A 268,290-nucleotide genomic window follows, 5' to 3' on the forward strand; every position below is an offset into this window, starting at 1 on the left:
GCTTAGATTGTTTCACGTTTCCCTAAATCATTTCCCTTCTGCTGCTCTTTGCCCCCAAGGCCATAGTCTGTCTCCACAGCCTGATTTTCCTGTTTGAAATTGTGTATCAGATTGAAGATGTAGTTCAGTAACAGAGCACTTGCCTAGCACATATGAAGCCTTGGGTTTAATCATTAGCATTTCTCTCTGTTTCTCTCTCTCTCTCTCTCTCTCTCTCTCTCTCTCTCTCTCTCTCTCTCTCTCTCTGTCTCACACACACACAGAGATACACATACACACACACAGACACACACATATACAGAAAGAGAGAGACACATACACAGACATGTACACACACTGTGCGTCAGATCACACTTCTAGTGAATGAATAACTTGAGTCAGTAAATTAGAAGAAGAGAGCCCTACAATGTGACAGATAAAATTCTAGGTGTTGAGAATAGGTAAATAAATATTAAGAAACCCTTATTACCATAGTTTGACAAAAGTAGTGTGATGGAGTGATAAGTGCTATGGAGGAAAACAAAGTGTGGCCCGAGGGAGTGAGAGCTTGGTGCATATTCAGTTCAAGTAGGTGGGTAAGGGGAAATCTCAAAGACTTAAAGGAGATGAGAATGGACTAATTGGGGGAAAATATTCCTGACAGAGGGAACAGCAAGTGAAAAGACCTTGGGAGGAAGTCACAACTGGATATAGCTGAGAGTGTTCAAGAAATGGAGTGAGCTGAAGTCGAAGAACTGATGGAGTCAAGACTATGAAGGCCATAGTTGGGAACCCTTTAAAGCAGTGGTTCTCACCCTCCTAATGCTGAGACCCTTTAACACAGTTCCTCATGGTGTGGTGACCTCCCAGCCATAAGATCCAATTTCGTTGCTACTTCATAACTGTAATGTGTGACAGTTATGAATCATAATGCAAATATCTGATATGCAGGCTATCTGATGTATAGCTCCTGTGAAAAGGCCATTCATTCCCCAAGGAATCACGACCCACAGTTCAAGAGCTACTGATTTAAAGGCTTTGAGTGGGAACCAGCCTCCACCTACCTCACAGCCTTGGCTACCCAGCTCCTTTCTTTTCTTACTATACCAAACTCACACTCTAAACGATATTCCAACCCATATAACCTTTTTTGGACAGATTGGCCTGGAACTTGTTATAGAGCTGGGGTTAGTCTTGAACTCCTGATCCTCCTGCTTCTATCTTCAAGTTCTGGGATTATAGGAAACAGAATTCAGCACCTCCCAAATGCTTGGCAAGTGCTCTACCACAGAATCATATCCTAAATCCCTTTTTATTTTTCATTTTGGGAAACAGTTTCAATATGCAGCTCAGGTTGGTCTTGAGCCTCATTCTCCCGAGTGGCCAGGATTGCAGGCCTCTGCCACCAGACCAGGTGCTACACATGGTTCTTTGAATACACTCAGATGTATTTCATGTCTCCACAGCCTCTTTTCTCCCTGGAATGCAATGTTCACCTTAGATCTTTTCTCTCCCTCCCTCCCTCCCCCCCCTCCCTCCTTGCCTCCCTCCCTCCCTTTCTTCCTCCTTCCCTCCCTTGCTCCCTCCCTCCTTGCTATGTAGACCAGGATATCCTTGAGCTTACAGTGATCTGTCTGCCTCTAGCCTCTGAGTGCTAGGATTAAAGATGTGTGCCACTATGCCGAGCTCTTACAGATCTTTATCCTGTGGTCTGAAACCTTTCAAATCACTTGGGTTTCTCTGCTCGATGGATCTTCTCTCAGCACAGTTTTGAATGTAGCACCTCATCCTGTATCTATATGATTAGGGACTTGTGAGAAAACGAACCACATTGCATGTTCTAATAAGATACTTTATTTATTTATAAACATTTTATATTAAATTATGTGTATTTGTATGTGCCTTGTGTATAGGTAGGTGCACTGTGTGTGGATACCTGAGGAGGTCAGAAGAGGGTGTTGGGTTCTCTGAAGCTAGAGTTACATGCAGTTTTGAGCAACCTGACTTAGGTGTTGGGAGCTGAAGTTCTTCTGTAAGAACAGTACCCATTTGTAACTGCTGAGTCATCTCTCCAGCCCCAAGATAGAGTTTAATATAAGGAATTGGTCACATGGGTGGTGAGAAAGGCTGAATCTTGAGTAGAGCCTGGTGGCCAGGCACCCAGATACTCAGGAAGTTGAGGCAGGGAATCTCAAGTACAGTGTGAGTTCAAGGCCAGTCTGTGGCAATTTAGAGAGATAATGCTTTGAAGTACAAAAAAAAAATTAAAAAGAAGTCTGGGGTTATAGTTTAGTGCTTGCCTAGCACTTGGGAGGACCTGGGTTCAATCTTTAGTACCACAAAAGAAAAAGAAAAGAAAGGGCTGAATCTCCGACCAGAATGAGGTCACCCATAGACTAACAAATGAAGGAGTTGCTCATATGGAATTAATTACAAGGAAGTGGAGAATTTATTCACTCGTGTAATCCAGTGTCTAGAATAGTAGCTGGCATCTAATACGCACTAAGCAAATATTTATTTAACAAATGATAAGATTAGATCCAGAGCACGCATTTGAGTGGATTGCATGCTCAGCACCAGTCATAACACATAGCTGTGCTGTGTCAACTCCATAGGACTTTATCTCCACAGCCAGGTGGCTTAAGTCAGTTGAAGCTTATTCACTCACAGTTCTGAGGCCCAGGTTTAAAATATAAAAGATGTTATCAGAGCCACATTCCCTCTAAAAGGCCCAGTCTCTCCCCTGTCTTTACCCGGTCCTTTATGCAGTGTGTGTATGTTCTGAGTCTGCTTTTGATATTGTTTTGTTTTGGAGACAGGATCTCATGTAGGCTGGGCTGGCCGAAAATGTGATGTGAAGCAAGATGACTTTGGATTTTGGATCCTCCTGCCTCTACCTCCTCAGCTGGGATTACAGGTGTGCACCACCACACTGGGTCTACGTGGTCCTAGAGATTTAACCCAAGGTTTTGTGAATACTGTGCAAGCACTTGACCAACTGAGCTGGCCATATCCTAGCCCACCCTGTTTTTGAGGTATGGTCTTGCTATATGTAGCCCCAATTATCGCCTGGTATATAACCCAGGATGACTTTAAACTCATAGAAATGCCCCTGCCTGAGTCTCCCAAGTGCTGGGATTACAGGCACACACCACCAAATCCAGTTTGGTGGGTGTCTCTTATGAGGGGACTTGCCATTGGGTTAAGGGCCCATTGAGTCCACAAGGTCTCATCTTGAGAGCCTTAACTTAGTTTTCTGTGAACTCCCTTTTCCAAATAACTCACATTCACAGGTTCTAGGGCACAATTTTTTGGAGGTGGTGGAGAGGTGGGATTACCATGTAACTCACTTCAGCACTTAAGAAATATTTGTTGACTGACTAGCTGAATTGTCTGGTATACCTGACTCTCTGTGTTACTTTCTCTCCAACCTTCCATGATGTCATTTGACTGATCAAATGAGTCTAAATTAAAAAAATTATGAAATGAATTTAAAAAATGCATACTTATTACCTCCAAGATGTTCCAGGCATTAACCCTTATCTCCATGCTCCTATTCAAATCTCTCTTCCCTCCTTCCTAACCCTCACTTTATGCCCTAGCCACATGGGAATGTCATTTCTAAATACCTGGACCTTTGTGCATTTGCATCTGTGGTTCCTTCTTCAAATACTTCCCTAACCCTCGACTTTTTAGTAAACTCCTATTCATCCTTTAAATCCCAACCCAAATGTCCCTGCTATGTTGCTGTCCCTTGCATTCCTACCCTGCATTGGTGGATTCCTAGCACATGGTGCGTGCTTGACACTTGCTTGAATAAAGAAGTGAACTCAGTGGCATGGGCCTAAGAGAGAGAGAGAGAGAGAGAGAGAGAGAGAGAGAGAGAGAGAGAGAGAGAGAGAGAGAGACAGAGGATGAGAGAATGAGAGAGCACCTGGGATGTACTAGGATCTGTAGGGAAAAGAGGAGAAAGCCAGGACCAGTGGTTAGAAGCAGGTACGAGGCACTGGAGGGATGCTGGGGTTGACAACCTCTTGGCTTTTCTGTAAATGCATCTGAGATTTGATGGACTTTGTGGGCAGTGAGCTGACACAGTACAGAGGTCTGAGACCAGGAGCTGAAGACCAGAAGATGTCAGGCTTAGGGAGCAGCAGGGGCACTTTCAGGTGGCTGGAAGACACAGTGGGTTTTCTCCCGCCAGACTTCCTATGAAAGGAGAGATCATTCTAGCAGAGACTACCTTCTTCATGAGACTGGAGCACAGCTGGGACGAGGTCTAAGGCATGAAGCCAAGAGCACAGAAAGAGCAAGCTGTGCACAGATCTCTGCTGAGTCAAGGGGAAGGGTGATAGACAGAGAACTAGATAGGACCGTCAGTCCTATATGCCAGTCTGAATGTGTAGTGGCCTCCAAGTAATGGACTCTAGGTACCTAACAGAGTGGGCTCTTCAGTCCTTCAGTAGCCTGGTCACAGTGTTTCACTGAGGGGTCCTGGCCTCTAGTGGTTTTGAGTACAGGTCTCTATCATTGAATGGCCTGACTATCACTGAGGGAGGCTTGGAGCTAGAACAAGTTCTGTTTTTTGTGGGTGCCCAGTAAGAGGTCTTGACCACAGGGGTCATGACCTCGGAGCCCTGGTCACTGAATTCCTGGTCATTGGGTTGGGGCTAGAGTCTGAGTCAGTACTGATCCCAGGGAGGATGACTGGAAGAAGCCACAGTGATGAAAGACCTGGAAGGCAGCTCTGATCCCCGAAGCCTGCGGACTGAGGGAGAAGCCGCTTTTTTTTCATCTTGAACTGAAAATGGAGAAGGCCTTTCATGCTGGCCAAGTCCAGACTGTTACTGGCATGGTCAGCAAGACTCACAGTAGCCAGCAGATGGCACTGTGGGCTCACACGAAGCCTCCACCAGACCCAGCCACAGGAGGACTGTCCCTAGAGTGAGGAGGGTCCGCTAAGACAGGCTCAGCTGCAGGCTGTGCCAACTGTCAGAGCAGTGGGATCAGGGAGAGGAAATTAGATGACTCTGAGGAGAAGGCTCCAGGCAGAATCTCTTGAGATGAAAGACTGAGTGTGGCTTAAACTACCCAGGTCTGTTCCATATATCCCAGGAGGGTCAGCAGCTCAGAGGTCAGGACAAACTTCTCTGCAAGTGTAGCCTAGCTACCACCCAAGGTTGAATCAGCTGTTCCTGTCAGGCCACACACCCCAGACAAGCTAGGATCCTCCCCGGGATGTCTGTGTCAGACCTTGTGAAACAGAATTAGCCCATGTCCCAGCACCACCAGAACTTGTCACAGCCCAGAACCCATGAGAAAGAGGCCAAGTCACATGCCAGGGCCTTGTCGTGTTCCTGACATAGCCAGAAAGCTGGCTCTTTCACCCTTCAAACAATGGCACATTGTAGGACCCTCACACACAGGCTGGTCCAGCACCCATCCTTACATACCAGCACACCCCAGAGTCTTGTTGCTGTCCACACTTGGTCCAGAGTTGTGACAGTGTCTATTCTGTGGCAGCTGGGGTGTGACAGGACCTTGAGATGTTCCAGTATTGGGCATGGGATGAAGTTCTATAATGTGCTTACATTTGAGAAGTGGCACTGTCGTGAGCTGTTCTGTCTCTCTCTCTCTCGATTTATTTTATGTGTATGAGTGCTTTGCCTGCATGGATGTACATCATGTGTGAACTTGGTGCCCACAGAGGCCAGAAGAAGACATTGGATCCTCTGGAACTGGAGTTACGATGGTTTTGAGCTACCATATGGGTGCTGGGGACTGAGGTCCTCTAGACAAGAGACAAGTACTTTAAACCACCAACCCATCTCTCTGGCCCTGGGAGCTGTGGCTTTAGCTATTCTATCGCACAACGTCTACCTTCCAACCTGTCTCTGTTGTCTGATCTTTGTCACCCAGTGTTCATGACGATCATTCATAAAAAGTACTATGACAAATCCATTGGGGACAGTGTATGAACATGCTTCTAAAATGTTGTGGTACCAGACTGCTTTCATTAACAACAACAACAACAACAACAACAACAAATCCTTTTTAAGGGCTGAGAGATGTCCCTGCAGTTAAGAGCACATACTGTTCTTTCAGAGGACCTGAGTTCAGTTCCCAGAGCCTGTATCAGGAGGCTCACAATGGCCTGTTAACTCTAATTCCAGGGGCTCTGGCTCCCTCTTCTGGCCTCTCTGGGTACTGCATGCACATGGTGCCCAGACATACAGGCAAAACACTCATACACGTGAAAATAAAAATAGCGGATCTCTGTGAGTTCGAGGCCAGCCTGGGCTACCAAGTGAGTACCGGGAAAGGCGCAAAGCTACACAGAGAAACCCTGTCTCGAAAAACCAAACAACAACAAAAAAAAAATAGATAAATCTTTTTTTTTTTTTTTTTGGAGCTGAGGATCGAACCCAGGGCCTTGTGCTTGCTAGGCAAGCGCTCTACCAGTGAGCTAAATCCCCAACCCCTAGATAAATCTTTTAAAAAATTAAAAATTCAATTTGAACACAGATTTTGAAAGAATTTTCAGAGTAGAGGGTTGCTGTGTACCTCTCCCTCAGCTCCTCCAATACGAAATTGTATTTACTATTACACACCTGTCAGGGCTAACAAATTAGCCCTGGTGTAACTGCAGACTGGTTTCAGAGGTCAGCAGGTCTTCCCATCATGTCCTCTTTCTCCTTTGGGATCTGACTGGGGATCCTAGAGTGCGTTTAGAAGAATTTTGACTATAAGACTCAAGCGACATACTGTTAGTCTTTTTTTTTCTTTTGAGACAGAGGCTTGTGTGGCCCAGGTTGCCCTCAAATTCAATATGAAGCCAAGGAAGACCTTGAATTATTTTTCAGAGTCTCATCTGGGCTGGTCTACATGTAGCAGGGTTTATATCTGGGCACTGAGATCACAAACATATGCTACCTTGCTTAGTTTTATCTGTTGCTGGGAATCAAACCCAGGGCTTTGTGCATGTTGTGAATACATTCTACCAACTGAGCTATAGCTCCAGCTCTGACCTTGAACTCCTGGTCTATCTTCCTCTACCTCCTCAGTGCTGGGATTACAAATATGTGCCGTCACATCCAATTTTCAAGACGCTGAGGATTTTGTAGAGTACTAATCAAGCCACCTACAGGATGAGCTGTATCCTCAGATCCTGTTTTTTGCTCTTTCTTTGAGACAGTCTTGCTATTTAGTTCTGGCTTAGTACTCACTATGTAGTGAGTAAGGCTGATCCTGAACTCAGAGCAATCCTGCTTCAGCCTCCCAAGTGCTGGAATTACAGGTATGTGCCACCCCATACTATTATTATATCAAAATTTTATATACAAATTTCTTTCTTTTTGTCTTTTCTTTTTTTTTTCTTCTTTTTCCCATGTAGCCCTGGCTGTCCTGGAACTCACTATGTCGACCATAGTGGGGAGATGAGGAGAGATGGCTCAGCAGTTAAGGTGAAGCACACACCTTTAATCCCAGCACTCAGCAGAGGCAGGTGGATCTCTGTGAGTTTGAGAGCAGCCTGGTCTACAGAGTGAGTTCCAGGACAGCCAGGGCTCTTAGACAGAGGAACCCAAGAAAGATTGTGTAAAAGAAATGGGAATTATGCAGAAATGTTCCTTGGTGTTTATGATGGAGGCAAGCTCCCTTTCCTGCTCAGGACTGCCTGGGAAGTAGACTAGGCTGGCCTTAAACTCATAGAGATCTACCTGCCTCTGTGTCCCGAGTGCTGAAATTAAAGGCGTGTGCCACTACACCTGGCTTTATACAAGTTTCTTAGTATTTACTATCAACCGCTGAACTTATTTATTTGAGACCGAGTCTCTTTATTATGTAGTTATGGCTGTCCTGAAACTTGCTATGTATACCAGGCTGGCTTTGAACTTACAGAGATCCACCTTTCTCTGCCTCCCAAGTGCTAGGATTAATTACTCCACCCAGCTATCAACCTCTGAACTTAGAATGACTGGTAGCAAACAGACACGGACTGGCAGTGGTGCCTAGCCCACACCTGGAGTAGTGATGGCATAAAGACTAGTTTGCTTATGGTGGCATGGCATTGGGGTGATGTGGTGGGAATCAACCAGAGCATAGGGGTACAGAGAATGGGAAAGATGGTGGCCATGCCCTACAGAGATGACAGCTCAAGCCCCATACAACTCGCAGGAAGACTGTAATCCTGATGGCGCAAGTTGTTCTGAGGCTTTGGTGGAAATGTTTGCAACAGTGTCTAGGCTCTGATGACTGTTTATGAGCTCATTGGGCTGTAAAGGTCAATGGGTGGAGAACCTGAAAAGACAAAGCCATACATGGCCCGAGAGATTCCAGGGTCTGACCCAGGGCCACGCCAGTCTACGAACTCTGGTGAGTCAATGCCACTTTATAGAGACTCAGGCTGAGGGTGGGGTGTCATGAAAACAGGAAGCACAAAATTTCAGGAGAGCAAAGATTCCCCCAGGAAGGAAAAGAGCAGGCCAAGGTGACGTCTTCATGCCACAGGTTTCATCTTCCCCTTTTTGTGATCTGAACATTGGGGAAGTAGATGTTTCAAGCTTTAGTCTCCCCATCTATGTAGTAGTGGCGGTGCTTGTGGTGGTGGTGGTGGTGGTGGTGGTGGTGGTGGTTGTGGTGGATGTGGTGGTGGTGGTGGTGGTGGAGGTGGTGGTAGAGGTGGTGGTGGAGGAGGTAATGGTGGTGATGGTGGTGGAGGTGGTGGTGGTGGTGGTGGTGGTGGTGGTGGAGGTGGTGGTGGTGGTGGTGGTGGTGGTGATGGTGGTGGAGGTGGAGGTGGTGGTGGAGGTGGTGGTGGTAGTGGTGGAGGTGGAGGTGGTGGTGGAGGTGGTGGTGGTGGAGGTGGTGGTGGTGGTGGTGGTGGAGGTGGTGATGGTGGTGGAGGTGGAGGTGGTGGTGGAGGTGATGGTGGAGGTGGTGGTGGTGGTGGTGGAGGTGGTGGTAACTAGAGAGATGACTCAGCAGTTAAGGTGGCAGCACACATCTTTAATCCCAGCACTCGGGGAGGGAAAGGCAGGTGGATCTCTGTGAGTTTGAGAGCAGCCTGGTCTACAGAGTGAGTTCCAGGACAGCCAGGGCTGTTAGACAGAGGAACCCAAGAAAGATTGTGTAAAAAAAATGGGAATTATGCAGAAATGTTTCATGGTGTTTGTGATGGAGGCAAGCTCCCTTTCCTGCTCAGGACTGCCTGGAAAGTGACCAGTTTCATTTTTTCTTTCTTTTTTTCCCTAAACAGGGTCTCACGTAATCCAGGCTAGCCTCCAACACTCTAAATAGCCGAGGCTTGTCTTGAACTTCTGATCTTCCTGCTTCCACGTAAGTAGTGCTGGGATTAACGGTGTGTACCACCACAAAACCGGTTTTCTCAACTTTTCCTCTAGGCTCCACTGGTCTTGTGAAGTTGGAACCAAGGCTCAGGCAGGATCTAGCCTGGCCCAGGTCTCGCCTAGACCAGATTCTGTTAGTGTGGGGAATGGATGCAGTCCTGAGTGAGTGTATGCTGCTGACATATGCACAGCCATGTCCAGGATCCTGATGCTTCAGACCCGAGGGAACGGCAAAGCCTCTTGTGTGTCCATGTGCAGGTGTTGACACCATGTGCAGAAAAATGCCATTGATGGAAGTTTCCTTCATTCAGGTGTTCACAGTCTAAGATAACCCCTACCAAGGTTATCTAAACCTGTCTCCCTGATTATGATACATAAAACACACACACACACACACACACACACACACACACACACACATGCACACACGCACACGCATGCGCGCGCGCGCGCGCGCACACACACACACACACACACACACACACACACACACACACACACTGAGTTTCTGGGCTGCTGCTGGTCTGTCTCCATCAAAGCACATGGTCTTCCTGACTGGCTTTTTTGTACACGTGTCTGTTCTTTCTCCATTCCCTCATTGCTTGACTCAGGGCAACCCCAAGTCATGCAGCTGAGTCACATTAGTCTCCTGACCTTACATCAGGACATGCTTATACTTCAAGTGTCAGAGAGACCTCCTGGGCCCTCTGCAGTCCTCATCTCACACCTCTAAGATGGACTGTTCATTACTAAACACAGTTGCCCATTTTGTCATCATGATCTACTCAGTATTGAGCTCAGTGTAAAAGCCTGTGTCTACCTTATTCTCCCTATTCCCAGTACTCAGCAGCTGGCTGGCCCGCTGTCAACGTTCAGTGAATATCTGTTGCATGAACAGTTGAGCATAAAACACGATTTAGAATGAAATTAACAGAGACATCCAGACCATACAACCAAATGTCAAATAGTCTTTTCTAGAATCAAATATGTTGCCTGGGATAAAGATGACCTCGATGCGCACGGATTCAATATGCATCATAAATCTGGTACTGTTGGTCAGTGGTTGAGTGCTTGCCTAGAGTGTGCAAGACTCTGCCTTCTATTCTCAGCTTTAAAAGAATGAAAGAGAGAAATAAATAAATAATTAAATAAACAAATAGTGAGATAAAGAAAGAAAAAGAAAGGAGTCAACCTACCATAAGGGTAGAATCAGACATCACTGGGAAAGGAAGACTTTATTCTGTATACATTTTTCACAAAGCAAAAGTAACCTTGGTCCTCTTGCACTATTTACCAAGTATTTTCCAGATGGACGAGAGAGAGAGAGAGAGAGAGAGAGAGAGAGAGAGAGAGAGAGAGAGAGAGAGAGAGAGAGAATACAGTAAACAAAACCTCCAAATAAATACATGATACAAACCCAGAAATGTAAACTATTGGTTCTCTGTAATGGCAAGTGTTTCCGCCTTCAGAGCAACAGACGTGTTCACGAAGGAGACGTTAACTGCCTAACTGACCCCAGGTCAGGGTATTCCAAGCCTTAGTGTACAAACAGATAATCCAAATTAAAGAACAACTGAAGAGGATTTTTTTTTTGAGACAGGGTCTCATTTTGCAGCTGTTCTGTAACTCATTATACAGGCCAGGTTTGCCTCAAACTCACAGAGATCCACCTGCCTCTGTCTCCAAAGTGCTGGGATTGAAGGCGTGCGCCACCACACCAGGCCCAATGAAGGAAATATTTGCAGATAGCTGTAGCAAGAACTTTTATAGCTGGTGTGGCAGTGCACACTTTTAATCCTAGTGCTTGGGAGGTTAGGCAGGAAGACTATGTGTTTGAGGTCAGCCTGGTTTAGATAGCAAGTTCAAAGGCAGGCTCCATCTCAAAAAGAAAAAAAAATTGTAAAGACAAAACAAAATAAAACAACGAAAAAAACCTCTCTGAAAATAATTGATTTTAAAAGACTCTACCAAAGCACTCATAAACAGGCCAAGTATAGACGGTTAGAGGCTCACAAGAAGCGAGACAGGACAGGGATCTAAGCCAATAATTAATGCCGGGGGAGAGGTCAGCCAGGACCAAAAAGCTGGAAAGGTTTTATGGGAAGATGGCATGTGGGCTTATTCTCAAAGACTCAGGCCTAAGGGAGAGGGAGGAGGCTGCACATTTGGGGACATTCCTTACTCACTTACCTCCCTCCTCCCCCAGGTCTCTCGGACTTTGTGAGGCTTCTGAGGCTGCGAGCCGACTCTCACCTTGGTTTCTCTCTGGCTAACCTTATTCATCTGTAATGAAAACAACTGCAGTGTGGGTGGGCAGCTGCCATGAAGCTGGTCAGGGAGCCTGACTCATCCATCCAGGTCCTTGTTCACCTCTTTCACCTCCCCAGCTGCCTCAGAACTTAGAGTCATTCTCATTCTCTTGTAGCTAGAGTTTTTCTCTCCAGGTCCCGCCAAGCCCTGGCAGTCCCATAGCCCATTTATAAAATAAACATACAGATGCTTATATTATTTAAACTGTTCGGCCATTAGCTCAGGCCTACCATTGTCTAGCTCTTACACTTATACTCAGCCCATTTCTGTTAATCTATATGTTGCCACATGTTCTGTGGCTTTACCTGTTGTCTTTACATGCTGCTCCCTGGATGGCAGGCTGGCATCTCCAGCTTCCACCTCCCAGCCCCTCTTCTCTGTTTGTCCCACCTGTCCTATACTTCCTGCCTGGATACTGGCCAATCAGTGTTTTACTTATCAATCAATCATAGCAACATATATTCACAACATACAGGACATCCCACAGCAGTCTCTCTGTCTCCTTTCGCTGTGCCTTAGAATCTTCTGACTTCAAACTGCCTGCCTACCCTTGTCTCTCTACTCACAACTGGTTCATAACCTCTCCTCCCCCAACACACACACTTAAATAACTCAGGGATGTGAGCAAAACTTTCTTCCATTCTTCTGAACATAGCTCAAACTGGCATTTTCATTTTAAGGTCTGAAAAAATATTGCTTTTAATAAACACCTTAAAATGAAACAAGAGCTGCATATTCCTTGGCAAAAGGACGGATATAGACAGCATTTTCTGAAGTTTTTTTTTTTTTTTTTTGAACAGAAGAGAAAATAGAAAAGATTCACTAACATCACTTCTGCAGAGCACTGCACCCTGGCCTGCTGCTGGCCTTCTGGGGACCTCTGTCAGGTTCCAGGTCTGGCTAGATGTGGGCATCTCAGTAGGAGGCCAATGGAGAGGTCTTCTGCCACCTGACTGCCTCCAGACTGAGCTGTCACGATTCACACCTGAGTCTCTGCCTGCTCTGGCTTCCCACTCAGCTTCCTTTCTGGTCTGAAGTTCGTGACTCACCCTGAGCTGTGTGCAGCCATGCATGGAGGCCATTCTTAATCTTTTCTTTCATCACCCACACATGATGGATGACATCCATATGCACACACATCTCAAAGGCTAAAGCCAATTTTATCTAAACCCAGGAAGAATTTTTGCAGGAACCAAAGCCAACGGTAAAAATAACGATAACATACCAACTAGATACAACAATTTGAAGTTGGCAAGACCATGACTGTGTTCGCAATCTGCCCACTCCTGCTGGCTACACATGGAGCACAGCCCTAGAGAAGATCTTTCTGAGTACAGGCTGTGGTGCCATTCCTTTGCCCCCCAAATTAGTGAGGGTGCAATCGCTACCCCCAAGGACTTTAGTGGTGGGATCCCACTAAGCTCCATCTACGTGCATGTGTGTTTTAAAGCATTTCATTGCATTTGTTTGTGCATGTGTTTGCATGCGTGTGTACATGTCTAGGGATGTATGGATGGATGGATGTGTCATGGTGAATGTGTCGGGGCTAGAAGGTGACTTTTGAGAGTTAGTCCTGTCCATTTGGATTCTGGGGGTGGAACTCAAGTCCTCACATTGGTGGTTATTCACGGAGCCATTGCACCAGCCCTATAGGTTTTGGTTGAAACAAGGTCTTGCTCTGTATCCCAGGCTTGCCTGGAACTCACTATGCAGACCAGGCTGGCCTAGAACTTGTGATGACGCTCCCGCCTCACCCTCCTGAACCCTGGAGTTAAAGGCCTGGGCTGCCACACCCAGCTCAGGCATATATTCTTAACTGCAGTTAACATGTACTGTATACTTGTTTATTTTTTTCCATCAAACTTAAAAAAATGAACTACTGTGTCTCTGAGTGTCCAGCACAGCAGTGGATTTTGATAAACAGACAGATGAACACACAAGCGAACCAACCATTTTGCCTAGGAAGCATGCGTGTCCCTTGCTCTGACTCCTAAACAGCTTGCCTTACTGCAGGCCTTTCTCTGGGTCACTGGCATGCCCAGCTTCCAGCAACTGGCAATTATGCTTCCTAAACTCAGCCTGCCTTTTGTTCAGCCTGGATAGCTGATCTCTCATGCCAGTCCTGACGTTTTAGCCTCATTTGCTGGGCCTCTTAGTTAGCTTGTTTTGTCTTTTTACACGGGAGTTTTGGAATGTTCTCTTTCTTTTTTTCTTGGTTTTTTGAGACAGGGTTTCTTTGTGTAAGAGCCCTGGCTAAAACTTGCTTTGTAGATCAGGCTGGTCTCTAACTCACAGAGATCTGCCTGTCTCTGCCTCTAGAGTGCTGGGATTAAAGGTATGCCCACAACACTCAGTTTGGAATGTTCTCAAGATCTTTATTTATCCAGGTATGATGGTGCACATGTACAACCCCAGCACTGGGCAGATGAGAGAGGGGCAGGGTGAACTATAAGCCTTCCTCAGCTACATGGTGAGATGGTATCAGAACTCAAACTAAAGCAAACAAGCGAATCCAAAGGAATTTTATTAACAGCCAGGGTTTTCTTTAAGCATCTCTCCCAGGAGCGGCTAGATGTGCATCATAGACAGATGTGTGCCTTCATCCATTTTTTTTTTCACCCAGAGCAGAAAGCACAGACCCGGGTACAGAGGCAATCCAGCTCATTTACAGCATTTCTTATGTTTTTTTTTGTTTGTTTTAAGATTTATTTATGTTTTTATTTCACGTGTATGGGTGTTTTGACTGCCTTCATGATGTGTACCATATGCACAAAGTGCCCTTAGAGGCTAGAAAAGGCCACTGGAGTCCTTGGAGCTGTAGTTATAGACTTGTGAACTGCTATGTGTGTGTGCTGGGAATCAAACCTGGGTCCTCTGGAAGAACAGTTAGTGCTCCGAATGCTGAGCCCTCTCTCCAGCCCCCCTTCCATGCTTTCTATTAATAACCACGCAAGGGCAGGGGCCATGGCTGAATGAGTCTAGTACTTTCTGTGCGAGCGTTAGGACCTGAGTTTGGATCCTCAGCACCCAAGTTCAGGCTGGGAACGGTGGTGTGCATCAGTACTCCCAGCACTGGGCAGTGGGATGTGTGGGAGGAACACACACACACACAAATGACAAAAATTCATGTGGTTTAAAATCTGTGCCTCCCATGGGGAGGTAAGTTCAATTTTATTCACTGTTCTCCAAACTTAATGTAGGACCTGTGTACAGTACTGCTGAGTAAATTCACTATGAATGAATGAATGAATGAATGAATGAGCAAGAACTGATTGAATGAATGAAATTAGTGATTGACTCATTTGTGCCTTTGGTTAACAAGGGGTGTTTTTGTTTCTCTGACACGAGTCCTCAGCCTGGAGGCTCTATTTATTAATATGTATGAGAGGCAAAAAAATAGGCCTTGGGGCAGTTGGTGATCAAAACAGTGGTTAATGTTTAAAAGGGCAGGAGTCTCCTGTCCAGTCAAGAGCAGGAAGGCCCAGTATGGGCCAAAATAGAGGGGAAGGATGGCTCAGACTGGGCGTGGGAGTGGGATGTCCAGGCACAAGTTTTTTTGTTTGTTTTTCTATCTGACTGGAATTGTTCTCATAAATCACACTAACTTTTGACCCTGTGCTATAGTCTCAGAGGATTTGGGGTCAGAGTGGAGGCTGGTCTGTTTATCTGTGACGCTATCCTGGAGGATTGGTGTGCGTCAGATTCAGTCCAGAGGGTCATGGCTAACTGTTGCTAACAGGCAGGCTCGGGAGGGATAGCTGGTTCTGGCCTTTGGGGACGCAATCTCTGGGCTTATACTAATGAGGGTCTACACCTCTAGAGGCCTGGACACAGCTGTGTCCTCTGTCTGTGCCAAGGGCCTGGGGACAAGGCAGGAGGCAGAATCCTGGAGACTTCAACTTCTTGGGGGACCAGAGGGAAGTGAAAAGCAGTTAGTTGGGTGGTCTGAAGGGACTGTCTAGCTAATCATGCTTGCTGGACCTTAATGAAAGATCATCAGCCACAAAGCCCCAAGTGAGAGGTTCCTACGGGGATAAGAATGGATCAAAACTGTTGAAAGTTTTGACACCTTAAAGTTGATAATTGGTTTTATGTTATCTTAAACAAAACCGTATCTATCATAAAATGGGTCAATAAAGCCATCAAGCAAGGTCAATAAAGTTTTGTTTCTCTCACCGAATATTTTCTGACAAATGCTAAATTCATTAAAAAGTCTGTTTTCTGCTCTGTTTGCATGTTTCTGCTTTGATGACTCCATAAGCTCCTTTTGATGGATCCAGTGAAGAAATCCATCCCTAATGTTGTAACTGAGGGAGGGTCTCTGGCCCTGAGACCTGGGGGAAAACCAGAAAGGCCCAAGTGGGGGGCCCTGGCTGTGAAGGGAACCAAGGGAGAAACACTGGTCATTGAGGGGACTGTGTGAAGTTCCTGGTCAATGAGGGGCTTGAGGCAGGTGTCTGGGAGGACCCGAGTCACTGAGGAGATTGAGTGAGGTCTGAGTGAAGGTTCCTAGTCTGATCAGGCTGACGGTGGGCTCTGTATTAATGAGGGGCCTGGACAAAATGCTCTGGTCTTTAAGGACTTGAGGACAGGTATCTGATCACTGAGGGTCTGAAGCCGGGGACTTGTTCTAGTGGGATGGAGAAGACTGGCAGGAGACATTTATCACCAAAGGCTGAGGAAGCCCCTTATGATACCCCAACACCCTCCATCACTGTAGACAGAACTCAGGTCCTCTCAGAATATGAGAAAACGTTCTACTGAGTCACACCTTCAGGGCTGTCACAAATTTCTTAGTGTGGTCAATGGTCCTGGGTGTGCAACTCTGTTCTGAGGAGACTTAGAACAAATCTTGGGTCATTGAGTTAGGGTCACTGGCAGAAGGGGAGGCCAAGGGTGGGAACTTTGACTCTGAGGAGGATAACAAAAAGTCCTAGTCATGCCAGCATTACACATGTTAAATGCTAAACAAATGACAATATTTTCTTAAATTCCTTTTTTCTGCCTCAGCTTTTACATCTCTGTCACCACAAAACACCATTTATCTTTCCCCCTGAACAGTGTGGAAAGCTGTTGAGACACAATTCAGGGTCTTTGATTAATGGGAAATCTAAATAAGGAAGCTTCCGTTAATTTTGAGTTCCCATTGGTATGTGGGGACTTCCTGGTGTAGGGTCCAAGAGCTGGGGTTTAAGGGCAGGATGAAAACAGTGATCCTAATTCCATTCCTACGCCTCCTCCAGTCTGACCTGCAGATGTCCCAATCACCAGCAGATGGCATTGCAGTGTCACACTTGGAGGGACATCTGACTTGGGTCCCAAGGTGGGGCCCAGGTGTAAACAAGTCAGATATGGGGGAGAAAGAGAAATTAACTGTCCCTCACATCAGACTCCCTGGAGGCAGGAAGGAATCAGGTTTAATGGCCCAAAGCAAATCTCCAAGCACAGGCCATCTAGAGTCCAGGCCCTGTCATCACCATGCCAACTAGTTGCAAAGGCAGTGTGTGACTCTTAGGTTTGGTTCACCCATATGTTCAGTTTTTTAGCAAGTGTGTAATAAGTCTTTCTCTGTCCCACCAGCCAGTTCCCAAATAGTGACACGGAGACTTATTATTAATTACGAAAGCTCTGCTTTAGCTTAGCTTGTCCCACTAGCTCTTATAACTTAAATGAACCCATTTGTATTAGCCTACGTTCTATTAGGTGGCACCACTTCTCTTCCATCTGCACCTCCTGTTCTCTCTGGGTGTCTCCTGGCATCTCTCACGCCCCTAGATTCATCTCCTACTTCCTCTCTATCTGCCTGGAGTCCTTTCTCTACCTCCTGCCTAACTGCTGGCCATTCAGCTCTCTATTAAATCAATCACAGCAACATATCTTCACACAGTGTATAAATACCCCACAAAACAAGTGCACATTCAAATTATGATAGAGTCCATGACAGACCCTGACAAGACCAGGGTGGATTGTTCTAGTAGTCACTACTGTTGAGGAACTGACAGCCATGGAAGTAAAATTTTAATATAAACAAAATAATTATAATAAACATGTTAGGAACTATAGTATAAGGAGGTACACGCTGATTTGGAGCCCAGGGATAGATTCAGTTTGGGCAGGATGTGAACACTGAAGTATAAGCAGGGCTCCTTTAAAAAGGCACAGCTGAGGGAGCTGTGTGGGGCCACTGAGACATGACAAAGAGACTTTGGATGTGGAGTGTAATAGAGTCTGGGTCATGGGTAGACTTCCTCGAAGTCCAAATGTTCCAGGCTTAAGGCCCAGGGTGAGGGAGACTGGGGGCAGGGGATGGTAAGGAGGAAGGAAGGTAAAATGAGGAAGTTACCTAGACCATCACAACCCATAAGTCAGACTTTGGTTACGGTCCTCAGCAGATGAAGATCTGTAGCTAGGTAGTCAATACACTCAGGTTTCTGTTCCGGAACTTTGGTTACCAAGCTGTGAAGTAGGTTCAAGGGGAGACTGACCACACAGGCAATCTTGTTAGAGCTGGTACCCTTATATTTTGAGACAGGGTCACTATGTAGCCTAGGATGACTTTGGACTTCTGATCTTCCTGCTTCCACCTTCCCAGTGCCGTGGTCACAAGCTTGTGCCACCACACCTAGGTTATGTGGGGAACAAACTCGGGGCTCCACACCTGCCAGGCAAGCACTCTACCAACTGAGCTTTAGCCCCAGCCCCTGAAGTTTATGGGAATTAAGAACTGTGTGAGGGAAGAGACAATGAACTCGGGGGTTGTTTAGGATGGAGGCATTTTGTGTTGAAGTAATGTTTGCTTCATGTTTGATGTTCCTAAAATTTTATCTCACCAATCACAGTGTTCAGAGGAGGAGTTCAGAGAGGTCGTGCGGCCATACAACTTGGTTTGCCTTCACTGATTTTCCTGTCTTGTCGCTTTGCTGGCCACCCTCCACAGGGCCACCCAAACGATATTTTGAAATCCTTCCTTGAAATCCCTTATACTTCCCCCCACCCTGCCCCCAACCACGTACTTCATGGTCGCACACAAAGTTCTGGGACACGCCAGCTTTGCCTCCCTCAGGCTTTCCTGTCCTCATCTAGAGAGCAGGCTGACAGGGTTCCTGGCAGGCTACAGTGATAATCTTTCTTCCTGCACACTTGAGTCTGTGCGGGTGACATACGCTCTCCATGGAAACCTTCACATAACGATTCTTCTGCCTCAGCTCTGCCCATTTGTCACCCAAACAAATTACTCTGCGAGTTTTAACTTAAATATGGTCTCCTCCTGGTAGCTTTTTGCAAGTCACCCTCAGCATCATGAGGTCAAGTCCATGTGTAATACAATGTTAATGCACTTAGTATTTTTCTTTCTTAAAAAAAAAGATTTATTTTTGTGTGTATGAGTGTTCTGTCTGCATGCATGTGTGTACACCACGCTTGTGCCTGGCGCCTGCAGAGGTCAGAAGAGGGACTGAATCTCCTGGAACTAGGGTTACAGACAGTTGTGAGCTGCCATAACCTTGGTCCCTTGCAAGGGTAGTCAGTGCTCAGTGCTGGGTTTTTTGTTTGCTTGTTTGTTTTTTGTTTGTTTCGGTTTTTTTTTTTTTTGAGACAGGGTCTCTCTCTCTCTCTCTCTCTCTCTAGCTCTGGCTATCCTGGAACTTACTCTGTAGACCAGACTGGCCTCAAACTCAGAGAAATTCCTGCCTCTGCCTCCAAGTGCTGGGATTAAAGGTGTGTGCCCACATGCCCAGCTGCAGTCAGTGTTCTTAATGCCTGAACCATTTCTCATGTTTTTTCTTTAAATTATTATTGTTTTGTTATCATTGTGTGTGTGTGCATTTGTATGTGTGTGTCAGAAGACAGCATTTTGTGGAGTCAGTTCTCTCCTTCTGCCTTTCCGTGTGTTCTAGGAATCGATCTCAGGTTGTCAGGTTCGCACAGCAGGGACTTCATCCACTGAGCCATCTCACTGACTCCCGTTAGTACTTTTCTTTGATAACACTTATCATAACTGTAATGAAGTATTTTCGTACTCACTGGCTCAGTGTCAGCTCTTCCACTGGACTGTCAGTTCCTTGAGGCAACTGGGTACTGCTACTTAAGGGATTTCATTACAGCTGTGTCGTGACATCAGCGATACTGCGCATAGGGGGCTGTTTGGAAGGAAATGGAATCAACCTAGGTGTCCATCACTCCATGGCTGGACAACAAAAATGTGGTGCATATACAAAATGGGATTTTATTCCTCCATAAAGAAGATGGAATTATGAAAATTTCAGGACAATGCGTGGAGCTGGATCATATTAAGTGAGGGGACCCATGTTCTCTTGTATGTAGATCTCAGCTCCCAATTCTTAACGTATGTTTAGTTGTATGAGAGTGAGTGTATGAGGAGAACAGAATGGTGCAAATGGAAAGGGACCATGGCTGAAGGGAGAGAGGTAGAGACAGTTAAGCTGATATAGGTGACAGGAAAACAGAAAGGGAAATACCGGGTTTATAAATGGAGAGGGCAGCCGGAAGATGGAGAAGAGGGGGGTATCCAAATTATGTATGAAATTAGGAAATCTACTACCTTGTAAACCAATTAATAAAAGGAGGCTGGAGAGATGGCTCAGAGGTTAAGAGCACTTACTTCTCTCGCAGAGAACATAGGTTAGGTTCCCAGCATCTATATGACAACCATCTGAAACTTCAGTTCCAAGGGACCTGGCATCTTCTTCTGGCCTCTATGGGCACCAGGCATGCATATAATGCACATACATACACACAGGCAAATACTCATGCACATAAAATAAATAAAATCTCTAAGATAAAAAATAGAGATTAAATATTCCTTATAATGGAATACTAGTCTGTCATTAAGGTGGCTGAGAACTCATGCCACCCTCTATGAAATCCCACCACGACCTGCTGACAGAGAAGACTGGGAGCCAGAAGACCAACAAGCTGATGTCTCTGTAAAGCCCAAAGTCACTAGGCACAAGTGTCAGGCAGAGGGGAAATCAGCTGCTTACTGTCTGAATGACGTGTCCTGGGGATGAATTTACACTGATTCATGAGTGGTACCTCATGGTTTTACTAGTGATTGGTAAGGCAAGGTTGGAGAACTGTTGACAAGACTGAGAACAGAGATTTGTGGCTATATTTCTGAGAAGGGGCCCAGGGATGGGGCATGCCACATTTCATGCTGACCAGAAGGTTCCCCCCACAAAAGATATTCCTGAGGACTAGGTGGGCAGAATGACTCTCGTAATAGCCATGTTATCCTGGATATAATTCTCCATCTTGTGAGTTCTAGACCTCTCCCTGCACCATAAACACCAACCAGAGCTTGAGACAAGGACTCTCTGGGTAGGTAGTTTTCCTGGGCAGAGATCCCAGAGAGTAGAAAGAAGGGCAGAAGATGGTGAAACAGGGCAGGGCAGAGAATGTCCATCATCCAGTCAGGTCGTTATTTTTGTAACTGAGCTTCATCTTTTGAGAATACGGGTAAAGTGTTCCTTAAAAGTATCCGTTCTTGGCCTCATCCATTTAGCTACCTCACTTCAAGGCTGAGGATGTTGGAATGTGCTTAGTTACCTCTCTATTTCTGTAAAGAGACACTGTGATGAAGGTGACTTATAAAAGAAAGACTTTACTAGGACTCCTGGTTCCAGAGGGTTAGAGTCCACGACCATCATGATGGGGAGCATGGCTGCAGGCAGGCAGGCATGGAACTGGAGCAGTAACTAGAGTTCACATCCTGTTCCATGGGCAAGAGAGAGGAAGAGAGAGGAAAAGACACACACACACACACACACACACACACAGAGAGAGAGAGAGAGAGAGAGAGAGAGAGAGAGAGAGAGACAGACAGACAGACACACACACACGCAGAGACAGAGACAGAGACAGACAGACAGACAGAGACACACAGAGAGACAGATAGATAGATAGATAGATAGATAGATAGATAGATAGATAGATAGATAGGTAGGTAGGTAGGTAGGTAGGTAGGTAGGTAGGTAGATAGGTAGATAGATAGATAGATAGATAGATAGATAGATAGATAGATAGATAGATAGATAGAGAAGCCATCCCCACAATGACACACTTTTTCCAACAAGGCCATAACTTCTAATCCTTCCTAATCCACCCACTCAGGGCCAAGCATTCAAACATGAGCCCATGGGGGCCATTTTTATTCAAACTACCACATGACCCTGGGCAAAAAGCGAAGGTGAGTTTGCTACTGATGTTCTATGTGCATGATGCTTGCCTCCACTGACTGAAAAAAGGGGAGCCAAGAAGATCTGTGTGGGGCACAAGATGTGTCTGTTGCATCAATTATCTTTCTTCACCCTTGCCAGGCTTTACCCAACAGATTAGTGAAGCAGCTGGTAGTGGGATCAAGGGAAGCCAGCTAGGTTTGCTCTCAATAATGGAATTCTCTAGGCCAACCTCACTTGGTTACAACTGTCAAGTCTGCAAGTTGCCACTTAGCAGAGACAAACTTTCAATTCATATAATGGAGTCATGTTTTAAGGGGAATCAGTCAGTTAGCTGGTATTAGCCAGGATCTTCATTACATAAAATTCAGTATTCCTCAAAGGGATATACAGCTCCTGTAGACTTGGCTATTTCTTTCTTATCTATTTTTATGAGCACTAACATCTGTGAACTTACTATATGTTTCATCTATCTATCTATCTATCTATCTATCTATCTATCTATCTATCTATCTATCTATCTATGTTTATTTATTTTTGAGGCAGAGCATCATGCATCCCAGGCTGGTCTCCAAGTGTGAGTAGCTGCATGTGATCTTGAACTACTGATCTTCTTGCCTCTACTTTCCAAGTGCTGGAGTTATACGATTGTACCATCATACCCAGGTTTTAAATATTTAATTAATTAATTTTTTTTGCAAGCTTTTGATATAGTGCCCATACCTCTATAGCTTAATAAGTAGCCCAGACTGGCCTTGAACTCATGGCAATTTTCCTGTCTTGATTTCCTAAATGCTGGGATTAGAGGTGTAAGCAAGTAAGCCCAGCTACATATTGTATATATTCACACACACTGTATGTCTTGTCAGTTATTTGATGTTGCATAACAAATCAGCCTGAGGCTTAGTGGTTTAAAATGACAACCATATATTTTTGTTCAAGAGTCTGTAAACCATCTGGCTGGTCAGCTGGGCGCCTAGGATGGCCTTACTTACTCATGTCTGGTTGTTGTCTGTCTAAAGGCAGAAGTGACGTGGGATCCTGGGCCATGTGTCCGTCCTTATGCAGTAGGCTAATCTGGAGTGGTTTATTGTGACAGGGCCAGGAAGAATGAAAGGCTGAGGCTCAGATCTGGCACATTCCATTTCTGCTGCACTTGATGATCGAAGCTAAAAACCAGTGTATACTGAGTGGACCAGGAAACAGATTCCATTTCCTGATGGGAAGGACTGTCTCACCTTGCCAACTGCAATGATTGAGATATGAGGTGTTCTTCAGGCTCCTGTGTTGAAGCTTGGGGTCCAGTTGGTGGAGGTAATCATGGAGAGTGACTGGATCATGAGGTCTCTGACATCATTAATGGATGAATTCACCAATGGATTCCTAAAGTTAATGCCATTATTGGGAGATGGTGAGAGCTGGGGCCTGTTTGGAGAAAACAGGGCACTGGAAACATGCTTTTGAAGGGTGTACTGTCATTGTCTGTTCCGGTCTCTCTGTTTCATGGATGCCACAAGGTGAGCAACCTTATTCTCCAAGCTTTCTGAAATGATGTTTAGCCTCAATATACACTGGTTCAGAAGCAAAATAATCCAGTGCCCACAGACTGAGATCTCTGCATCAGTGAGCTAACAATAGCCCTTTCTCCTTTAAATCATTTCTCATGAATCTTATTATAACAATAAAAAAACCAATCCTGCAAGATGCTGCTGGGATTATTATATTCCACTTAGATATTCTTGAATATCTATTTCTTTCAAGAAATCCTATTATGGAACAATAACTATAATCATTCACTAGTAGACTTTGCTGGATTGGGATGCCTATTTTCCAACCATGCCCATCTTTCTCTCCTCTCCCCTCCCATCTTCTCCCTGCCTCTCTCTTCTCTCTCCTCTCTTTCCCTCTCTCTCTCCTCTTACTCTCTTTATAACTGTCCTTCTTTCCTTTCTTTAATTCATTCTTTCCTTCATTTTTATCTTTTTTGAGACAGAATTTTTCTGTGTAGCTTTGGCTGGCTCAGAAATCACTCTGTAGCCCAGGCTGGCATTGAGCACACTGTGATTTTCCTGTTCCAGTTTCTAGAGTTCTAAGATTACAGGGGAGAGCCCACACTCTCAGATCACCATTCACTTTGTTGGGGAGTACCCACAGGAAGTCTAGTTTTAGGGCAAGCAGAATGGAACAGGTGCACAGGGAGGAGCTAGGAGAGCAGGAGGCTCTTGTGGATCACGGAGAGAAACCAGCTCTCTAGGGTCTAGTTCAAAGGCTTTTCTGGGCCCCTGATTCTGTGAGATGGGCTATTTGATCCTAAGCTCATGAGATGGAGAAAATATATAACCAGATTTGCTCAGGAGACAATAATGTGGTTTTATTAGGAAGATCCATTAAAAAGCTCATTTGAGGTAGAAGTTGCTAAGTTAAGGATTTCTAGGTGGGTAAAATACCTGTCCACAGATTCTCCGAGTAGGAGTTGTGGGGTGAGGAAGAAAGAAAGAGGTTACAGTTGAGCAGAACCTGTGGGGTAATTCTTCCCATGACCAATCTTCCAGATGGAAAGAGTATATACTTTTTTTGTTTGTTTGTTTTCTGTTTTAGTGACAGAGTCTCATACAGCCTAAGCTGGCTTCAAACTCACTATGCACCTGAAGATGACCTTCAACTCCTGACCTTCTTGCCTCTACAGCCTGAGTGCCGAGACTGTGGGTGTGTGCTACCCAGTCTGGCTAAGAGTATGCTTCTTCATGAAACTTGATGACAAGGTGGTGCACAGCGACAAGATTAGTCAAGGAATTAAGGTGTCAAAGGGGAGGTGGGAACATTGAGTGGGTGTGTGCTGTGAGTATATCAGAGTATGGGAAACTCTGGACTTGAAGCCAGGAGAATTAATACCCAGATATTAATTTCTGGTCATTTTGAATACCCAGCATCCCCAACATCTTCTCAGCTTCTCCCACACCCTTTTTAGAAACTGATGTCCTCAAACTTACAAAAGGACACAAAAGCATTTGTCTCTTCTCACAGAAGTAGGATGGAATGACAGGAAGAGGTTAGCGGATGTGAGGAGGAGAGCCCCTCACCCTCACATACCTGAACCTGACCTATGTATGGCTCTTGCTGCTGAGTTGAGAGATTCAGTACAGCTGAGTGGAGGTTGCCCTGTGTAGATCCCCACACAGAAGCTATGTTCCTTCCTAAAAATACCACATATTAAGATGCCTAATGAACTATGCTCAAGGTTAACACACATGCCTTATGCTCATTATGTGAACTATGCATAGCAAAATTAACTTGATTTTTAAAATTTTGATCTGTTTTTGTCTTAAATACATTTCTTCCGAACATGTAAGCCTGCCCAGTACCCCCATAATCATGATAATTTAATTTATAAAAATACTTCTTTTGGTAGGAAACAAATAGACCAAAACATGTTTTTCTTCTTCTTCCTTCAATTTCAGCTACAGATTGCCTTCTTTAAACAGTGTAACTCCCTCCTTTTCTCTTTTTATTTAAAGATTTATTTAATTTTGTGTGTGATTGTTTTACCTGTCTGTATGTATGTGCACTGTGTGTATGTAGTAACCATAGACTTGAATCCCCTGGAAAGAGAGTTATAGATGGTTGTGAGCCACCAAGTGGGTGCAGAGCACTCAACCTGGGTCCTCTGCAAGAGCAGTAGGTTCTCCTAACCGCTGAGCAATCTTTCCAGCCCCTCTACAACTTTCAAAATCACTTGACTGTTGCTGAAGCACTCAGTCATGTTCCTCTCCTAACACGGCACCTGACTCTCCTCAAGTAAGTCGGTCCTTTCGCCTCCTAACCAGTGAACTTGCTAAGTTTGCTTTCCTCTTACTCATTTGGAAATTCTTTTCTGCAGTGTAAGTCAGCAACCCTAGGTGCACACTAGTAAAGACCCCTGAGCCTGAGAGGGAGACTCTCAGCTTGTAATGAGGACTACGGAGGCGTGTGTGTGTGTGTGTGTGTGTGTGTGTGTGTGTGTGTGTGTGTGTGTGTCCAGCCCCTCGATAGTCCCCTCCTAGGGTCCAGGAAGAATCCGCAACCAGCTGATAATTTAATCTTTGATGAAAGGCAATGAATCTATGCACACAAAACTCCTTAGTCCATATACTTTATTCTTCTGAGTCAGTTCTCCCTCTACACAGCTTCTATTCTGCTTTCATGCCTAGCTCCTTTCTTGCCTGATTTCTCTCTACATTTATCTGCTGTCCCCTCTAAGTTCTATCTTAATTCTCTCATCTTAATTCTGCCCCATCTAGGTTCTCATCTATCGAGTTCCTTCCCATCTCAGCTCCTCTCTCATCTCCTACTCTCTCATCTTGTTCTTTCCCGTCCGGCTCTTCCTCGTCTTCCATCTTGTTCCTTTAACTCTCTTTTAGCCCTTTAATCTAGTTCTTCCCCATCTAGTTCATCCCTTTCCAGTTCTTACCTATCTAGTTTTTCTGTTCTCTTTTCTCTGTCTCGTCCTCAAGTTCTCTAGTCAAAATCCTCCTTCTGCCTCTCAGTTTTCGGTCCTCTCCTACTCTCCATCGCCTTATTCTCTCAGTTCTCCCCAAGTCTCTCAGGAATCCAATTGTAAACCAAAACAATAGCAATCCTCTGCCTGAGCAAGGTCACCAGGCTTGAATTCTTACAGAGTCATAAAGGTAGGTAAGAATTTTCCTCAGGAGTGACTTTTACCACCCAAAATGGGGGTGGTAAAAGAGGAGGTCAACTGACTGCTAATGACCAGTTAGAATATCAAAAAGGGGATCTATGTGCTCAGTCTACATTCCTAGAAGTGGTTAGGTAAGAAGTTAGGGGTCTATTAGTAAGATTGTATAAGAAATGAGGGTCTCACCCTAAATTGCCCAATAAATAAATCCGTTTGACCTAGGAGACAGGTGTTGTTTCCTTTGGTCTTGGATGCTTGATAGGCATTTTAGATAAATACACTGTTAGGAGTTCTTGGAAGCACACAAGAAAATAATTTTAGGAGCCAGCTAATATAAATATAAATATATATATATATATTATATATATATATATATACACACACATATATATATTTATATTTATATAAAAGTTAAAGTATCACCAAGACTTCTTAAGCCATGGCTTGACCTTTGGAGAAGTCCTTGATTTTTCCAAGTAGTAGCTTTTGTGATAGTAGCTGAATTCCATTACATTTTCCTGTAGCTTGCAGCAAGCTTGAGTCGCCAACAATGGCCAGACTTACATTCCCAGGTAACAGTAACTTTTCTGCTCCTTGACTGTCCTCTGGCACAGTATCCTGTCATTATGAATATTCCTCTTGTTCTCTGCCCTGTCACCACTAGGAGTTCTGTGTTGTAGTCTGCTTAATGGCTTTCTTCAGAAAACAGGGAGATGTTTGAAACAGATCTTTCCCATTATTCTACACTCTCTCACCAGTATCTCCAGCCTGAGTAGTCATGTGTATGTTTCTACACTGAGGAGCTGAAGTCATTTTAGAAAGGTACTCCACCTTAGACTTTCTTGTCACATCGAACAGGGCTGGCACCCACAGGCCCATTAGGCACATGTCTTTTCATTCATTCTCCATGGACCCTTTGGGAACCTTGCTGCATTAGAAGCTACCACTTTCCTTGGGAAAACCTTCTACCCACCCACAGGAAGGGATCTCACCCCTTAGATCACTCTCTCCTACCCCAAGGTCCCAATTTTGAATGTGTCAATTTTAGGCAGGATCCTTGGGACTTTAACTAGTTAAACATGTTGCTTACTGTCCCACAAGTCTTAAGAACTGTATATCCACAGGTGGGGTATGATGAAATAGGAAGAGCCTACAGGTCAGTGGTTGGTTGCATATTTAGATTTTCCTGGCTAGGTTTCCTTTTTGCTCTTCTTACATGTGTGAGCAGGAATTGGGTCAGTTTGTTTGATTAATAGAATTGCCATCTTAGCTGATGCTCTGCTCCCAGGAATAGATATTACCTTCCAGAGAGTACAATCTGTACTCATATTGAAGGGGATATATTTCCTCAATTAGAAGGGCATCTTGCCTTTCCCCCAATGTTAGTGAGCACCATTATCAGGGAGAGGTCTGGTTTCTTTCCTGCTCTGCCTGGGAATCCATTGAAATGATGAATGAGCCACATTATCCTTTAATAGCTCCTCTCTTTGTTAATTCAGGAAAGGCTTCAGACTCAGTAAATTGTTTGAGCAGTCTACTTTGGAAGCTGGGGTGGTTGGGAACATTCTTTTATAATAAATCCACTTTCACATAAGTTAACTGAGATAGTTTCTGCTCATTCCAATCAATCAATCACTCTCCAGAAGTCAGACGGGTTCTTCAAGCAAGGTTGCAAGCAATGAACCTCAGAAGGATATGGGTGTCATCCCCAGGACCACAGCATGGAGCAGAGTGGTTAAGAGAGGGCAGAGCAGTCTAGGAGGCCTACAAAGTTTGAATGGCCTCCAGTTCATTGAAAAAAGAAAAGGAAGAAAAAAAGAAAACAAAGAAAAGGAAAATAAAAGGAGTCCTTGACTAGAGTCTGTTGCAGTTAATACTTGGGAAGATATGAGGACAATGTGAGAAAAATGGCTGGCATGACTTTGAAGTGAAGTTCTCAGAAAAAAAATCCACACTGAATTCAACATTCTAGATGGATGATTGATGGATTGTGGAGAGCTGGAATGGGACTGGCCTATCTTTAGGCCATTTACTGCCAAGCTCTCTATGGGAAACCTAACATCCTTGAGACTTTCAGGTAAATCCCTTAGGAATGTAGCTTCCACCAATCCAAAGGCTAAGATTGCCATTACGTAATACCTGAGGTCTGTAACAAAGGTTTTCTGCTTGGCTGTGAATCACCTAACTGATGTTTCCACCAGCGTATTTGAAGAAAAAAAAAAAAAGCTTTGATTTGTAACTTTCTTTGTTCTGCTACTATAAAAACCTTGAAACTGCTTCTACATTGGAACCTTGTTGTGGGATATTTGTACACTGTGTGAAGGTGTATTTGCTGTGATTAGTGTAATAAAAAGCCGAACGGCCAATAGCTAGGCAGGAGGTATAGGCAGGGTTTCCAGGGAAAGAAAGAAAGAGGAGGAGGAATCTAGGTGCACGGGCGATGTCAGGAGACATGGAGAGTAAACGGGAGACACAAGATGGAAGAGAGGTAACACCATGTGATAGGACATAGATTGATACAAATTGATTAATTAAAGTTATAAGAGTTAGTTAGGAACAAGCCTAAGCTATAGGCCAAGCTTTTATAATTAATAATAAGTCTCTGTGTCATTATTTGGGAGCTGGCTGGTGGGACAGAAAAAGAGTTGTTACAGAACATAGAATTTGGGTTATCCTGAATCTGTGTTCCAGGCCATGGCCACTCATATTTGACTTTAGAATAAAACTATTTTTATTCCCTTTGAGGTGAAGCTGTGTTTTGTTTTGTTTTGTTTTTGTGCATGTGTCCATAATTTTTTATACAATATATATCTTTTGGTTAAGGTAAGTTAAACCTTAGCACAGTGTAGGTTAATTTACCAGGGGTTCAGATCTTTTAAGAGTGATGTTTTGGGTTAGTTCCAGTACTTACTTGGTGTCGGTACTGGATAAGAGGGTTATAAGTGCTGGAGAGATGCTCAGGGGTTAAAAGCACTGGCTGCTCTTCCAGAGGACTGGGGCCTAATTCCCAGCACCTGCAAGGTAGCTCACAATACTCTATTACTCCAAGTCTCAGGGGATCTGATGCCCTCTTCTGGTCTCTGAGAGCACCTGACACATACTCAATACAGAGACACACATACAGGCAAAATATCTATACATATAAAACAAATATTTTTTAAATGAAATGGATTATAGAGGACATATAAAGAAGGGGAAAATATCCTCCTTCCTGCTCCTCCTTTGTAGACTGAATCCTATTGTGCTGTTCCAGTTGACTTTCACTATGTAATTCAGGTAGAGCTCCAAATTGAGATCATCTAGTTGCTGTCTCGTGAGTGCAGGATTATAGGTATATTTATCTCTCCTCCCCACTGTGCAAAGCTTTATTTAAAGTTAATCATAACCTTCTTATCCCATTGGCATTGGATGGTTTAAACAATTAAAAATTTTAAAGTGTATTTTACTTATGGGGGCCATGTTTTGTGTGTGGACCGCTTTTATTTGTTTTCTCCTTCTGCTTTGTGGGTCCTGGGCGTCAGACTCAGGCTCACACCTTTACCCACTGACCTATCTTGTTGGCCTTGGCACCAGAGTTTTAATTAATTAATTAGACACAGGGTCTTGTTATGTATCCCAGGCTGGCTTTGAACCCATGATCTTCCTACCTCAGCCTCTTGAGTGTTGGGATTACTAATACACAAGCATGGCATTATTAGTCACTTTCATTTTTTGCTGTCACTAATTTATTTGACAGGAACAATATAAGGGATGAGGGTTTATTTTGATTTAAACTGCCAGTGGATAGAGTTCATCATGGTGGGCATGGCAGCAGGGGTGAGAGGCAGCTGTTCACACTGCATCTACAACCAGGAAGTACAGAGTGGACGGGAAGTGAGGTTGTGCGGAAAAACCTCAAGGCCCACCGCCAGTGCCTAGTGACTCACTTTTTCAGAGTGGATCTACCATCTAAAGATTCTTCAACCTTTCCAAACAGCATTACCAGCTGAAGACCAAGAATTCAAACATCTTCAAACCACAGCATATGGCTAGCCCATCTGTGAATTGCTACCAGATAATCTCCCCGTCTCCTGGTTTTTCTTTTGTGACAGGGTCTCATGTAGCCCAGCCTGACACAAATTGTCTGCGTCCCAGAGGATGACATTGAACACCTGATCCTCCTGCCTCCACCTCCCATGTGCTAGGATTACAGCTTTCCAGCATCATGTCCCCTTACTTGCTTGTTTTCTTAGCTAGTTCCGTTTTTGCATTAATTTTTTTTCTTTTAAGATTTGTTTTTACTTTTTAAATGTTTTTCATGCATGTGTGTCTGGTACCCTCAGAGGCTAGAAGATGTCATTGGATCCCCTGGAACTAGAGTTACAGATGATTGTGAGCTTCCATGTAGGTGCTGGGAACAGAACCTGGGTCCTCTGCAAGAACAGCAAATGCTCTTAAGCATTGAGGCCAACCACCAGAAGTCAGTTGTCACCTTTTATCATGAGGGTCCCAGAGATGGACCCCAGGTTGTCAAACTTGGCAACAAGTGTCTCTACCCTCTGAGCAACCCTGACAGCCCAAATGTGCCTTTATAATATAGAATACAAAAATGCCCATGGTCCTTCTCATATGAATTGTTAAGCACTTGAGTTTTGTTTTGTTTTCAGAGCTGAGGATTCAATGCAGAATCATTGCCTATTTAGGCAAGTTCCTTACCATTGAGGTACATTCCAGTCCAGTTTTCAGTTTTTATTTTTGAAATAGGCTCTTGCTAAGTTGCCCCAGCTAGCCTTGAACTTCTAATTCTCCTGCCTCAGCCTCCCAAGTAGCTGGGATGTGCCACCAAAGCCAGCCTGTTAAGCAATTTAAAAAGTGGGAAGTATGAGCCAGGCATGGTGGTACATGTTTTTAATCCCAGTCTCAGCCTCCAGAGGCAGGTAGATCTCTGTGAGTTTGAGGCCAGCCTCCTCTGCACAGGGAGTTTCAGGCCAGCCAGGAACTACACAGTGAGACCTTGTCTCAAAACAAAAACAAAATATAAACAATTAAAAACCAAAGAAGTGGGTAGGGTGGTTGAAGATAGAGTTTTACATTTTACTTAATTCTAAAAAGTTTAAGACAAACAGCCACATGTAGCTGTTGGCTATCATATGAGACAGTTTCAAGCTAGAGAAACCCTTGGGTAAGTTTATAAAAATGGGTCACACTGTAAGCATCAAGTTGATGGGTTTTATTTGCCAATGTGCAAAATTCAGCTCTTCATAAGCTTGAGTTTTATGTCTGTAGAGTTAGCCAACTGGAGAATGAAAAGATTTAGAAAAAGATCACAGGAAGTTCCATTAAAAACAAAACAAAACAAAACAAAACAAAAAACCTTGAATGGCCTTGCACTTAGTCAAGAGCTCTACTGACTGCATTTGAAGGAAGTGGTGTGTAGGCACATCCTGCTGTAGCTTCATTTTCATTCATGAGCCGTAATGGTTTAGTCTGTACTATAGACATGTTTTTTCTTCTTCTTCTCAAAACTGTACTGTATAGCAACTGTTTACCTAGTGTTTAGATTTTAATGTATGTTATAAATAATATAGAAATGGTTTAAAGTATATAGGAAGATGTCTGGGTTATCTGTGAATCTGCCCAACTTTATATTTGAGACTCAAAAGTTAGATGATTTTGATATCCCTAGACATATGAGGGCCTGGGAGAGAATCTCAGAACTTGTCCCTTAGGGATACAGATGGATACCTGTATAATATATGTGTCCATACATGTGTGGAGGATTTTGGACAAGGCAGGGAACTCATATATGTCATTTCATCTTAAGCTTCTGTGGTTTGAGTTCCAAAAAGGGGTTATAGCCAGGCTGAGTCAAAAGCTGTGGAGCAACCTGATCACATGGGGGCATGTTTGGAAAATGCTGTTAGCTGATCCTCAAAGAATGCCAATAAAGCTCCATTTTGGAAAATGGAGGGTCTTCTTCCACTTTCAGGACCCATATTTCCATTACTATGCCACAATGAGGAGTGGTCTAGACATCAGAGAAGCTCGGTGATGGTCACCCCCGTGAGTAAGGGGTGAGTGCTAGGACCCACAGTTTATCCTCTCAGTATGGATTCATGGCTTTTTACCTTCTTATCAAATCATCTGAGGTCCTCTCTGTTCCTAATCAGGCACTATTCAAAACATCCAACACTCAGAAGTCATTAACATTAAAAAACTTGCCGGGCGGTGGTGGCACACGCCTTTAATCCCAGCACTCGGGAGGCAGAGCCAGGCGGATCTCTGTGAGTTTGAGGCCAGCCTGGGCTACCAAGTGAGTCCCAGGAAAGGCGCAAAGCTACACAGAGAAACCCTGTCTCGAAAAACAAAAAAAAAAAAAAACAACTTAAGTCATTTTAGATTTAGTTCAATCTCTTTCTAAGTGGGATGGGAAACAATTCATCATGTGACAATAGTGTGATCATCACTGTTTTATGTAACTGTCATTGCCAACTGTTTTGTGTAAGTAGCAAGACTGTAATTAAGCGAATGATCCAGAGTACACAATCCGGGGATGCTGAAGAATGCCTTAATCTCCCACAGAATTGGATGGACTTCTTCTGTTCCTCTCCAGTTTATTGTGGATGTCAGGACAATCAAAGTGCCCCAAAAGTCAGCCCCTACTAGAGCCTCAGATTGAGAGTCTCCTCTTCCCTGCCCACTCAGCTGCATGCATCTCCTTGACTCTGGTTTCCTGCAGTCTCTGCCTGGCCCATAGGTGGGACTGACTGATAAAATTTATATTGGAGATGATATTTATCTTGGACTGGGCTACAGTCCTGACTCTCCCACTTACAACTGTGGCTCTTGAGTACTTCCATTCTCCATCTGGTCCTCATGCCTCCTTCAGTGAGTAAGAGCATGCAGAAAGAGATGAGCTAAAAGCTGCATGCAAAGAGTGGTTAGTTTCTTCCAGGCTTTCTTCTTTGCTTTTTTAAAAATAGGGTCTAGTGTAGCCCAGCCAGGCCTTGAACTCACAGTATAATTGAAGGTGACCTTGAATACTGATTCTCTGAAGATGGTTCTAGAACACAGGTATTCTAACTATCCTGTAGAGGGGAAGGTATTCTAAATAGACACTTGCATCTCTCAGTCTGACTCTTAGGCTCTTGAAACAAGGGACCTCAAAGAAATGGGAATTCCTCTAGGACTCTCGTGCTGGGAGAAGGACAAAGTGCCAACTGCAAGGGACAAGCACATCCAGGAAAAGAGGTTCCACACAGTTCTAGCAACTTGTCAGACCACCATACAGACTGAATCCAAACAATGATGGGTCAGACGGAGGCCCAAACAATGATGGGTCGGTGGCAGGTGGGACCACACCTTGACTGAGACTGTTTGGATGTGTGTATCCTTGGCCCTCTATTTAAACTCTGACCTCACTTCAGGACTTGGATTTGCTGGATAGTTTGTCTCTTCTCAGAGTGTCCACATTGAATAAATCTCTTTTTTCTGCTTTTCTTTTTCTTTTTCTTTTAATTTGGCTCTTTTAACTGGCCTGCTGAGGATAATGGGTAGCTGGACATGACTTGAGACACAGGGTGTGTAGTGGATAGTTATGTGAACTTGACACAGACTGGAGTTACTTGAGAGATGGGAATCTTAATTGAGAAAATGCCTCCACAAATCAAGCTGCAGGCAAGCCTGAAGGGCATTTTCTTAGCGATTGATGTGGGAGGGCCCAGCCCATTGTGGGTGGGGCCACCCCTGGTCTGGTGGTCCTGGGTTCTATAAGAAAGCAGGTTGAGCAAGCTATGGGGAGCAGACCAGTAAGCAGCAACCCCCCACCCCACCCCCATGGCCCCTGCATCAGCTCCTGTCCAGGTTCCTGCCCTGTTTGAGTTTGTGTCCTGACTCCCTTCAACGATGAACAGTGATGTGGAAGTGTAGGCTGAATCAACCCTTTCCTCCCAAAGTTGCTTTTGGTTATGGCGTTTCATCATAGCAATAGTAACTTTAATTAAGACAGGATCATGCTTGAGAACAGGATTACAGGCGTTTGCCACTATGCTTGGCACAGTGCTTCTGCTCTGAGGACACTGACATTACTGGTTTCAGGCTGTCTGGGAAGTTGCTGTGATGTTTTGGGTATCATGGCTTCTCTGTGGAACTTGGGCTGGATCCCAGCTCGGCTACTTAACAGCAGTGTGATCTCAGCCAGCAGCCTAACAGCTGGATTTCCCTGTCCCTTCGCTGTGAAATGGAATTGTGAGGTCTAATTGATTTAATCTGCACAAATGTTTTCAAGTTGGTCCTATCAATAATCAAATATGTTAGAAGTCAGGAGAGTGGCTGCCATTTAGGGCCTGGATGGTCCCCTGAGGACAGTAGAGTATTTAAAAGAATAGTGTGGAAGAATTCTGGAATGGATGGCAGGCTAGGAGCTGCCTCTGCCTGACCTAGCTGTGGCTCAGCCATTAAGACTACTTGCTGCTCTTCCAGATAACATGGGCTCACAATCATCCATAACTTCAGTTCCAGGGGATCTGGCATTGTCTTCTGGGGCACTAGGTGTACATGGTGTCCTTACATACATGCAGGCATAACACTCATGTACATAGAAAAATAAATAAATCTTAAAAAAAAAAAAAAAGAAGAGGAAGAAGAAGCACATTGACAGGTCATAAACAACTGAAAAGTGCTGAGAAAAGGATGTATGAGAGGTGGGAAGGACATCAACCAAGTTGAACCCAGCTGAGCCACCAGGCTCCCTGCGGGGTGGTGGTGAGGTAGGGGAGGGGAAGCAGGAGCCTCCTTCAAGAGGTAAGCCAAGCAGCTCCGGTGAAGAGATGCAGACATTTCTACAGGCAAAATCAACCCACAGGCCTCAGAAGCCTCAAATCTAGTTGTGGGTTTTGGCGATACCAGATTCCTCTGACGCACAGGTCAGCAATGGAGGAGAACTGAGTGTGCTGGATGACTCAGAGGGCAGTGGGAAGGCACCACTCCAGAGAAAATGCATTGTTTAAAATGGAGCCACCTGGAGGGCATAAGAGTGGAGAAGCCATGAGTCAGGGTTTGGGGATTTAATCTGCTGCAGTCCCTGGATGACAGACAGTCCCAGGAAACATTTGTGGCAAGCCAGAGGACCAGAGGCTGAGAAGCTGAACAGTGCAGGCCACAGGAGGTTGGGCTCAGGCTATGATTTGTATACCCTGCCTCCTCCTATCTTGGTGGTCTGGAGAAGACCTCACCAATTGATAATAACTTTGGGATTTGATAGCCCTGAACCTGAGGTCAGCAGCTAGATTAACCTCTGGAGCCACTTCCTGCCAATTTCTGCTATAGAATTTGAGAGATCTGAAGTACACCTACACACACTCACACATACCTCAAATGAAACCAAAACAGCAACAAAAAACCAATGGCAGAGGAAGACCGGAAAAACACAAGCTACATGTAACAAAACAGAGGACACGTGAGAAAATCCCAAGTAACTGATCTACAAGGGGTCATGACATTTAGGGATTTTGGTCCTCAGACTTTCCCCCAATTCTCCAGCTGAATTCCATATTCTCAAGAGTGCCTGTTTCTATTATTTCTTTTTCTTTCTTTTATTTTTAAGACAGGGTTTCCTTATTTAGATCTGGATGGCCTGGAGTTCACCATGTAGACCAGGCTAGCCTAGATCTTATAGAGACCCACCTGCCTTTGCCTCCCAAGTGCTGGGATTAAGGTGTGCTGTCAGCCCCTTTCTTTTTCTTAATAAACTACTTCTCCTTCTATCACCATCCATGTGTCCCTGGGCCAAGAACTGGGAAATCTCAGTAGGTGCCCCATAGACTCTGACCACACCTACAGCACCTAGTGAAACAGCCAGGAGTTTTTGTTTGTTTGTTTGTTTTGTTTTTTAAGATTTATGCTATTTCTTCCTGCTTTCTTCTCCACTATTGAACCTCTTAGGAGCTCTTGGAAATGGTGAGCAAACTCTTGTAGGAGGCCTGACGATCCTGTAGGAGGCACTAGATCCAACCTCTTCATGTCTCTTTCCTTTCTGCAATGTATTGTGCCCAAGGCTCAGAGCCAATGGTGTGCCTGGACCTTCTACTCTGACCTACTGGAACACTGGCCAAGTTTATGCCAGGCCAAAGAAACATGCACCCTGGCTAGAGGCTGCCAATTTGGCACTTGAGACTGGGAGGCAGCTGTTGGGGAAAGTCCACATTTAAATTGGGAAGGCCATGTAGACCCACAGATGTTGGATAGATCCCAGCTGAGGCCAGGAAATGCGCAGAACCTACAGGGAACTCTTGTCTATGGAAATCCGGCTCACACATGGATGGAGGTGTCTATCCATCACAGACAGAGGACAACCGAATATGATGGCAGTCGTGTGGCTAACTAAGATGGTGACACTCATGTTGGGTAGCTATGATGGCAGTAATAAAGACAATAAGGCCCATGTGACTGCTTTGGATCTACAATGCCGATTGGTTCTCTGAATACCGTCACACTACAGACTTTCACATGCTACTGATGTTGCTTGCTTATTCCCATTCTTCCTTCCTTTTGCTTGCTCAGAGTCCTGTCAGGAAAGCGTGACTAGACTCAGAAGCAGTGGGCTCCAACACAAGTACTGTGGTGGTAGCAGTGGATGCTCTCACTTGCTCCCTCTTTGAATCTAAGATAATTCCTTCTTCAGAGCTCAAAGTCAGGGTGCAGATGTGATATGAAGGCCAACTTCACTGGCTTCAGGGTCCTTACCTGGTGATAGAGTCAGGATCCTTCTGAAGAACAAACAAGAAGCCAAGCCAACTGTTGTTGTCTGAGGTAAATGTCTGAGCTAATGCTGGGAAACAGAGAACCCAAGTCTGGCTGATGCAATGGGCTCTTTCCCCTCTTGGGCTCTGGTTAACATTGCTCCATACTCTCCTACAGATGCACTTTGTTTACTTCTGTTCCATCACATTCTAACTGCTCATATATTCTCTCTGCTCAGCCACGATACACAGCCATATCCCTGAGAGTATGGATGTAGTTCCCCACGTAACAAGACAGCCCCCTGAATGTGAGTTCCATAGGGAGAAATACCATTTACATTTGTATTTTTACCTTGAATGGCAACCTACAACAAAACCCAGAGACATTCATGAGATCAAGTCTTTTTCCTGAACCTAGCCATCATAGCTTGGGCCTTTATGCTCGAAGCAGGGACTTGTATGTCAATATTTTAGATTTTAGTCCCAGGAGAAAGATAATGCAAGTGATTGGTTCAAATCCCAGATAGGGAAAGAACAAATCTAAAAGAGTTAGGATTCAAACCAGCAATTGTAATTCTTTTGTGGATATGTCTCGGTCTTGCCTAGGTACACCTGGGCTGCAATGATGGTAAATGGGATGCATCAATCAGATGCTGAGGACACAGGGTAGGCAAGAGATACACCTTCTCCACCCTAGAGGCCCCCAGTTTCCCATCTCTCTCCCTAAGATCACCACGGGAAATTCACCTTTAGGTCCTTGGATTCTATACTACAATGCAGCCCCAAGGATTGGAATGAGGGGCTGGACTGATGGTTCAGCAGTAAAGCATGCTTGCTGTTAGAGGACCAGAGTTTGGTGCCCAACATCCATGTTGGGTGGTTCACAAACACCTGTAACACCAGTTACAGGGGATCTGATGACCTCTTTTGACCTCTGTGAGCACCTACACACACACACACACACACACACACACACACACACACGCACGCACGCACGCACGCACGCACGCACGCACACACACACACAGAGTAAAATCTTTAAATGAGTTTGATCCTGAAATGTAAAGGGAAATAGGCTAATATTTTACTGTAACAACTTCTAGACTCAGTGGAAAAATGAAGGATGGAAACTTAAACCATAGCACCATCCTATCGCCAGGCTTATTTTATAAGAATAAAGGCAAATGTGCCTTATATCCAGACCTTCATGACCCTCTTCCAGGATTAGGGGCTGTGCAAAGAAACAAGAAAACAAAACAAAAAGCAGGCATCTCTGAAAGGGTAGAAGCCATATGTGCTTCAAAAGGAAAGACCTCAAAAGAGGGCACTTGAAACACCCAGCAGGGCCATGTCTAACACATTACTATCTAGATGTCTAGCATTGGAAGGTGGTTTGTCCGTTTCCAGAAAAGCAAGATGCCAACCCTAACACTTAGGGAAGGTACCTGACGAAGTAGAGCAGTCAGAAAACCAAAAGGCAGTCCATAGATTCCCCAGGAGTTATCCTCGCTCCCTCCAAAAGTACAGCTGGCACCTCTTCTATCTTGCTAATACAATGTGTCATGTGTGTTCACGTGATCATGCCACATTTATGCCATTCTCTGTTAGGATGGATGTATCAAAGCTCAGTCTTCCTAGAATTCGCCTGAATAACTGGGTCATAAAACCTGGGGCTACTTCATGCTTTCTTTTCCCTTTTTTATTGCATACTAAAATTATTACTTTTGTTATGCCTAATTAAAAACATGCATGTGGATGAGAATGTTTTAGGGATGTATTAAAAGGCCCAATCAGAACAACACTATTTTATAGACTTGGGCCCTCTTTCTTTTTTTTTCCTTTTTTTTAAGACAGAGTCTCCTTATGTAGTTATCTGGTTGTCTTGGAACTCACTATGTAGATCAGGCTGTCCTCAAACTCAGAGATGTATCTGCCCCTGCCTCCTGAATGCTGGGATTAAAGGCATGTGCCACCACTGCCTGGCTTTCTTTTTATTTTTTAAACCTGAATATTAGAAAATTTAGAATTATGTGCATTACTTTTGTGTTGGACAATGCTAAAGTAGACATTTTGGCTGTTCTTCATGTTGTCTGAGATTTTGGCAGCAGGCAGCAGTAACATAGGACATCTACCCATGAGGCATATAAGTGACTGGTCTTTTCCAGGGATCTCAGCCACAGAAGTTGCCCTATGTTTCTGGGGTCAACTTTAGAGGAACCTAAGTGTGTTTTCCAAGATTCAGCAGGTGGTACTCTAATTTGGCTTCCCCAGGATAGCCAAATCCCAAGTTAAAGACAGACAGCAGTTACTATTCTTTGAGGATTCCCAGTTTCAATTTTGTAACCTTTATAAGTAAAGCACCATCTGGACATTATGTTTTTCTGCCTTTGTAGCTTTTCTACTCAGATGGAGCCATGTAAGCATAATATATGATGTCCTCAATATCTGCAAAATTAAGAAAAATTTACTTGGGTGGTGGTAGTGGTGGTGGTGTGTGTGCGTGTGTGTTTATGTGTGTGTGAAATGGCATGCCTGTGGAGTTCAGAGTTCAACTTTAGAGAGTTGATTTTCTCCTTTCATCGTGGGATCAAATTCAAGTTGTCAGACTTGTGTAGCCAATAGTTTTACCCAGTACTTTACCTGTGGAGCCATCTTGCCAGCCCCCTTTGTACAAATTTTACAGTGTAGAAGTATATGAGTCAGTCTATCCTTCCTCCCTCCCTTCCTCCGTCCCTCCGTCCCTCCCTCCCTCCCTTCCCCCCCTCCCCTCCCTTTCTTCCTTCTTTCCTTCCTTTTCTCCCTCCCTCCTTCTTTCCTCATCCTGCTTTTTGAATAGGCTCTTGTTTTGCCATTCTATGTTGCCTAACTTTTCATGGGGAGAGCTGAACGCACGTCTATTCACCCCAGATCAGTGACAGACCAAAGAATTGATTCCACCCAAGTCTAGTTTGTTGAGTTTATTTGGGGTTGCCTACAGAAACATGAGCAACTTATGGGGAGCTAGACTAGAGTATCCCCCCCCACAGCAATTATTAATCACTTATTTATTCTCAGGGAAGGGCTTCATGTGTCCTTTGAGCCTCAAGAGCCATTTTTATGAGGCGATGTTAGTGGGTCCAATCTTGTGAGACTCTCCTATGGGTAATCACAACTGCTCTGATTTCAAGATGGCAAGAGGCACACCACACTTGGAGCAGTGTTCCTCAACAGCCTGGCTGGCCTGGTATTCACTGTGTAGCCCAGGCTAGACTCAGATTCATGGCAATCTGTCTGCTTCAGCCTCCCAACAAGTGCTAAGCCATGTGAGTCAAATCACTTCCCAGGTGTAGATACTAGGTGGCTTGTAAATGACTTAACCTTCCTTGGTTCTAGCTGTCAGTACGCAGGAGAATGTCGGTGTTAAGATGAAGTAGGGAGGGAGCGCCAGTGGCCCACGGCGCCCTTAATTAAGCCTTAACCTATTAGAAATCACCACAGCATCGTGTTCAAGTTTGTCTTCAGGTCTCCATTCCGTCTCAGTGCACAAGTGCTCGGCTCTGTCACTTACCACGTGGGTGGTAGAATTAACCCTTGAATCAGAGTCAGCTGAGAAATGTCAGGTGGAAGGATGCTGCTGTCTTTCATCAAGTGCTTCTTAGTGATTTGTCTAAAACGGAAGCACTCCTCCAGGCAGCAATTCTCGAATGCCAGAATGCTTTGAATTCCTTACATTACAGAAAAGGGCTCAATGGAGTCTATTCACTTATGCGTTTTAGGCTTTTTGTCTTTTGGAATGTCCCAAGATATTTCGAAGAGGAGGCCCGACTCCTGCATTCCTGCGATTGGCTCCAGTAGCAAGTATATTTTCTGAAGTTCTGCCCTCCTAAACAACTTCAGTCCCAACTTGGGGGCAAAATGCCCTAATGCACACTGTGTGTTTTGAACAAACCATCCATCTGGCCTTCCTTCACTATCCAGGGAGGGGTCTAAACCTTGCTATGGATTTCTATACTTACTTAGAGGGAAACTTACACACAATGTCTAGAAACCTTGATGTTCTACAAATCTCGGAGGGGAATGTTTTCAGACTCTTTACAGTGGGAATTCAGTACCTCTATACAAGAAAAATGATAGTACCTATCTCATAAGTCTGAGGAGACCACGGGAGAAGCTTCTGCTAGCTGCTCAGTTGCCACTGAAAGTCTGCTGATGTGTGCCATTGTCTCCAGGAATGCTGATCAGGCTGTGCTGAACTTTGCCACTGACATGGGAGTCACTCATATTCTGGCCACTTCACTCCTGAGACCTTCCTTACCCAGACCAAGGCAGCCTTCTGGTGGTGATGGATGCTGGGGCTCACCATTAGCCTCTTGCAGAGATGTCTTATGTCAATTTACCCACCATTGCTCTGAGTAACACAGATTCTCGTCTATGCTGAGTGACAGTTACGATCCCATGCAACAATAAAGCAGCTCACGTAGTGGGTCCGACTGGATGCACGCCCTAGAATTTCTCTACGTGAATGGTGAATGGCATCATCTCATGCGAACATCCATGTTAGGCCATGGCTAATCTCCACTTCTACAGAGACCCTGAGAAGAAAGAGCAAGCTGGCGCTGAAAAGGCTGTGACCAGGGAAGAGCTTCAGCATGAATGGACCTCACCAGTTTCCCGGTTCCTCAGCCTGAGGAGGCAGATGACCTGAAGGCACCCAGGTGCCCTCTGTGCCCATCCAGCAGTCCCCAGGCACAGAGGACAGGTCTGCTCAGGCCACTGAATGCATAGGGACACTACTTCATGGCAGGAAGCTGCTCTGCAGATACTCAGGCAAGATGGAAAACGAACAGTTTCTGAAAGCAAAGCAAAACCAAATGACAACAGTCAGCAAACTCCTCCCTCTCACAGGGTGCCTGCCTGCCTGCCTGCTGTTACAAGGTGCAAACTCCTCCCTCTCACAGGGTGACTGCCTGCCTGCTGTTACAAGGTGCTTTTTTCCTGTTCTAGTGCTTTTAGGTGGTGTCTGTAGGTCTATTAGTTTCCTAAGACTGCTGTATCAAGCTATTGTGATGTATCTGGCTTAGAACTAAAGAAATGTGGGGTTAGGGATGCATCTCCAAGGCTGAATGCTTGCCCAGAATTCTCTAGGTCATGGTTTCTTATCCTCAGCACTGGGAGTAGGGGTAGAGATGGGGGTTGGGAGGTGGAGGCTGGGCATGTTGGTGCACAACTATAATCCCAGCATTCAAGAGGATCAGAAGGTCTATACTGCAAGTTCAAGGCCAGCCTTGACTCCATGAAATCCTTTCTTTTTTTGTTTTGTTTTGTTTTTGTTTTTTAAATCCTTTCTAAAAAAAAATTTTTTTAAAAATACAAAATAGGAAGAGAGTAGGGAAGAAAAGAATCATTAAAATAACCCCTCTCCTCGCAATTATTCTCCTCACAGTTCCAGTGGGCAGATGTACAGAATCAGTGTCAGTAGTAGCGCATGCCCCAGAAAGCTGAGCAGGACAATGTGTGTGTGTGTGTGTGTGTGTGTGTGTGTGTGTGTAATATCTATCTATATCATCTGTCTGTCTGTATATCTATCTGTCTATATCATGTGCCTCTCCTAATTTGTGAGGGCACCAACCATCATTTGCAGACCTTTGTCTGTGGCTACCCTACATCTGCCTCAGTCTTCACATCATCTTGTTTCCTGAGGTCCCGTGTCTTCCCTTATAAAGGCAACAGTCTAGGGGTGTACCCTAAATTCAGGGTGATCTCATCTCAAGAGCATTAACTTAATTTTATCTGCCAAGGTCCAGTATCCAAATAAGATCACATTCACAGGTATTGGGAGTTAGGACTCATGCATATCTTTCTGAGAGATAATACTCAGTCTATAAAAGCTGAAAAACAAAACCAACACAAAACAGTCATTTGAGTAAGCAATATGCCTGATTCTTTGCCATTGAAGGCATTCCCAGGTCTCTCATTTGAATAGTTTAGTTTCTGGAAACAGTGCAAATTCTTCTTTCCAGCTGCCCCTAACTCAGGTATTTAAACTGCCAGTGGCACAGAGCCCCCTCATTGTGTGGTGTGGCCTTACCCCTTCCGTAGACAGGATGCCTATAACAAAGGCTGGAAGGTAGTGCCTGTCCACCGAGGCTCATTCCCTGTTAATTTTTTTTCTTTTAGAAAACAAACAAAACAGAATTAGTCATTTTATTTTCTAGGACAGTGACATACTTCTCTTTTAAAAAGTATGATATTTAGTATGGGAAAGAATAAAGAACATTACAGCATTGAACGGCAAAACTACATCTTTAGGCATTGTGATGGAGCAGAGGAAAGTTTACTTAGAATTCTATTTCTTTCTCTCTCTCTCTCTCTCTCTCTCTCTCTCTCTCTCTCTCTTTTATTCATTTCCACTGTTAGGGCAGCTTACTAAAATAACCATAAAACATCTCCGATATCATTTCCACAACTGAGAGTGAAACCGTGGTCCAATAACACGCCTACTCCTCGATGCTTGCTTAGCATATGGCATGAATCACCCTTTGCAGCTTGTAGGTTGGCAACAAGTCTGTTTTAGCCCAGGTCCCTGGAAACTCTTACTGGAGTTCCCAGTAAAAGAATAGTAACAATAGTTAGAGTCATTCCACAGTAGGAAGTCAGCTGTCTATCAAAATAGCAGTGGGGGGGCACTGCATATAGAGGGTTTTCTACTATAAACTGGATACTCTGGATTTCTGGTCGACTCACTCTGGGAGAGGAGAGACAGATCCATGGGAGTAGGCACAGTCTTTTGATCTTCTTTTAGGCCAACTTGGGCCTGTGTCTGCTCTACAGTTCTATACTAGATAATTCTCAAGAAGTATGGCAAACAGGAAAGGGCTTGAGAGACAAGCTGTTAACTCTGTACAGAGACCTATTATCTCATTTCAACCGAAAACATCAGAGATGCTCCAATGAGAAAACCAAAAACAACCAACAACATTCAAAATAGCAACAACCTTGTGTTTTCCTACACCTAGCAGGACTCCACCACAGATTCCTGTAAGTGCACCAGTGAGGTGAAAAGGAACAAAAACAGATATCATTTGTTTTATAAGGCATGGTGGTTTGAATGAGAAGGACCTCCATAAGCTCATATATTTGAATGCTTGGCCCCCAGTTGGTGTAACTGTTTGGGAAGGACTAGGAGGTGTGGCCTTGTTGGAAGAGATGTGTCACTGGGGGTGAGGCTTTGAGGTTTCAAACAGCCCACACCATTCCCAGTTAGCTTTTAAGATGTCAACTCTGAGCTACTGTTCTAGGCCACACCTGCCTGTCTTCTTCCCTGCTCTTTATCATGTTAGGTCATAGACCCTTACTGTGAGTCCCCAAATGCTTTCTTCCATAAGTTGCCTTGATGATGGTGTTTTGTCACAGCAATAGTAAAGTAACTAAGACACAAGGGAAAATCTTTGTCACTGGTAAATATACAAGCCAGCATGTCTGTATTAGCTTTCTGTTACTGTAACCAAACACCCAAGGAAACCAGTTCAGGGACAGAAAGTTCATTTTTGTTAATAGCTTCAGAAGTTTAAACTCAGGATTGGTGGTTCACACTATGACTTCCAATCCAAGGGTTAAGTCCCTGAAGGATGCTTAGCTTATCTGGGTGTCTGAAATTGATGTCTAGGACCAAGGACATTTCTTTAATTTTCTTTTGAGATGCATTTATTTTATTATTTGACGTGTATGAGTGCTTTGCCTGCATGTATGTTGTGTACCATGGGTGTGCCTGGTGTCCATGTCCGTCAGAAGAGGCCCTCAGATCCCCTGGGTCTGGAGTTACAGGTGGTTGTGAGCTACCGTATTCGTGTGTGCTGGGGATTGAACTTGGGTCCTCTGCAAGAGCAACAGGGGCTCTTAACACTGAGCCAACTCTCCAGCCCCAAAGGATATTTCTTGTATAATGAACTCATCTAGACATCTTGCATCTTTTCTAAGATTTTGTTCCATTTGATAACCAGAAACGTTAAGCTTGTATTGATGTGTGAGATGAAGGATTCCAATGTATGAACAACCCAGAGGCTTCTGGTGAATCACTAATCTAGCAGCAAGCCCAAGTCTCCTCTCAAAGGGAGTATGACTCTTAGTTGCTGAAGGCATTGTCTCAGTTGAAAATCCAGAATATTTTTTCTGTAGTTTTCCTTATAGGAGCTGCCTTGGCTGCTTGCCTGTGTTCATAAATCACTTTGGGGAGAGAGGGAGAAATTGCAGATATAAATTCTTATTTATATAGCCAAAGGGTCGTGTTGGGACTCAGAAAATGATTCCACAAAGCACTGTATTTTGACATGTTGAGAATCTGACCTGATGGAGAGTGGAAGTCCTCCGTGACCTTCTCATGGCATCTGTCTCCTGCTGCCTCTTTTCCTGAGCTTCCCTGGAGCCATTCACAGAAACCACAATTCTTTTCTAACACAAAACATAGAAATTACAGGGTGGGGAGATGACTCAGTAGTTAAGAGCATTCCTTGCTCTTCCAGGGGACCCAGGTTCTATCCCTCCACACACATTGGGTAGCTCACAATCACCTGTAACTTCACCTCCAGGAGGATTTAATGCCTCTGGCTTCTGTAGGCATTCATACTTACATGCACATATCATTTACACACACCCTGCACTCACATGCAGATATTTACACACACACACACACACACACACACACACACACACACACACACGCTCTTTTTTAAAAGTTAAAAAAAAGTCCCACAGAAATGAGAAGGGTCACTCCCTTTCTTCAACATCTTCGTTGCAGGGGAATTCTGCTTTGTACCCAGGAGAAAGGCATGCTGCACAGAGAAGTCCCAAAAAATCTGAGCAGACAGGCCTTGCTGGGTCTCCTCTCACCATACCCCTTTGTCTAATGCCATTTCTGGGTAATTCTCCATTCTTCACTGAACATAAGCATACTATGAGACAGTTTCCCTTTGTGTCTTCACTTTTGAAGTCTGTGCTGTGTAAAACCTCCATTACATAAATTTAGTTGGACATTTCAGTCTCTGTGTATCCCAGGATAGTCTTAATCCTCCTGACTCATGGTCCTTAGTCTGGGATTGCAGGTGTAAGATCACAGATTACAAGCCCATTTTAATCTGACTTTGGTTGTAAGAATGTCAGTTACGAGTTTGTGATGGATGGTGATGGGTATCATATCGTTGAACCTCTACAGTTAGAACTGACCAGACTGTGGCTTATACTTGGCTAGAGTCAGTCACTAAGGCTTTTTTTCTCAACCCTATTCATTTATGTAATCTTTTGGGTGACCCAAGACATATAGTGTATCTAAGCTGGAGAGATGGTTCAGTCAGTAAGAGTACTTGCTGCTTTTATAGAGGATGGGAACTCTATTTCAGTACCCACATTGGATATCTCACAATTACCTGTAACTACAGCTTGAGGGGATCTGACACCCTCTGACCTCCATAGGCTGTTGCACATACATGTGCACACACACATGCACACGCACACACCACACACACACACCCCACACACATTTCCAAGTTGTTGGGCTGGGGTGTGGCTTAGTGGCAGGCCACTTGTCTAGCATGCTTGAGGCTTTGGGTTTTATCCTTAACACTGCAGTCATCCAACCAACTAATCTGTCAACCAGCTAATGGTTGTGGTGGTGAACACTTATTCCAACACTCAGATGTCTGAGATAGGAGGATTTTGAGCTTGAGGCTTGAACTACACAGCAAGACCCTATCTCGGAAACACAGAAACAGGGTTGTGGATTTAGCTCAGTTAGTGTGCACAGGGCCCTGGGCTCATCCCCAGCACCAGCATAAACTGGGCTTGGTGGTACATACTTGTAATCCAAGTACTTGGGTGGGGGAAGCAAGAGAATCAGATGTTCAAGGTCACCCTTGACTGAACAAGTGAGTTTAGGGCCAGCTCCAGCTACACGAAACCCTGTCTCAAGCAACTCTTAGTTCATTAGGTTTAGATGGCTCTGGTACTCTGGGGTCCAACATGGGCAAATCGAAGTACAATATAAATAGTAAAAAACAAAAATTTCACAATAAGAAATCAGGAATAAACCTTTAAGTAGCGACTTTCCACTTTAACACTCACTATGTATTCCACGCTGGTCTCCAACTGGCGATCTTCCTACCCCAATGTGTACCAGATAATCACATTCACCAATTTCGGAGACAGGGCATTGAAGGCATTAGGTAGGAACCAGAGTCAGCCTCCATTAAATAACAGACAAAGGAGTACTTATTCTAACCCACAGCTGAGCTATTCCCCACGAAGCCCAAAATAGGACAACACAAACCAATGGGAAGAAATAGCAATATATGAAGCCAGAGGCTAAACCTGGAAAATATCAGAGGATGCCCCGCCCAGCCCGCCTCCACACAAAGCCCTGCCTTTGGCCTTTAGCAGAACATTCCAAACTTCTTAGGCTTCCGCCCAGTGTGGGGCTCAGCAGCGTTTTGAAGTCTTAGGTTATGCCTTATCCCTTTAACCCCCTACCTCCACCAGCACACAACCTTTCTCTGATCACTCGAAGCACGGATGAAAATCTCAGTGGTTCGCCCTTTGCTGTGGGAGAGCATAGGCCTGAAAGAGGCCCACCAGGGAAATGGGCAAATGTAGAGCTCAAACTCATGGGAGAAAATGGGGCTTGAGGGGGTACCTCTGGGCCAGCCTGCTTCCCCCGTAGATCCCTGGGCGGAGCCCTCAAAAAAGCCCCCTTCGGACATCCCGCCCCCTGCTCGGCCTCCTCCTTCTCCCACCAGGGGAGATGCCAACTCCGCCCGGCTGAGTCACGGCCTGAGCTGGGGAGGAGGCGGAGAAAGGCGGCCCTAGCCCAGATCGCAGCCGTCGGCCGCAGGGAGAGCAAACAGGGTTGTCAGAGATCATGGGGGAGAGCGCGCTGCAGTCGGGGCCTGTGCCCGGGGTGCCGGCCGGGGGTCCGGTGCACGCCGTCACCGTGGTGACCTTGCTGGAAAAACTGGCCACCATGCTGGAGGCGTTGCGGGAGCGTCAGGGTGGCCTGGCTGAGAGGCAGGGCGGCCTGGCGGGCTCGGTGCGCCGCATCCAGAGCGGCCTGGGCGCGTTGAGTCGCAGCCACGACACCACCAGCAACACACTGGCGCAGCTGCTGGCCAAGGCGGAGCGCGTGGGCTCTCACGCGGATGCAGCCCAGGAGCGGGCGCTGCGCCGTGCAGCTCAGGTGCAGCGGCTGGAGGCCAACCACGGGCTGCTGGTGGCGCGCGGGAAGCTGCACGTCCTGCTCTTCAAGGTCAGTGACCTTAGGCACCCCTTAATCCCCGCCTCTAGGCCACCACATAGGGGTTCTCCCGTCTTCCGCCCGTCCACCATCTCTGCTGTGGAACAAACTCTCAGAGCCGCACCCACTTCTCACCTCCCACAGCGGGGCCTTATCCCTCTCTCACTCGCAGCCTGGCCAATCCACGCCCTCCCTGCTATAGCTCAGGTCAGTCCGCAGATTTGCTCATTCCCAACCACATGAAAATAACGGTTGTGGCGTTTCTGTGCCTCCTCCAAGCGCCCATACAGCTTACAGGGTTTCATCTACTTTGCAAACTTGCACAGCCCACTCTCCCCCTCCCTGCTCATCCCTCTTCTCCTCCGGGTCCCATCTTCCCATTCCTCTCATTTGGCTCCAATTCCCCGTGCAGAGGCAAAGGGTGGAGTAGCTTCCTTTGGTGTAACCGCGGGGAGAGTTTCAGGCTGGTCCTGGCTAAGTGCCCGCCAGAATCAAAGCTGTGTCGTCACATTCAGGAGGAGACTGAAATCCCAGCCCGCGCCTTCCAGAAAGCACCAGAGCTCTTGGGCCCCGAGGACCAGTCCGTGCTGGGCCCAGAGCAACCAGAGGATCAAATTGGAGAGAGTTCCGACGAGGAGCCGGTGGAGTCCCGGGCTCAGCGGCTGCGACGCACAGGCTTGCAGAAGGTACAAAGCCTAAGAAGGGCTCTTTCCAGTCGTAAAGGCCCTGAAGCTGCACAACCCACACCAGTCAAGCCGCCACGGCTGGGGCCTGTCCGGAGCTCGGAAGGCCCACCAGCTGGCCAGCCTGCAGCTCAGCCAGCTGCGCTCGAGTCCTCACTGGAGTCTGCCCTGGAGCCAGAACCTCCTCAGGCTACCGAGGAAGATCCTGGGAGGCCTGTGCTTCAAATAGAGAGTGCAGCCTGATCACTGGAGCTGCCTGTCCCACTCGGTGCTTATGCCTTGTCCCAAAAATAAATCCTTAAAGCGTGCAGCACTTACACCCAAATAAGGAGAAAATTCTGCATCCACCGCCCAGTTGCGATCCCCCCTTCCCGGCCTTTCAGTCTGGAACCCTGTGTCCTCTGAAAGAGGAGCATTCAGCCTAATGTAGGCTCACCAGCAATAAAAGTAATTTCATCTAACCCAGACTCCATGTGAAAGGGCGAGGACGGGTGTGGGGTGGGGAAGGCAGTAGGAGGGGTAAGCATGATGGAGCCTGGAATGGGTTGAATGGCAAATGTTTCTCACTTTTCACTGGATCCCGGGTCTCCTCCACTGGCACAGAGAAGTACCCTGCTGGCCACTTACTGCTTAAACACGTTCCCTGTGGGGACATACATATAAGCGAAGTTTTGGGAAGGTGGGGTGCTGTGCAGTTCTTTGATGAAAATGCCCAATTAAATGTCAACTAGTGCTTTCCCATTTACTCTTTGACTTCTATCATCCCTTAAAAGTCGAATTTTACAGGGTTCTTCAGTCAGGCTTGTTTCTAGTCTTCCTGATTCCGGTGTCTGAGGCTCACTCCAAGGTCTCTCTCAGCAGCCACATACAACCCAGATGCAGTTGAAAAGCAATTCAAAAGTAGCCCTTGGTCTACTTATGTTCTCCTGCCAAAAACAAAACACACAAGCCACTCATTGTTTTCAAAAACAAATGAGTAACCTCATAGGTTGAGTCTAGGCCACTTAGAATTGAGCATCTCTTACAAAGAGACGGCGTGATAAGCTGACTTCCTAAGTGAAATGAATACAACAACATTCATAATCTTCATGTCAATGCATAAAACAAAATAAAATAAAATAAAATAAATAGGATCTAGATGTTTTTAGATTTTTATTAGGATTTGAATCCAGAAATGTCCCATTGCTGAGTGCTTGGTTGCAAGCTCGTGTGTGTGTGTGTGTGTGTGTGTGTGTGTGTGTGTGTGTGTGTGTGTGTCTAAGAATGGGTTCCGATTTAATAAATGGATTAAGTCCTTGATGAATCCATAGTATGTCATCATTATTGGGAGAAGGTGAAAAGTAGGAGGTGAGGTTTAGTTGGAGACTGGTCACTGGGTGAAGATGGATCCCCAGAAGATGGATGCTTTATTGCCTGTCTGTTTCCTGGCTGCTATGAGGTAAACAGCCTCAGCCAAATATGCCTGCTGCCATAATCTGCCTCACTTCAGGCCAAACGCCATCTCTCTAGCCCCCATTAAAAAAATTTAAAAAATTATTTCAGCACTATAGCATGAGGAGTTAATTTTATACTTGATGCATAATAGAATAAATACAGTGTTAATTCCTCTTTGAAGGTATATATACATCATGTTAGTTTCCATGGACTTTGAAATATTCTGGCATATTCAAATGTTCATGACCATTTTGTGGACACTTCCATATCTAGCACAAGCCCGGTCATAATACCGGTGGGCACATCATGGGGAGGGTTATCTACTACCTTTGAGGAAATGGGCTGTGTGGAAGCCCAGCTGCTTGAAGTAGCCCAAGCTTCTCACTACTTGGCCAGGTAGGGCAGAAGTACAGTAGTTTGCTCATGATGTCTTCTGGGGATACAGATTGCAGCTGGTCTACACATCTGGTGAAGCTGCCATGGGTGCTGTGACTAGATCTGAGGACTGGCTGAGACATCAGTGGGTACTTCTGGATCAGATGGCACACACAGATGATGTGCAAGTGAATGAGGGACAACATGCTCTCTTATGTCATCTATGTGAGAGAAGTTGCCCAGTGACTCTGGAAGTTTGTTTCTATCACATTAAAAAAAAAAAAGAAGAAGCAAACACATGTATCACATCACTACACATGTGTGGAGGTTAGAAAACAACTTTTAATAGTTGTCTCTTCTTCCACTGTGGGAACCGAATTGAGGTCATCAGGCTTAGTGGCATATATTCTTACCCACTGGGCCATCCTTGGCTCTCTGTCTTGAAACATTTTTAAGGTTTATTTTATGTATTTTTGCCTGCATGTATGTATATGCACCACATATATGACTGGTACCCATAGAAACCAGAAGAGGGCACTGGATCTCCTGAAACTGGAGTTACAGATGATTGTAAGCACCACGTGGGCACTGGAAACTGAACCCAGGTCCTCTGCAAGAGTCACAAATGCCTTCAACTGCTGAGCCATCTCCTCAGCCCCTATATTCTTTTATAACTTTTTATTAATTTCCATTGCACACCAACAGTCATTTATGTGGCAGGCCCTGCTGAGTATAGTTCAGAATCTCTCCATCTCCTGAGTTTTCTTTACTAATGAATGGCACCATCATTTACATAGAAACTTGAGCTTTCTGGTTGGTTTGATGATTCTGTCATTCCCTCCCACAAGGAAACAGTTATCGTGGACTTGACATCAACAGTATGACTCCCTTTTAGAGCTCTTATCTGTGGCCTTTTGAGGCCTTCTTTCTCCTGACCAGGGTTAGACTGCCAGTCTGGCTACATCAGACTCCTAGCTCACACCCTCAGTGTCTCTGAGCACCTTCACAGCAAAGCTAAAGCTTTCGCCCTTTACCTAAAGTCCTCGGTCTGTGCCTGTGTGTCCTCATGCTACAACAGGCTGAATGTCTCTGGTTCAAAACTCTGAAATCTGAAAAGTCCCCAAATCTGAGGACTGAAATGATGCCACAAGTGGAAAATTTCACACCCGACCTCACGTGACAGGTCAGTATGGGAGTACATGTGCACTAAATGTTTTATATAAAAATTGCCTTTAGGCTATGTATATAAAGTGCAAGAACACACACATATTTGGGCTCAGGGTCCAGACCCAAGAGCTCTTATTGTATATAAGTGCAAGTGCTTTATTCCAGAACCTGGGAAGATTGTGATATCCAGAAGACTTCTGCTTCTGAGCCTTTTGCATGAGGGATACTGAGCCTGTGTTGTCATACAGAGTCACATGCTCTCAGTGCATCTCCTGCACAACTCAGCAGGCACACCTGTTTCAGGGCCAGACGTTTCTCTTCCTTGCTCTCAAAGCACCACTTGCCCAGCCCTCAACTCTCTAATGGCCCAATTGTGGTTGTGGTTGCTACTTTGTCCCTCTCCACACAACTGTGACAACTTTGCCCTAGAGACTGCTCTACTCATGACTTTGTGTTGCTGATACTCCTTTTGACCACATGGTGTCACTATTGGGGTGCCAGTGTCCTAGTTGGTGCTTCATCCACCCCCACCCCCCATTCCCTCTCAGCTTGATTTGATTTTCCAGAGATGGGGCAGCTGTAGACCTGGCTTTGTGGATCTGGGTCTTTTCAAATGGGGAAAGCGGAGGCTCCTCCTCCAGGCTCCGAAACCTTAGTACTCACACCACCCTGACTTCATAGCTGCTACTGCTTTCAAGAGTCGGCCAGCTCAAAGGGCCCCGGATGAGCAGGGTGGGCTTAATATCTTTAAGGAAAAACAAAGTCTTGTCTTTTCAAGTCCCTAGGAATCCACCTGGTTTCCCTCTTTCCACCTACAAACAAAAGGAATATTTCACACATAAGATATCTAGATCCTTAACTTCTTCTAGAAAGACTTGGTAAACTTCCAAGAGAAGGTGGAATGTTACCTTGTATTCCTTCCTAACTGGTGTACAGTAGCAAACAATTGGATCAAGTTGAAACAAAATTAGTTCTGTTTCTTAATAGCCCACTTGGTTACATTATCTTCTCAATTGTCACAGCTAGAGTAACTGTTAATAAGATTATGAATTCAAGCGCCAGCTGTCTGACAGTGTAGCACAAACGTGGCTACTTTAAGTAGATGGACTGTACACTGATGGATCACTAAATTTCAGAGGTTGGTTCCCAGCTCTTTGAGCCAGAAATGGAAATTTATTCGTTGATCCAGCAGGATTTGGCTGTTCTGAAATAGCAAAACTCGAAAAAGATTGATTAACTTGAGTGCTCCATTCATTAATTTCCCTACAAAATCTAACTGCCGAGTAAGGGGAACAATTCAGCCAGAGAGAACGTTTCTCAGCCTGACACAAAGTCTATAGGGGAAGCCAGCCAGATCTTAGAGCGCGTGAAGATAAGCAAGGTTACTGAACCTGTTTTCTGATGTGACATGTCTCCTCCAGCAATAAAGAATACATGCATTCATAATAGGGAATTTCTCCTTTGGGTAAGTACAGGAAATTCGTTGGGCTTTCCTTTGCTGGAAGTGGAGGACACATCTCTCCACTCAAAGCCAGTGAGTCTACTAAAGTTCTTGTTCAATCTTGTCTATTCTTAGCTGGTCTGCATTTGAAACAGTCCAGGGTCCATGAACTTACTATTTTCCCAGGCAACTCTATTTTTAGATATTGTAACTGACAGTGATGGTCACTTTTTTTTGTCAACCTGACACAGGTAGAGAACTTCAATTTGGGAAGAGAGAACCTCAATTGAGTTGGCCTATAGGCAAGTCAGTGGGGTCATTTTCTTGATTAATGATTGAGGTGGAAGAACCTATGCCACCATGGGCAATGTCACTCCTGGGTAATTAGTCCTGGGTTGTTCAATATGATGGACTTCAAGCTATAATATAATAAACCCTTTCCTCCCTAGGTTGCTTTTGGTTACGGTGTTTGACACAGCATTAGGAAGCAAACGAGGACACTGACTAAAGCATTTTCTTCATCCTGAGATCAAAATCTATCCCCATGATTTCCATGTGTGGCAGTTGCTTCTCCTTCAGGGATATGCTGGAGGAGACTCACCGTAACAGGGTACACAGGGCTGACTCATTTAGGATTTCCTCAATCTCTTCTTGAGCCCAGGCATTATTTGTTCTTATGTTGTGTTCTTTCAAGTCTTGGCCTTTTCCCTGTGAATTATCTTACTTTATGAAATCTGTTTTAAACAGGTAGTTGGCAAGGTGCCATGGAAGCATGGCTTTCATACTTAAGACATCTGGGCTTCATGTTGCCAATTTCCCTTACCAGGTCTGTTATGAGAATTAAAAAAAAGACTGTTAAGTTGGGTCTGGGGAATAGCATAGTGGTAGAGCATTTGCTTAGCATGAAGTGCTAGATTCAGTTCCTATTACTGGAAAAACATATTGTTCTTTTGATATTTGTGGTTTCTTGGGAGGCTAAGGCGAGAACATCACTGTGAGTTGGAGGACATTAGGAGCTACAAGATCCTGTCTCAAAGTGCCGACCACCCGAAAAGGATGCTGCCTTTATGGAATTCACATGAAACTGTCCTTTGTAACAGAAGTTGCTGTCTTTGAGAGACAGGATTTCACTATGTAGTCCAGGCTGGCCTTGAATTCTCAGTTCTCCTGCTTAGCCTCCTGAGCGCCACCATGCCCACTTTGTAATACAGTTTGGAGTTAAGTGCTCTGTCCCAGCAGGGGCGGCAGTTATAGGGGAAGCCTCTGAACCCTCCAACAGTCTTCACATCAGCCCGATTTCCTCCTCTTCTAGTTGCTGACTCTTGTTGCATTACTTCTTTGTTGGCAGTAGGGGGCGCCCTAAGTGAGTGAAGGTCCTGAGTGAATGTTTATTTTTTTTTTTTTTTTATTTTATTTTTTTTTTTTTTTGGTTTTTCGAGACAGGGTTTCTCTGTGTAGCTTTGCGCCTTTCCTGGGACTCACTTGGTAGCCCAGGCTGGCCTCGAACTCACAGAGATCCGCCTGGCTCTGCCTCCCGAGTGCTGGGATTAAAGGCGTGCGCCACCACCGCCCGGCCGAATGTTTATTTTGACACATGGGCACAACCGCATAGAGGACTCCAAGGCCAAACTGACAAAGCTGTTACCCATTCGGCCCTGGATCAAGAGGAATGGCAACGCTTTCCTTGGGAATATGAATAGGGAATCTGAGCATGAGTGCTTATGGACAATGATTAGGGTGGCAAGTGCAGCTTCCTACTGCAAGATGTTTACCACCTGAGACTGATTACCTACCGATTCCTCCTCCCCAGGCCAGCCAACCCTCCCTGTGCTGAATCTAATAGACACACTGGGGTCCCTGTGTGGGAGGGGGGGAGGTATCAGGTAGAGAACTCCATTAGATCCCAGTTTCACTATATATGTGCCTGTGTGCATGTCTGTTTTTCCTTCCTGTGTCTGTCCCTTCTTCATTCACTGTGCCTAGTCAGGGTTCTGGGTCCCAAGCCGTGTGGGTCATGGTACTTCTTTTCATTTACACAAATGTCTCAAGTAAGTCGGAAGTTAGTTTCAAGTAATCTAGAATGATCATGAGAGTCCCACTGATGTGGCAGGTCTATCCAGTACAGAAGCTCATTCTACTCAACAGCCTAGATTTTCCAACCCTTGAGTGTCACAACCAAGAGGTAACTTCACTCACATACTGACCAGAACCCCACATGCAATTAGTCCCTGAGTCTTGCAGATTTTTTATTTTATGAACTCTTGTGACATTTTACCTCATAAATAAATCTAATACTTGTGGGGCCCCTATAAGGACTTGAGAAGAAAACTTACATAGGAAGCCAAGGAACAGAGACCAGTTAGCACAGTAGAGCTAATCATGCTATTTACTGTGAAGATCTGCTGTGAGTTGAGTGAGTGGACACATAGGATACGATCAGAACCTGGCCAGGCACACGTATGCTTCGAGTTCCTTATTTTGTTATGATTGCTTGGTGGTTAAATTTACTCATGTAGGAAACTGGCTTATACTGTGGACATTTTCATTCATTAAACAATATGCTTTTTGTTTAACCTCAGTTTTCTGTTTTGTTTTATTGCTTTTATACTGGGGATCAAAAGCAGGTCTTACATATGCTAGGCAAGCATTTTAACACTGGGCTGTATCTCTTTTTCATTTTAAAACAGTCTCAAGAGCTGGAGAGATGGTTCAGTGGTCAGGAGCATTTGTTGTTATTGCAGAGGACCTGAGTTCAATTTACAGCACCCATATGATGGTTTACAACCATCTCTAACTCCAGTTACAGGGGATCCAATGCCCTCTTCTGAGCTCCCTGGGTACCAACCACACATGTGGTGCATATACATACATGTCAGCAAAACACTCACACACAAAATAAAATAGACAAACCTCAAAACAAAACCCAAAACACAGTCTTACTAAGTTGTTCAGGCTGGCCTTGAACTTGTGATCCTCCTGGCTTAGTCTCCTGAATACTAGGGGTTACAACCATGAGCCACTAAGCCTGGCTCCTGGTTTAGTATTTTTATGTTTTTTTGCCCTGTAACTGAAAATGTTCTAATACATGTAGCCCCAGTGACAGTAGAACTCACAGTGCAGGGTAGGGGACTCCTTAACTTACCTCTGAATCCTTAGCACAGTGCTTGGAACTGGGTGGCACCAGGCCATAAGAATGTCTCCTGGGGAGGCCCCAGGAGTATGAGGATGAGCAAGAATGTGGCCTTAGGAGCCGACTCTGTTCAGTGCTCCTTTTTATTGGCTCTGTTGGTATCTCTCTGGGACAACTAAAGCATGTGAGCACGTGGGATGTATGTAGGATCTTCGACCATTTTAAAGGTCCATGAAAATGTTTGCTGATTTATTTATTTTTGAAACAAAATCCAACTATACAGCTCTGGCTGGTCTAGAACTTGCTATGTAGGCTGACCTGGAACTCATAAAGATCAGCCTGCCTGTGTCTCCTGTGTGCTAAGGTTAAAGGTTTGTATTATCATGGCTGGAAAAATATTCTATTTTATTTTTTTAAGTCAGAAGAAAGCAATGAATACTTTCTTCAAGGATTGTATCATAACTAACACTATTAATATATATTAACACAGTTGTAAAAATATAGTTAAAAATTGTTTTTCATGGGCTGATGAGAGGCCTTAGTGCAGTGCTTCTCAACCTGTGTGGTTGCGACCCCTTTGAAGGTCTAATGACCCTTTTTCACAGGGGGTCACCGAAAACCACCGAAAATCACAGATATTTACATTTCAACTCACAACAGTAGCAAAATTACGGTTATGAAGTAGCAACAAAATGATGTTATGGTTGGGGGTCAGCACAGCATGAGGAACTGTATTAAAGGGTCGCAGCGTTAGGAAGGTTGGGACTCTTGGTGGGCAGGGGCTCTTGTGCAGGCCTGAATACTTGACTTTGAGCCCTATGTCCCCCAAGGTGGCAGGAGAGAACCGGCCCTTAGGAATTGCCCTCTGACTACTCCATGCAGGGCAGAGTTTATATGCTCTCAGGGAGGGAGGGAGAGAGAGAGAGAGAGAGAGAGAGAGAGAGAGAGAGAGAGAGAGAGAGAGAGAGAGAGAGAGGAAGTAGATGAAATCAACACAAATAGGCTGGGGTTTAATGCAGACAAAAGTGCCCATGATTTGTGGAAATTGAAGCTAGCCCTTCGTCGTCTGCCTCCCTCTGTCTTCCTCCTCCAAAAAGTTCTCTGGTATTTCTTTCCTTTTCTTTTAAAAATAACCACAAGTAGGTTTTTATTTTATAGACATGCTCTCACTGGGTGATGTAGTCATTGTAGACAATGTTGTTGTGGACTCTCTTAGCGCCAACACATCTCCTGAGGAGTTCTAGAAAGTCATTTCAGCATTCCTCAAAAAAAAAAAAAAAAAAAAAAAAAAAAGATCAAAACACTACAGCGAGCTGTTTCGAAGCAGCAGTTGTCTTTGATAGAATTCAGACATGTGGCGGCACTTTAAGCCATTCTTGTTGTCATGGTCCCTCAGGCACATTTGGTAGAACTAGTGCAGCTTCTGAAGCCCTTTGAACTTGATCCTGCTGGCGATGGCATTGAATTGGCCTATGACACCGCAAGCTGGACCATGCTAAAGCAATGACATCTACCAGCCAGGACAGAACTGCATGCGTATGGGCAGGTGGAACCAAATAAGACAGCAGGAAGTGGGTTGGGCCCCGAGAACACCCATGTGATAGCTCTATACATTTGAACATTGTATAATGTTCAGTTCATTTTGTTAAAAGGATTTTATATACATTTTAAGGCAGGGTCTTGCTATGTAGCTCCGGCTGTCTTGGAACTCACTATGTAGACCAGGCTGGCCTTGAACTCACAGAGATCCACCTGCCTCTGCCTTCTGAGGGCTGGAATTAAAGGTATGTGCCATCACCATGGCTATTTTTATTTTAAATTACATGTATATGTGTGTGTATGGGGCTATGTGCATATGTATGCAGCTGCCTGCTGAGGCCAGGCATTGAATCCCTGGAACTGGACTTACAGGTGGTTGTGAGCCTTTGTTTCTGGTGGTGGGAAATGAACTTAGGTCCTCTGCAAGGACAGTATGCCCTCTTCACAGCAGAACCATCTCTCTACCCCTCCAAACCAATTTAAACTTGTCTGTCCCTTCAAACATTTATCGCTTCTTTATGATGAATGGCAGATCATTAAAATAAAATGTTCTTTTATCCAAGGACATTATAAGAATATACATTTTGGGTTTTAAGAGGTACTAGTCAAGCTACAATAAGACAAACTTGCCCTCTACGAGCAAATATGGAGCACAGCATAATAAATACACAACATTTCTCCTCCCCACACAGTTTGAGAAATTTAAAATAGATTTTATAGGCACCACATGCAAACAGTTCAGCACCATCTAAACAGAGAGGTTCTGAAAATATGACCCATCTGGAAGAACACCAGGGGCCATTAAGCAAGAGTTCCTCATACAGAGTTCTCACAAAATTGATCAGGTACCAGGAGACATATGCAAAATGTTGTCTAAAACTCTCATCTCCGACAGTTCTGGAAGGGAGAGGTTAAAACACAGACTTACTCTCTGGCTCACACTTAAAACTGCTTACTTTAGTTACATACACACACATATAAGCACATGCGTATACACACAGGAAGACAGAGAAGTAGTAAAAGATTCTGATATTAACTTCAATGAATGATAGTTTCTTGGAAGACTTTTTAACATTTTAACATACACACATGTTCTACATAGTTATGTGTGAATATGTATACACATATGCCTCAGTGTTACATTTCATAAATTCCCCCAAATCATTTAAGAACGTTTTTTAATTACTAGACTACTAAATTACAATAATACAAAATGGTTAGACGAACAAAATCACATTTCTGAAATTTTAAGTGAACAAGTTTGTGCAGCACAGTATGTTCAGATCTATTCATTTAAACTTTGTTGCTCCAAATATCAAGATGTTTCAATTAAAATTTTTATTATTATTGTTTTATTTTATGTGTGTGGGTGGAAGAGCAGCCAGTGTTCCATAACCACTGAGCCATCTCTCCAGCCCCTTGTTTTAATTTTTTTACATAAAAATGAAATTTGGAGCCGGGCGGTGGTGGTGCATGCCTTTAATCCCAGCACTCTGGAGGCAGAGGCAGGCAGATCTCTGTGAGTTCGAGGCCAGCCTGGTCTTCAAAGCAAGTTCCAGGAAAGGTGCAAAACTACACAGAGAAACCCTGTCTCAAAAAACCCAAAAAAAAAAAAAATTGGAAAATTCAAGGGATTTCATTTATTTCAACTATAAAAGAATAACAGTTAACTATTTATATGGATTAAGATATACCTGTTCTTAGCTGGACCTGGTGATATACATCTGTAGTCCTTTCTCTCTCTCTCCCTTTCTCTCTCTCTCTTTCTTCCTTTTGAGACAGAGCTTTTCTATGTCGCCCTGGTTAGCCTGATACTCACTCTGTGGCTCAGGCTGGCCTGTAGGTTGTCGTCTTCCTGTCTCAATCTCCCACATACTGCAATTACAGGCATGTACCACCGTGCCTGACTTCCATTTTAATTTTAACCCTCTCATAAGGGAATATATAAACTGATAAACATTACATCTCTAAGTTACATAGTTTTGCTGGTATAATTGTGGGTACAAGAACAATTAGTATAATAGGTATCAGTAAGTTAAAATTATACAAATCAATGCAGGACATGTCAGATAGGAATTTTTCTAAAATACAAGTTGTGACAGATTCTCTTGCTTTCTTGATTTTGGAGCAGCTGAGGCAGGGTTTTTTGATAGCCTAGAAGCCTCCCCTTCATCCTTATTTCCTACAGTAGTCTATGTATGGGACAAACAACAGTTGTTTGGGTATGTTTCAAGTTTCTGTTTCATTTTCTTTTTCTCTGTGACATGTTGCTTGATTGATGCTTTCAAGGTCCCTGTAACGGGAGAAGATTGATGGGAAAACCATTCTGAAAACAAGGTTAAGGTTGCAGACATGACTGAATTAGAGATGGTATTTTACTTTTTTTGAATGAAATCCATTTTATTACTTTGGCCCACTTTGATTGTATGGAATAACATAACTAGTAACTCAAACTATTTTTTTTCACAGACGAATCACACATTTAGTCAGAAACTGATAAGATTTACACTTTCTCGATTTCTCACACATATGAATCACACACTTATTATGGTCAAAACACAGTCTTCAACAAGAAGTTTCAAAAAGAAATTTCTTATATTTATGAATGAAACTTTCATGTTCCAACTTAAGTATTTTTGACAATTTCCATGGAGGCTCTGTGCTGGTTACTCTTAACTGTCAATTCAACACAGCCTAGAGTCACCTGGCAAGAGAGTCTTAATGAAAAATTGGGCTAGAGATGGTTCAGAGGTCAAGAGCGCTGGACTGGGTTCAATTCCCAGCACCCACACAGTGACTCACAACCATCTGTAATTCCAGTTCCAGGGGATCTGATGCCCTCGTCTGGCCTCTGTGAGCACCAGGCATGCAAGTGGTGTTCATGTACACATGCAGGCAAAATATCCATATTCATAAAAATAAATAAATCTTAGAAAAATCATGTAGATCAAGTCGGCCCATGGGTATGTCTGAGGAGAGTTGTCTTGGTTGTTGATTGAGATGAGAAGACATACATTGATAGTTGGTGGCACCATTCCATGGGCTGGACCCTAAACTATATAAGAGTCAAGAAAGCTAGCTGAGCATAAGCCTGCAAGCAGGCAGCATGGGAGCATTTATCTCTCTTTGTTCTTGACTTGTGGATGTGGTGTGCCCTGCATCAGGCTCCTACCCAGACTTCCCAGCTATCACAGACTGTAATGTGGAATTGTAAGCCCAATAAACCCTTCCTCTCCTCAGTTGCTTTTTGTCAAGATACTTTATCACAACCATGGAAATGAGACTAGAACAATATCTGTTCAAGGAAACATGTCTTGAAAATGCTGTACACACTTTCAAGGTCAACTCTCACTTACGGGTGACATCCCTTTCCTTCATGATCAGATTGAAACATCAAATACACCAATTTCAAGAAGAACATTTCAGTTAAAAAACATCAATTTACAGCAGTAGAGTTATGTGTCTATAGTGTCAATGTTTTAGCCTATTTCCAGTCCCACCCCCTTCCCTCTGCTCCTCCCTTTCTTCCTTTCTCTCCTTCCCTCTTGTCCCTCTTTCTTTTTTGCTTTTCTTTTACAGATGGCCAGGGAATTTGAAGAACATACCAATTTCCACTACAGCAGCTTTCACATTTGGACATGACTTCTCTCCATTCCTTTTGCTAGACGAGGCATCCTCATCATTTTAGGTCCTCTCCATTTCAAGGTTATGGTGTGTACAAAAACATTTTACATGAAGTAGGAATTATAATCTGATTTGATAAACTTTGCCTTTGAAATTGGCAGAACATTGTGTGGATCTCAAGTAGCTGATGTTCAAAAACATACAATGAAATCAGAGAGAGGTTGAAAGCAACATCAACAGAGGGCAAAAAACCAAAACCAACCAACCAACCAACCAAACAAACAAACAAAAAACCCAAACAAAAACACCCCAAACAAACAACCAAAAATAAGTATCCAGTAGGGAAATTTCTTAGAAGATAATGTTGCCACCTGGTTATTTACAGGAGAACACACTGGTATGGGGAGCATGCTAATCTCTAGGTGATGGTAGAAACTCAACCAGGGCCATATTTGCATGATGAGTATGAGACATATTTACAAAGGGCTGAGAAACTGTGCGCCACTCCAGAGCAGCCGCATGTCATTTTTGGTGAGCGGTTGAATCATTAGATAGAAATGGAAATAGCCCTCTCTCTACAGACAAGAATTACCACTATGATTTTTATTATTATTAGCCAGGGAATTTTTCTTTTTGATATATTTTTTTAAAAGACAGAGTCTCATGTAGCATAGCCTGCTCTTGAATTTGATATGTAGGTGACATGGACCTTGAACTTCTGATCCTTCTGCCTCCACCTACTGAGTGTGGGGATTATTTGTCAGCACACTCCAGCCAAGAAGGGTTTTTTTTTTTCTTTTCTGCAGCTCTGGCTGTCGTGGAACTCTCTCTGTAGACCAAGCTATCCCCAAACTCAGAGATCCATTTGTCTCTGCTGGGATTAAAGGTGTACACCACCAACCCTTTCTCTAGCCGAGGAGTTTTAGCCAACATAATAAAATTAACCTGAATATATTAAAAGGTGCATATATTATTAACCTTGAAAGCAAGTGTAGATCGATGTATTACATGAAACTACTAAAAATTCTTGTGCATGTATGAATATATGGTGCACTATGTAAGTGTGCAATAGGAAAATGCTTTGGTAGGAGGATGGGGAAAGATATGCACATGTATTATTTTATATAGTTTTCTAATGGTTTCAACAGACAAGTACACTTTAATTTTAGTAAAAAGATGACAGGAAAGCTCTACTTAAATCTAGCTCAGAGGCCTTTGGGCCTAAAGGAAAATAGCTCTCTATTTCTAATTTGTAAATAAATATATATACTTCAACTACTGGTTGTCAATACAAAACTGTGTCTTTTAAAAGACAGGATCAGGAGTCTGTTTGCTAGTATTTTATATTAATTGGAGAGATGGCTCATGGTTAAGAGTACTAGTTACTCTTTCACAGGATCCCAGTTCAAGTCTCAGCACCCACATAGTGGCTTACAGGTGTCTGTAACTCCAGTTCTAGGGGATCTGATACCTCCTTGTGACTTCCTTGAACACTAGGCATGCATGTGGTACACACACACACACACACACACACACACACACACACACACACACACACAGGCAAAACATTCATATACAAAAAATATTTAAAAAGTAAAATAAAAGGCACGATTATGGTAGAGTTGTATTTGAGAGCCTCCTGTTTCTGCTTCTAGAGACATGCTGGGATTAAAGACAGGCACCTGGCTCAGTTGCATATTCCTTAATCAAGCTGTTTATATTTTTTGTGAGAGAAATATGAGCAGAAGGACCCGTGAGATGGTTCAGTGGGTGGAGGTGCTTGCTGCCAGCCTGGTGATTTTGAGTTCTATCCCTGGGACCCACATGGTGATCCATCAGGAAAGAACTGACTCCAGCAAGTTGTCCTCTAAACTTTCAGACTCTTGCCATCACATGTGAGTACACACACACACACACACACACACACACACACACACACACACACACCAAGCAAATGTTTAAAAACATAAGCAGAAAACTTAAATTAAGAATTACACAATTTAAACACAAATTTTGGCTTTCATAGTTTCTTCTTTCTTTCAACATCTACAGGCACATGCATAACCCAGGAAGCTTTTCTTGTAGTCAGGCAATGAGCATAGGAGACAATATATCAAATAAAAACACCACATTCACAAAAATGACACTTCATAGAGCTCCTAAAATGACTAAAAATAATTTAAAAATGTGGCAAACTCTCAAAATCCAATGGTTAAAAATACCAGAAAGTCAAATCATTTACAGAGTATGATCCCAGCTATCTTTTAAAAATCAAAATATGCATAAGAGAAAAGATTAGCTTAAATGCCAACAGTGATGAGCCACACTCTCTTCTTCCTTTTGTTTCCTTAGTTTCTCAGTCAAGTTATGTTTGCAATAAGCACATATCTGATAAACAGTGAAGAGTAAATCTTTAAAAAATGTTAAGCAACACACTGGAAAATAGACCCCCAAGTAAATAAAAATCATTAACATGAGTGTGGAACATTATGAGCACAAAGTAGGTGAATGTGGAGGCGGTTCTATGCCGACGTGTGCAGCGGTCCAAGGGGAGTTGAAGAGGCTTCGTTTATCACGAGTGCCTTGTCTGACTCATAGAGGGTAGTGAACTGATATTGGAAATTTTATTTTCCTAATATCCACACATCCAGAACTCTGAGATTGTGCTGAGAAATTAAAAAAAAATAACCAAATACTCAGAGCCTGTGTGTGGCAGTCATCAGCCCTCCCTGACAAAGCCTTAATAAAGGAGCTATTCTACATTCCAGCTGAGCAGGCTCATCCTCATCACATCAGCACTTGAGGGAAAATAAAACGGCAGGCACCCGAGTTAGTCATAGGAAGCTAAAGCTAAATTAAGAGGTGACAGGAAGGAGGCGGCGGTGATGGCATGAATCCCAAGTACTGGCTTGTCAGGCACAGATACTTTGGATTTAAACGGAGACCCAAAAGACCAGAGTTTTCAGTGGAATAAAACAAGACAAGATGGCAACAGCCTATATAATACCCTGTACCATCACATAAATTCACCAATCTCTTGAGTACTCAGTGTAACATACTTAGAGCAATCTCCCAGAAAGTAAGCTTGTTGGGACCAGAGAGATAGCTCAGTGACTAAGAGATCTTCCTCTGCAATTTTGACCAGTTTGGATCCCAGCACCTACATAACAAGCTAGGCATTCCTGAACTGTAACTTCAGTTTCGAGAGGGTGGGGACAGGAAGATCTCTGAGGGATGCTGGCTTCCAGTCTAGCTGAGACACAATCCCTTGTGCTCATGGACAGTCCTTACCTCAAAGGAACAGACAGAGAGTGACAGAGGAGTACATCTGACATTCCCTTCTGGGCTCCACACCTGCACACATGTGAATGCTTACACACACACACACACACACACACACACACACACACACACACACACACAAAAATAAAATAAATCTTTTGAATGTAAGCTTTCTATCTTCACCTTTCACCCTGCTTTTTTTCTTCTATTAACTGTACCTTCATTGCGTCCATACCCAAGGTTCAATTGTATTCCATAGGCAAGTAGTTTACAAGTTGAAGCTAGCTGTGAACCATTTCCTAAATGTATTTCCTGTTTGGTTGGCACAATCATAGTTAAGAATCTCATCACATCTTCTATGAACTCTTGAAGCAGTCTCTAGAGCAAATCTCTTTTACATTCTCAGTGAGTTAAGTATTATTCTTGATTTTCTTCAAACTTGTGGCTTTCTCTTTCTCTTAGCCAAAAAAAAATTTTTTTTGTATAACACTTATCGTTTTATTTGTGTAATTGTTCTCATCTCCATTATGCTCTAAGCTCCATGAGGAAAGGAACACACTGAATTTATTTTTCAAAACTTCCTCACATTACATACGTATTTCAAAGTTATGAAAATTCTTGTTCTGTTTGGTAGTGGGCTTCCAGGTATATAATTATGAGCTTGACTTTCCTTTCTGCTTTCCCCAGGGCCAAGAAGCTCTTTTCAAAAATGTGTCTTGCTGGGCGTGGTGGCTCATGCCTGCCATCCAAGCACTTGGGAGGCTGGACAGGAGGACTGCTGTGAGTTTGAGACCATCTTTGGCTATATAGTGAATCTGAACCCAGCCCGGACTATAGAACAGATGTTGTCTCAAAAATAAAAACAAACAAAAACAAACCAAATCAAAGGCATGTCTGAGGTAAAGAGAAATGGAATTGATGTATCTTTTCTGAATCATAAAATTTATCATTTGAAATATATTTCCTCAAATTATCAGCGACAGAAGATGTTAACACCAAACCTGTCCAAAATACACTGAGATTATTCCTTTAAAAAAAAAATGCCTGTTGGCTGGTGCCTCCTTTTAGTCACAGTGAGCACAACTTCATGCCTGGTCAGCGCCTCTTGACTGAATCCATTCTCCTGACTGCACTTACACTCTCACAGTAGTTTACTCTGTCACTAGGAATCACTGTTCCTCAAGCTCGATTCCACCCCCACCCCACTTCCAGTGCTCTCAGAGTCCACCATAGATCCCAATATCCTTTCCCTTGCCCCAATTCCCCATGTTTTCACTAGGTCTCTAGATGCCCAGCTCTTCCAAGCATTTGTATTTCAAACAGAACGTCATGAGTTACAGGCTTCATCTTCTGCTCCATCCAAACTTCAACTTCTAACTGTTGTTTCAAGGGGAATAGTTAGAATCTTGATCTAGGACAGTGAGGAGTGAGGAGGGTCCTAGAGGATACCCCAAACATATCATCATGGTCCTTTGACTTTCAGACCTATTACCCGGGCAGACCCTTAAATACTCTGAACCTTATTATAGTAGGGAGTTTGGTTCTTCCAAGGCTTTACTGTTAGCTACTAACATGGGCCCAAGCTTCCAACGTGTCTAAGCAAATGAGGACAGGGTATTTGGTTATGACTCTTCCCCCCACCCCCACAACTTTTGTTTTCTGGAAGACAGATGGGAAACCTCATATGTTTTGCCTAATATACTAAGGAGGAGGATTAAGCTGGGGGTGGTGGTGGTGATTTCTGCTCTTTTCCCCTGCTGCTATTGTGCCACACAGGCAAAGGCTCAGGTGTAATCAGTAACCCACAGCCATGGCTAAAGAAGGCATTGCTGCTGGAGGTGTCATGGATATTAACACTGCTTTACAAGATATTGGGAAGACAGACCTCATCCATGATGGCCTAGCACATGGAATTCACAAAGGTATCAAAGCCTTAGGTATGTTCAAAGCCTATCTTTGTGGGTTTGCATCCATTCATGAGCCTATATGTGTCTGCTTGGTCAAGGCCTTTTGTGCTGAGCACTGAATCAGTCCAATTAAGATTGATGGCACTAAGGAGCTAGAGGACTGAGTAGGCCCTTGCCAAATTGATGGAGAGGAGAAACAGGTACTGTGGTTGGCTATAATTGTACAGTGATTAAGGACCACATCAGAAAGATCTCAGGCCAAGGATGTTATTGAAGAGTACTTCAAAAGCAAGAAATGAACAAATACAAAATTTGGCTCATTAGAAAAATAGAGTTCTGCAGGCGGATCTCTGTGAGTTAAAGGCCAGCCTGGTTTACATAGAAAATTCCAGGACATCCAGAGCTACACAGTGAGTGAGATCTTCTGTCTATCTGTCTGTCTGTCTGTCTCTCTCACACACATACATACACATATACAAGTAATTATGATTTGGGTTAAACAACAATAACAAAACCAATTTAAGGTCAATTTGAAAATGGTTGAATACTAAAGCTGTAAAGGTAATTGAAATTCCTGAAAGCAGAGAAAATGCTTTTTAAAACAATTTAAAAGATTAAGTAAATGCAGAAAAAAAATAAAAAAACAAAAGTGCCATGGGAATCCAGGTTATAATTCAAACAAATTGTTTGATGGAGAAAGAGTTGGATTATTCTTTACTTTTTCCTAACTCATAACAATTTACCTAATACCTGTTTCTCTTTAGTTTTAATATAAAAGACCACTGAATTGTTAACAGTCTAACCAGTCAGAACAAATGTCCCATTTACTTTAACATCTTACAGTATATAACTAGATATTTTAGTTATGAAAAGGCTGATGCAGGCCTCTGCACATAAAGAAGAAAGGCAAGTGAATTTAGGGAGGTTCCTTCACCTCACCAATGACAGGCATTACATCAGGAACCCCCACCCCAAATGTATGGAAGTATTTTTATAGGAATTTTTGTAGGCGCTGCAATCAGAATATCTACTTGTAATGATGTGACAAAAGAACAGGATACTGGAGGGTTCCCACAGCATAGAATACACAAACTCAGAGCCAGCAGCAGCAAAGCAAAATACAAGTGAATGAAACATGTCAGGCTATTTGCAAACTGATTTTTAGGGCAAGCTACAAAAGGAAAGGTGTATATAAATGTATGTCTATTTTATTAACATGTTTAAGTATTGTTTTGCATGTGATTAAATATTATAGAAAGGAGTAAGAGACATGGTATGCATCCATTGTAGGTACACATCATCACCACAGTATGGATTTAGAACAGAGCTCAATTCTGCAGAAAAGTTGGTGTGTTATGACCAGGCTGTCTGGCAGAGGGCATGAAAGTAGGAAGGACTGTGAGTCAGAGCCTTATGCCGGCCCAACATCTTACAGATGTTGTTGGGTTACAACCACCTCTACGGCTTGTCCTTACAGTCAAGACTCTGTCCATACTGCCAGTTGCATGGATTGTTCAGCTTAGCCAGAACTCAGCGGGAGCAACAGAGAGAGCCCCGGGTGGGGAAAAGCCTTGAAATGCTTAGAGGAAGGTCAACAGTGGTAGTTGAGGCCCCTAAGATTGATGTCAAAAGGTAGATACATTTCTAGAAAGTATCAGACCTTGGGGGAAGGGGTTATGAACCACATTGGGAATATTATAAATTTCATTTTTTTTCTGTTTAATTTAATTACAGGACTAGGTGTAGTGGTACATGCTTGCAGTGTCAGCATAAACGCAGGGGAATCAGGACTTCACGGTCATTCTTGGCTGCATAATAAATTTGAAGCCAGCCTGGACTGCATGAGAACTTTTCTCTAACGAGATTGACATCACAAGGATGGCCAAGAGAAGTATCCAAAGACTACTGAAGAAAAACCAGAACAAAATGAGCCTTGAATATTGTATTCCAACACAGTGGGGTGGGGAGGGGTCACAGAAATCCTCCTGCTGAGGATGGTAGTTGAGTTCCAGGCAGAATTTTCCCAGTGTACATTCTAATGTGCAACAGAGACCCAAGGCTTGCTGCAGATGTGCTATTAAAGATGAAGCTATCCACTGGCTGTGTGGAAGTTTTTTTTCAATAGACAAGGGTTATATTCTTATTTTTTGATATAAGGTCTCATATGGAGCTACCCTGTCTGGTCCCAAACTCCCTATGTAGATCAGGCTAGCCTAGAACTCAGAGATCTGCCTACGGACATGTGCCACCACACTCCTAAGGATTCTATTTTACAAAGAAAGCAGGGGTTGATTTTATTTACATTTGGAAAAAAAGCCAGACATGGCAACAAACATTTGTAATTTAAGTGCCTAAGAGGTTGAGACAGGAGGATTGCTGCAAATTGGAGGCCAACTTGGGCTACATTATGAGATTCTTTCTCAAATCAAAACTGAAATTAAACTCTGGAAAAGGCAGTATTCCTCATAGACAACAGTTTTGCTGTGTCTCAGCTCACCAGACTTCTCTTCTTCTGACTGAACCTAGTGCCTCATGTATACTGTGCAAGTGCACTACCACCAAGCTACAAGCCCAGCCTGGTCATCAGTCTTTTGATAGTATGCAAGGAAGTGTTCCGGGTACCTCATCACCAAAAGTGCAAGACAATGTGGTTAGCCCTCTTTGAGGAAAATATGACCTATCATATTATCTGCCATTTGGGTACAAGTAGAGAGCTCTATGTGGCCTTAATTTTGACAAACATAAAACATGTTTAGCATCACATAGAACTTATCTTTGAGAGTTTTAAGAGGGACTTAAATCTAAATGGTTTCCCTCTCATGTACTTTTGGGGTATGTAGATTGTGTTAAGAGGAATTGAATGACCAGGACAAAATCTGCTGAGACGTGTCAGGCCCTTTTAAAACCTAGAGCAGGAAATGCACCAAGTGCTTGCTGAACAGGAAAGATACCAGAAAGCTTCTGGAAGGCTCTGTGCTAAGTTGCCAGGAAAATTACAAAACTGGGCTGTCTCAAAAGTCTCCTTAAGACCATTGTCTTCAAGTCTCTAAGTTACCTGTGACTGAGACAAAGGCAAGGGCACATGGAACCCTAATTAAATGGTTTAGTTCAAAGTAGATACTAAAAGGTACATTTGGGTAAAATCATAGCTCTCATACAGATGTAAAAATGACTACTTTAGCCGGGCGGTGGTGGCGCACGCCTTTAATCCCAGCACTCGGGAGGCAGAGCCAGGCGGATCTCTGTGAGTTCGAGGCCAGCCTGGACTACCAAGTGAGTTCCAGGAAAGGCGCAAAGCTACACAGAGAAACCCTGTCTCGAAAAACCAAAAAAAAAAAAAAAAAAAAAAAAAAAAGACTACTTTAAAGGAAACTAGTGGAATGTCATAAACTGGTTAGAGGAGAATCCCAAGAAAGACACATTTCGAGATATGGAACATGAAAGAGAATGTGCAAATAGAGCCTTAGTGGACTTTCTGGGTTGCTTTCCCACTGGACAGGAGTCATTTGCATTTCTATGGACAAGACTGCGTGGCTGTCAGTTACTCAGTTACACAAATTGCAGAACAGCTTAGCTTCCCTGAATCAGAATCAGACAGCCCAGCTGTGCCCTAGAATGACAACACACAATTTCTCACTTAACCACAATTTTTCTTTATAGGCTCTCCATTTTGGATTGTTTAAAAAAAGCATCTCAAAGATTTTTGATCACAAAATGAGTATGGCCTCATTAGGTTTGGTGAGGTTATTTGCATAGGTATAGCAAGAATGTTAATTTACCATCTGGGCCTTCTTTAATTTTTTTTTCTGGAAGTTTCTGTGAGGAATCTCGGCCTAGGCTAATTTTTTAAAAACTGGCATATATTCACTTTACATAGTAATGGTCTTCATATGGTATTTTTTACATGTACTGTGCTGGCTAGTTTTAACTGTCAAATTGACCCAACCTAGAATCACCTGGGAAGAGAGCCCCAATGAAGAGTCATCTAAACCAGGTTAGTCTGTGTGGGAGGGACCGGGAGGGGGGTGGTCTTGATTGCTAATTGATATAGGAAGGCCCCACCCACTGTGAGTGGAGCCATTCCCTAGGCAGGAGATCTCAAACCGTAAGAGAGAAGAAAGCGAGCAGAGAGCAAGCAGGCAGTCCTGCGTACGTTTTTCTCTCTTTGCACTTGACTGTGGATGCTTGAGTTACTGTCTTGACTTTCCCTCAGTGATGGGCTGTAACCTGGAATCCTTTCTCCCCCAAGGCTCTTTTTGTCAGGATATTGATCACAGCTGCAAAAATGAAACTGGGACAAGTATATAAAGTACTTTGACGGTGTTTCTCCCAACTCCTATCGTAATCCCTTTCACTCCCTTGGAGAGGTTTGCTTCTTTCATGTCATATATACAAATATCATTTTTGATGGGAATGTAAACTAGTTCAGTTACTATGGAAACCTACATGGAGTTTCTTAAACAGAGAAAGAAAACAAAAAACAACAGAAGATAGATTTACCTTATGATCCACCTACAGCACTTGTGGGTTTTTACCTGAAGGACTCTAAGGAAATGTTTATTGCAATACAATTCACAATAGCTAAGACATGGAACCAACCTAGCTGAAGGCTTGACCCCCGCAAATGCCTCTGTTAGTTTGTTGTCTTGAGGATAGAGGCCAAACCAAGGAATTTTCTATTTAAGATTTATCTGCAATATCTATACGTTTTGGCACCCTCCTCTCTTTTTCTTTTCTTTTCTTTTCTTTTCTTTTCTTTTCTTTTCTTTTCTTTTCTTTTCTTTTCTTTCCTTCCTTCCTTCCTTCCTTCCTTCCTTCCTTCCTTCCTTCCTTCCTTCCTTTCTTTCTTTCTTTCTTTCTTTCTTTCTTTCTTTCTTTCTTTCTTTCTTTCTTTCTTTCTTTTTGAGACAAGGTCTCACTATGTAGTTAGCTTGTCCTGGTACTTGCTATGTAGCCTAGGTCTATCCTTTTGCCTTCAGCTCCTGAATGTTAGGATTATACCACATATCATCCTACCCATCTCACTCAGTGCTAGGAATCGAACCCAGGGCTCCCTGCATGCCAGGCAAGCATTACCAATTGAACTACATCCTTAGCCTCAGGTAAAAGAAAATTTAACTGTAGCTACTTCCTTCCACTGTTCAGATTTTGATTACAGGACATTCTAGGATTGATTACCTCTTTTGTACCCTGTTCAAGAAACTTTTGCTCATTCCAAGAAAATCTACCTCCTGAATCTGTGGAAGAAGTTTTAGGTCACTAACAAAAACATGGATTGTGGTTTTAAAACAGTTCATAAAGTAAAAAAGAAAAGAGGAAAAACAGGAGAGGTAGTTGAAATAGGAAGAAAATGTTGCAGGTCAGTGGCTTTGGGGACCAGCGAAACATTGCCGATTTGAGAAACAGCACATGCACAGCTGGAGAAAAATAGAGACTAATTGGTGTGCAGGACTTGACCCCTGGACTTCTTGGATAAGTTTGGAGTCTCTTACAGAAAATGGTTCCTCTGAAGAGGAGAGGAATGGTGGACCAAAGTAAAACAAAGTGAAAATGCTATTCTTTATGATATGAAAGGTTTACCTGCTCATTTACCTTGGTGCTGGCCACAATTAAGGTGACAGATCTTCTGGATTCATCTTTTTACATGCCTCAGAAGGGTAGCCTTAATCATGGTGTTTCAGGCCAAGTTATAGATAAGAGATAGCCTTTATGGAAATAATGCTCATTGTTAATTTGGAATGTGAGTTGTCATGCAAAAATCTCATCAAAAGAGTCATGTTAGTGAATCATAGCAAGATGTTGAAAGACCTTGCAATGTGAGGGGCTGGAAAGATGGCTGAACTGGAGTTCAGGTGGCTCACAACTACCTGTAACACCAGCTTCAGAGAATCTGACGTCCTTTTTAGACCTCTAAAGGCATTGTACTCTTGGGTACAAACCCATACATCACACACACACACACACACACACACACACTTGACAGCAGATGGACTTTATTACACATAGCCAAGTTTCTAACTAACTTTGCAGAGGAGACCACATCAGGGAAGCTGCTCAACTGCACTGCAGTCACTGGGATACACAAGAACACCAACAATTAGACTCAGGCCTTTGCGTTTCAAAAGAAAGATATTAAAGGAGATGAGAATGACTGTACTGCTCTGAACAGCTAATCTAAAGACTCATGCATTATAGATGACCATCAACTGATGAGTGGATATAATAGAATTTTGTCCAGCTGAAAAGAAATGTAAAATCATGAAAATTGCAGGAAAATGGATGGACTTGGAAGATATTATGCTAAGTAAGGTAATCCAGGCTCAGAAGACAAACACTGCATGTTCCCTTTAATATGAATTTATAATTTTTTATATTTAATTGACAGTGTTTGTAGAGGCTAGGAAACTCATGACTGGTGCTGTAAACCCGGCCAAGAGCCTGTGGCTGTTTAGGTCATAAGCCTCCAGCCTCAAGGGGAACATATTACTGTATTTTGTTATATGGGCACCATGACAAACCTTCTAAATATTTATCTTTATCTCCATAGATTTGTGCTGTTGTCAGCCTTCGTCAGAGACACTCACTTTGCAGTGAGTATTGCAGAAACTCACAACTGGTCAAAGTGCAGCGAATAAGTGATGCTCGAACAGTGGCCCCTAAACAGGTATTTATATCGACTCTTCCAAGGCTCAGGGGACATTGTGGAAAGAGGGACTGAAAAGAACATGAGAACCAGAGGATGGAGAGGAGTGATGCAAAATGTTGTCATCTGGAAGTGACATGGCCACTGCAATCACAAACTCACAATAGCTGTGTTACTTGTACAATATTGGACCTGTCACCACTTCCTCATGCACGGCAAAAGGGTTCATGAGACCTCATCATCCACTGCGTGACTATGGGCAGTTGCTGGGATATCACTCTCTTTGTTGGTATAGCTACTGATACATTTCCCGTGTTCTGGTAAATAACCTCCTGCTTATACTTACAGAATCAACCATTATTAGAGCTATGAAAATTAATATTACTAACAAAAACAGCTAACAACCATCTGTTGCTCCAGTTCTAGGGCATCCAACACTCTCTTCTGGCTTCCATAGGTACCAGGCATGCATGCGGTACACGCACATACATTCAGACAAAACATTCATATGCATAAAATAAAAAAAATCTTTAAATTGAGAATGATGGAATAAAGAGTTGCTGAATTTTTCAAAGATCAGTCAGGGAGAAGTTTCGCCTAAAAATTCCATTTCGGTTTTCAAAAGCATAGTCTACTAAATTGTATGGCTTCAGGTTGGCAGTATTTCAATGGTAGAAAAGTGTGCCTAGAATGCATGCATGAGGGCCTGATTTCAACCTCAGCACCAAAGAGAGAGTGTGTTTAATATAGTGGGTTATAGATAACTTAGCTTCCTTGTATATCTAGACAAGACATGAAAATACCAAAAATATTTTGGACAAATAGCTATAATCATCTCTCATTGGTTCTTTCAGTTCTATGTAATTAATTCCTTTTGTGTGTGTGTGTGTGTGTGTGTGTGTGTGTGTGTGTGTGTGTGTGTGCTGGGTCTCAGGTTAGAAATACTATAAACCCATCTGCTTATTGGCTAAGAACAGCGCAGGAAATTCTGACTCAGACTACTGCTTCTGTCCTAAACTGACTTACGCAATGGCATCAGAAACCTGTACCTAAGAAGTACTGATTGAAATACCAGTGGTTTAAAGAACTTTTACAGACCTTTTCTGTGGCTCCAAGACTGTCTTTGTTGCAAACAGGGATATGCAAAACCTATGGTTGATTTTAGAGCCTTGAAAGAAATAATATAATAATACAATAAAATGAAACCTATCCATGGATGGCAGAGACTCCAAATGACTTTGGTTAACTGCTAATGATTTTTTTTTTTTTGGTTTTTGGTTTTTAAAGACAAGGTTTCTCTGTGTAGCTTTAAGCCTTTCCTGGAACTCACTCTGTAGCCCAGGCTGGCCTCGAACTCACAGAGATCTGCCTGCCTCTGCCTCCCGAGTACTGGAATTAAAGGCGTGTGCCACCACTGCCCGGGTTGCTATTGATTTCTTAAAGAATGATCTGATGAACCCCTGTTACAAAGAAAACCAATAAGGAATTTGTAGCATGCCAAAAAAAAAAAAAAAAAAAAAAAAGAAAAAGAAAAAAGAAAAAAAAAAGAAAAAAGTTGGTCCTCTACTTTTAAAAGCTTTAGAAGACATATGTACATTGTTAATTATTGTTACCATTTTGGAAAAGAGACAACGACTATTATAGTTAATTTATGAAAATGGACAAACATAGAGGGAAAAATTAGAGATGTAACATTTATAGTTCTTGAGTCATAATGTAAAATAATATATCACTATCACTGAGTCTGTAGTAAAACATTAAATAAAGAGATATGGTGCCTACCCTAAACAGTTGTACTAAATTAAATTTGATCACTTAAATTTTAGAGACAAGGTCTCACATAACCTAGGCTGCTTGTAGTCAACCTTAACCTTAAATCCTCTTACTTGCTGGAATTTTTAGCGTCTATATTTTAATAAAATCCCATGGACAAGTCTGATGGTCAACACTATGTGAAAATCACTAGCTTATGGAGCTGGAGATACGGCTCCCAAAGGATCCAGGATTTAATTCTCAGCATCCACAAGGTGGCTCTCAACCAGCTGTAACTCTTGTTCCAGAGGATCTGCTTCCCTCTTTTGGCCTCCACAGGTACTACATGCATGTAGTGTACAGACATACATGCAGGCAAAATATCCAAACATTTAAAAAAAAAAAAAGTTTAAAAAATAAAGAAAAAGAAAATCACTGGCTTAGAATATGTTGGATTCAAGTTTAAAAGTAAGATTCCACCTATGCAGGGACACTTTGCTCAGCCTGGGTGAAGGGAGGAGGGGACTGGACCTGCCTGAATCTACCAGGCTGAGCTGAATCCCCAGGGGAGTCCTTGCCCTGGAAGAGATGGGAATGGGGGGTGAGCTGGGGGGAGGGCGGGGGGCGGGGCGCTGCGGGAGGAGGGAGGACAGGGGAATCTGTGGCTGATATGTAAAATTAAATTAAATTATAAAATAAAAAAAGTAAGATTCCATCCAAGCAAACATTGCAAATGATAACCAAAAGTATTGCTGATAACATTATGCTGTTTGCTACCTGACATCAGACGAAGCACTGTCAAGATTGGTAAATTGAAGCACTGATACATCTCCAGGAACCACACAGGAAGTGTTCAACTTCTTAAATGTTTATTTTTTATTTATTTTGTGCACATCTGTGCATAAGCACAGGTGTGTGTGTGTGTGTGTGTGTGTGTGTGTGTGTGTGTGTGTGTGTGTGTGACTTGATTCTTTCCTGCCACCTTGTGGGAAGTGGGGATCTAGCTCAGATGTCAGCCTGATTGCAAACACCTCTCTACCCCCTCATTGGTCCATTTCCAATTTCAAATGCAATTACACATACACTCACACACACGAAATCAGACATACATACATATACACACACATACACACATGCATACACACACATATACACACTCATACACACATTCACACATAGACATACATACACAGTCACACACACACGTGAATGTAGAATGAGAACTAAATAAGAAGAAGAAAGGGGTTGACAGGAGTGCAAGGGGGATGAGAGAGAGTAATAGCAGGTTAAAATGATCACAGCACATTGTAAACATACATAAAATTGTCAAAACCAAAATATATTAAAGAAAAACTTTATGGATTATGATTAGATTTAATGACACATCAATACACATTTTTTTCATAATCTTAAGCTTTAGGAGTGTCCTGGCTAGTTTTTTGTCAACTTAATACAAGCTAGAGTCATCTGAGAGGTGGGAACCTCAGTTGAGAAAATGCCTCCATGAGATAGGGATGTAGGTAAGTGTGGAGGGCATTTTTTAACATTAGTGATGATAGGGGAGGGACCAGTTCATTGTGGGTGGGGTCATTCCTGGGCTGATGGTCCTGGGTTATGTAAGAAAACAGGCTGAACAAGCCATGAGGAGTAAGCCAGTAAGCAGCACCCCGCCATGGCCTCTGCGTCTGCTCTAGCCTTCAGATTCCTGCCTTGTTTGAGTTCCTGTCTTGACTTCCTTCAATGGTGAACAGTGCTGTGGAAGTGCAAGTCAAATAAACCCTTTCCTCCCCAAATTGCTTTTGGTCATGGTGTTCCACCACAGCAATAGTAACCTTGACTAAGACAAATGTAATGTTAGCTTATTGACCAGTAGATCTGTAAAAGATTAGAAAAGGCATACCAAAGTGGAATATTATTGTAATTATACCCAACACTATTACTTTTTTAAAAAGATAGCTATTTTATTAAGCTACAAATATTTACTTAGACTCATTTTACAAAGACTTAAATTGTGAACTTGATTTCTTAAAAGATCTAGCTAGTTTTTACAGGAATATACAGTATACACACACACATATACACACACATACATACATATATACAATTATATTTGAGTATCACATTTAAAGCACTAGGTATTCATCTTTACTATTTCCTGGAGGATTTCAGAAATACTCTCTGTTGGTGAGTGATTGCTTATTTCTATCAGTTAATCAGAAAAATGCTCCTTTAACACCAGACTTTATGGTTTAATTTATGAACACTCTCTGAAGGTAGGACAATTCTACAAGCACAGCGAAGGCCATTCTAAGCTAAAAATACATAGGCACACAGAGGCAGCTAAAGGAATCTTTACTTTCAACTTAGCATTGCAGTCACGTAGCTCAACTGGTAGAATTCTTGTCTAGCATGCACAAAGCTCTGGGTTCAGTCCCAACTGGATCACACCTTTAAGAAGGGAATATAGGCTCTGGAGAGATGGTTCAGTGACTAAGATCACTTGTTGCTCTTGCAGAACCAGGGTTTCGTTCCTAGCACCCACATGGCATCTCATAACTATCATAATTCCAGTTCCAGAGAATTTGATTTCTTCTTCTGGCCTCCACATGGACTATACATACACAGTGCACTTATGTACATACAGACAAAAATACTCACAAGAAAACTCACAGAATCAACTAACCTGGGCTCATAGGGGCTCACAGAGACTAAACCAACAACCAGGGAGTCTGCATGGGACTGACCTAGGCACTCTGTATACATGTTACAGTTATGTAGCTTGGTCCTCTTATGGGAACCTGACAGTGGGAACAGGGGCTGTCTCCCACTCTTTCACAGGCTTTTGGGACCCTACTCCCCATACTAGGTCGCCTTGCCCAGCCTTAATACATGGGGAGGTGCTTAGTCTTATTACAACTTGATAAGCCATGTTTTGTTGACACTCATGGGAGGCCTGTCCTTTCCTAAACAGAAGTGGAGGAGGAGTGGATTGGGGGGTGGGAATGGAGAAGGAGTGTGGAGGAGGGACTGGTAGGAGAAGAGGGAGGGGCAATTGCAGCCCAGGATGTAAAATGGATAGATAGATAGATAGATAGATAGATAGATAGATAGATAGATAGATGGATAGATAGATAAATTTATTTAAGAAACACTCATATATGTAAAATAAAAATGAATATTTTTAAGAGGAGAGAATACACTGAATAAAAGATAGGAGAATAGGGAGAAAAGGAGTGAAGGTACATTGGAGATTTACAAAGTGTAAAAGAATCATCCATTGTGCCACAGCTAGCGATACTGGAAAATGTCAGAATTTGAACCCAGGCACAAATATAGTGAGAACAAAAAAAGACAGTCTGATTTGGGGATGTAAGCCTAGTGGTTATTGAGGTCATGATCCCCTCTTCCCTATCATTTTAAAAATAAGCATTAGTGGCCAGAGCATTCTCTGGGCTGGGTACCTGAGTGAGGGACATGGAGTCATGGAAGTTACTGTGCTAAGAGAAAGGGTACAAACCCAGAAGGTAAGTAATCCTACATGTTTGTGTGTGCTAAGAATTAAAACTGAAAGTCAATAAAAAGAAAATGTTGGAGGACAATTTAGATTAAGAGTAGATGATATTCTTCATGTAAAACATATTTAAACAGTCTTGACTGAACAGAATAAATTAATCAAATGAAGAGGAAGGAAACATTTGGGGCAAAGGAAGTTGCTGATGAAGAAGAGAAGTTATTCCTGATGCAGGAACAACAGGACTTTCAGTTTTCTGAGGGAATCATGTTAATCATGTAGCACAGATTGGCCTTGAACTCACGATACAGCCCATGCTAGCCTTGAACTCTTGATCTTCATGCCTTTGCCTCCTAAGTGCTAAGATTACAGAGCTGTGACACCATGCCTGACTCCAATTGGGGACTTTTAGATGAAGGATACTAGATGTTTGGAAGGGAGTCAGAACAGGAGGGAAATGTTAAACATCTCAGGGTGTATTTGTGAGGATTTGGGCATATATTGACAAAAGGCTCTGGATTCTTGGCCAGATACAGAGTCATGATGTGACCTTGGAAACTGGGGATAGTCTATACTGAGAAAGGAATCAATACTGGGCATGTGTTCTTTCTTTCACGATCTCATAATCTCAGAGATGTCTCAGGTTTCCACTCTTTCTTCTCATCCATTCTTTCTGCTAATCTGATCAGCCTCTGCATTGAGTTTTCAAGCCATCCACCTATTTTCACCTGCCCATTTTTTTGCCTGCCCACTCTTGGGCAGAGCACTTTTCTGGAGGCATGGAAGTTTCTACTATTACTTAACCAAAGCTAGTGATTTTGTTTTTCCTTTCCTTTCTTCTCTCGTCTTTTCTTTTCTCTCTTATTCAACAAGGTTTTACTGTATATCAAAGACTGACCCTGAAATCACTAGATAGCACTATTAATAGTGCAGGATGGCTTCAAACTCTTAGCAATCCTCCTGTGTCAGCTTCCTGAGTACTGGAATCATAAGCATTTTTTTTTTGCCCTTTTTCAGTTGTTCAAACTATTTTCCTTCCTTGGAATTCCATTTTCTCTTAATATTCATATGAAACATGTGCCCTTTCTAGAGTTCTAGAGAAGTCTGGTTCAGAGCGTACTTCCTTCAAAGCCCTCAGCCTCATTCCTTCAAAACTCCAACTTTATCTGTTGCTTCCCATTCAGTGCAAGCACATAGTCTTCTTGCCTTAAAATATTTCATGTACACTAGTGCTTTCCAAGAAAATGGGTGCTAGGCACAGACCACAGTGCACCCATCTGCACAGGTCTAGTTTCTGGCCCATAGATTCTCCTCTAGAGTAGGAACTATTTGTTTTCCCAGAATGATCAGAAGCTTCATCCATTTTGGAACTGCCGTTTTCTAGGTATATTCCCAATGTCTCATGAAGGTAGGAGTCACCTGGAACATTGTTAAACTCTGCATCACTCTAGTTTGCCTTAAAATTAAAGAATCATGCTGCCCAGGGAAGAGAAAAAAGGGTTCTTATTATGATGGAAATTTTGGAAATACTGTTAAGTACCTTTTAGGTCAGAGAATTCTTGGGATCATTAGGTGTTCACTCCACTCATCTTTTCCAGTACCCTCACCTTGCTTGCTCCTACTCACCAACCCAAAGTCCCAGACCAGAGCTTTCCATAGGTTTAGTATCTTAAATGACCACTGAAGTCATGTGGATTCTGCACAACAACCAGAAAAAGAATGGCTAAATACTTTATCCAACAGTAAGGCAGCACAGGTAGGCCAGCCTAAGAGTTGAGACAGTTGTAACATTGCCTCACCCCCGAAGAGCAGAGAATGTCTCCTGAGTGTATTTGATACCACCTACGCAGTGAGTGAGTGGTTCCCAATTCTGAATTGATCACTGTTCTCAGCAATGGCATACCTGACAGGGCTGCACCAGGAAGACTCAGGGATGCTACAGAGGAACTGGGAGACCCAAAGCCCAGTGAGAGCAAAACCCAAGGCTTCATGGAAGGCAAGGTGTATTCCTTTCTTTTCACATCACTGTGACCGGATGAATACTTGACAAAACAGCTTAAGGGAAGAGGGTTTATTCTGATTTACAGTTTGAGAGGTACCATTTATCATGAAAGGGAAAGTATGGTGGAGTTCACGGCAGCTGGAGAATATTGCCGGGCTTGCTATATCCCTGTAGAGGAGGAAGCAGAGAGCTAGCACTGTTCGTAGAGTCGGCTCTCTTAGTTAGGGTTTCTATTGCTGTGAAAAGACACAATGACCACGGCAATTCAAATAAAGAAAACATTTAATTGGGGTGGCTCGTTTATAGTTTCAGAGGTTTAGTCCATTATTATCATGCTGAAATAGTAGCTGAGCGTTCTACATCTTGCAGGCAACAGAAAATGGCCTGAGACACTGGGGAGTATCCTGAGCATAGGAAACCTCAAAGCCTTCTCTCACAGTGACCCACTTCCTCTAAAAAGGCCATACCCATTCCAACAAAGCCATAGCTCCTAACAGTGCCACTCCCTATGAAATTATGGGGATCAATCGCATTTAAACTACCCCATCGGCCTATACTTGTCAAGTCCCACTCTATGGCCCTATAGACTGCCACTTTGGCTCAGCATCCAAAAAGTTCCATAACCTCCTTAAATAGTGCCACCAGTTGGTGTCCAAGTGTTCAAGGATATGAGCTCACTGGGGACATGTCACATCCAAACCATAACAAGAGGGGACAATTTTGAATCTGGGGACATTGGTTATTGGCTCAACTCATGGTCTCTGTTTTGTCTATTGTCATTTAGTTATCCTTTGATGATGGTGGTGGTGGTGGTGGTGGTGATTGTGCTGACTGACCAGTACTAGAAAACTTATCTCTTCTCGGTTATTTATTTGAATTATGACTCTGTACAAGTCACTTAACCTGAGTTTTAAACTCTTCATCCGTAGAAGGGAGATAATGCCACCATCACATCACTTTATAGGTATTACAGGGTATTTGAACAAGAGGAAGTGTTAGAGTTAGATGCTGTGGGATAAAGGTGTAGCACCATCACAACTCCCCGTTTACCATATTACAGACAACCCAGCAGGTGTAGCCATGTCTACTAGGCCTTGAGAGGTAGAGCCCTGCCTAGGTCTCAAAACAAACAGAGTCAAGACCTCTCCAGGCTTTACAGGCAACTTCCTGGCTTCACAGCAACACAAGCTTTACCTGGCCTTGGTGAGGCTCTTTCCCTGCTAGAGTAGAGCTCACCAGCTGACTTCACGAGTCCTTTCCTCCATGTCAGAACTTCCACTGCTCTCTTTTCTCTTCCTTTCTCCTTGTCCATCTATTCCTCCCTCTCTCCACGCCTCACTGCTGTCCTTCTCGTTTAACCCATCATCCTGGCTCTCTTCCTTTCATTATTTCTTGATCCAATTCCAATTGCTGCCCCCATGCCCCCGCAGTGCAGCTATTTTCCTTTTTCTCCTTTCCTGGTCCCACATGACTTATGTGTCAATACCAGCTTCCCTGGCCTCCTTCTTTGTCAGGTGCAGGAAATACAAGGCCATCTGTAGCTTCCATCGGGGAGTTGTTATGGGAGGTCGGGGCACCATCCTTGAGAAGAAGAAGCTGACCTGGCTTTTCCTGGGACGTGAAAGGAACAGCAGTCTTAACGCCAGTATAATGCCAGTACTCTCAGGAAGCAGAAGTTTTGTGTGTCCAGTGTGGGGGCCTCCATGGGACACATTTAGCATATTTACATCTCCCTCTGAATTGGTTTGAGCTGGTTCCGCCTTCAGGCTCTGACCTTGAGGCTGACCTTCGTTCCAAGGAGGAAGTCTGACGCAGAGACCTAGCAGGCAAGACCCAGTACTGACCTGCGGGAGGTTACTCCTTGCCTGCATTTGTCTGTGTAAAAGAACTATCCTTATAATTCTGTAACTGTTAAATTATAATTGCTACAATTAAGAGGATTATTTTGGAAATTCGAATTTACTGGTGGTGATATTGCATCTCCACAAGAACCCTCAGTATTTTCTCTTTTGAAAGCCTAGATGCAGCCTCAAAGCAGCAGCCCCACCCCTACCCCACCCCCAGCCTGGTGCTCTGTACTTCAAGAGAAAGACTAAGCAAAGGCCTAGGGCTCTGGCCAGTGAAGATTGCACTTTGAACACAGCCATGTACATTTTTTTCCTCCTTTCTCCATGAAAACTTTAGTGAAAGGAATTTTTTAATCTGTCACAATATTTTCAGCGAAAGAAAGTTGGGGTGTAAAACTACTTCATTTGCCCTCTGCCCAAATGTACCTACCCGGTGTTCTCATCTTCTAGCTCTGGCTCCCATCTGGCACCAAGCCAAGGGATTGATTGTTCTGATCTCTTAGCTGGGTTTAAAAGGACCCTTGCCTTATCATGCTGGCGATTGAACCAGGGCCTTGTGTATGTTAGGCAGGTGCTGTATCACTAATCTAGACTCTTAGCTCTGGGATCCCCTACCCAATAGATTACGTCCTCAGAGATGGTGAGACAAAGAGATGATGAAGTTTTGGAAACCATAAAGAAACAGATTAATTTGTATTTATTGGCTTAGTGGACTCATATAAGCAGACTCTTAGCAGCACTGAGAAAGTAAAGAATTGCCACAATTAAATGACAAGCCCTTCAGAGGACCTAGAAGTTGGTGAGGCAAGGCATCCCTGGAAATAAAACTGGCATGGGAAGAAAAATAATAATAGAAGAAGATTGGTGAAAGCTGTTGAGAAGAGGGTTAACTTTTAGATTTCCTCCCTAACTCTCGTGTTCCTCTCAACAGACAGAAAGCTAGTGACCCACCCGGAGGAGGTAAAGCTAAGGGTCCTCCAGGTACCTTTGAGAGCAGAGCATGGTAAACAAACTGGAAACCTGAGTGTGGATATGGTATGGATATGCATACTAAATGCTAGGCAGCCACACCTGATCCTCTTTCTCCCATGAACTCCTCAAGTGCCAGAACCAAGGATTTTACCTCCTAACCAGGAATTAGGAAAGCATTCCATCAGAGATCTGACCAGCTCTTAAAGAAAGATCTGAAGTCCTAGGTAATTAAAATTCCCTCCAAAAAGTCTAGCCTGTTTACCCTCTTGTCTTAGTTACCTTTCTATTGCTATGAAAAGACACTGTAGCCAAGGCAACTTAGAAAAGAAAGTATTAAATTGAGGGCTTGCTTATAGTTTCAATGGTTGAGTCCATGACTATTATGGCTGGGAGTATGGTGGCAGGCAGGCAGGCATGGCACTTGAGCGGTAGCTGAGAGCTTACATCTGATCCACAAACAGAAGGCAGACAGACAAAGTCACATACACAATTCATTGCATTAAAATTGTATCTTTCATGCATACATTTGATAACATCTGCTGGATTTGTTAGGGCCAGGATGATGGTAAAGTAAGTGATGTGCCTGGTCTATACAATTTAAGGAGCATTAAAAAAACTAAATAATCAAGCTAAGAAATAGTTTAATATTTTTTGCTCATAAATTTAAATATTTGTTTACTTTTTATCTATCTGTCTATTTAGTGTGTGTGTGTGTGTGTGTGTGTGTGTGTGTGTGTGTGTGTGTGTGTGTATGAGCGGGCATGAACATGGCATGGCATGCATGTGAAGGCAGAGGACAATTTGTAGGAGTTGGTTCTCTCTATTTTGTGTGTCTCAGGACTCATGTCATCAGTCCTGGCAGCAAGCACCTTTATCCAATAAGCCATTTCACCATCCCCTATTTTTGTTTTTCTAAGATAGACACTGGCTACATAGCCAGGCTGGCCTTGAACTGTAAATCCTCCTACTTATAATCTCAAATACTTAGATTACAGGCCTAAGCTACCATACCTGAAACTTATTTGTTTATTTATTTATTTTTATGGTGCTGGGGTTGGATGCAGGGCTCCAATGAATGCTGTATAAACACCCCATCACTGAGCTATACTCTCAGACATAATAAGCATTTTCAAAATCAGCATTAATTTAAAAAGCTGTAAGAGCTAGGGATGCAGCTCAGCGGACAGTGTTTTTACCTACTATGTGCGGGGCTTTAGTTCAATCCCTAGTACCACATACACCAGACATGGTGGTAGACTCCTGTAATGCCAGAACTCTGGAGGTGGAGGCAGGAGGATCAGGAATTCAAGGTCATTCTAGGCCACACAAAGAGCTTGAGGCTAGCCTGGCTATAGTGATCATGTCTCAAAATATGAATAAATTAATAAGTTATGTTAAATAAGATATCAAAACGTTAAAGGCAGGGTATAAGAGTGCTTGGATTAAAGTGAAGTGAGTGAGGCTAAGTCATGCAAACATGGTTAGAGCCTGTGTTTATTAAGTATTGTGATATTTTGTGGGTTGTCTAGGTCAGTCCTACTTACAGTGAGAAGGGAATGCACAGAGAATGGAAGGAAGACTACAAGGAAGGAAGAGACTGTCACTGAGTACTATTTTGGAGTCTGGCTGTGAAGAAAGTGGTGTGTGTGTGTGTGTGTGTGTGTGTGTGTGTGTGTGTGTGTGTGTGATGGGCTGCTAGTGGAAACGACAGTTAAATCCTCATCCTCCATGTTGGGCAGTGAATATATCCTTCATTCTGCCCAACAGAAGAAACAGCAGTAAGCAGTAATATTGGCAGTGTGTTTAAAGACATGGAGGTAAGTGAAAAAAAAAAGGGTAAGAGATTTGAAGGTGATTCTTGTGGTAACAAGGACATAGATGCAGCAAGGTAGGGTTCTTGGACCCTGTTGGTCTTTGTGTTATGAAATTAGTGCTCTTCATGTGCACATATAGCTAATAAACTCACCATAAGTTCGATGTTTCAGTAAGAGACTGAAGTACTCATAGGAAGCAGAAGTTTACTGGATTCATCATAGGGATATAATGATCCAATGCCATCTTTACTTGGAGTTACATTTGTGGGCGTTACTAAAATTGTCTCATTACTGGGGCCTCTAACACTCACACTGAGCTTGTGCTTTTCTAAAGGAAGATAACTGCTCCATGGAACCCTGACAGCCAGCAGCAAGCTATGGAGTACCCACAGGTGAGAGATCCTGACAGTGAGGGAGAACAAATCCCAGAAGGGTAAGTACCCTGTCAGGGCTAGTCTTTCCAGAGTTGGTAAATGGCAGTGGAGTAGGCTATGCACCGGGTCCTTCTATCACACCAGGGCTGTGCTGTTAGCTCCCCGTGCAGGAGATACACATTGGTCTCATCGGGCCTGACCTGTTCATTTCTTGTGTAGTTCTTGTTTGACCTGTGCCATCGTTCCAGGTTGAAAAATGCAGCTGCTTCCTTCCTGATCCCCCTCAAGGCCCTCCTTTTCTCTGGCTGCAGTAATTAGAAATGCCTCTTAAAGTCAGACTTTCCATCACCCCTCCCCTGAATTGCTCTTGTAGGTTTTTTTTTCTTTTTCTGAATTATAGGACTACATGAAGGCTGCTAAGGGGCTGGGCTTCAAATGCCATGAAAAGACACCCTATTATTTCTAGAAAAACCAATATTGTTAAATTTGGCAACATCAGGATGTCATCTCTGGATCAGGCAAGAAGGGAATCCTCCTTGCTAACAGTCTGTGTTCTGCCTGGCAGGCTTTGCTTCTATCTGTGTAGGGCCCTTACGGCTAGCTGTACCGCCTTGCCCATGTTTAGCTAGGTAACCCTGTTTCTTAAAATATGCTTGAGGTTCTATATTCCAGTGTGGAACATCTTGGCTTTCTGCCTCTTCAGTGTTGCTCAAAGCCTTCTTATTTTTCCCTGAGCAACTGCATTTTATCTCTAGCTACCCTTATCCTTTGAATGTACATTCCTCTGAGCCTTCCAGTTCTTATCGATCACTACTTCTATGCCTACTTAGGGTTCTGACGTCCAAAGCTGTTTGATTAAGACAAGTTCTACTTCAGTGGCTCTAATTCATTAACTGTTTCCTACCCTCAAGATGTGGCTACATGGCAAGACTGGAAATTCTATTGCCAAAAGCCTGGGTCCTAGCCAAAGGGAGGTGATGATCTTTCTGCACGTTGCTAGTGATGGATCAAGGTTCCGGCTGATCAAGTGCCTCCTGAGTTTGAGAAGTAGTAGGTGAGGTTCAGAGAGCAACCAGCAGCCACAGGATCATGGTTTGAATCTACAACAAAGGCTGCAGTTTCCTGGAGAGCCCCACATCAACTGTGCCTCAGCAGCAAGGCTGAGATAGGGCCTGCTGCCTTCCCCACACCTGTTTTGTTTCCTTCTCCATTTCCTAGCGGTTCCTTGAATGAACAGTCCGTAACTCCTCTTTCTCTCCCCACTAGTCAGATCTGACTAATCAGTGTTCTTCTCTGACTGGAGGTGTGTGTGACAGGATGTGGCTTCTGCGCCCTCTACATGCTCATGGTGACAGCTCCTTCCCTCTAGCTTACCCCCTGGAGTTTCTGAGACACAGCTATGAAACCTGTCTTCTTGGGAGATATTAAATGGTGGGATTTCCAGGATACTGCCCAGTGCTTTTGCGTTATGGAAGATGGTTTCCAAGGGGCTTCCCTGTAGCCATAGGGAGAGCAGAACAAGAGCTGCTGAGGGCTCCAAGCCTGCAGAGCTACAAATGTCATATCTACCCTCTGCTTTGAGCCCTGGGAAGAGTTCTGAGTGGCTACAAGCTGCTCTCCGCTGTTCCCTCCAACCCTGAATGAAACCCTACCCACCCTGGAAATCAGTCAGGATTTATGATGAAAAGATGGACTTGGGGGTCAGGCCAAGCTGGGTTCAAAACTGACTTTACTTTCTAGTGTCATTTTACAGCAGGTTCTGACTCTCCTCTTGAACTAAGAGTCTGCCCCTTTCAGTTGTGGATGACTAGCTGTGTAAGTCAGTTTCTTGTCACCATATAAAGAGGAAATAATTACCTTATAAAGAGGAAAGCTTGGCTTGGCTCACAGTTTTGGTCCATAAATTAAACTGGAGAGCATCTAAACAGTCCCACTGCTTTAAGGCTGTGGAGGGGCCATAGTAGAGATCATGTGATAGGGCAAAACTATTCACCTCATGATGGTTAAGAAGAAAAAAGAAAAGCAGGGGGCTGGCATTCCAATATCCTCTTTGTGGGCATGCCTTCAAAGACCTGAAGACTTCCTGCTAAGCCCTATGTCCTTAAGAAGTTTAGGTTGCGGGTGGGGCATACCTTTATTGCCAGCAGAGGCAGATTTTGACATAGCGCATTCCAGGCTGGCTAGGGAGACGGCTCAGTTGATAACATACTTCCTGTGCAAACATGAGGATCTGGGCTAGTTCCCCAGAACCTACATTTAAAAAGACAGGTGTGGAAGGAAGTACATGCTTTTAGTCCCAGCCTTGAAGAGGTGAAGACAGAGGGATCCTTCCAGTTCTCTGGCTAGTCTACTGTTCCAAGTCACTGAGAGACCCTGTCTCAACAAACAAGGTGGGTGGCTCCTGGGGAAAGACATCTAAGGTTGACCTATCACCACATGCTAGCAGACATATATGCTAGGCACACCCATATACACACATGCACTCACACGCACAAGTAGAGCCACAGCCACGTGAACACGTGAACACAGTTTTTTATCATCCCCCCACCCCCTACCCTCACACTTTTCACCACTTCCCAATATCATGAAGCTGAGCTCTAAGACTTTATTTAACACTCGGGCATTTGGGAGGTCACTCTAGATCCAAATGATAGACTGTCTATCTGTAGACTATTTCCCGGTGCTTTTCTTCCTCCTGGTCACAAAGTAATTTCAGGTTTAACCATTATCACACTGTATGCCAGACACAATGATGATCCGTTTCATGCTCACCATTCTACTTAATTCTGAAATGGTATTATGAATGCAATGGATGTAACATAATCATTCCTGTTAGACAGTTGGGACTGAAGCTCACTGAGACAACTTGTTTAAAATCATGCTACTTTTTTTTTTTTTTTTGGACAGGATCTCACTGTGTGGCCCTGACTATCCTGCAACTCACTATGTAGACCAGGCTGGCCTTGAACTCAGAGATCCACCTGCCTCAGCCTCCAGTGCTGAAATTAAAAGTGTGCGCCACTAAACCCAGTTTCACACAACACAGGTTGGCTAGTGCTACAGGGGTTAAAGAATCCAAGGCCTGTGGTACAGAGGGAAGGCTTTGGAGTCCGGTACCTGAGCTCAGTTCTGGGCTCTCTTCTCGATGTGGGGACTTGTATAACTACCCAAAGTCCCCCAGCTTCACTTTCCTCACTGTCGGAAGAAGGGAACTGCTCCGTGGAAGGGCCTTGGGAAGGAAATCAACAAATCTGTCTAAATGCCTGTCACAGCACCAGGAAGCGTCACCGTTTCACCCACCAGCACCCCCTCTGCCCCTGGCCCTGTTGTCTTCCTGTTATGTCACCCTGTTTCCTTCAAAGAGAGAGGTAAGGTAGGAATGCAAACAGCTGTCAGGAGAAAGAAAGCAGTGAAAGACCCAACAAGCAGACAGGCCTTCAGAGTCATCAAGCAGGGCCCATGGGGACGGTGACCTTAAGTCTGCACCAGACATGGTTTGCCAAGTTGCAGCAAACATGAAACAGATGAGAGATGCTCAGGACTTCACATCTGGCAACAGAATATTGCACAGTTGGATGGTCGAGGTGTGGGTGCTCTGTGAGCGAAACGGTTTCAGCTCGTGCAGTGGTATTTCTCAGGCTGTGCCTTGTACTTGGTTCTAGGTTAAGCCTGGGCGACAGTACTTAGGCTCACACTGGAAGTTAAAAGAGGCTGGACTCAGTCCTCCCTGACCCCAGCTCCTGCTCTTTCTTGTGGTCGTCAGGAATCAATGCCATCCTGACAGAGGAGCAGCCCTCATCATCCCTTTAGAAGGGTTGGTTGGAGGTACCGAGAAGCCTAAGGACAGCCCATTCCTGCTCCCATAGAAAAGCTGGCATGAGCGTAAGGCCTAATATCTCCCTCCAGCTCCTCAGGCCAGCTGGGATTCTATTTTTAACCAGCACGGTCTTAAGTTGACAGCTTGGAACGCCTTCTCCTTCATTTTCTTTCTTCCCCCAGATTTTCACAGCCCAGAACCCGGGAGAAGCGATGGAGAAGAACGGCCCTATAATGGTAAACAGAGGGCCTGTTGTCTCTTTCCACAGTCCTTCCCTCCATCCAGTCTTCCTCTAGGGAGATTGGTTAGGGAGCAGATGTTAGACAAAGCCAATGAAGCTTTCGTTTCAGGGCTCCTTACTTGTACAAGCCTTTTCCCAAGGTGCTGGGTCAGGACTCTAGCAGTTTTATGTCCATGAAGTCTGTCTTCTTTTTCTTTAGTAAAGGATTCAAAATTGTGTATACCTTATGTCTCACAAAAGTTGGGTCTGCCTGTCTCCACCTCAGGGTTTACATCAGTATAGTTCTTTACATTTTTAAAAAATGTATTCTTTGATAATTTTCCTACATGAATACAGTGTATTTTAGATCATATTTACCATCAAGTCCTCCTGGACTCCCTACCTCAACACTCAGCGTAGAGAGGGAAGGGGCTCATGAGGTCCCAACCTCTGGCTGAGGAGCCACTAGCTCTTATCTCTTATTTTAGAATGATTAATTATTACTATGCGTGGACAGTGTACGTGTGAGTGCAGGTACACATGCCACACTGCACAAGTGCAGGTCAGAGGTCAGCTTTCAGGAGTCAGTTCTCTCCTTCCATCAATGGATCCAGGGATATCACTCTAAGCAGCAAGTTCTTTTACCTGCTGAGCCATCGCTGGTCCACTAGAACTATTTCTATTTTCCCCTAAACTGTTATAAGACATTCGACAGTTTTGTGTTTGTTTGTTGTTTGTTCTGTCTGTGTGCTGGACAGTTTTATTTCAACTTGACACAAACTAAAGTCTGAGAGGAGGGAACATTAATTAAGAAAATGCCTCCATGGGGGTGAAAGCAGGAGAACTGGCCCCGCCCCTCGCTCATTGCTGCAAGGGGTGAACTAGTCAGGGCAAGGCTGGAGAGCCCACCCTTTCTCCGGTGTTGGTGGTGAAGACAAGGGAGAGCTGGCGGGCTGACCAACCCAGCAACTACCCAGGTGCAGAACCAGGTTTATGAGTTGGCCCACCCCAGCATTCACCCATCTGTGATCTGCAGGAGCATGTGAAGGGGTTGGTCCTGCAGACCTAAAGCTGAAGGATCTCCAGGACACAGGGCAACAACAGGATATCCAGGAGGAGTCTAGCATCGATAGTGTAGCAGAAACCAGAGGCCTCAAACCAGACCAATGACTTTTTGCATGAATACTTGCAAGTAAAGATATATGAGCAAAAGAGTTTACTGAGTGACTCACTGTGTCACACTCCAGCTTTCCATGACAAGATTTTTTCTTTTTTTTTTTTCTCTTAAATCTTATTTTATTTGCGGCGCGGGGAGGGGGGGAGGTTTGCAAGGGCAAAAGGTGGATCTGAAGGGATGGGGAAATGAATACAATTGAGATGTATGATGTGAAAGACACAAAGAATAAATAAAAAAAGTTTAAAAAAAAGAAGAAAATGCCTCCATAAGATCTAGCTATAGGCAAGCCCATTGGGCATTTTCTTAATTAGTGAGTGATGGGGGAGGGCCCATCCCATTGTGGGTGGTGCCATTCCTGGGCTGGTGGTCCTGGGTACTATAAGCAATGTTGAGCAAGCCAGTAAGCAGCACCCCTCCATGGCCTCTGCATCAGCTCCCGTCTGCAGGTTCCAGCTTGAGTCCCTGTCCTCACTCCCTTCAATGATGAACTATGATGTGGAAGTGTAAGCCAAATACCCTTCCCCTCCAACTTGCTTTTGGTCATGGTGTTTCATCACAGCAACAGTAACTCTAAGACAGCCTATTTCTCCTATCTGTTTCTAGATAAAACATCAAAGATTTTTTCTCCCAATATTCTGCCTCTGATTACCCTTGTCCATCTTCTCCTCTTCCTCATCTGCTTGTTGCATTCTCTCTCTCTCTGTCTCTCTCTGTCTCTGTCTCTCTTTCCTCTCTCTCTCTCTCTCTCTCTCTCTCTCTCTCTCTCTCTCTCTCTCTCTCTCTGTGTGTGTGTGTGTGTGTGTGTGTGTGTGTGTGAAGTGATGAGGTTGCTGTTCTCTGCCTTTCTCTGGGGCTAGATGAGTTTTATGGTCAAAAGGGAAATTGAGACTCACACTGACCCCCAGTCCTGCACTCCATCCCATCACCCCCAAGTCTCTTTGTTGCTACATCTAGTGAAGGCACTTCTATTCAACTGTATCCTGGCCAGTTTCTGAAATGAAAGGAGATCAAGCATGTACTAGAAAGACCCCACTCTTCAGTTAACTTCTATGTACCTGCCACAGTCTGATGCTTGGTGTTTCAAACACACTTGAATAATCTAAGTCTTATGTAGTCTTTCATCTTTTCATCAAAAATTTAGCAAGCATCCATTAATATAGTACTTTAACAATGGCATCAAATGGGAGAATGTACTCAGGAATCATGAGGTGTCATGGATATCCCATTTACCACGTTGAATCCCAGCTACTACATCACTGGAGTATGGATAGGTCCAAGATGAGAATTGAGTGAGGATATACCCATCCCTGTCTATCCTCATACCAAAACATTTTTGCATATGGTTGGACACAGAGTTGAGTAGTCATGGAAGAAAATAGATGAAGAAGTCTTTACATAATCCACACCTGTTCACTTGCCTCCCAAAGTTCAGAAAGTCCAAGAGGGCACTAAGTCATTTATTATTTTATGAGGTGGTCTGGTGAAGGAAGAGGGGCAGGGCTACAGTCCCTAATGGAAAGAGATGACGGGACTTTTCATTGTTGGAAGGTCCGTATGTTGGGAAGGTGTGTGTGATTAGGCCTACTAATATTTTCGATGCTGGGTGAGGAAGGAAATGATGAGGTCAAACTGGGGACAGTCTGCAATGTCCTAAGTCAGTCTTGCACTAGGCTATGGGACTATAGAATAGTGCCATTAATGAGAGGAGCCAGTCAGCCCTTGTCAGAGCTCTCCTTGTGTAGGGAAAATTCACTGCTACAGACATTGTGCTTGTCTATCCAGTGGGGTCAGTGCCAGGTGTCTAGGGTGGGACTCAGTCCCATATCAGAAATGTGCCTCCTTTCCTGTGTGAGACTCCTGTCTCTTTTAGGTGGAACAGCAAAGGTAACATTTTCTGTGTGGAGGGGTCTATCCATGCTGTTGGGCGTCCTCCTGGATTAGTCCTGGTGTGTTTCTTTTGTGTTTGGATGGGTCGATTTATAGGGATCATGTGTCCTGTCTCATTCTCTACTCACTCAACCTCTCAGCCAGGCCCCAGTGTGCTGATGGTGGTATAGCTTAGCCGGGACAGTGAAGCAATGGAAGGGGTAGGAGGATCCTCATCCGGAAGAGGCCGTGGGCGAGCTCGTGGAGGCCGTGGGCAACAGCGGGCACATGTATCCAGGCAGGCCTGGCGAAAGCGGCGGTGCATGAAACAGTAGACCAGGGGGTTGACACAGGCAGAGGCATAGCTCAGCAAGTGGATGAAAGAGATGGGGGCCCCTGAGAGTGCTCTGTGTGCCCCTGGACCATCGAAGGCGCGCCACGTGTTGGCGCTGTACACTGGCAGCCAACACAGGAAGAAAAGCACAACAATCACCAGCAGCATTCGCACCACCCGTTTCTTAGCCAGCAGCTTGGCCTGGTTGGGCCGAGGGCCTGGACCTGGCCCAGGAGTGGGCGTGGTCAGCGCTGTCATCTCCAGTCGGGAACGCGGAAGTTGCACGTAGCAGCCATCACTGTCTTCCCCAGGGAGGCTAGTCTCAGGCCGGCAAGCCCCGTTCTGGTGGACAGACCCTGAGCACAGAGCACAGACGGTGCAATCAAAGCAGAAGAGACTCTTCTCATATTGCAGCCCAACCTTCACTCGACGCCCCTTCTCCACAGCTTTCACCATGGGCTCCCGCCTCCTTTCTACGCTTCTTTCAGATCCATCCACTAAGGAGGTCATGCCCATCACCAAAGCCCCGCCCCTCGTGCATTTCACCTACCTGGTGCTGCCCCACCTGGCAGGCCTCCTTGGTTTCGGACCCGGCTTTGGGTCTCACTGTCCTCATCATCAAAGCGAAGCCCAAGGTAGAGCTCGCGAGAGATGAGCCCGTAGGCCACCGCCATAACCACACCCGGGACGAAGAACAAAAGTATTAGCAGCAGCACTGACCTGGAGACACAACACAAACCAATCACCGTCTCTCGTGCGGCCAGTTACAGGTAGAAGAAGAGTCAAAAACTCAACTGGGACCATGTGACTGAGGCAGGGGTAGGATTTAGGGATGTCATTGGGAAAGGCAAGAGACTGGCGAGGGGCCCAAAATTGGAATTCCAAATGTGGGAGTGCAAAATGGGGCTTGGCGGGAAAGATCTTGGAGGAACTGGAGGACTGCTCTGGGGAAGGGGTGTAAGCTTCTGATGAAGATGGAAAAAGGACTCTTTCTAAGACAGGGTGGTGGGCGTCCTCACCAGGTCTGGCGGACACGAGCACTGGGCCAGCGATGCACGCACTGCAGCACTCGAGGCCCCACTGGCTGCACTGCGGTGTACACAGGATAAGGGATCATAAGTAGTCCAGACAGTAGCCATGTGGCTAAGATCACCCGCGCTGCGTGGGAGCGTGTCTGCCACACCCGTGCTTGCAGTGGTCTACAGATGGCGCTGTACCGCTCCAGGGCTATGGCCACGAGATTTAGCGTGGACACACTCACTGACACCCCTAAGCAAGGTGAGAGGAAACGGTCACCTGGGAAACACACACCCTGCATGCTCACCAGTATGATTTTCCTGATTTCCCATCAGGAAAAACCCTTTTATTTGTTAAGTACTTTAAGAAGGGAGAGGGCCAAGGGGGAGATGTCTTTGTCTCACCTACCCATGAGGTAGGAAACAGCCTTGCAGATGACTGTGCCGAAGATGAATGTGCCCATGAGGTTGGGCAGGAGTGTGAAGGGCATGCAAGCCACAGCCAACAGGAGGTCGCTGACTGCCAGGGAGAGCAGGAAGGCATTGGTGACAGTTCTCAGGCGCCGGCTCAGTCCCAGGACCACGATGATGAGCACATTTCCTCCAACACTCATCAGAAAGATCACCGCATAAAGGGTGACTCTAATGGCCAGCTCCAATTCTAGGCAGAAGAGAGGTGGTTGTAGGAGGATTTGAGCACCATTCATCCAGACCTCCAATCCCATTCACCCCCAGACCATAATATCCAGTCAGATCCTGACACCCTGAGAACACTCTCTCTAACCCTAAGGGACTATGTAGTAAATGATGACAGTAAATGCTTTGCCATCATAAATGCTGAGGCTTAGTTGAGTTGACCCAACCCTACTATTTATTATAATCCTCTCTCCTTATGCTTGGTTCCATGCTTGATTTTCTTTGCAAAGACTTTAGGGACTTATTCCCATCACTGGTTGGATACTTCTCAAGATCACTAATCTGTAGATACCAGATTGAAAGTTCCTTCTCTGACCATTCCATTGGACTTCCATGTACCCTTGACCATCCACTCCACTTAGAACAATGTTGGATCATGTCTGTGTTCTCTAAAAAACAAACAACAGAAAACAAAACCAAGCCAGCCCCTCCCCAACTAAAAAAGAGAAAAGCCGTTCACTACTCTGTCCTATCTACAACCCCTCCTCCAGGACTGTCACCTCCTCTCAGTGCTGCCCCCACTCAAGCCACTTGATGACTCAGTTTCTTGAATGCATCATGAGCACTCATGACTCCCTTCTCAAGCTGATTTCTCAGCCTTGGAATGAATACTCTTTTATAAACCCCTGCTTCCACCCCAATCACAAACATTTCCTAAACTGGTAAATGCCTATAAATCCCTCCTCTACCAAGAATCAGATTGATTTCCACTGCTTTGGAAAGGCTATCCTGAGCACCTCATTTGAAACTAATCTCCCACTCCTTTGACCCATGCATGTTCCATATTCCCTACACATTTATTAGATCCCTTTTTTTCCTCTCTGAGTTGTGCTTTACTATTCTCCAAAGATTCATTCTTGTTCAGTAAACATTTGCAGGGTACTCCCTTTGTATCAGGCACTGGGGACAAAGAGGTGACTGACCAATTCCCTGCCATTTGAGAGCTTATAGTAGAGAAGGAATCCGAGATGCTTAAACAGATAATTGCCACACAGTATGATAAGAAGTGTGGTTGAGAGATGTACAAGAAGCTGTGGGATCCCCAGGAGAGAACAGTGTTTCTGGATGAGTCAGAAGGGCTAGAAGGGTGACCAATTCATTTGTGTCATTGTCTATTGGGAGATAGACTCATCCTTGGACCTTTATATCATAAACATGCAAACCTGAACAAAACTGGATTGAATTGAAGTGGACTGAGTCATCCATATCCATGGCCTCAGTGTCAGGGAGATGGGAACTTGAAGAGAGAAAGCCTCCTACACTGTGGGGGCAGGAGGGGTCCAGAGGTACAGCCTTCTCTTCTTTAACTGCCCAGCTCTCTTCTCTTAGCTGACTCTTGGCTTAGTTTCCAAACTCTATTGCTGCCTCATAATGAATAACTAGCTTATTTAGAAGTTGTTCTATTTATTAGACAATAAAGAAGTTCTATTTATTAGAAATCCTCAAACAGGGGTCTAGAGAGCAGGCTTAGCTCTAAAGAGCATTTCTATGTTGGTTGGCTCACAGCTGTCTGTAATTCCAGATCTTGGATATTGGGAACCCGATGCTCTATTTTGCATACACTAGTGTACACACACACACACACACACACACACACACACACACACACACACACACACTACTACTACTACAACTACTACTACTATTGATGATGATGATGATGATGATAAAATAAATCTTTAAAAAAGATTTTTTTCAAACAGGACTTAGCAGTAATATTACTTGCTTAGATCTCAGGATTCCTGAAGTGTTTTGCCTCTTACAGCTGCCTTAGGGTCCAGTCATTCATCATACTATTTCTTTCTTCTCCCAATCAAATCTCAATCTAAATACCTCTTTGCCCCTGCCTCTATATTCCATCATGGCACCTCACTCAATTGTGCCTCTCTTTTCTACCTGTGTATCTTAGAAGGTAGATGTGTATCTTAACACACATGTGTTGGAGGGTCTTGGTGGACCAATAGCAGATGTCAGGCTAATTTTGATACAGTACTCTTGCCTTTCTATGTCTATTCTTCAAGCTACCTCCTCCTCCTCCTTCTCCTCCTCCTCCTCCTTTTCTTTTTGACAGGGTCTCCTTATGTAGTCCTGGCTGTCCAGTAGCTCTCTATGTAGACTAGGCTGGCTGTGAACTAACAGAGATCCTACTGCCTCTACCTCCTGAGTGCCAGGAGTACGGGTGTGTGCCACCATACCTGGCTCAAACTATGTTCCTTTCACAGGGACAGATTATGGAAGACTTATATGTGATAAATTTGAAGTGCATGAGGGTGTGTGTGTGTGTGTGTGTGTGTGTGTGTGTGTGTGTGTGTGCGCGTGCAGGAACAATAAAAAAACTCTAGAAGGGAGATCTTCGTCTGAGAGGCCCTTGGACCTGGTAGGGGAAGGAATAGGTGGCCCTTTTTGTACTCTTTGTTTTCTCTAAGTTCACTTTCTTCTGTCTCTACCCACCTTAACCTCTTTTGTTCCCCCATCTTTCTCACATCATTCTCTGGATCTCTCTTCAACTAATTCTTAGTGTAATTACTACACTTCTGACTGGTAGAACACTTTGAACTACACAAGCACTAAAACACTTGTGTCTCACCCATTCATGCAATTGATACACACCATATGTGTGTCCTTGAGCTTGGCTATTGGTGGCCAAAAAAAGATGAAACTAGGCTTCCCCTTTATAAAATTCTTAATATACTTGGAGTTTTCTGGAAACAAGAGGATAAAGTCACAGTATGACAAACTATTGTATAGCAAATGTGTGTGAACATGTAGAGTGTGTGAGTATTGTGAAAGAGTATGTGAGACTGTAAATGTGTGTGTTTATTAGTGTGTGAGCATGTGAGTGTGTTAGTGTGTGTGAGCATATGTGTGTGTGTGTGTGTGTGTGTGTGTGTGTGTGTGTGTGAGAGAGAGAGAGAGAGAGAGAGAGAGAGAGAGAGAGAGAGAGAGAGAGAGAGAGATCATCCAGATGATGGCAGAGAAGCATGAGATCAAGTATCCAGTCAACATCTGAAACAAATGATAGACTTGAGCTGAGGATGTGGCTCGGTAGGTAGAGTGCTTACCTGGTATGCCCAAAGCTCAGGGTTTGGTCCCTGATACCCTCTAAACCAGATGTGGTGGCACATGCTTGTAATTCCAAGGATTGGAGGCAGGGGATAACATGTTCAAGACCAGCCTAAGGTACATGATAGCATATCAACAAACAAAAGAAAACAAAAATAAACACGGTTTTCTAAGAAAAACTTCACAGGAACTGAGTAGCCAATGTCTTCACCTGGTGTTCTGTGTCTGGTTACTCATGACAGTGTAATACTCATGTATATCTCTCTGTGGTGAACGTGGGTACTGTTCAACTAACTGAGGGAAATAGATGGCACATGGGAGACATCTGAGTGTCAGTGGCACTAAGTAAGGAAGCAGAGGTGATACACAATGGTGAGTTGGTAAGAGCAGAACACAGTAATGCTTTAGAGTTTGAGAGTGATATAGAGGTAGATGAAGGTAGCCTTTATTTCTTTTGGAGATAGCTGGAACAAGGTAACATCTACATGTCTAAAGGTAATATCAGATTGAATATAGGCTGTGTTTAAGTTTAAAGAACACCCGAGTAACTCTGATGACATCAGAGTAAACAAGGACAATAGCCCAGACTAAATAACACTAGAGTTTGTAGGTGACATCTTCAGGAAGCATGGGTTATATGCAGAGCTCTGTATGTGAACCAGGGAATGATCAAGTGATGGTGGTTCTAACTGAGGGGATGGTAGTAACATCCAAGATGTGTGGGCACTATTTAATTGAGTATAAATGTCAGATGTTAACACTTTTAGCTTGGTTAAGAGGTTAACCTTGATTGTGTGAAATAGCTGAGAACATGAGTGAACATAGAGATTATCTGAGTCTTAGCTGAAATTATCTGAGGGCTTAAGAATGATACTGTGTGGCTTTCTGGGTAATATCTGGAGAAGGTTTACTTAAACAGTCATGGGGAAGATGTGATATTTTGTAGGTAATTATAAAATAAGAGTAGTATGTGACAGACAAATAACCTCTAAATGACTGTGGACAATACTAAGGTGAGTGTGGGTGTTGCCCATTTTTACTGTGGACATCATCTGAGCTAATGGTAAAGTCACAGGTTTGTCTAAAAATAAAGTGCACAGCATCCAAATTTCTCTTGGTAACCTTGTAGTGAGCCCAGGTGACATATGTATGCACCTGTGGGGTACTATGAGCCCAGGTGACATACGCACCTGTGGGGTACTATGAGCCCATAGACACATCTATGGGGTGCTATTCCAGTGAGACTGGCCAACACTCTGTGCACGTGGTGTCTGGGCACCTGGATAACAACCTGATGTGTGCAAGCAAAGGCATTCAGGTAAATGAGGCCTGTCCTTGCACGTGGGCTCTGAATCACTGAACATCTTGTTTCTTCAGGGAGCCCTCCTATACTGGCTGCCCTCCTTTGCATCAGAACCTTTAAATATCTCTCTCTTGATACTTCCCTACTTTTAAATACCCAGGGTGTAGCGAATCTTAGTCCTTGCTACTCTAAGGCTAATGCATAAAAAGTGTTTGAAACCACCATTTAGAGATCAGCCTGGGCAATAAATAAGACCCCGTTTCCAGAGGGGAGAGTAATGCTCTGCTGCTGCTCTACCCTTCCTCAACCCCATACGTTTCTACCACGGTCCTGTTTCTCTTTCTCCCAACACCCCTACTTCTTAGACATTTTGCCTGACTACTCTTGTTCACTTCTTGCAACCTCTTCCCTGGGGCCCAATCTTCCATCTTCTGAGTCAGGTCTTGGTATCTACATACCCTCCTAAGAACTAGTTACTGTGTCTAAACACCACCAGTGTGGCTGTTTTGTTCATCTCTGACTCGTCATGACAATATTTGGCATCACTTACTCCACCTTAGCCAAGACCCTCCTCTCTTTTCTTCAAAGACACAGCTACTGTTTCTGTTTCATTTCAGTCTCTTCATGGAATTTTTCCCCTCTGCTTTGCTTTTAAATACCAGCCTCCTGTAGGAGCCTGTCTCAGCTTCCCTGTTCTCATTTTATACAATATTTTTTTTTTTTTAAAAAAGATTTTCCTTGTTCCTATGGTTTCCCGTACTCCCTACAGGTGAAGACTTTTCAAGCCTTTATTTCCAGCTCAGCCCTCTAAGTAAGTTCTAGATCTCAGGATTCAACAGCTTTGGGGAGTTAGCCATCAGCATTTGAAATCAATGGGTCCCAAACTGAGCTTATAGTAATCCCCTCTTCCAAAACTGCTTCTGCTCCCTTGTTGCTGGGAACTGAATCCAAGGCCTTGCAGTTGCTAGTCAAGTGCTCTAATATGAAGGCAGATCTAGCCCCTCCTTGATGATCTTTCTCATGATATGCCATCTACGTCCTTTCAATTTCCCAAACCAGAAACTGGATTTCATCCCTTGACCTCACCCACCCTCCCTACTTCTAATCAATCATCAGACTCTGTTGATTCCATTTCCAGAAGTGGCTCTCAAATCCATCCACTTCTCTTCATCCCCTCTGCCAGTACCTCTGTCTATGCTAGCATCATCTTTCAGCTAGATCTGTGTAATGTAATAGCTTTCTAAAGTCTCCTTCTGCATTCCATCTCATCCGCCCATCCATTCTCGACACAACACCACTAACTCTGGCAGCACTACTGAATCCTTCAGTGGATCCCAGTGCTTAGGACAAAATCTACACTCCTTTGCAAGGGCTATAAAGCCTGCCATAAACACTCCAGGCTAGTCTAGCCTGAGTGTTGATTATGTACCTTTAATGGCACGTGTTCCAGCCATTCAAAAACTGTGTAGTGCTGAACAAATGGGCCATGGGCTTAAACTTTGAGTTTTTGGACAGCCTATCTTTGCCTAAGACACTTTATGCCTCTTCTGCTCCTTTATTTAGCTGTCTGTCATATTTTTCTGCTTCAACGTATATCCCACCACCCCAGGAAAGCAGTCTTAATTCCAAGCATAGGGCAGGCTGGAGTGTTTCTCTTGTATACCGACTATCTTTCTCCTCTTTGTGCTGCCGTTCCTTGCTTACTTGTCTGTCTCCCTATAAACTCAGAGTTCCATGAAGCAGGATTGTGTCAGTTTTGTTAAACTCATATCCTTGTTGCCTAGCACAGTTTCTGGTTCAATAAATATTTCCTGAATGAAAGAATCTAAGTGACAGTGGGTAACAGCCAAACTGGGAAAGCATGGACTGTTTTATGGGGTAAGTAAATATGTAGATTATAATTTATTCCAATGTTTACTTCTTGAACACAGAATCCATCTCTTTCCTTTTCTGTTTACAGAACCCAAGCTCCCAGGTTGCACCCTTAGTGAGGTTGTCAGACCCCCATCTCCTTTGGGTGTCCATGTTCCAATCAGACCCTTTTGTGGGACTTCCAGGCTGTGACTTTCCCAGTGGTCTCTGTCCCTGTGTACTTGACTGCCTACGGATGAGACTACAGACTGTCTAGTTCATTCCAGTGTTCCCAGCGCTTAGCCTAGCAAGTGCTCATTAAAGATTGCAAGTAAATATGGGTATGGGAAGAGGGGAAACGCATTTTAAAATGTTCAATGAAGCGATGAAGATGTTAGCTGATGGGAGGAGGGAGAGTCACTTTGAAGACAGGGTTGAGTGAAGGCAGTGGGACGGGAAGGTGGTGATGACACAGAGATGGGATGACGGATGCAAAGGGAGGTTGGCTCTAGGAAAGTGAGCCACAAGAAAAGAGATACTTGGGGGCTTTGGAAGGGACTCCAAAACCTTCAGAAAAACAGAAGAAGCATAGAGATCGGTGAAGGACTTGACTCTGGGAGCAGAGGAATTTGGGGACAAATAAAAACAAGAAAGGCAGCATCCCCTAGTGCCGGCTAAATTCAGATTTGAGAATCTTTTCTTGGGAAGGCTGGGGTGGGGAGGGATGGGAGACGGATTGCAACTCCAGTTTCCCGTTCAGGCAGTCCAGAGAGCTCCCGCCCTCACCCGGCTCTTTTTGCCTTTCTTTTACCTGGCTCCTGCCTCTCTCTCCAGTGCTGACTCTCTGAACTGGATGTTAAAAGGAAAGAGCTGGACCTGCTGGCAAGAAGAGGTCCTTGCTTCCCAGCTGTGTGGTGCTGAGCTTGGGAATGATCAAAAGTCCTAGGTATAGCACAAGGAATGTGAGGCCAGGGGCTCTAAACCAGGTGGTGTGAAGGTGTGACGGAGTTATTAGAGCTTGGGGACGCAGTGTGTGTAGGCGAGGGATCTGTGTGGAAGCCGAGGAAGTACTACGAGGGAAAGCAATGATCAGTTGACAGTGTAGAGGTCGTGAGGGTTATTCATTAGTGTTATGGGGTGCAGTGAGAGGGGCTTAGGGAGGCACCCACCTCTGGTCCCGGTTCCGCGGAGGCGAGGGGGCTCGCAGCTGAGGTTGCTAGAGCTGCTGCTGTTGAGGAGGGGGACACCCGGGCGGCATAATGAGGAGGACCCCGGCCCGGGTCCGGGTCCCTGCATACTGCGGTTCAGCTTGAGCAGCTCCATGGTCCCTGTGAAGTCCCACTCAGGTCCGCCGACTGGGCTACAGCCCCGGTTCCACCTGCTCCCAAAGCGCTGAAGGCTCAGGCTCCCGCCCACCACATCGCCCGCCTCTCTTGGTTCCCGCCCCCTGCCCTGTCTCCTACCCTTCCACTCCTCCACCAGCCTCGCCTCGGTTCCAGCCGGTCCCAGGCTCTGGACGGCTTTTGTCCCACCAGGTGACACTTGGCGCGCCTCCCCCGCTCCAGAGTTCCGCGCGCGCTCCTGGTTGACTGCTCTCCAGGCTCGCCCCCGCGCTAGGTTCTCCCTCCTTCTCTTAGAGATGTCTTTCCTGCCCACCCCTCATACCACTGCCCTTAGTTCTGGAAATTCGTGTGTGTGTGTGTGTGTGTGTGTGTGTGTGTGTGTGTGTGTGTGTGTGCGCGCGCGCGCCGGAGAAGGGGACCACATGATGGGAGGAGTGAGTTGCTGCTGCTGTGGGGTCCAGTATCTTTCTTTAGTGGTTTAGAAGATGCGGACGTGGCGGTGGTGATATGGTTTCTGTCCCAGGATCCCCCACTACAGAGCAGGTGCATTAGACCGCCTGGAGCCGCAGTTACCATGCCCTGCCGCAGTGGCCGCAGTAACCACCACAGTATCGCCTCACTACCCTAGCTCTCTGCAGCTCTTTTGTGAGGGCTGAGGTAGCCCTAGCTTCTGCCTCAGTCCACCCCATCTCCTATCTGGAACCCAAAAACCTGGGCTTCTGCTCCAGGGTCTCCAGGAGGGTCCGGAGGGCCAGAGTTGCTCACAACCGAGACTGTACACGGAAAAAGGCTGCCACGAGTTAGAGTGGACTAGGGCATTGGTGGCAGCTGGGAATGGATGTGAGAACTGCGCTAAATGAACTGGGTTGAGGTGTAGTAGGGTTCTAGTCCTGGTTCTGACCCAGGCGAAAGATGGGGAGCAGGCAGCTTGGTCATCTCCCTCGTCTCTAGGTAGCGTCCACCCCCACCCAAAACGCTGTTTACCCTCAGCCCAGGTGCAGCACCGGTGTAGGGTGCTGGGTTCCCACGAGAGGGGGCCGGAAAAGGACTGGGTCACTGGGGTGCAGCGGGAGGGAACAAAGCAGAAGGTGCATGTGAAGTGAAAGACTGAAGTGGACTCAGCTTCCCGAGGTAGGACCGGCCTCCTGTATTTTTTCATCCTTGTTTCTTTCTTTCATTCTCTTCCATTCCAAAGACATTCCAGTATGAGATGAAATATCACTGTTTAGGCTCCCAAAGTGGCTGTCAGAAGTATTGGGGGGGGGTAGGGCATCTGTGGGAGAAGGGATTAGAGTTGGGAGGAGTCTGGGTATGTTTTGGAAAGGACCTGACCAGGCAGCACTGAGTTCACAGGGGCTGAAGCACTGGAGGAAGGGTTAAACTTAGGATCATCCACTCCCTCCTGCTCGCTCCACTGTCTCCCTTGCTCTTCCCAGAGCCCTGGATCAGAGGAACTTGATGTCTGTTTGTTCAGCTCCAGCACAGGTGGTATCTCTGATAATCAGATGAACTTTTCCCACATTGGATGACGGTAGCATTGAGAAACAAGGGGACGGGGGAAATGCAGGGGGAGAGAAAGATGGAAATAAATGTAGATTGCATTCACTTATCCAGCAAACTAGGTATCTAGGTATCAGTTATGGCACTGTGCACCATTTTCCCATGCAACCAGTCTGTCCCTGAAGAGCTCTCACTATAGTGGGGATTTTACCAAATAAGCCAAAGATTGCAATACACAGTCCTACATATAAGCATTAAGATGCACAAATTGAAAATTTAGGAATTAGGGCTGGAGAGATGGTTCAGCTATTAAGAGCACTTGCTACTGGACCTGGGCTTAGTTTCCAGCACAGGTAAAGTGATTCTCAACTCCAGTCCCAACAGATCCATTGCTATCTTTGGGACCTTGTGGGCACCAGGCACTTATGTGGTATACATAAATACGTGTAGACAAAACACTCATACGCATAAAAAAATAAAAAGGAAGCCTAAGAATCATCCTTACTCCTCTGTGCTCCTCCGCCCCCATAATGGACATTGTGACACGAAGTCCAGACTCTGCAAAAATAAAGGATTCATTGCCTAGGAGGCAGTGCTCAAGATTCAGTCCCCTCCAGAAGTTGTCAGAGCAGAGTACCAACTCCTTCAAAATCACAAACCCTTCCTGGGGTATCATGCATACAATGACTGATCAACACAGAGGAAGTAGCCCTAGTTTCCTCATCCCACTAAAGGACAATCTGTTCACAATACCCGAGCTCCTCCTTTGAGGCTGGCTGAGTATCCTGTCGGGTCTAAATTACTGCTCAGCCTCTCCCTTTGCCCAATCCTATATTCATCCCCTCTTGCACAGGTGTTGACTTCGAAAGTACTCCTTAGTAAACATCCTTCACAGTAATCTCTGTTTTAGAGTCTGCTTCCTGGGGAATAGAGCTACATTGCTCCCGCATTCAATCAATCATGAAGTCCTGTTGATTTTAGCTACCGAACAACTCTGCTTGTATTAAACAGTCTCTCGCACTACAATTCTAGGCTCCTAGAATGGCTATCACACTTTGCTGGTGCCTCTTTCCAACCAGTCCTCTACCTTATGGCCAGAGTTCTGTGTTCAGAATACCATTTACATTATGCCAACCTTCCAATCTTTGCTTTTAGGAGAGAGGGAATCAGAAATATGAAGCCCACATGGCCTGGTTTCTGCTGCGGCTCAGTAGTTTTTGTTCTCTCTGCTGAACACACAATGGCCTTCCTTAAGTGCCCCCTCCCACCTTTTACTATCCATTTCCTAGTCCTATGGATTTTACATATATTTTCTGGAAGGTTCTCTTTTCCTTCAACACCTATCTATCTGATCTCATGTTTTCCTGGCTCTCTTGGAGGGTGATGTCTAATCATGTTCATCCTTGTGTAATCACCTCTAGAGTCTAGATAGACCAATGAGTACAATGAGGTATTAGCTACATGACTACATGACTACATGACCACATGAGAACAGAGATTTTGCAGGTGGAATCAATGTCACTAATCAGTTGCTCTCAAAAATATAGAAATTATCCAGGTAGTCCTAGTCAAATCATATATGTCCTTTAACAGCCAAGGGTTTTCCCTGGCTGGACAGAGAACAACAGAAATCAGATACTTGAAGAAGGAAGTGCATGTTGAAATAGGGTCTCATGTAGCCCTGGCTTTTCTGGAACTCACTAAGTAGATGAGGATGACTTTGAACTCCTGATCTTCCTGCCTTCACTTCCCCAGTGCTGGAATTACAGGCCTGTACTATTTTTTTTTTGTGTGTGTGTGTTTTGTTTTGTTAACTTTACCATAAGTTATCTGGAAAGAGGAACTCCAATGAGAAAGTGCTCCCATCAGATTGCCTGTAGGCAAGTCTATCAAGTATTTTCTTGTTTCATGATTAATATGGGAGGGCTCAGCCTACTATGAGTGTTACCACCCCTGGGAAGGTGGTCCTGGGATGTATAAGAAAGTAGGTTAAGCAAACCATGGTGGAGCAAGCCAGTAAGTAGCATTCTTCCGTGGCCTCCTCTTCAGTTCTGTCTCCAGGTTCCTGCCTTGAGTTCCTGCCCTAACTTCCTTGGATGATGGACTGTGATGTGGAAGTGTAAGCCAAGTAAAGTCTTTCCCCCCCCAAGTTGCTTTTGGCCATGGTGTTTTAGCACAGCAATAGAAACCTAACTAAGACAGTTACCATGTCCAACTCAGTACTCTAATGATTTTCAAGACTGATTTTTTAAATTTTACTTATGTGCATTGTGTGTCTTTATGTGTGTATGTCACATGTATGTGGATGCCTATGGAGGCTAGAAGAAGGTGTGTTGGGTCCCGAGCTGGAGTTACAGGCAGTTGTGAGTGTAGCTGCCGAGAACTGAACTCTGATCCTCTAGAAGAACAATAAGCACTCTTAACTGCTGAGCCATCTCTCCAACCCCTCAACATACTATTGATGGCATAAAGAGAGGGAACCCTGTGAAGAAATGACAACCACTGTTACAAGCTGGAGAGTGGAGGAGGACACACAGCAAGGACCCGAAAGTTACTTCTAGCTGAGAGAAGTTACCCTATGGCAGCCAGGGGAACACCAGGGACTTTTAGTCCTTCCTGGAATCTCTGGAAGAGAATTCAGTGTAAATGACAGCTTGTGACACCCTGAGTAGAGAATTCAGCCACAATGGGCAGACTTCTGGCCAATAGCTCTGTGAGCCAATGAATGAATGGCTTTAAGCCACTGAATTCATTATAATCTCTTGCAGCTGCTGTAGAAAACGATACACCTCCCAGTGAAGGAGGTGGTAAGCGGAGACCCTTGTAAGCCATCCCAGGAAGATACGGGGGCTTTAGAAAGATTGCCATGATGACTCGTGTCAAAGCAATTTTGGGGTGAGACCAATTCAGATGGGACATAATAATGACTTAAATTAAAGTCATAGAGATAGTGTAAAGATGGATCTAAAAACTGCCCATAAAGTAGGGAGGCAGAATTTAGAGTGTTTGCAGGTAGAGGGCGAGAGAAGGGAATTAGAAAAAAGTCCCCACGATGTCTAGTCACTGAGTAAAAACTGATAACAGAAACTGTGTTCCAGGCACGCTACTTTTGATGAATTCTTTTCCTCTCACAGAGAATTATAAATTTAGGCCTCATATTATTTTTAAATTGATAATTATTTTGCTTTAGGAATTATAAATGAACATACATAGTATCAGGTTTCATTTTGGCATTTAAAAAATATCTTTGTTAATTCCCCTACCAGTCGCTTCTCCTATATCCCCTGACTCTCCCCTCCCTTTCCAACCCTTTCGTCGCCTCCTTTCCAATTTCATGTCATAGTGCCCTATTGCCCTTCCCCACTCCCTCAACTCTTCTTCTTCTCTCATGGGCTCCTGTACACACACATATCCACTTAGATGCATACATATAAACATTGTATGCTAGGATCTGCATATGAGAGAATATTCTTTTTTGTCTTTCTGAGTACCTGGCTTAATGTAGTATTTTCCAACATCATTTGCTTTCCCGAAAATTTCACTTGTGTTTACCTCTAGCATTCCATTGTGTATCGGCACTACAATTTCATTATTCATTCATCTGTGATGGACATACAGAAAAAATGCATTTTTTTTGTGCAGTTGTGACTAATGCAGCAGTAAGCAAGAATGTGCAAGAATCTCTGGGGTCGGACAGGGAGTCACTTTGGTACATGCCCTGGAGTAGTATAGCTGGGTCATATGGCAGTTCTATTGTTTTTCTTTTAAACCATATTTTATTAATCATTATTATTGTGTGTACCTATGTGTTTGTGATGTGTGTGTGTGTGTGTGTAGGGGGGGGGTGTGCTTATGGCATGGCACAAATGAAGAGATCAGAGGACAATTTTGTAGATTAGGCTTTCTTCTTTCCACTTATTTGTGGGTTCCAGGGATAGAATGCCAGATTGTCAGGCTTGTGTGTGTGTGTGTGGAGGGGGGCAAGTTGATGTTGGAAATTATTTTTGGTTGCTCTTCAGCCTTCTTTGAGGCAGGGTCTCCCAGTCAAACCCCAAACTCACAGATACATCTAGTTTCACTGGCTAGGTTTCTGTGGAACTCCCTTCATAGGCTGGAATTGCAGCCAGCTGCCACACCTGGTACCTGGCATTCTTGTGGCTCTAGGGATCTGAACTTTGGTCCTCTTGATTGCCTGCAATCACGTTAACCATCTCCCCAGCCTCAGTAATTTTTTTATTTGAGATGCCTCCATGCCGATTTCCATAATGGCTGCACTAGTTTACATTCCTACCAGCAGTGGATAAGGGTTGTTCTTCCCATATCCTCATCAAAGGAGAGTGTACTGAAGCATTCAAATGCTGTTCCTGGGTAAGAAACTGAATGGCTGAGAAATTGTTCAGAACTTAGTGACCTGCAGACCCTTGGCAACCTCAGGAAGAGCCATTTTGTTGGTCTTTGAGGCAGAAAATAGGTAGGTACACTAAACCTGAATGTGCCTGGAGGAAGTGGAGTGACTGATTTCAGGAGTTGTATTAGAAATGTGATCATCAAGGAATGGAAAGAACTAGAGAAGAATGTGGAAAGAAGTTTAGTTTTAGTCTGAACTTTCAAACTTTGTTTTCAGATGGAATAATTCCAGTACAGAGAAGACCTAAGATGTGGCTGAAAGGATGGAGAGGGTTAGTCCACGATGTCAGATTTCTGAGAAGACAAGGAGAACAGACGCTAGAGAAGAGTAGAAGTCCTTAGCTTGTGATAGGAGTAGAGACTCAATCTCAATGTCAAGTGTAAAAGGAGCCCAGAAGTGGAAGGTTGTAACTAAGTTGTGAGCAGCTAGCTAACAACTATATTTTCTTTGTTTTTCTGCAGTAAAATGTAGCTTTATGGCTAGGATAGTGGCTATGCCTGAAGGACAATGCAAGGCTTTCAGACGTAGGTGTTGGAGGGGAGAAGCAGACCCCTCCCTTCTTGCAGGCTGACTGTAGCTGGGAGGGCAAGCCACCTCTGATGATGTGTGGAAGCAATGTGGGAGGGGTGTGAGGGTGACAGAGAGAAAGAAGCCTGGATGTTCTTTACTCTGAAATGTTTTTTGCCATCTTCAGTTCTTCTGCATAAAAACAACCCTCCACACTCTCAAGTCTCTTAATTTTTTCATTATTGCCATAGCAACGTAATTGGAATCTTAACTAATAGAGTAGATTTGTGGCTTTGGTGTGCTCCAGAGATATGGACTGTTTCTCTCTCTCTCTCTCTCTCTCTCTCTCTCTCTCTCTCTCTCTCTCTCTCTCTGTGTGTGTGTGTGTGTGTGTGTGTGTGTGTTGAGGATGTGTGCGCACATGCCACAGCTCCTGTGTGGAGGTCAGAGAACAATTTCAGATGTCTGTCCTTGTCTTCCACCTCATCGGAGACAAGGTCTCTTCTTGTTGTTCTCCAGTGTGTATATCAGGATATCAGAGTAGCTGGCCCCCAAGTTTCTGAGGATTTTCCCTGTCTTCCGTCTGAAGTAGGAACACCGGAATTGCAGACGTGTGCTGCTGAACTTGGTTTTGTGTGAGGTCTTAGGATTTGAACTCAGGTCCTCATACCTACACAGCTATCACCCCACCCAAAAGAGTTAAAAAGGAAAGGAAGAAAACACAAAACCAACAAATGTAAATAGGGGGTGGGAAATGGAGAGTAGAGGGATGCAGTAAGTCTGTAGGACAGTAGGGAGGACCCCTGGAGAGTAGAACTATTTTTTTTCCAGCAGTAGAGTTTAATTTTCTTCTGCAGCTTAGCTGGGGATGTTGATGGCTCAGTTCATCAGAGGTAGGAATTTACCAGATAGGTAGGACAGAAAAACACAGGGACAAGAGCAAAATACTGGGACACGGACTCTAAGCTGGGTACAGGGAAGGAACTATGAGGGGTGTGACAAAACCTAAAGTGAGCAGAGAGGGGCTCCGGACACCTTGGCTATCCTCAGTGATGAAGGGAAGTGGAAAGCACAATGAAATTTGTAACTTCAGGGAGTGGAGAGTCTATCGAGAGAGAGGAAACAGCATTGGTGACTGTGGGCCCCAACCTGCGAAACACAGGCTGTAAGAGGGAGAGAAGCTTTGAAGGGGGTAAGGAAGATTTAACTATGGTCATAAAGGATCTAGAGAGCTCTTCATAAGAGAAGGAGATCAGATATCCAGATATCTGTCTCCCTTGCCCTCTCCCCGTCTCTCTGCACACACAGGTATGATCAGTCACGTGGGGGCACAATGAGAAGGCAAGTGTTTTCAGACTAGAAATAACCATCAAAAAAGTGACATCTGCTGGTACCTAGACCTAAGACTTGTAGCTTAAGAACTGTAAACAAATTTATTCCTATTATTTAAGCTACCCAGTCTGTGATATTTTGTTAGGACATGCCCATTCTCTAACTGTTTCTCATACCTTTTCCCATACATCTTTTTTTTGAAATCTTTGTGAGTATGTGTGTGTGTATGTGTGTGTGTGTGTGTGTGTGTGTGTGTGTGTGTGTGTGTGTGTGTGTATGAGAGAGAGAGAGAGAGAGAGAGAGAGAGAGAGAGAGAGAGAGAGAGAGAGAGATTTGTGTATATGTGTGAGCAAATGCATTCCTGTGGGTTCTGGCACTCATGTGCCTTGGCATGGGTATGGAGGCCAGAAGTCACTTTGGGTGTTAGTCCTCACCTTTCATTTTGTTGGAGACTGGGTTTCTTCTTGTCTGTCACTGCATAGGCTAGCTGATCCACACATTTCTGGGAATCATGTGTCTCTGAGTGGAATCTCACTGTGGGTGTGCTGTGATTACAGACACACACTGCTGTGTCAAAGATCTGGGCATCCCAAGCCAGGCCCCCATGCTTGAATGACAAGCCCTCTACTCACTGAGCCATCTCTTCAGCCCTCCATACTTCTTTTATTACTTTTTTTTTCCCTGTTTTTGTTTGTTTTTGTTTTTGATTTTTGAGACAAGGTTTCTCTGTGTAGCTTTGGAGCCTGTCCTGGAACTCACTCTGTAGCCCAGGCTGGCCTCGAACTCAGAGATCCAACTGCCTCTGCCCCCTGAGTTCTGGGATCAAAGGCCTCTTTACTTTTTTTATATCTTTCCTCATTCTTTTTTTTTTTGGTTTTTTCGAGACAGGGTTTCTCTGTGTAGCTTTGCGCCTTTCCTGGAACTCACTTGGTAGCCCAGGCTGGCCTCGAACTCACAGAGATCGGCCTGGCTCTGCCTCCCGAGTGCTGGGATTAAAGGCGTGCGCCACCACCGCCCGGCTTCTTTCCTCATTCTTATACTCAGAGCTTGGCTGTAAATGAAGGGTCATACTTAGCTTCAGGAACCTTGAATTGCTGAACATTTCTCTTTTTTCTTTTTAATAGAGGTTTAAATTATTTCCATTTTTATATTTTGTTCATATTCTTTCCCTCCCCCAACTCCTCTCAGAACCTACACACCCCATCCAACTTCATGTTCTTTATCTCTCTCTCTCTCTCAAAAAAAAAAACCCCAAAACAACCAAATCAAAACAAAAGACAAAATATGCCAAACCAAACCAAACCAAACCAAACCAACCAACCAAAAGCACACAAAAAACACGGCCTGTGAGTTCATAAGTGCACCAGCCTTGTTGTGTCTGAAAGAAGCCATTTCCTTTTGCCTACCTACCACCTCTGGCTCTTACAGTCTTTTCACTTCCTCTTCTTTGATGGTAACTTTCTTTTCAAACATAATTTTTTTTTTTTTTTTTTTTTTTTTTTTTGGTTTTTCGAGACAGGGTTTCTCTGTGTAGCTTTGCGCCTTTCCTGGAACTCACTCTGTAGTCCAGGCTGGCCTCGAACTCACAGAAATCTGCCTGCCTCTGCCTCCCAAGTGCTGGGATTAAAGGTGTGTGCCACCACCGCCCGGCCCAAACATAATATTTTTATTAATTATTTGGGAATTTTATACAACGAACCCTGATGACACTTGATTCCCTTTCCTCCCAGGCCCACCCTCTCCCCCCAAAAGAAAAAAAATACACCAAGTCTATTTGGGGTTCACCATATACTCATTGGAGCATGGTCAAACTCTGTGACACCCCCTCACCAAAGAAATAGTCCAGACGGGAAGCCATTGAAGACAGTCCTTAAGAATGGTGATAAAGATGCTGAAGTATAGCTCGTCATAGTCGATAATTTCTTTTGCATAGCATGTTGGTCTCATCTCTGCACCATGCCAATCTCCTCTCCTCTATCTGACTACTGCTGGGTAATAGAGGTGATGGTCAGGAAATCCTGTGAAAACTCTGATCTAGTAAAAGTTGTTCAGTTAATTAGTTCAGCAGTGTTAAAGATTAAACTTAGGGCCTTGCTCATGGCTGGACAAACACTCTACCACTGAGCTACATTGTCAGCCAATGAAGTGCTTTATAAATAGAAAAGTAAAACTAATAGCTACTGTGGAGAAGAGGGATTTCCCTGGGTGAGAGAGGAAGCGGGTGAAAATGTGTTAAAGGGATAGATGTTCATTACTCCAAATGAGGAAATTCTATCCAGGTCAAGGGCCTTCCAGGGTTTGGAGAGAAGGTCGTACAGGGCCAGGAAACAGGGAGGGTTTAGATAAGAACAAGAAAGAAACTGCAAAGTCAGTGTGAACATTCAGAGGAAAGACTTGGATCCTCATGCTAAAATCGGTCAGAAACCCACGTGTTCAAGAAGCCTGTCAAATCACATGATGTCCTGAGCAGAGCCAGGTTCCAGCTGAGGGAAGCTGTTGTAACTCAAGTCTTGACCTGCTAAGGTTGCATTTGGCTTTTATTTTGGGCCTTGGGGCTTCTGGGCCACTAAACTTGACTCTTGTGGTTAGAACAATTTATATTTCCCAGGCATGCTCTGACCCAGTAACACAGGTATGATCCTTCTTTCAATACTCAATATCACAACTGAGGTAGGTGAGCTTTAGTAAATGCTCAGAAAAAGCAGCCAAAGAGAGAAGAATGTCTACTACCCAGCCAGATAACCTGTGGGGCAAGATACTTACAGTTCTAAACAGCTGACAGGTCCTCAAAATACTAGTAGTTTATTTGAGAAGCCTACCATTCACACACACAGTAGAGTCAGGGTCATGTAATAAGCTCTAAGACACACACACAGACACACACACACACACAGACACACACACACACACACACACACACACACACACACACACACACACACACACACACCGGGTTTAGGTCCACACAGGAGATAAATTGCATCTTAGTCCCGGGGCTTTCTAGCTTACCCCTTCCCCAACTCCTAAGTCCTTTTCTCTGGGTATGATTAGGTTGCCTTCTCTCTAGTCTGCACCTTTCAAGGCTTTCTCTGCATTTCTATGATACGTGGATATGCTTCCGTGTTGAGCTCCTGCCTACGCAATCTCTGCCCACACAGGAGGCTCTTCTCTTGGCATAATTAAACAAAGAGGAAAATGGCTGGGAAGGCAGCCAGCTGGAGTCAGAGCAGGCAGTAATGTTGGGCAGAGGGAAGAAATCAGGGGCAGCACTGGCCTTCCAGGTCCCCGAACTTGTCCTGGGGGAGAGCAGAGCCACATGCCAAGGTGTCTTTGGCTGACTGATCACACTTGGTGTCAGACTGGACCCTCAAAGCTGCTCAATGAAGGCCAGAGATCTACCAGGTCAAGGCCTCACTTGAGAGCTAATAGAGCCAAAGGAAAGCCACTCAGAGAGAGCTCCCAAGAATGTCCCCAAATTATTAGCTTCTGGCACTCCTGTGGAATCTGCTGGTGAAGGGAGAAGGCTGAGAGCAACAGACTGAGATACGGAGGGTACTTGTTAATTTGTTAATCTTGTAGAGAATCTGGGCTCAGCTCTCAGCTCTCACATGGTGCCTCATAACCCCCTGTAACTCCATTTCCCGGGCATCTGAAGTCCTCTTCTTACCTCTAAGGGTACCAGGCACATACACATATACATGTACATACACATAAAACAAAATAATAAATCTAAAATTTTTTAAAAAAAGTCTTAACAAGTGTTTTCACTGATTAGTCAGGACCACAGTTCCCTCCAATATTATCCTTGCCCCTCAAATTTCATTTCTTCCTGGGTATTTCCCCTAGTTTTTCAAAGTAATGTAATTCTGAAGCCTGCAAGAGGGTTGTAAGGGGAGGAAGAACCTGGCACCCTCTGCTGGCCAGATCTGGTACTACCTGAAGAGCCCAGAGGCCACAGACTCTTGGACCCACAGGAGTTAGAATGCTTAAAAGCAAAATCACAGGTAGAGGGACATGAGTAATAACGATAGATGATTTTCATTATGGAAAAACCTCTATCTTCCAGGTGCTGGTGGGAACTTTACATTCATAAATCAATTCACATTTTAACTCTGTAGCATTTGCTCTCAATAGCTCGGAAAGATTTTGTAGAACAGGCTGAGGGGTTCCCAGCTAGTAAGCACTACTTCAGAAGCAAACCTCAAGTCTGATTGGCTACAATTACATGCTCTGTCTCACTGGCTGTATTTCAGTCTGGCTTAACAGGTTCCCTGACTTGAGCCCTGTGTTTGATCCCGGCTGGACAATCCATCCCTGATTCCAGACTCAAGCTAAACTCCCTGAGCCCCAAGCGAGAATCCACCCACTTTGTCTCCTGTTGTTAGAGCTTGCATTAGCTCTTACCTCAGGGTGGATAGCCAATCTCCCTACGAGTCTGGTTCCTTTCCAAGCTTGAGAAGTTGTTTTCATGTCTTTCAGGGTTAGCAGTCAAACACAAAGAAATAAAGAAAACAGAAAGGGGGGGACATGGACTGATAATTTTTCTGCAGGAGAGTAGCTAACTGGAAAAATAGGAGGGGATGAACACCTTGAATTTCAGCCAGCAGTGTCCTGCGGTCATGACTCTTGAGGAGAAGATGATGAGGCCCTAGGTCTGCTAGAAGAGAGGAGAGCTAAACCTCAAGGCAGCCATGATCTCAGCAGGAAAGCCCTTGACATATTTTGACACTTTGGTGCAAATCTAGCGGCACACATGATGTAGGTGTGTAGACGTTTGCCCTCTCCCCAGCTTCTCCAGCATAGCAGGCGGTTCCCGCATTTGTGGTTGTATCCTTGAGATCGTATTTCATCACAATGGGCAGCCTTGTCGGTGGAGTGGGGTCACAGCTTTGCTTCACAGGAATGACTTGGTCTCCCCTGGTTACCATAGTGACTGATCAAAAGCACTGCTCTCTGCAAAGGAGGGAGCTTGAATGGCTTTAGCCCCAAGCTGAGGTTATCTCTTTCCTTTACAAATAAATAAAATAAAATAAAAATGACAAATCTAGTTTTCCTTTCATGTGAGTTAGGAGCCCAGTGATCAGGGGTGTGCTATTTAATCCCATAGCCTCAGTTTCTTCTTTTAAACATGGAGATAAAAATGATGAACTGAGACAATGCACATGGCCCAGAACATGTCATAAAGTAACTCCTCAAAAAAATCAAAACTAGTATTTTTCAGTTGTTCTATGGGCTCCAGTTTCCTAATCTGGAAAGAATGAGCATAATAATAAGCTTCCTAATACTGTTATAAGAACCAAAGAGTAAAACATATGCATAGCAGTCACCAATGCTTCTACCAGTGTGAAAAATACCGTATATACTGTGGGTTTTACAAGTTTCATTAAAGTTTCTAATCATCTAATTTTCAGAGGATTTGATCTCAGTTGTATTTTATGTATTCCTGGCTGTTTTCTCTTCCCCAGCTCAGGGTCTTGCAAATGTCCCTGGCCATCTGGGCAGAGTTTGTCATCTTCTGACAGGGCTGACGGGGATGGATGTGCTTGAGTCAAGCTTACACACGTTTGGGGGTGCACTCTGAGGCTCCTGTGCTTCATGAGACTGTGATCATTCTCTAGTTTCCAAGACTCAACTCTGAGTTCTTCCTATTCTGTGCCCTCTGTGAAAGTGGGATCCAAGTTGCTTCCTCCCAAAAGATTATAATAGGCAGAAATTTGGCTGTTATTACTTTTGTCTTCTGAATATGGCAAAGGGAGCTTGGCAGGTGTAATTAAAATTAATAGTTGGCTAACCTTGAAACAGAGAAATTATTCTGCATTATTCAGGCTGACTTGGCCTAATCTGATGGGGCCCCATGAAGAAGAGCCTGTTGTGGAATATTTAACTATGTAAAGATGTGTTACATTTGTTTGTGATGCATTTGTTTAATTATGCAAAAATGTGTTGCATTTGTTTAATTATGTAAAGATATGTTGCTGTTTCACCTTGCCTGCCTAAAGCACCTGATGAGTCTAATAAAGCTGAATGGCCAATAGCTAGGCAGGAGAGGGATAGGCGGGACTGGTGGGCAGAGAGAATAAGTAGGAGGAGAAATCTAGGCTCGAGAAGAAGAGGGAAGAAGAAGAGAATGAGGGAGAAAAAGAGAGACATGCCTGGGGCCAGAAGCCAGGTAGCTGCCAGCCAGCCAGACACAGAATACATAGAAAGAAAGAAAGAAAGAAAGAAAGAAAGAAAGAAAGAAAGAAAGAAAGAAAGAAAGAAAGAAAGGAAGGAAGGAAGGAAGAAAGGAAGAAAGAAAGAAAAAAGCCCAAGGCAAAACATAAAGAGAAACAGATTAAAATAAGAGCTCAGATAAGGCCAAGCATTCATAATTAATAATAAGTCTCCGTGTCATGATTTGGGAGCTGTCTAGTGGTCCAAAAGAAAAAGCCTGCGACAATAGCCTTCCTTTGCTTGGTCCTAGAAGTGGGATGTTTTGGGGGAAAAGGTGGAGGTGGGGGTGGGGGCAGTGCTTAAAGGAGGCATGCCTCAGAAAACTAGAGAGCTGAGTCCTACAGTCAAGAGAGACAAATTCTGCCAATAGCTGGAATGAATCTGGAAGCAGATTCTTCCCCAAAGCCTGCAGCTAAGAGCCCAGTCCAGCTGACATCTGAGTCAGCTGTGAGGTAATAAGTGGTGCTGTTTTAGGCTGCGAAGTCTGTGGTAAGATCTTACAGCAATTAAAAAAAAAAAAAAACCCTAACAAACTCTTCAATTCCTGTTCCTTTAATTAGTCTTAAGAAATATTCCACCCTCAGGTCCAGAAGTTTTGGTTCTCTCTACTCTGAGCCTGTGTAGACAGATGGGAACATTTGCTTCTGAATGAATTGTTGGTGAGGTCCTAAGGGAACTGGCTTTCATAAATGGAGCAGAGGTTTCTGCTGATTCCTGGTTTGGACACTGCAATTCAAAGAGCTTTATATTCAGGGGATGCAAACATTTCAGTAATCTCCTAAGATGGAGATGAGGGATGAAACGTGCAGCACCCCAATGACTATTTCAAGAACATTTTTTGCCATACACAGAAGTATCTCACTTGATATTTGTTACATACTAAGGGTTTTAGACTAAAACAATTGACTTTTATTTTGTGTTATTAAAGGAACTTAAATTTGCCTTCTAAGCTACCTCTACCCAGCACAATCCCAAACTGTGAAAGCACTGTTTTCAACACAGTGATGGGAACTGCTCCACCTCTAGAGGACCCCATATGGTGACATCACACCCCTCATCCTAGAAGAACAGAGGCAGGAGAAGATGCACATCTGGCCTTGAAACTTTACTGTCCTGCATCCAGAGGGTTGAAGCTGGTCCATTATCACTGTGCTCGTGTTGCTATAGATGAGGACTCTATGAGTGACAAGAGTCACCCATTCTGACAGAGGCCCCAGTGGGGTCAAGTGTGTGTATCACACTGTACCAACCATAAGCTTATTTTCCTCTCCCTAAGTCCATCAGGTATGTGATGAAGCCATTTACATCATACCTACCCACTCTAGTTTAATATGACTTGAGGCAGAGATGGCAGAAAAGGCTCTTGAGGAACTGGCTCTTATCTTCTTCCATCAATGGACTTCTAGGTTTAGGGTCTCCTCACTTTGGCTATCAAGTATATATGTGCACACCTACTATGTACCAGGCAGTTTGGGCTCTGGCAACATAGAGAGGAATGAGATAAACCCAGTGCCAATCTATGAACCTTACATTTTATTAATAAATCACAAAATAATTACATATTTTAAAGTGTTTCAAAGTGCAATAACCCTCTTTATCTCTCCAGATAATGACACTTATCATTCAGTTATATCCCTAAGCTACGCATCAGGTTCATTTTACAACACCACCTGGCGCAGCTCAGACCTGAAGTCTGGCCATGCCCTGACGCAGCTCAAGTGGTGACCTAGAGTGACCACAGTTCAGACATTATATCAGACTCCTTTCCCTGTAGCTCCAACACTGTCCTTGTCCTATACCAAAGCCTCCTTTAAATGTAGCAAGGTTACCCCAACACCCCCGGTGCACTCATCATTCTCTGTGATTGTGGGTTGAATGGGTATAAGTCATAGCTTTGCTTGTGAGAATGTGCATGTGCGCAGAAGACAGGAACATTTTACGTGGAACTCACAGTCTTGAGCCAGTGCGTTGTGTGGTGTGGTGGTGGTGGTGGTGGTGGTGGTGGTGGTGGTGGTGGTGTGTGTGTGTGTTCTGGTGAGTATGGGCCAAATGTATGCTATAACCCACATCTCTAGCTAGGCATCTATAGAACAATTTACCTAAGTCTCTGTGACCTAGCAAATAGGTTGACAGTTTCTGCAGGCAAGCTTTCCTACCATTCTGGATTCACTTAGAGCTGGGAGTCCTGGGGTCAGGATGGGGTCATTCTATGCCTGAGGGTCCCTCCTGGCCAGCCTTTCCCTCTCCATCCTTGGAAGTTCCTTCCCCAGGCTCAGCCTCATCATCAGCCTCAGCCAGGTCCTCTGGCATTGGCCACTCTCTGGTCTGCCACTCCAGCCTTTCGATTCGGTAAGCGATCTTCAGTGCGCTGGACTCCAGCTCAGCTAGTAGGCGAGCAAACTTGGTCTGTAGATCATCCAGCTGCTGGTCGAGGCCTTTGAGCCGAGACTCTGTGGCCTCCTGGAGGGCGATCTCAGCTGCCTCAGCATTCACATCCAACTTATTCATTTTGAGCAGGATCTCACGGCCCTTCTCCTCCATGACGGCCTGGGCCTGTGGGTACTCACTCAGCACCTCCCGCAGATCCTCCTTGCTGAGGCAAAACAGGTCCGAATAACCTAGGCTCTTGATGTTGGCTGTTCGTCGGTTTCCAGACATGTTCCCTGTGGTCCAAGGGCAGACATGGGGAGAGTAGTTAGTAGGGACAGGAAGGTGACATTTCACTCCTAAACCAGGATATAACCTCCATATTGGTGCTTCCGAACCTCTTTTTCTGTTTTATTCTTTCATTTAGTAATGTGCTGGTGACCAAACCCTGTGCTTATCATTAACCTGCCTTGATAGATATTTAATGGGGTAGTTATATAACAACATGGCTGCCACAGTAACTTTCAGATGGTCTGTTGGCGCTTCCACCGGTGCCCATGGAACACATCTCCTTTGTTTTCTAAGACTCCACCCCACCCACTGACCCTGGCTCAGCTCTTCCTCGGGGAACACATAATCCATATCCTACTTCTCTCCTGAGTCCTGTAGAAGGACTCAGACAATGGCCAGATCTTTTTAATCTATGTACCCCAAAGTACCATCTTGTCTTAGGGTTCTGCCATTCCCATTCCCCTGCCCAGCCCTGTCCCTAGCACTTCCTCTTGAGGACTCACCTTTGATGTTGATGATACTGATCTCCCCAAAGTAGAGCCCCGCACCAAGCACAGCATACTGTGTGACACCATCATCTGCCACCACAGCCAGCTGGCCCTCCCGGATGATGTACATCTCTCGACCAATGTCCCCTTTGCGGCATACATATTCTCCTGGTGAGTAGGTCTGGGGCTGGAGCTTCAGCACCAGCTCTTCCAGCAGGCTGGCTTCACAGTTCTGGAAGATCTGGACTCGGCTCAGGGTAGACAGGTGGACGGACACAGCAACCTCTGCCCGCAGCCGCTCAGGCAAGTGCTGCAAGATGGCTACCTCGTTGGTCATCTTCTTGTTGATCTGCAGGTGCTGGTACCTGGAAGAAAGGAAGTACCGTTTCTGCACCAGAACCCCGTGTGTCTGCCTCCACCCACTCTATCAGGACTCAGCTTTGCCAAGAACCCAGCCACACCGAGTTCTCATAAGATCAATGGGAGTACCACACATTTTCTGGTCCCCTTTCTTAGTTACAGACATGATCTTTTCTACTTCCTCCAAGGTGTGGAGGCACTTACCACTCCTTTACATCCTGTCAGGTCCTTCACACCCCAGCCACAGTGTCTGATACCTCTCCTTTACCTCCTGTCAGCCCCCCCCACACCCCCACACCCCAGCCACAGTGTCTGATACCACTTCTACATTGAGCTGCTTTCGTCAGCAAGCTCCCACCCTCTCAGACAGGCTTTGTGGTGGTTCTCTGACTTGGAGACATTTCCTTTTATTCAGAACATAGTTTGCATTATTATGATATAATCAACCATCTGTTGGCCATCTCCTGGCTGGATAGTTCCCCTCTCCACCCACTCCTTTCAAAGTCCTCCCAGGCAGTGGCAGCTCCCATTCTCTGGTCTCTATGTCACTCTTGTACACAAATTCCTCTCTTCGTCAGTCTCTTGCCCACTCTTTTCCCCGTGTCCAGATTCCCTCAGTGGAAGACACCACTTTCTAAGCCCTATCCGGCAGACCTACCAATGAATGCTATCTTCTAGCTGCCTGGTATAGCCAGTAGGTAACAAGAGCAGTCACTGGGCTCAGGTCCTAAGGCAGACCTCCCCCTGGCTGGGTCTGCTACCAGCCCTCTCACCAGTCAATAACTCGCCGCTCCAACCTCCGGTTGACACGTTGCAGCTTCATGTACTTCTTTACCAGAGCGTGGTCTGGGTAGAACGCTGCATCTGCAGTGTTCATGTTGTAAATGACAGAGCTCATGCTACCCATGATGGTGGCGAAACCCATGACGGCCAGCAGGAAGTCACCCACCATGAAGAGGTACTCTTCCTCCCGGGCTGGGAGGGGCGTGTCGCCCACAGTGGTCAGAATCAGAGTGGAGAAATAGAAGCTGTAGAGATACTGGCGCCGCAAGCGCTCAAAGCCAGGCTGCGCGGGATCCGGGTATACCCATGCATCCCGTCCGAAGCCCAGGTACCTGGACAGGGCAAAGTATAAGCAGCTGTTCCAATGGATGACAACGAAGATGTAGAGCATCAGCTTGGCGATGCGGAAGGCATTTGGATAAGCTGTGCGGGTCTCTGTGCGGTCAAAGGCCTCAAAGAGGCGGGGCACCCGGAGAAAGCGATTTAGCCTGAGCGTGGGAATGTGGGGGCCCAGCCGCACATAGGCTGCGTCTGTGGGGACCAGGGACGCCAGGTCCAACAGGAAGCTCCAGGTGCGGACATAGCGACTGGCGATCATGCCTTTGTCCACCACCAGGATGCCCTGCTCTAGGAATCCTAGGAAGAAAGGAGAAGATGGGCTAGGGTCAACTGTGGGCAGGTTGGGGACAGGCCAGGTATGACAGGCCACACATGAGGGCAAGATGGAGGCAGGCATAGCACGCTTCACAGTTTCTGGAGTGAGCATTGTGGCACTGTCAAGAAACACATGACAGTGCAGTCCTAGAGGTAGCTGCTGTCTTAACACATTCTTTAAGGAAATGTGAGGAAAAGGTTAGCCCCAGAAACTCACTGACCTGTGTGGAAGCGCACCCCGATGTCTAGTAGGTACAGCAGGTCACTTGTGTAGTCCAACACAAACCAGGCCACCAGGTAACTGTGCTGCAAGTCAGGAAAGCAGGCTCTGCAGGGCAGGGGCAGAAGGGATTGGCTTAAAGGTACCAACCGTGTGTAAGGTGGCTGTTAGGACAGATCCCTCAGTACTCTTCCTTGAGCCCTTCCAGGGAAGATGCCTCTCCCTTAGGCCCTGCCCTCCTGGCCTGCCCTTCTCCTTGGCGTCACTCTTTAGTACAGCTTAAGCCCCCCCTCCATCATTTAGCACCCCTGCCAAACCTGCATACAATGATGATGAGGTTATACATGACTGGGAAGACCATCGTGTTCAGCCACCAGTAGTAATAATCCCCAGATGGGTCTAGGACAGGCAGCCTCTTCCTGTAGGGAAGAAGAGACTCCTTTCATTTATTCACCAGACATTCAATGCCTGGGTTGTGACCAGGACACCAAGAAGGAGGAGGCCCCCGGGACAGGTGATTAGACCCCCACACAGAGGACCAGCCTTCTCACCTGGCTTTGGATGGGGCTGGGGGGCTGGACTCTGTTGTCTTCACTTTGCTGTCCTGGCTCATGGTTCTGTGGCTTAGTCCTAAGCCTGTAGAATATCCAGTGCTTCTCTGACTATAGTGGCTTGGGAAAGTGGGGGCTAGTGCCTAGCTTCCTGGAAGAGGCTGCCCGGGGCTCCAGCTGTGTATTCTCTGTCTGTGAAGCTCTTAGCAACATAACTAGGACTAGCGGGTATGGAGTGGGTGGAGGCAACACAGCTCCAACACCCTTCCTTCCCTGTCTCCCAGGGCTGAGGCTGCTTTACACCTGCCCAGCTAAACACCTTTAATGAGGTCCCTGGGGATGGTGGGAGGTGGATGCTTTGGAAGGAAGCTTCGTTTTCATTGCTGTCTTTTCTTTTTTGCCTTTCCCTGAAGCCTATGGTATCAAGGTCAGGAGATCCAGCCTGCCTCAATGTAGGTGTGAATTCTGTTTTTACCTTATGTATGTTCTCCGTTTGGGCCTAGTTATTTATTTAACAATTATGTGCCAAGTGGCTCATTCGTGTCAGGTGGTAAACTAGTCTCTAGGGAAAAAAGTGCCTCTCACGTCAGAGGTGTTTTCATTAGCTACATCTTAATCTACATACATATCACCTAGTGTTCTGGGGTACATGTGTGTCATCTTGTGCTACTTTACCCTCATTCTTTTCCTATTATCTCTCATGCCCTATGCCACCAGCTATTGCACGTATTTCATGGACCCTCAACTTCTTTAACTTTTCCTGTTGAAACATTTCTTTTCATAACAAAATAAACAGATCTCCTATACTTTCCCCCTCAAGTTGATATCCCTGTTGCTATTGTCATCTTGTTTAGTCAAGAAGTCATCATTAAAATTCCAGCTGTACGCCAGGCCAATACTGTGCTAAGTGAGTGGGACAATCCCCTAGATGCTCAGTCTTGTAGGAGGAATGTTCAGTAGGGTAAGATGCATTTAGGCAAATACACAAGGGTAGTCCTTACAAAGAGTCCGGCGAGCATTCTGTTAGATGAATAGGTAGAGGGCTTTATGGTGGTAGGAAGAGTCCCAACTGAGCTGAGTTAAGTATGCAGGTGGGAGAATGGACAGCACCAAGGTAGGGTGTTTGAAGTGTGCAACAGCATGAAGGCATGGAAATTTGTGGTGACTGGAAGAATATCAATAGTTTAAAAATATTTAAAACTTTTCTTTAATATAATTAGTGTGTGGTGTGTATGTGTGGGGGCAGACGGTGGTGGCACATGCCTTTTATCCCAGCACTCGAAGAGGCATGTGGATCTCTGTGAGTTCAAGGCCAGCCTGGTCTATAGAGTGAGTTCCAGGACAGCCAAGGCCTAGACAAAGAAACTCTGTCTCAAAAAAAAAAAACAAAACAAAATAAAGAAGAATAAAAAGAGAGAGAGCGTGCATGTACCACGGTGACGATGGAGGTCAGAGTACAACTTTTAGAGTCAGTTGATACATCTAGGGATCAAACTGGAGTAGTGAGGCTTGTGTAGCAAGTGCTTTTACCTGCTGAGCCATCTTGCTGACCCCCAAATTTTAAAAAAGAGAGAGGGGACAAGAAAGAGGAGGTAGTGCTGAAAACGAGGCTGAATGGTGGGCAGAGGCCAGGTTAGGAGACTTTTATCAGCCATGAAATTAACTTTGATTTTTTTTTAATAGACAATAGGGTAGTGTCAGATGTATGTTTTTGGAGTTTCTTGAAAGAAATATCTACATCCCTAAGTAATTGTTTTCAAGATGCTTTTATCCATAGCTTTTGCAATGCCACCATTTCTTGGTTTTCTGTTTCTTTCCTAGTCTCTTTTTATAAGCTGCTTTGCCCATCCCTTCTAGGTTAGTGTTTCCTAGAACTCTTAGATCTCACTCTTTCCATCTTCCATACACTATCTGGATGATCTTAGTCACCCAAAGAATTGCTTTGACATCTAGTAACTCTCATGAACTCCCTTGAGCATCAATCATCCACTCAACTAACAACCTACTAGATTCCGCTTTGCGATCCCTCAGTCACACTGTCTTAGTCACTGTTCTAACGCTGTGAAGAGACACCATGACCATGGCAACTCTTATAACTGAAAGCATTTAATTAGGGCTTGCTTAAACTTTCAGAGGCTTGGTCAATTTATCAACATGGCAGGGAGCATGGCAGGTATGGTGCTGGAGAAGTAGTTGAGAGCTACATCCTGATCTATAGGCAGAGGGAGGAGAGTGGCATGGGCTTTTGAAACCTCAAAGGCCACCCCTAGTGTCACACTTTTTCCAACAGGGCAACACTTACTAATCTTTTTAATCCTTTCAAATAGTTCCACTCCCTGGTAACTGAACATTCAAATATATGAGCCCATGGGAGTCATTCTTATTCCAGCCACTAGAGTCACTTTCAACCTACTGCATCTATACCTTTATCTTCTTCCACCTACTCTTTTTCAACATCCATTTCTGTCCTTTCAGCAAAAAACATGGGACCCATATTTACTCTTACGTAATATGGTGGATATTTTTAAAAATGACCACAAATTCTTTGATGTTTGTCACTTGTGACTGTCAACTGATAGCGTATAGAAAAAGTGATGCTATATAATGATCTGAGGCTAGATCATCGAAGACTGTGTTGCTTCTTTCTGGGTCTCTTGGAATGTATTTTGTGTGATAACTCCCTCTCAGGATCCTTGCTCTTTTAGATCCTGGCCACCACATTGTGAGAAACTCTGGAAGTCTGAGTTCAGCCTTTCAGTTGTCGCAGCCCAGGCATAGTAGTACATATGACTGAAGAAGCCTTTAGGTCAGCAGTTCTCAACCTGTGGGTCTAGACCCCTTTGGAGGTCATGTATCAGATATCCTGCTATCAGATATTTACTTCATGATTCAAAACAGTGGCATAATTACAGTTATGAAGTAGCAACAGAAAAATTTTATGGTTGGGGGTCACCACACCATGAGGAACTGTATTAAAGGGTCATTAATTAACGCAGCATTGGGGAGGTTGAGAACTACTGCTTTAGATATTTTAGTGACTAAGCTCAAGTCACTCCCACATATGAGTTTCCTATATAAAGCTCCAGAAATCATGGGACAGAAATAAGCCATTTCTGCTGCACCTTATTGGTTTCACAGAATCTGGAAGCCTAACAGGCCTTCTGTTTTATGCCAGTAATTATGAGTGGTTTGTTACTTAATATTATGGGTTGAATCTTGAATGTTCACTTATAGGCTATGTGTTGGTCAGTAGCTAATGGAGCTATTGGGGGGTAGAAATTTTAGGAAGGGGAGCCAGGTAGCCAATGGGGGTATGCCCTTGAAGAGGATGTTGGGATTCTGACATTTTCCATCTAACCCTTTACTTCCAGGATGCCACAAGGTAAGCAGCCTCCTTTGCCACACACTTTGTGCTATGACGTACTTCCTCACCACAGGCCCAAAGGCAACCAGGGGCAGAAATTTCTGAGTGAAGATAAACTTTTTTTAAACTTATTAATCTTAAGTATTTGTCACAATGATGGACAGCTGACCAGTATAGTAATTGCCATTATCATAGCAACAATAGGGAAATATACAGCTTGATAAATTTTCACAAATTGAACTTATCCATCTCAGGACTTGGATAAAGAAGCAGAACTGTTATAGGCCTCAGGAATCATTCTTCTCCTTTCTAGTCAATGCTATTCCAATGGTAATCATACCTTGATTTCTAATAGCAATGCTATTTTACATGTTTCTTTAATTATTTTTCTTTTTCCATTCTGTGTGTGTGTGTGTGTGTGTGTGTGTGTGTGTGTGTGTGCATGTGCGTGTGCATGCACATGGGTCTATGTGCATGTGGAGGCCGTAACTGATGGAAGGAATCATACTTGATTGCTCTTCCACCTTATTCAATGAGACAGGTTCTTTCACACAAACTTAGGGTTACCTTCCAAAGCTGGATACAGGTGGGTGACCACACCCACCTGTTATTTATGTAGGTACTGGGGAATCTGAACTCTGTTCTTCACACTTGCTCAGCCAGTGCTCCAACCACGGTGGTGTCTCTCCAGTCCCCTTTGATTGTTTTTGAATTTATATAGGATATTGATATTTAATCCTTCCTCTCCCCGCTCATAGTCATCCAATTATCAAACCCTTCCAATGTCCACATACTGCCTTCTCTACATTCTTACCATCCTATTTTGGGCCTTGCTCTTGAATGACATTTTGCAAAGGTGCCCTGTCAACTTGACCATATATAAAATTGTATCTCTCTATTGTTCCAAGAATACAATATAAACTAACATGGCCTACCAGAACTGCAGTACTTTATATTGTTTTTATCCTCATCTGATCTTTGCTTTGCATGTTTTCCAGGCTCCATACACACTGTACTGGTTACAGTTCTCAGTGTGTTGTCCATTCTGCCTTGCCTTAGTATAGCTAATCCTTTAGGCTGAAATTTCCATTTTTCTTCTTTTGAATACTTTTTACTTTGAACCAATTTTAGGCTTACAGAAAAGTCGCATAAGTAAAATTGTAAACTCCTTTCCCATGTTTCCCTGTCATCCATCATTTTATTTAACTATCGAATAATGATCACAATCGGATATAGTAACAGTGATATAATACTTTCAACAGACTTTATCGGAAACTATTTCTCTATCTTAGTGTTTCTCACTCTTGTTTCAGCCCGCATCTCCTCCTGGAAAATCATCCCTCAGCTCTTTCATCCTCTATGCACAGAAATCATGCTAAGTGCTGCTTGTAGATGCTTCTTCTTTTACAGCCCTAATACTATGTTGTAACTGTTTGAGGCCGGTTCTAATGGATCAGGAATTCAGACTGTCATGTAGGAACTTATTCCGCGTTCGACGGGGTCATGGGAGCTTTGGGAGAGCCAGGAAGAGGCAGTCTCCGCGGGTAGGAAGGTAGAATCCAAGCTGCGTGCACAAGTCTGGCGAAAATAAACTACCTTGGTGGCCATCAGCCTATGTCTAGGATCGCTCTCCCACAGGCCCTGCCCACAGACTGGCCCTGGGCGTAGCCTTCAGAGGAAGCCCCGCCCCCTGGACGCTAAAGCCCCGCCCAGGACCTGTGGTCCCGCCCCCTCGTCCTCGTCCTCGCCCTCCAGCCGGGTGCCTTCCAAGGCTAGGCGGTTCCTGGCTTCAGAGGCTTGTCCCTCCCAAGAAGCAACCTTCTCCCGTCTAGTTCGAATTTTTCTCCTCAGGTCCCGCCCCTGCCCGCAGGCCTCCGCCTCTTCTCAGGTCGGCCCCTATGAAACGCCGGAATCCTCAGAAGGGCGGAGTCTGAGGCGGGAGGGGGCGGGGCCTGGGGGTGTGGACGCGCTCCTTCCTTGGAATGCGGACTGCGACCCCGCCCCTGCGCTCGGCCGTTGCCGGGAAACGAGCGTCGACGCTCTAGCTAGGACCTGGCCGGGCCAATGAGCTGGCACGCCGCTGCCCAGCCGTGCGTCGCTGGGCGGTTGCGTGAGGTGAGCGGGGGCGCGGGCTGCGTGTGGCGCGGGGCGGGGCGCGGCTGGTGCGCCTGAGGAGCGATGGCGGCGGCCTGAACTCACCTAGCCCGGCCGCCGACAGGCCCGGGCAGGGCGGCGTAGTGCAAGCGAAAGCGACGCGTGGGCTGCGGCGCGCGCAGAGGCGCAAGGTGCCGGAGGGGGTTCGGGATGACCGCACCGGGTTTGGGAATTGCTGGCGTGAGGGGACAGGGTGAGGGGTTGGCAGGTGGTGAGGGGCTGCGAGCGTCTATCGAGGTAGAGGGGACAGGGGGACTGCCTGGGTGCTGTGGATCAGGAAGAAGCCAGCTAGAGGAGATCCTGGAATGCTTTCTGAAGGGCCAAGTTAAAGGGACTCATGAACACCGTTTGCAAAGGATGTGGGTTCGCTCAGCTTGGAAAGGTGAGGGACGTCCTGGGACAAGAGTTGAGGGGGTAAGGCCTGTGCGAGGATAAGGAGCATTGAAGGCCAAGGCGGGAACTTACGGGGCATGGCTGAGCCTTGATGAAGGAGTTGAAGACAGAGCAGAGGAGGGAAGAGAGACTGAGGGTTGTGAGACTTGGATAAGAGATGAGGTTGGTTGTGGGGCCTTCTTGGATGCCCAGTTCTGTCCAGGGAGAGCAATAGTTTTAGAGCAAGTAAGGACAGTACAGGTGCATGTGTTGTGCACATGGCTACCCTGCACCCATGGACATTTTAGAGAGGAAAAAAAAATTAAAACACAAACAGCATCATGAGCAATAATAACTATGATAATAAAAAATGTTTGAAGTTTAGTCATTCACAGAATAATAACTGAACCAGTTTCCTCAGGTTCCACTTTTGTAAGGCAGACTTTAAGATGAGACCCTCGTGAAGTTTTTTGGGGAGGGATGGAGAGGTAGAACTGCTTGTATTTTGTTTTTGTTTTGTTTTTTTCTTCTGCCCGCTTCTGGACATCCTTACTCCATTCCTCCTTACCTATGGTTGTCATCTGTATTGTACTATCATTTGCTAATTGTACTTTCATGGAAGTCACATCGGCTTGTCACATGCAGCACTGAATTTAGGTTTACTCTGCACAGGCGTTTGAAAAGCAAAAAACAAAACATTGCCTTGTGGAGGTAAATTTTTGTACAGTAAACTGCCTATACTTTAAATCGACATGTTTTAACGTTTGTGCACATTTGTGAAACCAAGATGCCAAACACTTTTACCACCCAGAAACGTTTCCTCTATTCTTTTACAGTCCATTCCTACCTCTATACCCTGTAATTGAGTTCATTTTATTTGTATTTTAACAAGCCCATCTCCTTACCAATCCACACACATGAATTTTGGAAAGTTGGACTCACTCAGTGCTAATGGCCATTTTTGAATCACTGGATCTTCTCTACTAACAGTCTACTAGGTAGCTGAGGCATCTTGAGCCTCCTTAGCCATCGCAGTGTTTAGGTCTTTCCTATGAAGATCATCCCTTGAGAATTAGAGGCAGCGCCAGTACACATTCTGTTCCAGAATATCAGCTTCAGAGCTAGTTACTTCATCTTGTGATACAGATAGATTTTCTTCTCTCTGGAGGCCAGAGAGGCCTTCTTCATAATGATAAAACCTTTGGCAGCCTGCCCAGATAATCAGAACTTTATAGGACCTACAAGTGTAACAGGCTGTAGAGTTGTGGTTCCTAAACACTGAGCCATGGATCCAGTCCATGGTAGTGTTCATTCATATAAGATACGAAGGAAGAACTAAAGATAAAGTTATAGCCTGAGGGGTGTGGCTCAGTGAAAGAGTGCCCTGTGGTGTTCAAGGCCCCGAGTTTGTCCCAAACACTGCTAAAAGGGGGGGGGGGGGAAGGGCTAACTTATTCCAAGATTATTGTTCTAAATCTTTTGGTGTTAAGGTACTCTTTGCTCTTTCACTGAAGAAATAAGCAATGGTAAAGTAGATGTTAAGTTTCAAGAAAGTCATGAAAATAAAAAGTGACTACCCTATTTTTAATTAAAAAATATTTTACTGGTTCATGAAATCCTGACGTTTGGAATGATAGTTGTGTGTGTGTGTGTGTTGTTTTAGGTTGAAGAAACATGTCCTTATATAGTTACTTTATGTAACTTCAGATAGCTGAATAGCATTCATGCTTTTATATTAAATAACAATTCAGTATAAAATCAAAGTTTCAGCCTTTACATAGCAACCTCAAAATTTGCTGAGATTATATTGATAGCTTGTGAAATAGGTAAAGGAAGGCATTTTATTTTAGAGATGAGGAATCAGATTTAGAATCTAGCGGTCACACAGGGATACAAAACAACTCAAAATGTGGCATCTTCATAGTGGTGGTTACTTGAGGAAGATTTGAAATAGAAAGTAAAGGTGATGTGGGCAAAAGTCACATGATGTATTGGAAAGTTGTCATGAACCTCATACTGGCAAGAAGTACGTCTTTATGATTTGTACTTGTTCTGTTTGCAGAAAGAGATTAAGGGGACTGAGAGTGTCATAGGAATGAGGACTTTAATACTGTGTCAGTGACATGGAATAGGTATGTATATTATCTGGTGCATATTCATACTAACTTGTTAGAGGATTCCTTCCTTCCTTCTTTCTTTTTTCTTTTTGGAGATAGGTCTCACTCTGTAGCCTTGGCTGGCCTAAAACTCAGAGATCTGCCTGCATCTACGTTGCAAGTACTGGGATAAAAGGTGTTCACTACCATGACTAGCATGTTAGAGCATTCTTAGGATCTGTCTAAATTCTTGGTTGTACTAGAGAAGGCACAGGATCTGGAAAACCTTTTGTTTGCTATACTAAACTCTTTGTTGCCACAGTAACACATCAATTAACATGAATTTTGATTTCTGATATATAGAGGAATGGTAGGTCTGAGAGTGTTAAACGTGGATGAGGATTCTGTAGTGATAGAAACATTTTCGTGGTGGTGTGTGTAATCATTTTTTTCCATATCTTTCATGTGTCAGGCATTCTTACTCATTCATTTATTCATTCAATAAATTTTTGTTGAGAATACAGTCCCATAAGGTAACAATAGAAATAAGTTGTTGAAGTTGCATAGAACTTGCATAGAGTTGCATAGAGTTCTCATTCTGGCTAGAAGGAAAAAAGACAGTTTTAGTTTAGAGGGAGAATGTGAAATATAAAAAATACATCAGTGATGTGATTACTTCTCTGTATCTGTCTCAATCTCTCCTTGTGTTCTAACTATACATATCCAGGTATGCATATATCTCCACAGGTATCTTTTAATTAACATGCCTGGAACAGAACTTAGCGTTTGGCCCTGACCCGTTTTTTCACCCATGTGTCATCTATTCTTTCTGTTCCTTCACTTCCTAAATTTAGTTAGTCACTAAGATGGTAATATACTTTTCCCTCTGTTATCTCTATTGCCACATCTTCACCAACTTTAGCCTGGTTCCTTAGCTCTTTCGCACCTACCTAATTATAGTTTTTAAGCCTATTGCTTTAAAAGTTGATCTTTTCTTGTCCATTCCTAGATTGATCTTTCTAAAAATACAAATGCAAGCATGGTACTACACTGCTTAAAAACTTTGGCTCTTTGTAGCATGTAGGACAACATCCAAATTTCTTAATATGGCCTCAGCTCACCTCTTCATGCCTTGTCTGCTGCCACTCCTTCCTCATGTTCTAGCTTGAATAAATTGCTCACAGTTCTCTAACAAACATGTTGCTTTTTTCGACTTGAAATCTTTGTAAAAGCTGCTTCCTCTTCTAGGAACATCTTTTCTTTTCTGCCCATTGAACTTTTCTTACCTTTTAGGATTAATTTCACCCAGTCTTTGACATCCTCTTTGTCACCCTCAAACAACAGGGGTAGAGATAACTGTGTGTGACATTGAGGAGTCACTGTTGTAAAGGCAGTTATTGTGTGCTAGAAGTTCACTTTGTGCCTTATGAGGATCCACTCAGATGAAGAGATGCCTGCAAGAGGCCGAGGTGGTATGGGGGAGGTGGGCCATATCTGGTACTCCATTTGTCCAAGACATGGAAAAACAGGGAGAGTATGCGTGAGTTGAGCTCCAGGTGGATAGGCTATTAGTGCTCCCACCCCACTGTATTTCTACAGGTTTAATCAGGTCTTTCCACTTTCAGTGTTTGGGGTAACAGCCTTATGCCAATGATCAGTCTTGCTTAGGAAGAGGTCTGTTCTTGGAAGGTCATTTGGTCTCTCCTTGCCTGGTAAAGTCCCTTCCTGCTTCTTTCTCTTTGCCTCACCCAGGGCAAAGGTTCTTAATGGAGGCTGAGGCTGATCTACTTCCTGTCCCTGCTGCTTTGAGGTTGACACCTTTTGCTGTGTAGGCCTATAAAGTTGTATTATGTTTTGGACCCTGAGGTGAGTGGCCGACTCTGGCCTTGTGTAGATGGAGAAATCAACTGCTTTTTCTCTGTTCACCTTGTGGTTGAGCTTGTAGATAAATCAGGAGAGAGAGAGAGAGGAATCTTTTTCTTCTGACTTTGCTGTGGGACAAAGGGCATCATAACTACATGGCAGTTCTGCCCTCTTTATCTTGTCTTGAATTTTGCTTGGATTGAGTAGGTGGCAGGAATACCAAGGAATGGCCTTTCATATTTTTTCAATATTTGAACAAGGCCTAGATAAAGTGTTCAGTTTTGATTTCTGAGGTGCAGATTCCAAGTGGTTATTTTTCAGGGGCCACAGGAAATAGAAAGAAAAGGCTTTGGGGCAGGGGGAGAGTCAGTCTTGTATCTGTAGGTGCTTTGTGGTAGTTAAGCAGGTGAGCAAGAGTGGGTACCCCAGATACATTGCAAGATAGGAGGAGTTTTTAGTCTTTCAGAACCTGGAGGGGGTTTTGTTTTGGACACATTAAGAGCTTATTTTGCTGAGCTTACTGAGGCTTGTGTGTGAGAGACACACATTAGAGCAGATTAGAGCTCCCATCTCAGAGATGTGAGCACCCTGGCCAAACAGGATCAGAAAGGAAAAGAGCAAAGGAACAGTTTACAGGGTATTTGCTTTATGCCCAGAATGCTGTTCTCTTACTTAATTCTTAAAAATAATACTTATTTGTTAGAATTTTTTTGACAAGGAAACAGGCTCAGATTTATGATTTATTTAAGATCCACATAACTAGAAGATGGTGCACTGAGATTTAGACTTTTGTTTGAGGAATTTCAGAGCTCATGCCTTACCTACTATTTGTGTTATTCTTTTCTGAGCATAAGGCTCTATTTGTTTTCAGTCCTCAAATGAGATATGTTGTAGAGAGTTCTCTGTAAACAGTGATATTCTTGTATCAGTCAAGCTCCTTGGCAGGTGGCAGGTGGCAGATGGCTCAGGCTGGGTTTCACAAGAGTTTAATTAATAATGGGACTATATTTACAAAGGTATAGGCAGTGATTAAAGAAACCAACACAGGCTGGTATATGGTATAGTATTGAAAGGTTAATAGCAATAAGAGGGGAGAGTTTTTATTGTTTAACTGTGGGCTTTGAATTGCTTAGCCTGTATCTTCCTGGGACCTCAAATCCTTGAGACTGTGGGTAAGTACTTTTTCCAGTGCATCCTTTCTGGTCATAGCCACTAGTGCGTGTGCTTGTTTGGTGGTTTATAGGACGCTATCTATGAAAGAGTGAGCACACATTCTGTGGCTTTCTACTTTCTCACTTCTCCTTTTTCCCCTACTGTTAGTTTCCTGAGTGAAGGGCAGGCTGGGGGAAGAGGCCATAGATACTTCCCTCTGATTTTGCTTTTATAGTTACCTGAGGTGGCATTCATCCTGTACTACTGTTTTCCTTCCTTCTCAAAAAGGTGGTGTATGCCTTTCTTTCTCAAAAACCTTATTCCTTATTTTTGTCTGTTATCCCTAACTTACTTATCCAGTATATCAACTTTTCCTTTCTTCAGACTTATTTTCTCAGTTGACAAACAAAAAAAGCTTCCCACCCCAAACCCAAACAAAAGCATCCCCCCTTTTTTTTTGACTCAAACTCTTATTTTGTGTATAGGCTGGCCTGGAACTGTGTGTGATCTTCCTGCTTCAGCCTCTCAGGTGCTGGGATACAGGCCTGGGCCAGCATTCAGTTCAGAACCGTATGAACTCTTGACTCCTACCTCCTCATTTTTTTTTTTTTTTATACAAGTTGCCCTATTTTTGTTCTTCTCTATGTCACTGAAATTTGTTAAAGTACATTTTATATTTCTCTGGTTCTCAATCATTCTTTAACTATTTTTCTAAGATTATATTAAAAACTCAATAAAACCAGTGGACTGTTTTCCACCTTCATTCTGCTTGTTTTCTATGGGATTTTAGGCAGTCTCCCTCCAGTCTTTTGAAACAACCATTCTTGGTTTCTATATCATAGTATTTTGGATTTCTCCTTTAATTTCTGACTTTTCCTGTCTTAGTGTGTGTGTGTGTATTTTGTGGGGGGTGCCAAGTGCCTTTTTATGCACTCTAGCTAGTCTAGAGCTCTCCATGTAAGTCAAGGCTGGCTTTGAACTCATATACCTCTGCCTCCTGAGTGCTGGGATTAAAGGCATACACCACCATGCCTGGTATTTTTGTCTTGTGTGGGAGGCCAGCTCCCACCTTTTACAGGGTTCCTATGAGGAAGAGAGAGGCATGAGGAATTTGTAGATACAGTGGGGAGAGAAACAGACAGAAACATAGGATAGCTTCAGGAGGACCTGGATCAAAATCCACTGTCCCCTTCTGGCTCTTCATAAAGGCTTTTTATAACAATGCCAAGGGGCAAGGGCAAAAGACCTTCCCCTTGCTAGATCAAAGCATACCGCACAGCCCAAGTGCAGACCCTTCCAATCACCTGGTAACCATACATGTGATCAATCCATCCCTTTATGCAGCCCTGCTGGGTAAAGCAAACTCACATCTCATTAGGAAACCTCTGTGGGCTCCCACAGTCTTGTTTTTCTCTTTTCTTTTTTTGAGAAATTCTCTTGTTACATAACTCAGGCTGGTCTCAAACTGAAAATCTTCCTGCCTCAGCTTCTCAAGTGCTAGAATTATAGGCATGCACCATTACATCTGGCTAAATCTTTGTTATCAATTCTCTTTGTATCTTAGGGTTTCTGTTGCTGTGAAGAGACACCATGACCATGGCAACTCTTATAAAGGAAAACATTTAATTGGGGCTGGCTTACAGGTTCAGAGGCATGGCTTGCAGGCAGACATGGTGCTGGAGAAGGAGCTGAGAGTTCTACATCTGGATCAGCAGGCAGCAGGAAGAGAGCGAGACACTGGACCTTGCTTGAGCATTTGAAACCTCAAAGCCCACTCCCAGTGACACACTTCCTCCAACAAGTCCACACCTCATAATAGTGCCATTCCCTATGAGCCTATGGGGGCCATTTTCATTCAAATCACCACAATTTGCTTTCTTTTTTTTTTTTTTTTTTTTGGTTTTTCGAGACAGGGTTTCTCTGTGTAGCTTTGCGCCTTTTCCTGGAACTCACTTGGTAGCCCAGGCTGGCCTCGAACTCACAGAGATCCACCTGGCTCTGCCTCCCGAGTGCTGGGATTAAAGGCGTGCGCCACCACCGCCCGGCTACAATTTGCTTTCTTAAGTCCTGGTATTCCTTAAGATTTAGCCCTTAGGTGTTGTTTTGTTTTGTTTTTGTTTTTGTTTTTTTAAATGATATTCACAGCTTCCTTGAATGCCTATAGACTGGCAACTTCTCAATTTATATCTGATATTTTGGTTTTTTTTTGGCCAGCCTCACATAGCCAAGGTTGGCTTTAAATTCATTTTGTATTTGAAAATGATCTAGGATTTCTGCCCAGTCTTTTCTCCACCTTCCCAGTGCACCATCATTCCTGGTTTATGTGGTGCTGGGGATTGAACCCAGGGCTTTGTGAGAGTTAGACAAGCACTCTACCAATGGGACTACATTCTTATGCCATTTTTTAAAAAATATTATAGTTCTTTAAGCATCTCAAAATTTAATATGCTTAAAACTGTTGTCATCTGTCCTCTTCTTTAACTCCTTCTCTTCTTCCATCTTATTCTTTTCCCTCTAAGATAGTTCCTTGCTGTTGTAGCTGGGGTACTGGGACCTGTATGCGGCTTAGGGAGGCTCAGTCTTCCTGCTTTAGCCTGAGTGCTGGGATTTCAGGTGTGTACTATACCTGATCTCACCACCTTTTGTGAAACACAGTTCCCCTTTTGTGTTACAAGATAGTTAACAGTGTCATTCCCAAGTCTCCTGTGTTAGTTGATTTAATCACCTCACTTGCTCCTATATGTGCCAGGTCTTATTTTCACCTTTTGATTTAAATCCAGAGAAACTTTATCTTCAGTTATATCCTAGTCTAGCTGCTTACCAGCTGGCTAATTTGGGGCAGTTTTTGTAGCTTCTCTGGGTTTTGATTTCCTCATTTGTAAAATGAGGAAACTAATAAGTAGTACTTAGAGCAGAGCTTGGTATGTATGTAGTAGTGGCTATTATAATACATTGAGCCAACATTTAGTTTCACAAACATTTTGAATGGTTTGTTGGTTGGATTTCAAAGAATGAATGATATGGCTCCCTGCAGAAATAGAAGAAACACAGTATAAGTAATGTGCACAGACATTACTGATATGAATACTTACTGCACAGGACATGTTGAGATAGAGGTGAATCTAAGATTTAGCTTTTTATTGGTATTTTTGCTACCTTAGTTTATGCCATTACTTTTTAAAAAGAGACCATTGAAACAACTTTTTATAACTTGTCTACTGACATCTGTCCCTCTGCTCTACCTTGTAATGCTATCTGAGGTATTTTTAAAGGTAAATCTGATCTTACCATGTCTCTGTTAAAATTTTTTTGTCTTCAGGATGTCAATGGGTAAATCTCAAATTCCTGTAGCATGACATTCAGTGGTGTTTGCAACTTTCACTCTTAACTTTTCAACTCAGTACCATGCCTCTGCTCTTTAAGTAGTGGTTAAGCCACACTAAACCTGCAGTCTCCTTTCAGATATGACATACTTTTTTTCCCCCAATGCTGTACTTTTGGTTAGGCTTTATTTTTTTGAGATTTGTTTTTTAACTTATAGCTGAGACTATACTAGAACTAATGATCTTCCTGCCTCAGCCTCTCAAGTGCTGGGATTATAAGTGTGAGCCATTCTGCATGGCTTTATTGTTTTTGCTATGAAGAAAGCTCTTCATGTAACTAGTGTGTCATCGTTAAAGACCTAAGTCAGATACTGTCTCTGTGGAACCCTCTTACAGCACCCCAAAAGAGTTAGTTGCTTTTCTTCACTCTTCTATTACAGTTTTGCAAATATTTCTGTGTATTTTGCCCACCCCATCCTATTTTTGTTTTACCTGTATTTCCAGTGGTTACTTAGCATAGTGCCCAGAACTTTATCAGTACCATTCTTGTACCTTGAGTTAATCAGTTGCGTATACCTTCCCTGATCTTTTGGACTGGCTTTCCCTTTGTAAGATCACATCTACAAAAGGTGTCCTTCAGCACAGTTGCTACCTTCCTTTAGTTATGATGAGGTGATTGTGAGAGAAATGGATGAAAGGAGGTGTTGGTTAATATAATCTTAGGTCAGAGTGTGGGATTGCTATCAGATTTCTGGGTTCTTTAAGCTCCTTTTGAGTCTAAAGAGAAAACAAGGCTGAACCACGTGGTTCCTGTGAAGAGTTTTTGCTCGTTAGACTGATGAGGCGGTGTTAGGTGCGATGGAGAAGGAGCTGTGGGTCAGTAGCTAGTTTGGTACATGTGTTTCATTTGTCCATTAATTGAGCAAGTATTTATTCAAGCATTCAACAGGTAGATACTATTCTAGCCACTGAGGATAAAAAAAAAATCATTAAGATAGGCAGATCCTGTCCTCAAAGAACTGAGTTCTTCATGGAGAAGATAAGTAGATAAGATAGATTTCTGGTCATAGATCTATTAAGGGATTAAGAAACTAGAAAATGAAGGTGGGAAGATAAAGTATTTAGATAAAATTGTTAAGTAGGGTGGGCTTCTCTGAGAAGATGGCATTTAAATAGAATTGTGAGAGCAATGGGAAGAGCTGGAGAACATTCTAGGCTCAGGGAATAGAAAATAAGACCTGTGACTAAAGTATAAGTGAGGAGGAGACTGACAGAGCTTATAGCGATTACATGTACAGGCTTCTGTAGGTTAAGGTAAAGAATTAGGATTATTTCTAGTGTGATAGGAAGTCACTGGGGGCGGCCAACAGAGGAGAAAAAAGTAATATGGTTGCCAAAGGGAGAATAAACTCTCAGGAGGGCAATCTAGGCCAGGTATAGTGGCATGCATCTCTAATCACAGCATTGGCAAAGGTGAGACAGTAAGGCAGGAGGATGATGAATTTGAGGCCAGCCTGGGTTACATAGTGTTACAGAATATTACTCTAAGGTGTGTTACTTTTGTTTATGTTGCATTTGTTTAACTCTGTGAAGCTGTGCTACTGTGCCTGTCTAAAACACCTGATGGTCTAATAAAGAACTGAATGGCCAATAGCAAGGCAGGAGAAAGGATAGGTGGGGCTGGCAGGCAGAGAGAATATTTAGGAGGAGAAATCTGGAAGAAGAAAGAAGGAAGTAGCCAGAGAAGGAAGAGGGCCCAGGGGCCAACCATCCAGCTACACAGCAAGCCATGGAGTAAGAGTTACAGAAGTAAGAGAATGGGAAAAGCCCAGAGGCAAACACTAGATGGGATAATTTAAAGTTAGGGAAAACTGGCAAGAAACAAACCAAGCTAAGGCTAGGAATTTATAATTAAGAATAAGCCTCCGTGTGTGATTTATTTGGGAACTGGGTAGCAAACACCCTAAAAAGATCAGAAAACAGCCGGGCGGTGGTGGCGCATGCCTTTAATCCCAGCACTCGGGAGGCAGAGCCAGGCGGATCTCTGTGAGTTCGAGGCCAGCCTGGTCTCCAAAGCGAGTTCCAGGAAAGGCGCAAAGCTACACAGAGAAACCCTGTCTCGAAAAACCAAAAAAAAAAAAAAAAAAAAAAAAAGATCAGAAAACAACATAGTTCAAAGCTAGCCTGTTCAATATACGAGAGCCTGCCTCAAAGCTAAATTAGAAACTATTGTAATAGTGAGACATGATTTTATTTTTGTACTTTTTTTCATCCTTTTTATTTTCTTTTTGAGACAAAGTCTTAAAACTGTGTAGCCTCAGTTTGTCTTGAACTTTATGTAGCCCAAGCTGGCTTTGAACTCACAGTCCTTTGAAATGACAAAATTTGCTGATGAATTCGATATTGGAAGGAAAAGGATAAGCAAGGGCCATGCCCAGGTTTTGATCTAAGCATATAGGTGAATGTTGGTGACATTTACTGAGATAAAAAAAGGTTGAGGAAGCTACAGGTTTGGTGGTAGAAATTATGCCTTCTATTTTGGGCATGTAAGTTTCATGTGTTGACTATGTGGACCTGAGTTCTTTGTTGTTTGTTTTGAGACAGGGTTTCTCTATGTAGCCCTTGCTGTCCTGGAACTTGCTCTGTAGACCATGCTGGCCTTGAACTCAGAGAGATCCACCTGCCTCTGCTTTCCTATGTGCTGGGATTAAAGGCATGCACCACCACCCAGTGCTGGCTATGTGGAATTTTTAGTGGAATGCTTCTGAGTTATTCTTTCAGGGAAGTTGAGAGAGGTGGGCTTTGTTTATCCTTTTCATCTTCTCCCTTTGAATTAGATTTGCAACTCTGGACTGGACAGTGAACTCTGGGCTTGCAATTCCAGTTTGGTGTACTCTGTGGCTCTGTGGCCAGCTACTGGCTCCTACAGACCGGATGAAGCAGATTGGAGACAGAAGTGGAGAAAACCTCCAGTTGGTACATTCTCAAAGTATAGTCCTCTGGCTGCTGGCCCTGTCCAGCCTGCCTCATGGAGAAGATGAACTGGCTGAGCAGGCTGGCCTCCCGGGTCCCCGGGCACCGAGTACCTCAAGGAGCCAGTCTGCAGACCCCTGTCATGGCTGACCCTGAGACATGCCTCATGGTCTTCAAGAATCACTGGTCCCAGGTAGGAGACTCCATAACAAAATACCTGGTCTGTTACTCACCCTAGTGGTCCTAACTTTCAGAGTTCTGTGTTCTTATCCCATTTAGTTACCTTATCATCTTAGATTTTTTTCCTCTTTTCTGTCCTTTGTTTCAGGTGGTTCGAATCCTGGAGCGGCAAGGCCCACGGGCAGCTGCTGGAGGTGCAGATGATCTCAGTGCTGTGCGAAACCACACCTACCAAATGCTAACATTGCTGGCAGAGGATCGAGCTGTCCCTTCGGCCCCCTCAGGCCCTGGGCCCCTGCTAGAGTTTGCTCTGCATGAAGATCTGCTGAGCCGAGTGTTAACATGGCAGCTGCAATGGGATGAGTTTGGGGATGGAGTCGAGGAACGGCGGGCTGAGCAGCTGAAACTATTTGAGATGCTAGTGAGCGAAGCTCGCCAGCCTCTGTTGCGGCATGGGCCAGTTCGTGAGGCTCTGCTTGCCCTGCTGGATGCCTGTGGCCGCCCTGTGCCCAGTAGCCCAGCACTGGATGAAGGCCTGGTGCTACTTCTCAGCCAACTGTGTGTGTGTGTTGCTCGGGAGCCTTCATTGCTCGAGTTCTTCTTGCAGCCACCTCCCGAGCCTGGAGCTGCTCCACGTCTTCTCCTCTTTTCTCGCCTTGTTCCCTTTGTCCACCGAGAAGGCACCCTGGGCCAGCAGGCCCGTGATGCTCTACTTCTGCTCATGGCTCTCTCAGATGGGAGCCCCACTGTGGGCCGCTACATCGCTGATCACTCTTACTTCTGCCCGGTTAGCAAACCCTAGGATGGGGGGTAGGGTCTGGCATGTGAATATTGGACAGCATCTTCCTATCCAGGAGATGTGGAAAGGCTAGGTGTCAGGAAAGCAACTCCTTGGAGTTGGAATGGGGTTGAAACATGAGCATAACTAGATAGTTGCAGGTGAGGGCCTGGCACATGGCAACTTAATAACAGCCTTGGTAGTGTCTTTTACCTGTATTCCCATCAAATCTTATGATTAGTTAGTTCCCAAAACCCTCTCATTATATTATCTGAGTCTTTGGTACCCTTTCTTAGGTGCTGGCCACAGGGCTGAGTGCCCTGTACTCCTCACTGCCCCGAAAGATTGAGGTTCCAGGAGATGATTGGCACTGCTTGCGACGGGAAGACTGGATCGGAGTGCCAGCGCTTGCACTCTTCATGAGTTCCCTCGAGTTCTGCAACGCAGTCATTCAGGTAGGAATAGGGTTCCTAAGGGGTATGACACTTGGTGCTTCTGGGAAGTTGGGGTGAACAGGTCCATTTCCTGGAGTTCTATAGAACTTGGGATTAGAATACCTATTTTTATTATATTACTCTGCTTCCTTCCAGGCAGTGGACTCTTCATAATCCCCTTCTCTCTTGTTCCATGTAGGTAGCTCACCCCCTGGTGCAGAAGCAGCTGGTTGATTATATCCATAATGGTTTCCTGGTGCCTGTCATGGGCCCTGCCCTGCACAAGGTAAGGATTATAGGTGGTGAGGCATAGGAGAACCTGGACTGGGATATGATTGACCAGTGAAAGAACTTATATGGGAGGCAGTGGGTAGCGTTCTCCTTTTTCCTTTCTGATACTTCTTGTTCTCTAGAACCCAGGGAATATGAATCTTATGTGCAGGGAAACCCTAAGTCTCCAAATTTTGTCTCCCCTTCATCCAGACCTCTGTGGAGGAGATGATTGCCAGTACTGCCTATCTGGAACTTTTCCTGCGGAGCATCTCAGAGCCTGCTTTGCTCCGTACCTTCCTGCGATTCCTGTTGTTACACCGGCATGACACCCACACCATCCTTGACACCCTCGTCGCCCGCATTGGCAGCAACTCCCGGGTATGGCTCTTAAATTCTGTCCTGACTTACTGTACCTGGGTGAGCCATCTTTCTCTGATTTCTGTTGTCAGAGAGTGTCCCTGCTCCTTTTTGGGTTTTGACTCGCAGTCACTTCAAGGTGGCAGTTTGTAGAACTAAACTTTTAGATATTTTGAGTAAAGAATTCAGTTTACGTCCCTGTTTTTATACTATGTGCATCTGCAGCATAGTTATCCATCAGGGCTGTAGACTTTGCCATGGTGCAATGATTGTAATATATTGCTCCACAGTTCCCTTAAGCTGTTTATCACTCTCTCAGTTGCTGTGGGTGATATAAGAGTGCTTTGGGTTTTGTGTCTGTACTAATAAATGGTCCAGCTTTTCCTTGTAGGCTTGCCTTCTCTCCTCTTTGAATTGGACTACTGCATTTGAACTGTAGTCAGGGGACACATCCACCCACCTGCCCACTTAAATTCCCTCTACCTGTACATGTGTATTGTTAGTGACATCCTGTTAGGTCACTAGGTGTTGGGAACACAATGGCAGTCATTGCTGCTGATGTCTTAGAGCTTGCTTTTATGGAGAGTATAAATAGCAAATTAAGTTACTAAAATAGTTGAAAATTGAGGTTACTGTTTGTGCAAAAAAAAAAAGTTTAGTAAAGAATGGGATAGCTGGTGAAGACATCTCAGAGGATGTTATAACTCAAGACAATGGAGTTATAGCTGTTGAATATTAAGAACAGTTTAGGCAGAGGGAACAGCATGCGAAAGGGCATGAAATAGGGAATGAGTATAACATGTTCTAGGAATGAAAGATCATTGTGACTAGAGATGGACTGAGCAAGAGAGAAGGCAGTGAGCTGAGAAGATTCTCATTATGCATTCTGGAGAGAAGAGAGAAAAGGAGAAGGCGGATATGTTTCTGATATCAAACACTTAATTTTATAAAGATAAACTTTTATCCTTATTTTAAAGGTAGGGCATGCCATGCTTTAGATCTGACCTCAGTGGGTTGCCTTGACAGTTAATTTCCTTGAGATTCATTCCCATCCTTCTTGTGTTTATCTGCCATTCTTTCATCCTAATCTTAACCTTTTTGGTTTTCTTGCATTGTTTTTAGTCTCTAGCACTTCTATTAATTTCCAACATTTTTTTTTTTTAAATGAACTTTTCATGTTCTTGGGTTGTTCCTTCTTAGTTTCTGGTTCTTGGAGGAACCAGGTCTCTTCTGATTGAAGGATGCCCATGTTAAGCTTGTAGATGCTTTCATTTCTACTTTCCACTCCTTTTAAGGTATTTGCCTTGGCTTTTGTGCCTTTAAGTGAGCCACTTTGGCTAACTTGCATGTGAGCCTGATTATCTGTGTTAGTTTCTAATTGCTATCAAAACAAATTACCACAAACTCAGTGATTTATCTTTTAGTTCTGGAGTACATATTTGGGCTGCTGTTCTTGCTGTCTGTTGAAGCCTATTCCCAATTTGACTGCCTTCTTCCCCCTTTAGAGCCAATAATGGTGGGTCACAGCCCTGCTTTATTTTGAGCCCCTTTACCAGTTTTTTTTTCTTTACAATTTTTTCTTACAGTGCTGGGAGCCAAACCCAGGGCCTTGTGTGTGCTAAGACAAGCAGTCTACCACTGAGCTACATTCCCAGGCCTTTTCTTTTTTCTTTTTTCTTTGAGCCAGTCTCACTGTGTTAATTCTAGACTATGATGCTGTATATCATACCCAGTGCCTCATGCATACTAAATAAGTACTCCTATGACTGAGCTACACTGTAAACCCCATAAGGTCCATAATTTTAATCACATCTGTAAAGTCTCTTCTGGTCTATAAAGTAAAATGTTTATAGATTCTGGTGGTCAGATCTTTGAAGGACTACTTTCCTGCTTACCCTACCATTCTTGAGTGAGTTTGAATTCTCACTGCTGGTTAAAATGGTCATTTAGGATATCCATGTTACCCCAAATGTGAACTTTTTCCTACTATTGATCCACTTAATTCTCTCACAGCCATTTAGCAAGCAATGCCAAGACTATACAAGACCAAGATGTTTGACATACTTGCTGTAAGGGAAGTATAAAATCCTGTTGGGATTCAGAGCAGTGAGGTTAAGCTGACTTACTGCACATGTTATTTTTGTTTAGCTAGAAATGAATAAGGCTTCTTCTGTTTCTAAAACAAAAGGTTTTCCTGTTCTTGACCTACTCACTTACTTTTTCCTTTTCCTGTCAGTTGCCTTGAGCTTCTCTTTATCCCATCTCCTGAGATACACTGGGGTTGGAGACGTGACTCAGACTCCATACTTACGACTCCATCTACTTCCCAGTTGGGATTCTTCCAGGTTCCCTTTTATTGGTAGCCATTCAATTACTGTGTGACTACAGTCCCTTCTGACAGGTGTTTACTTGGCTGTCATATTGCTATAGTTTCCTGTGAATCATTTACTTTGTTATAGTCTTTCTTAGTGTCTGTTTTCTTGGGATCTCATTGGAGCATTGATGGAATCAATATGTTGACAGATAGTCCAGTTATGTATATGGTCTGTAGAATTGCAGTGGATCTGACGCTTGATTGCTTTCTGTGAATAGTGAAGTCTTGTTCACAAAGATTGTGTTTATCTAGTTAATACATAGTATATTGTTTATGTGCTAGACCTTGGTGCATAGGTTATTCTTGGAGTGGTTGGTTGGACCTGGGGTTGGGGGAATGGGAGTTTCTATTGGTGAATAGTTTGGAGGGTAGAGAGCTCTTATGGTGACTCCCTCCCTCCCCTTCCCCCTCAGCTTTGCATGGTCTCTCTGAGTCTCTTCAGGACCCTTCTGAACCTCAGCTGTGAAGATGTTCTGCTTCAGCTGGTTCTCAGGTACCTGTGGGGGCAGGGCTGAGGGATGGCTGACCCTCAGGGCCTAGTGTTTTGTCAGGGTGATGGGCTGTATTGGGGATTGCTCATGAGTGTCCTCGTGAGTGTCCTCTTGGAGCCTAGTTTAGCAGTTTAGTTCACTTGGCCTGCTTTCAGGTGCTTTCTTTCCTGATCACCCTATATTCTCTTTCTGCTATTTCCCAGGTATCTTGTCCCATGTAACCATGTGATGCTGAGCCAGAAGCCAGCTGTGCGTGATGTGGATCTTTATGGACGAGCAGCTGACAAGTTTCTCTCCCTAATCCCTCGCTGCTGTCGGCACCATGCTCCCAGCCCACCTCGTCCAGAGCATGCCTCATGGGCACGAGGTGGGCCTAGCAGAGAGGAAGGGAGAAGGGAGGACATCACGGGTATGGCCTGGGTTCTGGGGGAGCCTAGAGAGAAAGCAAGGCTAGGGTGAGGGGAGGAAGGTGGTGACAGTGAGTGGAATTTCCTCTCTGGGGAAATTGATGAGTGGTCTTGCAGGAGAGGATCTTTAACTTTTCCAGAGAAATTACTTCTGGGAAGAGCTAGTCCTCCTCTCTTATTTCAGTCATGTACTCTGTTTGCATGTTTTTGTTTGTTTGTTTGTTTGTTTGTTTGTTTGAGACAGAGTTTCTCTGTGTAACAGTTCTGGCTGTCTTGGAACTCAATTCTGTAGACCAGGCTGGCCTTGAACTATAGAGATCTGCCTGCCTCTCTGCCTCCCTGGAGTGATGGGATTAAAGGCATGCTCCACTAAATCCTGGCTCTGTTTACATTTTTTTCAATTTGATGGAGGTAGTGAGGTGTGGGGGGTGATGAGAATTAGCTATCAAAATAGTTCCATTTCTACTTCCTTACTGTCTTCTTCTTTAGCCTCTAGATTTTTGTTTTCTCCTCTTGAGCTATCTCCTTGATTTTGCTTATGCTTTCTTCCCTCTGAAGGCCCTGGAAGCCCAAGTGTTGATTCTTCTTCAGTGGTAACAGTGCCTCGTCCCTCTACACCATCCCGTCTGGCTCTGTTTCTTCGGCAGCAGAGCCTAGGTGGCTCTGAGTCCCCAGGTCCAGCTCCTCGCTCACCAGGGCTTACTGCATCCCCAACTTCCAGCCCTAGCCGACGGCCTAGCCCTGCAGAGGAGCCTGGTGAGCTAGAAGACAATTATCTGGAGTATCTTCGTGAGGCACGCCGTGGTGTAGACCGCTGTGTCCGAGCCTGCCGAACCTGGTCTGCCCCTTATGATGGCGAGCGGCCCCCTCCTGAGTCTAACCCTCTTGCCTCTCGGACTAAGAAACGCAGCCTACTGCCTGAGGAGATCAAGGACAATGTGGGAGAAGGGGAGGAGGAAAATCTAGGGAGTCGGGGGCTAGCTGTGGGTGTAGGGGATACCCATGGCCACCTACCCCTACCTCAGCTCAATGGGGTACCAGGGCCATGGCCAGAGGGAGCCAAGAAGGTTCGTTTGGTTCCACGATTGGTGCCACAGGAAGGAGTTAGGGAATTATTAGAGGGTACCTCTGAGGGCATGGCAGGACTAGAGAGCTTTGGGCAAGAGCTCCGGGAGCTGGAGGTAGCATTGAGCAATGGTGGAGCTGGCTCAGAGCCTCCCCTAGAGCCTCCACTACCTCCTGAGGAGGAGGAGGCCTACGAGAGCTTCACCTGCCCTCCTGAGCCCCCTGGCCCCTTCCTCAGCAGCCCTCTGCGGACTCTCCACCAGCTGCCAAGCCAGCCCTTCACTGGTAAGCTATTTAACTTAAGCCTTCTCTTCTGTGTACTCTTGCATGTTCTCACTATGTTTGTGCAGATTTCTAAGACTTTTTGGCTATGTCATTTCTGTGTATTTGCCTACCCCTCATCCATTTTGCTTGAGTCCCTTCTGCATATAGACCATGTCATACCATGCCCTCATGTTTGTTGATATGTTTTTCCATGCTTGTGCTAGTTTGGATAATGACTTACGTCTGAGCCTTGTATGTCCTTATATGCATGTTCCGCCTTTTCCCTTAGTCTGGCCATTTCCTGGGATTTATAAATAGGATGCTCTGTGCTTGGTAAATATATCTGAACCATATGAATGATGTTTGTACTGTTTGGTGCGAAAGACATAGGTACACCTCTGTTTTGTGTCGTTCCCACCAGTCTGTATTTGTGTTTTGAGTCTTCTGTTAGGTCTTTGATGGCCCTGGAGTCAGCTCTTTTGGTGTTTCCTCTCCTGCTTAGCACCTTCCTCCCTGCCTCTTCAAAGAAGGGCCTGATTTCATTTCTCCCATCCACTGTCTTGTACCTTCTTGGTTGTCATGACTGTCCAATACAGTTATTTTAAGGACTTATGTTTAATAAGGATTGGAGGGTGAGTGATATTCTTCTTTGAGGGCATGGTTCTAAGTGTACCTGGTAAGCCCTTTTGGGTTGATGCCCCTGGAGCTAGATCCAACCTGAGATTTTTGGACCGGCTCTTCTTTGTTTTGTTTATGAGCAAGACAAGCCTTTATCAAGTTGTAATCTACATCTTATCATGGGAAAACAAAACAAAAAATTTCTGGGAAGCAGTGCAATGGCTAGGGTTAAGACCATAGACTTTGGATTAGGCACCCCTTAAGCTGGCATTTTGCCTACCATTGGTGTTTGAAAGTCATTTAATGTAATATTGGCACATTGTGAAAATACAGCAAACAGTAGCTTTACACTGTGGTTATCATCAATGGGTCATGGAAAATGTAAGTTGAATAAGGCACCACCTATCCTAGTTGTCAATAGTCAAGTTTGTATGCTGTATGTCTTGGTAAGCCTGAGATTGACTGTCTTGGTATAGCACTGGGGCTTCTGTCTGGAGCCATATTCCTTCTTTTGCAGACTGTGGAAAACTATCTTCCTATTCATTTAGCCTCTGCTCCTCTCCTTTCCTGTTCAGTACCTCTAGGTGGTGTGGTTTTACCAGTCTTGTAGTATTAATTGATACTTCTTTCCCCTTTTCTTTGTAGTCATTTGTGCTCTTTACATTAACCCTTACAAGATACTCCCAGGGAGTGAACAAAAGGATAAAGTTAGGGATTTTGTTTGGACTCTTAATCTAGTATTACTTTTGAGCTAAGGCTAGTCATATGGACACCTCAAGTGGATGGTGGTATAAAATCTGTTTCAGGATTCACCACTTCTTGTTCATCATTCTTCTATCACATTTGATAGTACACTTTAAAATAATAATCTCTTTGACCAAAAATCTTTCATCAGAAATACTGTGATCCAGTGGCTCTAATGGTCCACTGTCATGTGTTAAGGCATTTCTCCCAGAATGGAATGCTAATCCCTTCTTGTCATCCTGAATCAATTTCCTGTGCCCCCGAACTAAGCTGCTATTTTCCTGTAGAGTTTAGTCTGCCTCCTTGATTCCCTGCGCCTAAAAGACAGAGCTGACATCGTCTCTGTTCCCCTAAAGACTTACTACTTGCTTTGAAGTTTGTAGTCTTTTTCTTTGTCATTGTTACATCTTTTTTGCTTTCTTTCTGACTAGTTTTGTGTTACTCTGTCTTCATGGAACCTGATTTGATGTTTTGGCTCTCTGTGTATTCTGTTGTGTTCCTGAGTGAAGCTTCTTAAAAACTGAGAAATACAGTGTAGGATATGGTTATAATCAAATGAAAAAATTTGCCATATCTTGTACTTGATATTTGACATTGATATCTCATTGGTCCTCTTAATTATCTTATGAGGTAGGTATATTTATTTTACTATAAATAGGAAACTAAATGTTGGTGAGCTTTCAACTTATCCAGTCATAGGGCACATCTGAAATCTGAGATGAAATCTCTGACTCTAGAGCCTAAGATCTGACTCTTCAGTCATAATGTCTATAATGCTGGCATCTGGATTACCTTAATTGTCTAGAGAAAGTGGTCACAGGTCATTTAACACCCTCAGATACTTACATATAATTTTCATCTAGTGGGGGTCTTGTTTGGGGGGAGGAATGCGTGCGATATGCATTGTGTTCAGGCCTTGTATCCTTGTGCCCACCCCCTTCCCAGGCCCCTTCATGGCTGTGCTCTTTGCCAAACTCGAGAACATGCTGCAGAACTCCGTCTATGTCAACTTCCTGCTGACGGGGCTGGTGGCCCAGCTGGCCTGTCACCCCCAGCCCCTGCTCCGCTCTTTCCTGCTCAACACCAACATGGTCTTCCAGCCCAGTGTCAAGTCCTTGCTGCAGGTGTGCGATGCATGCATGCATGGGTGCGTCCAGGCTCAGTGGTGGGCCAGGCCCACAGCTAGAGTGACCTTGGGTGGGCTGGAAGCAGATGCTGTGGGACTAGAAAGGCCTGTATCAATGTGAAACCATCAGAAACATTATACAATTGTGTTTCATAGGTGCTGGGCTCTGTGAAGAATAAGATTGAGAGCTTTGCAGCCTCCCAGGAGGACTTCCCTGCTCTGCTATCCAAAGCCAAGAAGTACCTCATTGCTCGTGGCAAGCTGGACTGGGCTGAGGTTCCTACAGCAGGACCTGCTCCGCGCCGCTCTGATTCTCTAGGTGAAGACTAACTGACCACCCTCCCTTATTCTCCCTAGATACCTTATTAGCCCAAGTTAGTTAAGATCCAGAAACTGAAGCAGCTGTTGAAAATTGAGTCTTCCATGTTGTCAGGTTTGGGTCAGAGGATAGAGTTGTTTTTATTAATTAAGAGCCTAATTGGCAGTATTACAAGAAAGTGCATAATGGTCTAGGCATCAGAAAGGAGAAAGAAGTTCTTGGGTTGAGATATTGTGAGAACTTGACATAGCATGTGCCCTTGAGTAATGAGAGTAGGGGTTTACAAGGCTGTAGAACAATTGGTGATATGGCTAGAAAGATTTGGCCTGAGTAAGAGGGTTTTGAGAGGAGGTTAGGCTGGGCAGAAGTTGTGAGTTTTCTTTCAGACACTAAGAAACTAGGAGAGGTTTTTAAAATCTGAATGTGATGAATAATTGCAGGTGAATTGGAGTTAAGAAAAGGGATTCAGGAAGAACAATCAGGACCAGGGAGGATTGAATTTGAATAATGGAAAAGAAAGGAAGCACTTGATAGGGCAGAGATGGGAAGGAAGTTTTTGCAGAATTTGGTCAATGGTTGAGGAGACAAGGAAGCATTAAATATGACAGAATTTGGTGGTGGTTGAGGAGATAAGGAAGCATTAAATATGACAGAATTTGGTGGTGGTTGAGGAGATAAGGAAGCATTAAATATGACAGAATTTGGTAGTGGTTGAGATGAGGAAGCATTAAAAGTGACATTCTTAAGTTCTTGAGTTCATAGTTTAGTGCATGAGATAGAAGCTTTGGGAAGAAATTACTGATGTTGTTATTGATAGTGGAACAGGAAGTCAGTGTAGGGAAGATCACAATTAGTAGTCTCAGGGTTCTCCCAGGTGGAGATAATTAAGCTCGAAAGGATAAAAAAGGAATGACAAATTGTAATCAAAGGAAGCTACAGATGGATATAAGGTGCCTATTGGATTCAATGAAGGTAGGTTGCTAAAAGAGACCTTGGTTGTGAAGGGCTCTGAATGCAAGGTTAATAAGTCTGTATGGTGTCTCTGTAACCAATAAACATTTATCATGTTCTAGGGGCTAGAATCTAGGCTACATAAGTGATGAAGTCCAGAAAGTTCGACAGAGGACAGTATTTTAGATAGCTCCGTTGAGTCTAAGCAAATTCAAAGTTGTCTGGGCATACCCAGTGGGAGGGAGGTCTTGTTGGGTATAGAGCAGGGACTGATGATGAAGTAGTGGTATAAGGAAATTGATCCTAGACAGGCAGTGGAGTGTAAAGAAATGAAGCAGTCCCTGAACTACATTTGTACATACAGATATTGAGGGAGCAGAGGATGTAGGTCAGCTCTAGGTAGTCAGAGCAAAGTAGAAGTAGTTGGCTGTATGTAGTGCTAGAGCAGTGGTTCTTAACCTGTGGGTTGTGACCCCTTTGGGGTTGCACATATCAGATATCCTACATTTCAGATATTTACGTTACGATTCATAACAGTCGCAAAATTACAGTTATGAAGTAGTAATGAAATAGTTTTATGGTTGGGGGGTCACCACAACATGAGTAACTGTATTTAAAGGGTCCCAGCATTAGGAAGGTTGGGAACTACTGCTTTAGGGGGTGATAGGAAACACAAAGTTAGGGTATATTATGTATGAGAGTGATCTTGGTGGTGGTAGAATAGTGGTTAGAATGAATCAGACCAAGGTGGTCATGCAGAAGGAAGGAGTTGTAGTTGGGAATAAAGTAATACAAATATTGGCTGCTAAGGAGACAGGATAGAGGAGAAAGGCTGAGCAAGCAGGAATTTGTTGAGAGAATGAGGAAAAGCACCTGTCTCAAATCTTTAGTCATATTTAGAGATAAGAAATGAACTTCAGTTCTTGTCCATCTTGTCCTTCCATTCTTTCTGAACCCCAGGGGAGAAGTTCAAGAACCTAAGGGGGTTGGGAAATCTCCCCAACTAGGGCATGCTCCCTGATCCCAGCACCTTCTTGATACTCCTGTTTATTCTCAGTGAGGAGCCGGAGGCCATCCTTGGGGGAGTTACTCCTGCGGCATGCACACAGTCCAACCAGGGCCCGGCAGGCGGCACAGGTTCTTCAACCTGGGCGAGAAGGAACAGGACTTGGACTAGGTGGGAGCTCTCCAGGGGCTTCAACTCCAGTTCTGCTCCCCCGGGGTGGGGCTTCTGAACGCCAAGGTGAGGCTCTGCGAGTCAAGAATGCTGTCTACTGTGCAGTCATTTTCCCTGAGTTTCTCAAGGAGTTGGCTGCCATCTCCCAGGCCCATGCTGTCACCTCGCCTTTCTTGTTGGATACTTCAGAGGAGGTATCTGTCCCTCCCATCTCAGGCTTTGGGCCCCTCAATCCTTAATTTTCTTCCATGGACAATCAGGGCCTTCTTTGGCCTGGGCTGATTTCCAGGACATGGGCTCCTTTTTATGTTTGGAGGCAGTGACAAATGGACTTTTTAATTTATTTCAGATGAATGTTTTATGAGAACTTGTTGCAATATGTATAAAAGGGAAATCTCTATTCTGTGCTCATTCTTCTTTGCCACCCTTTATCTATGGGGCTGTGGCCCTGTAAAGGTTGTATATAGGTGGGGGAATCATCAGGGGAGATAACACTGATGATAGGGTTTCAGGTTAGCCCCTTTACTCTTAGAAGGTGAGAGGACTTAATGCTTAGGGGAAAATGGAGACTTCATTTTTCTGGACCCAAGAAAGAAGAAGCACACAGGCCCAGGGTGGTTGGGGGTGCAGCAGCTGATGTTTATTGGGGACCATTATCCCTATGTCAGATCTTAGGGGCCTTGCCCCCTGCGTCTCTTGCCTCAGCTTCATTCGTCGCTGTCGAACTCTGAGGACAGACCCTGCAGCAGGGGCAGGGACATGGAGTGCCGGTCGGGGTCCCCGGGGCCCCCACCCTGGCCTCCTGGTGGGGGGTTGCGGGGGCTGAAGAGCCAGTTCTCTGCTAGGGTTGGGGATAGTCACAGCTTGACTCATGCCCTGGTCTTCCGCCCTAGTCCCCCCCACCCTGATTCTCTGTGCTGCATCCCCCACCACACACCCTTACCAGGGCCATGCTTCCATCTCACCCTCCCTGGGTTCCCTCAAGTCTGTCCCTTCACAAGGGTCCTGTACACACTGTGGGCTGCTGAACCCATTCCTGGGCAATAGTCCCTGTACCCTCTCCCTCCAGTGGTCTTTCCCATGCTTCATCTTCATTTCCCCTAGCAGTACCTGAAAGCATATAGGGGCCCCTCCGGAAGGGGTTTCGACCCTTATAGGAGAATCTGGTGGGTCTGCCTTCTGGCCCTTCTTGGGGAGGTGGTGTAGGTGGGGCTGGGACAGGTGGAGATGCATCAGCGACTTCAAGTGTATCAGCAGGTACTGATGTGGGGGCCAGAGTTGATAAGATGCTAAGGCTAGGTCTAACCCAGGTGGCTCCTTGGGGCAAGGGATCTTTGGTCAGAGACTTCTGTGGTCCCAGCACACCCTTGGGCTGCAGTGAAAACTTGAGGCAGGAGAAAGCAATAGGTAGTGACCGCTGTAACCGGAGCAGCTGGGGCTCACGGGCTGTAGGTAACAGCCCTAGCTGCAGCCAGGTGCAGGAGAAGACCTGGTAGATGACGTAGATGCTGTGGGTGCTTCGGATCCAGGGAAGATTCTGCTGCAGGCTCACCTGCCCTGGTGGTAGCAGCAGGAAGGCAACCTTCTTGCGCAGGCCTCCCATATGTAGGCGGATCCGGCAGGGCTGCCCATCCAACATTCGCATTTCTTCATAGGCTATCTCGGCTCGGCCATTTGGTGAGTATTCCCGAGTGCAATGGGCAAAGACACCCTCAGACCCTGCCTGTTCTAGAAGATTTGGTAGCAACCCTACTGATTTCAGTGCCCTTCGGCCCTGCCGGCCTGGCAAAGTTAGGCGGGTGTGGGCTCGACGGGACTGTTTCACTAGCACGCCCAGTAGATCATAGTAGGCTGCATCCGACAGGAAAGGTACTGCCACTACATTGGACCCAAAACGCTCCTCGATGACCTGCAGGTGGCCAGTTTATAAGTCAGGGGCTGAGTTAAGGTCAGAGGTTAACTTGTATTGTCTAAATTGACCTTCTCACCATTGTTTGCTGTCTAAGTACATTTCTGTGGTATACACAGATCCACACTTATCTCCTAGTCTCCTCCTATAACAAAACCTTGAATGTCTTATTTTATGCCAGATTATGGCAGATACTTGGATACATAAAAGAATGAGACTTTGTTCAGAATCAGCCTGGTCACACTTTGCCACTTCCTCCTTAACCTCCTTGCTTTACCTACCTTATCCTTGATGAGGGCCCAAGTGGCATCTGCTTCATCCAGTGTTAGCAGGTGGGGGTTACTGACCAACATGGTGGGGAGGGGTTGGGCAAGGTAGTGACTGCTGCAGGAACCCCCAATCTGCCCAGGAAGGTAAGGCCTCTCCCCCCTCCCCCCACCTTGGGCTGTGACCTACTCCACCATGAGGTCATAGAGGTCCTGCTAGGTGATGGAGCCTTGGATACAGAGAGGACAGTAACTCTACTAGCCTCCTTGCAGCCTGTGGGCCATAATATTTACAAACTTTTACTTCCTTCTCCCTTTTCTTTCTTTCCTTTGCCATTTCATTTTTCCTTTCTGTTCCTGCCCTGCCCTTTGAACAGCACAAAGATGCTCTCTTTCTTCTCTCCTCCTCTTCTCTTTTCACTCCTTTTTCTCATCTTATGCAGTCTTGTTTCATGGTCTCCTGGTCTTCTCCCTCAGCCTGGAGTGGTCATTCTCTTGCTTTGGAGGGAGGAACACTTGAACTGCTTTACTAGAGTAACTGCCATCTAGTTAGTTGTAGATTACTTCTCTTTGAAGTTGCATTGGGGTTCTGAAAGATACGGAAGTATAGATCAAGACTTAAACTGAAAACAAACATCTAAACAACAATAGCAACAATAAGAACTCCAGTAATTCTCAACCTATAAATTACCTGGGAGATTTAAAAATCACTGATACTTGTCTTCTATTCTCAGAGATTCCGGTTTAATTTGTCTGGGGTGTGCCTGGGAATCCTAACTTCTAAAAGCTCCTCGGTTGAAACCAGTTATTAACGAGTGGGTTATAAAAGCAGTGGAAAGCAGGAGTGTGTAGGTGGGTGTTTGGCTGAGCAATGGTAACGTGAAGAGTAAGATCTAAATGGGATTTTGTTCCCTTAGTAACTGGTAAGACTTTTCAGGAAGGCAGAATTACCCAGGTAAACATGGAGATTTTCTTCATGCTCCATTCCTGTCCTAGGCTGATTTGTATGTAGTAGTTTCCTCTCCCACTCTAGTTATTATTACTTGTCGTCTTTCTTGTGTCTTTGTCCAGAGAGCTCACCTAATATTTTGCTGGAGAAGAATAACTTCAAAAGAAATCACGTTTGAACTTTATAGTAATCGTTTTCCCACTCCTTACCTTGTCTGTCCCATAGTTCTCAGGCCCTTTGGAGGTCTCCTATCTAGGGGGTATCCTGTGGCAGCCTGACTGAGGAAAATGCTGTCTTGCAAAGCTGGCTATCATCTGAGCCAGCTGAAGTGATAGGTGTCATACCACACAGAAGGATACTGCAGTGATGGGAAAGTGTTATCAAGAAAACTTTCCTAAAGGAGATACAGTTGAACTCAAGGGAAGGCACGTCTCCCTCAGATAGAATTAAATGAACAGGTGCCGGACCTTTTAGCAAGCGAGTGACAGTAGACTTAGTTCCACTAAGAAATTAATGTCAGATATTTGTTGAACTTGTCTGTGCTAGGACCTGTGTCAGATACTGAATGTGTTATCTTAGAGGATTCTTTTAGGAATCTCTTGGTGGTTTTTTGTTTTGTTTTTTGGTTTTTTTTTTTTGAGACAGGGCCCCACTATGTAATCCAGAATGGCTCTGAACTCATTATGTAGCTACACACTGGCCAGAACTCACAGCAATCCTCCTGCTTCAGATTCCTGAATGCTGGGATTACAGGTATGCACTACTGTGCCCAGCTTCTTTTCTGAAGTAGGCATTATTGTTTCATTTTATAGTGAAGAAAGGGTTCAGAAAAATTAATTAGCCAACAATACAGTGAATAGTTAATAACAGACCTGGGGTTCCAGCTCTTACTATTGGAACAGTAGCTCCTTTTGGTGCTGTTGCATGGCTCACTTCAGTGTGTGATGAGAGAAATACTTGTGGCTTAGTGAGAAGGAAGTGGGCAGGATACAAGAGAAGCCACATCAGTCCAAATGAGAAACCTTGAGTTTCTTAAGAGAACCAAAACCAAATTCTTTCTTTATACCTGTTTAACAAGGCCCTAACAAAATACCATCTTTGATATTAGGGCTCTAATTTTTAACGTTTTTGGATGTTTTGCCTACGTGTATGTCTATGCATCATGTGTGTTCCTGGTGCCAGTGGGGTCCAGAAGAGGACATCAAATTCCTTGGACTGGAATTAGAGACAATTGTAAGCTGCCAGGTGGGTGCTGGGAATTGAACCCTTGTCCTCTGGAAGAGTAGCCAGTGCTTTTAACCCCTGAGCCATTCTCTCCATTCCCTGAGCCAGCATATCACTGTGTCACTGAAGCTGGCCTCCTACTTGTGGTACTTCTTTTTCTGTCTTAAGTGCTACAATTGCAGGTATATACCATCACACCTAGTTTAGCACATCCTTTCATTTTGTTTGACAAGGAAAAGATAGATAGTGTAGTGTAGTTGGCAACTCTGTTCCCTTCTGAAAGAAATTATAAGGAACACTGAAGTGGAGTAAGAGACAGATAGAGACCAGTAGAAGGGACAGAACCATGTACCTCTGCACCTTTGCAGTGTCGAAGAGCTGACTGAGAGGCAAAGAGGGACAGATGACACGGGGAATCCAGAATGAGAAGAGATGGATGAGATCAGTGCAGGGATGGTGGCTTATTGGTCAAATAGGAAGCAGAAGATTTTAGAGTTTTTGTTCATGGACATGGGTTCAGAGGGCAGATTGGGTTCTGATAAACTACTCAGTTGGAAGCCCACACCTTCTGCCCTTTTCTTGCTTTCTGATTCTTGTGAATCTCTAGGCTCCCTAAATTCTGTGATGTATCTTAATGTTGAGTAAATCTCTTTCCTTTTTGCTCAGAGTCTGAGACTGAAAGATACTGAAGAAAAACAGATGGCAATTGAGTCTGGATGAGTTGGTGAGCCCAAGGGTTGGGCTGTTGGTCTGTATCTTGCTGGGATTTGCTTCCCATGTGCCATCATTCTGTGGTATCTTTGGAAGAGGCACTGATCACCTTGAGGATATCAGAGTGATCTGGATGGAGACTGGGAGAAATAAATAGGACGGTTTATGCACAGAACGTGAGACTATCTGCGTGAATCTCATGGCAGCATAGAATAGCGTTGACAGTAAAGACTTTGAGGTGATAAAGATCCTTAATACTCCTTTGTTTCAGGCTGCAGGGATAATTATATAAACTCTTGATGCTTTATTTTAAGCTTTTTGGGATATATATGTACTAGAGCTGAGAATTTTTCAGTTTATGGAAGGGAATAATATTTCATATGTTAAGGAATATCACAGTTGAGATTCAGGGTGCCCTATAGTCAAACATATCAACATTCTTTTCAGTTAAGTATGTGAATATTTACACTAAGTGAAGTAAAGGCTATAAATAAGATCATAATGGATGGGACTAGGGTTTGGGCCAAAGCTATAGAAAAAAAGTTTCTACAGAGAGTATTTATTTTGAAAATATAGGTGATGAGTTGTGGGCATATTGTTGATTCTCAGGTTATTGTGAAGAATGAGAATGTGCTGATAAAGCTTTCTGAACATATCACATGGTAGGTATGTATGCATTGTCAACAAAACACAAATGTGTTAGATTTATGGCTTGAAGGAAAAACATTCTCAGCACACAGCTTTGGAACAAGAGACCTTGGGAGATCTGCACAGCTAGGAGCTGAAGGTGCCTTAGAGCAGTCTCTCACGGTGGGATGGCGACAGACTCAGTGCCCTCTCCATGTTGGGATGGTGACAGACTCTGCTCATGAGCATTGATTGCACATGATTTCCCTTCCCATGTATCAGAGGGAAAATGGTGTGTGTGTGTGTATGTATGTGTGATATGGGATTATCACACAGGAATTCCTTTATATTTCTTAATAATAATGTAATAAATATTCTACTGCCATACATGTTTGTTCACATCTCAGTTATTTTTCAGAATAGATTTATCAAAAGGAAATTTTTTTTCATTTTTCTTTATTAAGAAATTTTCTACTCACTCTACACACCACCCACAGATCCCACCTCCTCCCTCCTCCCATCCCCCAGCCCTCCCTCCCAAGCCACCCCATATCCCCACATCCCTAAAGGGAAATTTCTTATGAGAGAGATGGGTATCTTGTGATCCATCAGGTTCAGTATGTTTTTGTGTGCACACACATGTGTACGGAGGAACCAGAGTTGAAGGTGGGGTGTTTTCCTCTGTCATTCTCCGTATCTTTTGGGGCAGTCTCTTTCTTAACCTGGAGTTCACTGAATGGCCTGGGAGCTCCCGGGATCTGCCTATCTCTTCTCTGTCTTCCTCCTCAGTACTGGGGTTGCAGACTTGCACCTAGCTTTTATGTGGGTGCTGGGAATCTATCTGAACAGAGGTTGTCATGCTTTCAGGCAAGGAGTTTTCCCACTGAGCCATCTCTTCTAGCTCTAGGACTAGTAGTTCGTTAGTTTTCTATAAAATCATTTCGTGGAGAGCTTTTAAACTTAGAACTTCATGAAAAATAAGTTTTGGGAATAACTAAACACATACATGATTGACTAGACCAGTGGTTCTTGACCTGTGGGTTGTGACCCCCTTGACAAGCCACTATCTCCAAAGGTATTTACATTATTGTCCATAACAGCAAAATTACAGTTAGGAAGTAGCAATGAAAATAATTTTATGGTTGATGGTCATCACAACATGAACTGTTTTAAGGGGTTGCAGCATTAGGAAGGTTGAGAAACACTGGACTAGACGCCCTCTTCAGCCATTCAGATTCAGTGTGCTCTTGAAATCATGCAGGCATTTTGAGGTACCTCTTTATTTATAGGGGTCTAGTGAGACCCCATTTAGCCCTAGAAATGACAAATGTTCTACACAGGAGCTACCTCGTCTGTATGATGTCTCATGCTGCTTGGTCCAGCTCTCTGAGCTACTGTGCAGAGTGGTTCTTGCTTCAGATCTCTGACTAACACCAAGACTTGATGACTGCAGTTTTCTCTGACTTTACAGCTGTGGCTCCCTGTCTCATATATTATTCCTTCTATTATTCAGCCTTAACTGAAAATGAATTCCCCCATTGGGCAACACCATGCCACTTCCTGTTTAATGTCTCTGGGCAGTGGCAGCAGCATGAAATACTCCCAATTTCATCATATTGCACCAGTATCACATGCTGTTAGTGACAATGAACAGGACACATAGGGGTTCTGATGGGATTTTATTGGGGGACTTTCCATTCTTGGCTGAGGGAAAACAAAACGGCAGATTTTGACAAGTAATTACAATGGCTTGATCATTTAGATACCATCTTTAATTTTTCAGTTGGATACTTGACTCCCAAAGTCCCAGCCTCAGAGAAAGAAGTTGTAGGTATTGCTTTAGGGGATGTTCATTGGAATTGAAGGAAGAGGAAAGTAGTGATTACACACAAGACCAAGAGAATTCTTTGGGAGTGTCTTAAAGTCCCATATTCTGGGTAGATTGGCACTATAGGGTACACTTTCCAGTTTCTTAAAATGTGGAGTATAAGTTTGTGTAACTCCTTGAGAACAGGCTGAAAATAGAGTCTGACTGCAGGTACAGAGAGCGTTGTAACTCCAGACATCGACACATTTAAGCATAGTGAGACTTGGGTTCAAATGATGGGGTGGGGACAGGAAAGGGAGATTCTCAAATAGACTAGATCTTGGGATCTCAACTAGTTCCTTCATCTCCTTTTGTATTCCCTGCATGGTAATGTGCAGCACCTGCCTTTGCCTCCTTTCAAGAAAGACATGGCTGGCTAGGCCAAAGTATACGGGTGCCAGTGGTATACACCAAGGGCTTCACAGTCAATACCTTTTGGGTCATCACAGTTCTATGCATGCATATGTAGGACAAAGACAACATAACCCACACTTCTAGACTAGGTTTTGCTCAAAGGGAGTTTCCTTACCCTGTTTACTCCAAGGTCCCACTGTCCATTAAAATGGCTTTTTTCTGAATTTGAGCATTTCTAAGAATCGATCCCTGATCTGCTTGGTGCGGACCCCATAAATGAGGGGGTTGAGGGCAGGTGGCAGCAGCAAATAGATGTTGGACAAAAGGATATGCACTGACTTTGGGACAGTGTGACGACCAAAGCGGTGTGTGAGGTAGGAGAAGAGACCAGGCACATAGAAGGCCAGGATGACACAGATGTGAGAACTACATGTACCAAAGGCCTTTGCCCGGGCCTCCCGGGTAGGTAGCCGAAGCACAGCATGGGCAATGAGCCCATAAGATCCAGCAATGCCCAGAATATCTACCCCAGACACAGCCAATGAAAGTGCCAGCCCATATAAGTTGTTGACTCGTGTGTTACCTACCACCAGCTCTACAACTGCCATGTGTGCACAATAGGCATGGTGTATGATCTTGGCATGGAAGTGCTCAAATCGTGCCACCAACAGAGGGAAAGGCACCACAATAGCCACAGCTTTCAGTGTTAATGCCAAGATTGCATAGCCCACCCGGGCTTTAGTAACCACGATAGGGTAGTGTAGTGGACGTCCCACTGCCACAGCGCGATCACAGGCCATGGCCAAAAGCACACCAGATTCCACAGCAGTCAGTGCATGTACAAAGAACATCTGGATGAGGCAGACAGCATATCGAACAGGTCGGGGCCCAAGCCACAGCACAGCTAGCAGTCCTGGGGCTATAGATGTGGCTAAACCCAGGTCAGTAGCTGCCAGTGTAGCCAGGAGTAGAAACATGGGCTGGTGCAGTGTAGAGTCTATCCGGATCACTGTCAGAAGTGTTGCATTGCCCAGCAGGGCCAGCAGATACATGGGCCCAAACACCAGTGTCAGCCAGGCCTGGCCATCTCCCAACCCTGGGATGCCAGTCAATATGAAGAAAGCTGGGCATTGGAAGGTGGAGTTGGACTGTGGAGTTGGACTGTGTGCCATCTTGTAAGGATGAAGTTTGGGTCTCACAGGGGTATTGTTCCTGATGAGGGAAGGGCAGGAGGAGAGATTCTGGGGATGTCACAGTGGCACAAACCCATACATGGACTGGTAAAGGGCCTGGAATATTACAGGGACATAATTTTTGCTTGAGACAGGTTGGATGGATAATGACACTAGCTAGAATGGGAGAATCCTTGCTCCTAGTAATCCATGAGTGTTATAGGGAGAGCAGAGGCAGGGGTAGAAAGGAAGGGTTAAGGAAGTATGTGACTGATGGGGTGCTGGTACAGGCAGAATCCTTCAGTGTGAGTATCTGGGGAGACAGAGCTGAGATGACTGTTTTCTCCCTCAGAGTCCAAGGACAGTCAGTCTTGGTCTCTGTATTTGGGAAGAAAACTGGTGTGGAGTGATCAGGTTATCTCTTCTTTACTATATTTTTGGGAGGGACTTTGAGCCTCTTGATTTTGCTTCTATAATAGAGGTAGACACAGTGATCTTAACTGTTTCCTATAATTAATATTTGGGGTACCAATACACTAGGAAGCAAGGAGAGGCAGAATAGGAAGACAGGGAAAAACTATAATGGGGTCACAGGTAAGATCTGGAGTGAGTCTGGGAGCCTGGAATGACAGAGGAAATTTGGTGGGCCCAAGGGGTGCTTACATTATTCTGGATTTGGTGCTGATGTTGTAATCTGGAACATCAGGTAGAGAGTTAAGTTGGGAGTAGGGAGCAATGGAGAGAGAGAGAGAGATGATGACAGCAGAAAAGAAGCTTTTCTTCTTGGTGTCCTTTCATCTTCTGGATCCAGAAGGGGATTCCACTAGAGTCTTACTTCTGGAATGCCTCAGAGGTAAGGCAACTGAAGGAGGAAATGGTAAAAATCCCAGAGTACTAAATGTGTGAAGAAACACCTCTGATAGAGGAGGCAGGATGAGGAGATGGAGCCCCCTGCAAGCATCTGGCCCCCAGCAGAAGCTTCAACGTTGAGGGAAGACAAAGCCACCAGCTGAAGACTTGACTAGGGAGCTACTCTGAGCACTGTGTGCTGGCAGCCTCTCTCTACCTTGACCAGTGCCTCTTGGGGCCTTTTATGGAACTGTTCTACCTGCATCCCTCGGGGCCCTTATCTCTCCCACCTGTTCCATATTAACTCTTCCTGGTACTGTATCCTTGCTCAGTGCTCACAGACTCAGCATGTTTAGTAAGGTAACAGGAAAGGGGATAAGCAAGGAAAGCCTTTGAAATATCTGAGAAGGAGGAATGCTTCCTCCGGGAGGTTTTTGTAGTTGGAGAAAACTTGTATAATTCTATAATGGCATCTACCCAACTCTATTGTAATAACTGTAGAAGCCTAGTACAAGCATTGCTTCTCATTAGACACATTGTCTTCACAGCCTCACATTGCTTAGCATGCAGTTGATTATGAATAAACATTTATTACCTTCAACTGTGGGCAGATCTGCTAGCCTCAATGACAAATACACTTGTTACTACAGTTTTAGGAGTTAGATATCTATGGAGAAGAGAAAGTGTTGTTCACCATCAACCAGAAGACTGCTGAATGCAGTTCTTTCTGCTATAAAGAGGCATCCTTAAAATGACCACACTATGCAAAAATCATAGTGAAAACCAATGGATTTATTGGAAAAATGAAAGTAAGGATGTAGCACTCCCAAAATATCAGTAACACATGAAAATGGTAGAAATGAAGACCAGGGAGATAGCTTGTGGGATAAAGTACTTGCCATACAAGTATGAAGATTAGAGTTTGGATCCTTAGCACCTACATAAAAGTCAAGTGGATGTGGTGGCCTACTTGTAATCCTAGCAATTAGGAAATGAACAGGAAGTCCCTTGAATAAGCTAGCTAGCCTAGAGTAGCTCTAAGCTTAGCAAGAGACCCTGTTTCCATAAATAAATGGAAAGCAATTGAGGAAGTCAACCTCTGGCCTCCACATGCATACACACACACATACAAAAGAAGTGACAGAACTGTTTTAGGCATAATATGGTTAGAAAGTATGCAAGTACTACAATAAATACAGCCCTTTATCTTGAGAAAAAACTTGAGTTTTGTAGAAAGACTTGTCAGAATTGGGTTGAAAGTTATAGTGGTAAACTGAGGTAGCTGAGAGATATTGGAAGAAGAGTACATATTGAGCTTTCCTGCTCAGCCAGTATCATCTGTGTGAAGTTTTCTGTTTATCATTTCTGAAATTGCAGAATCACTTATAAGCATGAAACTCACTGCTCAGTTTCCTAATGTGTCAGCTGTCTTTGAACAAATTTGCATTTCAAACCAACACTGTAGCAGAACTGACTGAAACTCTTTTGTTCCTGGTCCTGTGCCACATGGGGGAAGATGCAGTTACTATAATGAAACCTGCTGCCTTCCAGTAGTTTATAATCTCATGTGCTCAGTGGTATACAAAGTTGTTGGAGAACTACTAAGGCAGTTACACTAACTGAGGTCAGTACTTGATACAATGGCAACACAGAAAAAGAAGCCTCTTATTTGTAGGCAGAGCTTTCCTGTCCTGGCAGCCACTCTCAAATAAAGTCAGAGACTTCTTAATTAGAAATGCTTGGCCAATAGCTCAGGCTTGTTACTAGCTAACTCTTACATTTTATATTAACCCATTTTATCTATGCTCTGCTACGTGGCTTGATTCCTTTTTTCAGTATGACAAATTCATCTTCTCTCCATGTCTCCTCCTGATTCTCAGAGACTCCTCTGCTCCCTCTTTGCACTCTCTTTTTTTCTGCAAGTCCTTTCTAACCTCTACCTGTCCAGCTATTGGCCAGTATGCTTCTTTATTAACCCAATCACAGTGACATATTCACACAGTGTAAAGGAATATTCCACATTTCCCCCTTTTTGTCTACTTAAAAAGGAAGATTTTAACTTTAACATAGTAAAATTATATACATCAAAAACAGTTAGCAAGTAAGAATTACGGTTACAATATTCAGTCCATTTGTATTTGGCAAAATAGAGGAAATATTCCATCAGTTGTCCTCTCTTAAAGAGTCCAGAGTTTTGTACCTAATTTACTTTCTATCATGATTAGGGAGAACTGTAACTGTAACTATCTAGTCTTCAACCCCATCAAAGACCTGAGAAGGATATTAATGTTATCTGAGTAAACAGGAAATACAAAGCAAATGACTTCCAAAACTATAGAAATGACAAAGACAACTGGCTGCTTGGACAGTCACTCAAGGTTCCTTTGCAACGTTGTGGCATCCATCTTTGGCCTACAGGCCTAGGATATTTGACAGACTTTCCTGTGAATCAGGAATTTTGAAGGACTGTCCCACCTTGTCTTGACAAAGTTCAGCAGTTGCTTTCTTTTGTGTCCTGCTTGTCCAATTTGGACAACATACTGTCAACAGTTGAGGCAAGGGCAGTTTCTTGACCAGTGGCTAACTTTTGCCATAAAGAAAGCAAACTCCATATGGAGTTTCTTCAATGCCCATCATCTTCTCTGAAGTAGACTGGTGCTGCCAGGAGTAGACTGTCTCATTATTATAAAAAGCTTTATATTATTGAAACATCTTAAGTGCCATAGTCTATAGAGCTTTGAAGTGTTTGAAGATCATCTATCTATCTAAATATATCTGTATATGACCTTGAAAACATACCTGACTATAAATTTGACTATTATAGTTGACTATTAATCTGTATTTTTAATTATATATATTTTAAATGAGCTACATAAACAAAATATCCCAAACAAGAGTACAAACATAAATACAGTATAACAAAATAAACTTTAAATTTGTGTCAATAAACCAAAATCCATACCAATGTAAAATATTTTGAGATTAATAGTTGTTCTTTTGGATTAAAGTAGATTTAATAATCTACCTTTTTTTAATGCCACTCCTATCCTTTTTTCCTTTAGAAAGAGAACTTTGAATTTAACTTATTTATTTATTTATTTATTTATTTATTTATTTATCTATCTATCTATTTATTTATTTGTTTTTCGAGACAGGGTTTTACTGTGTAGCTTTGGAGCATGTCCTGGAACTCGCTCTTTAGCGAGTCTCAAACTCACAGAGATCTGCCTGCCTCTGCCTCCCGAGTGCTGGGTTAAAGGCATGCACCGCCACTGCCTGGCGAATTTAACTCTTTTTGTTTAGCTCTTTTTTTGACTATGTCTAATAACTTATAACCAACCCCCCTAAACAATGACAAACATTCATAATTCATTGAATAATCAAAACCCTCCCAAACCCCATCTCTTGGAAATGTGGGCTTTATTCTCTAGACTACTTCCTGTTGTCTGTGGGCACTGACATCTTTGGGGAAACCTTGAGAAAATCAGGATAATTGTTATGTTTTTAACTGGAGTAGTTTGTGAGGTTGGACCATCTCAGTCAGCAGCCTTGAAGCTGTTTTGGATGTAGGATTCTGGGGAGACTGTAACAGAGACATTTTGAGATGCTGGATCACATGTGCCATTCATTTTCATTGGTGTCTGATCTCCTTGTTCTGAAAATACATAAACTTTTATAGGTAACATACATGTCTGTATTAATACAAGTATAGATTGTGCATTGTACATAAGTCAGTCAAAGGTGATTCTTTTTTGTTTTATGTTTGAGCAGATAAAATATACATCATGTGTCTTGTCATTCTTCTAGGTTTATTTCTTTGTGTCTGTAGTCAAGATTTCAGGATGTCTTCCCCAATCAAACCTGATCCATATCAACTTGGAATGAATCCACAGCCTTTCAGTTCCTGTGGAAAAAAAGCATAACCCCAAAGTAGCATATCTTTGATTTTCATTTTGAAGTCAAGACATTTTTAAAATATATAGGTTGGTATAATCCAGCAGTTTTTATATCCAATGTGTCTTAGCAGCTGTTGTTCCTTCATTAGCAACCAGAAAATCTAAAGACAACACAATAACATACAGAATCCAGACTCTCTGTATATTTCTCATTTTTACATGGCTTATTATATACTTTTTTACTTTATTCCTTTTTAAGGAGTTTAGTTTTTTATTTTTAAACATTTTCTATCTATGACTGTCTCTACCCTTTCTATTTTCTCTCCCAATCCCGTGTATATTTTTAAGACACTCTAACCTATTTAGAGTTTTTTTTTTTTAAATCTAGATCTGTCTTTACTGAGCATCTGTATTGTTTTTAGATCACATGAAATGAATCTTAAGTTGCTGTGTTAGTCGCTGGCAATGCTCAGCTTTGTGAATGGTGTCATTGCATGGCAGCTGGTGGCTGGCTCATTCCCCCCCCCACTTGGTTGTCTGAGAGCTTAGCCTCATGGTGGAGGTACTGGCAGGAGCCATGTTTACCGCCCCAGCTCTGGGAAGTTGTTGAGTACATGCTGCCACCAAGTAACACATCACCCACTGATCATAAACCCCATTTAAGTGTTTGGTAGCAGGGCCTCTTAAAAGAGCTGTACCCATGTTAGACACTGAGCCAAGGAAGCTGCCTCCTAAAGGAGCTGTGACTCTATTTGCTGCTAGGAAATGGAGCATAACTGAGAAAAAGCAGTTACCAAGAAGCTGAGTTTGACTCTGTTTTTTGTGTGTTTGGAACCTCTTTTTTTTTTTTTTTTTTTTAAGCTTTCTCAGGTTTTATGTTGCCCCATGTTGGGTGTCATAAGTAGATGGAGTTTTCCTGTTTCAGCAGCTGCTCCCAAAAAAACCACTCAGAGACTTATTAATTATAAATGCTAGACCAATAGCTCAGGCTTGTTACTAGCTAACTCTTACATTTTAAATTAACCCATATTTCTTATTTATGCTCTGCCATGTGGCTCGATACCCTTTTTCAGTACAACAAGTTCATCTTCTTCTCTCTGTGACTTCTCTTGATTCTCAGAGACTCCTCTCTTTCACAATCTTTTTTTTTTTCTACAAGTCCTGCCTAACCTCTATTGGCCAGTCAGCTTCTATATTAACCCTATCATAGTGACACATATACACATAGTGTAAAGGCATATTCCACACGTATTCTCCCCTGAGGAATCTGAAAATCTCAGCATCAGTGGTAATAGTTCCATTTGTTTCCCACATGCATATGCTGAGCCAAGCGCTCACCTCCAAATAGGTTTTAAAGTAAGTATAAATCTTTCCCTTGTTTTATAAAACAAAACAACCAAACAAAAAAAACCTATGGCACAAGATAAAATAATCTGCCAATAGTCATAGCCAACAAACAGCAAAGCTAATATACAAACTCAAAAAGTTTGGCTTTGGTGTACTTGCTCTTTGTCACCACTAAGTATTTCAGCTGAAATTTAGCACATGGGTTGAAGTATAAAAGTATAGTTATGGATGACAGGTAATTATTTATGGGACAAATAATTCAGGAGACTTTGGTTTTGGTGGGTGGTCCCAGTTCAATGTAATTATCAGGCAGTGGATAATGATTGCTTGAGGAAGGAGGGGAATACTCAGGAGGTAGGAACTGTAGATGGACAGCTATGGGGAGAGTTGGAGAAAAATGCTTTTGGCTTCAAGAGATAATCCAGAGAGTTTGGGATGTACATCAGAAATGGCTTATAAGATATTTCATAGACCTCTTAGATCCAACAAATCTAAAATTGAAGTAACTAACTTCTTGGAAACCTGCTATATTTTGAGTTTATAAGATGCACCTATAGATTTGTTTTTAGAAAGTTACTTTGTTGGTATTCTAGACCCTAGATCATATTTATAGAAGTTCTCTGAGTGCATATTGGGGTTACTTGACTTAAGAAGAAGATTTGACAATATAACTATGACTTTATGGGACTAATGTGGCAGGGCTTGCTTCCCATAGGAAGATTTGAGACCTCCCAGGTTTGTGGGTAGTAGCATGGGAAGAGAAGTGTTAGGGACAAAAAGGTCCTTGTGCTCATAGATAGCATTAGGGAAACAAGGAATGTTAAACACACTAGGCTGTCCTTTCAAAGGAAAAGATGTATAACATGTTTTCTGCCCAGAAGCCTGGGAATGGAGGTGACTAATATCCTGGATAATCCCTGCACTATCTGTAGGGCCAGGTCATACCTGGCTCCCCCAAGTTCCCATAACCAGGACCAGATGTGGTTAATAGTCTAGATGACCTCTGTACTATCTTTATGGCCAGAGACTCCCCCAGACCCCCATAAGTAGGACCAGAGATAGTTAATAACCTAGGTAACTTCTGTGCTATCTCTATGACTGAGACCACACCAGATCCACTTCTAGGCCCTTAAGATAATACATGTAGCCTATCTTCAGAACCCATCTTCATAGAAGTGGCATGTACTTTGAGAAGAGTTTCTATGTAATCATGCCTCCTTGTGCACATGGGATTGTGTTACACCAGGAAACTTCTTTTCAAATTGTACTGTACTTAATATGCCCACAATAAACTGCTTGGTGTCAGATACTAGAAGTTTTAACCAACATCGACTACTGAGTTGTGCTGAACTGGATTTTCTGACACAGATTGTTACTCTGACATCCATTGTGTTTGCAGAGACCCCTATAGAGAAGAGGACATTGAACCTCTCAGTTGCTTTGATACTGGCATAGGAAAATAGGATAAGGGAGGCTCTGTTTGGAAATCTGACTCTCTTACTTTGATTAATGTAGCTGCCACCATCATCTTCCATAGAGCAGGTTTGTCAGATATCAGCATGTTTCCAGTGGGCCTCCTCTAATTTTTTTTTTAACTTTACATGGTCTGTGAACACTAACACATATTACCCATTTATACAGTAGATTACATTTCAGGAAACCTTGGGCTTAGTGGTGCCACTCAACACTGAATCATCTTGCAGAATCCTAAGTAATGCTGACATGCCAAACCACAATTACCAGGTCAGTATGAGACTCCTGTGGAACTAGCAGCATCACAGTACTTAAGGCCTCATCTTCCCTTAAATCCAGAGAAGAGGAGAAACATTGTAAGATCAGGTGGTACTACCATATGAAAATGTGGAAAGATTGTGGAATCACCACACCCAGTCTGTCCTCTAGCATCAATCACCCTGGCCAATATTGGGCCTTCCAGCTCTTAAATGTGAAGGTTCCTAATAGTTTATAAACCACTGGACACTGTCAGTCTCTGCTCCCGGGGGTAGTAGATGTGCTTGTAATGAGGGCACCAGTTTGAAAAAGGAACTATTTATTCTCCATCTGCTTGATAGTAGGATCTTGTAGAACTCACGATCTTGCAGAATAGGTCATATCTAGTATGTATTTATGTATGTATAAATGTATGTATGTGCATTTTTTTTTGCCTCACTGGGGGTTGAATCTAGGACTCATACATGTTCTAGGCAAGTGATCTATCACTGAGTTATATCTCTAGTCCTTAATTTTTTTCTTAAGATAATGATCTCACTAAGTTACCCAACTTGTACTGGAACTCACTACATAACCCGGACTGGCCTCAAACTAATGATCCTTCTTCAATATCTGAGATTAGTAGTGTGTAATCATACCCTGCCATGCCTAGTTTTGCTAACCTTGTGTGTATTATATACTCTTCCTATATACTTCTTCTTCCCCTGCAACAGAATTGCCATTTCTAACCATAGAGTTCTGGGACTGACATCATCTTTGCCCATATTTAACTAGTGACTAACACTATCCTGTATGCTGATGTCACAGTCTCCTAATACTATGCCTGTGAGACTGGGCTAGGACACTGAGGAACCCCTTCAACATACAGAATATTTTGTTTCTTTCCAGGAAAGGCATGGAAGAGGTATTATTATTATTACTATTAATGTTAATAGTACTATTACTATTAATGTTAATAATACTAATGCTGGCTGAAGACACAGACCTGTACTGGGATGTTTCTCCAAAAGCTTTCCTTGTAGAAGATCTGAGTTCTTGTAAAGGTTTCCCAGCTTTTAGAAGAAGCCTCTTGAAGTGACTCCCTTTATTGGAATTTGGCTGAGGTCATTAAGAAATTACTTCCCATCCAGACATGGTGGCTTATGCCTGTAATCCTAGCACTTGGAAGGCTGAAGCATGGGGATTTCTATTAGTTTAAGGCTAGCCTGGGCTGCAGAGTGAGACTGTTTCTTTCTCTCTCTCTCTCTCTCTCTCTCTCTCTTTCTCTCTCTCTCTCTCTCTCTCTCTCTCTCTCTCTCTCTCTCTCTCTTTCTTTCTTTCTTTCTTTCTTTTTTTCAAGACAGGGTTTCTCTTTGTAGCTTTGCGCCTTTCCTGGAACTCACTCTGTAGCCCAGGCTGACCTCAAACTCACAGAGATCCACCTGGCTCTGCCTCCTGAGTGCTGGGATTAAAGGCCTGCACCCGGATTAAAGGCCTGCGCCCCCACCGCCCGGCGTGAGACTGTTTCAAAACAACAGAGTTCATCTGAGGTACTAGACAGTGCTGTAATTTGTTGCCACCAGTAGTATCTCTTTCCCTCTAAACTTACACTGCGTGGGTGACTCATAAGCGGGGGGAAAAGTACTAATGTTAGACACAGGGTTCAGCAAACGTTATTAAGAATTCATTATATGCCAAGCACAATACCGTAGATTGATAAATAGTCTTAATACATTTTGTTGGGGAATGTATAGTTGTATCTCCAAGTCATATGTTGCACCAACTCCCACTGTGATATTTGGTGATGGGGCTTTGGTTGATAATTAGGCTTAACTGAGACCATGAGAGCCTCTGAATGAGATGAATATTCTTGCAAGAATGGGAAGAGCAAGTGTCCTCTCTCTCTCCGCCCTCCCTAGCTCTTCATGTCTTATATGCAACCCAGTGAGAAGGCAGCTAGCTGACTCTAAATCAGGAACAGAGCTCCCCCGGGAGCCTCCTCAGCAGGCTCCTTGATTTTGGACTTCTCAGCCCCCAGAACTGTGAGACAGAGATGCTGGTTGTTTAAGCCACACAGTCTACAATACTTTATCACAACAGCTCGACTGTACTAAGACAGCCCTCAAACAGCCGTCAAGGCCTTCTCATCAGGACCTTGTGTGTCTGAGGCCTTCCTGTCTCCACCGGAGTGTGTCCTTTCTTATGTCTCATGCCTTATTCTGGAATATTGCAGCACTCTCATTACTGGCCTCTTGTCTCTAGTATTTTTTTTATTGCATTTTACTGAAAAAAAAATCATACTTTTATCTTAGAAGTGGCCAGCATATAAAAAAAGCACAAAGAATAAGAATATGCACAAGAATCAGGAGGCCCAAGATTGTCAGTTGTTAATGTTTTATCCCACTTGCTTTGAGCTATTTTTAATACAGGCAATAAAAATTACAGATATTAAAGTCTCTTTTATCCCATAAGATGTCCTGTTCTCTCATGTTGAAATAATTACTATGAATTTTTAATGCTTTTCTTAGTCGGTGCTTTTATATACCTACATGAAGTAATCCCTATTATATATAGAAATTATGTTTTTTAATTTGATTTATACAGGTTAGCAGATTTTTGTCACCCTTTTTAATTGCTATATAGTTTAATAGCCTATGATTATACCAAATATGTATTTTAAAATATATTTAAAATTGCTTCTGGCTATTTTGCTATGTATACTAGTATTGACAACTTTGTACACATCTTCCATATAAATGAAGATGTGAAAGTTTCATGTCTTTCTCTAGAGCATATTTCCATGTGAAATTATGGATTATAAGATATGCACATTTCTTTTTTTAGCAGAGTATTGTAAAATTGTTCTCAAAATTGTTCTAATTTGACTTCTTTAACTTAGCAACTTTATGCAGAATATTATTTTTTTAAACACCATTGACAACTTTATATTATCAGACTGATATTTTATGACTATAATTAATAATATTATCTTGTTTTAATATGCATTTTACATGCATTTATTGGTTATTTGGGATTTCTCAACTGGAAATTCCCCAGTTCCTTCTTTTGTCTGTTTTTCTAGCCAGCTGTTTTCCTTCTTGCATAAGCATGTAGATGGTTGTAAGTATTCTAGAGAGCAACCCTTTGTTTTACATTAGAAATACAACCTTCCAGGCTGATGCCTTCTGATTTTGTTTATCGTGTCATTTATCTTGTAGGAAACTTAAATTTTGATAAAAGCATGTCTAGGCCATATGCTTTTTATATATGGTTTATTATGTCTTTTCCTCACTGAGGTTGTAGATCGTGCTCTTCATTGATGTGTACAGACTTAACAACTCTCAAATCATGAGTTACTAAATATTCCTTAGGAGTCAGGTGTAGGCTAAGCATTGTATGTGTATCATCTTAGTGTGGAGCTAGATGCTATTAGTTCTATGTTATATATGATATAGTTGACGAATGGGTACCTTACTTATAACCACCAAGCATCTAATGAATCTGAATTTGAATTCAGGTCAATATGAGTCCAGAATGGATTCTCTTAATGACAGCATGTTTCAGGGTTATGTGGACTTAATAAAACAAAATCAGCTTGAGTCTCATTATGTGTTCCTGGAGTAATTTCATTTCTCCTCAGCTTGCACTTCCTTTCCTTAGAACAACACCCTGTTTGAGACTGAAGGAACAGCCTCAGTGCTTTGCTTGAAATCAGCAAATAAATGGATTCTTCTTTTCACCTTACTGTAGTGTTTTTCGGGGATAGAAAATGAGATCTTCATGCTTGTGTGGCAAAGATTTGCCCCATCCCTCCTCCCCATTCTCCAGGCTGTCTTTTCACTCTGGGGATGATTTTCTTTGTTGCACAGAGTCTTTTAATTTTGTAATGTAACACATTTGTCAGTTGTCAGAGATGTTTTTGCACCGTCCAGCTTTCAGTTTGGGTGTATGCCCAGAAATGGAGTTGCCAGATATTCATATAATAATTTTATCTTTTGAGGAACCAGTGTACTGGGTCATATAGTAATTTTATCTTTTGAGGAACTGGCATGCTAATTCCAGAGCAGTTGTGCCATCTGAGACTGCCATCAACAAAGCATAGTCTCTAATATCCTGGCCAACTTACGTTTTTTTTCTTTTAATCTTAATTTTAATTTTTAATGGTATCTCTCCTAATGGGTACACAGTGGTATCTCGCTATGGTTTTGATTTGCATTTCCCCGATAATGATCATGAACTTGTGCATTTTGCTTTTAATGATGCAAGAATTTTAATCAGATTTTCCTTAGTTCCGTCCCCTTTTCTTTGAGATTACCTCGAGGTATAGGCCCTCCAGGGTTGCTTCATAATTAGTCAAGGACTGAGTTTAGGGCTGAGTCTGAACACTTTTATGTACTCAGTTTCAGAATTTTAATTTTTTCTCTTGATGATCTATTTAGTGTCTCAGCCTCTATTTTTAATCTAAAATATGGATATAATAATAGTGTCTTTTATTATTGGGTTATTTTGAGAATTAAATGATACAATTTGTGCTAAAAACTCAAAATAGAGACAGGGATATAGTAAAGGCTTAACACATTGGATGTCACTATGTTATTTTGTTGCTAGGATTTCTAATACTGTTCCATGTTGTCTCTTTTTTTCTGGGGTTACTCATTATCCTTAGAGTTAGTGTTCCTGCTGGCACCAGTGGAAAGGTTTTCATTTCTCCTGAGGTTCACTGGACGCATGCTCAGTGATCCCAGGGGTGGTACTGACGCCTGCCTCTTGAGAAGGATACCCATGGCCTCTCAGTATCTAGCTATAAAGGTCCCCCACAGACAAGGAGCAGTGATAGCCACACAAGCCGACATGATCAGTATGCAGTCTTTTCCCTATTGTTGCTCTCTCCTCAGAATGAGTGGTCCTTTAGCTTTTCTCTACCACTTCCTCAGTTCCTCAGCTAATACTGCCATGTGATAGGTGAGTTTAAGAACATTGGTGGTGGCAGAAGGAGGGACAGGTGTGTGTGTGTGTGTGTGTGTGTGTGTGTGTGTGTGTGTGTGTGTGTGTGTGTATCTGAAAAGGACAAAGACTGAAGCTAGGAGAGGAAATGCATATGTGGGAGAAAAGAAAGGAGTCAGATGGACAAAATCTATGAGAGAGGGATCGCACCATGCCAGAACTTAGGTGGGGAGACATCATTGGACTTATGGTGGATACTGGGAGAGATAGAAGTGGGAGTCCAGAGAGGGGACTGGAAGGTACCAGGAGGATATGATGAGGAATCAGTTCTTGATAAAGATTTGAAGGCAGCTCAAATCACTGTAGAAGGAAAGGAGTGCCAGTGGACTACTCGTAGAAATAGCCTAGATTCTGACCACTGTCTCCTTCTGGTGGAACAAGGAAAATATTAGATAAATGTTAATTTACCAGTTTCATAGCTCATTTGTTCAAATAGTTCTTAGATGCTAGTAATGTGACAAGCTTTTTGATTAGTGACATGAACTCCTGTCCTAAACTGAGGGAATTATTTAAATATTTTTGTTTTGTTATTATTATTATTATTTGTATGTGTGTGGTGCATATGTGTCGTGGATGCTGCATGTGTGGAGATCAGAGGACTACTTTCAGGAGTTGCTTCTCTCCTGTAAGTTTGGCAGATCTAAATCAGGTCCTCAGCCTTGTGTGTCAAGTTCTTTTACCCTGCTGAGCCACACCACTGGCCCAGGTGAGAATTGTTAAGGTCATTTTTTTCTTGGTAATCTGGATTTCAGGTTCAAACCTGGAAAATCCACCTCAGTTTGTCTCCCTGTCCTGCATTTTGTAGAGCAGATGTCGACATTTGGAGAGACGAGGTTGCTTATGGAGTTAGGACTTGCTGCAGTTTTGCTACATCACCAGAGCACAGCAGATGATCATCACATATGACACACTGTGTCACTCAAATTTGGATACAATCCCCAAAATATTTATAGAGAATTAAACCAATAGGTAGATGGGCATTTTTCTTAAACTGCTAATTCATTAAAAAAAAACTTGGGTCATGCTTATTAGCAGAGGCTGTGGGGTCCAGGGCTTAGATATCAGTAAGAACATGTATTTTGTTAGGCAGAGGAAGTAAATTCAAGGGGTCTATTTTGCACCATAGTGACTGTGGTTAATAAGAGCATATTATATATTTAAAATTACTCACAAAGTAGGTTTTAAATGTTATCACTAAAAATGATGTGAAATGCCGGGCGGTGGTGGCACACGCCTTTAATCCCAGCACTCGGGAGGCAGAGGCCGGCGGATCTCTGTGAGTTTGAGGCCAGCCTGGGCTACCAAGTGAGTTCCAGGAAAGGCGCAAAGCTACACAGAGAAACCCTGTCTCGAAAAACCAAAAAAAAAAAGAAAAAAAAAAGATGTGAAATAATACATGTAATATTTCTCTTTATTAGATATGTCACAATGTTTTTATATGTACTTGTGTGTATATATAGTGTTGTATACAATACATACATTTTTATTTGTTAATTAAAAATGACTTACCCATTCTCTAAAGTTGTGATAGTGAGTTAAGGGACTCTCGGTGCCTTTGCAGCATAGCTAATGCTGGTTTTAGATTATGAAAATATGGGACATGCTTTCTGAGTGCCTGTGAGCAGGGTGAGGACTACCAATACATTAAAATGTAAGCATTCCAAATTGGAGCTCCCTATCATATGCATGTATGATAGTTAAACTGTACCTCATTAATATGTATAACTAATGCATGTTAGTGAGAAAAGTTGAAGAGGAATAAATTTCTTGTGGCACAGCTTGCAGTGATCCTGCTATAAAGTGTGCCGGTGCATGGGTTCAGTGTGCAGTCTAGAGAGTCTGAATGGTGAAAAACACATGAAATATGAAATGCATTTACAAGGGAGATGGCAAAGTGAAATTGATATGTGTATTAATAAATGTCTAAGTAATTCAGCTAGGCACAAAGCGGTTCATAGAGTCATCTAACAATTACATAGGATGGGATTTGTGAGTACATTCTAATATATTACGTTAACAATCTTCCAAATTCAGACTGTAGAGATATGAAAGGCCTTTGTGTAACTCCAGAAGGAAGGAATGGACAATGGCAACATCCATAGGTAGGTAGGACTTAGCACAAAGAAAAAGAACAGAGCCTGGATAGGAGCCATGAGGAAGCATTGATTCCTAGCCTGGACATCTTCCCTGGGGCCCCTACTCCAGCTCTCTTGGTACTACAGTTACCCTTGACACGCCACCGTGTCCCAGGAACTTCTGTAGATGACAGAGACACTTTCTCTGTGTTTCTGTTGAGACAGATGGGTGGTTTTCAAAGCACTCAAAGGAAGTCTGCTGGGTGGTCCTGAGCCAGGCTAAGTCTTGGTCTGGAGTCTAGGCTCGGGTTCTGAGATACCAGGTTCTGAGAGACCTGCTTGCAGGTGACTCTCTTCTCTTGGTGCTTTCTCTGTTCAAAACATCCTCTTTCCTCCTGGGAAAGGCGTTCATTTGGTCTGACCTGGGTGAAGAATAGGGTCTCAGTACAGCGAGCAGTGTTCACTCTAGCATGGTGCTCAGGCATTTTGCTTTCAGAAAAAGTACAGACCAAACAAACAATGAGGACAAGGTAACAGCAACAGCCTTCGCTGTCTCGGTGTGCTGTCTGGGTGAACTCTGTAACCCTCACGGTTGCCCCTCCAAGTTGATTATTGTTCCCTCCTTGCTGAAGAGAAAATAGAGGCATGCAGAAGTAAGGTGATGTAGTTGAGATCATTTATCAGGGCCTGGCTCCATAAGTCAGAGTTCCCACTTACCACATGGTCTCCTTCATTCTCACGGCTCCTGACCTTTCTCTACCATTCTGGCTCTCTGTCTTTTTTTGTAAAATCATGCTAATATTCCTTTAGAGCCCTAGGAAGTGCTTTCTGTGAGATTATGTGTGCCTCTTTGTGACCCTCATTCCCTGACCTTTGTGAACCTAGAACCTTTCAGTGTTGTTTGGCAGAGTAACAGCAGGGCTGAGATGGTGGCCCCGGAAAACACTCAGTGACAGTTCTCCTCTCCAGTCAGTAGCATCCTTCATAGGACCTCATCAACAGCTGCCCAGGCCCTTGGCATCTCAGTCTTGTGGTTATATCATATAGTTGCAAGCAGAGAGAAGGGATTAATTGAGAGCTTGTATCTGGCACATACTGCGTTATTAAAAAAAAAAAGGGATAAATTGCCGGGCGGTGGTGGCACATGCCTTTAATCCCAGCACTTGGGAGGCAGAGCCAGGTGGATCTCTGTGAGTTCAAGGCCAGCCTGGGCTACCAAGTGAGTTCCAGGAAAGGCGCAAAGCTACACAGAGAAACCCTGTCTCGAAAAAAAACCAAAAAAAAAAGGGATAAATTAGTAAGTAGTGGAGTTGGGAGAAGTAATAAAGATTTAAATACTGATACCTTTTCTTCTAAGAAAAATGAATTTGTTTTCTGGTGGGGCTTTTGTTTCTATAAACTTGAGTGTCGTGCTCTAAAATAAAGGCAGAGCAGCCCTACCAACACCCCCCCCCTTAAAATAAAAGCAGAGCAGTCCCATCAGCACCCCTCCTTTAGTGCTTATTCCAACAAAGCTCAGTTTCTCCTGAGTGGATTCTGAGCAAATGTTTAAGAGATCTCGCTTGAGAGGTGTCACATGATGAGACTGCCTAGCCTTTACCTGTTGGGGTCTGGTTCCGCTTTCTCCCTCGTGTCCACTGGTAGTCCCATTGTTCCTTAAAGTGGGTTGTGTTTTTACCAAATACATTTTCAGAGGCAGGAGGATGGACTCTTGAACTGAGGATTTTATTCCTTTGCATGACTCCTGGAACACGTTTTTCAGAATGTCTGTCTAGTTCTTATGTGATGCCTTTATAGTTTTAATTTTTTCTCTTTTCTCTCATAGTATTTATTTATTTGAGATAAGATCCTATTCTCTAGCTTTGGTCTGTCTGGAACTCACTATATATCCCTGGCTACCCTCAAATTTGTGTCCTTCCTCTTGCCTCAGCTTCCTGAGTGCTGGGATTTTAGGTACTTGTCACCATGCCTAGCCCCATGGAGTTTTCTTCAAGGTCTTATTTAGATTACTAATGACTATCCCTTTCCACTGTCCAAACAGCTGACAGATAATTAGCATCAGAGACAAATGTACCATGAGCATTGGAGAGCTCAGACAAGAGGGATTTAGAACATGTTTTAGTAACAGGGAGGCTTGGTTACTTCTGGAATGAAGGAGCAAATAGGGAGAAGGTAGGGCCATCTTGGAGCTGGTAAAGGCCAGGCAGACAGAATAGACTGATTCCCTCTTGTCAAGAGAGTTTCACCAGAAGAGGGGTCTGTGGGCTTCAGGTTTTACATGGATAAGCAGGTTTAGAATTGATCAAAAGGTGTTTTATGGGACTTGGTGAAGCACAGGTTCATGAGGAGGGTGATGAATATTGCTCCTTCAGTTTCATTGGCTGCCCCTGTTCACTGCCTTCGGGGAGGCTGTGAATCTGGGTCACAGTGGACAAACACATGTCCTAGTTGTCTTCCAATTTCCACCTGGCTCTCCATGTCCATCACAGGGAGTCATGAGGGCAGCTGTCCTGAGAAACATTCAAGGTAATAGACAGATAAACAACCTGATTACATATAATCGAGTTTACTTAATATATCTTCAGGAAGGAGATATATTAAGAACACATTACAGAGTGGTGTGTCTTGAGGAGCTATTTTTTTTTTTTTTTTTTTTTTTTTGGTTTTTCGAGACAGGGTTTCTCTGTGTAGCTTTGCGCCTTTCCTGGAACTCACTTGGTAGCCCAGGCTGGCCTCGAACTCACAGAGATCTGCCTGGTTGAGGAGCTATTTTAAGGCTAAGATTTGGGCAAACTGAAGAGGGAAGGGAAGGAAATTTAGGTAAATACAGAACAAAATGTCGGGGAAGGAACAAGTACAAGCTGTGTAGAGAGCAATTTGTACTTATGTGGATGGAAATGGTAGAATGAATGTTAAAAGGTGGAAGTGGGTGAGGACACTGGGGGCAGGGTGAATGGAGACAGGTGCAGCTTCTGTTGGTTCTAAAGCACCTTGCCACAGAAACTGTGCAAATGAAACACTTAGGGCCAGAAGCCATTTCTACACCCTAGCCACCATCTTCTAGATGAGCTTTCTCTTGGGAGCTCAGCAATTCACAAGTTCGCATCTGCCTTTGAGCCTTTGCACACACTCAAGAATTCTTTCTGTTCCTTCACTGCCAGCCACTCATCAGCTATAGTGGGCATCATGATTCACAGCAACATCACCATCTTCTACCCTGCAGTTTTCGTGCTCCTTGGCATCCCTGGGTTGGAGGCTTATCATACCTGGTTGTCTGTACCTTTGTGCCTCATGTATGTCACTGCAGTCTTTGGGAACAGCATCCTGATAGTGGTCATCATCACAGAACGGAGCCTGCATGAACCCATGTATTTCTTCCTCTCCATGCTGGCCATCACAGATATCCTACTGTCTACTACTACTGTGCCCAAGGCCCTAGCCATCTTTTGGCTCCATGCCCACAACATTGCCTTTGATGCCTGTGTCACCCAAGTCTTCTTTGTCCACACAATGTTTGTCGGGGAGTCAGCCATCCTGTTAGCCATGGCCTTTGACCGCTTTGTGGCCATCTGTGCCCCACTGAGATACACAACGGTGCTGACATGGCGCATGGTGGGGAGGATTGCTCTCGCCATTGTCATCAGAAGCGTCTGTATCATCTTTCCCGTGATTTTCTTGCTGAAGCGGTTGCCATTCTGTCGAACCAACATCATCCCCCATTCCTACTGTGAGCACATTGGGGTGGCCCGCTTAGCTTGTGCCGACATCACTGTTAACATTTGGTATGGCTTCTCAGTGCCCATCGTCATGGTCATCATGGATGTGATCCTCATTGCTGTGTCTTACTCACTCATTCTGCGAGCAGTGTTTCGTTTGCCCTCCCAGGATGCTCGGCACAAGGCCCTGAGCACTTGTGGGTCTCACCTCTGTGTTATCCTCATGTTTTACGTTCCATCCTTCTTTACTTTACTGACCCACCGCTTTGGGCGGAACATTCCCCGGCATGTGCATATCTTGTTGGCCAATCTTTATGTGGTGGTGCCACCAATGCTGAACCCCATTGTCTACGGGGTTAAGACTAAGCAAATCCGGGAGGGTGTAGTCCACTGGTTCTTGGATATCAAGGCTCAGTGTTGTTTCTCTCCTTTGGGTTGATGGGTCCTTGCAAATCTTTATACTCAGCTTCATCAAGGAAGCTAGCCAAGGAGCACAGATCTCCTGGATAGAGAGGTATTTCCTTCTTTTGCTTCATCCTTGTCCTCTTCCCACTTTTCTGTTTTCTAATTTGTCCTCCTTATCTCTTTCTCTTGTTTAATGTGTGCTACCCACTTCATACATTTATCCTCAAAACTAGAGATGATAAACTAAGTGTACATTTCTCTGATAGGAGAATTTGTCTTTTTCAGTAATTGGATGTATCACAAGAAGTAAGGTTATAAACAAATAAATATATTTAGACATATTTAATATATGGAGAGGCTCTGATATTTTAAAGTCCCTAACACTGTTTCTTTATATAAAATCAAGTAAGCTGGGCTTGGTGGTTCATTTCTGTAATCCTATCACTCAGGAAGCTGAGGAAGGATTGATCTGGGTTTGAGAATAACCTGGCTTACATAGTCAGTTCAAGAGCAACCTGAGTTATAAAGCAAAACTCTGTCACAAACACCAAACCAAAGCTAATAAAAGTTCTCTACTATCTTCTATGGTGTCAGGTGTTTTTTTCTTTTTTAAAGGGCATGTATGTTCTGCCTTCTGGAATATTGTCTTATTCTTTAAATTTCAACTCAGGAACTACCATCTCAGCCGGGTGATGCTGACACACCTTTAATCCCAGCACTCATGAGGCAGAGGCAGGCGGGAAGAGGGGGATGGAGGAGGGGTTAGGGAGTGGGGTTGGGGGAAGGATGACAGCTACCTTCTCTGCCAAGTCTTTCTCATTTTCTCTAGGCAAGCCAAGGCTCCTACTTTTGCATGACTGGTTCATCTTATACACATCTCTACATGCGCAGAATGAGTTGTAATAAGCTGCTCATTTCTTTGTAACCAGAAATGACCGTAAATGCCTTGAAACCAGAAGAGTGTGTGTCTTTCATATTTGTACCTTTATATGTGAAAAGTGTCTGGCATTTAATAAATGTTTGTGAAGTAAGTGAAAAGGTGATGGCCTCCAAGAACTTAGAACATGAATCTCTAGGATACATTGAAATGGCCAGTGACATCAGTCCACAAAACCAGAGGCAAGTCAGCTGCTGCATGCAGCTCTATTTCTCACACATTGGCTCTAACTCAGACACTAGGAACAGACAAGGCAGGGAGACACAGGACACTCTTGACTCTTCTAGCTGGCTCCTGACAACCTTGCTGTTGGGCGTATGTAACAGTATTCATGAGATTGAAATATTCTCTTAAGGACTCACGTTCTTGACCCTTGCTCCTTCATACTTATTTAGGAAAGGTCATGTCCATTTATTTCTTCAGCTACCACCTACACTGGGACCCTTAAATTTGTGTTTCTACTCTCTCCCTTCTTCCACCCCTCCCTCCCTCTGTCTGTCCCCCCCCCCCCACCCCCGTATGTGTTTAGACACACACATCCTCCTATTCACTGGCTGTCACCTCTGGAATATAGAACCTCCTTTCAAGCCAGATTGTTTTCTGTGTTCCTTTTCTTGGGGAGTCAATTAAGGCAATCTTATCAACTTCACCAAGTGGGGAACCCTTGAGTTTTCCCGACTTCTTCCTCTCAGGCTGGCTCCTGAATAAGTTATTATCACTACCACTAATGATGAAATGTCTGCATAGTCATATAGGTGGTACTTGAAGTCATAAAATTTCGTTTGAATCTTATCCTCATTATTTTTTGTCTATGCAGAAATTCATTTAATGTTTTTTAATTCTCACTTTTTCACCTATAAAATGAGTACCTTGTGGCAACTATGGGGCACTTTTGTAGAGTTGTTGAGAAGGTTAAATGAAATAATCCATAAACACACACACACACACACACACACACACACACACACACACACACACACACACACACATCACTTAAATAATCCTTAGCTCAAACTGCAGAAAATCTGCTAGTACTGAGTTATTTGTTTAATTACAGTCTTATCTTTAATACTGCCTCTGCAAATTACTAACAATTTTATGTTATTTTACCTCAGGTTTTTTTCCCTTCCTTCCTTCCTTTCTTCTTTTTCTTCTTTTTTTAAAGATAGGGTTTCTCTTTGTAGCCTTGGCTGTCCTGGAACTTGAACTCAGAGATCTGCTTGCCTCTGCCTACCAAGTGCTGGGATTAAAGGTGTGTACCACCACACCTGGTTTTAATTTCTTAACTGAATTAATGTTTTAAATATTTTATACTTTAACCTAATTACAAATGACTCTATGTTAAGCATTGTAAAGGGCTGAACACATCAAGTTGCTACTTACTGGCAGATCTTCAGAGGATCCTTCATTAATTACAGAATGTTTTCCATAGACTAGGCTGTAGATGTAGGCGTGAAATACTTATGCATGTTTTATAATTTGATGTTCCTTGGTCAAATGAGACTGAAAGATACTGACATCTTATGAGTAGTGCACATGACTATTTAACAGAAGATAGCATTCAGTTTTTCATCTATTTCTGTGACCATAGATATCTGTTTACATGTCCACAAAATTATTATTGATTACACAGAAATTTACATTTATAATATATATATTATAAATTATAAATATTAGTATTCCATTAGTCAAATATGAAAATTTGAGTCAATCATAAACTAAGCAGTATATTAATAATATGGTGTTCTGACTTAATCTTTCATCTCTACTTTAAAACGTTACTGTACAATAGTATATTAATGTATAGCATAATAAATAGTATTAATGATGATAATAATGACCATCATGATGTGGATATCAAGTGGTCCCCACAAAAGGCTCATGTGATAAAGGATTTGTCCCCGTGTGGCATATTTAGGTGGAACTTTTTTCTTTTTATTTATTCTCTCATACAATACATCAGCAGCCTCCCCTTCCTCCACTCCACTTCTCAGTACCCCCTACTCCCCTCTCCCCCAGATCCATCCCTCCTCTGTTTTACTTCAGAAAAGAGCAGGCTTCCCAGGGATATCAACTGAACATGGCATAACAAGATGCAATAAGCCTGGACACATACCCCATATCAAGGCTGGATGAGGCAACTTTAAATTGAGTTAAATTAAATGAATTCCTGTTTTTTTTTTTCAATTTAAAAGGACTCATTTATTTAACTTTATATGTATGAGTATTTTGCCTTCATGCATGTACGTGCACCACATGTGTGCCTGCCTGGTGCCAACAGAAGCCAGAAGAGATCATCAGATCTACAGAAACTGGAGTTAAAGATGGTTGTGAGTCACCATGTGGGTGCTGGGAGATAAACTCAGCTCTTCTGCAAGACAGCCAGTGCTCTGAGCCATCTCTCCAGCTCCTACAGGTGGGAGTTTTGAGATGTGACTGGATTATGATGGCTCTGGTTTTATCAGTGGATTCATCCACTGATGAATTTATAATTTGGTGGAACTATTGGGAGGTGGTAGAGACCATGTCTTACCATTTTTGTTTCAGCATATTAGTACAAAGGTAAATTCCCCACCACATGGTTTTGCATACATGTACTTAGTTCTTTCTGATCTGCTGTTTCTTCTTTTTCTACAATTTTCTATGTAGATTGAAGATTTGTGGGTATAGGTGGGATCTTAATAATGTACACACTGAGTAACAGCAGATCACATTCACATATGCTCCTATGTTAGTGATCTGGAGTCATCAGCAGATGTTGTATGTGCAGAAACTGTAGGAAGGATTCTCTCTGGTTTCTGAGCTGGGATCTCTGGAGACTAGCTCTGCTGGGGTTTGCTTATGTCTAACCAAACCAGACACCCTCTATGGAACACTGGGGAAGAAGCGATCTCCTGACCTAAGGGATCCTAACATGAGGTACAAATATCATCCCCTGCCAATCCAGACCCTGCATCACAGGTGGAGAAAGGGACTCTCTTCAGCTGGGGTAAACTTCGGGCTAAGTGTTTGGTTCTTAAGGTTTTTAGGTTTTCCCTGCATGACTGTTGATTTTGATAGGATTTTTTATGTCCTCTGGAGCATGGAATATTGTAGAAGTACTCATTTTGACATCTTGAACTTCTGTGTTCTGCAGGAGTGGGACTAGAGTTATTTTCCCCCAGAATATTAAAGTAACTTAAAATATTGAAATATTGAAAGCGGGCATATTAAAAATTACAATTTAGTTGGCTTAAAACATTTCCCTGATACAGAATTAAGATGTATTATAATTTTACTGGCTTTAATGGAAGAAATTTAAAAGAATTAAAAAATAAAATAGAAGCAATTTAATAATTATTAATTCATAAAAGTATGCATATGAGTTTCTATTTTTCCTTTTCCTTTCATGCTTCAGCTATGGCACAGAATTGTGTTGTCAGACGCTGTACTTCAAACTTTGATACTTTGTTCATTGTGGAGTTGTACTTAGTTTTTTGCTAAAATATTATTTCTCTTGATTGGTGACATTTCTGTACATAAGATAAATTCCTCACTTTGTTTTAGGATATTCAGCATCCCAAGCCATAAAGAAATGAAGATCCTTATGATATCATGAGTCCTTATGTGAACTTGAGACAGAAACATTTGTGTGTGTGTGTGTGTGTGTGTGTGTGTGTGTGTGTGTGTGTGTGTGTGTGTGTTGGATGTGTGAGCATGCCCTTGTGCGTGTGCAGAGTTCAGAAGATATTCCACATCCTGTCCTATTACTCTCTGCCTTATTCCCAAGCCTGTCTCTCACTGAACCTAGAAGGTAGCTGGGTGGCCAACAAACCCCAGTGATCCTCGTCTCCAACCTCATAGTGCTGGGATTGTAGACTTGAATGACCACACCTGTCTTTTTTTTTTTTTAATGCATAACAAGCACTTTTGCAGGCTGAACTATCTCCTTTTAGAAAGCTTTTTATTCAGAAACAGAGTAAAGACATCCTGTCTCCTCAAGCCAAAGTGGATTTGGATTTTCTGTTGCTTATAATGTAATGTAGTATGCCTCACAGACAGAAATCAGATTATGCATCTGGATCTACAATTAGCTTTTTGTTTACTTAATTATATGCTATGGTTGACACTTCTTTGTGTATACATGTGTGTGTGTGTGTGTGTGTGTTCATGTGTGTAGAGGTACACATGTGTATGCTTGTGCGTGTGTGTGCATCCATGTAGAGATCATATTCAACTTCAGCTGTTTTTCCTCAGGAGTCATCCGTGTTGTTTTGTGAGACAGGGTCTCCCACTGAGATCTGAGGCTTTGCCAAGTATGGAGGCTGGTCTCCAGCAAACCCCAATGGCTGTCCTGTTTCTACCTCCCAGCAATGGGATTACAAGCTTATGCCACCATACACAGCTTTTTAAGAGGGTGCTGGGGCTCAAACTGGATCCTCATGTTTGTGTGGCAAGTACACCAGATAGAGTGAGTTATCTTCCCAGCTCCCATACATTTAAAAATGGAAACAAAACATTTTGTTGCAATAAAGGCCCCTTAACTTACTCCCCTAGGGTGGGTTTGAAATCATACAACTGACTCTACATTGTAAGAATGTAGATGTCTGTAGATTCTCATGCTGTAATTTCAGAAAGTAGACAGCAGATGTTACTGAACAGAAACATTTGCAAAGTTAAGACTTTAAAAAGCTATTGTCAACTTACTGTCCAAAATGGCCATAGAAAGTTACACGTCTCAGCTTTGGGAGCTGTTTTCCTTATGTTTTTAAGATGATATAGTTCATTTCTTTAAATTTTATGTGATTGATCATCTATTCTTATGTACAGACTGATTTTATTATAGTATAGATCATCCATTTTAATTCTTTTCATGCTTAAAATATATTATGTGTTTTCACCAATTTTTATTATTTCAGGACATCAATCTTTTTTCTATTGCAAGCTTCCTATAGATATTTCTCCTAGAATCACTTAGTTTTGGAATCCTCCACTCTATTTCTATAAAGTTGTCAGTCATTTGCTACTTTCTATGGAACCTGGTTCTCTTATTTTACTCAGATCTTTCCAATATAAAAAATGTTTTATCTTAAAACACTTGTTTTAATTTTGAATATTTTTATAGTTTTGCTATTTAGGCATAACACTTTATGTGGAATTCCTAATGAGTTGGGAAATAATTCTATATCCCAATGACATTAATTGAATAGATTTTTCCCCATTAGATTGAAATTGTAAATTCCGAATGCATTTCCATTAGTTGCTTGGATTTCTGTTAAGTTGTACTGATTTGTTCACTAACAGTAGTTACCACTGATTTTGTATTTCCATGCTAGGCACTGTGTTAGGCAGTATGTAGAGTGTATTTAATTCTGACAAGAAAAGTATGAATAATTCAGTATTACAGATCATGCCAAATTCCTAAGATGTAAAACACTTGCCTTTAAAAAAAATCAGTAACAAAAGGTCAGAAGAAGTTCAGGATTTGAGTGGAGGAGGGCTTCCTGGGTGGTAATATATAGGCTGGAAACTGGAAGACTTTCAGGGTAGAGCAATTTGTTTTAGGTGAAGAAGTGTTTGTCAAAAGAGAAGAAAACTGGAAAATTCAGGTTGAGTGGAGAGCAGGTGACACTGTAAATTAACTTTGACAGTGTGTCTAAAGCTGGAAAAAAAGAATAATGCAGGATTGTGGAGGGTTTTCTATGTTTGAAAAGTTTTGGCTTTAATTTATAAGTTGATAGGGTTATTAAAAAAACATAGGGACTGGGGCGATGGCTAGTGGGCACGAGTGACTGAAAGCAGGAGGATCTGGGTTCAAATCTCCAGTACCCACACAAAAAGCTGGGCATGGTTGTAAGTACCTGTAATTCCAGTGTTTGGAGATAGAACAGGAGGATCCTGCAAGTTTGGTGGCCAGCCAACCTAGATAAGACCTCAAGCTTCAGGTTCAGTGAGACATCTAGTGGTGAGTGATAAAGATATCTGATGTCTTCTTCCCCTAGCCATTACACGAATGTGTACACTCTTACACACACACACACACACACACACACACACACACACACACACACACACACACATCAAAACAAAACAGACCACCACAAACGTTGTTTAGAGCCTGTCACAAAGGCTGTTATCAGAGCTGCTGAGTATAAAGGGGTGAGGATGGGAAGCAGGAGATGGGGAGTCTTGCCTGGCATGGGGATACAGTTGTAATGATCAGGGGAGTGATCAAAGCCTGGGAAAGAGTTAATGTGAAAGTGAGAACAAGTGTGGTCAAGAACACTTGTTTGTATTTGCAGTGCTAATGTGGCAAGTGGAGGGGTAACACTATTCACTTTGAGTCACTATGATGTTTGTTCACCCTCTACCAGAACTTATGACTGCCTCTTCCTCCTGCCTCTCCTTTTTTGTTTAGTCTTCACAGGGAGACTTCAAAAGCAAGCATGCTTGGAGCTAACCTCACCATCATCCATCCAACTGTGTTCATCCTACTTGGAATCCCAGGACTGGAGCAATATCACATCTGGCTTTCTATCCCTTTTTGTCTCATGTACATCACTGCAGTCTTGGGAAATGGAGCCCTGATCCTTGTTGTTCTGAGTGAACACACCCTCCATGAGCCCATGTATGTCTTTCTATCCATGCTAGCTGGCACTGACATTCTCCTGTCAACCACCACTGTGCCCAAGGCCTTGGCTATCTTCTGGTTCCATGCTGGGGAGATCCTCTTTGATGCCTGCATTACTCAGATGTTTTTCATTCATGTTGCGTTTGTGGCTGAGTCAGGAATCCTGCTGGCCATGGCATTTGACCGCTATGTGGCTATTTGTACTCCTCTGAGATACTCAGCCATCTTAACTCCCATGGCAATTGGAAAAATGACCTTGGCCATCTGGGGACGGAGCATTGGGACCATTTTCCCTATCATATTCCTGCTGAAGAGGCTGTCATACTGCAGGACCAATATCATCCCACACTCATACTGTGAGCATATTGGTGTAGCCAGGTTGGCCTGTGCTGACATCACTGTCAATATCTGGTATGGCTTCTCAGTGCCAATGGCTTCAGTTTTGGTAGATGTTGCACTCATTGGTATTTCTTATACTTTGATCCTCCAGGCTGTGTTTAGACTTCCTTCCCAGGATGCCCGGCACAAAGCTCTCAACACCTGTGGCTCTCACATTGGAGTAATTCTCCTCTTCTTCATACCATCATTTTTCACTTTCCTTACCCACCGCTTTGGCAAGAACATCCCCCACCATGTACACATTCTTCTGGCAAATCTCTATGTGTTAGTTCCTCCCATGCTTAACCCTATCATCTATGGTGCGAAGACCAAGCAAATTAGGGACAGCATGACTCACATGTTGTCTGTTGTGTGGAAGTCTTGAGAGCGATCACAGTTCTCAATGCTCTCTTACCAATATGAGAAAGAACTTGCTGGTGAGTTCCCACATTCAGGCACTGTATTATCTGCAGCAGAAAGCAAATGGGTTCTAGAATAAAGTATATGTGGGTTCAAATCCTGGTTCTATTTTGGTCTGATTGTGAGCCATGGGAAGTTCATACTTTAGAAATTTAATCTCAACCCATAAAATAAAAACCTCATCTACTTATGTTATAAGCTTATTGTGAGGATTGAATTGAGTATATGAACCACTTGATATGATGCCTGGCATTATATGGATTCTCAGTAACTTTACTTTTAATTTGAAGTATGTTGACTGAAAAATATATTTTCAATTTTATTTTTGTGAGATTTCCAGTGTGTCCAGAGGCCTCTCTTCCCTCCCGTGCTTGCCCATTCAGACTGCATCATGAGCATTGTATTCTCCGGCATCGTGGCTGTCAGTGCTACACAGCTGCAGTAAATATAGAATTAGGTGAAAATATCAAAGAGTGCCTTGAAAAACACCAAAGTGTTTAAATATGTTAAGGTTGGAGTTGATTGTATTTACATGTAAGGGAATTTGATTATTATTATATGCAAAAATTCTGCTTTTTCATTTAGCAAGTGGGTCATGTGATGCAGCTTAGGCACAATCCATAGAGTACTAAGTATTTGGGCTGAATGCATGAACAAAGAATAAATGTGATCAGATCATATTGGTAATATAAAATCGACATGGAATCTAGAAATTCTAACTCTTAAGTCCATTATAGTTTTTTTCCTTAATCAATTGTCTGGCTTTAAATCTCACAAATTATGAATATTTCCAAATTAATAATCTATCTTAGACTTTTCTTTAGAGAGCCACATTCATATATTCAGCTCTTTCTTTTTCATAACTAAATTCCATTTTTGACAATTTCATGTATTACATATAATGCATTTTGATTGCTTTCAGCCTCACTTTTTTTTGTTGTTGTTTTTTGAGACAGGGTTTCTCTGTGTAGTTTTGGTGCCTGTCCTGGATCTTGCTCTGCAGACCAGGCTGGCCTCGAACTCACAGAGATCTGCCTGCCTCTTCCTCCTGAGTGCTGGGATTAAAGGCATCTTTTTTTTGTGAAATTAAAAATTTAAAAAATATGTGTATGGGTGTTTTTGCCTGCATTTGTGTCTGTGCACCATGTACATGCCTGATGCCTACAGAGGCCAAAAGGGTGTCAGGTCCCCTAGAACTGTAGTTACAGATTGTATGGGCTGGGAACTGAACCTGCGTCCTCTTTAAGAACAGCCAGTGTTCTTAACTGCTGAGCCATCTCTCCAGCACCTCAGCCCTTACTATCTCTTGCCATCTCCCACATTCCAGTCCTTTGCTCACATCCAGGCCTTTTTTGGTTGTTGTTTTGTGACCCTCTGAATTTAACCAGGGCTACCCATGTTCGTGGGTTTGGAACTACCATGGAGCCTGGTGGGCTCAGCAGTGTAGATAGATAGCTGAGATTCTGGAGAGCGAGCTGACTTGTCTTCAGCTACATTGAACGATTTCTTGCCATCTCCCTTTCTGCATCTCACAGGCATCTCAAAATAAATATGTCTACATTTGAAAGAATAGCTTAGGCTACCCTACATAACAAATCATAGAATTTCTGGGGAATTAGCAAAAGAAATATTGCTATTTCATTTAAAATGTTGCTTGTGGCAGGAGCTCTTCTTCACATAGTGGATGTTGTGGTTAAAATGTGAAAATCACCTATATCCTCATGTACCTTTGAACACTCATTCTTCTTTCCTGGTGCTAAAATGTTGGTCTAAGAGTTATAGGGCTCTTATTTATTTATTTACTTACTTACTTACTTATTTTGGAGTCAGTGTCTTGTCATGTAACTGTATTGGTCTTGAACTCACTCTGCAGACCAGGCTGGCCTTAAATTTGCTGGGATCACAGCTACTATGCCTGGCCTTAAGTTAATTTTTAATAGTTCAAATGTTTTCTTAGTTGAGCTGTTAGATTTTTTTTGGCAAGATACATTTATTAGAGCCCTAGGAGACCTCTCATAGTTTGATTTCACTGCATGCCAACCCGCACATCCCAAAGTCCTCTAGAGGTATAATTCTTAACTTCTCTGTATTTCCCCCTTGCTAGCCTCGTGTTCATCTCTCCAACTTACTGGTGGGTAATCTGGAGTTATAGTGCTTTATTGGGAAAGGTCTATCTTTACTCTGACCATTACCGTTCATTGCTTTATGTGAAGTGTTTATTGGGTACCACACCCATACCACAGACTTCTTCCTTAAACATTTTATTTAACTGACAAGTTTGGTTGGGATATTTTTGCTTAAAGCTTTGAAAAAAATCATTTCTTATTGTTTGATGTTTACCTAGAAGCAGTGCATTTTTCCATCTCCACAGGGTTCAGTTTATTTTTAATCCAATGTGCCTCTCCCACTGACATATATGTATCCCAATCTGTGGAATGTGGGAATTGGATTATATGGAGAAGGAAAATTAAGGTTACATATTCAATTAAGGTTGCCAAACAGCAGACCTTAGAATAAGAATATTACCCTGGGTTTTGTGAGTGAAATCTAAGTTAGTCACAAGGGCCCCACAAATGACAAAAAGCCGCAGAGCTATTGAGACTAGTGTTGTGAATGGGAGAGACACAACTGGATTTTGCTAGTGTTGGAGATGAATCGGTACAACAAGCCAAGAAATGTGAGCAGAGGAGACAGATTCTCCCATGGCTTATGGAGTTAACTCCATAAAGGCACACAGCCCTGCCCATGCCTTTGTTTAGCTTTGGGAAACACATTTCAGACTTCTGACCTGTAGAACTGGAAGAGAATAAAGACATATTGTTTCAAGCCACTAAGTCTGTGGGAATTAGTTGTGTTGCCTGTAGACTCCAATACACTCACCATTTACATTTTGTTTCCTGCTTGGAAAGTGACCAATTATTTCCACATATTTTCTGCCCAGTTCACATTTAGCTACCTCAGACATGTAGCCAACACACATGACCAACCTTTTCTTTCCCAGTATCTCTTCTGGTAGTGCTGTGCGTTTGAGAGGCAGGTGGTCTGATCTCACAGAACACACTAACTCTTACTGTCATCACTGAACTCTCCAGTTTCTCTCATAACTCAGCTACTATTCACATTTCACACCCTTTGTGTGGTTATTCGCTCACTTACTTCCAGCCATGTAGAGGGTGAGAGATCACCAAGAACACACATCCTGCTAACCACCAGCCACACAGGACAAAAGTTCCTGGGAAGCTATTGGAGACTTTGTAATCTGGCCTCTAGATGGGGCCACAAGACTGACTCATCAGTATGGGCAGAAATAATGTGTGTCTTACACATTTAGGTCATTAGGTATCCTGCAGAGTCCCCATGACCTCTGGAGGACACATGGAAGTCAGCAGCATTTAAAGTGAAATGGTTTTAGAAGTCTGGGTAAACACATGGAGGAGCACCACCCGCAGTCACTCATCCAGAAAGGACACAGCGTTTTACATTTTTTGGTTTGCGGACAGCCCAGTGTTTTGTTGCACTAAGCAACTGAGCATTTGAAGTTGTTCTCTTACTAATACAGTCACTGAATTATTCTGATTCTTAGAACTGCTGTGTGCCAAGAAGTATATTTAACTACCAGGAATTTCAAAGGACAGTGCAGTTGTGTTTGGGGCACCTTAACACTGCCCACAGCCATAACTGTTCTTTGTGTGCTTCGTCAGGTGGACTACTGGGTTAGTTAGAACAGTTCCAGTGTTCATCTTTTACCCCTAGCTCTTGTGTTTTAGTCTCAAATTGCAGGTCATGGATGAAGTGCTTATCTCATTGGGAAAGAATGAAGCTTCCTATAGATACCTGAACATGGCTTTCAAATTCACCCATCCTGATTTAAGTGCTGATTACTTGTGGCTGTACTGAAGTTTTTGACCCCCCCCCCCCCCCGTGTCATTCTGTATGAAACTACGTAGTTCTGATTTCCTACTGATTCTTATCATTGTTCCACATCCAGACCCTGTTTCTCAGGTAGCTCATTGTCAAGCATGGATCCATCTCTGGATGTCTCTGAAGGCTGCTTCAGTTCCCAATTTTGTGTGTGTGTGTATGTGTGTGTGTATGTGTGTGTGTGTGTGTGTGTGTGTGTGTGTGTGTGTGTGTGTGTGTGTGTGTGGGTGTGTGTTCAGGATAAGTCTTCTCTTTGTAGATCAAGCTAGCCTCTGCATCCCAAGTGTTGGAATTTCAGGTATATGGCACCCCACTCACCTACATTATTTTAATCTATGGGGAAATACACCCCTTTTACTTTCTCTGACCATTTGAACCATCCATAGTGAATTTGTTAGGTAGCTGCAGGAATAGGCACTCTGTGCTAGACACACTGTTTTCTTCCTAGTTTTACTACCATTAAAAACAGTAAAAATATATTCTAATAATATAAAATGGCACATGGAATAATTTTAGCAGTCTTTGGATTTTATTGCAAAATATATGACCATTCTAAGGAAATCACATTTAGTCGTAGTCTTTCTTGTCTACTCCTTCTTTCACTCCTTCCTCTTCTTCCTTCTCATCATCTTCTCCACCCTCTTTTCTTCTTATTTTTCTCTGGTGTTAAGGATCTAGGCCCCAGGCATACTAGGCACATACTCCAGCACAGAGCTAGCCCTCAACTGTCTCTTAGTTTTCTGAACATTGTAGTCACATAGAGAAGTGTTAACTCTGTCCACTCACAGATTATGCAAGAAAAATTAAGAGTTTTAATTAAATAACATAATTTCTTCTTGGCTTTAGGATTGCTGCTGATAGATACAAGTTGTTCAAGGAGAATTAGAATTTATTGGTTTATAGAACAGAGGGAAAGGCTTAGAAACTAGATGTTTGCCCATTCAGGTAGGATGTTGGGTCTTCATTTTGATCCCAGTCTTGCATAATCATATAACATTTGCAGGTTGTCTTATCAGAAGGGGAATGTACCAATATACTGCGAGTGATTTAGAAAGTCATCTTCCATTCAGATAATATGTAAGTGCAGATTCTGTTTTAGGGTGTGGAATATAGAAGTGTCCTGACAGTATGGAATATGTAAGTGACAAATCATCCCTCCATTCTCTCTCACTCCCCACTGTAAGTATAATATTATATTATATTATATTATATTATATTATATTATATTATATTATATTATATTATGTTATGTTATGTTATGTTATGTTATATTGTGTTATATTGTGTTATATTGTGTTATATTGTGTTGTTATATTGTGTTATATTATACTCTTGTGTATAAGATCTGTTTCATACGCCCAGTTGATTGACAGCATGGCTTCTTACCACTAAGGGAATACCTCAGCACAGTCATAGGAGGATAGTTACAAAATCATACAGGAATAAAAGCAAACAAAAAAGTGGTGTGTGTGTGTGTGTGTGTGTGCGTGTGTGTGTGTGTGTGTGTGTGTGTGTGTGTGTGTGTGTGTTATGCATACTTCTCTGCATCTCACCTTCATCTTGAAATAGTATGCTGCTAACAAATTATACATGAAGTCATAGTTTTGGTCTAGGTTCCTGCACAAGGCTCCACCAGACCAAAGCAGAATGGAGTCACTTGTGCTAAGTCTCATGTAATTTATCTGAACTGTATACTGGGCTAGTTGTTTTTTTTCATACAATAGGTTCCAGTCAACTTGAATCAGTACAAAACAGAAGGCCCTTCAATTTTAACCCTTTAGGGAAAGTAACAGAAACAACCAATCTACTTTTTGCTGTTTTCCCTTTCTTCAGCACTTGCCTACAGGCTCCTCTGCTCAGTTCATGGAAATGTTTATTGTATTTTGTGGAGTAAGTTGGTGTTCAATTTTAAAATGATAGATAAAATTCAATTTAACCCATAAACTAGGTTTATTGTAATTTTGCCTTTTAATGCTGCATTCAGTAAGTAGTTCTAATGGGTAGAGTTGCTCTTATGCAAATATGAAATTTAGTTAGAGTCAAATGTTTTCTAAAATATCAGTAATTTTGGAACTTATTTGTGTGTTTAAAATGAGAGGTGATTGTATCCCCTATTTCCTCTCTGAAAAGTTTACTATTTTTCTTTCTTCTTTCTCTTTTTCCCTTTCTTTCTTTCTTTCTTTCTTTCTTTCTTTCTTTCTTTCTTTCTTTCTTTCTTTCTTTCTTTCTTTCTTTCTTTCTTCTTTCTTCCTTCCTTCCTTTCTCTCTCTCTCTCTCTCTCTCTCTCTCTCTCTCTCTCTCTCTCTCTCTCTCTCTCTCTCTCTCTCTTTCTTTTTGAGACAGGGTTTCTCTGTGTAGCCCTGGGTATCCTGGAACTCACTCTGTAGATCAGGCTGGACTCAGTCTCAGAGATGCACCTGCCTCTGCCTCCCAAGTACCCAGCAGATCTTTTTTCTTTCTGGCATCATGCCCCTCAGCATATGAAGATGCCAAGGGTTTCTAACTTAAAAAGAAACCTGTATTCCAAATATTTTTCCTTTGGTCTCCCATTGTACTTCCTGGTCTTACCCTGTATTCCTAGGGCCTGCCTTTCACTGATCTGACTTCTTTGTATATTGCCTTCATATCCTCATTTCTTTAGTGTGTGGCTATCCATCTCGTGTCCTATTACAACACTAAATAGCTTTTTCTAGGAACCTCATAATCCAAAATCCAACCAGTCTTGTATTAGGGTCTCATTAGATAGCAGATGGCTTATTCAAATTAGAATAATTTGAGAAATATTTCCTTATAAAGAGATAGGGACAATGGCGGCGAAGTAGTCAGTTCAGAGATTCTAAGTGATTGCCCACTTACCTTACTGTAGGTAATTACTGTAGGTAATTCCATAGTCCCTAACCCTGTAGGGACAAATGGCTGGAATCCTAATGAAAAAGTATAAAAAGGTTTACTTTGACAATGTTTTTGGTGTAAATTGTTGAATGAATGCGTACTGTCTCTTTGGATGTGAGCTGTTACATTGATGCTGCTCATTCTTGTGGAAGTTGCTCAACAAACCTGATTGTTTTCAGTGCTGAGGAAAGATTGCACTGGGCAGGTCATGAAAGCAGAATTTTACTTTTCCTTTCCTCAATGCTATTGGAGACCAAGCCTGGAAATGCTGCTTTGCTAGAATGAAAAGGGGGCATGGCCTTGGTTTGGGAGTGGGGTGATTGGATCTAAGCACTGGGATGAGGTAGTGGGAAACCCTTTGAGGACTTCAGTGGAAAGTTTGATTGATGGCGTTTGTGGCACACATTGAGTTAGTCCCAAGTTTGTAAATGGTTTTCTCTGAGGCTAGGCCATCTGTGTATGTTAATTGGCGCCTGTTGAAGTCAGTCTTCTAAGTGCCTACAGACACTGAGACTTGGGCTCTATCTTCTTCAATACCTACATTTCAGAAGATGTTCTCCAGGTCCTTGAGAAAAGCATGACATGATTTAAAGTAGATGAGACTCCAGGAGAAGGTTTATAGGCATTTTAAAGGAAAGCATTTTCAATAACAATTTTCTGAAACAAATGCTGTGAGAAATGGAGATTAAGGCCTATAGCCAGGAAGAAACATTGTTTAAAGTTTAGTCAAACTCAGTCTAGTCATTGGCTGTGCAGTTGTTTTCCTTTCTAGTAGATTTTCTTGGGATATGGCTGTATTCCTTTGTAGCCAGAAGTTTCTCTGGTCCCCCGCCCCCTCAGCCCCATGGTCCCACCTGGCCCCGTGGTGTCACAACCACTTATAAAATAATCACTCAGAGGTTTAATATTAATTGCAAATTATATGGCCTATGGGTCAGGCTTCTTACTAGCTAGCTCTTATAACTTAACTCAACCCATAACTATTACTCTATGTATCACCACGTGTTCCTTGGCTTTATCTGCATCCCATTACATGTTGCTCCTTGGATGGTAGGTTGGCGTCTCCCCTGACTCTGCCCTTCTCTCTGTGTCTCAGCTTGGATTTCCCACCTGGCTGTAAGCTTTCTTGCCATAGGCCCAAACAGCTTTATTTATTATCCAAGGAGTAACACATATTCACAGCATACAGAAAGACATCCCACAGCATGCCTCTGATGTAACTTGCCGGGGAGAGGTGGAGTATGCTAATGGCTTGAAATATGTTTGAGCTTCATACTTCATAGGGAATGATAGTTTATAACTTTCTAAGTCCATGCCCTGTCTCCCTGCTCAATCTCCAATATTTTAGGACCCATTATTAATCTGAGAGTTATGTGTGGTAGGACAGAGCTGCGAGATTTTTCTGCTGTGCTGCCTCATTAATTACTAGGCTGGCATTCTCACTCTCACTGCTTCTCTTACTATTAGACGTTCAGTGTTGGTTTTGTAGGACTTCAGGATGCAAGAATTGTGGAGTCATGGAGATATCCATTCAAAGAAAGGCCTGACAGACTAGATAGTATGTAGAATGGTCAGAATCCCTATAGTAGGCCATGAAAGGACAATGCACACAACTGTGAAAGTAAAATTAGAGCTAGAATGAGGACCCCTGGCAGTTAGAGATGACAAGAACATGGAAGATATGATGAGTAAAGAAAGTTACCCAATAAACAGAACTAGCCCAAGAGACATGCCATTTGGACTGTACCAAGGACAACCATATGAATGAAGAAGCTATCTCAGCCCTTTGGAGTTTACATTACAGCACTCACTATGTGCCCTTGATGATGGACATGGAGTTTCAAGTTCATGCTTGTCCTCCTGGGTTTTGATCTTGCTTGGGTACCATTTCTTTTTGTGCCCATATTACTCCTTTTGAATGAGAATGTTTGTTTTATATCATTATATTTTGGAAGTGATTAACTGTCTGATTTTTTTTTGCAGGGGAGGGGAATGCTCAAGGTAGGAGTCTGTCTTGAGTCTCAAAGGGGACTTTGAACTTTGGACTTTTGAGAAGTGTTGAAACAGTGATACTTCAGGAAATCACAGAAGTAGATGCATTTTGTATTAGAAGATGGACAAGATGGCAAGGAGTAGAATGTTATAGTTAAGATATGAAGATTCTTCCCAAAAGGACTATGTGTTGAAGGCATGGTCCCCAGCTAGTGGAAATATTGTGAAAGGTAATTGGCTTATGAAAGCACTAGCATCATCAACAAATTAATCCATTGATGAGTTCATAGGTACATAAGCTCTTAGGAAGTGGGGCCTAGTTAGAGGATGTAGGTTACTAGGAGCATGGATTTGATGGGTCTTGTCTATAAACCTTTCCTACTCTTTCTGTAGTTTCTGACTTCCATGAAGTGAGCAACACATGCCTCTCTGCCCTGATGTCTCTTCCTTGCCACAGAAATAAAAGCAATGGAGCTAGCTGAGCATGGCCTGAAAATATAAGTCCCATTTTTTTCTTCTTTAAGTTGTTTTTCTCCAATGTTTTGTTACAATGATGGAACATGACTAACATAGTCTTAGTATGATTGAAAAATGTCAGATAAACACACAGGGTCAAATTTTGCTTTATCCAGAGAAGGATGACTATGTCATCTAACTGACCATGCCAAAGGAAAGATGATTTAACTGCTTGAGAGTCAATAGTCTAAAGTTCTCATACTTGGGCTTCTAAATTTACTGGCATAATTGGTCTTACCCTGAAGTCTATCACAATGCCATGCTATTGTGTCAGGAAATCTCCTAATGCACACACATTGTCTTGATGCAATATTTCATATTTGTTAATACATACTTGGACATTGAAATAGGAAACAAACAAATTTGTTCTATTCGTCTTTGCTCTACTCAAGCATCACTTGTCTTGTGGTGTGATTCTGGTTTAGAGCCTCTGTTGTTCTTTGTGTTGCCAATGAACTGTAAGACTCCGTAACGATTTTTATATTTCACTAGAGAAGTTCGAATCAATTTGAATGTTTTATTTTTTAAAAATATTTTTGCTTTATTCTTTGTAGAGCTCTAAGGCAAATTAATTCAAGAATTTGTGAACTGAAAAAGTAACCCCTGTCAAACTCTTACTAAAAAGTTGTCTAGGGTGGCTGCTTGTAGAGGATTTAAGAAGTACTATATTTTTCATCAGATAGGAAAATTGTTGCTGACTTCTTTGTTTTCTTCAAGAATTGAGGAACCTATTGTCTTGGGACCAGAGACCATGGCTATGTCCAGATTTTCACTTTTCTAAGTTATCTTTAAATTTTTGTTCTGTAAGGTTACATTCGGCAAAAGACGCTGTAGAAATTGAACCATTTCATCTTCACAAAAGAAAGAGAAAATTCAGTTTTTCACAGAAATATTTTTCTATCTTAAATGTGAACAATCACAAAAAATTCTGGGCTTTGCTGTTTTCTGAAGGGAAATAGAGGAGCAGTGGATCTTGGGGAGAGAGGATGTGGGAGGGAACTAGGAGGAGTGGAGGAAGGGGAGGATGCTGTTGGGATGTTTGTATAAGAGAAGAATAGATAAAAATAAAAAAAGAAAAAGATCTTCTGGTTTCTCTTCAGTATAGACTTGCCTTGAAGAATATGTTATTACTTTGGTTTTTGATTTGTGAGGTGCATGGACAGTGATAATTTCCTTGAGATTTTATTTTACTGTTTAGAAGGGTTTCTTAGTCTCAGTGTTTGTCATTTGATTAAACATGGCTTTGTACACTTTTCAAATGCTCCTCCCCAAATATCTACAAGAGCATGAAATAGGATCTGTACCTCAGTCATAGGATCTGAATATATATATATATATATATATATATATATATATATATATATATATATATATATATATATTCATACTCCTGATTGACTGGAGGATACTTGTGTAAGTAAATTTGTTGCAACTCTGTGGGTTTGGTCCCGGATATCAGCACTGAAACGTGAGTTTTGCAACTCTGGGGAAAGGTGTCCTGGCTACCTGGGGAGTCAGGCAACACCTAGAGCTGCTTAGGAGAGCTCTGACAGCTGAAGCTGCAAGGAGACAGTTCAGCCCTAGAGGGTGATGTATCCCGGACACCTCAAGCTGCTCAGAACAACAGCTTTGCCCTGAAGGTGTCCCAGACACCTGGGGAGCTGTTTAGCACAGCTTTGATGGCTGAAACTGCAAAGCAGCAGCCCAACCCTGGAAGGGAGATTTTTCTGACTTCTTGGGAAAGTCAGGCCTGGAACTGCTTCAGCAGGGAAGGTTATCCTGACTATTAGGGAAAGTCAGGGTATACCTGATGTGATGGGGGATGGTCTCCCTGCAGAATATAGCAATCCTGCTCCTTTCCTGGAGACCCACTACAACTAAGCCCCATTTAAGGGGGCTTCCTAGCAGAACGCTGCTTCTCTGGCCTAAGATGTTGCTTCTTTTGCTTTACTCTGCAAAAGGGGGAACCTCTGCAGAAATGTAGCAATCTCCTCTGGTTCCAGAGAAAAGTGTTGCTTTTTCAGCTCTCTCTTGCTCTATCCACTGAGGGACGTCTCAGCAAATATCTTCTGTTTAGTTCTTCCTTGCTCTGCTCTTTCAGCTCTCCTTTGTTTTGTCCACTGAAGGATGTCTCAGCAAGGATCTTCTCTATGCCAGTAAATGAATATCTTCACACCCAAAACTCTTTTGAGAAAGATATTTATTTGGGTAGGAGGAGTCCAGGAGAGTAGCTGCCTCTACCAGGGTGGAGAGAATAGCCCCCCCCCCCTTTTTTTTTTTTTGCCTAACAGACCAGTCAGGGTAGTTTACATAGGATGTCTTGGGGGTGGAGTCAACCAGGGGTTGACTTGGGCCCCAGGGCTCTGTGACTCATTGGTTTCACAAGTCAGTTGGCCAGGGGCAGAGATGGCTCTGATCTGACTGAGCCAAACTATGTTTCTTTCTGCCCTGATCTGAGCCATCTTTCCCTAGTTCTGGGCTCCAGGGTCAGGGTGGGTTTCTCTAGCCAGCCCCTTTTCCCTACAACTTGGACTTGATCACTTTCTGTTCCTCAGTGAAACTGTAGTCACAGACATCTTCCTCTTCTTTTTAAAAAATATTTTTTAGATTAGTTTATTTTATTATGTTTTGTATATGAGTGTTTTTGCCTGTATGTATTTCTGTGTACCAAATGCATGCTCGAGGAGCCCAGAAGAGGGCATCAGATCCCCTGGGACAGCAGTTAGACAGTTGTGAGCCACTATGTGGGTTCTGGGAATCAAACCCTGGTCCTCTACAAGAGCAACAAGTGCTTTTAACTTCTGAGACATCTCTCTAGCTTCCACCTTCCTCTTCTTGATGGTTGTAGAACTGCGTATTCTGTTGCTGGCATTCATATCTACTGCCATGCTCTAAATGTAATTTTACTAAAAGTAATATATAATTTTAACTTGCTTTACTATCCTAGCTTCCTTTTTAAAATTAGTAATGAGGTGAATGGAGAGAAAGGGTTAAGAGCAGAGACTCTGGAGACTATCTGAGTTCAAATCTCATGTTGTAACTTTTTAGTTAACCTTGGTAAAGTTTCTCTATTCATTTTCCACATCTGCAGAACTTACAAAGAACTATACTTGTACCAGAGGATGTCACAGGAAGTGAGAACATTACGAAAAGCTTCCAGCAGTACTTTGCACATGCATTGTACTATCCAAAGTAGACGAGTTTGAGTCAATACCCCTGGAAATTGGGAGAAATGGAATTTTTAACCCGGTATTTTGGGCTCAAAGTCTATGCTTTCTTTTTCTGCAATACTGCATTTGGTGTTCTGTCATCTATAGTGAGTTTTACTTCCTAGACACAAACTCACTCAAGCCCAGCACCCTCTGGAAGCCAACCCTCAGCTCCTGTGTCCTAAGGGCATATACCATGGGGTTGAGAGATGGGGGAATGACAATATGCAGCACATTGAGGAGAACAGGGATGAGGGGAACCTTTCTTTTTGCTAGGTGAGTGACAGATACTAAAATAATAGCTGTGTAGTAGAACAGAATGAGGATGAGGTGGGAGCTGCAGGTACTGAGGGCCTTAGATATTGCTTCAGTGGAATTCAGCCTCAGCACTGTGCGAATAATCAATGCATAGGAAGTAAAGACAAGAATCATGTCACTTCCAACCATAAGCCAGGCCAAAGCTAACTGGTAGAACCTGTTAACAGTAATATCATCACAGGCCAGACTAGTGACCCCCAAGTTAGAGCACAAGCAGTGATCAATTTCATTCCTGGAGCAATATTGTCTCTGTGAAGCTAGTATAGGCACTGGGATGGTTAGCAGGCCATTCCTGAGAAGCATGGATAGTGTGGCTTTGATTACAAAAGCTTCAGTGACTATGGAAGGATACTGAAGGGGATAACAAATGGCTACATATCTATCCACTGCCATGCATAGAAAGATGCCTGACTCCATGCACATAAAAGAATGGATTGCATAGATCTGAGCAAAACACTCAGGGAGGCTGATGGCCTTGGCATCAAACCACAGGATGGCCAGGATCTTGGGCATGCTGGTGGTAGCCAAGCCAATATCTACTACAGCTAAGATACCAAGAAACTGATACATTGGCTGATGCAGGCTAGGCTCATGGTAGATGGTGATCAAGATGAGGAGATTAGCACCAAGAGCTACAAGGTAAAGCAGAGCCATGGGCAAGGAGAACCAGTGCTGCCACTCATGAATGCCTGGGAATCCCAGAAGGATGAACTCAGACACTTGAAACTCTGAGCTGTTGGTTGCATGCAGGGTGGTACCCATATCATGGGATGTCTTGTTCTCAGCATCTGCCTGTAGATTAAGGGGAAACAGAAAAAAACTATGATTATCTAGGCTGAAGGAAGAGGAATAGGTCTCACCAATAATGTGGTCTTTTGAACATACTAAATTCTCAATGAGCCTTTTAGAAAAATTCTAGACAAGTGCAAAAGAACACAAACGTTGATTATTTTGGTTATCTTTTCCCCAATTTCTGTTTGGTGTTTTTAATGTGCTGTGAAATATCCACTTAATTTGCTATATATAAACTTTAAAACATTTATATTTATATTCCATTATCCAAACAAGAAACAATCATAGAATATTATTCTTTCCTTAAAAATTTTTACCAATATTTGTTTCTGAATGTCTATTAATTTTTAATGATTGACTTTTTGGTTTATATCATAATTAATTTACATGGAATTGATTTTGCTATTAATGAGAGATATATAAACAAACTGATTTTGAGTAGTTAAGCATAGGTTCTGCTTCTCTCATCAAGTGATTATTATGCTTATTTTATCATAGTCTTCACTATATGACACTTCGCTATGACACACATAGACACTCATATGTGTACACATGTACATACACAGAGTACAATTCTATCCCAGGAATCTAACGTTTCTATTTTTGGTTATTTTTGTGTAAATACCAGTAAGTTTAATACACACAAAGCTTCCTTCCTTTCACTATTCTCTTCAATTTTAATTCCCACTGATGCCTTAATTTTCTAGATTAACTTCAGAATTTCTGTGTTATTTATAAAATAGCACTGTTTTGTTTGGGATTATATATGGATAAGTTTTCGGATAAAAGAGGAACTTTTGCATCACATCTTTTCATTCACAAACATGGATGATTTTTTCCTTTATATCTTTTAAAATTCTTATTAAAATTTTTGTTGGGAGGCTGGAGAGATAGCTCTGTGGGTAAGAGTGCTTGCTGATCTTCTAAGGACTGGAGTTTGGTCTACAGCACTTATACATATCAGGGGCTCACAAAGACCTGTAATTCCAGCTTCAGGGGATTTGACACCTTTTTCTGGCCTCTGAGAGTACCCACACACACATTTGTACATACACACATGCATACACATAGGCAATAAAACAACAAATAAACCGTTAGAATGTTGCCCTGTGATGTTCTTACAATATTAATATTTTGATCTTTTAAATAAAATATAATATTTACATAATATTGATTCTCTATATTATGTATTTAAATATATACATATACATATTATATATTTATATATGTTTTTTTCTGGCATATGATCATCTGTGGAGTTTACCCTTATTATCCTTATTTCTTCTTGTTTTCATTAACTTTAATAGGCTCATGCTGTTTCTATTTTGTGTTCAGTTGTTTACTTTTTTGAGATAGAGTCTCATATAACCCAAGTTGGCCTCAAATTGGCTCTGTATCCAAAGACAGTTTTAAACTCCTAATCCTCCTGCCTCCACCTCTCAAGCGCTGGGATTCTAGCCATTGGCTATCTCCTTCAGGATCCATAGACACTAAAGCTTCTGTGCTCATTTTGTGCTTTCTTTAAAAGTTTTATGATTTAAAAATGTTGTATTGTATCAAGTACACAATTACTGATGTTTAAAAATACCGTATATTTATTATTGTACACATTGTAGTTTTATTTTTGTCTTCTATACCATCCATTTTGCTAAAGTATTGTTAATGTCTATAGTTTCTCATTGGTACTGTTTTTTTAATCATTCAAAATTGTATCCATTCTTAAACTATTGATTTAAGTTATCCCATTGACAACAAGACAGTCCTATAGCATAATATTAATGGATACAGAGTGCAGAAAGAAAATAAAAAAGAGCAAAGAGTTTGATTTTCAAAGATATATACTTCCATATATAACACAAAGTAAGCAGTATTCAGCATGAATGAGCAATCACTAACACCATGCTTGTGGTGCCAGAGGTTTACCTACTTACAAAGTGTATCTGCAATATATACATGAAAACCATTTTTTTTTTGTTATTCTTGAAGCATGTACTCTGAAAAGCCACATAGTATATAAAAGATTTCTACTTTTTAAGTATTTTCTGTGCCATGGTGGTGGCTGAAAGCATTCACACAGATCCCAAACTACAGATGCAGTCCACAGGAAGGCCACTGTGAAGAAAGGGTGGTGTTGCTGTGTCAGTGTCCTGCCACTTAACCTTGATTCTGGGGTCAAGAACATGATGAAATGGATGGAACTAGAAAATATCATCCTGAGTGAGGTAACCCAGACTCAGAAGGACAAACACAGTATGTACTCATTCATAAGTGGATACTAGTTGTGAGGGAAGGGATGGCCAGACTGCAACTCACAGCTCCAGAGAGGCTAGCTAACAGGGAAAGACTGTAGGAGGGACACATGGATGGTCCAGAAGGAGAAGTGGATGATATCTACATGAGCGGACTGGGAGTGGGGGTGGTGGTGGCAGAGGGGAGAAGTGGGGAATGAGAACATAGGGAAATGGTAGGGTCGAGCTGGAACAGGGACAGAGCAGGAAGGCAGGGAGGGAGATACCATGATAGATGAGGACATCATGGGAATAGGAAGAGGCAGGGTACCGGAGAGGCTCTCAGGAATCCACAAAGATGACCCCACCTTGGAGTCATGCTGGCAGTGGTTCAGAGGGTGCCTGGACTGATCTACTCTGGTGAGCAGTCTAGTGAATACCCTAACTGTCATCATAGAGCCTTTGTCCAGTGACTAATGGAGGCAGATGCAGAGATCCATGGCCAGGCGCCAGGCTGAGCTCTGGGAACCCAATCGATGGGAGAAAGAAGGGATTCTGCAGGCAGGGAACGTCAAGATCATGATAGGAAGAGGTGCAGAGATGACCGACCATACTAGTGGAAGCCCATGAACTGTAGACTAGTAGCTGTGGAGCCCCCATGGGACTGGACTAGGTCCTCTGGATACGGAAGACAGTTGTTTGGCTTGAACTGTTTGGGGGGCACCCAGGCATGGGGCTTGGAATCCATCCCTGGTGCATGGGCAGGCTTTTGGGAGCCTGATGCCTGCGGTGTGACACCTTGTGCAGCCTTGGTGCAGTGGGGAGAGGCTTGGACCTGCCTAGGCTCAGTGTGTTGGGCTCTGCTGATTCCTAAAAGGAGACCTTGATTTGGGGGATGTGGGGATGTGGGGTGGCTTGGGAGGGAGGGCTGGGGGTGGAAGGAGGGAGGAGGTGGGATCTGTGGGTGGTATGTAGAGTGAGTAGAAAATTTCTTAATAAAGAAAAATGGAAAAAAAAAGATAAAACTCCTCAATGGAAAATTCCTAAGAATTTACCTTCATCAACTAGGCTGCACTTCCTCATAATTCTAATAGTCCATCCAATTACAACTGTACCAATGTATTAATCCATTGACAAAGTCCAAATGATCATCTTATCATCTTCCAAAGTCCCCACCTTTGAACACTGTATATTGAGGCTATGTCAAGGCTTTAACACACTAGCTTTGGAGGGAACATTTCATATGCAGCTCAGCAATTAACTTTTAAAGTATTTATTGTCTTTTTATAAATCGGTACTTTTTTTTTTAAACATTTTTAAAGATAGAACAAAAAGTTACATGAAAACAGTACCTTTTCTCTTTCTAAATATTTTTGCTGTGGGATGTTCTGTATGTTAAATGTGTTGCTCTGATTGGTTAATAAATAAAACACTGATTGGCCAGTAGCCAGGCAGGAAGTATAGGCGGGACAAGGAGAGAGGAGAATTCTGGGAAGTGGAAGGCTGAGGGAGAAACACTGCCAGCCACCGCCATGAAAAGCGAGATGTAAGGTACTGGTAAGCCACAAGCCACATGGCAACTTATAGACTAATAGAAATTTAAGATAGAAGAACTAGATAACAAGAAACCTGCTGCAGCCATACAGTTTGTAAGTAATATAAGTCTCTGTGTGTTTACTTGGTTGGGTCTGAGCGGCTGTGGGACTGGTGGGTGAGAGAGATTTGTCCTGACTGTGGGCCAGGCAAGACCAGGAAAACTCCAGCTACAAATTTTTATCCCTTACTTTCTGTTTCCTGTCTCAATGAAATGGTTAGAAGCTTATGGATAGAATATCAGTGTAAAACAATGCCGATATGATCACATGTAAATCAACTTTTTAATTTATATTAATGGGAATTCAGTTTGGATGTACGTTAAAAACTATATCTTTTATTTTTATCTTTGACATTGTATATCCTTTGTCATATAATAAAACAGTCTTTGGAGTTTATCGTTACTGTTCTGGGGAAACTGGATGTAGACTATTACTTCAAGTCCCCTGGTCTATCACTCACTGATCAGCTTAGACTGTCGCCTCATTTCTCTCTTGCTTCCTGATCACAGATCCCAACCCCTACCTAAGCGAAGATCTGAGAGAAGGGAAATATTGAAGATGATGACTTTTAAAAAGAAAAGGAAAGAAAGCCAACTGTGGAAGCCAGAGATGAGATTTGTAGTCAGAGACCAGGACAGAACTCCAGGATAGAGACTCTATCACCTCACTTCTCACTCAGATCAGGACTGAATTATAGGGCTGGAACCCTCCTTTCACCTCCAAACAAGCAGGCCCTTCCCTGCCTCGCTTACCTCTTCAGGAGGGTGTGAAGAGGCTCCCTGTTAAAGGGTCCTGCAGCAGCTTCTGCTGTCCACACTACGGTGACCTTTGTACAGCCTATCGTCCTGAACATATCCCTCACCTCTTCCTTATATCTGGGGTCTGGGGTTTAGCATAATTCCCCAAGTTGCCTGCTTCTGTTGTGTTAACTGTTGGGCCCTCCTTACTCTATTCTCAAGAGCCCAATGCCTTAATTGTTGCCATGGGACTAAGACTCAAGAGCTCTTTGGCAAGTAGCCCTGGTCCCCGGAGCAGCCTTGCAGACCACTTTTCACTCCAGGTTCCTCGTGCATTAATTCACTCCAGTCTCATCAATCATTCCTCTAGTTATAGGAAGGTTCTGAAAGCTTTCTTCCTGTCAAGATCTTTATCTTAGTCAATATCTCTTCTAGAGACCACACTCTATTTTACTTCCTTGTATTTGTGTTCTGCAGACTTTAAATCTTGCCACCATTTACTTTTGTCTTAACCCATGTATTGTTCTTGCTAAGAACCTCAAAATGCCAAAATAATGGATATACTTTAGAACTTGATAATACTAAAATGCATGTTGATCACTTCCTTCATCTATGACTATTTTCTCTTTTAAGACAATTTTTAAATGTTGAATTAGAATAAAAAGTAATGAGATTATTTTCCCTGACAAAAGCATTAATCTGTTTTGGTAAAGGCCATTATTTGTGATAGTATACACCAACCAATTTATTTTTAAATGGAATGAATGAACTCAATGGTAGTTGGTGTGTGTGAGTTGCTGGACAAATGGCTCAGTGGTTGAGAACACTGGCTGCTCTTCTAGAGGACTAGGGTTCAATTCCCAGCATCTACATGATGGTCTACCACCATTTGCAACTTCAGTTCCAGGAGATCTGATACTCTCCATGGGCATCAGACACATACTTAAGTGGTACACAGACATACATATAGGCAAAACATTCATATACAAATAAAAATACATAGATCTTTAAAAATGTACTCAATGGATTTTTTTTATATTTTTAGTGGAATTAAATGACAACAATGTAACAGGATGGAATTATACCTATGCTTGGGTCAAAGATGATGAAATGGTGATGTTGTCTCAAATAAACTTTAAATTTACAGAATAATAAAATGAACCTGAGTAGGTCAGACTGTATTAAAAAAAAATGTATGTCCTTGGGGAGGGTTATGTTGATGCTCATCAGAATCAACACTTCTAAATTCAGAATCAACAAGTCAATACTATAACCTACTTTCTGGGGGAATCTTATAGGGTTCCTGAGATGAGTAATCAGGGGCCTAGTCTAGTGATGCTTGATGGTAAGTAAGTCTAGGTATACAGATCTAGTCCATTGACTGTTTCTGAAATTCAAAGTTGTTCTGATGATTAGCAGTGACAAGGAGAGATGTAAGACTACTGTAGGCTACTATCCAGACTACTGTGTAGCTAGTAGGTTATATGTCCCTCAATGGGTACTAATATTTCTTGACTGGAATAGGTAGATTTTCTGGATTTCAATTAGTATTTATGCCATTGGAAAAATTCAAATACCAACAGAGACCTAGCACAGAGGGGTGTGTGTGTGTGTGTGTGTGTGTGTGTGTGTGTGTGTGTGTGTGTACACGCATGCGCCGCGTGAGCATGTGTGTTGCTGGAGTGCTCTATTTCTGAGCTACATCACAGAAATTTCAAAATTTGGATACTTTGTTCAAAATTTTCATATTGAAGAACTCTTTTTATTGCATTATACCACAGAAACAACAGAAAAAAGAGTTCGCTATTTCCTGGAGTGATGGATCCCAGCTATCCAAGAGAAAGGGGGTTGTGTCTATTCAGTGGAGGCAAGTGGACTATATGCTATGTACCCATAATAGTCTTTTATGTATCTCTTAGTGCTTCCATATTAAACAGTAAAAGTTAATGGCAGAAACATAAATTTAAAAGTTGCAATTATGTAATCATAATGGCATTGTTTTACATTGATATTCTAACCATGAACTCTATTAGCAATCAGCTTAATGCATCTTGAATACAAACTTATCCATTTTGCCTTCTCTGTAAAACGCCTCTGGGCCCTTTAACTAGTATTGTTCTTTCATCTGGAACCAAGCTCAGCTTTGTCAGTATAAGGCATGAAGAGAATTTAAGTTTCCTTTTCCCGCAGGAGGTAAAATTCATAATCTGAAACCATATTTCCCACCTCTGTGGTGTGCCAGCAAAAAATTCAAAGATGTATTGAGAGAATTCCACTTTTAAAGAAAGATTTTATTTTGTGAGTTATTTGTGAGGCTCACATGGACATATCAGGTATAGAAGAGGTTTGTAAAAGCCCTGTAGACTGAAGACCCTGTCTGACTGCTCTGCTAACTTCATGTACCAGTATGTACTCTGGCTTTTGTACAACCACAGTACATGCATGTAACTTCTGTCTTTCCATTCTGCGCTCTCATTCTCTTATTTACATCATTAGGACCTCCAGCACAGTAGCCAGTGAGAGTGTTAAGAATGGCTAACAAGGAAGAAAGAAACAAACCCCCCAATTTTAGGGGGAAGTTTTCAACCTTTCACTGTCAGGTACCGAGTTAGCAACATTTATTTTCTACAGGCTCATTTTCATGTTTGTGAAGGGCCCTGATGATGTGCTCTGAGTTTACATGTTTGTTTCTGTGTTGTTGAATAAGACACATGATTTTTCTCATGTATTTTGTTCATATGTGGAATTATCTTAAATTATTTTGAATGACAAATTATCTTGTATTCTTGTTAATAAGCCTCCTTATGTACTTCTACTATGTTATTATTTTTATGTATTGCTCAATTTTATTTGCTAATTAGTTGAGAATTTTTATGTCCATGTACATGAAGGATATTGATCTAGACTTTCTTATTTTGCAATGTCTCTATTATTATCAGATTTATAGTGTCCCCATAACTTGGTCTGAGACATGTTTCCCTTTAAACTCCCATTTTCTTTTATTTTAATGTTAGTTAAATGCATTTAAAATTTTAAATTAGTTGATAGTAATTGAACAAAATAATGTATTTCTTTATGACATTTTCATTGATGTATACAGTGTATTTCAATTGTATTCAGCCCTTTACACCCTTTCTTGTCCCCTTTCTCCAATAGTCCTGTTCTAATTTCATGTATTTTTAGTTTTAAATCTATAGTTTATGTATGAAGAAGTACAGTATTTGTCTTTTCTGAATTTAGCTTATTTTGCTCAATATAATAATATTCAGACAATCTTCTGTCTTGTAGATGACGTAATTTCATTCTATATGCCTTTCATTCTTTCAGTTATTTACTCATGGGTGACACAGCAGAAATGTGTGGTATTAGCTTCAATTTATTTTTAAAAATAATTTTGAACATGTGTTTGTGTGTGTATGTGTGTGCACATATGCATATTCATGTGTGTGAATGTGGGCATGCACACTGTGAGCATATAGAGGTCAGAGGACAACCTTAGGTGTTGGTCCTTGCCTTCCACCTCATATGAGGCAGGGTTTCTTGTTTTTTCTCCATGCCACACAGGCCAAGTAAGCTGGTTTGTGAGCTTCCATGATTCCTTGTACCTACCTCACATCTCCTTGTAGGAGCTTGGGAGTTACAGAAGCTCATTGAGCTACATGTCCAACTTTCAATGTGGGTTCTGGGGATTTGAACTATGTTCCTCACACTTGTTAGTGTTCGCAAGCAACTTTGGCCACAGAGCTGACACCTCAGCCCTAACTACCATTTTCTATAACCTTGTACAGAACCATGATCATTTCCTTATTCATCATTTGACAAACTTTGCCTATAAAACCTTGATCAAGATTGCTCTTTTCTTGGTCCCATTGACCTGGATTTTTACCACTCTTCCTAAATCTAATAAAATTTCCTTCTTCTTATGCCCAGGATACTATGAAGGAAGCCTCTGACAGCATTGATGTATGTATGAATGAGAATGCCCTCCATAGATCACTTCCATGTCTATTCAAATGTCTTTCTTGAGTCCTTATTTACTGTGAAGTGCTCTTTGTGGTGAACTTAAGACCTCTCATAGACTGGGCCTAACCTTCCTTTTGAACAGTTGCCATCTCTCCTGCTACTCAAAATGGATCTTTGAGATGTTCATGAAGAATCCCCTGCTTTCTGGCTGGAAGAATGGCTCAGTGGTTAAGAGCAGCACCTGTTCTTCTGGAGGACATGAGTTTAATTCCAGCACTCACATGGCAGCTCACAGTCATTTGTAACTCCAATTTCAAGGGATCTAATACCCTTTTCTGGCCTCCTCAGGCACCAGGCACACATGTGGTGTGCAAAGACATACATAGAGGCAAAACACCCATACACATAAAATAAAAATAATTAAAGCAAAAAGAATTCCCTACTTGCTGAGTTTTGGTGTCCCTTTTAGTGCTAATGAGTCATCCTGAAACATCCTTTAACATTGCCTCATTTGGAAAGCCTTGTCTAATCCCTATAGGCATAATTAGACAGTCTCTCTCCAAGGTGTTTCTCTTTCCAAGCTGTGGCCAGACATCCTCACTTGTCACTCTTCCTTGCCCAGAGCAGGGCTTTGTTTTGCTTTGATACATACCTTCTATGTGATCTAGTTTAAAATCTCAATATTCTGTCTCACAATCTTTTAAAAAAATTATTCTTCTCTCGTACAATACATCCCAATCACAGCCTCTCCTCCCTCCAAGCCTCCCAGCCCCATTCACATCCCTTCTCCCCTAGATCCACTTCTCCTCTGTTTCCCTTCAGAAAAGAGCAGACTTCCCAGAGATATCAACAGAACATGGCAGAACAAGATACAATAAGACTAGGCATAAATTCTCATTTCAAGGCTGGGTGAGGCAATCCAGTAGGAGGTAAAGGGTCCCAAGAGCAGGCAAAAGAGCCAGAGACACCCCCTCTCCCACTGTTAGGAGTCCCAAAAATACCCCAAGCTGAACAATCACAGCATGTATATAGACAGTCTCACAATCTTAGGAGGAACTGTCAAAGATCTTGACTGTGTTTAGGTTATCCTTATTCCAATCTCTTGATGCTTTGTACAGTTTCTGACTTTATCTGAAAGTTTTGAGGACTTCAGTCATGCAACCCTGTAGCTAGAGTTTTCCTGCCTGGCCCACAGTCAGGACAAATCTCTGTCACCCGCCAGTCCCACAGCAGCTCAGACCCGACCAAGTAAACACAGAGACTTATATTGGTTACAAACTGTATGGCTGTGGCAGGCTTCTTGCTAACTGTTCTTACAGCTTAAATTAATCCATTTCCATTAATCTATACCTTGCCACATGGCTCGTGGCTTACCGGCATCTTCACATGCTGTTTCTCATCATGGCAGCTGACAGTGTCTCTTTGACTCAGCCTGCCACTACCCAGCTTTATTCTCCTCCTTGTCCCGCCTATACTTCCTGCCTAGCCACTGGCCAATCAGTGATTTATTTACTGACCAATCAGCAACACACTTGACATACAGATCATCCCACAGCACAACCCACATTCTCATCTAATATCCTTTAACCGAAATATTTAGTTATGTGTCTGTCTGTCTTGGTTCCTTTGATCATTTTATGCTTTTTGCCACTTGTCTTGACTGCATGTATCACTGAGTTTCTGTCCTGTTTTGGTACCTAGCCTGTTTCCTGATGTATCAGAGTTATCATAGCATTGTCTGCCTTTAACTCACTGTTACCAAGTGTCACTTCTCAGAAAATAGGGCATTTTACGTTAGGTTTATAACCTTGCCTTTACCTGAAATGAAACCTGCTGTATCTTCTCATTTGTTCAGGAAATGAACAGTGTTCTAGAACAAGGCTCTAGTAAATGGACTGTCAGAGTCTTGGTACTGTCCATACCTGTCCAGTCTTCTGAGATTTCTTTCCGATATAGCCTGTGTTGACCTCTGTCTTTCTGATAAGGGATTATCATTCTGACAAGACAAAAATCTGTCTGAATCCTAACTGTAAATTTATATGCATGCAGGTGTGGTGGTGCATGCTTTAATCCCAGCACTGTGGAAGCAGAGGCAGGTGGATCTCTGTAAGTTGAAGGCCAGTCTGGTCTACATAGTGAGTTCTAGGCCAGTCATGGCTATATAGTGAGAACCTATCTCAAAAAAATGTTTATATGAATGTCTTAGTGTGAGTTTCTATTGTTGTGATAAAACACCATGGTCAAAAGCAACTTGGAGAGGAAGGGTTTATTTCAGTTAATAAGTCTCAGGTCACATGTCATCACTAAAGGAAATCAGGGCAGGAATTGCTGTGAGCCATTCCCCAGCGGTGGATGGGTTCTGCAGAGGGTGTAAGGAGTCGGCAGGAGAAGGAAGTGAGCCAGGCCATGGTGGTCAGGAGAATCTTGCAGCCTGACTGACTAGCAGCCAGAGTGTTTCTTTATTTATACAGAATTTAGTTAGCAGGGATACATTCATGATGTTCCAAAACATAGATCATATCATTTTTGTTTTTGGACATGTGTTTCACTTCCTTTTGCTCATCTTTTAGTCATCATTAATAAACTATGACAGAACAGAGTTATCATTTCCAATCATTTTCCCTCAAGTTTTGACATCATTAATAAACAGAGTTATCATTCTTACTCATTAACCCCATAACCCAATTTTTGAGAATCTAGAGGCATATGACAGCCTGTGCTCAGGCTGGTTATTTTGGTTGCTTCAAGGACATTAGACCAAAACAAAATCTTCAACCACCCTGGGCATTTTGCCATGTCTCAAGCAATGTATTATTAACTCTTAGTGGTCAGAGTACCCAGGAAAAATTCTCAGGCTAAAACTGCTGTAGTTATTATTCAAATTCTGGTATAATACAATCAATGTTCACATTTATATCTTTATAGAATTGGTTCTATATGTCTAATCCTGGCATTCTGTTGTTCCTTGGTCATATGACATTATAGTGGCTCTACATGAGCTAATTTCTAACAGAGGGAGGTCCTGACACCTCATACTTTTATCATCTTTCCACTCCATACTTTACTTATCAATATGTCTCTATGTAGGGCAGAGTTGTATGCCACATAATTGTCTGAGTGTACAGTGGGAAGAGGCTTGTAATCTGAACTGTGGACAATTCCTCTAGCCCACTGAATCTTGTTGACCTTTTTGAATTCACTTTGTTTTGAATATCTTGTTCCTGTGTAAGTAGAGGGACAGATGCCTCAAGAATGTCTCATAACCTCAAAAGTCTCATAGCCTCATAAAGAGACCTGTGGCTACTTTATGTGTCACAACTTCCAAGGCATAAAGAAGACCTTCAAGTAAATAAGGATATCTCCCTCAAAGTGGGGGAGGGGAGATAGTATGTTCAGGACTTTCCTGGGTAAGCTTAGAAGCAGCATTCCTTGGAGAAGGCATAAATGATTCATATGGAATTTTCCATCTATCCAATAACCCCAAATTGTACAAATATTAAAAGTGCCCAAGTATATAACAGTTGGAGATGAAAACCAAAGGTGGCATGGCAGCCATCATGTGGCTCAGCTTTGCTGGGTCTTTGTCAAGCAGCTGTGCTGGCTTTATGACTTATGCCACTCCATTCAGATATGGCTGTGCCAAGGAACATGGAAGCAGAAACTGATGTAAAGAAGAGTGCTGCTTACTGGCTTGTTCCCCATAGTTTGCTCAGCTTGCTTTCCTATAGAATCCAGGACCACCCACTCAGGAGTGGCTCCGCCCCCAGTGGATGCCCCCCTACCCCCAATCATTATTAAGAAAATGCACTATAGGCTTTCCAGTAGATCAATCTGGTGGGGGCATTTTCTCAACTGAGTTTACCTCTCCTCAAATGACTCTAGCTTGTGTCGAATTAATATAAAACTAGCCAGTACAATGCATTTGCTGTCATTTTCATTAAGGCTTCATAGAACAAAATCTATTTTCCCTGTCAGAAAATTCTTCCTGGAATTGGAGAATCTGTGAAGATTGATGTATGCCATCATATATATCTTTTTTTCCTGATGGCTAAACACATAGTTCTCCAATTCTTCCCTATCCAATATATCATCAAATCTTCCATAGTCCTAGATAACCCCCATCTATGGTAGGTTGATCTGGCATTTTTATCAAGAGTTATTTAGTGCCTGAGAAGTGAGTAAAGCACAAAAAGTCCAATTAAAGGGCTTGAGTTGTTAGAAGACATATGGGAACAACACCTACAGCACTTGCTTATCCTTGTACCCACCATTGCAACTCTAGGCACAGAACCACTGGCATTTTCTAACACAGTGTTCTCTGGGAAGGTCCTCCCTTCCATCAAGGCTTCTTCTACACATTGTTCCACTCTGCTCATGGTTCTTCCCCCACCCTGGGGGGGTGTCTCCTTGGTCTCCTGCACTACTACTAAGGTTACTTACTCCTTATCACTTCCCTGCTTTCTTCCTCAGTCCTCTTGGATCAGCTTCTTCTAGATCATCATCAGTCTAGGTCCTCCCAGTACACCTGACAATAAGCCTTTCCTAGCCCCCTCTTGGCAAGATATCCTGGAGTATGCTATTCAAAATATTCCCTGCTGGGGCTGCTCCCATGGGAATCAATAAAAAGAAAAGGTTTTGTTGACTTTTGTTTGAAGACAAGGCAGGAATATTAATTGGTGTCTAGGTGGTTGAAAATTCACTTTGGATCCCTACAGTGTCTCAAAAGCATTCTATTAAATACTCTTTTCTTGGGGCCTGATGGTAGCTTAACCTCTTACCCTTCTGTAGGTCAACTAATGCAGTTCTTTGGTGAGTAACGGTACAGGGTAGGAAGAGAGACATATAAAGGCTACGTTCTTATTTTAACTGTCCTATAGTCTGGGTTGATGGTCTCTCTATAGTGAAAAGGCATGCTCTTAATATCATTAAGTAAAATTGAAAGAACAACATAGGCAATACTATATACTGTGTTAGAAACCTACACAGACCTTTGCATGGTGTTATACAGGACAGACACAGGAAGGAATGAGCATGTGAAAATTCCTTGGCAAAGCAGGCAGTTCAGTCCTGGGTTAGGAGGTTTTTTTGGAGGCCTGCTTCTCTTTGATGCCTACAGGGCTAGTCACAGGAAAACATTTATAAAAGCAATCTGGAATTGAGATTTCTCTGGCTCCTTAACCCCTTGCCTCTTTTTACTTATTTCTTTGATAGAGACAGAACTGCTAGGTTTTTGGGTCAGATATTTACTTAAGGCACATGGATAAAATAGTAATATTTTCTGATCCAAGGGCTACCAGGTGTAATTATTTCTAACAGTTTCCTGAAGACAGAGACTTAAGGATGGATTGTTTAGAGGATAACTTGAAGCAGATGTTCAGGTGATCAGAGTCACACTTCTCTACACCCTCTATTTCCCTCACAGCACCACATTCTGGAGTGATTAGGAAAACAGTGTGTTGCTGGGAAGGAAGGAAGAGTCATGATGGGTGGGTGTGGACACAGCACTTTTGATCAGGTTACTCCAGTTACTACACCCTATCTCAAAATCCCCAAAATTTCTATTACTCTTAGCCAGATTGCTTCCAACATATTATTTATTAGGTACAGTCCAATTAAAGGGATATTTTCAATATTTGACAATTTTTATATTAAATCTCATTCAATTTTCACTATGCCTCTGAGGAGCAGATTTTAATATAATTATTTCACATGTGAGGAAACAAAACTGGATGTTGGGAAATGCCTAGTTGCTTTTCTTAGGTTAATACAGCTGACAAGTCAGGAAAGATAACTTTGTAGCCTTCCTGACTGTCATTATTGCACAGTCCCATGGCAGCTGTGGTTGAAGGAAAAGAAAATATACGACTTCCTTTAGAGGGAGAAGCAAACTTTCCTGGCCATTTTAAAACTTTGCTTTCTTGAGCCACATCCCAAGATGACTTTTGTTTCTTTACCTTGTAGTCAGAGACTCACTTTTGTCATCATTGGGGCTATAATCAGTGGCTATCACTGATCTTTCCCACCTAGCATGTGATTCACTTCTCTTACACCCAAAGCTTTTCTAGATGCTGAATATGGTCATTAGAGACCGTATATTATTAGCTCATCTTGGCAGTCAAGTAAAATCTGGAAGATGAAGATGCTGTCACATGAAATATTTTTTCAGATGTTCATATTTTGGGCAGTTTCTGATGTGTGGTTGGTTAATGTTTGATGACCACCTGAGGTCAGTGCTGATGAAGTCTTCGTGTCTTTGTGTCCCTGTCCTTATGTTTCACATGAGAGGATCATGGTTCCTGAGGTATTAAGATGTCAGAGAGACACAATCTCCAAATCACTGCTCTTCAGTCCTTGTTTCATCATCTATATTGTTACCCTCTCTTAGTCATGGTCCAGGGGTCCTAGATCTTCTTTCTTGGCCTGTAAGAGCCACTCTAACAGAGACAGGAGAGAATCTTCTATCTTGGGTCAGTACCTGTGAGCTGTGACTTTATTCACTTTTGCAGACCTGTGACACTGGTTCATTATTTCTTCTTAGATTGCTGTTTCTCTTGTAACAGACAATAATGGCATTTAATAGGGAGCATCTTGGGAACACAGATAATGTTGCAAATTGTTGCTGTGATAACTTTCTGCTCCACTCCCAGTAGGTGGCTACAACACACAATTCTTTGGCCTTAATATTACTGATGTGTCCAAGAGCTTCTGTTTACTCTCCAGGTCACCAAAATGTTTAACACCAACACACTAGCAATTTGAAGGAGAGGGAGATGCAGCAGGAGGCAGTCAGTCACTGAGATATTGGGTCAGAAAGCAAGTGAACAGGATGGGAATAATGCAAGGAAGGGCCTGATCAGCGTTGGAGTCTCCAGAGACTTCACATTATTCTCTAATGTTGGCAGTCAAATCAAATCATGTGTGGAAGAGTGAGTTGCCTCTAATTGAAGGATTTTACAGATGTTAGTATTTTTGGCAGTTTCAGGAGTTCAGTGGATTAAGGGTTGCTGACACTGAGGCCAATGATGAATACATCAAGTACCAGCATTTGGAGTATGAGCTTGAGAGAAAAGATTTTAAACTAATAATACTTACTGGATACTTACAGTTAAATAAATTAGCCCAGAACACACACATTGTGAATCTAAGCTTAGAATCTGGTTTCTGAACTTCTCACCAATGAATTTCCAACTGTCTTACCTCTTCTGGTTTGAAGATGTACAGAAATATTGAATAAATTGAAATTTATTTTTGAGCATTTCTTTAACACTAACTGTTGAGTAAGACTGATGTGGTGCTGGTATTGACGTCAGTGAGACTGTACACCCTGACTTCCTATTAATCTTCACTCACTGGGTTTTGTATCTCTGCCTTTCTTTACAGTGACCCTTTGCTCCTTGGTGTGGGATAACGACCATGATTCTTTCCAATAATTCTCACCTCCTTCTACATACTTTCTTCTTGGCTGGCATCCCAGGCCTGACTGCTGCCCACATTTGGATATCCCTTCCCTTCTGCTTCATGTTTGTCCTGTCACTAACTGGGAATGCAGTCCTGCTTTCTCTCATCTGGACAGAACACAGGCTTCACCAGCCCATGTTTCTGTTTCTTGCTATGCTCTCTTTTGTTGACCTGGTCCTCTCCCTCTCCACTCTTCCCAAGATGCTGGCTATTTTCTGGTTTAGTGCTACAGCCATCAGCTCCTATGCCTGTCTGTCCCAAATGTTTGTCATTCATGCATTCTCTGCCATGGAGTCAGGGGTGCTGGTGGCCATGGCCTTGGATCGCTTTGTGGCTATCTGCAACCCACTGCATTATGCAACCATCCTTACTCCTGAAGTTGTCGCCAAGATTGGAGGGCTGGTGGCACTGAGAGGTGTGGGTTTAACCATCTTCTTTCCAAGCCTGGCCCATCGACTGTCTTACTGTGGTTCACACACAATTGCTTATACCTACTGTGAGCACATGGCAGTGGTGAAGCTGGCCTGTGGGGCCACAACCGTGGACAGTCTCTATGCCTTGGCTGTGGCAATCTTTCTTGGTGTGGGGGATGTGGCCTTTATTGCCTACTCTTATGGACAGATTGTCAAGACTGTGATGCATTTTCCTTCACCTGAGGCACGTGGCAAAGCAGGAAGCACATGTACAGCCCATGTCTGTGTCATCCTTTTCTTCTATGGACCAGGCTTTCTTTCTGTGGTCATGCAGCGCTTTGGGCCATCCACAGCCTCTGCTGCCAAGGTCATCCTTGCCAACCTCTACTTGCTCTTCCCCCCTGCATTGGACCCCATTGTATATGGGGTTAAGACCAAGCAGATCCGAGAGTGTCTGTTCACAGTTATACGCTCCAAGAAGATTGAACCCACTTGACTGTCGTTTATGTCAGCTGGAATTCAAGGTCAAGATGCCCCTTCTCCATAGATTAGAACCTCTACTACCCAAGTCATTTGCCTGATGGGGACAGAAGGCATTCTGGGATATTGTAAGAAGGGAAATCTTTTCTGGGTTCTCTGATGTTTGCATATTGGAATTCAAGACTAAGAAGTTCTGTAGAATCTCAGTTATTCACTAAGTGGTACCTTTTGGTATCCTTTTCTTCTAAATTTGATAGTTTGTGTTGATGATATAGATATAGCAGTTAAGAAATAGGATGTTAGCTGGGCATGAAGATACAGGAGGGAAACTGAGGCAGGAGAATCATGAGTTTGAGGTTAGCTTGGACTACATGGTGAGTTGTAATCTGATGAGGGCTACATAGGAAAACCATCTCTCTCCCTCTGTCTCTGTCTCTGTCTCTGTCTCTGTCACACACACACACACCCACCCAACCCCCCCCACACACACAGATTTTTTTATACATTGAGACTCCAGGAATTTAGTGAGCATTGTAAAATAAGTGCTTATTCTGGACACTTGAGGAAATGAGGCAGCTCCCACCACGTAGCATATACACTCAGCCTCCACATGAGAGCAGAGATCCTCTCTACCACAGAAAGTCTGGCTTCAGAGAAAGAGAGATAGCAAATCATGGAGATGTCTTGGAGTTTGAGTTTATGAGAAAACACTTTAGACTCTTCATGCCCTATTTGTTTCCAGAGTTGCAGGTGAAGCTTAGTTTATTTTGTATACTCGTTCAGTTTAATTTTGTGATAGACTGTCCTTCTAGTACTGTATACTTTTAACCCTTAAAAATAATGTATTCTCCTCTTTCTCCATATTTAGTCTGAAGAGTAGAGACTCAAGCATAAACATACCCCGTATTTTTTCTTGATTCTCATTCTACTTATTATTTTCTCTCTTCCTTTCTAACCCTCTTGCTCATTTCCTCCCAAACTCCTCCCATTACCACTCACTTTAGTGTATCTGCTGTATGGTTTTATATCCTCACATGTCCTTGAAATGCATAGTATTGCCCTAGTGTTATATATTCTGTATACACACACACACACACACACACACACACACACACACACACACACACATATACATACATAAGTGCCCTTCTCTAAGTTCTTCAGGTGTTTGTGTTCCCTCCAGTCAGTTAGCCAAGATGCCTGTTCTTAAGCTCACCATTTTTGTTCACCTTTATTCATTTGGAGGATTTCCAATCACATCAAATCACCTGTTTTCCATCAGAAAACTTGTCTATTTCTTTCATCATTTATTATAATTTACAATTGTATATGTATTTTTGAATGGATGAATTATTTCTGCATCCACAGCACAAAGTGATTGTATTCCTGTCGTGGTTCCTGGCATTTGATAAGTAATAAATGTTTGCTTAATACATAAACAGATCTTTTTTTAATGAACTACTTTAAGAATAGCACCATGTCTTCATCAGCCATATAAATATAATATGTGTTTTGGAATAAATAAATAAACAAATCTTTATAACAATGAGTATTCAGTATATTTTATTGAAGTGAAATAAACCATTGTCATCCTTATCACATCACAAATACTAGTGTCTTTATCATCATAATCATGATTGAAATCTCCTTTCATTCTTTCCAAATGTAGTAATTTCAAATGGCTGTGTTTCAGGCCCTGAAGAGAGCACTGGAGGATATGCTTCCCCTTGCAGGGCAGACTTATGGCTGTATGCAATCACCAAACAAACAGAAAACTAGCATTTGTCTTCTGGTCTTCACTCATTCCTCCTTTCTTTTCCTGACATTATTTTGTTTCATATTTGGAATATTTCTCAGAATTTCAGAATGTTAGCAAGATGATGATCTGGGAGAGAGATGGAATAATTTCATGATTGCTAAGGTGGATTCTTTAGGTGGGTGACAGGTTGAGTGAAGGTTATCTCCAAGTGACTTAGAAGTCTCTGAGGACTTTGAATAAACTACTTTGAACAATTCTCTGAATATCTTGGATTAATGAAAAATATTGTTAATAAAGGCAGATCCGATGTACTTAGCTCTTACACTGTGGTTCCTTGAGATAAAAAGTTGGTTTATGTTCACATTCAATGTCCTCCAAATGCCAGTTTATGTCATTATTCTTTTCATTTGGTGTATGATAGAAGCTCAATGACACTGTGCAGCATTGCAAGAGAACACTACCACACATCACCATCTTGGAAAAGATTAAATTCACAATTGTTTGTCTTAGACTGAATGCATTACACTTTTACACCACTGTAAAGCTGGACACTAGGACACTGAGAACCATGTGCATTTATTTAATGAATGGACAGATGTAGTTTCCTACAATGTGTGAATGAAATAGTTGTTGACTAGAGGAGGGAAAAGATTAAAGCTGAAGCATTGCTGCTATGGAAACCATGGGATCGATGTCCTTGAGAGCCACAGTCTGAGACAGTTGGCATTTGTTTTAGTCTGGGTTCTTCAAAAACAGACTCTAAAGCACAAATTCAAATTAAAGGAATTTGTTGTGAAGTAGATATGGGAGCATCAATATTGAAGAGTGAGGGAAACATGATGGGCAGATGAACTTATACTGTGGTATGGATTTCTCAGTTGCATTGGTAATCAAATAAGACCTCTTGAGCTGGAGAGACTGTTCAGAATTTTTAAAAAATTTGAACAAAGTGGGTTTTATCTTTATATTCTTACATCACCAGTCCAATGAGTGCTGAAGGGAAAAGAAAAATATCTTGGGGCAAGAAAGCCTCTTAAATTTTTATTCCTCCATAGGAGAGTGACTCAGTTATGACTTCCAGCAACTAATGCTTCTAGATCTGGGATCATAGCACCCATTAAAGATGAAAAATTCACAGGGGCCTAAGACTTGTCTGTGAGAACAAGAAGTATAAATGCCACATCGGTTTGAGGTTCATGGCTCACGGAGCACTCATTTCCTAGTGCAGCTCTCAGGGTGTTCAGACTTAGAGTCACTGTCAGCACTGCACAGAGCCCAGCCACACAGTTCTGAGTGGGTGCCACCACTAGCCTTGTCTCCCTGCCCACCCCCACTCACCCTCTGGGAAGTTCACTCACCCACGACTCTCCTGCCAGTCTGAAGGCTAACTTAGGCTTTGACCAAATGTGTCTGCCAGTCCTCTGAGACCTGCCAGTGGGTATTAATACTTTCCCAGAGCCTGTTCACAGTCATAGTCCCTCCTTTGAGGAAACGTTAAGAAGGGACTTCCATAACTTTCACAACCAGTGACAAGATGAGGCACAGGACTTGGGCTGTGGAAAATGAGGTCAGATTTGGAACTTGGTGGTGGAGGAAGCCTATTGACAGCTGATTTTTTTTCACAGTCCTGTGGCAATGATTATTTCTTAGCTTGGTTAGTGGGGCTGCAACTCTGCAAATACACTGGTTTAACACATCTTGGTTGTCTGTGTATGTGTGTGTATGTATATGATTTTGTGGGTGTGTGCATCAGTGTGGGTGGATGAACCTGCATGAGAAAGCCAGAGGAAGATGGCAGGTGTCTTCCTCAGTCTCTCTCCACCTCATGTTTTTGGAGTTCACTGACTCAGATGACTCAGTTCACTGACTGAGATGGAGCATCTGGCCCACAGTGCCTGCACTGCAGGGGTTTGACTGACTGAGCTTTCTCTCCAGCCCAGCACCTCTTAGTAGTTTTAGATTTGTTTCTTCTGAGTCAGAATGTTTGTTCTTTCCAGGTCTGGCCTAGACACTGTCAGGGGGAGTAAAGCACAGGACACAGAGATCACAGAGGACACATTCCTGCAAGCTAACTGTTAGTGCACAGACACCTACTAATCTCTTGAGCCTCATGGTCAGCTGGAGACACTCACAGGCCATTTCACACAGTCTCATTTTCTCATCCTCACAGCACATTAGCACAGGAGGATGCAGGCTCTTTCTCTGAGTCTTTCCAGAGCTACTAATTGTGTTTACAACATCGGAAAGATTAGCTTCCCAGGTCTTGAGTGATGTGTTTAATTTTCTCTCCAACATTCAGAAATTGCTATGCAGCCCTTCTGAGCACAAAGTCTCCCTTATTATCACTCCAAAGCTAGAGCAGGGTGTCACCATGAGGCTGCACTGGTGCCTGGAAGCTCTGGAGCTGGAGCAGGGAGGTGGAAACTCTGGGACTGAGGAGGAAGGCTTAGTAGAACCTTCCTGAGTGTGGCAACTTTCCCCTTTTCTCCCTCAGCTGACACAGAGCTTCAACAGACACATCCTTGAGGACAGCCCAGAGACAAGGACGACTGTCCTGCCTGTCACGTTAGGTTCTGGGATGTGTTAGTTGGAGCCGTGTCTCTGAGTGCTTGACTGTGCTGCCTTCCTCTTATGTCCGGGCATTATCATCGCTCCACTGCTTCTACACCTCTGCCTGTGTTCTTGTCTTTCTCTTTCCTACTTCATAGAGTCCAGGTCACTGTTTAGGAGACTAAGGAGAGAAAGTCCTGTCATAGTCCACACAGCAGACTTCCTGCTCAAGAGGCAGTCAAAGAAGTGACTGCTAGTCACCCTTCTTTTCTATACACATCTAGAACTCTGTCCTTGTTTCTTACAGCTGAGACCCAGCAGAGCCCACATTCCTATGAAGCACCCAGAGTGTCTTGTAAGGGTGGGGAACATCAAGACGCAATGGTTACCTTTCAGTAGACACTCTTCTGCTTATTATGTGCTTATCCCTGAAGTCCAGCCTCTGCTTCATCAAGTTCCCACAGTTTCAGTCTTTTAAGACCTTTGCATACTTACTTACTTGCTGTGTAATATAAACATTTGGATGTGTGTTTCCTCAGCCAGTCATATGCAAGACAAATCGGATTCCAGGTATGCTGCATCTTGCTCTGGGAAGTCTCCCATAAGTAAGACTTCATCTCCACTCTTCAGGATTAGATGATCTTATGGTACAAGGTAATCAGTGCAGTCACACAGCAGTAAGAGAATTATAATTGAGGACAAAGAGAGACATGTCAGACTGCCCTACAGCACTCAAGCATGACTTGACAAATGACAGATGGCTTGGGCTGGATCTGCAAGGGTGTAAGTGAAGTGCAGCCTTGGTCCTTTTCTAACTGTCTTACACTTCCTTGTCAGAGAGCTAAATACATGTTTCTGTTCAGATTCCTGAAGACAAAGTCTTTTCTTTTTTTCAGTAAGGCTCACAGAGGTCCACCTACTTACATAAGCAGCCCCAGACTTTTACTCTGTGTGCACAAGCCACAGAACACAAGGAGGCAGCTGATGCCAAGGAACAGCAACATTACTCCTCAGCTCTCTTGGTATTGATCCTATAAAAGCTATGGACATGTTTCCAAAATGTATAGTGGTACATTTGCTTCTATACTGAACTATGCAATGCAGGCTGAGGTTTGCATAGGAAGGTGTAGCTAAGAAAGAGAATAAACTTTCTCTTTGTGTGGAACACCAAACACCAATGGGAGAAGTTTTGTACATGGTTAGATTACCATGGATCTCTCAAGAGAACTATCACTATTCCTTTATTTTTAGAGATGAAGAAAAGCAAAGGCTGGGAAATTTGTGTTCGCTAGGCATTTTGGATTTTGTATTTAATATAGACAGAATTTGGGGGCAATGTCATAGTCATTACTGATTTATTTTAAATCACTCAGAAATATAGATGTGGGATCCCAAGAACTGAGTCATGTCTGACTCTTTATGTGTATGTGTATGAATCTCAGAATAGAATAATACTATTTCAGAGTGCATCATTTTCTTAAGGCAAATAGAGTCACAAATACACCATCTAATGTCTTTTGCAATGCTTCCAGAGTGACTCACATGGACGAGATTAAAACAGGGCACCTGTTTCATTTACTTGTGCCTGTTGTTAATATTTATAGAGGCAACAGCAATGTATTCTTTCTTGCAAGACAACAAGAGACAGACATTTGAAACATAGAAGGAGATTTGTGGATGCAAAGAAAAAAAGGAAAGACATTTGGGATTTCATTCTTTAATAATTTTTAGTAATAGTGAAATCCATATCTTGTAGAATAATGTCAGCCTAGACTTGGAATGTACGCTTTAATTAATATTTATAGTAAGTTGTATGGCTGATCTTTATTTTACTGTCAGATGAGAAATCTAGGCTTAGAAATTGTAAGTAGCTTGCCAAAGTTTTATTACTAGAATATGAAATAGACAGCTTAAATTTAATTAAATTTGATGATGTACACCGAAATGTGTCCACCAGGCTGGCTTGTGGTTACCAAGTTTAATGAGATCTGATTCTGTCTTTTGAAATAAAACACTGTGACACTGAAAGGATTTTTACGATGCTGACAAATCAGAATGTCATAGATAAACAAAGGCAGGTCGTAAAATATGGACAATATTACTAGGGTTGGCAAACCACTGTGAATCCTTCTGCAGGAAAAGAGGGCACTGGACTCTGAATCTTGATGGATGAGAAAGACCAAATTAGATAAGATAGGAAGGAGAAAGAAGCTCAGAAGTTTTGTATAATATGCCTGTGTACTCATATAATTACAACAACAACATAAGGTAACAGCAAAACATGTTTAACAGGTAACAAAACTGCTAGGGAAGCAATGCAATAAGATAATCTCACAAACTTGCATGCCAGTCTGTGAGTCGTTCCATGCATGACTTTCACCAAAGCACTTTACGTACATATGAAAGTTCAATTTTAGAGAGAATTTGTGATTTCAGGGTTTAAAGTATATTAAAAAAGAGCTCATAACAAAATTACAGAGTGTCACTGCATGAGTTCACATTTGATGTTTTTCCAACCTGAATTTTTTCCATTATGTCTGGAAGAATTTGGGTAAGAGAAAGTTGGATTACAAATTCAGGCAGTAATTCTGGGGGCTGAGAAAAGAGAAGGGCTGTGAGATATTTAAGTCAATGGGGACTGTTGAAACGATAAAAGGCATCAATTATAAGAATGAGTAAAGACAGTTTTCGATTTGGATACATAGACATGGGTTTATTCACAGAAATAGTAACATAAAGTAGATAGAGGATATTTGCGAAGGCTGGTTAAGCTAGATTGCTTTGAATGTTGAGTGTACGGGCCTAGGGAAGCAAACAGAGAAATAAATTTGTGCATCACAGGAATATTTTTGCATCAAAGATAAGCTTGGAATGAACTGAAGCACATTAACTAGTTAAAACCATGCAGTGGATTAGTTAACATAGGGAAGAGGAAGGGAAGGGATCCTGAAACCCTGGAACCAATCTGCAATGAGATGGAGAAGATTGTGGGATGCAGCCTATCTTAGGAACAACTACTGAGTACTGTGTCCTGAGGCTGCAGGGGATGAGTGTCAAAGTGACAGGAGACTTAGCCTTCAGCACTACCTACACAGTTAGTAAAGACAATGCTTTCAAGTTGACAGTTTCAAAATTTAAGTCATTGAGCAGAAGAGTTAACACCCCTCTCAAGCAGCTGTGTTCAGGGTTTATCTCACATCACAGCTAGACTCAACCCAGTTCAGATGTGTGGAAGGCTCATCTGAAAAACGTTTGTATCCAGAAAGGGTTTTCTTCCTTGAATCTAACTTTATTCCCTCGTGTTGCAGCTTAAGTCACCTGTTGCTCTGATGAACATGGTAGCTGGATCTGCAGTGTCTTAGAATATCAAGAATGGAGAAGTCGTGACTTGGGTGTCTTTTCACTCTTCTTTCTCTGTGCTGTTGATCATGGCCCTCAGCAATTCCAGCTGGAGGCAACCCCAGCCCTCTTTCTTCCTAGTAGGCATTCCAGGCTTGGAGGAAAGTCAGCACTGGATAGCGTTGCCCCTGGGTGTCCTTTACTTCCTTGCTCTAGTGGGCAATGTGACTATTATCTTCATCATCTGGACTGACTCCTCCTTGCACCAACCCATGTACCTCTTCCTGGCCATGCTCGCTGCTATTGACCTGGTCCTGGCCTCCTCCACTGCACCCAAAGCCCTCACAGTGCTCCTGGCATATGCTCATGAGATTGGGTACATTGTCTGCCTGACTCAGATGTTCTTCATTCATGCCTTCTCATCTATGGAGTCAGGCATACTTGTGGCCATGGCTCTGGACCGCTATGTTGCCATCTGCCACCCTCTGCGCCATTCCACCATCCTGCATCCAGGGATCATAGGGCGCATTGGGATGGTGGTGCTGGTGAGGGGATTGGTCCTCCTCATCCCTTTCCCCATCCTATTGCAGAATCTTGTCTTCTGCAGAGCCACTGTCATAAGCCATGCCTACTGTGAGCATATGGCTGTGGTAAAACTTGCCTGTTCTGAAACCATAGTGAATCGAGCCTATGGGCTGTCAGTGGCACTGCTGGTAGTTGGGCTAGATGTCCTGGCCATTGGCATTTCCTATGCCCTCATCCTCCAGGCAGTGCTGAAGGTCCCAGGGGGTGAAGCCAGACTCAAGGCCTTCAGTACATGTGGGTCTCATGTTTGTGTCATTCTCATCTTCTACATTCCTGGAATGTTCTCTTTCCTCACTCACCGCTTTGGGCACCATGTTCCCCACCATGTCCATGTTCTGCTGGCCACTCTCTATCTGCTTGTGCCACCTGCCCTCAATCCTCTTGTTTATGGGGTGAAGACTCGACAGATCCGCCAACGAGTGCTCAGGGTGTTCTACACAAAAGCATCAATTTGAGTACATCCTAATGACTGGCTGCAGAGTCCCTACCAAGAACTCAGCCAAGAGCTCATGGATGGCATGGAGTGTATCTCCAGGAACCATTCTACAGTGAATATTTCTGCTCCTAGTTGTCTGTGCAAAGAAAACCCCTAGGCACGTGGCTCAACAGTCTGTTGAGATCTACCTGGATAGCTGCGTTTGTGGATATTTCTCCTTTATCCTATTATTCTTTCCAACCCCAACAATTCTCCACTGTTGTCATGGGGACTGGGGGATAGAATTTTTTTCCCCTCAATCCAATAACTGATCATGTAACACTATCTGAACAAGAATGACAAATCCTAGTCTGTGCCTGGTTAGGATTCAGTGTCTTTACAGTCTCTAAGTCAATGCAATGGATGCTTATCACTGTCTCACAGAGTCTCTTAAAGGATACAAAATGGCCACATACTGAAATACCACCTTTTGCTATAATGTTGCCTATTTATTTATTTATTTATTTATTTATTTATTTATTTATTTATAACAAGCATAAGTGAAATAGGCACTGTATGTAACTTATCCTTGGAGAGACAAGATTTTCTAGGAAAAATTATATTCCCACATAATGATTTTCTTTTTAAAAATCTCGTGTTTTAAATTTTATTTGTATTTTTGTCCAGTATAAACAGCAGACAAGGCCAAGTATTGAAGACATCTGTTTTTTGCGTATTTATTTAATAAAAGTAATTGTATATTATTTCAATCTGAGAAAGCTACTAAATGGCACTAGGTTCTCATGCACAGCTTCAGTAAATGTAGAAGCAATTTTGTTACTTACAGTGAGTTTCTCTCTTGCAAATGGTAAATATATTGTGCCATCAGGCATGCCATGCGTTTCTGAGGATAGGAACTAGGTAAAAACTCACTGGAGGTCTGCCACACTTGGTGTGGGTCATCCATCTAAGAGTCTTTGTGCTTTAAAATTAGAACATATTTTGGTCAGTCCCAAAGACAGAGTTTTGCTCCATTGATTTATGATGCTCAGGAGAGGAAGGAAGGATATTTTGGGAATTCATTTTAGAACTGGTGAAGAGTACAGTTAGAGATTCTGCTCTTACCATTGTTTGTACATTTTACTACTGATGAGTGCTTTTCTGTCTGAGAGACTGAGCATTGTTTAGTTTGGCTGACATCTTTGGATGAGGTACTGAGGATGGATATGAGGTATATTTATCTCAGGAGGAATTATATGTTTGTATTAGGTAGGTATGTCTAGATCTTAAACTCTCTAAGTTGTCCTAGGGAAACCCAGGTTGCAACATACCCATTAAGGGAAAAATCTTTTTGACTTTAGAGGCGTTTTGTTTTGTCAGCCTACAAATGAAGAGTGTTCTCTTTCTCATTACTAATATCACTTATTGGTTCTTGGAATATGGATGTGATTATGAGCTCTGGAAAGGCTTTTTCAATCACAAAATGGTAATGTAATTCAGGTTGAAGATGAGAGAGTAACAAACAATATTGAAGAGCTTGTGTTTCCAATGCTGTCTAGGTAACAAACTGTGACTTGAATCTGAAACAGAAATAAACTTGTGTTTGGATTAAACCACCATGTATTTGGGGAATTTTTGTTGCAGCACACTAACCTATAGCTTAGAAAGTGTGTGCTGGAGCTGGTGAGATGGTTGTTCAGTGAGTAGAGTGATTGCTACACAGACATGAAGATCTAGAATTAATGTAAAGCTATGCACGGTGGCATGTCTAATTCCAGTGCTATTCTGTGACATAGGAAGCAAAAGTTTGCAAGGCAGACAACATAGTGTATTCAGTGGTGAATAGAAGACCCTGTCTCAAATGGGATGGAAGGTGAGGACTTAAACCCTTGAGTGCATGGGCAGCCAGAGGTTAGTGTCAGGTGTCTTCTTCCATCACTCTCAGTTTAATTTTTTTTGATACAGGGTCGCTCATTACATCCAGAGCTCACTGATTAGCTAGACTGGCTGGCCAGTAAGTTCCTGGGTTCCTCTTGTCTCTACCCCCAGTTCTGGGATTACAGACACATGCTGTCATAACTGGCTTTTAAAACAAATGTGGGTTCTAGAGAGCTGAATTCATGTCCTCAGTCTGTGCAGCAAGCAGTCACTGTGCCATGTTCTCTCTTATTTGAAAAATCTCCTAAGGCAGAAGCCAAGGCCTCACTGTTAAGCAGTCCTTAATGACTGAATCTGGTGATTAGATTTCAAAACTATTAAATTAAAGCCATTTGAAATATACAGAGCACTGATGCTTATAAAACCAACAAATACCTTCATCTTTGTTCTGTGAAACATTTCTTTAATGGAAAATTAAAAATATCAAATAAGTGTATCATAAGGCATTATAGTCTAACAAAGACTCAGTGAATGGTGGGACTCAGGAACTACTGGATTAAAAAATGATTATAATTCCTTTTAAAGGAATTTCTTTAAATATTGAGCAGAACTTAATTACCAGTTGAATGCATATTGAAAGGGAGAGCTAGAGAGAGAAAGAAAGAAAGAAAGAAAGAAAGAAAGAAAGAAAGAAAGAAAGAAAGAAAGGTACATGGATAGACAGGTAGATAGCTAGCTAGCTAGATAGATAGATAGATAGGTAGGTAGGTAGATAGCATGACAATGCTACATTTCAAGCTTACATGATTACACTTCTGTGGGCTTCATCAGTTCAGCTCTCGCTGTTTAGGGAAGGATGCTTCTCTTCCTATGGCTGAGATCAGAGATCCAGCTCCATGGAGCTGAATGTGATTGATCTAGAGTCTTATAGCCATTCAGTTGCTCTTGCTTAACTCTATGAGAAATGGTCACAGTTACATGGTCTTGTACATGAAACACACATTAAATCTGTTCATATACCTGCTTATCTGGACATACAGGAAGAAAGTTTTGCTAGACCCTTCACTTAAAAAATTCCATTTAATATTGAAGATCCTGTCCAGTCATATCTCACTCGATTTACAGTTTCTAGACACCATTGTTCTTTCCTGTATATTTTCTTCAAATTTCTTGGATACATTTTGTAGTTCTCAAAGCACTTTGACCTTGGGTCCCTCAGAGTTATATTTACTTTCATTGTAATGTGTAGCCATCCTCAGATTTAAAGCTGTAGCTGTGACTCAGATTTCTCTCAAAGTGATGGGCAGATAACTCCAGACTCAACCATGAGCCCAGTGAGGCGATGCAAGTTGGACAGTGATGTCTGTGTAAGCAGAAGAAGGTTAGCTTGTTAAGATGGAGTATCACTAGATTCACCTTCTTACTTAAAACAACTGAAAAACTAAGTCAGCACCCAGTAGATATATTTGCATATCCATGTTTCTGATGGCACTATTCAAAATAGCCAAGTTATAGAACTGGCTTAACATTCCATCAACAAATAAATGAATAAGCTCAGTATATGCATACAGTAAAGTTTTATCCATCCATAGTGAATTTATGTAGTGTTGTTTTTAACTAAGTCTATCATTCTCTTTTATCAATAAAGACTCAGGAGCCAGATGCTGGGGTGAAAACCTGTCAGCTCAGAGAGAGAGCTGAAAGAGAGCTTTCTCCTAGACATCTCAAACAAAAACTCCTCCAACAGATTGTCTCCCCCTTCTACTTCTTGTGTGTCTCTCTATCCTTCTGACTTCCTCTACTCTCTATGGTTTTTCCTGTCAACTGGTTGCTTGCTCCACCTCTTGACCTGTGGTTGATTTTATATACTCCTGTTTAAGCAGAAAGCTCTTGGATTAAAGGTATGTGCAAAGGCTGAGCCACACCACAGCTAGAAGCAGATTTTCCAGTAATTAACTGTAGCAGGCTGTCTTTTGGATCACCAGCCAACTCCTAAATTACGACATGGAGATTTGTTATTAGTTATGAATGCTCAGCCTTATCTTAGCTCTTTTTAAGATCTGTTTCTCTTTATCTATGTTTTTCCTCAGGGCTTTTTACTTTTCTTTCATTCTGTATATCTTACTTTCCTGTTTCTTGTGTCTGGCTAGCTGGTGGTCATCTGACTTTTAGCTCTGGGTGTTTCCTTATTCTTTCTTTCTCCCTCATTCTTTCCTCTTCTCCTTGAGACTAGATTTCTCCTCCTATTTATTCTCTCTGCCCACCATCCCCGCCTATCCCTCTACTGCCTAGCTATTGGCTGTTCCCCTTGTTATTAGACCAATCAGGTGCTTTAGGCAGGCAAGGTCAAACAGCAACACATCTTTACATAATTAAACAAATGCAACATAATCAAATACAACACATCTTTGCCTAGTTAAAGTAATATTCCACAACAAATAACACAATCTCAGAGTTCACACTGTGATCAAATATCCTGTAACATTTCCCCCCCTTTTTTTTCTAAATAAAAAAAGAAAGTTTTTAACTCAAACAGTAAAACTATTTGTAGTAATGAAGCTATTTCTGTCAAGCTTTTGACAAAGTCCAGCTTGGTTGTATTTGGTAGTCTCAGGATTACATATTTCTGAGTTCAAAGTTTTGTAAAGTATTTGTGTTAGTCTTATATGAACTCTGTGATTTGAATGTCCTGAGCAGTTTGTAGTCCATCTTTCAGTGGTGTTTGTCAGCTTAGTGGCATTGTCACAATCCAGGTGGATTCATTGTTGCAGTGTCCCATCATCCTCTTGGAGACCTCAAAGGTTACTGTTAGGAATGGTTGTGGTTTATTGTAGAAAACTTAAACATTTTAAATGTCATATTTAGCAGATCTCCAAAAAGTTAGATGACACACACAATCTATTAAATACATCTAGGTTATACAAACTTAGTTCATAGTTACCTGCTTTAGACTCAGACCCAAAAACATACACAGGAAGCTAGATGAAGCTTATTTCTACAATTAGTTAGTACTCTGTATGACCAATAATAACATGACAAAATCTATCCTAGGCTATTTTGATTTCCTCTGCCAACAGAATTAGTCCAAAACTCTTTACTTAAGCTTCAGGCAGACTCTTTGAACAAGGGCAAAAGACAGCTACTTTCTTCACCAAAATATCACAAGAATGATTTCTAGGCAACATACTAAAATTCTTCTGTGACACATATTGAGTGAGTCCCTCACAGTTCAAATAACTCTTAGCACTGTTGTCTTAAATATTCCTACTAGTATGGCCCATTAAGCAGTGCTTAAAGCATTCCACTGCTTTCCAGCCCCAAAATACCAAAGTCCAAATTCCTCCAAACAAAAACATTGTCAGGCCTATCACAGCAATACCCTAGTTCCTGGTACCAACTTCTGTATTAGTTAGGGTTTCTGTTGCTGGGAAGAGACACCATGACCATGGCAACTCTTATAAAGGAAAACATTTAGTTGAGGTGGCAACTTACAGTTCAGAGGTTCAGTCCATTATCAGCATGCAGGCAAACATGGTGCTGACTACATCTTGATCAGAAGGCAACAGGAAGTAGATCCAAGGTCAGTATTCTTTGAGAACTGCAAAATGTACCCAAGGAATTTGAAGAAAATATACAGGAAAGAACAATGGTATCTAGAATTTGTAAATAGAGTGAGATATGACTGAACAAGATCTTCAAGATTAAATAGAATTTTTTAAGTGAAGGGTCTAGCAAAACTTTCTTCCTGTATGTCCAGATAAGCAGTTATATGAGCAGATTCAATGTGTGTTTCATGTACAAGACCATTTTACTGTGACCATTTCTCACAGAGTTAAGCAAGAGCAACTGAATGGCTATAGGACTCCACATCAATCACATTCAGCTCCATGGAGCTGGATCTCTGATCTCAGCCATAGGAAGAGAAGCATCCTTCCCTGAAATTTCAACTGTATCTTCAGCAACCACACAGAGCCCTGTATGAGACCATGACATGGAAGGGGTCCTTATGCACCACAATGCCCAAGAAATAAAAGAAGTCTCTTTCCTTCCCTTCCATCTTTGCTTAGATGTCAGCCTTTTGTACCAGGTCCCTGTAATTTCTATCTTACTCTGAAACCATACCCTCCTGCACATTCCAATTTACTAGCAGTTCCATAAACAGACTTCCTAAAGCCTCAGCTCCTTCCCTTCTGAGACTTTGCTTCCCAAGTCATCTGGGTCTAAGAAGAGGTAAGAATAAAGAACTCCTATGACCCTCAAGGTTTGTTCACCAAAGGCTGGGCTGGGTTACTATGACAGCAGATGCATCTGTGAGTTCCAGGGACAAAGGAGGAGGGTAAGACATACAGGACTAGTTAGGGAGAGCAGCTGTCAGATACAGCAGACAGGGATCTTTATTCACAGGCCTCTACTAAACAGGAAGTAAAGAAAGGGTGTGGGGACTATGGCTGAATTAGCACCTCAAGTCTCAGCTCACATAGAGGCACCTCCTGAGTGGCCTTCCAGCCACCTGCTTTTGTTCAAGGATTCCATTTCTTTGTGTAAATGGGAGATCAAGTGAGCTACTCTTCCTCTTGCCTAGTTGGGAGAAGAGGCCTGCAGTGGGGTTAGGGTGTAGTGATGGGATGAAGCCAGATATGCTGGGTTTAGTTGTCACTGGACAGTGGGCATAGGAGGTCAGAGAAGACTCTGACAATCCTAGTTTCAGGAGAACAGCTTCAGACAGGAGAAGATGCTTTGTTTAGAAAAGTCCCCATGGGAAAGTTTTCTTATATGAATTCAAGATTAGTTTTTCTGTAATTTCCCTCTGGTAGTCCAAATTTTGCTTTTTTCTTTCACCTAATGTAGCCATTCACGTTCTTTGAAGTTAACAGTGATATTTTTATTTTCTGTAGAACGTACACCTATAATTTGCAAAAAATGATCCCCTTCTCAATTTTTTGGAGGCTGAGGAGAGAGGATCAAGATTTCAAATTCAGCCTGTCATCTACACTGAAACTCTGTCTTCAGAAACAAGAACAAAAACCAGCCAAATAGACCCCCACCAAATAACAGAACAAAACAACAACAAACACCCAGCCAAACATAGAAACAGCTATCCATTCCACCCTAGAGACCACACCCTGCAGATACCTATGGCCGTATCTCAGCTTGACTAGGAATACATTAACACATAGTGTTCTGTGTTGGACAGGATGCTTTGGATAGGACAGAGTTAAGAAAGTTTCAACTCTGATTCTTCAATGAATACTTGCCTGACACATCCTAGATGCTAGGCAATTGCCAATTAATAGAGCTAACCCATTTTAGAATTATGCAATTACTTTTTATAATGTGAATAACAAAATTAACTTCAGAGTTTGCCCCCTTTTCAATTTCTTTTTCTGACTTCCATTCTCCAATGTTAAACACCGCAGAAATGGGCTTTAACAAAGTTAGAGCCCAAGTGATGTCACTGGGTATCACACAGTTTTCTCACAAGTTACCAGGCTCAGTGAAGGTGTTTGAAGAAGCCAGACACTTAGACAGGCTCAGAAGCAACCTCTTACACAGTTAAAGATGACAGAGAGGCAGATGAAGAGCAGCCTCTCCTGTCCTGAGGTTCCCACGCTAATGTTCTTCTAGCAGAAGCTTTTGAATACTCTGGTAGATAAAATGAAGTAGGATTTCAAGTTGGTGAGGTATACATATTTTGTAAATTTCTTGATTTATCATATTTTTTAACCACACGTGCACATGGAAGTGCGTGTGTGTATGTGTGTGTGTGTGTGTGTGTGTGTGTGTGTGTGTGTGTGTGTGCCAGTGGAAGCCAGAAGAGGGTATGGTATTCCCTGGAGCTGCAGTTACAGGTGGTTGTGTGTTATGGGAACTGAACTCTGGTCTTCTGGAAGAGCAGGAAACGCTCTTAACCTCTGAGCCATCTCACCAGGTCCCACATTTTGTCAGTTAACAGGAAATCTATGAAGGGCTGCTTTGCTACTACAGGCTGGCTGTGACCTCAAAACTTGGGACATCAAGATTGTACAGGTACAGAAGCTGAACAACATTAGCATTATTGCCAGGAAGGAGACTCTACATTATTGGTAAGGCAACAGTGCCTTTGTGTGGCCATGAGCCAGAATAACAGCCCAGGAGTAAATTGCAGTTCTCCACTGCTATTTCATGTTTGATAAAAGGCTGACAGCCCTGTTCTCAGAAATCACTGAGCGACTTCTAAAACTTAATGGGTGGACCAGCAGCTTCATGAAGATCCTGTACTTCCTGCTTATAGAGCATATGGAAATTTTAGTGGCTAATTTAATCAATAAAAGACACTAAAACTTTTCTCTGGTGACATTTAAAGTCACTATCAAGCCAATGACATCATCAGGACAGTATGCATCCTTGGTATTTCACTATCTATAACTTTATTCATATATGTCTGGTGACTATATTTAATATATAAATTAAATATATAATAAGTTTATTTATGCATTTAATTATTGAAGCAGGGTCTTGCTATGAAGCTTGGAACTCACTATATAGCTCAGGCTGGTCTCAAAATTGATATCCTCATGCCTCATCCTCCCAAATTCTAGACCTAGAGATATGTGCCACCGTATGTAACTATAATAACATTCCTTTAGTTCTTCATATATAGCTAAGTATTAGTTATTGGTTTTTAAAAACATGATTAGTAGAGTCCCACCCACCACCTCCTGCCTGATAGAGTGGATGGATGCCACTATGATGAGCAAGAATGTGGTTGAGAGAGGGGAGAGAAAGAGAAGAGGGACATGTCTAGGTCTGTGGCCCTATTGCAGCTGGGGTCTGTGTTGATGTCTGTGGCCTGGGCTGCCATCTGAAGCTGTGTTGATGTCCTAGGGCCATGCAAAGCTGGTCCCACTCCTTGCTGGCTGCTACATAAGGTTACCTCTTATCAGAATAGCTCAGGAGAGTTGGTTCCAGTGGTGTAGAGATGCAGGAGAGCTTTTCCTGACCCTCCATGGGGCTGTGTGGGAGAGCTGGCCCCTTATGAACGTAGATGCAAAAATACTCAACAAAATACTTGCAAACTGAATATAAGAATATATCAAAAAGATCAGCCATGATAATCTAGTAGGCTTCATCCCAGAGATGTAGGGATGGTTCAATATATGAAATTTAATAAATGTGCCGGGCGGTGGTGGCACACGCCTTTAATCCCAGCACTTGGGAGGCAGAGCCAGGCAGATCTTTATGAGTTCGAGGCCAGCCTGGGCTACCAAGTGAGTTCCAGGAAAGGCGCAAAGCTACACAGAGAAACCCTGTCTCAAAAACCAAAAAAAAAAAAAAAAGAAATTTAATAAATGTAATCCATTACTTAAACAAACTGAAAGGGGGAAACACATGATCATCTCATTAGATTCAGAAAAGGCCTTTGACAAAATCCAACCCCATTCATGATAAAAGTCCTGGAGAGATTAGGGACATAAGGGACACATCTCAACATAATGAAAGGAATTTACAGCGAGCCTATAGCCAACATCGAGTTAAGTGGAGAGAAACTCAAATAATTTCATTAAAATCAGGAACAAGATAAAGTTGTCCACTCTTTCCATATCTATTCAATATAGTACTTGAAGTCTTAGCCAGAGCAATAAGACAACTGCAAGAGAACAAGAGGAATACAAACTGTAAAGGGAGAAGTTAAAGTATCATTATTTGAAGATGATATGATAGTATGCATAAGTGACCCTAAAAATTCCACTGAGGATCTACAGTTGATAAACACTTTCAGCAAAGTAGCTGGATAAAAAATTGACTCACAAAAATCAATAGACTCTTATATACAAATGATAAATGGACTGAGAAAGAAATTAAGAAATCAATACCTTTCACAGTAGCCTCAAATAATATAAAATATCTTGGGGTAACTATAACCAAGCAAGTGAAAGATTTGTATCATAAAAACTTCAAGTCAACAAAGCATAGCACATCAAGTTGTGGCAGGACTATGCCCCACCCCCTGCATCAAGGCTGGGTGAGACAACCCAGCACGGGGAATAGGTTCCCAAAAGCCAACTCAAGTTTCAGGGACAGGCTCTGATCCCACTGCTAGGAGCTCCACAAACAGAACAAGCAACACAACTGTCACACACATACAGAGGGTCTAGGTTGGTCCCATGCAGGCTCCCTAGCTATCAGTTCAGAGTCTGTTAGCTCCCACAAGCCCAGGTCACCTGTCCCCCTGGCTAGTACAATCTCTCCTCCCTCTCTTCAACAGAACTCCCAGAGCTCTGCCCAGTGTTTGGCTGTGGATCTCTGCATCTGCTTCCATTGGTTACTGGATGAAGGCTCTCTGATGACAATCAGAGTAGTCACCAATCTGATTATAGGAGAAGAGGGAGGGGAAACTGCAGTTAGGAGGTAAAATAAACAAAAAAATGAATTAATAAAAAAAAACTTTCAAGTCATTGAGGAAGACATCAGAAAATGGAAAGATCTCCCAAGATCATGGATTAATAGGAGTAACATAGTAAAAAAATGGCCATTCTATCAAAAGCAATCTACAGATTCAATGCAATCACTATTGAAATTCCAACACAATTTTTCACAGATATAGAAAGGATAATTCTTAGCTGCATATGGAAAAACAAAAAGCCAGGGTAGCTAAAACAATCTTGAATGAGAAAAGAACTGCTGGAGGTATCACTGTAGCTGGAGTTATCTCCAGTCCCACTCGGGCCCCGCAGCCTGTCAGACCCAAGTAAACACACAGAGACTTATATTACTTATAAACTGTATGGCTGTGACAGGCTTCTTGCTATCTAGTTCTTACATCTTAAATTAACCCATTTCTATTAATCTATAAGTTGCCACGTGGCTTGTGGATTACCGGTACTTTACATCTTGCTTCTCATGGTGGTGGCAGCTTGCAGCATCTCCTGACTCAGTCTTCCACTTCCTAGAATTCTCCTCTCTGCTTGTCCCACCTAATATACTTCCTTCCTGGCTACTGGCCAATCAGCATTTTATTTATCAATTAATCAGAGCAACACATTCACAGCATACAGAAAGACATCCCCAGCATATCACCATTCCTGATTTCAAGTTGTACTACAGGGCTATAGTAATAAACACCACATGATATTGGCATAAAAATAGACATGTTGGTCAGTGGAATAAAATTGAGTACTCTGACATAAATCCACACATCTATGGACACCTGATTTTTGATAAAGAAGCCAGAAATACACTGGAAAAAAGACAGCATCTTCAACAAATAGTGCTGGTCAAACTGGATGTCTATATGTAGAAGAAAGCAAATAGACCCATACCTATCACCCTGCACAAAACTCTATTCCAAATATATCAAAGACCTCAACATAAAACCAGGTACACTGAACCTGATAGAAGAGAATGTGGGGAATAGCCTTGAATGTATTGGCACAGGAGAAGACTTTCTCAACAGAACACTATTAGTACATGCACTAAGATCACCAATTAATAAATGGGACCTCTTGAAATGAAAAGTCTTCTATATGGCAAAGGAAATTGTCATTTGGGCAAAGCAACTGCTTATAGATTGGAAAAGACTTTTACCAATTCTACATCCAATAGAGGACTAATATCCAAAATACACAAAGAACTCAAGAAACTTGATATTAAAAAACCAAATAACTAATTAAAAATGGGGTACAGATCTAAACAGAGAATTCTCAATAGAGGAATCTCAAATGACTGAGAAAAACTTAGAGAAATGTTCAACATGCTTATCCATCATGGAAGTGCAAATCAAAACAACTTTGAGATTCCATCTTACATCTGTTAGAATGGCTAAGATCAATAACACAAGTGACAGCTCATGCTTACAGGAATGTGGAACAAGGGAAATACCCATCCATTGCTGGTGGGAGTGCAAACTTGTACAGCCAATATGGAAATCAGTATGGTGATTCCTCAGAAAAATGAGAATTTATCTACTTCAATATCCAGCTATACCACTCTTAGGCATATACCTATAGAACTCTTCATCCCACCACAGTGACTCTTGTTCAACCATGTTCATTTATGCTCTATTCATTATAGCCAGGAATAGTAACAACCTAGCTGTCTCTCAACAGAAGAATGGATCTTTAAAATATGGCACATTTACACAGTGGACTTTTACTCAGCTGTTAAAAAATGACATAATAAATTTGTAGGCAACTGGATGGAACTAGAAAAAGCTCATCTTGAATGAGGTAACCTAGACCTAGAAAGATAAATACGTTATGTATTCACTTATACATGGATATTAGTCATTAAATAAAAGATCATTGTCTTAGTTAGGTTTTCTATTGCTGTGAAGAGACACCATGACCACAGCATAGGAAAAAAATTCACTGGGGTAGCTTACAGTAGTTTCAGAGATTTAGTCCATTATCATGATGGGACATGGAAGCATGCAGACAAACATGGTGCTGAAGAAGGAGCTGAGTGTTCTATATCAATTCTTGGGCAACAGGAAGTGAACTGTCTCACTGGGCATAGCTTGAGCATAGGAGACCTCAAAGCCCACCTCCACAGTGATACACTTCCTCCAACAAGATCATACCTACTTCAATAAAGCTACATCTCCTAATAGCACCACTCCCTCTAGGGGCCATTTTCTTTCAAACTACCACAATAATCAAGCTACAATCTGAAGACCCAGAGAGGTTAGGTATAGAAGGCACTAGGGGGCTGGGCAGATGGATCTCCCTTTGTGGGGTAAATAAAATAAATTTTATAGGTGAACTGGGGTGGGAGTGTGGACAGGCATGGGTAGGATTAGGTGGGAAGAGTAGAAGATGGGTTTGAGGGAAGGAATGAAGGGAGAGACAGCTAGAACTGAGGTACATTTGAGGTGTGGTAAGGAAACCTAGTGCAGTGGAAACTTCCTAAAATATATGAAGGCAATACTAATGAAGTCTCCAAATACTGAGGGAGATGGAGTCCCAACTGGACATCTCTTGTTACCAAACGAAGGTTACAGAATCAGGACTGGGTTACATCCAATTGAGTTGTTGGTCAAAGGGGTCCCATGGAAATTCCCAAACAACCCAGGCTGTTGCCAAAACAATAGGTTATTCTCCTCAAACTGATACCAAGGCCTCATTGCTGAGGACAGCACCAACACAACTCATTGAACACTGAGAGGTCTAGTTGGTGCCTATACAAAGTCTTCACCTATGTTCTAGTCTCTTTAGTATGGGAAAGCACTCTGTATGCTATCAAAAGAGAAGTATAAGCACAAACCCAGCCACAAACCCTTTGGTCTACCATTTGTCCTGCCTGCACAATATATTAGGGCAATGGTGACACAAGGCTTGTGGGTATAACCAATCAACGTCTAATTCTACTTATGGCCCATTCCACAAGATGAATCCATACCTCACACTGCTTGGGTGAACAAGAACCAGAGACTAGGTAGCCCAGAGATGTAGGTTAAACCAAATACTATCGGTCTTTAAAAAAAGAAAAAAAGTATTAAAAAAATGACTCAGTAGTATTCTGCTATACTCCTAGATTAGTGCCCTATTCAGCCATCACCAAAGAAACTTCCTCCTGCAGCAGATGGTAGCAAATACAGAGACCCACACAGAGACATTATGGAGAGAGAGAGAGAGAGAGAGAGAGAGAGAGAGAGAGAGAGAGAGAGAGAGAGAGACCTTGTAAGAACACATAGCTCTAAAGGCGGTGTCTCCAACAAATCCCTCTCCTAAGGGCTCAGGGTCTCCTGTGGAAGAGGAAGTGAAAGAGTGTAAGAGCCAGAGGGTTAGAGAACACCAGGAGAATAAGGCCCTGAAAATGAACTGAGCAGTGTTCATATGAACTCACAGAGACTGAAGCAGCAAACATAGGGCCTACATCTACATGGCTATGCACCAGGTCTAACTTTTAGTTTAGTATTTTTATGGGACTCCTGAGTGTGTGAATGAGTGGGTCTCTGATTTTTTGTTTTCGTTTTTGTTTTTTGAGACAGGGTTTCTCTGTGTAGCTTTGGAGCCTGTCCTGGAACTCTCTCTGTAGACCAGGCTGACCTTGAACTCACAGAGATCTGCCTGCCTCTGCCTCCTGAGTGCTGGGATTAAAGGTGTGCCCAGCTGGGTCTCTGATTCTTGTGCCTTCTCTTAGGGCTTTTTTTCTTCCTGTTGGTTTGCCTTGTCTAACTTCAATGTGATTTTTTTGTTGTTTTATCTTATTATATTTTATTTTGTTATGTTTTGTTGTTATCTGTTAGAAGCCTGTTCTTTTCTAATGAGAGACAGAAAGGGAGTGAATGTAGATGGGAGGGGAGGTGGGGAGGATCTGGGAGGAGTGGAGGGGTGACAAACTGTAATCAAGGTATACTTTATGAGGAAACTATATATATATATATATTTGGGTTTATTTTTTAGAAAGGGTTTCTCTGTGTAGTTTTTTGATGCCTGTCCTGGATCTCGCTCTAGACCAGGCTGGCCTTGAAATCACAGAGATCCACCTGGCTCTGCTCCTGAGTGCTGAGATTAAAGGCGTGCGCCACCACTGCCTGGCCAATCTATTTTCAACAAAAGGGAAAAATACCTTGTAAATTGTTATTCTCACTTTTTTCCAAATGATGAAAATTTGCAAAAAATAAATTACAAATTCAACTAAAGGGGATGAGATTCATGAATGAGAAATTAGTCATGCTTGCCTCCTTATTTCTTTTTTTGTATTATATTGTCATATATAATATGTGAGAAAGAAGAAAGGGCCAATTTGTAAGCTATGTCTCAAGAGCAGGAGACCAATGAGAGGGTACAGGATCTTTAGCTCTCTCCTGAGTAAACTCTGTCCCCTGGATAGGCCTATCTGATGTATTCTTCAAATCTGTCTTGACATTCTTCTCTGATGCTAGCAGGAGTCTGGTATTTGATACAAACTCTCTCTCTCTCTCTCTCTCTCTCTCTCTCTCTATATATATATATATATATATATATATATATATATATATATATATATATATATATATTTCTGTTCAGCATTTGAGTCTATACAGAGTTCTTACATCTGGTCACAGGATTCTGGTTTTAGGACACAGTCAGAGAAGAGAACAAGGCTTATCAGTATACTAGGGTAGACTTTTTCATCAAAACCTCTGTGTTTACTGTGGGCTCTCTGTGTCCATGGGTTCTGCACCAAACCATTGCTATGTAATTAGACCAATAAAGTTTGAGTTCATATTGAACACATATAGATTTTCATCTAACACTTCTTTAAACAATATAATTGTTTATATAAAATCTATATTTTGTTAGTTATAATATGTATTCTGGAGACAACATAAAATATACAAGAGGATGTACATATTCTATATATAAATACTATTGCACTTATATAAAGAACTTGAACATCTATAGCATCAATGGCATGTTGGAATTAGAGTCATTCCTTTATGGATACTTGAGGCTGACACAATATATAATTATCTGGAAAGGAAGTCTCAGTGAGGAATTCTCTAGATTAGGTTGGCCTTTATGCATGTCTGTGGGAGGGTTTATCTTGATTACATTAATTGAAGTGGGAAGACCTACCTACTGTAGGTGGCATCATTCCCTAGGAGGGGATTGGAAACTGTATAAAAGTGGAAAAAGCAAGCTGAGCACTCATGTGCATGGGTGAATTCATTATTCTCTGTTCTTCACTATGGATGTAACATGACCAGTTGCTTCAAGTTCCTATCTTGACTTCCTCACATTGGTGGACAGTAAACCAAACAAACCTTTCCTTTCTTAATTTGCTTCTGTCACAGTCACAGGAAAGGAAACTAAGATGCTTGGAATAAAATAAGAACTATATACTAGTTCAGGAGCTGATTGTTTCCATAAATCTGTACTTACACTTTTTTTAATTTATTTTTTGTTTCATTATTATTATTTATTGAGGCAGGGTCTCTCTATGTAGCTCTGGCTGTCCTGGAACTTGCTTTGTAGACCAGGCTAGCCTTGAACTCACAGAGATCCATCTGCCTCTGTCTCCCAAGTGCTGGGAATAAAGGCATGAGCCACTACACTTGGCTTATGTCTACTTTTATAAAAACAAATGCTAAGTGTGTGAACATTAGCCAAGAGGGGAATATTCCTTGGTCTATGAGTCTTCTTTCTTCATAGATGCCAAGGGAACATTCTCCTTGATTGACTTTGTCATATACCACTAGTTTAAGAGGCCTAAGGAACCCTGTACTTCCATAACTAACTACTGTCAACTAGAATACATTTCTGAGATCATTAGGCCAACTTCATTCTCTTAATTTCTACCAAATCCCCAATAGGCAGGCTAAATACTTCCTTATGTGATACCATTAACTTTAAGTTCTTAGCCACATGGCTTGCATAGATCGTTCGGTTAATAAATCTGTTATAATGAATACCAGGCTTAATTCTTCCTCTTCTCTACAGAATGATGGACTGAACTCTGCTTAAGTGCTCTCATGAAATTGACACCTTACATTCACTGTTGTCATAGTGAGACTTGGATTTGAGGTTCCATACCCTGGCTATGTCTCTTGCCTGTTTAATTTTTTAAAATAAATTTATTTATTTATTTATTTATTTATTTATTTATTTATTTATTTATTTTACATCCTCCCTCTTCTCCTCTCAGTCCCTCCACTCACCCCCACTTTTCCCATCCCTCCCCCATCTACTCCTCCTCCGTTTTGAAAAAGGAGGAAAGGGCAGGCCTTCCATGAGTATTAATAAAACATGACATATCAAGTTGTAGTAAGACTAAGCACCTCCCCATGGATTAAGACCTGGCAAGGTGATACAGTATGAGGAATAGGTTCCCAAAAGCCAGTAAAAGTGTCAGAGACAGCCCCTGTTCCCACTGTTAGGAGTCCCACAAGAGAACCAAGCTACACAACTGCAACATATATGCAGAGTGCCTATGTCAATTCCATGTAGGGTTCCTGGTTGTTGATTCAGTCTCTGTGAGCCCCTATGAACCCAGCTTAGTTGATTCTGTGAGTTTTCTTGTTGTGTGCTTGACCCCTCTGGCTCCTACAATCCTTTCTCTTCCTCTTCTGCAGGATTATCCAAACTCTGCCTAATGTTTGGGTGTGGGTCTCTGTTTGATTTTTAAATTGGAAAGATAATTTAAATTCTCCATGTTTCAATTTTTTTCACATATATAAATGGGTATTTTTAATTTTTATTCAATTATATCTGTGAAAACATCAACTATCTTCAACTACAATCACTTAATATCTTTGTTTTTCCCTTCCTTGTTATCTACCCTCTGTTTATCCTTTCTATGTATTTTCTATGCTTTTAAGTATAAATTTATGTATTTAGGACTGAGGGTATAGTTCAGTGGCAGAACACTTACCTAGCATCCATGAGGTCCTGAGTTTAATCCTGAGCACAGCCATGTATATATTTCACACGGGTGTATGATATGATGTTTTGATAGCTATGCACAGTGAACTGAATACTAACTTTGAGATAGCCCTTATATCCATATTGTATTATTTTCCAGGGATTTTTTTCATGTGTATGTGCATCTGTATGTTTGTGTGTATGTGTTTTTTGAGAATAGTTAGCTTGTGGAAGTGATTCACATTTGTAAATTCTCAGGAGACTGAGGCAAGAGTATGACTGATATGAGGCACTATCAAAAAAGGTAAGAAAAGAAAAAAGGAAGGAAAAACAGACAGACAGGAAGGAAGGAAAGAGAGAAAACATATTGCCATAGAATACGTGAAGAATTCTAAGTCTATGTGTTGTATGTTGAGGTCTGGAGCTTTCTCATCCTTTCTCACTGAGCCTTTGGACCCTTCAACTTCCACCTCCCTACTTCCCCACTCTCTACCGCTTAGTAACTGTTACTGTATTGTCTGCTTCCATGAATTCAATGCTTTTAGAGTCTACACAGAAAGTGGGGTCTACACAATAGATTTATCTCTGTTTCTGGAACAATTTACCTTGTTGAACGTCTTTTTCTTTATTTAGATTATCCAGGTGCTATTGGTCTTTGTGATCTTTTCTAAAAATTGCAATGCATTTGTAATGTTTTTCTCTTGGGAAATGGCCACTTTATGTTAGATAATAAGAGCCCTAACTCCATGACCAGCAGGGAGAAAAGATACACAGAGGAGTCTCTACTACTATGTTGCAGCTAATAGCCGGGGGCAGTGGCAGTGCTTCCTCTGAAGTCGGTGAATCTCGGCGTGGCAGGACATCAACAGGAAGGAGACACTGAGAGTGAGGGGCAGTCTAAGAGGTTGGTATGAAAAGGAGGGAGAATTCTTACACTAGGGCTTAGAGTGTAGGTGTTGACCCTGCCAAGGCACTTAGATGCTAGCGCAAGGCACACTGACCTGACAGGGATTTCCTTAAGAAAGCTGAGTCATCTGTGGCTGGCGGACCCAACATTTATTTTCTTACCATGCCCTACCATGCGAGGACACACATGTCATCTATACTACAGGGAATGGAACCTCACCCATTTCAGATGCTGAGTTTTCTGGCCTCTTAATCTTACACTTACTCGTTTCCATACTCATTTCACAGACAGTTAGTAGCTACCATTTGTGGTTTATATACCATCCAGTGTATAGGATTCTGAGAGAGCTGAAGTAACACCTATAGCTTATCATGAGAGCCTACTCATTCATTTTCCCCACAGAATTTAGCACTACCAGGTCCCAATGCCTCATCCGTTATCATTACTCAGCATCTATCTGGGAAGGTGTTTCTCCTCTCGCCATTCCTAAAAGCACAGTCCTCAGTTTCCTTCTTCCTGTATTCTATTCTGATGGTCCTAACTTACCTCTCCCGATCGAATAAGACCTCAGTAAATCACAGCACCTTTCCTTTCTTATGGTTAAGTATTTTTGCTCTATTTCACAAACAAGACAGCTGAACATCATGACTTTGTCCTTTGGGAATACATATTGTGTGTGAGTCAGAATTGGAATGCTTATCTGTTTGAAACCAGTTTTTAAACTGTATCATACTGGCTCATTCAATACTCTTTCTCTCCCATGGTTTAATAGTCATCATTATAGCAACCACATCTCTACTGCAATAGGAATACTTGCAGGTCCAATTTTTTCATTAAGTAATCTCCCTGAAGATAGCAGCTTTTTCTGTATTCTAGGATGCTCACTGTTTAGACTGGGGATCTGAAAAGTACTATTTTTTTTACCTACTCAAACTAATCAAGTTGCTCTGAGCAATCATACTTGAGGTCAGTGGAAGGGGAAAAATCTTAGAAAGTATGGACATGTTTGCCATCCATCTTATCTCTTAGATTAACACTGACAGTCATTTTAATGCTTGCATATGCAAATACAGGTCAAAAAGGAAGTCTACTGTATAGTTCCTCCTCACTTTTAATCCCTCAATCTTTGATTTGTCATAAAGTCCTACAATGCATATTTACCTTTCTTTCCTAAGATGTTTAATATCATCTGCATTTTGAAAGCCTGGGATACTCAAAATGAAAGTCCTTAAATCAAGCAATTGTTTCCATCATCTTCCCTGGCAGCTAGTTTGATGTCTTCTCACATACACCACAACCCACTGAATCCATGAGTCTAATGGGGCAGGCATGCAGGACCAGTGATTCCAGTCACACTGACTACATGGCTCTGTGATGTTTATCTTGCCACAGGTCCCTGGCTCCTTCTTCTTTGACCACTGTCATTGCCATTACCCTTCTTAGTGCTTGGCCAATTGGTTTTTTATTTAATCATAGGGAAACAAAAATGGTGGCCCATCAAAAACCAACCAACCAACCAAACAAACAAACAAAAAACTATCAAAGTCCAAATTTTCCATGTCAGCAAATCACAGAAGCATTCTTATGATAAAAGAATAAGTAAATTGAATTTATGTTCTAACTACATTGTAATAAATACCAGAAATAGCTGTTGCGAGAAACAAAGATCCTGACTTCGTAATGAGATCACTGCAGACTAAGAGCAGCAAAGGTAAAGCAGTTTATTTTACAAATTTGCCAAGTTGTATGTTAGCCTCAGAGGGCAGGAGTGGGATATATATAATATATATAATATAACCCTGGACACATGACCCTACCACCCTTTCCTCATTAATGAACAATCAGGAAGCTACAATTTTACACTCCACATAGGTCATATATTTTCCTTTGTCATAACAAAAAACACAGGCAGTTTCAGCTCTATATTTCACTCCTATTTATTTTAAAGTCTATCAGGCACACACCCTCATCAAATCTGCATGTTGTTGATAATTTTTTACTCTAAACTTTTTGTTTTAGGGTGGGGGCTGTAACAAGACCAGCAGAGTTTGGATGGGGGAAGAGCTTGACTAGGAGGTCTAAGCTCACTAGTTTAGCTGATTAGCTAGTGTCTAACGCTTCCTGTTCATTTGTAGCTAGACCTACACTAGATTGAAGCCCCTTTGAAACTGAGCAATCAGATTTCATTTCTGACACTCATTATTGTAATTAAATGAAATCTGGAAATGGTTATTATTTTTTATTACAAATGCTTAAACTCATAGCCTTTGTCTAATCATTCTTACTTAGCATTTACAGGGGTATCTCTTATCTATCAGGCATTGTGCATTTAACTTAAAAAATTTTTTTTCTTATATTTGAGGAAGTAAGAAATAGGTTCTGAAAATTTAACCCATCAAATTTAAACAGTAGAAACCAGGAGGAAATAAAAAAGAAAAAGAGGCCGGGCGGTGGTGGCGCACGCCTTTAATCCCAGCACTCGGGAGGCAGAGCCAGGCGGATCTCTCTCTGTAAATTCAAGGACAGTCTGGTCTACAGAGCGAGATCCAGGACAGGCACAAAGCTACACAGAGAAACCCTGTCTCGAAAAACCAAAAAAAAAAAAAAAAAACCAAAAAGAAAAGAAAGAAGTTAGAAAAAGAGTCTTCTTTTACTTGCATGCCGTGCATATTGCTAATCTTTTAAAAAATAATTTACTTTACTCTATTTTATTTGCATTGGTGTGAGAGTATCAAATCCCCTGGAACTAGAGCTACAGACAGTTGTGAGCTGCCATGTGGGTGCTGGGAATTGAACCCAGGTCCTCTGGAAGAACAGCCAGTGCTCTTAACCATTGAGCCATCTCTCCAGCACCTATATTGCTAATCTTAACTGTGCAGGGATCTGAGGTCTCCAATCTTAGGCAGTTCTACTTATCCCCTGTGCAGGGTTAGCTAAAGGCTATATGTGAACTTGACACATTAAAAGTATGAAGATTTTGCCCTTTTCACCGAAAAAAAAATCCCCACTCAGGACTGTCCCAGGTTACAAGTTTTCCTTTTAAATGATGCTTTTTTTTAATATGGCAGCACAATCTGAGTTCTAGAAATCGACATGACAGTTGGGCTTTCCTTGCAAGTACAAGAGTTCATTTTAACTAAGGACATTTAGATCTTCGTATACTTATGATGAGTTTGCCAATACTGAGGCCGATGCTGTGGATTATGCAGGTGAGAGAAAGCATCTTAATGTCCCCAATATCAGGGAGCACCACTTGAGAAGATAGATACAAGGCAAAAGGTTGCAGCCATTGCTGGCCATGCTGCCTAGAAGGTGCTTCTGAGATCTGACAGGCTTTTAAGATCGTCTATATATTTTACCGAAGGGTATGTAATATACAATCCATTCCCTCATCCCATGTATAATCTTCAATAAATTGGACACAGTTCAAAAACGTTGTCTGACCGAAGAATCAGATACACTTGCAAGGTGCTGAATTCTGATTCAGGTCCCCTTAGCATGGGCGCAGAAACAGTACATACTGACACAGGAACTGGTGCACAGCCTAGTTCCAGAGTCTTATCTGTAAAAGAAACAACTAGAATCCCAACAGGTGAGATTTTAAAACGTGAATCCTACTTTCTGGGATGACTGGATCCTGTGTATAAGGAAGTATCGGCAATTTCGCTTACCAGGAAAATGGCTTCTTATGCAGCCATTTGCCTAACACTTACTAGTGAGCTTCCACTGTTTCTTGGGTAGATGTCAACTCAAGTTTTGGTTACTTTTTTTTTACTTAGTTCTAATCCTCAAGAGGTTACAGTCTCTAAGACACTGGAGAATTTCTGTCTCTGCTAGGAAAGCTTTACTGTGGAAGTGAGACGTGGGAAGAAAAGAGAGCGTGCCAGGATGGATATGCTCAAAGAAACAGGTTTCTCCACTTGAATGAAACATCATTATGAGACCCATAACTAGATACAGGGAATACATTTCTGAAAGATTTAAGATAAAATGTGTTTCGAAGGGTAGAATGAAGAAGAGATACTAAAATGGGGTCATTGTTGAAAGAGAACAGCCATTTCAAGGATGTTATTCAAGAACATTATCTGAGCTGGGCATGACACAATCTGAGTCCCAGCACTCAGGAGGCAGAGACAGCAGGTCTCTAAGTTTGAAACCAGCCTGGTCTACAGAATGAGTTCCAGGATGGCCAGGGCTATACAGAGAAACCCTGTATCAAAAAAAAAAAAGCAAAAAAAAAGAAAAAAAAAGAATATTGTCTGCCCTATGACCAGTAACACATCCAGCCTTGTTAGGAGTCAAAGCAACAGTGTTGTTTTCTGAAGAATAAGCCATCTGGGAAATCACTCTTCAGACAAATCAAAATAGAAAGACGTCCACTGATCTCTGAAAATTTCTATAAACACACCAATTTTCTCCTATCTCAAAGGAAAAGCCATTTCTTTTTAAAATATATTTCATAATATTATTTGAAATTATAATATAATTGTATCCTTTCCCTTTCTTCTTTCTGCCTCCAACCCCTTCCATACACCCTCCTTCTCTCTCAAATTCTTGTCCTCTTTCTTTCTTTCTTTTTTTTTTTTTTTTGGTTTTTCAAGACAGGGTTTCTCTGTAGTTTTGTGCCTTTCCTGGAACTCACTTTGTAGACCAGGCTGGCCTCGAACTCACAGAGATTCTCCTGCCTCTGCCTCCCGAGTGCTGGGATTAAAGGCGTGTGCCACCACTGCCTGGCTTGTCCTCTTTCTTTGTGTGTGTGTGTGTGTGTCTGTGTGTGTGTGTGTGTGTACATATATATATATATATATATATACATATATACATAAATATGTATTATAATTTATCTTTAGGAAAAGCCATTTGTATCCAGTTGACTTGACACTGGCTTTCATCCAACTTCATGAAAATGGTACTGTGGCTGGTGCCCCACATACGCACATATCTTCTCTGGTAGATCCAACTTCTTGCTATTTTATTCTGTGTTGTTCCGTTACCCATGTACCTAACAGAAAGTCACAGTACTGTCATGTGGATAGTTCTCATTATTGGTTTCAAGCATGGAAACATTCTTATGAGAGAAGAGCGGTGGAGGGAAACCAGACGCTCTGTACCTGTCACTGCAATCCTCACTGTCCCATAGAAGGGTCCTTTCCAGTGTTCTCCAGTGCTGTGTCCTTTTCCTCTGACATCATGGTTATCAACCCCACCTGAAAGTTCTTAGTCTAGAGTTTAGACTTTCAAACGTGTTTTGTTTGCCTGCTAACATATTGTATGCCAATACTCCTTTATTTAACTTTTCCCAATACAATAAGAAGCACATTTTCATTTGAAAACTTGAATATTCTCATTTCCAGGCATATTACAGTTTGCATGACTATTGGAAAACTCTCTGGATACTTTGCAAATTTTTTAGGATTTTGTATTTTCATGGAATTTCTCTGTGTGCAAATGTGTGTGTCTCTGTCTCTGTCTGTGTTTCTTGTGCTTTTTAATTGGCTCTTTTTCCCGTTTGTTTTGTCCTTATCTATTTTTTGTCTGTTATTTTAGTTCCCTATTTGTTTTCTAAAAAGAGATAGAAATGGAAAAAGAAAGGGTGTGGATTTGGGTGAGTTAGAATGTGGGTGAGGATCTGGGAGGAGCTGGGGGATATGAAACCATGATCAGAATATATTATATGAAAAAAATCTATTTTCAATAAAAAAGACAAAAAATTTCTCTGCCCATAACCAATTCATTTTCTTGCCTTTAATTATCCTTGTTTCTCCTATCCCCATTTCTCAGGAATATTTCATTCTTTCTGCCATAAAAACTAAAACAGAAAGTCATCTTTGGTACTGTGATGGCACTGAAGACTTTGTTTCCTATTTCTTCAGTTTGTCCCACATTACCTTGGTCAATGGCATTGATCAGTAGGAATGGCCAGAATAACGAATGCTTAAATCCTTTTCTTTTTAAAAAATATTTTTAAAATGCATGCCTGTGTGTATGTTTGCACCGATGTGCTTGCCTGTGTGTGCTTGGGGAGCCAAGGTTGCTTTTGGATGCCTTTCACTGACAGCCATCCCCCCAACCCCTTCAGTATTTTTTAAAAGAAGAAAATGAATATAATTAACATAAAGTATTCAACACAGTGCTTTTTGATAAGTAATGGTGATAATGATAGTGATTTCAAAACTTGACTGGATAGGTTCAAGCATGATGGAAACTTGAGTCCTACTCTCTCTAGAACATATCTTTTCTATGTCCATTCACTTCCTTCAGTATACAAACCTCTGGATTTCTGGCTTGATTGGCAGTTCTTCCATGGCATTATCCAGCAACAACTCTGAAGCTCCAGTCTCTGAATTCTTCCTCATCTGCTTCCCTAACTACCAGACCTGGCAGCATTGGCTGTCCCTGCCCCTCAGCCTCCTCTTCCTCCTGGCCATGGGGGCCAATGCCACCCTTCTCATCACCATCAGGATGGAGGCCTCTCTTCATGAGCCCATGTACTACCTGCTCAGCCTTCTCTCCCTTCTGGACATTGTGCTCTGCCTCACTGTCATACCTAAGGTCCTAGCCATTTTCTGGTTTGACAACAAATCCATCAGCTTCTCTGCCTGCTTCCTCCAGATGTTCATCATGAACAGTTTCCTGACGATGGAGTCCTGCACCTTCATGGTCATGGCCTATGATCGCTATGTGGCCATCTGCAAGCCTCTGCAGTACCCATCCATCATCACTGACCAATTTGTGGCTAGAGCTGCCATCTTCATTATAAGCAGGAATACATTTTTTTCTCTTCCTGTCCCTATTCTTTCTGCCAGACTAAAGTACTGTGCTCAGAACATTGTCAAGAACTGCATCTGCACCAACTTGTCTGTATCCAAACTCTCTTGTGATGACATCACCTTCAATAAACTATACCAGCTTGTAGCAGGTTGGACCCTGCTGGGCTCTGACCTCATCCTCATTGTTCTCTCCTACTCTTTTATCTTCAGTGTTGTGCTCAGGATCAAAGCTGAGGGAGCTGTGGCCAAAGCCCTGAGCACATGTGGTTCCCACTTCATCCTCATCCTCTTCTTCAGCACAGTCCTGCTGGTGCTGGTCATCACAAACCTGGCCAGGGAGAGGATTCCCCCGGATGTTCCCATCCTTCTCAACATCCTGCATCACCTCATCCCCCCAGCTCTGAATCCCATTGTTTATGGAGTAAGAACCAAAGAGATCAAGCAGGGAATCCAGAACTTGCTAAGGAGGTTGTAAGAGGTACTCAGTGCCTTTAGAATTGTTAATAAATAATAGGAAAATAGGAAATAGTTTTTGTATTGGAAATAAATTAAACATTTAAACCCTAAATAACTTTTGACTCTGATTTTACAAACATCATAGGCAGCATGAAAAGCATTCACTTACGAATCCCTTTCTTTATTGCTACTTTAAAGGAAAAATTGCTATGGACAAGATATAAACAAGTTTTCAGGACATGCAGGAAAAAAATCTGCAGGATTTGTAAAGGACACTGAGTCCTTTCCTGTCTAACTCAGTGTTGGAGAGCCCTGCCTAGATTTTGTGCCACGAAGGCAGAGTTTGGGCAAAACACAGACAGTGGTCTGAAATGTGTGGTTTTGGTGTGGAGCACTTTATCCTGAGCATCTTAACTCTTTTATTTTTGGCAAATGTACCTTTCACTTGCTCACTAGATACTCCCCTCCCCCTATTTTTTAAAATCTCTTATACTCTACCCTTCCATAGGGTGGTCTCATTTTATACCATATCTGATCTGAAGGGACTTTGAATTTTTAAGTTAAAAAGAAGTTTGTTTTATGTGTGTGATTGTTTTGCCTGCCAGGCTGCTTAGTGTCTGTGGAGGACTGAAGAGGGCATCAACTCCTGCACATAGAATTAGAGATAGTTGTTAAGTCCCACATGGGTGCTGGGAGCTAAACATCAGTCCTGTGAAAGAGCAGAAGCCATCACTGAGCTATCTGTCTAGTCCCAGATTTGGAAATTTTCATATAGTTTCTAACACCAGCCTTGTCTATTTGTGACCTATCCTGAATACAAATGAGATGATTTGTCTATTGGTCCTACTGCCTGTGGCCTCAGCCTTTGTCTTGAGCAGTGCCACAAAAACTCCAGGCTTCGTTTTTCATAGTAAAATGTCTTCAACTATTTTGAAATTTTCCCCTAATGACACCAATGAATATACCAAAGTGGATAGGTAAAAACCAATGAGGCCTCAACCCTACATAAAGGACTGTAGGCAACTGAGGAAATCTGGGAGTGGGAGAAGTGGTCTTTTCCAGGCCAGAGCACATCAATTGGTTGTTCAATGCCAAACTGTCAGCCCTGAAAACATACAAACACATTTTACAGACTGGGCAGGTTATAATTGGGAATCTATACATATAAATATATATGTATATATATATATACATGAATAACATTAATGAAAAATAGGCTATGAATTTGAAGAAGAGCATGCAAAGGTATAGGAGTATTTGGAGGGAAGAGAGGGAAGAATATCAAAAAGAAAAAGAAAAATGTGATTACTGCCTAGTGTGTTGGAAATGCTGATTTCTATGAGTTGATTATTACTTAATACATACATTAAGTAAAGCTTCACATTGTTCTTTACAAATGTGTACAAATATTGTGTGTCAATTAAAATATAAAATTGGTTAATTAAAATATGTGTAAATACTGGAGAAGAGTAGAGAATAAAACCTGTGTTTTGTAATTCAAGATGATTTGACTTAGGATATCTTGACTTTGTGAGAGTGTGATGGTATATGTATGTTGTAGAAACTGTATTTCAGATTTTGAATAATGATCTTTTCTGGATAAGTTGTGGCATGATACTCTTAAGATATTAGGTGGTAGCAGTATTTAGACATAGCACTGGTCACCTGATGACCCAGCTGTGGCGATGTTTTAATTGTGCTGAAATGTGATTTTATTTGTATGTTAATAAATAAAGTTTGCCTGGAGATCAGAGGTCATAGCGAGCCAGGGACAGCAGTCAGGCGGTGGTAGCCCACACCCTTAATCTGATCACATGGCAGGCAGAATCTCTGTGTGGTCAAGGACACAGTCAAGCATGTTAACAGGAACCTTTAATCCCAGTACTAACCAAAGAGACCAGGAGGTCTGTTTGGACAGGTAGTGATGAGGAAGTCATGTGGCTGGGCTTAGAGCCAATGAGAAAGCAGAACAGGAAAACAATAAAAATACAAGTCAGACATTAGAAGGTCTCTCTCAGGGGAAGCTACTGCTGGTGGTAAACTAAAGCTAGGTGGCTCTTGCTCTCTTTGGCTTTAATTCTGTATTTGGCTCTGTGTTTCTTATTTAATAAGACTGTTTAGAAATTTGTCTACACCCAGCAAACAATGGACACTACAGGATATTGAGTGGCTAGGTAGTGCTGTTCAATAGGCTAGTTGCATGGCATATATAATTGTGTGTGTGTGTGTGTGTGTGTGTGTGTGTGTGTGTGTGTGTGTGTGTGTTGTGTGTTTGTGTGTTTATGGTTGAGGGGAGGTGCACAGGTCTCATTGCATCTGGAAAGTCAGAGGTCAGTGTCAGATGTCTGCATCTCACTCTCTCCCTTTACCTTAATTTTTGAAATAGCACCTCTTGCTGAATTTGGAACTCACCATTTTGACTAGAATGGCTGACCAGCGAATCCCTAGGATTCACCTGTCTCATCCCATTAGCTCTGGAGTTTCAGATGCATGATGGAACCCATGGCTTTTATATGGGTTCCGGGATCTGAACTCCTATCTTCAGGCTTGAAGTATTACTTTTCAATGGCTGTGAAGAGACACCATGACCAAGGCAACTTATAGAAGAAAGAATTTATTCTGGCTTCAATTTTAGAGTGTGAGTCTAGAACCATCATAGTGGGGACCATAAAAGCACGCAGTCAGGAATGGCACTAGAGCAGAACCTGAAAGCTTACATCTGATCCATAAACAGAAGGCAGGTATATATATATATATATATGGAGAGAGAGAGAGAGAGAATGTTAACTAGAAATGGCTTGGGCTTTTGAAACCTTTTGAACTTCAAAGCCCACCCTCGGTGACATCCATCTTCTAACATGGCTACAACCAATCCTTTCCAAACAGTTCCACCAACTAGGGATCAAATATTCAAATATATAAGTCTATGGGGGCCTTTTCATTTGAGCTACCACACAAACACTTCACCTACTGATCATCTCCCTAGCTTCTATAGCATATATTTTAAATTTTAAATGGCATTCAGTTTAAAATACGTTGATTGTAGCCGGGCGGTGGTGGCGCACGCCTTTAATCCCAGCAATCGGGAGGCAGAGCCAGGCGGATCTCTGTGAGTTCGAGGCCAGCCTGGGCTACCAAGTGAGTTCCAGGAAAAGGCGCAAAGCTACACAGAGAAACCCTGTCTTGAAAAACCAAAAAAAAAAAAAAAATACGTTGATTGTCTTGCAACCCTTTTGGAAGTCAAGAAATGCCTGCCTTACATCATAATTTAAACAGATTTTTCTAAGAGTATAATTCATCTTGAAATAGTTACATTTTCAAGACTAGAAATATTTGCTTTCAAATGTATATGCTCTCTGTTTAGAATGCCCAATCTCTTTTTGCCTTTCTTTAATTATCTTTCCTTCCCTAGTATTATTCCCATACTGCACATTGTCTTCTGTGTTTTCTCACCCAACTCCATGAAGAATAAGCCGTATGCTCCCAGTTTAGATACCTAAGATGACCTTCCCCTCTGTGAGAGTGAAGGAGGAAGTGACTGAATGGAGCTTGGGGCATGACAATTCCCTCCGGTGGCTCTGAGAGGCTGGTTTAATAGGTGCAACCAACTATCATAAATAGGAATTGTGGTGCAGGCTCTAGGTGTGGTGGGTCTCACCCTGTGGGTCATGCCCCTTTTGGGGGTCAAACAACCCTCTTGGGGTTCAAACAGCCCTTTTACAGGGGTCACTTAAGACTATCAAAAATAGCTGTTTACACTATAATTCATAACAGTAGCAGAATTATAGTTATGAAGTAGCAAAAGAAATAATTTTATGGTTGGGGGGTCATCACGGCAAGAAGAACTATATTAAAGAGCCATGGCATTAGGAAGGTTGAGAACTACTGCTTTAGGAGCTGCTAGTACTGGCTTAGAACCAAGAAAATTTGAGAAAGAGATGGTGAAGTGTGTAGTGACCTAGGTGTTGAGTACAGGCAAGAGGAGGAATCATTCAAGTAGGATGATTGCAAGCCCGGCATTCCAACCTTAGATCCCAGGAGCTTCTCAGACTCAGGAACACCTGTAATTTATTATGAGGCTAAGGGTTTAAAAAAATTAATAATTTTTATTTTTTAAAATTAGATATTTTTTTAAATTAAATATATTATTTACTTTAAATTAAAATGTAATTATGTTATTTCTACTTGTTTCCTTTCAAATTCATGGTCCCTATTTACTTGTCTGGTTCTGCAGTTACTTTAGGATATATTCTCATGTCTGAAGATTTGTAGCTAGAACTACAGAAGAGAGAGCACATGTGATATTTGTTTTATTAAATTAATATTTATAAAACAGATGTATTCAATTCTTTGTCTTGTTATCTCATTATACTAAGTGAAAATGCAAACATTTTAAAACACAAACAACTTAAAAAAGAAATTCACCATATAAAAACATAACTCTTACTTAAAATATCTTGTTATTCCAAGGATAAGTTATATACAGTACCTACCTCACTTGCATGTGTTTTAAATAAATAAATAACATCTATGTTACAGTAAGTTGTTGCTAGAGTTTTTCTGCCTGGCCCACATCAGGACAAATCTCTCTCACCCGCCAGTCCCAAGCCGCTCAAACCCGATCAAGTAAACACAGAGACTTATTTTGGTTACAAACTGTATGGCCGTGGCAGGCTTCTTGCTAACTGTTCTTACAGCTTAAATTAATCCATTTCTATTAATCTATACCTTGCCACGTGGCTTGTGGCTTACCGGTACTTTACATCTTCCTTCTCCTGATGGCGGCTGGCAGTGTCTCCCCTCCCAGCTTCCTGTTCTCTCAATTTTCCTCTCTGTTAGTCCCGCCTATACTTCCTGCCTGGCCACTGCCAATCAGTGATTTATTCATAGACCAATCAGCAACACATTTGACATACAGACCATCCCACAGCACTTCCCCTTTTCTTTTCTTAAAAAGGAAGGTTTTAACCTTTACACATCTCCAAAGTCAGCTTGGTATATTTGGGAATTTGGGCGTAGCTTCTCTTACTACTTCCTGCTGGAGGGGGGCGCTGTATCTTCTGGGGAAACAAAGAAAATTTTAGGATCATGGAGTAGTCCGTGAGGCTGTATCATCTGAGCCAGTTGCCTTGAAACGGTTCTGGATGTTGGATCATCTGGGCCATGGTGTCATCGGAGACCTTTCAGGTGGTCTTGGCTGGTCAAACCTGATGTGTCTTAATCTGGAACAAATCCATAGCCTCTTGCTTTCTGTGGAAACAAAAGAGACTCTTTTCCAAAGCAACATATCCTTACATCCAAATTTTGAAGTCAAAGTATCTTTAAAATATACATACTGGTTTAACTCAGCTTCCTTTACAATCAAATATCTCTCTGTAGTTAAGAATCCCAAAGACAACACAATCCAGACTCTCTGTGTAATAGTCATCTTTAGAACAACAAGGTAAACTCAGAGGTTTCGTGATCTCCCAAGATCAAATACTTGGTGAGGGATGTTTTGCTGACAGGAATGTACAAGCCATTTATGATGAGCATACAATATCCCTATGCCGTACAGCAGCTCTAAACGCTTGGGAAAAAATTCCAGAACCTGGAAAACCAACTGAGGTATACACAAAGATATTTCAGGGACCACACGAATCCTTCACTGATTTTTTACAAAGACTGAACACAGCTATAACAAGAGCTGTATCAGATAAAGAATTAAGAAAAGTATTAACTGAGTCCTTGGCATTCGACAATGCTAATGCAGAATGCAGAAGAATACTTACACCATTAAAGATCAGATCAGCTCCTTTGGAAGAATGGATTCAGTATACTAATGGTGTTGAGTCTCGTAACTACAGTAATGAGGCTTGGATAGGAGAGACAAATCCCAGAGGTGAAAGAAGGCCCCGTGTTACCAAATGTTTTACATGTGGTACACCAGGTCATATAAGTAAAAACTGTACGTGGGGTACTCCTAGGAGTAATATTCCTTTTAGGAATAGCCTAAACAGGAGACCCCAACCACCTCCCGGATTATGTAGAAGGTGTGGCAAAGGCCGACATTGGACCAGTGAGTGCAGATCAAAAATAGATATACGAGGTAACCCTTTACTGGCGGGAAACGCCTCAGGGGGCCTCTTGCAGGCCCCCAAATCCAATGTAGTACGAACATTCCCAGCCACTGTGGAAGAAATTCCTCTCCAAGACAACTGAATAAACCAATGCTTAATGTAAAAACCGATACTGCAATGGATGATAAAACAGCTCTGATGGATGGATCACAGTTTACAAAGAACACTATAAAACAAATATTTTGGCAGACTTCCATAAATGATCAAAGACCAAAGCTTAGAATTCGAATTAATGGCCTGGTTATGGAGGGACTGGTAGACACAGGTGCAGATGTGACTATAATTACACCAAAATCATGGCATCCAAATTGGCCTCTTCAAGAGGTAGATGTCCAGCTTTTAGGGATTGGCACCCTATCTCAGATAAAACAGAGTTCGAGATGGGTTGAATGCATAGGGCCAGAAGGACAGAGAGGAAGGCTGAAGCCATATGTAGCAAATGTAGCAGTAAATCTTTGGGGCCGAGATCTGTTACAACAGTGGAATACCCAGATTAAAATTCCTACACTTTCAGAAAAAGAATACAGACAAATGCATGTTTCTAGGAATAATATCATCACATGCTATAAAAATCAGGCACCAACCATTCAGGCTGTTCACAAACAGAGCACAACTGCTATTGAACCCTCAGAAGTACCAACTGCCTTACCTTTAAAATGGCTAACTAATAAACCTGTCTGGGTTGGACAATGGCCTTTGACAAAAGACAAGCTACAAGCTTTAGAACAGCTGGTTCAAGAGCAGTTAAATGCTCAACACATTGAAGAATCTACCAGCCCTTGGAATTCTCCTGTATTTGTTATTAAAAAAAAGTCTGGTAATTGGAGAATGCTGACAGATCTGAGAGCTATTAATAAAGTAATTCAGCCAATGGGCTCCCTACAGACTGGGATGCCCTTGCCCTCTCTGCTACCTAAAGAATGGCCTATAATAGTTATTGACTTAAAAGACTGTTTCTTTACCATACCCTTACAAGAAAATGATAGAGAAAAATTTGCCTTCACAGTACCTAATTATAACAATTCTCAGCCAGTCAAGAGATATCAATGGAAGGTCCTCCCACAGGGAATGTTAAACAGCCCTACCTTGTGCCAATACTTTGTGCAGAAACCATTGGAGATAATTCGTGTAAAGTTTCCACAATCCATAATTTATCACTATATGGATGATATCCTATTAGCTGATCCAAAGTTAGATACATTAGAAAGCATGTTTGAAGAAGTAAAAAAAGTTTTGCCTCGCTGGGGACTGCAAATTGCTCCTGAAAAAATACAAAGAGGAGATTCTATTAACTACTTAGGATATAAGATAGAGCTACAAAAAATTAGACCCCAAAAGGTACAGCTAAGGAGAGATCGGTTGAAGACTCTTAATGATTTTCAAAAGTTATTAGGAAGCATTTCCAACTTACTGGGCATCATGGGAATACCCAAAGATGGACTACAAAATTTGGCTAATACCCTAGAAGGGGACAAAGAATTAAATAGTCCAAGAGAATTATCAGCCGAAGCTGAGAAGGAATTGGCTCTAGTAGAAAAGACAATTCGAGAAGCACATGTGGATCGTGTGGATCCAGAACTTAAATGCATTCTTGTCATATTCCCCTCCAGACATTCCCCAACAGGTATTTTGATGCAGAGGGAAGATATTATATTGGAATGGATATTCCTACCACGTAAACCAAATAAGAAATTAAAGACTTATATAGAAAAGATCTCTGATTTGATTCAAAAAGGTAAACTAAGACTTCGCCAGTTGACAGGAATGGACCCAGCAGAAATTGTAGTACCTTTAACTAATGAAGAAATTTCATCACTATGGAAAGATAATGAATACTGGCAGAGAGCCTGCAGTAACTTTTTGGGAGAGATTAACAACCACTATCCCAAAAGCAAGAGAATAGAATTCATAAAGAAGACTGAATGGGTCCTTCCTCACATTGTACGACAAAAGCCAATTTCTGGAGTCCTCACATTCTATACTGATGCAAATAAATCAGGGAAAGCAGGATATAAATCAGGAGACTTAAGTAAAGTGGTACAAAGTCCATACAGCTCTGTACAAAAGGCAGAACTGTATGCCATTCTTATGGTACTGATAGACTTCACAGAACCCCTCAATATAGTCACTGACTCTCAATATGCAGAGAGAGTTGTTTTACATATTGAAACTGCTGAATTTATTCCTGATAATACAGAATTAACTTCATTATTCATACAATTGCAGGAAATCATCAGAAAAAGGGAACATCCTATATATATAACACATATCAGATCCCATACAGGTCTGCCAGGACCTCTAGCACAAGGTAATGATGAGATTGATCAGTTACTAATAGGTAATGTGCTAGAAGCTTCAGAATTTCATAAGAAATGCCATGTAAATAGCAAAGGTTTGAAGAAGGATTTCTCCATCACTTGGCAACAGGCTAAGGATATTGTGAAAAAATGTCCTACTTGTTCCATCTATAACCAACTTCCATTACCTGCAGGGAGCAATCCAAAAGGTATACAAAGAAATGAAATTTGGCAGATGGATGTGTTTCATTTTGCAGAATTTGGAAGATTAAAGTATGTACATCATACCATTGACACCTATTCAGGATTTCAGTGGGCAACTCCTATGAGTTCTGAAAAGGCTGATTCTGTGATTACACACCTATTAGAAGTTATGGCCATCATGGGAATACCTGTACAAATTAAGACAGACAATGCCCCAGCATATGTCTCCAATAAAATGAGACAATTCTTTGCCTATTACAATATAAAGCATGTTACAGGTATACCACACAATCCCACAGGCCAAGCAGTCATAGAAAGATCCAATCGAACTTTAAAAGATATGCTAAATAAACAGCAACGGGTAACAATGACTCCTAGAAATAGATTGCATAGTGCTTTATTAACCTTGAATTTTCTCAATGCTGATGAGAAAGGAACAACAGCTGCAGAGAGACATTGGACGACAGACAAAACTCCTGAGCTAAACCAACCAGTTTATTTCAAGGATGTGCTGACCTCAGAATGGAAACCTGGATATGTTCTACGTTGGGGAAGGGGTTTTGCCTTTGTTTCTGCAGGAGAAGAAAAGCTATGGATACCAACAAAATTAATAAAAATTCGATTCGAACAGGAAAAACCCCTTGATGAGGAGAAGTAAAAGATCATCCACCAATGTGACATCTCTACAAGTTGTAAGAAAAATTTAACAATCAAAGGTTGGGGTAGGGTTCTGTTTTTGTCTTTCCAGGATGATGGAAATACCCATCTTACAGAAGTCATAAGGCCTTGGATATCCGGATGTTTACAGCAGAAAGAAAGAATCTATTGGTACCAATCTACACACGGTAAAATCTCACTGTCTAATATCTATCTCTCTATCAATCTAGAAAAGTTGTGGTTCCAATTCAATTATAAGCCAAGCTGACTTTGGAGATGGAATTGGCTCACTCCTTCTCTAAACCCAAGCATATTGCTAAAAGGAAGTTTGAGAGATTCTTCAGTCCCATATCTGAAGAGCCCTCTGGTGTGGGACAGAAGGAAACCAATAAAAAGGGACCATTGTCTTCTAGATTCTAACTCTCTCCATGCTTACTCTTGATTTCTCAGAATCCTTTCTTACATGCTATGTCCTCTTTAAATCCAAACCTTCCATTTTGATAACAAATAAGTTTTTCTAATAGCAATCTCAGAAGTCTCCAGAAGGAAGATGGGGCCCCAACAACAACTCTACCCAATCCAGAATGATGCCATGATAATCATCATCATACTACACTTCTTACCAGAATTTCAGACAATCTTACCCGTTACTCTAAGACTTGCTGCAGAACCTACAGTTAGTTTAACTGAGATTTAACTATCTGAGCTTTCTCACAGTACCCAACAGAGATAACATCACCCCCTAAACAGCAGGAAGTAATTCTAAGAAAACGACGCCCCTTCTCCCTTAGGTTTCATAATTCTCAGGGTTATGGATGATGGTTATAGGGTTGGGGGTGGAAGGAAATATTAAACTCAGTATTCTAAAAAAAAAAAAAAAAATGAAAAGAAGAAATGGAATGGATAGGTATAAGGTATTATGGTAGATTATTATGTATACTAGTAAACAAATTTAGTAAAATAGCAGCCTTAAATAATTTGCACTGTAATTTGCACTGTTATGGATTCTTATATGTTGATACAAATGTAAACTATTTTTATATTCCTGTTTAAGATAATTTGTATATTGATACAAATACAGAACTATATTTGTTATAATGTACATATATTTCTACTCTTATTTGAAATATTTGTATATTGATACAAATGTAAATTTATATCTGTCATACTTTATGTAGGTTCTACTTCTGTTTAGGATATTCGGTATATTGATATATATTTAAGATTATTGTCATATTGCATATCGCACTATATACTCCTACCTCTGTTATAACATCTTGTGTATTGTCACAATTTTGAAGTCATCGTTCTTTACCATACACTTGCTTATAGACTGTTTACCTTGTTTACGTGAAGCCTTAGTCCTTAGGTTATTTCGGTAGATAAGACTTATAGATTTATAGTCACCTATGCTTGTCATCTCTATAGTTACGTTAGTTAGGTTATCCAGATTTACAGATACATAGGTCAGATGGACAGGTAATCTTCAAACACTTCATAGACCTAGAGAATATGGCATTTAAATAACTTAGAATTCTGTTGATGTGAGACATAATTGCTCCTGGCTGCACCAATTTGATCCCGAGAGAATGTTGGGCTTCTAAGACATTTCCATTTGGAAGTTTGTCTTCTTGGCACAAAATGGCCTACTGGGCAAAGAACTGCCCTTGCCTCGATGGCTGACAGTACTAATGCAATGCTATCCTTTCTGGACAAGCGGGACACAAGGAAAGCGACCACTGTACTCTGCCAAGACAGGGTAAGATGGTCTTTCAGAATTCCTGCTTCTGAAAATGGTCTGTCAGATACTTTAGGCCTGTAGCCAATTTGAATGCACCAACAATGCTGAGAAACATTAGGTGACTGTCCAGGCTGCCAGCTGTCTCCGTCTACTCTCGCAAGATTCCCGAAAGTTGCTTGCATCCATCTACCATTTCTCAGGTACCATTATATTCCTTCTCAGGTCTTTGATGGGATTGAAGACTAGCAGTTATAGTTACAACCTAGTAGATAGAACATATTAAGTATTAGATTCAGGTTCTTTAGGATAGGACACCTTTTGGAATGATCTTTGTAACATGCCATTTACCTATGCTCTATACTTCTCTGGATTATAGTATGTGTTTCTTGCTTGATATTGTTTGCATTGGTTGTAGTTCCATCTTATCTAGGTCATTATCCCTCATTATTCCTGGACTATATTTGATAACCATTCCTTTGTATATAGTCTTGTATTAGGTTAGAACTTTCTTATTTAGACAAAAAGGGGGAGATGTAGTGGGTAGCCATTCCAGCTTTGATCTGTAAGTTCCAACCCCCATTGAGACTTCGGCAACTGTCACGCCTACAAGGCGGGGCGAAAGGAGGCGCCTGGGGACCTGAGATCTGGATCGGCGGGCTCTCTCTCTCTGTTGCGGGACCCTGGACTAGAGAGGTGTACCAAGCAGAGCTCCAGAGAACACCGCTGGACTGCGATACACCTTCCCCAGACTCCGCGACCTACCTATCCCTTAATTTGTAAGTTACGCCATTAAATAAATCTCCTTTTATCTACGTGGAGTGGCCTTAATAATTTCACCAATAGTAAGTGGTGGTATTTCACATTGTGAAAATTTTAGCTGCTTTCAGGGACCATTTGTCACATAGAAGCCATTGATCTGCATTTTCTTTCATTAACTTACAGGTCTTGAAGATACTCTGAGCAGTAAGGCAGGCTGAGACTCACCTTTCTCATTCCAGACAATGTTGTGTGATCAGTTATTGGTTGAAAGCAGGAAAGATGGCATACCCAGAGCTGCCATGTACTTCTTCTATACCCCAATCCCTCTGTCATAAGTGGAGAATTGTTGGGGTTGGAAAGGATAAAAAGGTGAAAGGGAAATAACTATAAATGCAGTTACCCAGATACATCTCAATAGACTGTTGAGCCACGTGCCTGGGAGTATTCTTCACATACACAACTAGGAGCAGGAGTATTCACTGTAGAACAGCTTCTGTCCATACACTCCATGACAGCCACAAGCTTTTGGCTGAGTCCTTGGCAGGAGCAGCTGTAGCCAATGAGCTCAGCTTGACGCTTTTATGTAGAACACCCTGAGCACTCGTTGGCGGATCTGTCGAGTCTTCACCCCATAAACAAGAGGATTGAGGGCAGGTGGCACAAGCAGATAGAGAGTGGCCAGCAGAACATGGACATGATAGGGAACATGGTTCCCAAAGTGGTGAGTGAGGAAAGAGAATATTCCAGGAATGTAGAAGATGAGAATGACACAAACATGAGACCCACATGTACTGAAGGCCTTGAGTCTGGCTTCACCCCCTGGGACCTTCAGCACTGCCTGGAGGATGAGGGCATAGGAAATGCCAATGGCCAGGACATCTAGCCCAACTACCAGCAGTGCCACTGACAGCCCATAGGCTCGATTCACTATGGTTTCAGAACAGGCAAGTTTTACCACAGCCATATGCTCACAGTAGGCATGGCTTATGACAGTGGCTCTGCAGAAGACAAGATTCCGCAACAGGATGGGGAAAGAGATGAGGAGGACCAATCCCCTCACCAGCACCACCATCCCAATGCGCCCTATGATCCCTGGATGCAGGATGGTGGAATGGCGCAGAGGGTGGCAGATGGCAACATAGCGGTCCAGAGCCATGGCCACAAGTATGCCTGACTCCATAGATGAAAAGGCATGAATGAAGAACATCTGAGTCAGGCAGACAATGTACCCAATCTCATGAGCATAAGCCAGGAGCACTGTGAGGGCTTTGGGTGCAGTGGGGGAGGCCAGGACCAGGTCAACAGCAGCGAGCATGGCCAGGAAGAGGTACATGGATTGGTGCAAGGAGGAGTCAGTCCAGATGATGAAGATAATAGTCACATTGCCCACTAGAGCAAGGAAGTAAAGGACACCCAGGGGCAACGCTATCCAGTGCTGACTTTCCTCCAAGCCTGGAATGCCTACTAGGAAGAAAGAGGGCTGGGGTTGCCTCCAGCTGGAATTGCTGAGGGCCATGATCAACAGCACAGAGAAAGAAGAGTGAAAAGACACCCAAGTCACAACTTCTCCATTCTTGATATTCTAAGACACTGTGCAGATCCAGCTACCATGTTCATCAGAGCAACAGGTGACTTAAGCTGCAACACGAGGGAATAAAGTTAGATTCAAGGAAGAAAACCCTTTCTGGATACAAATGTTTTTCAGATGAGCCTTCCACACATCTGAACTGGGTTGAGTCTAGCTGTGATGTGAGATAAGAGCAAACCCTGAACACAGCTGCTTGAGAGAGGTGTTAACTCTTCTGTTCAGTGACTTAAACTTTGAAACTGTCAACTTGAAAGCATTGTCTTTACTAACTGTGTAGGTAGTGCTGAAGGCTAAGTCTCCTGTCACTTTGACACTCATCCCCTGCAGCCTCAGGACACAGTATTCCTGAGATAGGCTGCATCCCACAATCTTCTCCATCTCATTGCAGATTGGTTCCAGGGTTTCAGGATCCCTTCCCTTCCTCTTCCCTATGTTAACTAATCCACTGCATGGTTTTGACTAGTTAATGTGCTTCAGTTCATTCCAAGCTTATCTTTGATGCAAAAATATTCCTGTGATGCATAAATTTATTTCTTTGTTTGCTTACCTAAGCTCATACACTCAACATTCAAAACTGGGTGGCTTACACAGCCTTCCCAAATATGCTCTTCCTATTTTATATCAGTATTTCTGTGAAGAAGTCCTTATGTATGTATCCAGTTTGAAACTGTTTTTGTTTATTCTACAATGGATGCCTTTTGTCCCTTCTATAATCCTCATTTACCTTAACTTCAACATCTCACAGTCACCTTTTTCCCTCCTCAGCTCCCAGCATTATTGCCTGAGGGTATATTCCATGTTTTTCTTACCTGAATTTTCCAATTATGCATTTATATTTGTTATGTATCATCTTAATTAACTCTCAATCTCAAAGTCACAGGATCTTCCTATAATTCAACTATTACTAGGTGACTCCTGTATGTAAAACGTTTTGGTGAATGTAATGCATGGGATAAATCACAGATGGGCAGGCCAGGTTTGGAGACTATCTTCATTGAGTTTCTTTTCCAGTGGTTGTGTGTTTCTAGTTACACATATGTTTTGCTGTCACCATTGCAACACTGTTGTAATTATACAATCACACAGGCTTACTTTACATGGGAGTCTTGTACTTCTGTCTCCTCCCTCCTTTATCTGAATTGATTCCTTTCATCCATTGAAATCAAGATTCCAGTGCCCTTTCCTTCACAAGAACTCACAGTACTTTGCCAACCCTGATAATACTGTCCATATCTTATGATTCTCTTTTATTTATCTATACCATTTGATTCTGTATCATTAGAAAAACTCTTTCAGTGTCTTACAATCTTAGAATCAGATCTCATTAAACTCGGTAGTTCAAGCTTGCCTATTCACCCTTCACAACAAACAAATTCAAGTTCCAAAAAATATAAACCATGTCTATTTCATATTCTAGTAATAGAACTTTGTCAGGCTACTTAAAATTTCTAAACCTTGATTTCTCATATAATATATATGATATATACAATATAATAGTAAAATAAATAATGTCATCCATGCAAATTGTTATTACTATCCATCAAGTTATACATTTAAAGTCCAGATGCATGTTATTCTATGATTTATGATTACTATTATAACATTATTAATAAAAGATGATTAAGAATAAAATCTCAAGTACCTTTTCATTTTTATTGGCAGTCAAGACTCCTTTGTGTTTCAAACTTTTCATTATGCCAGTGCTGTGGGATGGTCTGTATGTCAAATGTGTTGCTGATTGGTCAATAAATAAAACACTGATTGGCCAGTAGACCTGCAGGAAGTATAGGTGGGACTAACAGAGAGGAGAATTGAGAAACAGGAAGGCAGAGGGGGATACTGCCAGCTGCTGCCATGACAAGAAGCATGTGAAGATGCCAGTAAGCCACGAGCCATGTGGCAAGGTATAGATTTATAGAAATGGATTAATTTAAGATATAAGAACAGTTAGCAATAAGCCTGGCACGGCCATACAGTTTGTAAGCAATATAAGTCTCTGTGTTTACTTGGTTGGGTCTGAGCGGCTGTGGGACTGGCGAGTGACAGAGATTTGCTCTGACTGTGGGCCAGGCAGGAAAACTCTAGCTACAAATGGCACCCAATGGGTTGTCAAGAGTTTCCACTTAAAACCTGAGAAAAAAGATTCTAAAACAGAGGTAAAAACAGCTTCCGCCGGGCGGTGGTGGCGCATGCCTTTAATCCCAGCACTCGGGAGGCACAGCCAGGCGGATCTCTGTGAGTTCGAGGCCAGCCTGGACTACCAAGTGAGTTCCAGGAAAGGTGCAAAGCTACACAGAGAAACCCTGTCTCGAAAAACCAAAAAAAAAAAAAAAAAAAAAAAAAAAAAAACAGCTTCCTAGTTGTCTCTTTCAAGTTAGCAGCAGCCTGCATGTTTGAGCTACTATGGCGGGTTCCTGGTGTGTGCCCTTGACCTGAAATGTGACGAGAATGAGGCCTCTGCAAGTGGCACATTAAGCTGCGTGGTGGATTTAGCCTTTGCTAGTACAAAACAAAAAAAAGAGGTATCTGGGCTACACGCTGCTTTGATAGAGACATAGACACACTATTTCTGAGAGTTGATGGCTCCCAGAGCTGGCGGAAAATGCACCACTGCCATGTTAGGAAGCTGAAGTGGGTGGAGCCAGCAGCCACAGCTCTGTTTCAGTCTTAGAATGCTGCAGTTTAAAGCAATAGGTTCAAGGCAATATAAAAAATAAGCCAAGTAAAGATGGCTACCACTCAGAGAATCTGGATTATGTTCTCTTTGATATTTGTAACTGAAGAAAAACATTTGATTATAAAAGTTGTTGAG

At 42.6% G+C, this 268,290-nt stretch overlaps 13 protein-coding genes and 1 pseudogene across 18 annotated transcripts; 8 read left to right on the forward strand and 6 right to left on the reverse strand.

The window, feature by feature from the left end:
• Positions 1-40,167: 40,167 nt before the first annotated feature.
• Positions 40,168-48,052, forward strand: LOC128123870 (40S ribosomal protein SA-like; annotated as a pseudogene).
• Cavin3 (caveolae associated protein 3) lies at positions 45,927-49,620 on the forward strand. Its single transcript, XM_052712891.1, has 2 exons — positions 45,927-48,488; positions 48,992-49,620. Exons 1-2 carry the CDS (start codon positions 48,105-48,107, stop codon positions 49,400-49,402), a joined length of 795 nt encoding a protein of 264 aa, XP_052568851.1. The 5' UTR covers positions 45,927-48,104; the 3' UTR covers positions 49,403-49,620.
• A 42,976-nt stretch (positions 49,621-92,596) lies between these two features.
• Positions 92,597-103,023, reverse strand: Cckbr (cholecystokinin B receptor). Of its 4 annotated transcripts, none has more exons than XM_052712055.1 (6): positions 102,780-103,023; positions 102,486-102,644; positions 94,813-95,064; positions 94,407-94,656; positions 93,938-94,107; positions 92,597-93,743 (listed from the first exon to the last, which is right to left on the reverse strand). In XM_052712055.1, exons 2-6 carry the CDS (start codon positions 102,637-102,639, stop codon positions 93,211-93,213), a joined length of 1,359 nt encoding a protein of 452 aa, XP_052568015.1. In that variant the 5' UTR covers positions 102,640-102,644; positions 102,780-103,023; the 3' UTR covers positions 92,597-93,210. The 4 variants fall into 4 exon arrangements, with proteins under 4 accessions (XP_052568015.1, XP_052568013.1, XP_052568016.1 ...); XM_052712053.1 differs by having other exon boundaries at positions 102,486-102,694; XM_052712056.1 differs by lacking the exon at positions 102,780-103,023 and having other exon boundaries at positions 94,407-94,476; positions 102,486-102,773.
• A 15,112-nt stretch (positions 103,024-118,135) lies between these two features.
• Cnga4 (cyclic nucleotide gated channel subunit alpha 4) lies at positions 118,136-122,410 on the reverse strand. Its single transcript, XM_052763372.1, has 6 exons — positions 122,334-122,410; positions 122,100-122,201; positions 121,784-121,890; positions 120,899-121,544; positions 119,781-120,130; positions 118,136-119,282 (listed from the first exon to the last, which is right to left on the reverse strand). The coding sequence occupies exons 1-6, from the start codon at positions 122,393-122,395 to the stop codon at positions 118,822-118,824; spliced, it is 1,728 nt and encodes a 575-aa protein (XP_052619332.1). The 5' UTR covers positions 122,396-122,410; the 3' UTR covers positions 118,136-118,821.
• A 5,420-nt stretch (positions 122,411-127,830) lies between these two features.
• Fhip1b (FHF complex subunit HOOK interacting protein 1B) lies at positions 127,831-151,588 on the forward strand. Of its 3 annotated transcripts, XM_052761997.1 has the most exons (13): positions 127,831-127,982; positions 130,286-130,355; positions 139,495-139,823; positions 139,959-140,597; positions 140,885-141,043; positions 141,222-141,308; positions 141,506-141,673; positions 144,440-144,519; positions 144,721-144,926; positions 145,483-146,274; positions 148,561-148,739; positions 148,898-149,060; positions 151,069-151,588. In XM_052761997.1, exons 3-13 carry the CDS (start codon positions 139,686-139,688, stop codon positions 151,425-151,427), a joined length of 2,970 nt encoding a protein of 989 aa, XP_052617957.1. In that variant the 5' UTR covers positions 127,831-127,982; positions 130,286-130,355; positions 139,495-139,685; the 3' UTR covers positions 151,428-151,588. The 3 variants fall into 3 exon arrangements, with proteins under 3 accessions (XP_052617957.1, XP_052617955.1, XP_052617958.1); XM_052761995.1 differs by lacking the exon at positions 130,286-130,355; XM_052761998.1 differs by lacking the exon at positions 130,286-130,355 and having other exon boundaries at positions 144,721-144,884.
• Positions 151,589-151,718: 130 nt separating this feature from the next.
• CUNH11orf42 (chromosome unknown C11orf42 homolog) lies at positions 151,719-157,234 on the reverse strand. Its single transcript, XM_052762000.1, has 3 exons — positions 153,379-157,234; positions 152,299-153,097; positions 151,719-152,029 (listed from the first exon to the last, which is right to left on the reverse strand). Exons 1-3 carry the CDS (start codon positions 153,448-153,450, stop codon positions 151,896-151,898), a joined length of 1,005 nt encoding a protein of 334 aa, XP_052617960.1. The 5' UTR covers positions 153,451-157,234; the 3' UTR covers positions 151,719-151,895.
• LOC128125050 (olfactory receptor 52W1) lies at positions 154,896-165,837 on the reverse strand. Its single transcript, XM_052761999.1, has one exon. It carries the CDS (start codon positions 160,265-160,267, stop codon positions 159,299-159,301), a length of 969 nt encoding a protein of 322 aa, XP_052617959.1. The 5' UTR covers positions 160,268-165,837; the 3' UTR covers positions 154,896-159,298.
• Positions 165,838-177,886: 12,049 nt separating this feature from the next.
• On the forward strand, positions 177,887-179,852 carry LOC128094706 (olfactory receptor 52B2). Its single transcript, XM_052713196.1, has one exon. The coding sequence runs from the start codon at positions 178,335-178,337 to the stop codon at positions 179,301-179,303; it is 969 nt and encodes a 322-aa protein (XP_052569156.1). The 5' UTR covers positions 177,887-178,334; the 3' UTR covers positions 179,304-179,852.
• Positions 179,853-185,204: 5,352 nt separating this feature from the next.
• Positions 185,205-191,512, forward strand: LOC128095170 (olfactory receptor 52B2-like). The gene has a single exon (XM_052713940.1). The coding sequence runs from the start codon at positions 186,632-186,634 to the stop codon at positions 187,577-187,579; it is 948 nt and encodes a 315-aa protein (XP_052569900.1). The 5' UTR covers positions 185,205-186,631; the 3' UTR covers positions 187,580-191,512.
• Positions 191,513-199,201: 7,689 nt separating this feature from the next.
• LOC128125761 (olfactory receptor 688) lies at positions 199,202-201,492 on the reverse strand. The gene has a single exon (XM_052763438.1). The coding sequence runs from the start codon at positions 201,222-201,224 to the stop codon at positions 200,259-200,261; it is 966 nt and encodes a 321-aa protein (XP_052619398.1). The 5' UTR covers positions 201,225-201,492; the 3' UTR covers positions 199,202-200,258.
• Positions 201,493-209,213: 7,721 nt separating this feature from the next.
• LOC128094915 (olfactory receptor 52K1-like) lies at positions 209,214-224,264 on the forward strand. Its single transcript, XM_052713518.1, has one exon. The coding sequence runs from the start codon at positions 217,191-217,193 to the stop codon at positions 218,142-218,144; it is 954 nt and encodes a 317-aa protein (XP_052569478.1). The 5' UTR covers positions 209,214-217,190; the 3' UTR covers positions 218,145-224,264.
• A 6-nt stretch (positions 224,265-224,270) lies between these two features.
• Positions 224,271-227,262, forward strand: LOC128094916 (olfactory receptor 52L1). Its single transcript, XM_052713519.1, has one exon. The coding sequence runs from the start codon at positions 225,866-225,868 to the stop codon at positions 226,814-226,816; it is 951 nt and encodes a 316-aa protein (XP_052569479.1). The 5' UTR covers positions 224,271-225,865; the 3' UTR covers positions 226,817-227,262.
• Positions 227,263-250,899: 23,637 nt separating this feature from the next.
• Positions 250,900-253,217, forward strand: LOC128094169 (olfactory receptor 56A4). Its single transcript, XM_052712317.1, has one exon. It carries the CDS (start codon positions 251,128-251,130, stop codon positions 252,130-252,132), a length of 1,005 nt encoding a protein of 334 aa, XP_052568277.1. The 5' UTR covers positions 250,900-251,127; the 3' UTR covers positions 252,133-253,217.
• Positions 253,218-264,077: 10,860 nt separating this feature from the next.
• Positions 264,078-266,989, reverse strand: LOC128094361 (olfactory receptor 52L1-like). Its single transcript, XM_052712688.1, has one exon. It carries the CDS (start codon positions 265,404-265,406, stop codon positions 264,456-264,458), a length of 951 nt encoding a protein of 316 aa, XP_052568648.1. The 5' UTR covers positions 265,407-266,989; the 3' UTR covers positions 264,078-264,455.
• Between the last annotated feature and the right edge of the window lie 1,301 nt (positions 266,990-268,290).

Source organism: Peromyscus californicus, unplaced genomic scaffold (assembly GCF_007827085.1).
Source record: "Peromyscus californicus insignis strain IS unplaced genomic scaffold, ASM782708v3 Scaffold_4__1_contigs__length_199733344, whole genome shotgun sequence".
In the NCBI taxonomy this organism is placed as follows: Eukaryota; Metazoa; Chordata; class Mammalia; order Rodentia; family Cricetidae; genus Peromyscus; species Peromyscus californicus.

What these genes read in the sequence shown, in the direction of transcription:
- LOC128125050 (XM_052761999.1), bottom strand. Translation starts at nt 160,267, where the DNA reads ATGGCACACAGTCCAACTCCACAGTCCAACTCCACCTTCCAATGCCCA.
- LOC128095170 (XM_052713940.1), top strand. Translation starts at nt 186,632, where the DNA reads ATGCTTGGAGCTAACCTCACCATCATCCATCCAACTGTGTTCATCCTA.
- LOC128094706 (XM_052713196.1), top strand. Translation starts at nt 178,335, where the DNA reads ATGATTCACAGCAACATCACCATCTTCTACCCTGCAGTTTTCGTGCTC.
- LOC128094169 (XM_052712317.1), top strand. Translation starts at nt 251,128, where the DNA reads ATGTCCATTCACTTCCTTCAGTATACAAACCTCTGGATTTCTGGCTTG.
- LOC128125761 (XM_052763438.1), bottom strand. Translation starts at nt 201,224, where the DNA reads ATGGGTACCACCCTGCATGCAACCAACAGCTCAGAGTTTCAAGTGTCT.
- LOC128094915 (XM_052713518.1), top strand. Translation starts at nt 217,191, where the DNA reads ATGATTCTTTCCAATAATTCTCACCTCCTTCTACATACTTTCTTCTTG.
- Cckbr (XM_052712055.1), bottom strand. Translation starts at nt 102,639, where the DNA reads ATGGAGCTGCTCAAGCTGAACCGCAGTATGCAGGGACCCGGACCCGGG. An exon ending in GGCTGTTTCCTACCTCATGG is followed by an intron (nt 94,657 to 94,812) that starts GTAGGTGAGACA and finishes CACCTTGCTTAG; the next exon opens with GGGTGTCAGTGAGTGTGTCC. An exon ending in GCTCGTGTCCGCCAGACCTG is followed by an intron (nt 94,108 to 94,406) that starts GTGAGGACGCCC and finishes TTGTGTCTCCAG; the next exon opens with GTCAGTGCTGCTGCTAATAC.
- Cnga4 (XM_052763372.1), bottom strand. Translation starts at nt 122,395, where the DNA reads ATGAGCCAGGACAGCAAAGTGAAGACAACAGAGTCCAGCCCCCCAGCC. An exon ending in GAGCGGCGAGTTATTGACTG is followed by an intron (nt 120,131 to 120,898) that starts GTGAGAGGGCTG and finishes CCTTTCTTCCAG; the next exon opens with GTACCAGCACCTGCAGATCA. An exon ending in CAGTATCATCAACATCAAAG is followed by an intron (nt 119,283 to 119,780) that starts GTGAGTCCTCAA and finishes CTTGGACCACAG; the next exon opens with GGAACATGTCTGGAAACCGA.
- Cavin3 (XM_052712891.1), top strand. Translation starts at nt 48,105, where the DNA reads ATGGGGGAGAGCGCGCTGCAGTCGGGGCCTGTGCCCGGGGTGCCGGCC. An exon ending in TGCACGTCCTGCTCTTCAAG is followed by an intron (nt 48,489 to 48,991) that starts GTCAGTGACCTT and finishes CGTCACATTCAG; the next exon opens with GAGGAGACTGAAATCCCAGC.
- CUNH11orf42 (XM_052762000.1), bottom strand. Translation starts at nt 153,450, where the DNA reads ATGTTGGTCAGTAACCCCCACCTGCTAACACTGGATGAAGCAGATGCC. An exon ending in GGGCCCTCATCAAGGATAAG is followed by an intron (nt 153,098 to 153,378) that starts GTAGGTAAAGCA and finishes GGCCACCTGCAG; the next exon opens with GTCATCGAGGAGCGTTTTGG. An exon ending in GGGCCCCTATATGCTTTCAG is followed by an intron (nt 152,030 to 152,298) that starts GTACTGCTAGGG and finishes CCCCAACCCTAG; the next exon opens with CAGAGAACTGGCTCTTCAGC.
- LOC128094361 (XM_052712688.1), bottom strand. Translation starts at nt 265,406, where the DNA reads ATGGCCCTCAGCAATTCCAGCTGGAGGCAACCCCAGCCCTCTTTCTTC.
- LOC128094916 (XM_052713519.1), top strand. Translation starts at nt 225,866, where the DNA reads ATGGCCCTCAGCAATTCCAGCTGGAGGCAACCCCAGCCCTCTTTCTTC.
- Fhip1b (XM_052761997.1), top strand. Translation starts at nt 139,686, where the DNA reads ATGGAGAAGATGAACTGGCTGAGCAGGCTGGCCTCCCGGGTCCCCGGG. An exon ending in TCAAGAATCACTGGTCCCAG is followed by an intron (nt 139,824 to 139,958) that starts GTAGGAGACTCC and finishes CCTTTGTTTCAG; the next exon opens with GTGGTTCGAATCCTGGAGCG. An exon ending in TCTGCAACGCAGTCATTCAG is followed by an intron (nt 141,044 to 141,221) that starts GTAGGAATAGGG and finishes TGTTCCATGTAG; the next exon opens with GTAGCTCACCCCCTGGTGCA.